This window comes from Bos grunniens, chromosome 6 (assembly GCF_055505025.1).
Source record: "Bos grunniens cultivar Pamir isolate PY7600 chromosome 6, Bosgru_T2T1.0, whole genome shotgun sequence".
Classification (NCBI taxonomy): Eukaryota; Metazoa; Chordata; class Mammalia; order Artiodactyla; family Bovidae; genus Bos; species Bos grunniens.
Genome location: NC_141170.1, coordinates 72004391 through 72292748, shown reverse-complemented (window position 1 = coordinate 72292748; position 288358 = coordinate 72004391). Strand labels below are relative to the sequence as shown.

At 39.3% G+C, this 288358-nt stretch overlaps 1 protein-coding gene and 1 long non-coding RNA gene across 5 annotated transcripts; one reads left to right on the top strand and one right to left on the bottom strand.

Annotated features, from left to right (window-relative positions):
- The first annotated feature begins 70817 nt into the window (after nucleotides 1-70817).
- Nucleotides 70818-252513, top strand: STIM2 (stromal interaction molecule 2). Of its 4 annotated transcripts, none has more exons than XM_086407755.1 (13): nucleotides 70819-71407; nucleotides 143355-143485; nucleotides 189214-189328; nucleotides 219092-219203; nucleotides 222985-223100; nucleotides 226223-226400; nucleotides 226922-227099; nucleotides 232735-232902; nucleotides 233169-233192; nucleotides 233595-233695; nucleotides 233991-234229; nucleotides 245910-246183; nucleotides 250835-252513. In XM_086407755.1, exons 1-13 carry the CDS (start codon nucleotides 70996-70998, stop codon nucleotides 251310-251312), a joined length of 2526 nt encoding a protein of 841 aa, XP_086263881.1. In that variant the 5' UTR covers nucleotides 70819-70995; the 3' UTR covers nucleotides 251313-252513. The 4 variants fall into 4 exon arrangements, with proteins under 4 accessions (XP_086263882.1, XP_086263881.1, XP_086263884.1 ...); XM_086407758.1 differs by lacking the exon at nucleotides 70819-71407 and adding an exon at nucleotides 93203-93225; XM_086407757.1 differs by lacking the exon at nucleotides 70819-71407 and adding an exon at nucleotides 105176-105464.
- Nucleotides 248036-265082, bottom strand: LOC147370859 (uncharacterized). The gene is made up of 3 exons (XR_015166212.1): nucleotides 264704-265082; nucleotides 256915-257148; nucleotides 248036-256730 (listed from the first exon to the last, which is right to left on the bottom strand). It is a non-coding gene; the product is annotated as an uncharacterized LOC147370859 (long non-coding RNA).
- Nucleotides 265083-288358: the final 23276 nt, after the last annotated feature.

The window sequence follows — 288358 nt, the reverse complement described above, 5'->3', positions numbered from 1 at the left end:
GGAAGAGTGAGGGATGTAACCCAGAAAGCCAAGAGTATATGGGATATCTCTGCCAGTGGCAACTTGACCCCTTTCTACCAAGAGAAAAGCAGTGATGACACAAAATGTGTCTATCAGGAGTCCTCGTGTGGTGTGTGTCAGAAGTCCAATTCAGACTCACTAGACAAAAGTGTAAATTTACTCGCTTATTGTAACTAGAATGTTACAGCTAGAATGTTACAACTAGAATGAATCAGCTCAGACATGACATGTGTCATTAAGAATCCGTTGCTTTTGTCTCTGTGTTCCTCTGTGTTGACTTCATTCTCAGGCTCTTTCTAGCGGCAACAAAGACAGTCACCAGCAGCTCCAGACTCTCTTGCTTCATAGCACCTGAAATCTCAGAAAGACAGGCTCTCTCTTTCCCAAGAATACTAGCAAGCCCTGGGAAGATATTTAATTGGCTCATCTTGTGTCCTGTGCATCTTCCTGGACCAATCACATGATCGGGTAGGTACAGAGCTCTGATTAGCTTAGATCTGAGTGATGTGCTTCCATCCTTGCGCTTGGCAGTGAGATCTCATTGCCTAAGGATAAAGGAAATGTTGTCCTCAAAAGAAAATTGATGGTCTGTTGCCAAAAAGAACAAGGATGGATATTATAGGAGCAAAAATAAATATTGACATCCATTCTACACTACTAATTTCAATTTATTTTTGAAGGGAAAATTCCTAATTTAGTCAGGTATTGTTGCTTAGCTCTTCACATTTTCCAAACTACTTTGTTAATGCTTTGGAGCTTAAAATTAATTTTTTTAATAAGAAAATAAGCCAACTGAACTAAGAAGATGAAATTAATGAGACAAAATCTAGTATTATAGAAAAAAAATCAGCCAAAATAATGAAAGGATAAATAAATCCCAAATTGAATTACTTTCAAAGACTAATAATCAGACTTTATGAGCTTTATTAAGGATGAAAAAGAGAAAAAGTATATTTGAAAATAGAAAGGATATATACAGAATATGTATGAAGAGATTAAAAGTCATAAAATGGAGGTACAATAAAAAATATGAAAGAAATATATGATTTTTTAAGCAAAATAAAAAATATAAAATTAATTATAAAATAAATAGAAAAATCAAATGTTAATTACCATGTGAAAGTGAAAGTGAAGTCGCTCAGTCGTGTCCGACTATTTGCAACCCCATGGACTGTAGTCTACCAGGCTCCTCTGTCCATGGAATTTTCCAGGCAAGAGTACTGGAGTGGGGTGCCATTTCCTTCTCCAGGGGATCTTCCTGACCCAGGGATCGAACCTGGGTCTGTCGCTTTGCAGGTGATTCTTTATCATCTGAGCCACCCACCAGGGAGGAGATAGAAAAGGTGATTTTAAAACCACCATTGAAATAGAGATTAACATCAGATGGCATCACAATTAAATTTAAACTTTTAAAATTTTTATTTGTGATTGGAGGATAATTTGATTGGAGGATAATACAGTATTATATTGGTTTCTGCCATACATCAACATGAATTAGCTATTGGTATTTATGTGTCACCTCCCTCCCATCTCTCATTTCATTCCACCCATCTAGGTTGACAAAGAGCCGGGTTTGAGCTCCCTGAGTCATAAACAAACTCCCACTGGCTATCTATTTTACATGTTGTAATGTACTTGCTTCCATGCTACTCTCTCAATTTGTTCCACCCCCCGCCCCTTTCCCCGCTTTGTCCCCAAGTCTGTTTTCTGTGTCTACACCTCCATTGCTGCCCTGCAAAGAGGTTCCTCAGTACCATCTTTCTAGAGTCTATATATATGTGATAATACATATTTGTTTTTCTCTTTTGACTTCACTCTGTATAATAGGCTCTAGGTTCATCCACTCATTAGAACTGACTCAGATGGATAATTAAATGTTACTTAAATAGTTCTAAGTCATAGAAAAAGGTAAAAAGTTCTCTAGTTTAGTATTACAAGATAAAATTAATCAATTAAACTTAAATGCAAAACTTGAAAAATCAGTCAATATAATCCAGCAGGGAATCAGAAGAATAACAGCCTCATGACTTGAGGTTTTATTCCAATAATTCAAGGCTAGTTTAGTATCAGAAAATCTATCAATATAATTCATTACTGCTACTGCTAAGTCACTTCAGTCGTGTCCAACTCTGTGCGATCCCATAGATGGCAGCCCACCAGGCTCCCCCGTCCCTGGGATTCTCCAGGCAAGAACATTGGAGTGGGTTGCCATTTCCTTCTCCAATGCAGGAAAGTGAAAAGTGAAAAGTGAAAGTGAAGTCCCTCAGTCATGTCCGACTCTTAGCGACCCCATGAACCACAGCCTACCAGGCTCCTTTGTCCATGGGATTTTCCAGGCAAGAGTACTGGAGTGGGGTGCCATTGCCTATATTTTCCCAATTATCTATTAAGACTTAACAAATAACCTCAAAACCTGTGGCTTAAATAAATAACAATGTAGTGTTGCTTGTGATTCTGTAGTTTGGGCTCAGAGGGGTGGTTCTGTTTCCCATGGAGCTGTTGAGGCCCTCATGTGATTTTCCTTGGGAGTTAAGCTGGGCCTGGAGCGTGGACACTCACATCACGCAGTAGTTTAGTCTCAGCTTTATTATAGCATAGTGCCTGGCTTCTACGGGGGAGTTCTCAAGAGGACCAATTCCACCGTGCAAGTGCTTATCAAGCTCTAATTGCAGCATGCTTGCTAATGTCCAATTGGCTATAGTCACATCCAGAACTACACAGGGGTGGGAATATTGGGAAGGGTATTCTTTGGTGTTACCAATGCAACAGGCTATCACAATATTAAAACAGAAAAATCATAGGACCCTACCAAGAGTGCCAAAGCACATTTGATAAAATTTAGCAGCCATTTAAAAAAAAAGCTAGGTAAAAGAACTATGGAAATCAAGAGCAAATATTTATATTGAATCATGTGAAATAACTAATTTTTAACTCTTTTAGACCTATAAAACAAAAACTGTGAGTCAACCTAATATTAACCTAAATGTGAAGTGCTGAAACTATTTCCATTAAAACTAGAAACCTGACGTAAAGAACAGACTTTTGGACTCAGTGGGAGAAGGCAAGGGTGGGGTGATTTGAGAGAATAGCATTGAAACATGTATATTACCATTTGTAAAATAGATGACCAGTGCAAGTTCGACGCATGCAACAGGGCACCCAAAGCCAGTGCTCTGGGACAACCTGGAGGGAAGGGGTGAGGAAGGAGGCGGGAGGGGGGTTCAGCATGGGGGGGGGACACGTGTATACCTAAGGCAAATTCACGTTGATGTATGGCAAAATCATCACAATATTGTAAAGTAATTATCCTCCAATTAAAATAAATTAATTAAGAAAAAAGAAAACTAGGAATTTGGAAGTAAAACCATCGTCATTATTATTTAACAGTGTCGTGGGGTTCTAACAAGTGCATTGAGACAAGAATATGAAATAACTGATGTAAATGTTGAAAGAGTCTAAATGATCTCTGGTGATGATATGGTTATATATCTAGAAGACCCAAGATAATCTTATAAAATATTACAGGAATTAATAAAAGAACAAATGTATTCTCTCTTCAAGCAATAAACACTTGAAAAGCAAAATGGGGAAAAATGTTTCATTCACAATAAAGTCAAAACTTTTCTAGAAATAAATCTGATAAGAAGACACAACCATAAATCAAAATATCTAAGCCAAAATCTTAAAAAGTAGAAAAATATTTCATAGTCTTGGCTGAGAAGACAACATAATTTAGAAATCCAGTCTCCCAAAATTAAGATATAAATCTAATGTGATTACAATTGAAATGCCAGCAGTGTTGGGAAGATGAGAATAGGCTAAAATTATCTTAAAATTTGTACAGAAAGATAAGTGCCTTAGAATAGCTAAGAGAAAATTTTGAATAGGCAAAATTTTAAATTAAAATTAAGAGGAAAATAATACAGTGAAAAATTTTTTCCCATCCTTGTCCCATACCTGCCCAGGTCCACCTCACCCCCCATCATATCCTTCCATAATTTCTTTGTATATGTATAGCGAAAGTCTCTCAATCGTGTCCGACTCCTTGTGACCCCATGGACTATACAATCCATAGAATTCTCCAGGCCAGAATACTGCAGTGGGTAGCTAGTCCCTTCTCCATGTTGTATATGTATAAGCAGAAGCAAATACAGAATCTTGTTTTTTTTCCACATTTTTTATATAAAGGGTTGCATATTATTCATTCTGAATCATGTTTTTTTGTTTACTAAGACTCCAAGGTATTTGTAGTATAAAATGAGCCTTTCTGTTCTTTACTATATGAGCTTCCCAGGTGGTTCAGTAGTATAGAATCTGCCTGCCAATGCAGGAGACTCAGGTTTGATCCCTGGGTCAGGAAGATCTCCTGGAGGAGGAAATGATAACCCACTCCAGTGTACTTGCCGGGAAAACCTCATGGACAGAAGAGCCATGCAGGCTACAGTCCATGGGGTTGCAAAGAGTCAAACACAACTAAGCATGCATGCACATTCTTTACTATATAGCTGCTTCATGTTCTACTGTATGAATATACCATAATTATTTAACTATTCCTCAATGGCACCCGACTCCAGTACTCTTGCCTGAAAATCCCATGGGTGGAGGAGCCTGGTAGGCTGCAGTCCATGGGGTCGCTGATGGTCGGACATGACTAAGCGACTTCACTTTCACTTTTCACTTTCATGCATTGGAGAAGGAAATGGCAACCCACTCCAGTGTTCTTGCCTGGAGAATCCCAGGGACAGGGGAGCCTGGTGGGCTTCCGTCTGTGGGGTCGCACAGGGTCGGACATGACTGAAGCGACTTAGCAGCAGCAGTAGCAGCTACTATTAAAAGTTGAGGTTGTAAAACAGTGTTGCAAAGTGTGTCTGTGTGTGTGTATATGCACACCTTTTCTCCTTAAAGAAAATGCATCTGTAGAATAACTTCCCAAAAGTACAACTGCTGGGAATATGCATTTGACATATTGCCAAGTTGCCTTACAAAGGGGTTATGCTCTTAACCAGAAATGAGTAAGAATATGTTTGCCCATAGCACCACCAGCACAGAGGGTCAGCAAGCTTCTGAATTATTGCCAACTTAAGAGGTAGAAAACAGTATCTTGGCACAGTATGTATTTTTTTTCTTATTAAGTAAGATGTGAGAGTTGGACTGTGAAGAAAGCTGAGCGCCGAAGAATTGATGCTTTTGAACTGTGGTGTTGGAGAAGACTCTTGAGAGTCCCTTGGACTGCAAGGAGATCCAACCAGTCCATTCTAAAGGAGATCAGCCCTGGGATTTCTTTGGAAGGACTGATGCTAAAGCTGAAACTCCAATATTTGGCCACCTCATGCGAAGAGTTGACTCGTTGGAAAAGACTCTGATGTTGGGAGGGATTGGGGGCAGGAGGAAGAGGGGACGACAGAGGATGAGATGGCTGGATGGCATCATCGACTCGATGGACATGAGTTTGAGTGAACTCTGGGAGTTGGTGATGGACAGGGAGGCCTGGCGTGCTGCAATTCATGGGGTCGCAAAGAGTCGGACACGACTGAGCAGCTGAAGTGAACTGAACTGAGCATCTTTTAAAAGACAGTTGTGTTTTCTTTTCAAAACTCTTCATATCCTTTGCTCATATTTCTACTGGCTTGAAGGATAGACAAATGAATCAATGGAATAAAACAGGGTCCTGAATGGATTTAACCATATATTTACAATTTCAGGTAGGACAAAAGTGAGATTTCACAAATCAAAAAGGCAAATTTATAAACACAAAAAGCAGACCTGTGGTTGCCTAGGCTGGAGGGTAAACAGGCATAGAAAACATGTTGAGGTGATGGAAATATTATAAAACTAGATTGTGGTGATTGTTGCCAAACACTATAAACACACTAAATATACTAAAAGTGACTTAATGATGGGTGAATTTTATGGTGTGTAAATTATACCTCAAAAAGCTGTTTTTAAAAGTGATTTTTCAATCCAGTAGGGAAAGATTAGGTATTAAATAAGGATGCTAAAACAACTGACTCTCCAGCCAGAAGAAAATAAAAATGAACCCTTCTTTTACCTATATGCAAAAATAAATTATGGGTGGATTAAAGATCTAAAGGTAAAAAATAAAATATGATAAATAATACTAGACCATCACAAGTAAAATCTAGGGTGGGTGAAGGATTTTTAGTCAAGACTGGAAACACAGAAGCTTTAAAGGACTTATACATATATTAGATAAAATGAAAATGAGAAACATTTGGAAAAGACACCATGAACTAAGTCAACATATAAACACTAAATTGGGGAGCAGGGGAGGGCTGGCAACCCAGAGATCTGAGGGTAAATGGTATAATATACAAAGAACTCATACAAAACAAATAAATAAAGCAGGGATGAACACCACAACAGAAAATTAAGCCGAGGATATGAATAGGAAATTCACAAAAAAGCAATTTCAGGTGGCCAAACAAATATGTGAAAAGAGGCTCAAACTTGCATGCAAGCAAAGAGAACACAAAGATCTCTTTGTGAATCAAATCACAAAGAGACATCAATTTACACGGGTCAGGTGGAAAAATTAGAGACCAACAATCCATATTGCTAAAGGGGCTGTGGAGCCTTTTGTACATTTCTGGTTGGAAATATGTATTAATGTTGTTTTTTTAGAAAACATTATGACAACATCTGTTAATGATTAAAAATACATACATCTTTGACTCAGAAATCCTACTCCCAGAAATCTGTCTCTTAGGAATGAAAGCTTTGAAACCTAAGGATGTATTTACACAAAAGTGGACTGCATTGTAAACACTGGTAAAAAAATAAACCAAAAACTGGAAACAAAGTGAATATCATCCATATGGGAATAGTTGAATAAATTATAGTTCTGTCACTCCATAAAGTTGTATATGGCCATTAAAAATAATAAATTGAAGATAAAGCAGGTGAATTAAAAGAGATCCCATTAGGTTTTGAAGATTTTTTTTAAAGGTAAGATACAGAAAAATATAAAAATAATAAGACATTGGTAAACAAACGTGCCCCTGGGTTAGTGTACATGGATATTTACAGATGATTATATGAACATGGATACAATAGTGAAAGGATAATATCTCAGTCAGCTAGGGCTGCTATAACAAAATGCCGTAGATTGGGTGGCTTAATCATCAGACACTGACTTCTCACAGTCCTAAAGGCTGAAGTCCAAGAGCAAGGGATCAAGAGATTCGGTTCCTGGTAAGTACCCTTATTTAGCCCTAATTACCTCCCAAAGACTCCACCTCCTAATGCCATCACACTCAAAGTTGGGACTTCAACATGAATTGGAAGGACACATCCCCATGGAAAAGAAATGCAAAAAAGCAAAATGGCTGTCTGGGGAGGCCTTACAGATAGCTGTGAAAAGAAGAGAAGTGAAGAGCAAAGGAGAAAAGGAAAGATATAAGCATCTGAATGCAGAGTTCCAAAGAATAGCAAGAAGAGATAAGAAAGCCTTCCTCAGCGATCAATGCAAAGAAATAGAGGAAAACAACAGAATGGGAAAGACTAGAGATCTCTTCAAGAAAATTAAAGATGCCAAGGGAATATTTCATGCAAAGATGGGCTCGATAAAGGTCAGAAATGGTATGGACCTAAAAAGGAGCAGAAGATACTAAGAAGAGGTGGCAAGAATACACAGAAGAACTGTACAAAAAAGATCTTCACGACCTAGATAATCACGATGGTATGATCACTCACCTAGAGCCAGACATCCTGGAATGTGAAGTCAAGTGGGCCTTAGAAAGCATCACTATGAACAAAGCAAGTGGAGGTGATGGAATTCCAGTTGAGCTCTTTCAAATCCTGAAAGATGATGCTGTGAAAGTGCTGCACTCAATATGCCAGCAAATTTGGAAAACTCAGCAGTGGCCACAGGACTGGAAAAAGTCAGTTTTCATTCCAATCCCAAAGAAAGGCAATGCCAAAGAATGCTCAGGCTACCACACAATTGCACTCGTCTCACATGCTAGTAAAGTAATGCTCAAAATTCTCCAAGCCAGGCTTCAGCAATACGTGAACCGTGAACTTCCTGATATTCAGGCTGGTTTTAGAAAAGGCAGAGGAACCAAAGATCAAATTGCCAACATCCGCTGGATCATTGAAAAAGCAAGAGAGTTCCAGAAAAACATCTATTTCTGCTTTATTGACTATGCCAAAACCTTTGACTGTGTGGCTCACAATAAACTGTGGAAAATTCTTCAAGAGATGGGAATACCAGCCCACCTGACCTGCCTCTTGAGAAACCTATATGCAGGTCAGGAAGCAACAGTTAGAACTGGACATGGAACAACAGACTGGTTCCAAATAGGAAAAGGAGTATGTCAAGGCTGTATATTGTCACCCTGCTTATTTAACTTATATGCAGAATACTTCATGAGAAACACTGGGCTGGAGGAAGCACAAGCAGGAATCAAGATTGCCGGGAGAAATATCAATAACCTCAGATATGCAGATGACACCACCCTTATGGAAGAAGTGAAGAGGAACTAAAAAGCCTCTTGATGAGAGTGAAAGAGGAGAGTGAAAAAGTTGGCTTAAAGCTCAACATTCAGAAAACAGAGATCATGGCATCTGGTCCCATCACTTCATGGGAAGTAGATGGGGAAACAGTGGAAACAGTGTCAGACTTTATTTTTTTGGGCTCCCAAATCACTGCAGATGGTGACTGCAGCCATGAAATTAAAAGACGCTTACTCCTTGGAAGGAAAGTTATGACCAACCTATGCTAGATAGATAGCATATTGAAGGTCCATCTAGTCAAGGCTATGGGTTTTCCTTGGTCATGTATGGATGCGAGAGTTGGACTGTGAAGAAAGCTGAGCGCTGAAGAACTGATGCTTTTGAACTGTGGTGTTGAAGAAGACTCTTGAGAGTCCCTTGGACTGCAAGGAGATCCAACCAGTCCATTCTAAAGGAGATCAGCCCTGGGTGTTCTTTGGAAGGGATGATGCTAAAGCTGAAACTCCAGTACTTTGGCTACCTCATGCGAAGAGTTGACTCATTGGAAAAGACTCTGATGCTGGGAGGGATTGGGGGCAGGAGGAAAAGGGGACGATGGAGGATGAGATGGCTGGATGGCATCACCGACTCGATGGACGTGAATTTGAGTGAACTCTGGGAGTTGGTGATGGACAGGGAGGCCTGGCATGCTGCGATTCATGGGGTCTCAGAGTCTGACACAACTGAGCGACTGCACTAACAGACAGTAAATAACAAGTATGTCCTAAGTTGTCTATACAGGTTGCCTAGGGTACCAAAGATGCATTGGGGATGCTACAGTACAACTAAAAAGGAGAAGGGTGGATAAAGAAGAAAATAAACACAGGAATTATCTGTTAAAATAAAGAGTTATCTTGTACCAGCAGATTTCAGTGCACCTGACCAACAGCTGTGGCATAGAAGGTTTCTCCCTGTTTTCAATGTGGAGAAATGCAGGCTCAGAGAGAATTATTTCCTGAGCCAGGGCCCCACAGCAAGGCAAATACTGAACCATAAATACCACCCAAGGCTCCCGACTTTCCCATGACTTGAATCGGAACCATTCCCAGATAAATATAACCAAGTCATTAGCATGAAATCGATGAATATAAACATATAAATGACAAAGGCTTGGCTTTACAGCCTGGGAGTTTGGATCTGGCCCCATGACTTAAGAGAGTTATCCAGTGTCCCTTGGCAGGGATGGAGGTGAAGGTGGCTGCCTGTCTGAGTTTCCGAAAGAAACAGAACAAATGCGATTGTGGCTGGAGAGCCATGTGAATCAGCCCCACAGTCCCACTCCCAGTTGTCTCCGGCCCATTTGTGGCAAACCGTGCATTTGGAGGGATTAACAGGGAGTGGGAGTGGGTGAACAGATGCAACAGATTAGAGAGGAAATCTGTTCCTGGGTGGCTCTTGGCAAACAGGAGGGGTTTCTGGCAGAACAGAGAAGAGAAGATGGCTGGGGAAAGGAGATGGAAATGTCTCTCTCATTTTTGATTTTGCAAGGCCTTCTGAACAATAGTTTTTCTGCCTGCATGCCCTCAGTAAAATGCAACTACATTATAAATAAAGGGTGGGGGGAGTTAAGTTAGGAAATGTGAAATTTTCTGGAATTCAATGGATTCTAATGAATTCAGATGGAATTCAATAGGCAGGCTCAATTTCTCTTTCAGTGGCCTTGTCTGGGAGGACCCACAGATCTAACTTGGGATGGGGGGCACGGGAAGCAAGTAGCTAGGTGCATTTTTCTGCATTATTTAAAAGTTAATAACTGTTAATCTCTGATAGCAGATCATGGGTTTTTACCCTGAAATTTGAAAGTCTGCGTGTGACCTGACTGCTCCCCAGCCTTTCTCTTGGGGGAGCTGGTAGACCTCAGCTAAAGTAGAGCATCATGAAAGAGCAGGAAAGCCACCTCCCAACCTTGGTCCGCTAAGAGGGGTGCTGGCTCTAATCACCATGACGACCAGGCACAACGGAGACCGGCGTGGCCTGAGCAGCTGCAGCAGAGGTCAGCTCAGGTTTGGGGGCCGCTCTCCCCTTCCTTGAGCTCAGCCATCCGCTTCACTAGTGCTCACGCTGTGTGCGATAAACGGAGCTCTTAAATAAACGGGAAGCAGTAGACACAGCCCAGAGGGCAAGATTTATTTTTATTTAGAAAGGTTGAAGAGGAAAAATTTAAACCTGATTTAAATATTTACTCAGAGAGGAGATCTGCCGACAGTTGAAGCATTCTAACATAGACTCAAGACAAGAGGCCGAAGACTGCTTTTCTGCAGTCAACCACAGGCCACAGAGAAACCCCACTGGTAGAAAGAAAGAGGGCGTGAAGATTCAGGAGATTAAAGAAATCAAGGTACAGTCAGAGGTCATGTGGCCCAGCTCCACAGCCCACAGATGCTTCACTGACTTGCCATGAGACTCTGGGAGAACTACCGAGGAGCTCGTAACCCTGCTGTTTGCACCTGTTACAGCTGGAGAGGAAAGTACCTATCTCATAGAACTCCTGTGAGATGAAAAAAAAACAGGAATGCAAAGTGCTGGTTCAGAGGAAGAGCTTAATAAAAGTAAGCTATTATTACTTCACTCTACACGAGGCGTAGGAAAGTACAGGTTCTGGCCCCCCTTATATGAAGATTCGGTTTGACGGAGAAAAGGCCCGGGGATCTGTATTTTGAATATGTTCTATAGGTAACCGGGTTTGGAGGCCAGGGTCTCACGACCTCACACAGAAGTGGCCCCAGGCCTTCAGTGGATGCCAGCAGGATTCTCAACCCAGGGGTCCTCATTTCAATTCAGCTTTCTCTCACACATACTCATTGTTAACTATGGGCTTCCCTGGTGGCTCAGGGGTAACGAATCTGTCTGCCAAAGCAAGGAGACGCAGGAGACTCCAGTTTGAGTTGGTCAAGACTGAGCACACACACACACTGTTAACTCTAGTCATCCCTACACATAACCTATTTATTTTATAGCTAGACTTTCATTCCTTTTGACCACTTTCACTCATTTCCTCCACTTTCCCATCTCCGCTGCTGGTGACCATCGACCTGTTTTCTGTATTTATTTATTTTTATTAATGTAGAGTTGATTTACAATATTGTGTTGGTTTCAGGTGTGCAGTAAAGTGATTCAATTATACATGTATAGGTATATATCTATATTCTTTTAAAATTTCATTTCTATTGTAGTTTATTACAAGATATTGAATATAGTTCCCTGTGCTTTATATAATAGATAAATCCTTGTTTATCTATTTTATATATAGTAGTGAACATCTGTTAGTGAAGTGAAATTTGCTCAGTCATGTCTGACTGTGACCCCATGGACTGTATAGCCCGTGGAATTCTCCAGGCCAGAATACAGGAGTGGGTAGCCTTTCCCTTCTCCAAGGGATCATTTCAACCCAGGGATCAAACCAGGTCTCCTGCATTGCAGGTGGATTCTTTACCAGCTGAGCCACAGGGGAAGTCCATCTAGTCAAAGCTATGGTTTTTGTGGTAGTCATGTATGGATGTAAGGGTTGGACTATAAAGAAAGCTGAGTGCCAAAGAATTGATGCTTTTGAATTGTGGTGTTGGAGAAGACTCTTGAGAGTCCCTTGGACCACAAGGAGATCCAATCAGTCCATTCTAAAGGAGACCAGCCCTGGGATTTCTTTGGAAGGACTGATGCTGAAGCTGAAGCTCTTATACTTTGGCCACCTGATGCGAAGAAATGACTCATTGGAAAACACCCTGATGCTGGGAAAGATTGAAGGCAGGAGGAGAAGGGGATAACAGAGGATGAGATAGTTGGATGGCATCACCGACTCAATGGACATGAGTCTGAGCAAGCTCCAGGAGTTCGTGATGGACAGAGAAGTCTAGCGTGCTGCAGTCCACGGGGTTGCAAAGAGTCAGACATGACTGAGTGACTGAACAGAACTGAATGTTAATCTCATACTCCCTATTGATCCCTCTCCCCACTTGCCCTTTGGTAACCATAAGTTTATTTTCTATGTGAGTTTGTTTCTGTCTTGTAAGTAAGTTCATGTGTACTATTTTTTAGATTCCACATATAAGTGAGATCATATGATATTTGTCTTTCTCTGACTGATTTCACTTAGCACAGTGCTCTTAAGTTCCATTCATGTTGTCACAAATGACAGGATTCCCTTCTTTTTTATGGCTCAATAATATTGAGCACACACACAATACTATATACATGTATAATATATTTTATATAAATAAATAGTATAATGTTTTATAGAAATAATTACATATCTTACATTTTCCTTATTCACTCCTCAGTGGAAACTGTTTATTGTTTGAAATAGTGCCAGGCACTTAGTAACTGCTCAATAAATGTAAGATGTGAGCTTATATTTGTCTCACTGAATTACAATAATTTATTTATGTGCCAACTTCTTCTGCAGACTATAAGATTATGAGGAGGTCTTACTCATCTTAATATTTGGGCCAACTGACAAAGTGTCTGGCATAAAGACATCTCTACTGGGTTGAATAATATACCCCAAAATTCATGTTCATGCAGAACCTCAGAAAGTGACCTTATTTGGAAACAGTCTTTGCAGATGCAACCAGGTGAGATCATACTGGATTAGGGCGGGCCCTAAAGCCAATGACTGGTGTCCTCCTAAGAGGCCATGTGAAGATGCATATAGGCACTGACCCAGAGGGAGAAAGCCGGATTGATGCAACTTGAAGCCAAGGAACACCAGAGATTGCTGGCAAATGTCAGAACTAGGACAAGGCACGGAAGAATTATTCCTGCTGGATTTCAGACTTCTATCTTCTAAAATTATGAGAGTAATTTCTGTTGCTTTAAGCCACCCAAAATTGTACTTTGTTATGGCAGCGACTTCACTTTCACTTTTCACTTTCCTGCAGTGGAGAAGGAAGTGGCAACCCACTCCAGTGTTCTTGCCTGGAGAATCCCAGAGATGGGGGAGCCTGGTGGGCTGCCGTCTTAAGCAGTCACACAGAGTCAGACACGACTGAGGCGACTTAGCAGCAAGCATGGCAGTCCCAGGAAATGATTACGACTGCTGGTAACTGCTGACAGAGAGAGAGAGAATAATTCAAAGACACACTGTTCAGATTCCCCTGGTACACTGACTCCCAAGAGAAGGCAAAAGCTACTCTTCTCCTTTTCCCTGTAACATTACCAGGAAGCTCTGCAGGGTGTTGGCGGTCCTTTTGGGATATAGAGCTGGGGACCCAGGGTCCTTCCCACTTTCAACTTGGAGTGGGGAGACCAGTAACTGCCCTGCTTCAGTCAAGGTTAGCCCAGCATAAACTGAGCCACCACCTGCCATCAAGACAATGGCCCCTGTCCAAGGCGGGAGAAAGGTCTTCCACAACAAAAATGGTTAAAGCCCATCCATTGGTTCGGTGACATCGATTGAGTACCCCTGAGTGCCAGGTACTGAGCCTGACTCTGGGATCCCATAAATACTGTTCTGCTCTCTCCTGGGAAACCTCTCACTTCCTCTCTTGAATCTTGGCTATTTATATAAACTGAGCTGCCTCATTTTCCCAAGGGGGTCATTTGGCAAAGATAAAAATGGCTCGGCAAAAACCACAGACCAAAATACGTTTCTGATGAGAACCGCCCACCCCTCAATGTGCGATTTGCAGGGTAAGTCCATTTCTTCTCCTATCCATGGTGGGACATCATCAGTTCACACAGGACACAAGAGTACACAGCCCAGTGGGTTTTTCCTCTCTCTGGATCATAGATTCTTGGCCTTTTAAGGTCAACTCCTACATTCTCTAAGCCAGGTCACAGGGTGAGACACGGTTATAGACTATATCAGGTTGATAGAACAATGGAGATTAATAAAAAATAATAACAGTTAATCATACCCAGGCACCATGCACTCTATTTAACTGTTATTACACCCCATAGGGGTAAGGACTATTATGAACCCTGCTTTGGGGATGGAAAAACTGGAGCACGGAGATGTTGAAAAGCTTATCCAAAGTTACACAGTAAATAAAGGACAAGTGACAAGCTAGAGTGTGATGATGGTGGTCTGGCCCCAGAGCCACTGCTGATAGCAGAGCTGAAGGACACATCTTTGGAAGAAGCATATCATGCTATCATTGGGGACCCAAAAATGATTCCTCAGAGGCCTTACCTTGTTTGCTGTTTCTAAAAATAGCTTGTATCAACTTTCTCAGCGATAATCCACTAGAAACCTATATTGAAGCATAAAAGAATATCAAATTTGGAGTCAGTGAGACATAGATTTCATTCCTGGCTCTGCCCTCACTAGATATGGAGCCTTGAGCAGGTTACTTAGTCTCTCTGGGCCCTAGTTTCTCCACCTGTAAAGTGATGGCATTTACAAGTTGCCTGGCACCTGGTAGGCACTCAGCTTATAGTTCCGTCAGCTCACTCTGCCTAAGTAGATTTTACATGAAATTCCACAGTTTAGGAGACATGATATACACACTGTCTTAATCCATTTTGGCCTCTATAACAGAATTCCACAAACTAGGTGGCTTAATAATAGCAGAAATTTGTACAGTTCTGGAGACTGGGAAATTCATGATCAAGGTGCTGGCAGGTTGGATGTCTGGCATGAGCCTGCTTCCTGGTATATTTTCACAGAACAGAAGGGAGAACTCCAGTCTCTTCAGACACTTATAACGGCACTAATCCCATCCCTGAGGGCTTGTGCTTATGACCTAATCACCTCCCAGAAGCCCCACCTCCTCATACCATCTCCTTAGGGGTTAAAATTTCAACACATGAATTTGGGGGCGTGTGCAAACGTCCCATCCATAAAACTGCCTTAGCTCACATCTAATCTGAGATTATTATTAAACTGATCATTGCTGCTGTTGTTTAGTCACTCAGTCATGTTTGACTCTTTTGGACTGTATGGACTAAAGCCTGCCAGGCTTCTCTGTCCATGGGATTTCCCAGCAAGAATACTGGAGTGGGTTCCATTTCCTCCTCCAGGGGAGCTTCCAGACCCAGGGATCAAACCCGAGTCTCTGTGTCTCCTGCATTGCAGGCAGATTCTTTATAGCTGAGCCACCAGGGAAGCCCATTAAACTGATATTGGAAGCTAAAAGTGACCTCCAGGAACCAAGGATCAGGAAGTTTGGTTACTGACTCTAAACACCAACTAAACAATTATAAAAGTGTTTGGTAAACACTCTGAATGTAGTCATTGCTGAGCACCAATAACCTTACTTTCTGGGAAGACATAGTGTACTGGAGTGAACCCTATTGAAGCAGAATAGATCTAGGCTCTTGGCTCAGTAGGGAATGGGTATTGATATCTGCTCTGCCCAGCTGGCCCAGTTATTTTGAGACAAAAAAGTCTGAGTTCAACATAAAGTACAGCGGCTGTAAGGAGCTCACAAGTATAAGGCATTGTTGGATAAAGCTGTGTCATGAAATGATGAGGTTTCCAGCAGCATAGACATCAATCTGAACAGTGAAAGTTACGGACTACATCCTAATGGGAGACAGGTGTTCTGGACATCCTCTGTTTGTCTCACCCTCCCTGTTCCCTCCCTGCTCTGTGCCCCGGGGACCCTTCCTTTGGGACCCACCAGGTTGCTGGGGCTTCCTGGCTCTCTGACTGGTGGACTGGGCAAGTGAAGGGACGAGGGAGCTCCTGCCTTCAGCTTCCAGTCTAACAAGCTGTCCCTTGGTGGGGTTGCAGCTTTCTAGGTAAGACCACACTGACCTCAGACAACCACTTTCCCTGGGCTCCAGCTCTCCCTTCTTCTCTCCAAAGAATGCTCTAGGGTTAAGGACTTTTAAGTGAGTAGGGAGGTGAGCCAGGAAAGGGAGGGCAGCAATGCAGGGAGCACTGATGAGCTACTGGGTTCAGACCTTTGAAAACAGTGTCCACAAGCCTCAGAGTTGTCCCACGGAATGGTGAGTAGGCTGGGGTCCCGCTTTGGGTACGCGAGGGCTCACTGGCTGCCCAGGGACACCAGCCTGACCGGCCCACACCTCTGCCCGATCATTCCTTCATCCATTTCTCTGCATTTTACCCCTTGGGTGCGCTTTCTCTTCCCTGCCTGACTACTAAACTCGCCTTGTTTCTCCAGATCATTCTATCTTAATAACCAGAGGGCTCAGATCCTCGCTCCCCCACGCAGCCCTCCATCACTAAAGTTCCAACAGCAGCAGCTTTGTGAGCTCGCTGCTCTGCCTGCCAGCTTCTCAGGCTGCAGGCTCTGCTGTGACTCCCACTCACTGGGAGCCACAGTGTCGGGAATCAAAGCCCCTGGGAGCTGCTCTCCAGCAATGACAGAGGACAGTCCCCTGACGTCCTCGCCCCTGGAGTGGAATAACTCTGGAGCACGTTTTTCAGCTGTCCAGGGGTCTGAGCTGAAGTGCTCAGGGCAGTAACTGCTGGTTGGTGCTCCCTGTGTTGGCCGCCATCCCTCTCCCTGCCCACTTTGCCCACCCCCTAACAGTCCCTCTTGGGATCATCTCCCAGTGAACCTGCTGGCCCTTGAACCCTTGTCTCAGAATCTGCTTCTGTGAGGACTCAACCTAGGACCCCAAGTAATCGGATCCTGACCCCAGCATCATTGTGTGGGTGGTGGCTCTATGGACTGAACTGTCTAAATTCCATAGCAAGATGGATAAGGTCCTCCAAGATCTTATCAAGATCTTGTCCAGCTTCACCTTTCCCCAATCCTTTCCCCACTACATCCTTCTGCCTGACTCCCACATACCAGCTATGCTCAATTATGTGTGGTTCTTGGAAAATATTCCAATCCTCAACCCTTTGGCCCTGTGCCATGCTAGTCTCTCTGCCAGGAACACCCATTCCCACCATTCATTAGTCTCCCTCTCACTAGGCTGAGTGAGAGGTTGCAGGCTTCCCTGACCACCTCCCACAAGCTGGGTGACCTGTCCCTCTTCTGTGCTCCTAGATCACTCTATCGTCATATTGTCTGTCTTCTCCCACTAGACTGTAATTTCTGGCATGCAGGAACTCATCTTATGTATCTTCAAATCCCAAAGTCGAGCACCATACATAGACAGAATAGGTTTTGAAAAATGCTTGATGAATTAATACGGAAAAAAGTAGTAAATGAACAAAGTTTTTAATTTTGGCAAGGGAATAAGACAAATCCTCTAATACAAGGTATGATATGATGAGATCATGAGGAAAATCTAAACCACTTTGTGGGCAGCCAGAAGGGACAGGGGAGCCTGATGGGCTGCCGTCTATGGGGTCGCACAGAGTCGGACATGACTGAAGTGACTTAGTAGCAGCAGCAGCAGCAGCAGCAGCGTAGAGACAAGGCAGTGATGACTTTCTTGTAAAAGAGTTGAACTTTGGCTTTGAAAGTCATCAAGGATGGTGATAAACAGGCAGTGGAACTGGAGATGATGAGGAGAAGGTCGAGGAGTCATTCCAGAGGGAGCCCTGAGCACGAATGGCCTGAGATCCCAGGCCAGCACTCAGGAGAGCTTTTGTGGGGGCAGTGAGGAAGGTGCAGATGGGGGTGCTTCCTCTGACCATGTAGACACTGTCTCCAAACGTGTGACTTTACTTATTGTTTCATATACTGGCCCTCCCTGGGCTCTGCCATCTTTCCTTCCTTCCTCAGCTTCCTCTGTTAGTGGGTGAGGTTTCCTGTTAGTCGTTCTGAGAATTGTGGTTTTCATAGCTTTGGAGACCAGGAATGCCTGCCAGCAAAATCACCACTGAAGATCCCCAAGAATTCCAAGATACGATTCCTCGCTCTGCTAACCCGGACACTCTAGGGAGCACCAGCCTTGCAGGGGGTTAAGCTGCTCTTCTCACGGTGGGGGTCCCTCCTTGACAGAGAATTCAAGGCCACTAAGGAAGAGCCCTGTGCCCTCCACTTTTTGCCCAAAGCCAAACTGTAAAGACCAGGATGCTTGCTATTTAAAGGAATCCTGCTATGAATCATTTCCAGGACAGACTCTTGTAAAGTGAATTGCCATTCTTTTCTATTTTTTGATTAATAATTTGAAAACCTATATAAGGTAAATTTCCATTTTTCTAGAATCCACACAATATATATGTATATATGTGTGTGTATGTATATAAAACTATGCAGTAAAAGAAAGACTACAAAAAAAAAACAACATTCATAATAATGACAATAAAATACTACAACTCCTAGGATGACTTCTGAAAATTTAACTTGTTCAGTTGCTCAGTCATGTCCAACTCTTTTGCAACCCCATGGACTGTAGACCCCCAGGCTCCTCTATCCATGGGATTTCCCAGGCAAGAGTACTGGAATGGGTTGCTATTTCCACCTCCAGGGGACCTTCCCAACTCAGGGATCGAACCCACATTTTCTGCATTGGCAGTAGATTCTTTACTATGAGTCACCAGGAAAAATTTAACTACTAGTTAATAATTTCTTATGGACAGTTCAAAAAAACCATTTGGTAGCAAAACTTGACTTGAACTAATGATAAATTATTTATATTTATTTGTCTCACTTAGAGTAAATATTCATGCCTTTTGCTGCAGACATATGAATGTATTTTGTTATAGGGTGCTGCCCTCAACCCTGCTGGGGGCATTATATAACATGTAGTTCCTGAGAGTTCATACTCTCAATTCCAGAATGCATCGGGCCCACAGGGTTTCAAATAAGGGATTACGATCCTGAACCCATATAAATTGTATTCATGTTTATTTTAGTGTTAGACATTTAATTCCGCTCTGTGAAGTGAAAATAATGGCATTCCCTTCAAATTCCTGCCACTTTCCTGTCCCCCGCTGGACCCATACTTCCCCACCCTGCTCTTTGTCATAGGTGTCCAGCCAGGCAAACAGCCTCATTTCTGATGGCCTCTGGATGGCCAGTGTCAGGGGCTGGCTGGAGAACCAAAGGAAAAGGAGGTTGGAGTATCTTCTCCCCACTTTCTCCCACTTCAGTGTCGATCACAGGCACCACCTACCTGCCTCCCCAAGTCAGCTCCTGCAGGTTGGCCCAATTCACAGTCACAACTCCAGCCACTAAAATCCCCCCCTTGCTCCTTCCTTCAGCTCTTAGAGATAGTATTTGCTCCCTACTCTTGCAGAAGGTGAATGCACCCACCTCCGTGTTTGTTCTCTGACCCTGCCCACATCTCATAAGCAGCCTGTTTATTAGAGTCTCTCCATTTGAACCATCTGGAGTGAACGCTGTTTCTTGCTGTACCCCAACCAATATACTGACAAATCAGAGAGTCCCTGCAACGCCCTGTAAAATACACTGATCTGGGATCAAGAGGCTCAAGTTTCAGGACTGACTGACTTTGGGCAAGTCACTTCACTTTTCTGCTCCTTCGTTTTCCTATCTTCAAAGGGGCTGATAATGCTTATTTAAGAGCGTTCCTTGGTCCTAAGACAGATCAGTGTATGTAAGTGTTCAGGAAACTCCACAGAAATGCTAAGAATTCAAGAATGCTTAGGAAACTAGAATATGCAGTTATTCCAAATAGCCTAATCTCTCAGATCTTCTGGACAAGAATGTCTGCTTTGTGTCAGTTCAGACCGCTACAATAAAAACAGCATGGGTGGCTTAAGCAGCAAACATCTTGGGATGTCCAAGATCAAGTCTCTGGAAGATTTAGCGTCTAGTGAGGGGACACTTCCTGGTTTGCAGATAGTCATTTACTCCTTATATCCTCAGCTGATGGAGAGAGAGGTCTCATATCTTCTCTTCTTTTCATAAAGGCATTAATCCACCATTGGAGCCCCACCCTCATGATCTCACCTAACTCTAAGTAACTTCCAAGGCCCTACCACCTACTACCTACTATCTCACTAGGGTTAGGGTTTCAACCTATGAATTTGGGGGAGTGGAACACAGACATTAAGTTCATGACACTTTGTTAAAGCAAAATCTACCTGTGCCCTGTGCTGAGACTGAGGTGACCAGAAAAAGGAAAGTTCCCAGCCTGCCCTTGCTCTTCCCAATTGTGCACCTTCTTCGCTGCCTAAACTTAATTTTTATCATCCAGCTTCAGTGAGTGTCTCAGGCAGAAGCTTCTGTGCTTTGGCCTTACAAGGATAAATCTATTTTTTCTTGTGCATCTTTTGCTGTTTTGTAATTATTTGGGTTTCATTTTTATGATCTTCAATATTTTGTCCTGTTTGATGGACTTCTCTATCTGTTTTAAAGTCACATGTGTCCCCTAGAGTATAAAGTAATAATAATCTTTAGTAAGAACTCTGTTGGGCTCCCCTGGTGGTCCAGGAGTTAAGAATCTGCCTTGTAATGCAGGGACATGGGTTCAGTCCCTGGTCAGGAAAGATCCCACATGCCACCGGGCAACTAAACCTGTACGCCATGAGCACTAAGATCGCACCCTAGAGCCCGTGCTCTGCAACAAGAGAAGCCCACTGCAATGAGCCCAGGCACCACACCCAGAGCATAGCCCCCAATCTCTGCAACTGGAGAAAGCACACACAACAAGGAAAGCCCAGTGCAGTCATAAATAAATAAATAAATAAATAAATAAATATTTTTTTAAAAAGAACTCTATCACTCACTGAAATTCTCTTTACCGCCTTAATCCAAAACTATTTCAGACAAGAATATCTTGTGGATTTTTTTTTTTATCAGTAAGAAATTGTGCTTTGGCTTTAGAAAAATCTAGATCAATTTTTGTGTGTGTGGCCAAAATTCATCAGAAAGATTTTACTCTGTACTTCAGTCATATAGGCTCGGCCTAAAAATCTGCTCTTTTCCTGGAGTTGGTCATTCCAGCACTACATGGGTGTTCCCCATAAAAGGGAACAATCAACAAGATTAAGTTACTTTGAGTTCTTAATTGGTTTGCCAGAACTTCCTCTTCCTATCACAAAACATAGCCTGAGCAGCACATTCAGTTTTGCCTAATTCTGCCTGGAACTTTAGTGAACAGGATACATTCTGGAAATAAAAGTGACTTCACATATAGATGACCAGTTGATACTTTTAACCTCCCAATAACCCTTATTATTATATGGGGCTTCACTCATAGCTCAGTTGGTAAAGAATCTGCCTGCCATGCAGGAGACCCTGGTTTGATTCCTGGTTTGGAAAGGTCTGCTGGAGAAGGAATAGGCTACCCACTCCAGTATTCTTGGGCTTCCCTTGTGGCTCAGCTGGTCAAGAGTCTGCCTGCAATGTGGGAGATCTGGATTCGATCCCTGGGTTGGAAAATCCCCTGGAGAAGGGAAAGGCAACCCACTCCTGTATTCTGGCCTGGAGAATTCCATGGACAAAGGAACCAGGCAGGCTACATACAGTCCATGGGGTCACAAAGAATCGGACATGACTGAGTCACTTTCACAACCCTTATTATTTATCTTTACCAAATCTAGTATCAAAACAGCTTTGAGGGTTGTTCAAATTCTTTTGATCCCTGAGTTTCCTTTTACCAAATTTACTAGAAATAAAAAGGACATTCTTACAGGACTTGGAAACACTTTGATATGCAGACATTTTGATCATGCTAATTATAATTATATTTAATTTCTGTGATTTAGTAAACTTTTCCTTCTTGATAATTTATAGTTATATACCAAAAACAAACAAACAAACAAAAGACCAGAATTAATCTCTTTTTTGGTAAGACATTGCCTGACACCTCTGTAGTGTATGTGGTAAAAAGTCCTACACATGCCTGGGTTCCAGGGCAGGAATGCATGTACCTTCACCTCCTAGACTTGCTATACCCGTCAAGGGCCACAGAATGAATGAATATTGCCTATTGTAAGTTAAACAGAAGTCCAATTCAGCAGAGCTGTCCCCATAGGCCCTTTTATCAAGGATTAGCAGATTTTTTTTTATCAGGGCCAGGTAGTGAATATGTTAGGTTTTGAGGGCCATGTGGTCTCCACTGCATCTTCTCAATTCTGCCATTATAGTGTTAAAGTAGTCAGAAGTGTTAGGCAAGTAAATGGGCATAGCTGTGTTTCAATAAAACTTTATTTACAAAAGTAGGTGTTGGGCTAGATTTGACCTGGGATCTTTTAGCTTGCCGTCCCTTGCTTTATTTCTGAGCAATTGCTATGTTGTGCTGTAATTATCTGAAACGTGTCTGTCTCCTCCATAAACCTATATACTTCTAATGCAGATTCTCCCCTGTTAAACATTTTCAAAAATAAAGTCCAATCTTTGGGCAACCCTTCATTAAAAAAATTGATTCAGGCGAGTCATCAGTGGATACTAAAACAAGTGGGAGAGTTTAATGAGAAACAAGATATTTACATAGTCTCTAAATATCTCCCCACAACATACTTATTAATTACAAAGGGGAAAATAGTTATTTTACCAAGGAGAAATCTGACAAAAACCTCCTCAATCAAGTGATCAAAGTTAAAATACCTGGTCATGGGGTAAATCAACAGCATATGTCTCACTTCTGTATGATTCCTTCCAAAAAGAAATAATCTGAGTCCAGTTGTGTGAAAACATCAAAGAAACCCATACGGAGGGGCATTCTGCATAATACTTGGACTGTATCCTTCTAAATAGCATTGCTTCAGGAGACACATAATTTTTCGAGGCAGAAGCCTGGTGTGTGGTGTGTCTCCCTTTGCTTGGCAAAGCAATAAAGCTATCTGTTACTGCTTCACCACTCCTCACCCCCACCCCCTGCCAAAATATCGGTGCCATGAATGACAAAGACTGAGGAATTGGTTCAGACTAAAGAAGAGAAAAGAAACACGACCAGTGAAGGTGACATATAATCCAGGGTTTTCTTTTTATTAAGAAATAAAATCCTTAAAAAATCCCTCTTATTGGGAAGACTGACAAAATCTGAAAATCTTCTGCAGATCGAATAATATTTTGCATCAAAGTTGATTTCCAGATTTTGATAATTGTACAGTGGTTATGTTCTTGATTTTAGTAAATACACACTTAAGTATTTACAAGTAAAAGGGCATCACAGCTGCAACAAGGACGATCAGTCGTCTCAGTTTGCCTGGGACTGAAGGAGTGCCCAGATATAAGCCTTTTCTAAAAATTAATTTTATTTATTTTTGGCTATGCTGGGTCTTCTGGAGAAGAAAATGGCAACCCACTCCAGTGTTCTTGCCTGGAGAATCCCAGGGACGGGGGAGCCTGGTGGGCTGCCATCTATGGGGTCACACAGAGTCGGACACGACTGAAGTGACTTAGCAGCAGCAGCAGCATGCTGGGTCTTCATTGCTTCATGGGCTTTTCTCTAGCGAGCAGGGCATACTCTCTAGTTGTGGTGCCCAGGTTTCTCATTGCAGTGACTCCTCTTGTTGCAGAACACAGGCTCTAGGGCGTGCGGGCTTCAGTAGTTGTGGAGTGTGGGCTCAGTAGCTGCAGTTCCCTGGCTCTAGAACGCAGGCTTAACAGCTCTGTCACATGGGTTTAGTTGCTCTGAGGCATGTGGGATCTTTCCAGACCAGGAATTGAACCCATGTCTCCTGCACTGGGAGGTGAATTCTTTACTACTGAGCCACCAGGGAAGCCCCCCTCCCTACCCAGATATAGGATTTTTAATACTAAAATCCATAAAGGCCCAGTCAGACTGGGAGGGTTTGGTCACCCCAGTTGCAGTGAACTCTCGAAACGATTCAGAACAAAAATGTGTATGTGTGTGTGTCTGGGCGTGTCTATGTGTGTGTCTGTGTGTGTGTACATACATAAATAAATGTGGTAAATGTTAACATTTGGGGGATGTGAATGAAGAACCTTTGTACTATTCTTGCCACTTCTGTATGTCTAAAATTATAACAAAATTAAAAAGTTGAAAGAAAATAAACAGTGTGTGTTGCTCAGTTGTGTCCAACTCTATGTGACCTCATAGACTGTAGCCTGCCAGGCTCGTCTGTCCATGGAATTTTCCAGGCAAGAATATTGGAGTGGGTTGCCATTCCCTTCTCCAGAGGATTTTCCTGACCCAGGGATCGAACCTCGGTCTCCCATATGGCAGGCACAATTTGAAGAAATGTCCTCCTAGATAGATAGATTCAAATGTGTTTTTGGTGTCGTAGTAATAAATAAGTCAGACAGGACTGAGCACTCATGCAGAAAATACAGTGGCCCAATGTAGGAGCCATGGTGAATAGCAGCCACCTTGACTTCAGGGGAAGGGAAGCCCTGCAGCACCCTCGCTGACACACCAGAAGCCTGTCTTAGGTGCCATGCTTTTAGATGCAAGTTAGAGCTGAGTTGGAAGATAACTGAAAGTCATAGTTCCCTCCGACTTTTCTTCAGGTACACTCTCTCAGTCCTCGGAACAACCTCAGGAGTGACTGTCAGAAACCTTTCTACAAATGAAAGGAAAATATCATGAAAGAGTTAAATAATTAATGGAACACAAGCTACAAAAAGGGATGAAAACCAGGTATAAAAGCAGAAGACAACACAAATGCCTAATAGCAGGCTGGACGGGGTTGGGGTGGGGGTGGGCAGTTAAACACCGTACCGAGTCAGTCCCTACAGGGGAAGAGAAAGTGGTGTTTAGTGTTATTGAGTTAAGTTAGTCGAGTTACATTCGGTTTGTGTTATGTGAATCCCTTTGTGCATGCAGGTATATGTTTAATCTGAATGTGTATGTATCTGTGTGTGTTCAGTTCAGTCCAGTAACTCAGTCATGTTCGACTTTTTGCGACCCCATAGACTGCAGTGTGTTAGGCTTTCCTGTCCATCACCAACTCCCGGAGGTTGCTAAAACTCATGTCCATCAAGTCAGTGATGCCATCCAACCATCTCACCCTCTGTCATCCCCTTCTTCTGTCTTCCATCTTTCCCAGCATCAGGGTCTTTTCTAATGAGTCAGTTCTTCGCATCAGGTGGCCAGACTATTGGAACTTCAGCTTCAGCACCAGTTATTCCTATGAACATTCAGGACTGATTTCTTTTAGGATGGACTGGTTTGATCTCCTTGCAGTCCAAGGGACTCTCAAGAGTATTGTCCAACACCACAGTTTAAAAGCATCAATTCTTCAGCACTCAGCTTTATTTATAGTCCAACTCTCACATCCATACATGAGTACTGTGTGTATAAAGCTATATATTAATGCCTATACACACATTTTGTGCTAATAGAAATGACAAAAGACTTCTCAAACTTTAGCGTTCATAAGAATCACCTGGTGAACTTGATATTAGTAAAATGTGTATTAATATCACTCTCTGCTCCTGGTAGCCCAGGAGGGGACCCATGAAATCTGCATTTCCAACAAGCACCTAGAATCTGAAAAGCTGTCAAACTATTTATAATATTTTCACCTGGAGAGTAGGCATTTTTACTTTTTACTTAAAAATTTGTATTGTGTAAATATTTTTTAAACAAGCATATATCACTTTTATACTTTTAAAATCTATTTCTCACCCTGCCTGGACCCCAGTCCTCTGACCACACCCCACAACCACTTGACAGCTACTGAACTCAAGACCAGCCCATTACTGGCAGTGGAGACTCAGATCCCGGGGGAACCAGAGTGCTGTGAGACTGGCCTGTAAAAGTGAATCTTTCCAGATGCCAGGCTTAAGGTAAGCCCAGGGGCTAATGTACATTTAGAAAACACATCTGAACTTCTGGAAGCCACAGCTGTGGCATCTCCAAAGAAATGGATGCCAGGGAGGCTAATGCACAACAAAAGCAGGTTGTGACCTCCAGGGCAGCTGCTGGAAGCAAGGACAAGAGAAATCCCCAGCGACTAACTGTTCCTAGAAAAAAGAATAACTGGACTTTTTTATTTAGTGTTTGCAACTTACTCTAAACTTGGGCATCTGTTTCCTCTCCCAAGGTGGCGGCCCACGGACGTTCTAGGAACCAGAGATGGCACCTGAAGATCGAGATGGCTGGGTCAGTATCTCTGCCATTGGAAGTGCTTGGAAGGGGTGCTGGAGCTTTTGGGTCACCCATTCCTGCTCTGATTTGCTTCCTGAACAGAGTGGGGAATGAGGGAGAGAGGAGGGAACCACATACACAGAGAAGGAAAGACATAAAGTCTAAATGGACGCAGCATCTTATCATTTCTCATCATTTCCATCACACACACATGGATGCAGCTGCCCATGTATCTCATCTAAATGACTGTGATGGCCATATATTTGGCAGTAGCAACAGCAATACCCATGATTGCCCTGCTTCTGCTCTTGTAACTTTCAGTCTGTTCTCAACACTGCAGCTGTGGTCATCTTGTTAATACTATATACATCAGATCATGCCACACTGTTACCTCCAGTGGCTTCCCATCTCACTCAGAGTAAAGTTGAAACTCCTTACAATGGCTCATGAGACCCTTCCCAGTCTGGTACTCAGATGCCTCTCTAAACTAACCAAATACTAGTCCCCACCTTGATTACTTCTCTGTAACTCTGCTGACCTCCTGCTCTTCCTCAAGCGACCCAAACATTTCATGCCTCTGGACATCTGAGCTTGCCGTTCCCTCAGCCCAGAATGCTTTTCCTAGGCTGACATATCTGCCTGACTTTCTTCCTCTTAAAACTCAGCTCTTTGCTCAAATAACCCTTTTTAGTGAAGCCTTCTCTTGCCACTATGTCTGTCTAGAACTGCAACCTTCAGCACACTTCCTTTGCTTGACTTTTCTTCTTAGAACTTACAACCACCTAACATAGTGCCATTATACATTTAACTTATTTGGTGATAATCTTTGACCCCGTTGGACTGAAAGCTCCATCAGTAAATGGATTTATTTGTTTTCAAGGCTGTATTCTGAGTGCCCAGAACATCTCCTGGAATACAGTAGACACATAAGTGTCTGTTGACTGATTGCTAAATAGACAAGAATCACTCTACTCAGGTTTCTGCATGTCCTGCCCCTCGTGTTGAATTTGATGTGGGAATGTATTGGTCCCGATGTGGTGCATGGAATAGAGGACCTTTGGACTTAAGCATGCATGTGACTAAATACTCAGAAGCTTCAGACTGTTTGAAAGGGCTTCAAGTCCTAGCTACCCTTTCTCTTAAAGATCCCACATCTTAGAAAATTCTTACATCTTAGAAAATCTATTTAAATACCTACCTTCCACATTAAACATAATTTTGGGTTAAATTTTTTAAAAAGAACTATTATAATTTTGCTTCTGAAATCATTTGGCAGAGAGTGACACTGTTAATTTACAATTGGCTCTGACTTTCAGCAGTTACACACTTAGGAATTCTTTGGAAGTGAAGTCAAATCTAACCTTCAAATGGTCTCCAAATGTCATGAAATTTTCCTGAATAATCAATTCAACAGTTAATGAGATGGGGATAATGCTATGCTTTGTGGGCGTTTATGTAAGCCTTGGATTCAGGTTTTATAATATGAGAACAGATAATCATTTTCACTGGGGACTCAGTCAGGTTTACATGCTCCTGGAATCTCATTGCACCCAGGTCTTGGACCTAGAAAATCCAACAGATAAAATAGTCATGGCGAAAATTGAAGTGTCGCTTTATTGCTTTATTGTGAGTCCTTGGCTGGTGGGAGACGTTCTGTGAGCATGGTGAAGAGCCAGTGGCCGTGGCTGGGCTCGTTGTGGTTGGGCTAGGAGTCTTCCTCCAAGACTGCTGTTATGCACAAGCTGGGCACCCATTCTTGATGTGTGGCAGACCTCTGGTGGCCAGGCAGACCACTTCCCTCCTGACCCTTGTCTCCATCACCTCCTGGGCTCTGGCAAAGGAAAATACTTTCACTTACATTTTATGACACTTCTGCAGAATTCTGTTGACTCATGTGAAACAAGATGGGGGATTTTTCTGCAGCAGTTGCCACCTGGGGCAACAGATCTGTTAGTCAGATCATCTGCCAAGCCGGGCTGTTGTCTGTGCAGGGCATTTTTAATCATGTAACTTTCAAAACTGTCCCTCATCTGCAATGACATTAGTCTGGGTGAATTTTTTGCCCAGTGTTAAGCTGTCAGTGGTTGAGGTTTTCCTGTTGCCTTCTCTGGCAGAAGCACATTTATTTTTCACAGAAGAGCCTGACTGTAATGATCCGTGCAAACTTCCTTCTGGAGCTGAAAAGAAAACATCTTATTCCTAGCCTGTGCCATCCACTGAAAACCTTCTCAAACCCCAAACTAGTGACTGTCCTAGGGGACAGATGTCATCTAAAGTAAGCGTGGACCATTTTGTTTGTTTTCCTTGCTAACGCTGCATGACTTTAAACTTACTCCATAAATAAAAGAGACAGGAACACAATAGTCTTTATACTTCCTACTTTCCTCCCAAAATGCTGACATTTCAAAACCCCATGTTGTTGTTCAGTTGCTCAGTCTTGTCCGACTCTTCGTGACCCCATGGACTGCAGCCTGCCAGGCTTCCCTGTCCTTCACTGTCACCTGAAGTTTGCTCACATTCATGTCCATCGAGTCTGTTCAGTTCAGTTCAGTCGCTCAGTCATGTCCAACTCTTTGCAACCCCCATGGACTGCAGCATGCCAGGCCTCCCTGTCCATCACCAACTCCCGGAGTTTACTCAACTCATGTCCATTCAGTCGGTGATGCCATCCAACCATCTCATCTTCTGTCGTCCCCTTCTCCTCCTGCCTTCAATCTTTCCCACCATCAGGGTCTTTTCCAATGAGTCAGTTCTTTGCATAGGTGGCCAAAGTATTGGAGTTTCAGCTTCAGCATCAGTCCTTCCAATGAATATTCAAGACTGATTTCCTTTAGGATGGACTGGTTGCATCTCCTTGCAGTCCAAGGGACTCTAAAGAGTCTCCTCCAATACCACAGTTCAAAAGCATCAATTCTTCTGTGCTCAGCTTTCTTTATAGTCCAACTCTCACATCCATACACGACTACTGGAAAAACCATAGCTTTGACTAGTCAGACCTTTGTAGGCAAAGTAATATCTCTGCTTTTTAATGTGCTGTCTAGGTTGGTCATAACTTTTCTTCCAAGGAGCAAGCATCTTTTAATTTCATGGCTGCAGTCACCATCTGCAGTGATTTTGGAACCTCTCAAAATAAAGCCTGCCAAAGTTTCCACTGTTTCCCCATCTATTTGCCATGAAGTAATGGGACCAGATGCCATGATCTTAGTTTTGCTCAGAGGACCATTGAGCCTGTGATACTATCTAAACATCTCATCCTCCCATATGTTTCCCTAAACAAAGCTTCATGAAAATATGTATTAAAAAGTAATACAATGTTTTTTAGGTTATTACAACCCAAGAGGAGAGAGGCTGACTGCCTGTGGCTGTGGAAGGTAGTTTACCTCTCTTGGTAAACAGCAGGTATGTCTAAAAGGTTTAAAATGGAGATATGGTTGAAGACTTGAGATCCATGTATGCTTTTTCATTTAGACATGTAGGTAAGCAATATTCTGCAACAAAGTTGCAAGCAAGATACAGTTTTTTCAATTTATTTTTTAAATTGGAGTAAAGGTCCGTCTAGTCAAGGCTATGGTTTTTCCAGTGGTCATGCATGGATGTGAGAGTTGGACTGTGAAGAAAGCTGAGAGCCAAAGAATTGATGCTTTTGAACTGTGGTGTTGGAGAAGACTCTTGAGAGTCCCTTGGACTGCAAGGAGATCCAACCAGTCCATTCTGAAGGCGATCAGCCCTGGGATTTCTTGGGAAGGAATGATGCTAAAGCTGAAACTCCAGTACTTTGGCCACCTCATGTGAAGAGTTGACTCATTGGAAAAGACTCTGATGCTGGGAGGGATTGGGGGCAGGAGGAGAAGGGGATGACAGAGGATAAGATGGCTGGATGGCATCACTGACTCGATGGACGTGAGTCTGAGTGAACTCCGGGAGTTGGTGATGGACAGGGAGGCCTGGCGTGCTGTGATTCATGGGGTCGCAAAGAGTCGGACATGACTGAGTGACTGAACTGAACTGACTGATAGTTGCTTTGGGGCTTCCCTGGTGGCTCAGACAGTAAATCCACTTGCAATGAGGGTGACATTGGTTTGATCCCTGAGTTGGGAAGATCCCCTGGATAAGGGAACAGCTACTCACTCAGTATTCTGGCCTGGAGAATTCCAGCAGTCCATGGGATCACAAAGAGTTGAACACAACTGAGCGACTTTCACACATGTGCACACATAGTTGCTTCACTATGTTATGTTAGTTTCTGCTGCACAACAACATGAATCAGCTATACATATACACGTATCCCCTCTCTCTTGAGTCTTCCTCCCACCCCTCCATAGCACACCTCCATCCCACATCACAGAGCACCAGGCTGAGCTCCCTATGATATACAGCCCTTCCCACCAGCTAGCTACTTTACACATGGTAGTGTATATATGTATATGTCAATCTTCTCTCTCAATTCCTCCCACCCTCTCTTTCCCCTTGTATCCACAAGTCTGGTCTCTATGTCTTCGTCTCTATTCCTGCCCTGCAAATAGACTCATCAGTACTATTTTTCTAGCTTCCATATATATGTGTTAAAATATGATAGATACAGTTAACAAATATTTCCTATTCAGAAACACTCTCTAGAAAACTAGATAGTGTTTAAACACATCAGATTCCTAAAGAATTTTTGTGGACATTTGCTACTCACCCCTCCAGCATGGAGTCTTCCTTTCTCCATGTTGATATTCTTTGTGGATACACATATTCCACCTTCACTGGTGGTCTAGTTGGGATTGACCCCAGACCTGGCTCCAGGAATGAACTATAATTGGCTGAAACCAATCAATGTATCCTATTCCTCAAGCCATATGGGTTGATCAGGGATGAGTTCATGATTCAATTTAGGTCAATGATTCATGGCGATAAACACTGATATTAAGAAAAGAGAAAGAGTTCAAAAAAGCAGCCTAACTTTATACCTCAAGGAACTATAAAAAATGAGAACAAACTAAGTCCAAGTTAGTAGAAAAAAAGACAATAGGAAATATTAGTGAACATAAGAGCTGTTTTTTTGAAAAGGTAAATAAAATAGACAAAACTTTAACTGGAGTTACCCAGAAGAAAAGAGGGAGGGCTCAATAAGCAAAATTAGAAGTGAAAGAGGAGACATTAAGAGTAATACCACAGAAATGCAAAGGATTATAAGACATCACTGGGAATAATCACACGTCAACAAACTGGACAACTGAGAAGAAATGAATAAATTCCTAAAAGCATGCGTGCGTGCATGCTTAGTCACTTAGTCGTGTCCAGCTCTTTGCTACCCCACGGACTATAGCCTGCAAGGCTCATCTGTCTATGAGATTATTCAGGCAAAAATACTGGAGTGGGTTGCCATTTCCTACTCCAGGAAGATCCAGGAGATCTTCTGGACCCAGGGATCAAACTCACGTCTCTTGCATCTCCTGCATTGGCAGGAAAATTCTTTACCACTGAGCCACTTGGGAAGCCCTATACAACCTACCGAAGCTGAATCCTGAATAAAGAGAATATCTGAACAGATTGATTACTAGTAAAGAGTTTGAATCAATAGTCAAAAAACCTCCAACAAGAAAAGTCCAGGAGCAGATGGCTTCGTCACTGAATTCTACCAAATATTTAAAGAATTAATACCAATCCTTCTCAGACTCCTCCCATATGGGCCAGGGAGACAGATGACAATCACAGGACTTATGTAGAATGTTAAAAGACTTTCTCTGTCCCGGGATCACACCTGGTGTGGTGTGAGGATGAGAAACTTCAATCCTGGGGAGAGAGCCCAGAGCTGCAGGCGGCTTTGGTGTGGAATCTGGAGCTGAAACTGTCACCACTGGAGAGACTGAAAGAGCCAGATCCTTGGGTGGCTTAGCCTCAGTGAAACCAGCCCTACCTCGGGATTTTTCAGTTGTGTAAAACAATAAGCCACATCTAATTGAAATCTCTGTCACTTGCAACCACAAGAAATCTAAATGGTTCAAGGCTGCTAAAGCTACTCCTAGCCATGCCCAGCCAGCCTCTGAAGAAACTGCAATTTTGTGGTGACTGTGCCTTTGTTTCTTTGCATTTGCGACTTTTACCTCACCAACATACTCCACTCCTCTTTTTTCACATGGAACCCCATTGTTTCTTGTTTCCCAAACTCTCACTCCAGCCATCCTAGCTAACCCCACATCCTGGCTCCAATAGAGAACCTGTGACCCAGGCATAAAATGGCATTCCAGCTCACAGGGCTATTTGATAGGATCACAGATGGGTGCGCTATTCCCGGATGGCCAATGAAAATAAGATCCAGGAGTTTCAGGTCTTATTAAAAAGGCAATTGTTGGGTATGCCGAGGGAGGAGGGGACATGTGTGCCACTACATGGAGAGAATATTCCCGAAAATGAAGCAATAGAAAGGAAAGAAGAACAAGATATAAAGAGATGGTAAGAGAAGGACCAAGTCCTAACATTCATTGTCTGAGGCCTGGTCCAACCATGCCTGAGGCATGTTCAGCAAGAACTTCTTTTTTGTTAACAACAGTTTGATCTGGGTTTTCTGTCACTCAAATTTAGAATGTTGATTATATAGACCTGATTTTTTTTCACACTAAAATATTTTTATTTATTATAATAATCTTCTTTTCCCCTAGTACAAAAGTAATACATGATTAACGCAGAAAATCTGGAAAAGAAAAGAAGCAGCAAAGAAAATAAAGCACTTTTCATACTACAACTCTGTAATGTCTGCTAACCTCTTCATATATGCTCTTTGAGTCTTTTTCATATGCATATTTATGGAATTCTACAATATAATTTCCAAATTATGCAGGTGCACTATAATTTCTTTAATTCTTCCTTTTTAACAACTGAAGTAATTTTCTTTCTTCTTTTCCTTCTTTCTCTTTCTTTTTCCTGTTATTTACTATTTACTAACATAAACATCTATGTTGGTAAATCTTTGCACACATCCATTTCCTTAGAAAAAATTCCACTGCCATATGCATAATAAATTTCTCGTGAGGTTGCTCCCAAGTTTTTATTATATATAATGCTTAAATAGACACATTTGTACAGAATTAACTCCTAGAAGTGGAATTACCGGGTAGAGGGCATGCTTGGTGAAGGTCTTGATCAAATCGCCCTGCGGAAGGTTACTTAACCCTGTTCCTCTGCGGCTCCTCCCCATGATTGCACACACTGCATGTTACTATTACCTCATTACTATCAAGATGAACGTATTCTTCATAGTTGGCTGGCTATTTGCATTGATATTTCCTTAACTTTTTATTTTCTATTGGAGTATAGTTGATTAACAATGTTGTGTTAGTTTCAGGTATATAGCAAAGTGATTCAGTTAGTTAAACATATACATGTATCTTGTTTTTCAAATTCTTTTTCCCATTTAGATTGTTACATGATATTGAGCAGGGTTCCCTGTGCTGTACAGTAGGTCCTTGTTGGTAACCCATTTTAAATAGAGCAGTGTGTACATGTCAATCCGCAACTCCCTAAGTATCCCTCCCAACCCCCTCTTTACTCTTCCCCCTTGGCAGCAATTAATTCATTCTCTAAGTCTGTGAGTCTGTTTCTGTTTTGTAAATAAGTCCATGTATTGATTTTTCTTGATGTGCCTCTTTGAAACACAAAATTTGGAATTCCTTTACTTTTTTTTTCAAGAGGAACTGGATAGATAAGGGAATACCTCATTATTCAGTTATTTTAGGTATTTTTCTAGAGGTGAAAACAAAACAAAAAACCCTCCAGGCTCTAATGGATGCATTTTGGTTGGAAATACCCATTGCCCACAGCTTCAATTTTTTTCTGACAATTTTCTGCATTACTGACCTGCCGTGAGTTAAGTACAATGACTTGAGAAGCACTATTGTCTAGGCACACTACTTGCGTAAAAGGAATTTGGAGCCAGACTTTCTGGATTCAAATCCCAGCCCTATGACAGCAGTTGTGTGACACTGGAAACATTGTTCCCAATCTCTGTGCCTCATTTTCCATATCTTAAGAATGATAGTACCTACTTCTTAGGATTATTATATCATTAAGGGAAAGTGAGTAAAGTACTTGTAACAAAACCTCCTGATACAAGCCCTCAATAAGTATTAACCATTAGTACTGAAATATAATTATAGCTAAACTATATTGAATGTTTACTGTGATACAAAAGAAAAACCATCCAACTTTATCTTCATCAACTTTCTGAATCAATTTCTTTTGTTATATTCATTTTATAAATGAACTAATGTGCAGAGGGGTTAACTAACTTAGCCAAAATCTCCTTATTAACGTGTGGAACTGGGACTAAAATTCATCTACATTACCTCTGGGAGAATATAGAGGACAGGTGGTTCACATTTAAATTTTTTTTTAATTTGAAAAGCAGTACTTTTAAATTACATAGAAGTGTAATTTAATTTCCACTTGCAGGTAAAACTTCACATTCTGTCTTCCTATCACTTAAACCTAGCATTAGAGCATTTTTACCCAGCAACCTAATACATATTTAATGATGCCAAGTATCACAAAAGGCAGGAAAATTTTAAACTGTTTAAAGCTAATATATATATAATATATAGCTATATATATAAAGCTGTAATACATATATATACATATATACATGTACTATATAATATCGGAGAAGGCAATGGCACCCCACTCCAGTACTCTTGCCTGGAGAATCCCATGGATGGAGGAGCCTGGTGGGCTGCAGTCCATGGGGTCGCTGGGAGTCGGACACGACTGAGTGACTTCACTTTCATTTTTCACTTTCATGCATTGGAGAAGGAAATGGCAATCCACTCCATGTTCTTGCCTGGAGAATCCCAGGGATGGGGGAGCCTGGTGGGCTGCCGTCTATGGGGTCGCACAGAGTCGGACACGACTGAAGTGACTTAGCAGCAGCAATATATAATATATATCACTCACTTAGAGCCAGACATCCTGGAATGTGAAGTCAAGTGGGCCTTAGAAAGCATCACTATGAACAAAGCTGGTGGAGGTGATGGAATTCCAGTTGAGCTATTTCAAATCCTGAAATATGATGCTGTGAAAGTGCTGCACTCAATATGCTAGCAAATTTGGAAAACTCAGCAGTGGCCACAGGACTGGAAAAGGTCAGTTTTCATACCAATCCCAAAGAAAGTCAATGCCAAAGAGTGCTCAAACTACCCCACAATTGCACTCATCTCACATGCTAGGAAAGTAATGCTCAAAATTCTCCAAGCCAGGCTTCAGCAATATGTGAACCGTGAACTTCCTGATGTTCAAGCTGGTTTTAGAAAAGGCAGAGGAATCAGAGATCAAAATTGCAAACATCCACTGGGGCATCAAAAAAGCAAGAGAGTTCCAGAAAAACATCTATTTCTGCTTTATTGACTATGTCAAAGCCTTTGACTGTGTGGATCACAATAAACTGTGGAAAATTCTGAAAGAGATGGGAATACCAGACCACCTGACCTGCCTCTTGAGAAATCTGTATGCAGGTCAGGAAGCAACAGTTAGAACTGGACATGGAACAACAGGCTGGTTCCAAATAGGAAAAGGAGTACATCAAGGCTGTATATTGTCACCCTGCTTATTTAACTTATATGCAGAGTACATCATGAGAAACGCTGGACTGGAAGAAGCACAAGCTGGAATCAAGATTGCTGGGAGAAATATCAATAACCTCAGATATGCAGATGACACCACCCTTATGGCAGAAAGTGAAAAGGAACTAAAAAGCCTCTTGATGAAAGTGAAAGAGGAGAGTGAAGAGGTTGGCCTAAAGCTCAACATTCTGAAAACTAAGATCATGGCATCTGGTCCCATCACTTCATGGGAAATAGATGGGGAAACAGTGGAAACAGTGTCAGACTTTATTTTTTTGGGCTCCCAAATCACTGCAGATGGTGACTGCAGCCATGAAATTAAAAGACGCTTACTCCTTGGAAGGAAAGTTATGACCAACCTAGATAGCATATTCAAAAGCAGAGACATTACTTTACCAACAAAGGTCCGTCTAGTCAAGGCTATGGTTTTTCCAGTGGTCATGTATAGATGTGAGAGTTGGACTGTGAAAAAAGCTGAGCACCGAAGAAATGATGCTTTTGAACTGTGGTGCTGGAGAAGACTCTTAGTTCTTTGCACTGCAAGGAGATCCAACCAGTCCATCCTAAAGGAGATCAGTCCTGGGTGTTCATTGGAAGGACTGATGCTGAGGCTTAAACTCCAATACTTTGGCCACTTCATGCGAAGAGTTGACTCATTGGAAAAGACCCTGATCCTGGGAGGGATTGGGGGCAGGAGGAGAAGGGGACGCCAGAGGATGAGATAGCTGGATGGCATCACCGACTCGATGCACAGGAGTTTGGGTGAACTCCGAGAGTTGGTGACGGACAGGGAGGCCTGGCATGCTGTGATTTATGGGGTCGCAAAGAGTCGGACACGACTGAGCGACTGAACTGAACTGAAATGAATATATATATATATATATATACACCATTTGGTTATAGTGAACATTTTGTAGAGAAAAATATAAGAATGGAAAACACTATTAACGATGTTTTACACTCTTTCTAATTTCTTAAAAAAATTTAAACTTTTAAATATTGGAGTATAATTGCTTTACAACGTTGTGAGAGTTTCTGCTGTACAACAAATGGAATCAACTATATGTATACACATATCCCCTCCCCGTTGATCCTGCCTCCCACGCCCCCATCCAGCCCTTCTAGATCATCACAGAGCACAAAGCTGAGCTCCCTGTGCCTTATAGCAGATTCCCACTAGCGGTCTATTTTACACATGGTAGTGTATGTATGTCAATACTTCTTTCTCAGTTTGTCCCGCCTTCCTCTCCCCTCCTTCCATGTTTTAAATTCTTAATAGACTTCTTGTGGCTTTTCAATATACGTTTGGGAATCATTGTTGTAATTGACGTCTGTGTGCATTTTATCAGATTGGGTTCAGCTAGATATTCAAGTCCTCTAACCACAAAGTCCAGGAAAGCTTGGCCTTATGACATTTCAGTTTATAACCGTGTTTGGCAAAACTAATACAATTATGTAAAGTTTAAAAATAAAATAAAATTTTAAAAAAAAAAGAAAAAAAAAAAGAAAAGACAGCACTGCTTTTACTTAATAAAGATTAGTGCTCCAATGTTGGGTAGATGTTTATATTGGTTCAGGGTGTGATTGGTGACGTAGATTGAGAGGAGAGAGCAGAGTAGTTGAGAGTGAAGTGTTATTAGCAATAAAAGATAAGCTCTTCCAGAGAAATAATAATAGTTTTGAAATAGGAATGAACCTCCCAGTCAGTTCAACCCCCTACTGAGAGGTGGGGTCAGGCAAGCCTCTCTCCTAAACTGATTACATAATATTTTTTCCCCCTTAGGAAGTTTCACAACCTCTTTTACAAACTGTTAATGTGCTTATTCAGTCGTATCATGGGGAAAGGTAACTAATTTTTAACTTTAACCAGGGTGGCTTGACCTTTCCATGATCACTCTGGTGAACCAATGGGGCTTACTGTTCCATAACCTTTCTTTTACTCCTCATCACAAATTCCATCATAATACATGATAAATACAAAAATTGAACACAGTTTATTTTCCATTTTACTTGATTAAAATACTCAGCTTTAAATGTATTACTATTTAAATGATCTCTCATCTTATTCACTAATCCCATCATCTGCATCAAAAACATTAGGCTGGCACCCAACTATCCAGCCCTAAATCCAAGCAAATGTGTTTTGAGGAAGGGGCCACTTCACTGGGCTTTGAGATGGACAGAGGCCATCTGACAAATCCACATCTGAAGATTTGTAAAACAAAGAACTTTGCACCAGCTCCTCCAAGAACTAGTATGGCAGAAGCTTTGATTACTGTGAGTTTAAAGGGTAAGATGGAAACTCCCCAACACCGGTAAGTCCAATGCCTCAGCTCTGACTCATTTGTGTGTGGTCCCAGGAGAGATATCAAGTCCCTGAGCCTCGGTTTCCTCCTCTCTAAAATGAGCTCAGCAAAGGATCCATGGGCTATATGTGTAAACACAAAGGATACCTATTATTTTATTACTTCTGTGGGAGACATAATGTTCATCACCTGGGGAAATAAACTTCGGCCTCCAAGACTGTAGCTTCAACTGCCTTAAATGGAAAGAAACTGACCTGTGAACCCTAGCTCCGTTGAAAGTAGACTCTTTCTGGTAGATTTTTATTTTGTTTTGTTTTTTCAGAAATTCACAGTGGGATTAGAGACAAAAAGAAAGTACTGAAACATCTTTGCCTGTTTCATACAATCTTGGAGTTGTTGCTTTTATACTCAAAGATGATTTAATAGGAACCACTTTGTCATTCCAAATTATCTCTAGATTAGCCTTTGCTTGGATGATAAAATACTAGATGAAATGACATTTTTAAAACTTCTATTGTAAACCATTGCTTCCCAAATTCATGCATGCCCAAGTACAATACACTGTGCTAAAGTAGTTAAGAGTCTGAGCTCTGGAGTCCTACCACCTTCAAATTCTGCTTTTGCCGCTTATTAGCTGTGTGACAAGTTACTAAAGCTCTCTGTGCTTCAATTTCCTTGTTGTTAAATATGAATAATAAAAGTATGTACCTCATAGGATGGGATTCCCTTGTAGCTCAACTGGCAAAGAATCCACCTGCAATGCGGGATACCTGGGTTCCATCCATGGGTTGGGAAGATCCCCTGGAGAAGGAAAAGGTTACCTACTCCAGTATTCTGGTCTAGAGAATTCCATGGACTGTATAGGCCACGGGGACACAAAGAGTCAGATACAACTGAGCGACTGTCAGAGGATTGTAGAGAGAGTTTGCTAAATTAACAAATGTAAAATACTTAGAATATTGTAAGTGCTGTATTTAGTGTTAGCCCTTAGAACAGTGTTTGGCAATTAGCAGGCACTGAGTAAATGTTAGCTTTTATATTACTGTTTTAAATGATAGAGACTGTGATGCAGGAGAGTGGGAAGAGCTCAGAAAGGGAGATTAGAACAAATCCATTTAGTTAATACACTTTAGTCATTGTATCTACAATGTTTATCAAACTAATTACCTTTCTTGAGAGCAACGTTCGCCTGGGCATCCAGAGATGCCCAGAATTCAAGATTGGAAGCAAACATGAAGCTCTAATAACAGGTAATTAGAAGGAGCTCACTTAAAAAAAAATGTTTGCTTTTAATGGAGCTTTAAATGAGCTCATGGGAAGTTTATTATAAAATGCTTGCCTGCACCAAATGCCTTAATGGGAAAAACCTTACTGTGATTCAGTTGTTTAAATAATACACAGGCCATGTTCTTTCTGAGAGACTTTGTTCCCACTATGGGAGTCAAAGATTTCTTTGACTGTCCCAAGGTATTCCAAAACAATCACAAAATCACATTTCAGAGCTATAATAGGAGGGAATTTAGAAACCATCTCCTCCTAAGCTCTCTTTTTATAGCTGAAGAAACAAATCCAACAGGGTTAAAGGATTTGCCTGAGGCAACTCAGCAACCTCCAACCTCGGAGCTAAAGTCAACCCCCACTTTCTTTAATTCTTAGTTCAGGAGAGAGGGGGAGAGGAAGGAAAGAGGGAGTGGTAGAGGGGAAAGGATGCTGCAACTTGCAGATGGGGAGCACTCCAAGTTCTTCCCTTTCACACAGAAAAAAAGGATAAACTGATCACATACCTGTAGAAACAATTATGGTTTACCAGAAAACGTGTTGAGGCTAAGGAATGATCAAGAAGCATTCAAGGAGCAAGTGTATTGGCTGCAGGTATGTTTCTTGTTTGTTGATTTTTTTCTTCATTGGGACTAAAACCTGAGCATTTTGAGATGCCTGTGGACTAACAGCATAGCTAGCTACCCAGCTGGTGAGGTTTCACTCTCCCGGAATTACTCTAGCGAACAATGTAACCTGACACAGTATAATAGGCCTCTATGGGTGGCTATAGCTGCTGCTGCTGCTGCTGCTGCTGCTGCGTCACTTCAGTCGTGTCCGACTCTGTGCGACTCCAGAGACGGCAGCCAACCAGGTTCCTTCTGCACCCCTACCACACTCATAAAACCCTACAGGAACCATCTGGGACCTGGACTTAGGAAATAGGGACTCAAAGATGCGGGTCGTTCCATCTCAAGGAAGTTACGGCTTCCCAACCTCAGGTGTCCACCATCCACAAAAGAGATTTCTGTAAGAAGTAGACCCTATCATAAGAGCACTCGATTTCACATATTCAATGGGGCAGATCACATAACTAGTTACTCAACTTTACAGGTACTTGCAAATCACCTGCTCTGTTCCCTCTGTGAATAAACAAAGCCTATATGCAAATGGTGAACACCCCGTGTTTGACCTGGACTCCTGAGCAGTGTGGGTCTCACGCCAGTGGAGACTTCACTGGAGGGTTTCCGTCTCCCATCTTTAACTTGTTGGATTATCATCCAGTTATTCTGATTTCTTTAAGTGTATGTGACATCCTACCTCTGCTTAGATGTTTCTGCCAACCTGACTTCCCTGGTATGCTAATGGGTAGACAAAACTGAAAGAGATAAGAGAGAGATAGGTCTTTGCAGTTAAGCATGGGGCCCATGTACAACTCTCAGAACTGTGCAGTGTTTGCATATTTCTGGGATGTTTTCACCTCTGACTTCTGCAGTTGCCTTCTGTTACTGGGGATTCCCTAACCACCAAACTGCAGCTTCTGCAATTCAGGGGCTCACAAAGGTTTTTGTTTGTACCTCAGATCACATAGTACAAGCATTCAGATTCTAGTATCTGCAGCTTAAAAACACTTTAAGGTTTTAGATTTATAAAACAAAATGACTGCCTATGAGGTGTGATTTTCCATTAATGTTGGGACTGCCCAAGAGCCTCCACATACTCCTCCTCAAACTGGCTTATGCCTGGAGTTCTGCCTGTCAAGACTCATTGATCAGTAAAGGAATAATTTACCTGGACTGTACAGGTAGACTTCAGACCTCTGTACGTTCTTGAGGTTAAACACAGAGTCCGTATGCATTTGCCCATTTTTAGCCCTGAAGAGAGGCACTTTAGGTCTTTGCTGGTTCCCAAAAGTATCAGTAACCCCCCAAAAGTTTAAGAATGATTGCTTTTTCTGGTAAGATGTTTTAAGTTATTTACTATTGAATGTTCTGGAAAACACATAAATGAAAAGACAATCATAAATTTTTTATGTCATAAAGAGGGCCAACTGGAAACTTTGCCTAAGATATTTTCTAGAAAAACAAACAATGATTTTATTAGCTTTGCTCTCATTCTTTATTCAAAACAAAATATCTGCATTCTTGGGAGAGTTGATCACAACACAGATGTGACCTTTTCATTCTTCACTTCGAAAGTAAGGCCTGAGTATAGGACTAAGGAGGATTCTGAACCTGACTCTGGAAAATGTTATTTCTAAGAACAGAGGTGGTCAAATTTCTGTAAAGAGTCAGTAGTAAATTCTTTTTTGGGGGCCTTGTGGTCTCTGCTGCTTTGTGCTACTCAATTGTGCTGCTTTGTGGAAAGCAGCCATAGACAACATGTGAACAAATGGAAGTGGTGATGTTTCAATAAAATTTTACTTACAAAAACAAGTGGTGGGCCAGATCTGGCCCATAGCAGCAGTTTGCTGATCCCTATCTTAAAGGTTTAAAGATGCGATTGAATAAAAATGATAAGACTCACGTATTTGCCGGGTTTATGATATATACCAATATCAAGCTCTTTTGCAAAAAATGAAATGTCTGATTATATTATTATATTGATTGTTGCATTGGAATGAAAGTAATTTCACAAGTTATTCTGCAAGTCAGGCAAGCCACGCATTACATTAAACATCAGACAATTAAAATCCATCACTTCACATGCCACCATCAACAAAACAAAAAGACAACCTACTGAGTAGGGGGAAATATTTGCAAATGATATGATCAATAAGGGGTTAATATCCAAAATATATAAACAACTCACGCATGCGTACATGCTAAGTCACTTCAGTTGTGTCTGACTCTTTGCGACCCTGTGGACTGTAGCCCACCAAGCTCCTAAGTCCATGGGATTTCCCAAGCATGAATACTGGAGTGGGTTGCCATTTCCTTATCCAGGGGATCTTTCTGACCCAGGGATCAAACTAGCATCTCTTGCATCTCCTGCACTGGCTTTACCACTAGCCCACATGGGAAGTCCAGGCACATGAAAAGATGCTCAACATCATTAACTATCAGAGACATGCATATCAAAACCACAATGAGATATCACCTCATGCCTCATGGCTGTCATCAGAAAGAGCTCAGATAACAAATGTTGATGAGGATGTGCAGAAAAGGGAACCCTCATTCACTGTTTGTGTGGGAATGTAAATTGGTGCAACTTCTGTGCAAAACAGTATGGAAGTTCTTCAAAAAACTGAAAGGAGCTATAAGAGATAAATGGATAAAGAAGATATACATATATACACACACAATCAGAAAAAAGAATGAAATTTTGCCATTTGCAACAATGCAGAAGGACCTGGAAATTATTTTGCTAAGTGAAAGAAGTCATACATGTTGGTGTACATGATATCACTTATGTATAGAATCTAAAACACAAAACGAATGAATATAACAGAATAGAAATGGACTTCCAAATATAGAAAACAAACTACTGGTTACCGGGGAGGAGTGGGAAGAGGGGAGGAACAAGATAGCGGTAGGGGATTAAAAGGTACAAATTACTGTGCATAAAATAAAGAAGCTACAAGGATATATTATATGGCTCAGGGAATATAGCTAATATTTTATTAAAACTTTAAATAAAGTAGAATCTATAAAAATATTGAACCATCACATTGGACACCTGAAACCAATATAACATGGTACATCAATTACACTTCAATTAAAAAATAAGATAAATAAAAGACAAAGCTTAAAAAGACCAAAAGATTTAGACATGCCTGATTTTTCCAGGGCATAAGACGAAAATAAAACTGGATTCTTTAAACCATGATTTGTCTCCATGCACCTCAAGGAAATTGTATTTTTGGCAAATGATGACAGTAAAATAACCCTTTTACCCTCAGACCTCACTCCAGGTGGGAAATCCCTCCCTGATCCTCCACAGGTAGACTTTTGTTTTTTCTAGAAACCTGATATCCTTTAGAATCACAGGCTTTTGGCATCACAAACGCAAGCAGGCAGCGCCTGCCAGGCTTCAGGCTGCTGCTTGTCCAACAGGGGAGAAAAGAAATCCTTGTGATGCTCCCAAAGTCTGCAGTTTCTTTCTTTTCTAAAGCAAGATGACAGAAACCCTGGACCTCTTTTTACTTTCTGCATTCGAAATAATGAGTCATTTTATCTTCCTGTTTAATATTTAGTTTTGTATGCTGTCTGGTTAGAACATTTCATATCTGCACAGTATCAGATTGTGAGGTTTGAACAAATGCGCTAAGAGGTTAAGGGAAAGGGCCAGAATGGGCACCAAATGAATCAGAGACAAGTCAATCCAAAGACCATCACAGAGCTCAACAAAACTGAAATCACTCTCTGGAAAACAGACTCCCTCAGAACGAGTGAGTGCTAACTGACCTACAGGAAAAACAGCCCAAATGTATGTAAGCTCTGCCCACTGTCTGCAGGAGCAAACAGCAGTTGCAAACACACAAAGAGACAAACAAGGGATGATTTTACAGTGATGTGCTGTGCTTAGTCTCTTGGCCATGTCAGACTCTTTTCGACCCCATGGACTGTAGCCTGACAGGCTCCTCTGTCCATGGGAAGTCTCTAGGCCAGAATACTGGAGTGAGTTGCCATTCCCTTCTCCAGGGACCTTCTCAACCCAGGGACTGAACCCAGGTCTCCCGTGTTACAGGTGGATTCTTTACTGTTTGAGCCACCAGGGAAGCCCGATTTTTACAATACATTGCCCAATAACAGATTTAAACTGAAATGAGTAGCCAGATTTCACACATGCCAAAGTAGGAGGGGGTACAAGAGAGAAATTAGGGGTGCAATTCAGGTGCAAGAGTCAGTAGGAAGGAAAGATTTTTTTAAGTTAAGCTTATTAAAGCATAATTTACAAGCAGTTAAATCACCCTCTTGAGAGTACAATTCTTTGAGTTTTGACAAACGCATACAATCAGGAAACAGGATTTCCATCACCATAAAATATTCTCTTGTGCCCTTCATAGTCAACCCCTCTGGGGACTCCCAGCCCCTCCCAAACACTGACTTGATTTGTGTCCCTACATATATATGGGGTCTCTGTTTTTGCCTTTTCCACAATATCAAATAAATGGAAACATCCAGTGGGTAGCAGAAAAAGTGAGATTTTAATCTCAAGCAAAGAGGAGTGTTTTAGAGATCAAATGTCTATAAAGCATCTTAAGACAGACAGGGCAGTTGGTAAAGGTGGCCTGTGCCATAAAATCTGCCATGGATAACGGAACTTCTGCAGGCATGTTATTTCCACACAAACTTCCTAAAATGAATACCACCATAATGGTTTCCCATTGTCTTTTAAGATAAAATCCAGATTCTAGAATGTAGCTTACCAGGCCTTCCTCGAGAATGACATTTGTTGCCTCCTCCAGCCCTGTCTTTCCCCATTCTCCTCTTTCCCATTCTCCACTCTGCCCACACACTGGTTCTTTCGCTCACAGTCCACTCTCTCTCATCTCTGGACCTTTGTACGTGAGTTTCTTTCTATCAAGTGCCTTTTCCCCTGACCCCTATCTCTTTGGCTTCAGACTTTGGCTTCCTCTAGAAGGACTTCCTGACCCTCCCAGTTTGCTTTAAACCCCATTCTTGTGTGGGCTCCCACACTTGGACTTTCCCTATCTTAGTGCTCATCAAGCTACACTGTATGATAGTGAAAGTGAAAGTCGCTCAGTCGAGCCCGACTCTTTGCGACCCCATGGACTGTACAGTCCATGAAATTCTCTAGGCCAGAATACTGGACTAGGTAGCCTTTCCCTTCTCCAGGGGATCTTCCCGACCCAGGAATCAAACTGGGGTTTCCTGCATTGCATGCGGATTCTTTGCCAACTGAGTTATCAGGAAAGCCCACATTGATAAGTGCATATTTAATGGTGTGTCTCCCCAGTGAGACGTTACATTCCATGGAGCTTCAGGGGAACCGAAGTGCAGGCTGTCCTACTCATAGCTGTATCTTCAGCACCTAGCATGGTGCCTGGCACAAAGTGGTTTCTCAATAGACATACTTTAAATTGAGTCAAAGAGACAAATACAATGCAGACAAGATTCAGAAGAGGGAGTGTTTCTTTTAGCTAGGGATGGTGAAGGGGCAGGGAGGTAGGAATTAAGAACTCCTTTAGGAAATGCATGGAGTTTGCACAGGGCTCTTGTCAAGTTATTGCCTGTGGTCTCACAGCCCCATTCTGCTCTGGAGAGGTAAGTTTGAGTGCCTGAAAATTATATTTCCTAGACTCTTTTGTGAGCAGGGCCCAGAAGGGAACCAAAGACAGGAGAGAGAGGAGTCCTGCTGTAGATCTGAGAGTGAGGTGGTTGTTGGGGTCACTGCAGGGATGCGGGTCCAGACCGTGGCAGCCCAGACGAAGGCAGCGTCATTTCAGCAGTTCCAGACTGGTCCAGGCAGCACCCCTTTGGCAAACCCGGAACTGACAAGCAGCACAGGAGCAGGTGTGGACTGAGGGGTTTAGACCAAGGGTGCCTAGTTGTGGCTTCTCTTCCATTCCTTCGGCTTCTCCCGCCTCACCTTTTGCTTTTCCACCACTTTCAGCATTTTTGCCACCAATTCCCTGTATTAAAATTCCTTGTGTTTGAAATACCTAGAGTAGTTTCCATTCTCCTTCCTGGATCCAGACCAATATTGTCGAAAAATCAGAATAAAGGTGAAGACAGAAAGGTAATCTGTTGGGAGAGATTTGCATGAGCAAAAGTCCAGAGTTGAAAGAGTTTGGAGGAACTTTTGGAGAACACAAAATAGTCCAGTTTGGCTGAGGTATAGCTCAGCTGGTAAAGAATCCACCTGTAATGCAGGAGACACCGGTTTGATTCCTGGGTTGGGAAGATCCGCTAGAGAAGGGATAGGCTACCCACTCCAATATTTTGGGGCTTCCCTGGTGGCTCAGCCGGTAAAGAATCTGCCTGCAATGCGGGAGACCTGGGTTCGATCCCTGGGTTGGAAAGATCCCCTGGAGAAGGGAACGGCTCCCCACTCCAGTATTCTGGCCTAGAGAATTCCATGGACTGTACAGTCCATAGAGTCACAAAGAGTCAGACATGACTGAGCGACTCTCACTTCTTTTGGCTGAGGTATAGTGGTTAAATGGGAGAATGGCAAGGAGAAAAGCCACAGAGGCATACAAAGCCTGTGGTGTGGAAGAACTCAGATACTGGTAGAAACGTCTGCACTGGGTTTGGTGAACAAGGAGATTCACTGAGGCTTTGAGTCAAGTGCTCTGATTGGAGATGGGCATAAGACAACTGTTCTGCTTAGTGGTGGGTGGGATGAGTTGGAAAGAAGGGAAAGATGCAAAAACTGGCATCCTCTAAATACTATTAGTATTAGTATTATTAAATAGTATTTAGAGGCTGAGAGGCTTTGTTGGATGAGGTGAACAAGAGAGGAAAAACCAAATGGTACCACAATTTCCCCCTATTTAATTAAGAGAAAAGTAGAGGTATTAGGTGAGTCAAGAAGACAGAATTAAAGTGACTGGGAAGCTGCGGAAGGCAGAAAATGACAAGTGGCATCTGTAAAGCAGTTTGAGTTTTCACCTGTGATCACATTTGGTTTCACTTCCAGTTTCCTTGCTTTTCATTATACTGCTTGTTGATCTTAGGGTACAGCTTGACAAAGAGGTTGGGTTTACATGACATGACTCGATAGTCATTTGCACAGAAGACAGAATCAAAAACCTAATGCTGGATGAGATCACTAAAGATGAGAGTGGAGAAGCCAGCCCCACAAGGATGCCTGTGGGCAGGTGGGTAGGAGAATGAAGTGCTGGATGTGAGAGAAGCGAGGTAGAGAAATAGTTAGCATGTAGGTGGCAGGAGGACCAAGGCAGTTTTGTGCCACGCAAGTTAAGAAAGAAGACGGCTTGATGAAAAATGGAACTTGCCAAGACTGTCACCTCCTGCAAAGTGTTCAAAAGCATAAAGGTTGAAGAAAAATCCTTGGGATTTGCACATATCAGTTTGAGTCATGTAGCAGGGACAGAATCTAGGTTTCTAATGGCTGTGTGTGTGCTAAGTCGATTTAGTCACGTCCCACTCTCTGCAACCCATGGACTGTAGCCCACCAGCTTCTCTATCTGTGGGATTCTCCAGGCAAGAGTACTGGAGTGGGTTGCCATGCCCTGCTCCAGCGGATTTCCCAACCCAGGGATCAAAACCGCATCTCCTGCGATTCCTGCATTTCAGGTGGATTCTTTTTCACTGAGCCACTGGGAAAGCCCACTTCTAATGGTGAGAGTGGTTGAATAATGAGGAAGTAAGACAGTAAGAATGTGTATTTACCATCCTCCTGACCCCTTCTGCATCCATTTTCTCTGTCTACCACAAAACCAGTCTCTCTCACACCTCAGCCCCTTGCCCACAACTCCCCACACCACCTTCATCCAAGTCTAGGATGGGTCCACTGTAGGAATTATGCATACAAAGCCAGCTCGCTGACTTTCAACTTTGAACTTCATGTAGATAGTACCGGCTTATTGTGGAGGCCAAAGCTATTTATTGGGCTTCCCTCATAGCCCAGTTGGTAAAGAATCTGCATTCAATGCAGGAGACTCAGGTCGGAAAGATCCCCTGGAGAAGGAAATGGCAACCAACTCCAGTATCCTTGTCTGGAGAATCCCATGGATAGAGGAGCCTAGCAGGCTCCATGGGGTCGGAAGAGTCAGACACAACTTAGCGACTAAATCACCACCACCAAAGCTATTTATTAGCATCAAAGAATGGTGCTCAAAGCTGAAGATTAATGACCCTTAAAATTATGCTTAGGGGTTTTTCCTAGAGATAACTAATAGTTTATCAAATAAAGGCTCGTTGCCTTCTACAACTTCATTAAAAACAAACAGAAGAATTATGCAGCTCTCCCCTCCCCTCCTTTGTTTTTTGAATTAAGTGTAGCTTGTCTCATATACTTGACATCCACTTAAAGTCACAAAAATCTCATCAATACACACTTTTAAGTGCTGAAAGCTGCCTGTGTACAAGACCCAGCTGAACTCTGAAGAATACACTCTAAATACTTGGTGAGAGGAGGCCACAGAGGGAGTGAGCAGGCTTCCTGTATTTTGAGACTAGCGGAAGCCAAGGTTAAAATCTGATTACTTTGCAAGGATTCCAAAACTTGACGTAAATCACCTCGTACAAGTTCATTAACAAATCAGAGCATCTCCAGTAACACTGAGCCAGAGGTATTCAACTCTCATGATTCTGGTTAAGTTCCGCTTTGGGGGTAAAGTATACTTGCCCAAGTTAGACCTTTCATAAAATGTAGAACCCACTAAATACAAACCTAACTAGTTCATGGTAAAATATCAGCCTGTAAGACTCATTCTGTATAGAAAAACAAGCCTGCAAAATATCCCAACAATGGTGCAGTAGGTGGAAACAGATGTCATCATTTATTTTAAGATTAGTTTATTCAACAATTGAAAGGGAGAATGTTGCTTATTCTACATAACAGCTTAAGATTTGAGTAGTTTACTTGTTTTTTAAATTTCTAATACAGGACTATCAAATAGTTTTCTAGATTTTTTAAAACAGTGCCTAAATGTTAGACTCTGTGTTGTCCTGCCATATTAAAAAGAAAATCAGGTTTTTCCATACAATACTATGTTGCCATAGGATAAAATATTTTAAAGTAACTTAAAAAAAAAAAAAACAACCTCTGCCTTCCTCTCGAATGGCCTAACTTTATTTTTTCTAACTGCCAATATGAAGCAATAAATTGGTATCTTTGAGGATGACATTTTAACATTGAGCAGTGAAATCTCAGTTAATTTCCACTTATGGTCTTGAAGTGATTTTTTTTCCCCCCAAGTGTAAAATTTCAAACAGAGATCTTGCTTCATGTCATGTTGCTTTCCTTCTTTATTTAGATATAGAGAGTGTGTGGGAAGGAGGAGGAGGGAGGGATACAGAGAGCTGGGTGGGTTCAAACTACTTTTCTATCACCCTTCTTTATGACAAAAAAAAAAAAAAAAGTGCTTGAAAAATGAGTCCTTAGCCTTGCTGACTCAACTTCATCACCTCCCATTCACTTCACAACCCACTGCCATCTGGCTCCCATCCCGTGGCCCCATTCAGACTGCTCTGATGCAGATGTCACTAGCGGCTTCCTACTTGCCGAATCCAGTGACCCATTTTTAGGCCCCCTCCTACCTGACCTTTCTGCACATTGGACAGGCTGTGGGAGCCGAGGTTCTGATCTCAGCGCCCACGGTGATTGGTCGGGAGAAGGGGTCCTGGCAAGGCTGCACAGGTTAGAGCCCAGTGAGTCGCCGGAGGGTGGTTCAGCTCATCGTTGATTGATTTTGGCTATGGTGGAGTGTAATCACGGTGTTGTTAAAGCTCTACATTTGTTAAAGAAAAACTTGTTTGTTATGAATGCTTCCCATTTCTAAATATTGGCTCAAAATTTTAAAATGAGTGTGGGACAAGCAACCATATCAGTAGACCTCCCGGGAGAAGCCTCCGCGGAGATGGTCCTCTGCTGCTCCTGGCATCTGCGCTTGCCTCTCTCTCCTTGTTTATCTCTTCCTTGTTCCCGCTTTCGTTTCTGTGTCTGATTTTCATCTACTCTCTCATGTCAGGGCTCCCCAGTCTTCCTTCTTGGCTCTCTTCTATTTTCTCATCCTCTTGGGTGATACCACAGGCCTAGGGCTGGCTCTACAGGTTTGTAATTATTAATAGTAAAGTTCAAAGAGTTCCCCACTTGGGGTTTCATACTACTCTGAGAATCTTATGCCGTTTTTGAATTTGGGTTTGGGAGTGAATCTGATGGGACAACGGGAGCTTGTGCTGAAGGCTTGGCATCTCAGTTTAGGTGCCTTCTCTCCTCCTCTGCCTCCCTAGGAAGGGCTCCTGGCCCCCGGCTCCCTACCCTTGAACCCTGGGTCCTGCCTGCTCTCCTCTTCCTCCACTTTCCCCCAAACTGCTACTGCCTTCCGCCCTGGCAGGGATCTGAGCACAGGTGTAAGAGGGTTGGGGTCACAACCAGTGGCATCTCGGAGGTACAGCCTGGCTGGTGTCTCTGCCCACCTCAGGTTGACAACCCTGCAGCTCCTTCAGTGGATAATTGGCCAGAGCCAACCTCTGGCCATCCGTAATTCAAATACCCAGCATATCCTGACACAAAGGCCGTGGTACCCTGGGGGTTGTCTCTCTGCCGTGGCTTGGTCTGTGGAAATGGGAGATGCCTGACTTGATTTCCCAGCTCCCTATTGAGGTATGGCCTTTAAGCAGGGGGATGGGAGGGTCCACTGGTGGAAGGGGGAATATGGTAGCCATGACGCAGAACTTTCCAGTACCAAGGCAGAATCCCTAGGACCTTTGAGGCACTGAACTTACCCTTCAAGTACCTCCAGATTCTTAGGGCCCACACTGTGCTGGGGGAACCTTTTCTTCTTAACTTTCCTGAATCTGGCTAGTATTTATTTTTTTCTGAGCAGCTTGAGGCACCCTCCAGGGTCCAGCCAGAAATATACATTGCATAATTTCAGTGATTCCATGTAAGCTAAACATTCTGATATCTACATTTAGAACTGGTGTTGCACAATATAAAGATGAATGGTAAAATTCATGCCAATGATTTAAAATTTTTATTTATTTAGAAGAACATTAAATAGCAAATAAAAACCACCATGACATGCTAAGAGACTGGAAAAAAGAAAATGCTTTGTGTTTTCAGTTCAGTTCAGTTCAGTTCAGTTGATCAGTCGTGTCCGACTCTTTGCGACCACATGAATCGCAGCACACCAGGCCTCTCTGTCCATCACCAACTCCCGGAGTTCACTCAAACTCATGTCCATAGAGTCGGTGATGCCATCCAGACATCTCATCCTCTGTCGTCCCCTTTTCCTCCTGCCCCAAATCCCTCCCAGCATCAGAGTCTTTTCCAATGAGTCAACTCTTCGCCTGAGGTGGCCAAAGTACTGGAGTTTCAGCTTTAGCATCATTCTTTCCAAAGAACACCCAGGACTGATCTCCTTTAGAACAGACTGGTTGGATCTCCTTGCAGTCCAAGGGACTCTCAAGAGTCTAAGTACAAGTTTATTTAATACCTTTAATGGCACCCTTTCCCTGCTTTGTGAACAAGGAGGCCCACGTTTTCATTTTCACCAGGCCCCACAAATCGTAAATCTGGTCCTGTCCAGGCCTTCATTTGCTGATGGCTCCCACCCTGTGTCTTCAGCCTGGGCATCCCTCCTCCTCTCAGACCCACATTTCTGAGGGCACAGTTGGTCACTGCACCTGGAGGGTTTGCGGGCAACTCAAATTCAACATATTCTCATCTGATCTCACTCCCTTAAACTGCTTCTCCCCTTACATTTCCTTTTTCTGTTAATGAAATATCATCCACTCATTCTCTTATAACAGAGGAGGTAATAAAATTTTTTTGAGGTATTTATTTATTTCGGCTGGGCTGGGTCTTCATTTCTATGGGCACGGACTCTAGTTGTGGCGAGCAGGGTCTACTCTTTGCTGGGGTGTGCAGGCTTCCCATTCTGGTGGCTTCTCTTGTAGCGGAGCATAGGGTCTAGGCAAAAGGGCTTGGTAGGTGTGATGCATGGGCTTAGTTGCTCTGCAGCATGTGGAATCTTCCCAGACCAGGGATTGGCAGGTGGATTCTTATCCACTGCACCACCAAGGAAGCCCTAAAATTGTTAAATGAATGAATAAAATCTTAGAAGCATTTTCAATTCTCTCATTTCTCTCAGTTTCCAATATCCCATTGGTCATCAAGTTCTATCAGTTCAACCAAACATTCCATTCCCTCTCATGTCTCTGTGCCTACATATGGTACATGCTGCCCACAATATCTGTTTAATTCTGGTTCAAAATCCAGATCATATATCACCTTCTCCAAGAAGCCTTTTCATAACCATCCAGGAAGAATCAGTCATTCCTTTTTCTGTAATCCTATAGCTTGCTTTTACTTTTATTATGCTGTATTATGATTATTTGTGCATATATATGTGTCTCCCTTACTGGAGTGGGAGCAAGCCAAAGACAGAATATATTTATTTACCCCTAAATTCCCAAGTGGTGCTAGTGATAAAGAATCTACCTGCCAATGTAGGAGATGCAAGAGACTTAGGTTCTATCCCTGGGTTGGGAAGATAACCTGGAGTAGAAAATGGCGACTGACTCCAGTAGTCTTGCCTGCAAAATTCCATGGACAAAGGAGCCTGGTGGGCTATAGTCCATGGGATCAGAAAGAGTTGGACACAACTGAGCAGACACATATACACACACACACACATACTTTTTATATCTGGCATAGTATATTGAACACTCTCAGTAAATTATTAGATGGTGCAGCAAAAATATGACAGAATTTATGGGTGCCAGAAAAAGCAGAATATTATACAGAATAAAGCTATTCTCTAGGAATACCTGGGCCTCGGTACAGAAGATGGAGGCAGACCCCATATCTGCATAGCTAAAGGTTCATTCCAATCACAGACTTGTCATGAAGAAGAAAAAGCAAAAAAGCAGGAAAAAAGTTTGTTACTTGCAAAAGCATTCAGTTCAGTTCAGTTCAGTCCAGTCACTCAGTCGTGTCCGACTCTTTGTGACCCCATGGACAGCAGCATGCCAAGCTTCCCTGGCCATCACTGACTCCCTGAGCTTGCTCAGACTCATGTTGGTCAAATTGGTAATGCCATCCAATCATCTCATCCTCTGTCGCCACCCTTCTCCTGCCTTTAATCTTTCCCAGCATCAGTCTTTTCTAGTGAGTCAGTTCTTCCCATTAGGTGGCCAAAGTATTGGAGTTTCAGCTTCAGCATTAGTCCTTCCAATGGATATTCAGGACTGATTTCCTTTAAGATTGACTGATTTGACCTCCTTGCAGTTCAAGGGACTCTCAAGAGTCTTCTCCAACACCACAGTTCAAAAGCATCAGTTATTCAGCATTCAGTTTTCTTTATGGTCCAACTCTCTCATCCATACATGACTACTGGAAAAACCATAGCTTTGACTAGATGGACCTTTGTTGGTAAAGTCATAGTTTCTGCTTTTTAATATGTTGTCTAAGTTTGTCATAGCTTTTCTTCCAAGGAGCAAGCGTCTTTTAATTTCATGGCTGTAGTTACCATCTGCAGTGATTTTGGAGCCCAAGAAAATAAAGTCTGTCACTGTTTCCATTGTTTCCCCATCTATTTGCTGTGAAGTGATGGGCATTATATAATGAAAATTAATGAGTAATGAAATAATTCCCATATTAAATTTTTTGGAAAGCATATCATGTTAATATGACATTTAAAAAATTTTAATATAGAGAACGCTGTACATAATTAATGTATACAACTTGATGGGTTTGGAGATAAGTATATATCTGTGATGGAGAAGAGTACGGCAACCCACTCCAGTATTCTTGCCTGGAGAATCCCATGGACATATGAGCCTGGCAGGCTACCATCCGTAGGTTCACAAAGAGTTGGACATGACTGAAGTGACTGAGCACGAATGCATATATCCATAAAACCATCACCATGATCTGTGCATTAACACGTCCCTTACCTTGAAAAGTATTTATTACTACTGTAATAATCTCATCACACTATTACTATGTGATGAGAACACCAGATATAAGATCTACCTTCTCAGCAAAATTTGAAGTATGCAGTATAATATAGTTAACCCTAGGTATTATGCTGTACAGGAGGTCTCTAGGACTGATTCATCTGTATAACTGAAACTTTAAACCCTTTGGCTAATACCTCCCTGTTTCTCTGGCAAACTTCATTCTACTCTCTGTTTCTAAGAGTTTGACTATTTTATATTTATCTCATAATTGCTATCGTGACACTTAAAGCTTCATGCTTATTTAAAGTCCACACAAGGGAAAAATATCAATGCCATGTACATCTCATGATGTGCTCCGCATACATCTGTACCCTGTCAGAATGGCTATCCTCAAAAAAAGAAACAAAAAACAGAAATAACAATTGTTGGCATGGGTGCAGAGAAAAGGGAACCCTCGTACATTGTTGGTGGGAATGTAAATTGGTAAAGCCACTATGGAAAATTATGTATGGCAGTTTCTGAAAACACTAAAAATAAAAGCACCATTTGACCCAGCAATTCCACTCCTGGATATATATATATATATATATATATATATGAAAAAAACAAAACACTAACTTGAAAAGATACATGCTGCTCAGTGCTCACAACAGCATTATTTACAATTGTCCAGATAGGAAGCAACTTCAGCGTCCATCAACTGATAAATGGCTAAAGAATATGTGGTGTGTGTATATATATATACACACACACACACAATGGAATACTACTTAACCATAAAAAGTAGGACATTTTGCCATTTGCAGAACATGCATGGACTTGGAGGGTGTTATGCTAAGTGAAATAAGTCAGAGAAAGACAAGTACTGTATGAAATCACTTATGTGTGCATGCCTGCTCAGTTGCTCATTCATGTCTGACTCTGCGATCCCATGTACTGTAGCCCACCAGGCTCCTCTGTCCATGGAACTTTCCAGGCAAGAATACTGGAGTGGGTGGCCATTTTCTTCTCCAGTGTATCTTCCTGACCCAGGGATCAAACCCACATCTCCTGTGTCTCCTGCGTAGGCAGGTGCATTCTTTACCACTGAGCCGCCTGGGAAGCCTGATGTCACTTGTATGTGGAATCAAAAAAAAAAAAAAAACACCACAAACTAGAGAATAAAGCAAAAAAGAAATAGATTCACAGATATGGAGAACAAACTTATAGTTCCCAGTAGGAAGAAGGAAGTGGGGAAAGGCAATATAGGGGTAGGGGGTTAAGAAGTACAAACTATGGTGTATAAAATAAGCTATAAAAATATTATACAACACAGGGAATAAAGCCAATATTTTATAGTAACTATAAGTGGAATATAATCTTTAAAACTGTGAATCAATATATTGTACACCTGTAACTTATATAGTATTGTACATCAACTGTACTTCAGTTAGCAGAACCCAGAATTATAAATTCTGCACTATAAACTAAAGGCAGTGCAAATGTGATCCTCAACTGCCTTAAAAAATGCAGCCAGTTATTCTGGGTAGGTTCAGTTCAGTTCAGTTCAGTCGCTCAGTTGTATCCGACTCTTTGTGACCCCACATGAATTGTAGCACGCCAGGCCTCCCTGTCCATCACCAACTCCCGGAGTCTAGCCAAACCCATGTCCATTGAGTTGGTGATGCCATCCAACCACCTCATCCTCTGTTGTCCCCTTCTCCTGCCCTCAATCTTTCCCAGCATCAGGGTCTTTTCAAATGAGTCAGCCCTCCACATCAGGTAGCCAAAGTATTGGAGTTTCAGCTTCAACATCAGTCCTTCCAATGAATACCCAGGACTGATCTCCTTTAGGATGGACTGGTTGGATCTCTTTGCAGTCCAAGGGACTCTCAAGAGTCTTCTCCAGCACCACAGTTCAAAAGCATCAATTCTTCTGCGCTCAGCTTTCTTCACAGTCCAACTCTCACATCTATATATGACCACTGGAAAAACCATAGTACTTTCCTTCAATCTAACAAGTGATGTTTTCTACCTCTTCTTGTGTAGAGCAGCAAGCATTGATATGTTCTCAGCTGGAGGTCTGATAAAGTGGAGAACTCACTAGTAATTCCTTAGCTAAGTCTTCATAGCTTGATTTCACTGCTTCAGGATGTCCAGACCACATCAATGAAGTGTCTGTTAGAAATGCCAGTACTTAAGTTCCATCCTAGACTTGCTAAATTAGAATCTTTGGAGGAAGGACTGAGAACACTGCCTTTTTAACAAGCCCTCCCCACCATCTCAAGTGATCATTAGACACTCCAGATTTTAGGAAAACCCAATTTCCAACATAAACACAAGAATTTTAAATTGTCAAATAAAATAAATTTTCTTTTCTCTTTAACAATATTGGGGAAATGAGAAGTTCCAGCTGAGTTTCTCAAAAGAATTTAATTTCAGTTTACCCCCAAAAGTTTCACTGTTTTAAACATTTTAATGAAAATCCTTCTAAACTGTGTTATATAATGCACCATCTTCTCAAACAGAATATATTATACACATTAGGCAGCGTTATGGATGACTCAGGATCATTATTACAAATATCCATTATTATAAGAATAGCTTAAAAATTATGAAGTCTATAAAACTGTCTGATCCTGCCCTAAACTCTACAGCCAGCTGTGTTTTTATGATACTACATTTACTTTTTTGTGCTTTGTTTAGATTTTTTTTTCAGTTTTCTTCCTTGCCTGTAGGTAACTTTTATTAATGGTACCATTACTTTTTTTACTTTCCACATCACTCTTTAATAAGCTCTGGGAAAGCATGAGGAATTCTAGATGAGTAAAGTTCTTGTGTGGGTGTAAAGATCCGCTGGAATGCTTTCAGGTGTCATAAAAAGCCCCAACTCAGATTGACTTAAACAATAGGGGAATTCATTATCTCACATAACAAGAATCTTTGTTTTTGCATAGTCCAAATCAAATTGTATATACAAGTTTTACTCTGCCTTTTTTCACTTATTATATCACACCGTTTCCTTTCAGGGTCTGGTATATATGTGTTGAGCTTTCTGTGGTAAATGCATATGTTAGACATCATGTTAACTACTTCTAAATGTACAATTTAGTGGTATTAGATACATGCACAGTGTTGTAAAACCATCATCACTAACCATTTCCAGAGCCTTTCATCATCCCAAACTGAAACTACTCATGAAATGATAATCTCCTACTCTTTTCTCCCCAGACATTGGTAAGCACCATTCTGCTTTCTGTCTCTGTGAATTTGACTATTCTAGGTACTTTGTATATGTGGAATCGTATAATATTTGTCCTTTTATGTCTGGCTTGTTTCACTTAGCATAATGTTTTCAAAATTCATTCACAATATCAGTTCAGTTCAGTTGAGTCGCTCAGTCGTGTCTGACTCTTTGCGACCCCATGAATTGCAGCTCGCCAGGCCTCCCTGTCCATCACCAACTCCCGGAGTCCACCTAAACCCATGTCCATTGAGTTGGTGATGCCATCCAACCATCTCATCCTCTGTCGTCCCCTTCTCCTCCTGCCCCCAATCCCTCCCAGCATCAGAGTCTTTTCCAATGAGTCAGCTCTTCGAATCAGGTGGCCCAAGTATTGGAGTTTCAGCTTCAACATTAGTCCTTCCAATGAACACCCAGGACTGATCTCCTTTAGAATTGACTGGTTGGATCTCTTTGCAGTCCAAGGGACTCTCAAGAGTCTTCCCCAACACCACAGTTCAAAAGCATCAATTCTTCTGTGCTCAGCTTTCTTTATAGTCCAACTCTCACATCCATACATGACCACTGGAAAAACCAGAGCCTTGACTAGATGGACCTTTGTTGGCAAAGTAATTCACAATATAGCAGTATCAAATTTCCTTTTTAAAGCTAAATAATATTTCATTGTGTATATATACCATATTTTGTTTATTCCTTCATCTGTTGATGGACACTTCGATTGCTTCTACCTTTTGGCTATTGTGTATATCTCATTTTCTTTTTAAATTTCATTCTAAAATAAATTATACCTGGTTAGGTCCATTGACAGTATATAAGTAATTTTTTTCACAGCTTAGTTGCCATAATATTTTAAAACTCTGTTAATTAATCGGAGAAAAATGTCTTAGCATTGTTTTAATTGATATTTCTCCATTAGTTGGTCAAGTAGAGCATTTTCAATTGTTTATATTTCCACTTTTGTGAAATGTCTGTTCATGTTTTTCACCCATATATTTATATATATTAGAATCTTAAGATTTTTCTAACTGGAACAGTTTTTTACACTTAAAAATATTTCCCCAGTGTCAAATTTACTGTATATATTTTCTCAGTTTATTTTAGCCTTTTAATTTTGTTTAGGCTTGTTTTTGATACTGAAAATATTTTTTATTTTATTGTAGTCAAATTAATCATTTAGTACATTTGTAAATTATATAACTTATTTTAAGCTTAGAGAAGTCTTCCCCATCAAGAGCATATTTCTTCACTGATTTTTTTCATTCAACATTTTATCCATCTGGAGTTGGATATATGATGTAAGATGATCTAAGCAATTTTCTCGGACACTTTTTATGGCCACTCTTACTTATCTTTCTGCTACATTGGCTGCTAATCACTCTTTCTGAAACTATGTCTACAATTTACTGCTCACTGTTTTCCTGGTTCTTCCACATTCTTGCTGTTGGTTTTCAGGCTCTTTCCCTGCACCTTTTGCCTACCTGTTCCTAGGATTGATTTCAATCATTTGTTCTTCTCATGCTGTACATGCTATCTGAGTAATTAGCCCCTTGGACCCATATGTCAATGATACCCTCTCCCTATTTTTTAAAATCTTTGGCAGAAACTCTAGCCCAGATCTGTAAGTTCAGTCATTAGGTCATTTAATATTCACCAAATATTGCTTGAACATTTACTCTACCAGGCACTTTTTTAGGCTCAGGAGATAAAATACCTACTCTCACGGAACTTATAAGGGAGAGACTGACAATAGTCTAAGTACATACAATATACAGTATTTAAGGGCTATAGAGAACTGATGCAAGCAAGGAAGTTCAAAAGTGCCCATGGGTGAATGTGAGGGTTGCAATTTTAAACTGAGTGGTCCTGGAAGGCCTGGCTAAGAAGGGGACATATATGCAAGGAGCTGAAGGAGACAGATGAGGGAACAGCCATTGAGGACATTTGTTAGAAGAACATTCCAGGCAGAAGGAAAAGCAAATGCAAAAGTCTGAAGCATGTTGTACTTAGTTTGTTCCAGAAGGAGTGAGGGAAATTAAAGGCTTATGCAGATTGAATCAGGAGGAAGGCAAAAGAAAATGAGGGCAGAGATGCAATTGGGGCCAAATCATGCTGGGACCTGTCAGTCATTTATTGTCTTTACTCCAAGGAAAATTGTCTGTTTGAGAGTTTTAAGGAGAGAAATAACATGATCTCTGGCAGATGTGTCGAGAATAGACTTTAGGAGAGCATCGGCAAAGCAAGGAAGCCAGTTAAGAGTTGGTTGCAATAATCTAGGCGAGAGGTGATGATTGCTTGGACCAGAGTGGTAACTGTAGAGGCGATGAGAAATTGGCAGGGTCAACAGGATTTACTGAGTGCTTAGATGTGGGAGTATGAGGAAGGATCTCAGTTACTGACTAAGCTAGGGACTAGAGAGAAGCAGGACTGGGCAGAATGTCAGGAGCATGGGTTTTGAACATGTGGACTGGAGATGCTAATTAGAGATCCAAGTGGAGATGTCAGTATGAGTCTGGAGTTTACAAGACAGCTCTGAGCTGGAGAAATTTGGGATTCATTAAAATATGATGGCATTTAAAGCTATGAGACTAGATGAAATTATTAAAGAATGAATATAGCTAGAGAAGCGTTCTGTGCACTGAGCTCCAGGCACTCTGTATATGTATAAAATCACAATTTTCATAGAACAGAGGAATAAAAACTGAGAGGAAACAGCAAGCTGTTATATAGGTTTAAGTTTCTATATGATTATTGAAATTTCACAGCACATTTCGCTTTGAGCTTCCTGGCAGCCAAGGAATAACACTGCTCATCAAATTCTCATAAGTCTTATTGCCATTATTACTTCTTTTACCTTGCAATGATAAGCCACTAACTTTTCTAAAGATCTTCTCCCACTCATTTCTGCTCCAGTGGGTGTACATGACTGTGGTTTTCATTGCTTATTAGGCAGAAATAAACTTTTAGGTTTAGATCTTTCCATTTAAAATGTGGTATTCTAAGAACTTCCCAAGTTGCTCAGTATTAAAATATGCGTGTGTGTGTGTGTGTGTGCGTGTGCGCATCATGGATCTGAGGCATCATGATGTCAAAATCTATTATTCAGTTATTTACATGCTAATGTTGAGTGAAATGGTTCTCCAAAAAGTGCATATTTACTCTTCTATAAGGAAGTTTTTACTTAGCTGCTAGTACTTCTGTTTGGAATGTCTTCTCCTTCCTTTTCATCTTGTTACCCTTAGATGGTATGGTAACAGCTTCTTGACCTTCAAAATCATTTCAATTGTTGTCTCTTTTAGGACAATTGTCCCTCTGTTGTATTTTTTTAGTGCCCTAATTGGACTGTGGTTATACAGCATTCTCTTCTTACACCTATTACTACATTGTTATCCCTGTTATCACTTTTTACTATAAATCTTTATTCATATGTCTCCATCATTAGATAGGAAGTTTCTTTGTAGCAGGCAGTCTCTTTTTAACCTCTGATACTCAGCTAGGATCACAGTGACTGGCCTTAGTAATCAGTGAATACAAATATGGTGACAAAATTAAGGCCCTTTGCAAATGAAAGAGCTTAATGACTGCACAGAAAAATAAAGTTCTCTTGTTGTTGGGTGGGCTTCTAAATCATTATCCAAGTTTTACAGTAACCTAACACACTTATTGGAGAAGGCAATGGCACCCCACTCCAGTACTCTTGCCTGGAAAATCCCGTGGATGGAGGAGCCTGGTAGGCTGCGGTCCATGGGGTTGCTAAGAGTTGAACACGACTGAGCGACTTCACTTTCACTTTTCACTTTCATGCATTGGAGAAGGAAATGGCAACCCACTCCAGTGTTCTTGCCTGGAGAATCCCAGGGACGGGGGAGCCTGGTGGGCTGCCGTCTCAGGGGTTGCACAGAGTCGGACATGACTGAAGTGACTTAGCAGCAGCAGCAACACACTTACAGATGCAACTATTGGTTGGATCTGAAGGAGAGTGACATTTTCATTATTTTTAAAGCCAGCTCATGTCTGTTACTATGCTAATTGTTGTCTGTTGTTTAGTCGTGTCTGAATCTTTGCGACCTCGTGACTGCAGCCTGCCAGTTTCCTCTGTCCATGGGATTCTCCAGGCAAAAACACTGGAGTGGGTTGCCATTTCCTTCTCCAGGGGATCTTCCCAACCCAGGGATTGAACCTGTGTCTCCTGCATTGGCAGGAGGTTTCTTTGCCACTGAGCCACCAAGGAAACCTGGACTATGTTAATAGTACGGGTGTGTGTGTGTGTGTGTGTGTTTAAGGGATCGTACTTAAGTCAGTATTGTTTGCCAAACTGTATTTTCTGTTACCTGACAATATTTGATAGCCTACTATATGCCAGTTACTGTATCAGATACCGGACTTATTTAAACTTCAAGATAGTATCACAACCTAGATTTATTATTTTCACAGTCACTGCTCTGGGTTGAACTGTGTCCTCCTCCTAGTCCATATGGTGAAGTCCTAACGCCCGGTACCTCAGAATGTGATGTTATTTGGAGATAAGTCTTTACAGAGGTCATCAGGTTAAAGTGAGGTTACTGGATGGGCTCTAATCCAGTATAACTGGTGTCCTTATAAAAGGGGGATATTTGGAGATAGACATGCACGGACAGAAGGCAACATGAAAAGACATGTAGAGAAAATGTCCCTCCACAATCAATGAGAGAGGACTGGCCAGATCTTTCTCTCACAGTCCTCAAAATGAACCAGCCCTACTGACGCCTTGGTTTTGGACTTCTAGAACTCTGAGAATTCTTTCCCAGAACTCATATTTCTGTTTTTTAAGCCAGTGTGGTACTTTGTTATAGTAGCCCAAGTAAACAAATACAGAAATGTATTTATTTTCTCAATGACAATCAGAGTAGTTTCAAAGACTTTTTCTTTTATTGTGAAATATACTCCTTGGCATTTCAAACTTTGGGTGAGTGGTGCAAGAATATAAACCTCATTTGCTGAATTTTCTTTATAAGCTCACTTTGGACCATTTGGCCATTAATTTAACAAAGTCTTTGCAGTTATTTAGTACTTATTTCATACAGCTTCTAAGGGCAGTACAGTCTATAAATGAGTTCCTTGCTGCAATAAGTAATTTTTCCTTGATTTGTACCTGTTTAATGCACATACACAAAAAAGACAGGATGGATGTATTTTGGTCAAGTGTGTGTGGATAATCTCACAGTTTTATAGTCAACCCATGTGCTGATGACCACTAAAGGTAGGTCTCTGAACTCCAGGTCTGTATATCCAACTACTCTTTGGTGTTTCTATTGAGATACCTAGTAGCATCTCAAATTGAACCGATTCAAAACTGAGCTCCTTATCTTTTCCAACACATACCATCTGATCTTCAAATAGTCTTCGCCATCTTGGCTGATGACAACTCTACTCTTCTCATTGCTTAAGGCAGAAATGTCGGTGTCAATGTCAATGTCAAAGATAACTTTGACTTTGTTGTCACACATTTTTTTCAGTTGGTTCAATAATGCCAGCTGATTCTACTTTCAAAATGTACCAATAATTTCACCATTTTTACCACCACGTCTGCCTCTGTCTTGGCCCAAACTGCCATCACATCTTGTCTGGGCTGTTGGAGGAGACTCCAAACTATTGTTCCTGCTCTTGCCATGAAGCAACTGGCGTGATCCTATAAAAGTGTATGTTGGATCTCATCATGCTATTCAAAACCTTCCACTCATTTCTGAACTCATTCACAGGGAAAAGCTAAAATTCTTACTATGACCAGAGAGACCCTGCATTTTCTGGCTCCTATTACTTCTCTTACATCTTCTACTATTCTCTTCCTATGTCTACTCTACCACACTTGTGTGTGCATGCATGCATGCTCAGTCATGTCCAATTCTTTTCAATTGTATGGACTGTAGCCTGCCAGACTCATCTGTCCATGGGATTTCCCAGGCAAGAATACTGGAGTGGGTTGCCACTTTCTTCTGAGGATCTTCCCAACACGGGGATTGCATTTGTGTCTCCTGTGTCTCCTGCATTAGCAGGTGGATCCTTTGCCACTGAGCCACCTGGGAAGCCCACTCTACCACAGTTATGTCCTTGTTATTCCTGGAACAAGCCACACGTATCGTTTTCCCTCAAACTGTCCTGCTTCAGGATCCTCTCTCCCCAGATATCTGTGTGGTTATTTCACCTTGTTTGAGACGTCACTCAAAAATCTTTCACTTTTTTCCCCCATCTTTATTACTTATTAGCATCTAACACTGGACATGTCCTTATTTATCTCACATATTGTCAGCTTCCCCAGCTAGAACATACTTCCCACGAGGTGTGTTTTTCTTTTCCTCTTACATTTCAAGGACTCAATAAAGTTTGGACAAACAGCACTAATTTGTCCTGTTTAGAGAGATAACACTGAACTCTCATTTTCTTCCTTCTGGATTTGCAATAATGCTATGAGAACGTGTTCCTTCATAATCTGAACCTCCACGTCTCAGGCTGTTTTCATTCTTTTCCATGTCAGGCGGCTTGTTCCCAAACTCTGCTTTTATCATTCCACTCACCTGATTGCAAACACATTCTGGAACACCTTTGTGTAAACATTAAAACATTCAGACAAATGCCTAATTTTCCAGTTCCTGGCAGTTGTATTATGTAAAGTATGAGATCATTCATAAACTCACTTGATATTAATTTTTTGGGGGAAGAACATTAAAAACAAATTGTTTTCTTGGAAGTTTTAGCCACACCAGATAATGTAGAACCAGCATTTAATGATGGCAGATATTATTAAACAGTTAACAAAGCATGAATAAATGAATGAAAAATCTATTTTTTATTGCTGCTATGTGGCTGTGAGCTCCTTCAGTCCTGGACCTAAGGATTATTTTATTCATCTTTGATTCTATCACCTAATTTATCATCTAACGCCTAAAATAAATTCAGTGTTTGATGCATGAATCATGAAGGGCTTCTGTTAGTTCATATTGCCTTTTAAGCCTTGGTCCTCCTATGTTTCTGCCATTACTATTATGTCTAATCCAGGTTATGTGCCTCCTTGAGTTTGCTTGGCTAAAGTGTTCTGTTTGATGCTATGCTTACCATCCAGTAACATGACTCCACTATAGAGCACTCTTCTAGGTTGCAAAAGGGATGTTTCAGTCTTCCTTGGAAGGAGGCTTGTTGAAATCTGTGGCTGCCTTGGTGATAGTGGCCAAGATACTCTGATGCTCTGCTTGCTCAGGTTCCTCATGTTGCTTTTGGACATGACTTAGTAACATTTTACTTAATACCTTGAAAACCCAGCCTTTTTTCCTGGAACTTCTCTGTTGCTACAGTGGTGGTAGGCACTGCTGGAAGCTGCAGGCTGCGGGTGGACAGCTGGGGAGTGCTCTTGGCTCTCATTCACTTGCGAGCTCAGCTCATGCATGGATAATGCCACTGCTGTTCAGAGTCTCACTTCCCTAGAGCTGCCTGGAGAGGCAGGAGGCATGATTCAGAAATATGGGGTAGTCCACAGCTCCTGCAGTAACCTGTGCCCAAAGGGAGCTCCATTGTTCTCTCTTCCTCTGTTCCAAAACAGTGTAGTTTCCCAGGTCTGCCATGGAGAAATCACATGAGACTGAGCAGCCAGACCTCTTTGTGGCCATCTCAGTTCATCACCTTGGTTATCTTTCTTTTTTTTTTTTTTTAACCTCCTTGCCTGCCTCATTTCCCCTTTCCCTTTACTCTTGCTTTCCTGGGGTTGCACTCCCTAAGGAATTGTCATACAAGCCCTTACCTCAGGTTCTGTTTTCTAGACAACCAGGATTCAAATATCACCATTGAACATCTCCTCAAGCATAGGCCTTGTAAAGATTTTTGTGTGTTTACTTTTGTGGTATGTGCTCTCATATATGTTTCTTGTGTTCTTTCTTTCCATGTTCCTCTTTTGCACAATTCAAGTGAAAACAAGTTCTTATCCTTAACACCCTTAAGGGCTTAGATCACCCTTAAGGGCTTAGATCACTGACTGGTAGTGGTCTGTGGCTTGTTAGGAACCAGGCTGCACAATAGGAGGTAAGTAGCAGCAAGTGAGCAAGCTTCATCTGTATTACAGCTGCACCCCATCACTCTCATTCCTGCCTGAACTCCTCCTTTTAGATCAACAGTGGCATTGGATTCTTGGAGGAGCACAATGAATGTAATGTGCTTGAGTCATCCCCAACCATCCTCCCACCCTGGTTTGAGGAAAAACTGTCTTCCTCAAAACAGGTCTCTGGTGCCAAAAAAGTTGGGGACCACTGGCCTAGATAATAACAGCTAATTATGCACCAGGCACCTTTACGACCATTTTTATCTCTAAACAGCTCTGTCTAGGTACTAGCATTATGACTTTTTTTTTTTTAAACAAAAGAGGAAACTGAGATTAAGGTGTTTAGTGACTTGGTCAAAGCCGCACAGTTAGTAAATGGCTATGTGAACTCCAGAATTCATATTCTTAAAGACATCATAGCTCAAAGAAGCCTCCAGTAAGGACCTGGCTTTCCTGGAACCAAGATAAAGGAGCTTCTCTCTTTACAAAGAGTTTAGATTCCAAATGGCTATACTTATGGCCATGGCTTTAATTCATTCAAACTTAACACGAAGGGGTTTACATTTCCAGTCTCCAGATGAATTTCCCACAAAAGGAAAGGGAGATGGGCAACCCTTTTAAAAGATGTCTACTTTTCTCATCTTTGCTCATATATGTCCTATGGCATCTCTTTCTTTTTTTCTGGCCACTCCATGTGGCAAGCAGGATCTTAGTTCCCCAACCAGGGATTGAACCCATGCCCTCTGCAGTAAGAGCAAGGAGTCAACCACTGGACCACCAGGGAAATACAATAGTGTCTCTTTCTAAAGGAGACATGTTTTCTATACTTTGAAATTGAGGGTAGGTAATTCCCTCCTAGATAATCTCTTCAAGTGTGAAGAGGAACTGTTTAGCAGCTTTGTGCCCACATATATTTTGAATATTTGATTAGTGCTTTGAGCCTATGGAACCACATTTTGCCCCAAAACACAAATTTTACCATCTTAAACTTTAGTTCTAGAACCAATACTTGGTCTTAACTAACTCCAGATTAGGTTAGTAAGCATCTGACTTAGAAGCTTATCTCTTGGATTATACTCCAAGGTTTTTCCATTCCATCAATCACTTTCCCAGTCTCCTACTGTCAAGAGCATAGGCATATCATGTTTTACCTGTTGCATGATTTGCTTTTCACCTTCAGAATTGTCAGTACTATCCAAGGAGTCATCTGTGTGCAAATGAAGCAATTCTCATTCTCATCAGTTTCAATCGCAAATATCTCCTCTTTTATCTCCATCACAATTCTATTCCTCTTTTTTACAGGACCTATCAGCACTCCTACTGCTTTTGTATCAATCAGATACTATGTGATCATTATTATTCATGTAGCGCCTCAAATTAAGCAGTAGCAGAGCAAACATCTTTAATAAAAAATGACTCCAGAGCCCGCTGACTCCCAGGACTTTGGTGGGGAAAGATGACTTGCTTTTGCTCTGATTCAGTTCAGTTCAGTCGCTCAGTCCTGTCCGACTCCTTGCTACCCCACAAAAACTGCAGCGGGCCAGCCCTCCCTGTCCATCACCAACTCCCAGAGTTTACTCTTAAACTCATGTCAGTGATGCCATCCAACCATCTCATCCTCTGTCGTCCCTTTGCTCTGATGGGTGGCTTTTAAAAATGTTAATAAATTAACAGTTCTTAGTTTTTGATTTTTCTACTCTGGATGCTTGACATCTTTTAGGAGGCTTCCTTCTTCCACTCAAGGAGAAAGATGTAATAAGGTTACCGCGTTCATTGAACTAGTTGAGTAATACTCCATGCCTTATTGGCTTATTGACTTTAGAAAGAAAGGATCTTGCTAACTAGTTACCTCCCTTTTTTATAGTGCTTTAATTTATTGATCAATTTGAAGCCCATGTTTATATGCGGAGGCGTCACTGATCAGATCCTGGGGCCATCACATAAGCAGTATCACTTTGGACATGTTTCCAAAGTTCTCAGGACATCGAGTCCCTTGCAAGCTAGTGTGGGGAGTCGGTGGGAAAACATAAAAAGAGTTGTTATGCAAAAGGGTTGCCACCAACGGAAACTCTTTGAATTTCTCTGAGGGGCTTAAACAGGATGAGCAAGTGAAGCAAGATCTCGTATGATGTTCAGTCAGTCCCCGATATTCCAGGGACAGGGAATAGAAGCTGAGAAATCCAGATCACAGGCGGACGGGATAAATTCCGTGCGTGGAATGAGTCGCAAGACTAAGCCCCGCTGGGTGAACCACAGGCTGGAGCGCCCCACTTCTCCACCTCCATCCCTGTTCTCGCTCCACGCCCACCCACAGCCCGCCAGCATCGGAACGTCATCGCCGGGCAGCCGGGTGCCGGGTCGCGCGGCCCAAGGCGTGGGAGCCGGAAGCCGAGCCATCAGGCGCGCGGCGTCCCGGAACCGCGGGAGCCTGAGAGCTCGAGCACCTGGGGAAAACCGGCAGGAGACAGCGGGCATGCGCGAGGCTGCCGGGCGGCGCAGGCGCGCTGGTGGCCTCGCGCGAGGGACTAGATCTGGTTCTCCGGGTTGGAGTGCTTGGGGGCGTCGTGGGTTGTCCTGGCTGCGGGGGAAGAAGGGGGAGAAAAAGGAGATGCGGTTGGAGCCGGACTCTTGAGACGGGCGGATTTGCTTCTATGATGGGGAAGGGCCGAGTGGACGGATCCTAGTGTGCGTCTGTGCTGGACGCACACTACAGAGTTAGGGATTTATCGGAAGATGAAATCAAACTGTTCTGCAAAGTGCGATGAGATTTTCCTAAGCCAGGAACACGCTCAGATTCACGCCCAGATCCTGGGGATAGTGCTCCTTCGGGGTGACTCTGTATCTGTGTGCCGGCACCGCGCGAAAGCTGTCCTGTTATTTCAGTCTCTTGTCACCAACGACTGCAGGGCTGGCTTTATTACATTACTCCTCAGTTTCCCTTCTGGAAACCTAAGACAGATAAAAGTTGTCTATAGGTCGCACAGCTGAAGTCATGGAGTTGCTCTTTCCACCAGGTTTGTCTCCAAAGCCCACCTGCTGCCTATTAGACGGTTGGAAGTCGTGAAGTGAAGTCGCTCAGTCGTGTCTTTGCGACCCCATGGACTGTAGCCTACCAGTTCATGGGATTTTCCAGGCAAGAGTCATGAATAGGTGATAATTAGACAAGAAAGACATTCTGTAAATAAGTGGTAAATCGTGAGGTTTGAACGTTAAAAGGTATAAATCAGGCTGTAGGAATAGGTAGGTGTCAGGGTAAAGGGGTCACAGTGGATTTTGAATAGAATTTGGCTGGAAGTAAGGAAAGGGAAAGCAGAAACTTGGAGGTGCAACCGGAAACCGGAAAAGAAAAGGAAAGAATTGCCTCAACTGAAACCTTGTGTTGGCTTGCAAATTATATCATCTGTAATTCTAGAGATTCTTCCAAAGCAGTGGACTATCTCTTTTCTGTACCTAGATTTATGCTAGATGCATAGTGCTAACTATTCCTCTGTTCAGCCAGAAGATGCATTACGGCCACCCATTTAACAGTCGGAAACTTTGGTACCCATCACAAAAATAATAGGAGATGGAGGGTTTCTTGCTGAACTCTGACCTGCCTTACAGAGGTCTCTTTAACGCTTGCAGGTTTTCTAACTCCGTAACTCTTTTGTGGCTCCAGTAAGAGGAATAAATAATCATAACTCCCAATCTAGTATCATCTCAGTGCCAACATCTATTTTTAAAGACAGGAAGAAGCCCATATCATCTTTGTTTAAAGAAGCTTGGAACCAGTGATTTGTTAATTTGTTCGTGGTTTCATACTGCTGTTATTGCTCTAACAGCTTGCTCTGCCCAATTTAACAACTGATTACTACCTTGTCTTAACCTCTCATTGTTTAATGGGTATAAATTTTATCTCCCAAGCGAGACTGTAAGATTCCCCAGGCAGGAACGGTGTTTTCTATCTTATATCTGAATACTGACTTTGACTTTGCCTTTCGTTCCCACTACTGAGCATACGCGAGGCACTCAGTTAATAATGAATGAAACGTTGCCTTCTGAAGAGCAGGAAACAAGCCTGTTATGTCTTTATATTTTGCTGGCCCTCTAGCAGAACTATCTCCTTTTGGAGGACATTCAGCAAGTATGTGACTTGACTGCTGTGCCTTTCAGCAGAGGAAATATAATCTCCCTGTTGCCCTATAAAGAATTGGCACCTAAACACCATGTTCCCAAGAAGTCTGTCAAGAAATCATTGTTGATAAATTGATTAGCCTCAGAGAAATTCTTAATTCCTTTCTGAAGTGTGCATCTGCTCTTCCACAGTGAAATTCATGGTCAGGCTGCCCAAGAAATTCTTTGGGAGACTGTGTAATTTGAGTATCTTCTTGATTGAGAAAATAAATAAACCAATAAAAACCCCAACCCAACAACGGAAACCCAATACCAAACAAGACCTTTGTGCTTAAGAACCTCATCTGCAAATCAAACAACTTCGTGCGGCTGGGGTGGGGGAAGGGTGCTGGGGGTGGGGGGAGGAGAGTGGGGCGGGGATGCGGGGGAGAGAGTTGGGGGAGCTGGGAGGGAGAGAGTAGGGGGTCGGCGCGGGGAGAGAGAGAGTGCATGTGTGTGTGTGTCTCGTGCTTCATTTGAGGTAGCAGAAGCCAAGAAAAATCTGAAACACCGTTTTTCTGTTAGCCTATTCAACTGACAGCAAAGACTCCATGGGGTGGGGGTTAGGGAGGCGATGAGTTCAGGTAATGTTTGAGCACAGGAGAGTCAGAGGCTAGACCAAATCCTTTTCAATATTTACATCCAGTGGCGCTAAATCTGGCCCTTTCTCCCATTTATTAGCTGTGGAAATTGGGAACATTTCTGAGCCGTAGTTTCCTCTTTTGTAAAATGGGCATGAAAACGATACCACCATTTAAATTTTGTCCTCACAATGTGTAAATTTGTAAAGCGCTCAGGATAGTCCCTGGCACACTAGTACTTAGCAAGAGCTTTAAGTAAGTAAAAGGCGATGACCTCGACTTCCACACTGCTAGCCTCCTGTAAACCCCACCTGTACCAAAATACTGGAGACGCCGCAGTTTCGGATTACAAGGTTTTCTGACCCACGCAATTATTTGTGTGCTGTCTGCTCGGCTAAAACTCGCTCAAACGATTTGGGATGTTGGTACTCTCCTCCTCGCCTCCATGGTTCCCGCTCCCAGTTCCTTGCCGTCTCTATCGCGGTGGGGGCGTGAACGGGGGAGGAGGACATGTGGGTCTTCCTCCCCACCCCCAATCTTCGCGGCTCTGCGAAAGCCTTGGAAACCACTCCGCGGCCCTCTTCCTCCCTGGAACGCCCCAGGGGCGGGGCTCGGGGGCCGCGCAGGCCCAGTGCAGCCGCTCCGCGCCTGCGCAGCGGAGCAGCTGAAGGAGGCGGGGGATTGGTATCCGAGCGAATGTGTGAGGGGAGGAGGCGTCCGGGCCGAGCGTGGTACTACGACGGGCGCGGGCCGGAGGGGGCGGGGGGATGCGCCGCGGCGGTGGCGGCGGCGGCGGCGCGGGCGCCGGGACTGGTGTTTGGAGGCGCCAGAGCAGCGGATCCCGGTCTCGCTGCCGCAGCAGCGCGGGTGTCGCGCGCGGCCTGAAGACGCCGTACCTTTTTGCTCCTCACCTTTTTTTTTTTTTTTTTAAATAACCGGAACCAATGAACGCAGCCGGGACCCAAGCTCCAGAGGCCGCCGGTGCCGACGGGACCAGACTGGCGCCCGGCAGGAGCTCGCGTCTGGGGTGGCGGGGGCGGCCCGAGGAATCACAGGCGGCGGCGGCGCCTCTCGAAGCGGGCGAGTGGCCGGCGGCCGGGGCGCTGCCGCGCTTTCCCCCCGCTCCTCCTCCTTCTCGTCCTCATCCCGCCACGACGTCTGGTCCGGCCTCGGGCTGGCTGCGGCGGCGGCTCTGGGCTCCGCTGCTGTTGCTCGGGCTGCTGGTGGCCGGCGCGGCGGACGGATGCGAGCTGGTGCCCAGACACCTCCCCGGACGGCGGGCGGCGGGCTCTGCTGCGGCGGCCGCCTCCCCTGCCGCGGCGGCGGCGGCGGGCGACAGCTCGGTGCTCATGACAGGTGAGGGCCCGGAGGGCGGCGGGCGGGGCTCTGCCTGGCACTGTGGGACCCCCATCTTCAGGAGGGGCCCGCGCCGCTCCCCGACGCCTGCAGTTCGACGGCCCGGGTCAGTGTGTGATGCCCGGACGCCAGCGCCCTGGTCGCTGCTGGGTCGCAGTCTCCTGCACTCCGGATGCCTTCCCTCTCCCCCCTGACACCCCGCCCTCGCCAGAGCCTCCCGACGGCATTCGCTTCCCCGCCCTTAAGTCTGCTCCCCGGTGTTCCACGCTGAGCAATGCAGTGGTTTCTCTTCCGTGCTGCAGAAAGAGCCAGCAGGGTCTGCAGGGTACTGGGCTGATTCTTTTTTTTTTTTTTTTGAAGCTGCTAGAAGTAGTCAGCCACAGCAATGCGGTATGGAGTTCGCCTCTGGTGCTGCTTTTGCAAAGGCAGCTGGCAGCGAGTCTCACCGGTTCAAAGCCCCGCTGAGCAAAATGTCCCAGGGGAGACTGCTAGAGCGGATTCTTTGAGAGCCATAATACCTAGTGGTATTAGTGGTTCCTTGTTAGTATGGCAAACCTCTAGTCTAATGTGGGTTTCTTTTCTTTTTTTTTTTCTTTTTGAGTGGGAGGAAGACCCTTTTGAAGGATGGATAGATAGTATTTGCCGGTGGGATCTTAACAGTGCAAAGAGTGCAGAAAGCTCAGCAGCTAACCAGCAAGATACCGAAAATTTACCAGTGCAGGATATTCGGTGCTTGTATTTGAGCAGCATAGTCCTTACAGACTGCAATAGCACCTTTTAGAAATATGGAACGTTCTTGAAATTTGCGAACATATATGGTGAGGTGAGGTACAAAATTAAATCCTTTAAAGCTTTCCTTTTTCGTGTGCTACTGATAGGTTGTGGTTTAAGTAATGATGTAAGGATCTTGAAATGCTTTCTTTTGGAAAAGTAATGGCGTTAAAGTGAGCTTTTTTGTGTGTGTGTGAACTTTATTTTTAAAAGTAATTTGTAGGTTTTATATATAATTGCAGGACTAAAAAGGAAACAGTCAAGTGTAACAATATGACCCATCATTAATTTAACCAAAGAGATAGTCGAACAGGCGTATGAAAGTTACTAACAGCTGCTGTGAGTGGTGCTCAGGAGGTAGAGTTCAGAGCAAAGCAGCTATTCTCTGGGTTCTATGACAGGATGTTTACTATTCTAAAGAGGAGGGTGTTGGTAAACTTTCCAAGCTCTTTGGAAGTTTTATGAAACATAATGATCGGAATATTTAACTTGCTTTCCCTAAAGCTTATCAGGCCCTTTAAATGGAACTTGAAACATTAGATCTCCATGGTTTGATAAAAAGATTACAGAATGGTCAGTATTAGGAGTGTAATAGAGTTTGAGTGAGAGAATAGATTGGATACTTTTATGCTTGAATAGTCTTAGTAATTATTAAGAAGGTAGCAAGATAAAACTAGAATGTGGAGTGTTAATGCCTCATGCAGGAAGGGAGGGGGTGAAACTCCTTGGGTTTCTAGAAGCTATAGGAGTGTGACTCTTAGTTTCTTGAGTAGAAAAGTTTGTTTAATAAATAATTGACTACTGTTTTATCAATATGTAGTTGGTAGAAAGGCATATGATTGAGAAAATTTAGAATTAACCGCTAATGTTGTGTGTCATGTAGATTACATCAGGAAAATTACTTAAGGTGGGATTTTATTTTAATAAGCAGTTAATAATCCTTCCTTTTGAAGACTTAAGTTCCTCTGAGTTATTTATGGCATTGTGAAAAAGGCAAGGTGATTTGTACTGGATGAAAAGTATGATATATCACATAAAATGAGTTTGAGTGGTAGTGCTTTAAGTTTACTAAAATAATATTAACCCTGAAATTTGTTTTTAATATCCTTTCCCTTTGTTAGAATATTAGTTTTGAAAAGTTGGACATTTCTGTTTAAACTTTAAGATAATCAAACTACACAATGCACAAGTTAAATTGTCATTTTAATAAGTATGTAAATACAGTCAACAGAACTGGTAGCTGGGAAAAGGTAAATTGAAAGTCCACAAGAAGGTTAGAGAATATTGAAAATTTCACTGGTTTATATGGTCTGTATGGGGCTCCTTCCTATTCTTCTGATTGTATGAATAGTGCTGTCTTTTATGGTTTCCGTTTGTAAATGTTGTGCTAAACTCAGAACATAATTATTGCTATTGTACACTTCAGGAAGTAGAACCATAGACTGAACCAAAAAAATACAGCATTATCATAATCTAGTCAGTGTTAATGGATAGAAATGGAGTAGAGAGTTTCAGTAGTAAAACTAAGTTTTATGTAACTTTTGAAAAGTGGAAAATTCTTGTAAGAATTTGGAGACAGTTGTTCTGTCTGACTCTGTATGAATGATGTCATGTAACAGTGAATTCTTAGTAGATCTGAAAATGACAATCAGAGTCACTATCTTCTTTTCCTCTTCAGATTAGTATTTTAAATACTTAGCTTTAGCAACACCATGAGTTTTTCTCTTACTAATAAAATCTAGAGAGCGTTCTATTCCACTGAAGTTTTCCTCTCAAGAGTTTTACTTTAGAGGTTTAGTGTATTTTGAGAATAAATTGCCTTTCAATCATCTATTGCATGCTGAGTTTTGAGTAAGCAGATGTTCTTTTAAAGAGACTGTGTGTGCACGTGTGCTCAGTTGCTTCAGTGGTGTCTGACTATTTGCAACCCCGTAGACTGTAGCCCACCAGGCTCTGCTGTCCATGGAATTTTCCAAGCAAAAGTACTGGAATAGGTTGCCATGTCCTCCTCCAGAGGATCTTCCCGACCCAGGGATCGAACCCCCATCTCCTGCTTTGCAGGCGGATTCTTTACTGCTGAGCCACTGGGGAAGCCCTTGAAAGAGAGAGACTATGTCAAATCATCAGGATAAACAGACCCATTGTCGTAAGAATATTGATTTTTCTTTTCTTTTTTTATATTACTGTTTTAGGATTTAGTGTGTGCAAATTTTTGATAAGATGAAACCATTAAATGTTTACAATGCTTTGTAGTAAGGGTTTAAGTTGTATATGTATATATGTATATGTGTATATGTATATACATATGTGTATATATATATGAATACATATGTATATATGTATATGTATATGTACACACATATAACTTAAACCCTTACTACAAAGCATTGTAAACATTTAATGGTTATGTATATAAGATTTTAATAATAATTTTAACTTAATAACTGGATGTATACTTAGGGTTCTTTGAAAGCAATTTTGAAATTTAAAGCAATTTAGGGATGCACTTGTTGATTATAATCTAAAGCAGTGCTTGAATAATTTAAAATATCATGTTTTTTTCTCTTTTGCCTAACAGATTCACAGTCAATGACTTGATGTCAATCAAGTCTGAGTGATGGATCTCATCCAGATATGGTCTCTGAGGAACAGTTTATGAAAGGGCATTGACAGAGGGCATATACATATATATATACACATATATGTATGTTTGTGTGTGCATAATGTACATACATAAACATATTGCATGTATATAGAACACAATTATTCTGGCAAAATATGCAGAACAATTGAAATATTAGAACATTTTCAGAGTCTTTTAAAACAAATTTTATCTTAAAAAAATTTGCATCTATCATTATTTTATGAATTAATGTAACCCTTTTTAGTGTTTATATAAAGGTTTTAACTGTAATACTTTTCACTAGTTTGGCATACTAGTAAAAATATAAAATTCATATTTTTAAACACGTCTTTTGGAAGTATTAACATTTCATTGAAAATGTAAAGTGTTCTTTTTTGAAAGTATAATACCATTTAGAAGAGCTACCACTACTTTCTAGTGTTAAACGTATCTGTATTGTAGGGCTTGCACTTAGATGAAAATACCTCACATGAGCATGATTGTCTTTGGGAAAACATTAAACTTCACTTTTTTCACCTTGCCTCCCTAACATTTACCCCAGCAAATGCTGTCACTTTTTTGAAAATTAGCAGTTGGCTTGAGTGTAGTGTGTGTGTATATATATATATTACTCTGAGTAATATTTTGTGAATTTACACGTGTCAGTGGTTTCATTGTGACAGTAGTTAAATTCATAGTGTAGCTCACATAGTAATAGAAAGTGTTTTTACTCCTTTCGTGAAGTTACTCTTTTTGGATTTAGGATTTCATGAAACCACCTTTTGATGGCTAGCTCTTCTGCTGTATCCTTTTTTTCCTTTCCCATGGTTAACATTTACCAATCCCTTTCTTTACTAGTCTTTGGCCATAGCTCTAGGTTGTTTTTTTCTTTTCCCTGATTGCAGAATTAAAGAATATACTCATATCCCTTTGATCTAGTGTATTCTGACCATTTAAGAATTGGTAGTAATATCATTGATCTGGAAACACTGCATCCCTTGGTGCTCTTTGAGAATACTGTGGCAGAACTGATTGGTCTCTGTTGGGAATCCCCTGGTACAGGAAAAACTCCGAGGGCCAGCTGGAATAGTTCAGGATTTAGCTTAATTTTAACAGTAGGAGGATCCACACAAAAATTGTTTAATTTGCTAAAGGCTTGCTTTGTGACTGGATACATGCTGATATTTTTAGATTAATTAAGACTTTGGAGTAACTATATCAAGCATTTTAGATATTGCCCTGCTCATTGATAATAATGCAGCATGGAACACTTTGTGTATATGGTAGCTAAAGTATGAACTCATTAAGCTAATGTTAAAATTAACAACTAATAATATGATTAGCTGATTAGCAAGCCATTTTTGATTTTTGCCAGAATTTGGACCTTACCTGATTAAGACCTACCTAGGAGATTACTTCGGAATTGATCAGATTTCATCAACCAAGCAATTATCAAGCATATGCAGAATATCACAGGGTCGCTAAGTCGTGCCCAATTCTTTTGCAGCTCCATGGACTGTAGCCCTCCAGGCTCCTCTATTAATGGCATTTCCCAGGCAAGAATACTGGAGTGGATTGCTATTTCCTTCTCCAGGGAATCTTCCTGACCCAGGAATTGAACCTGCGTCTCCTGAATTGGCATGTGGATTCTTTACCACTGAGCCACCAGGGAAGCCCACCAGGTAGTAGGAATGGGAAAAAATAGAAAAGAGAGTAAGACGTGGGTTTGCCCATTGGGAATAATACTATTATTTGGTGGTCAGTATTTTGCTGAGTGCTTTATGTATATCACTGTTTTTGATTGTGAAATTAATTCTGTTAGGTAATTGCTTTCTTCAAATAAAAGATGAGAAAATTGAAGCAGGATGATCTTAAGTAAGTAACTTGTCCAAAATCCCAGTAAGTAGCAGAGTTAGACATTGATGTGGGTTTCTCTGACTCCAGAGCTTTGTTTCTTAACTGATATGTTGTATGCATCATTATATACTCAAGTAGACATAATAATAGACTGTGATTAACTGTAACAGAACCCACTCCAGTGTTCTTTCCTGGAGAATCCCAGGGATCGGGGAGCCTGGTGGGCTGCTGTCTATGGGGTCACACAGAGTCGGACACGACTGAAGCGACTTAGCAGCAGCAGTAGCAGCAACTGTAACAGACTTCAAAATGTTGGAGAAAGTAAGGCTACTGGAGACTGTGCCTTGGAGCAGGGTTAGATTTGAGCTTGACCTTGATGTATTATAGATAGGACTTCTTGTGGAGATGAGTGAAAAGGCTTTCAAGAGGGAGGTGTATACAAGAATAACTAATAAGTGAAATAGTTTTCTTTAATGTTTAAGCATGACTCAGACAGTAAAGAATCTGCCTGTGATGCCGGAGACCCAGTCCTGGGTGGGGAAGATCCCATGGAGGAGGAAATGGCAACCTATTCCAGTATTCTTGCCTGAAAAATCCCATGGACAGAGGAGCCTGGTGGGCTACAGTCCATGGGATCGCAGAGTCAGACGCGAATGAGTGACTAAAACTGATAGGGTGTGTGTAGAATAGTAGAAATGCTGGGAGAAAGAAGGTTTGCCAAATTACCAAGGACTTTAATATTCCCTTACGTCAGGACTTCCCTGATAACTCAGTTGGTAAAGAATCCCCCTGCAATGCAAGAGATACCAGTTTAATTCCTGGGTTGGGAAGATCCACTGGAGAAGGAAAAGGCTACCCATTCCAGTATTCTTGGGCTTCCCTTGGTAAAAAACTCACCTGCAATACAGGAGACTGGGTTTGATCCCTGGGTTGGGAAAATCCCCTGGAGAACAGAAAGGCTATCCACTCCAGTATTCTGGCCTAGAGAATTCCATGGACGGTATAGTCCGTGGGGTCACAAAGAGTTGGACACAACTGAGCAACTTTCACTTAATATTCTCTAGTTTATTCCCTGGCTACTGAAATGTCAAGACATCTAAAACTGGGGTATGCAGCCATGTACGTGGGGAGTATGGAAAGCTGCAGGGAAGTTTTGATACATTTTCTTGGTATATTCATTTTACTAATATTTTGAAAACAAACATTAAATATTTAATAGTAATTTAAAACATTTAACAATACTAAACGTGTAGGTTATGGAAAAAATAGGTTTATTATAAATTTTGAGGTTGAACAAAAGGCTTAAAAATGTATCTTGAACTTTCAGAATGTTTTGTTCATGAACTGAGTTCTAAATCTATCATCTTGTCAGGGGTTGAGAAGCTCTGTGGTTTTTAAACATGGAAGTGAGATGACCTCAGTGTTTGAAAAGCTAAATATGGGTGGATGGAAGTGGGGAGATAAGAGAGATAAAGAGGCCAATTAGTAAGCTATATAGAAGTGGAGGTCTTGAGAGTTTAAATGATGCAGTGGCTATGAAAATGTTTAAAGGAAATTTTATAAAATTTAATGTTAGATTAGAAAGGAATCTATTTATAGGAGGTCTGAGAAATAAGTTACCTTTAATCTTTTAACTCCTAGAGCTTGTAGAATGATTTAAATTGGTACAAGTCCTTGAAAGTTGGGCAAGAAGAAACACTTGGTTGTAGAGGGTCTTCTTTATTTCAAATATGCCTTTATTTTTGTATATGATTGGAGTTATGTGTTGATTTCCTAAGTATTTATATGAAACTTTTTAGTATTCTGTATTTAGAAATGAATGTCTGTTCCTTAACAAAGGATATAGATTGAACTAACATTACAATGCTTCAGAGTTGGACCTACCCCTCCCCCCCCCCCCCCCCCCCCCCCCCCCCCCGCCACGCCACCCTTTGAATGAATAACAGTGCCTCAGAGTGCTGACATATTGTTTCAGAATTAATTTTTGAGTTTCATTGTGTGAATTACACATTTGATCACATGCCAAATCTAAATGATTTGTTTTTTTTCTGTATTCTTCCAGATCTTTATATTAGTAGGTATTAGCTATTCAATCCTTCTTGACACTTGCTAATCCTACCTTCAGCAACTATTCTTGACTGGTTTTACTGTTGCAGATTTAAGGGTGGTTCTCTCCTAAGCCTGAGTGCCCAGTCCTGTGTTCCTCTGGTCTAGCTGAACATTTCCTCCTCAGAGAACTTCATTACTAGGAAAGTTCTAAATTGGGGGTGGGGAACCCCAAGCCAATGATTGATTTGACTTTTGACTTTATTTCATTTGGCCCTTGAGGTGATACTGCACAGTTATCATAGTTGCAGTCCTGAGAGTAATTTCCTTTTCTGCTAGGCTTCATCAACCATCTGGTTGAAATGAAACAACTTTTAGGATTAAGACTAAGATTAGTTGTAGAACAGTGCCTTTTCAGTGTTTTCTTAAGATAGTGGCAACTTCCCCACCCCAGGACCAGGGAGCTAGAGTATGACAAAGAGAGTTTACTTGGACTGATTCATTTCAAAACCAAGTGCCTGTATCTGTCCCAGTATTTCTTTCTAATGAATTTGTGTTGTTGTGTTCTTCTGGATCTTAGCTTCTGTAATTTGCAATTTACTTTTTTCCTCTAGTCATTTTCACTTTCTGTACCTCTCTTTGATTTCCCTAAATGTGACATTATATGGAACTGAAAATGTTGAAGACATTTTACAGAATTAAATAAAATTAAAATTTAAAACTATTTGAATTGACTATCTTATGTTTAATTAAAAAATACTGAGAAACCTCATCACAAACCCCCACATTAATAAAGATGATTCATAATTGTTTTTTAAGCTATTCTCAATAATTGAAAAGGTTTTTAAATCCTGATTTGATTTTTTTCCCCTGCTATTCACAATGTACATGTTATTGCACTCATGTTTTCTTTACACTGTTGTTTTTCTTTCCTTTCAAAAATATACGATGTTGTGTAATAGATAATCTTAGTTCCCCTCCTTTTTTATTCCTCTTCTCCAGCAATAAATCTTTTAACTTTTCCATTCGTGACAAATACATTATTTTCCCCATGTTTTCCTGTTCTCTGTCATCTTCAGCTGTTTCTACTTTGTCACACAACTTCAGGCTATATTAATCCTTGATGTTTCCTCCTTCTGTGTTTCTGGGTCTAAATTAAAAAAAGAAAACAAAAGACTACTCGAAATCTTTGTCCAACTGTGGTATAGGTATGCTTTGCTGTTTCTTGGCTGCTGTGAATGTAGGATCCTAGATCCCTGATGAGCGATGGTACCCTCATGCCTTGGAAGCACGAGGTCTTAACCACTGGACTGCCAGGGAACTCCCCTCCTTTGCTGTTTCTTGAATTTGCTTTTTAAAATATACCTTGTGCTATGCATCCAGTGTTTGGTTCTAGTTCTGTCAAAATGGATTCTGAAAAAACCCATAGAGGCTAAAAATGAGAAAATCAGATTTCAGTGAATGTGTGTGTTCACGTAAGTTTTGAACATTTTTAAGTGACTGTTTTGTGCCAGACATGATACAAAGAACTGGGGATATAAAATTTGACCATTTTTATTGTTGCAAAAACAATGTAAACTTGAAAATTGCCAAAGTGTTGCATAATTTTAAAAAAATGTTATAAATGTTATATCATTCTTTAAAATTGAGGTATAGATGTACAATAGTATATAAGTTTCAGGTGTACAGCACAGTGATTCACAATTTTTAAAGGTTATACTCCATTTATAGTTACTGTAAAATATTAACTATGTTCCCTTTGTATCCTTGTAGCTTATTTACTTTATGCCTAGTAGTGTGTACCTCTTAATTCCTCACCCCTTTCTTGCCCCTCCCCACTTCTGTCTCCCCATTGGTAACCATTAGTTCTCTATATCTGTGAGTCTGCTGCTTTTTTTTTTTTGTAATATTCACTAGTTTGTTTTGTTTTTTAAAATTCCACAAATAAGTGATACCATACAGTATTTGTCTTTCTCTGTCTGACTTATTTCACTTAGCATAATACCCTCCAAGTGGCAAAATTTTGTTCTTTTTTGTGGCTGAGTAGTATTCCGGTATGTATGTATGTTTGTGTGTGTGTGTATACATGCCACATCTTCTTTATTCATTCATCTGTTGGTGGACACTTAAGTTGCTTCATATCTTGACAATTGTAAATAATGCTGCTGTGAACATTGGGGTGGATATATCTATTTGAATTAGTGGTTTTTTTTTTTTTTTTTAAATGTATATAGGTGTGAAATTCCTAGATCATATGGTAGTTCTAGTTTTAGTTTCTGAAAAATCTCCATACTGTTTTCTACAGTACCCGCACCAGTGTGCATTCCCACCAACAGTGTAAGAGGGTTCCCTTTTCTCCACATCCTTGCCAGCATTTGTTATTTGTATTCTTTTTGATGATAGCCATTCTTAATAGATACCTCATTCATAATGAGGTGATATCTCATTATAGCTTTAATTTGCATTTCTCTGATGATTAATGATGTTGAGGATCTTGCCATATGCCCATTGGCCATCTGCCTGTCTTCTGAAAGAATGTCTATTCAGGTCTTCTGCCTGTTTTTTAATTGGGTTGTTTGCTTTCTTGATATTGAGTTTTATGAGCTGTTTATATTGGATGTTCACCCATTATTGGTCATAGCATTTGCAGATATTTTCTCTCATTTAGTAGGTTGTCTTTTTCTTTAGTTGATGGTTTCCTTTTTTGGGCAAAAGCTTTTAAGTTTAGTTTGGAACCATTTGATTATTTTTGGTTTTATTTCTTTTGCTTTAGAGGACAGAGCCAGAAATTATTGCTATAATTTATGACAAATTCTTCTAGGAATTTTATGATTCCTGGTCATACACTTTGATCTTTAATCTACTTTGAATTTATTTTGTATATGGTGTTAGGGAATGTTCCAATTTCAGTCTTTTCGCTTGTAGCTGTCTGGTTTTCCTAGCACCACTTATTGTAGAGACTGTCTTTTCTCTCTTGCGTGTTCTTGCCTCCTTTGTTGTAGATTGACCATAAGTGTGTGGATTTATTTCTGGACTCCCAGTTCTGTTTAGTTGATCTGTGTGTCTGTTTTTAATGCCAGTACCATACTGTTTTGGTTACTATAGCTCTGTAGTATAATCTGAAGTCAGATTCCTCTAGCTCTGTTCTTTCTCAAGATTGTTTTGTCTATTTGGGATCTTTTATATGTCCATACACATTTTAAAACTACTTGTTCTAATTCTGTGAAAAATGCCTTTGGTGTCTTGATAGAGATTGCAGTGAATTTGTAGATTGCCTTGGGTAGTATAGTCATTTTAATAGTATTAATTCATCTAATCTAATCCATGAACACAGTGTATCTTACCATTTATTTGTGTTGTCTTCAGTTTTCTTTCATCAGTCTCTCACAGTTTTTTGAGTACAATTCTTTTACTTCCACGGGTAGATTTCATCCTAGGTATTTTATTTTTTTGATGCTATTGTGAATGGGATTGCCTCCTTAATTTCTCTTTCTGATAGTGTTTTGTTAGTCTGTAGAAATGCAACAGATGTCTATTTGTTTTTTAAAAGGAAATGACTATATATACTAGCTTATTTAGTAGCATGCCTGTATTTATTAAAAATATCAGAATATTTGTTACAGGTGTCTGTTATACATTTGCAGTATTAAGAATAAGTCTCCCCTTTCTTTGGGAAAAGTTATATAAAAATAAATGTTCTTTTTTGTTTACTCTTTTTTGTGTTACTTTTATCCTTTATTAACAAAGAAACTAAAAATTGCAAGCAAACAAAAAGCTTCAGTGAGTTTTATGTGCTACTCACCAAGGATTAATAAACTATCAATCCTTCCTGTTTTTCCAGGAGGGGATATACCCACTGAAAAAGTGATGCTCCACTGTGATGGAGGTATTTGAACATTCGGCTATGTACTATATTTAATAGAATTACAAAGATGGAGTTCCTAACTTTGATTTGGTGAGGTGAGTTATTAATGAAGGTGTTCCTGCTTCTCCACAGTAGAGGTATACCCTTACTGAGAATATATGAGAGTTTACCAGATAGGGAAATTTACAGTGGTGTGAGAGGCATAAGCTGGTGGAGGGGGAAATGACTCTGGTCATGAACATTGGCATTTGAGAATGCTACATGGAGCTTGTGAATTACCAGATACCCAAGATGGCAGAGTCAGTTGTGAGCCAGCTTGTAGTGTATCAACATTTGTATTTGAATGTGAGATTTAAATTTATACCTGGCATTTGTGTATTTTATCTCACTTAAACTTTACAGAAGCCTTGTGAAATTATGGTCTTCTCTATGATAATTATTCCACATAATGGAGAGATTTAGGATTGCTGTCCAATAGTTTATACATTAAAAATCCTCCAGTGTGAAGGATTTTTATGATAAAGCCCAGGGTGTGATTAGAAGTGAATTAGAAAATGAGGCTGGAGAAGTAGTAGAATTAAACTTTTTGATTAATGTTAAATTCTAGATCTTTATTGTTTGAGGAATTTTATAAATTCCTTCTTCATTTATGTTTTGTTCGGTTCGGTTCAGTCACTGAGTCATGTCCAACTCTTTGCAACCCCATGAACTGCAGCACGCCAGGCTTCCTTGTCCATCACCAACTCCCAGAGCCTACTCAAACTCATGTCCATTGCGTTGGTGATGCCATCCAACCATCTCTTCCTCTGTTGCCCCCCTTCTCCCTTCTCTTCCTGCCTTCAGTCTTTCTCAGCATCAGGGTCTTTTCCAATGAGTTGGTTCTTCTCATCAGGTGGCCAAAGTATTGGAGTTTGAGCTTCAGCATCATTCCTTCCAAAGAACATTTGGGACTGATTTCTGTTAGGATAGCTTCCCTGGTGGCTCAGACGGTAAAGCGTCTGTCTACAATGCGGGAGACCCGGGTTTGATCCCTGGGTTGGGAAGATCCCCTGGAGAATGAAATGGCAATCCACTCCAGGACTATTGACTGGAAAATCCCATGGACATAGGAGCCTGGTAGGCTACAGACCATGGGGTTGCAAAGAGTCGGACACGACTGAGTGACTTCACTCACACTTTCCTTTAGGATAGACTGGTTGGATCTCCTTGTAGTCCAAGGAACTCTCAAGAGTCTTCTCCAACACCACAGTTAAAAAGCATCCATTCTTTGGCGCTCAGCTTTCTTTATAGTCCAACTCTCTTCTATACATGACTACTGGAAAAACCATAACTTTGACTAGATGGACCTTTGTTGGTAAAGTAATGTCTCTGCTTTTTAATATGCTGTCTAAGTCGGTGATAGCTTTTCTTCCAAGGAGCAAGCATCTTTTCATTTCATGGTTGCAGTCACCATCTGCAGTGATTCTGGAGCCCCCCAAAATAGTCTGTCACTGTTTCCATTGTTTCCCCATCTATTTGCCATGAAGTGATGGGACTGGATGCCATGATCTTAGTTTTCTGAATGTTGAGTTTTAAGCCAATTTTTTCATTCTCCTGTTTCACTTTCATCAAGAGGCTCTTTAGTTCTTCTTCGCTTTCTGCCATAAGGGTCGTGTCACCTGCATATCTGAGGTTATTGATATTTCTCCTGGCAATCTTGATTCCAGCTTGTGCTTCATCCAGCCCAGCATTTTGCATGATGTACTTTGCGTATAAGTTAAATAAACAGAGTGACAATATACAGCCTTGACGTACTCCTTTTCTGATTTGGAATCAGTCTGTTGTTCCATGTCCAGTTCTAACTTGCTTCTTGACCTGCATACAGATTTCTCAGGAGGCAGGTCAGGAGGTCTGGTATTCCCATCTCTTGAAAAGTTTTCCAGTTTATTGTGATCCACACAGTCAAAGGCTTTGGCGTTATCTTTGGTAAATAACCAATTTTTCCTTCCTTAAAGTTTTGCTATTAAATATTCTGAGCTCTTAAAAATGCTCATTTAAAATGTACATTTCTGGGGCTTAAGACAAACAACTTTAAAAAAAATTGGTATTCTCAATAAGTGGGTAATTCCTGTTTGTGCTTTGTTTTCATGGCTATTTAAGGATGAAATGTAATTTTTAAGAAACATAGCATTTTATATCTTGAATTTTTATTTGGGCCATAAGTCAGTTCCAGCTTTTGTGAAGAGTAATTAAGAGCATAGTCTCTAGACTACAGCATGATTTCCTGGGCTTGAGTCCCAGACTGACAGTGGTATTGTAATTTAGGGTAGATGGTTTAACCTATTAGTACCTAAATTTCCTTATCTCTAAAATGGGTTTTCAAGTACAAATGAGTTAATCTATGTAGAAGAATGCTTAGAGTATGGCAAGTGTAAGTGTTCAGTTATTGTTGATTTTTTTTTTAATCAATAGAGATGTAGGAAAGTTGTAGAAATGTGCAGTGATATATTACATATTGTTAAGATGTTTTACATACATTTAGAAAAGTAAGAAGACATAATTTGAGTCACTTCTGTAATCTCAACAACCATTAGCGGCCTGTTGTTGTTCCATCGCTAAGTCATGTCCAACTCTGCAACCCCGTGAACTGCAGCATGCCGGGCTTCTTGTCCTTCATGGCCTGAGATTAGTTAAAACTTTGTCTAAATAGAAAACTAAGTATAGACAGAGATTGAGGAGTACTATGGTATTTTTAAGAAGTTGGTTGTATTGTTAACTTGAGTTGTTCTTTACCTTTATTTTATATAATTAAAAGATGCATGTAACAGCTGAAATATTAGTCTTAAAAATCTTAAATTTCCGAGTGTAAAGATTTATTACAGGAAATTCAGAGCATGTTGAAAATTATAGTTAATGTATCTACCTCAATAACTAGAAATAATAATTGTAGCATCAGTTACACCCTTTTAAAGATCTGTATGTATGTTTAATAACAGGCTCATAGAATGATTTTTTCCTTAATGTGGAATTAATAAGTATTTAAATGTTAAGTATACAACAGGCATATGATAAATATTAGGGACATAATGATGAACAAGACTGATGAGGTCCTTGTCCTGATGGAGCCTGCATTTTGTTTGGGAAGATAGGGGGAAAAAATAGTTAATTAGAAATGCCATCAAGGAATGAAAGAGACAGAAGACAGAAAATAATGTGGATGGTGTGGGGACACCTATTAATTTAGGTAAGCTGGTTAGGGAAGGCTTCTGAGAAGGTCACATTTAAGGTGACATCTGAAGGATGATGGAGAGCCAAGACTGTGAAGGATTAGGGATGAGCATTCCGCACAAGGGCAATAGAATGGACAAAGACCTTGAGGCAAGAAAGGATCTGAATTGTCTGAAGTGAGAGAGTATTATTTTGACTGAGCATCTTGAAGGGAGGAGGAGAGTAGCGTGTGATCTGGCTGTATAAGCAAGAAGCACCAGATGGTACAGAGCCTCATAGACCTTGTTTGAAGTTTATCAGTGGGTGATAGGAAGCAGCTGAAGGATTTTAAGAGTTAAGTGATAGGATTTATTTTTGTTTGGCCTGATGTGTGTGTATTTTATACTGTGAAAAGAATGCTTCACATAAAATTTGTCGTCTTAACCGTTTTTAAGTGTACAGTTGAGAAGTGTTAAATACATTTACTACCATTCTACCTATTTCTGTGAATTTGACTACTTTTGATAGGCCCTGTAAGTGAAATTATGTAGTATTTGTCTTACTGTGACTAGCTTATGTCACTTAAAATAGGGTCCTCACGGTTCGTTCTTTTTGTATATAATACAGAATTTTCTTTAATCTGAAGGCTGAATAATATTCCAGCGTATGTTTATACTGCACTTTCTTTTTTTTTTATACTGCACTTTCTAAAAAGAGATTTATTTTATTTTTTGGCTGTGGGTGGGTCGTCATTGCTGCACATGGGCTTTCTCTAGATGCGGCCCGCGGGGGCTACTCTTCACTGGGGTGTGCGTGCTTCTCTTGTTGGGGAGCATGGGCTGTATGTGCCTGGCTTCAGTAGCTACAGTGTGTGGGATCAGTAGTTGGCGGCTTGTGGGCTTAGTGCTCTGTGGCATGTAGGATCTTCCTGGGTTAGGGATTGAACTGGTGTCCCTTGCATTGCAAGGTGAATTCTTATCCAGAGAAGCCCTCTACTGCGTGTTTTTTTTTTTAATGTCCTTTCATCTGTTGGTTTTACCTCTTGGCTATTATGAATAGTGCTGTTCTGAATGTTGGTATGCAAATACCTCTTTGAGACTCTGGTTTCAATTTTTTTGGATGTGTGTATATATATACATAAATATATATATATGTATATATTAGTGTTTTGAGGAAACTAAACTTTTTTTCGTTTCTATGGTGGTTTCTTTTTGTTTGTACTCTTTTCTATGGTGGTTGGACCATTTTACAATCCTAGCAGCAGAGCATGTGTTCAGTTGCTCCATGATTTATATTTTAAAGATTTCTTTGGCTGCTCTTCGGGGAATGAATTGTTGGGAGCAGGAGTGTCCACAGGGAGATTGACTAGGAGAGTAATTATTAGAGTCCATTTGAGAGTTAATAAAGGCCTGGAATAGGATGATAGGAGAAAAGGGTTCATGAGATATTTTGGAACTAGAATTGATTTGACTTGGTGATGGATTGGAAAGCAGGGATAACTGTTAGATTGGTAGCTTCAATATCCGAAATGCTAATGCAGGTAGAAAAGTTCCCCAGAGCCCTCAACGTATTTCTTCTCATGCCTCATAGGTCAGGCCTGGGTTATTGGACAATGGAAATAGGATTTCCTTTGTTTAGAACAATCAGGATTCATTGTCCCTGGGCTAGGCGAGTGGCCCACCTTCCTGAGCACATTGCTGGCCCATATTTGAACAAAATGGAGGTTGTCTTAGGAAGGAAGAAGAGAGGGAGTGACACATAAGTAATTAGCTTTGTGAGTTTTGGGGAAGCCTCTTGACCTCTTTGCTCCATTTGTAAAATGGGAGTATAACTATCTCACAGAGATGTTTTGAAGACTAAATAAATGGTGTATTTGAAATGTTTAACACGGAGTAAATTCTCAACAAACATCATTTTCTTTATGTGATTCTTCCTCCCACCCCCACCATCTTGTTTTGGACTTTGTTATTTCCTTAAATTATCCTACTGTTTTTTGATCAGCCAAACTCAAATTCTTAGAATTACATTTCACCTTTCCCCCACTCCTTTCGTTCTTATTGCTACCACAGTGGTTCTGAACTAAATCGTTTGTGTTAGAGGAGGGAATAATCTTATAACTCATCTTGTATTCTCTTATATTCTAGTTTCATTCATAAAACTTATTATTATTTTTGGTTATACCAAATTAAGTTTAAACGTTTTGAAATTCATAGTGGACACAAACTCCTCCTGATCTTCTGCACGTTATAAATATACGCCACCAAAATTAGGCTAATTCTTGTTCTTTGAAACACATCGTTATTTCCTCCTTTATTCTTTTCCTTACACATTTCCCTCATGCTAGAGTGTCCTCTCAGTCTCTCAAGGTCCATTTTAAATGTTGTGTATTCAGTCAGTAAATATTACAATATTCTGTGTTCAGTGCACTGTTTTAAGAGTTGGAGATACAGTGGTAGGCAAAAATTGACGTGGTTCCTGCTCTTCTGCGTTTATTTAGTCATAAAGTATTTTCAGAGTCATCGTCAATTTGAAGACATGACTTCTACCTTCAAACTTTGTTAGCATTCTTTATACCCTTCTTATTGCAATTCTTGCAGGCAATATCTGTCTGCTTACATTGTGTTAGAGTGGTTTTTCTTTCTTTTTTACTCAGTTGAGAGGCATCTGTTCTGGTATCTTTCTCTTAAAAGTTGTATCATAGTCTTGTAAATGCTTTTTGACTTGAAGCTTTGTCTTTGTAATCTGTTATAGTTGATTCTTTACATCTGTATAGTGATTTATGGTTTATAAATATCACTTTGCTACATTGTGGTCTAACACTTTAAAATATATGCATAGTTTGGAATACTGTATGATTTAATCATTGACACCTGATCTAACATGTATTTGTTGATATTGAAAGTTTTGTGTATCAGGTATTTTTGGGCAGAATTATAGCACATCTTTATTTATGCCTGTAATTTCTAGTGGAAAAACGTTAACAGGATTAACTTTGCTTTTCACTTTAAAAAACTGAGCAGTTATAATTAATATGTTACTCAGTTGTCTTAACACTTGAACTCTTTAATTGATAATTTCACATCTTTTTGAAAGTGTTTAGGGGAATTAAAATGATGTGGTTATTAAAAGGAATGGAATTTATTCAGTTTATAATCTTACAGACTTTAAAAACTTTTAAAAAGTGCTGATTAGTATGAAATTAAGAGTAGTAAAGTCAGTAAGTATTCGGCAGGGACTTACAGTGTGTTACTTAATTGGGGAGCATATTCAGCAGATGTTTGAATGCCTACTTCAAACTACTAGACATGTTTTACATGCCAGAGGAGTATAGAAAATAAACAAATGAAGTCTCTGGTCTCATGATTTCACTTGTCATGAAGCTGTAGTTTCGCTGTGTACAGTATCTGATCCTTGAACAGATTGACATTTTCCTCATTTTGTGATTGCCACTGATCCCAGTGTTCACTGGTTTCCACACTCCTTTGTAATCGAAGCTGGGTGGCACATTGATTTTATTTGTGCTCATTTATAATATCAGTTATACAAGTCATAATAAATCTCTTTGAGTTTTATGCAAAGCATGTATAAATATATGTTTTCTGAAGTCTAATATAATATAATAGATCTAGAACTGGAATTAAAAATCTATTAATTCCTGGTTCTGTGTTTTTTTTTGCCATATGCCATATCATATTTCTTTATGGGACCTATTTTTTCTCATTGTCCTTGGCTCTCCCCACCCTCCATCCCTCTGCTCCCTCCTGCTACAGTGCACCCCTTGCTTGATGCTGCCTCCTCTGCCTGACTTGCCCCCAGTTGCTCTCTTCGTGCCTGCTCCTGCCCTCAGCTCATGCTTCTGCCTTGTTTAAAGGTGTGTACTAACTTCACTCTTGATGCCTCCTTGGGAGCCTTTTTCTGGGTAGTGCCAACTGTGTGTAAGCCTCAGGGCATCCACTTTTCTGAGCCTATCTTTGTCAATTTTTGTGTTTTTATTTGCAGCTCTTGGAGTTTACTTATAGATCTTTTTTTTTTTTTTTAAAGCTTGCATTAAGCTTTTTTTGTATTTGTATGTTTGTCACCATTTGTAAAATCTTAAAAATAACCAAAACAAAAATTCTTAACGTGTATTTTAAAAATTTTACGTTTTAAAACTTTTAACCCCTAGAAACATGTAGATATGTTGGCCCTTTGAATTTAGTCGAAACACATATGAACATCTCTGAAGTTTTTTAAACTTGTTTATAAAATTATCAACTGGCTTTTATAGTGTATTAAAATTTAGTTTTACATTTTGAAGTCTAAAAATTTTGTTTTTAGGTAGGTGGCTGGTGATTATGATATATTCATCATAAGCCTTGAATATTGAACTGTTAGTAATTAGGACTTTTTTCTTCATATTCTAGATTAGTAAAGGGATAAAAAATTGTTATATTCTAGGACCTCTAATTTATAATGAAATGACATGGGAATAGACTCTGCTTAGGAAATAAAAGATAAGTCATTTTTTGTCTTTAGTCAGTGTTTCAAGATTTCCAGATAAATAGCAGCTGCTTTTGGTTAAATACAAATTCCAAAGCAAGACATGGTATGTTTATAGATAATTCTTTTCTAATGATGCTGAAGATGGTCCTGAGAAGTCTTAACCCTAGCACAATTTGAAATTGAAGAACTAAAATCTTATAGGAAAAGTGGGCTTTGAAGTGAGGATCAATAGACACGTCAAAGTCTATTAGTATTTATGTTTGCTGAAAGAAAATACCGTAGTGAAGAGTCATTGCATGTTCTGACTTGGTAATTGAGGAAAGTGTCTTCCTTGGAGGCTCAGATGGTAAAGCCTCTGCCTACAATGCGGGAGATGCAGGTTCGATCCCTGGGTCGGGAAGATCTCCTGGAGAAGGAAATGGCAACCCACTCTAGTACTCTTGCTTGGAAAATCGCATGGACGGAGGAGCCTGGTACGCTACAGTCCATGGGGTCGCAGAGTCAGACACGACTGAGCAATTGTCTTGAACACCTTGAATTTCCATTTATCATCTTTTCATTATGAGGAAGGGTTCAGAATTTCCTTCTGTAGCTTGTGAGGTGCTTGAAAACTCATTTTAAGTTATAGTAGACTATCTGGTAGTTTGTGTCACTAGTTGAGCTGGGTGTGGCTTTCAATGTCACCTTCAGTGCACCACAGACCTGAAATTTCCCCAGTGGAGTATTGCTGTTACTTGGTGTTCTGTGTGGCCTGAATAATGTTCCTGCTTCACTGGCAACTGTCTGCAGCACGACTGTGCTGTAGAGGGGGCCCTCTGTGTGTGCTGGGTTTGCGGTAGGAATGGAGGAATTCTTGATTCTCCTGAGGGCCCTTCAGCTTTAGGTAGGGCTTGTGAGCCTGGGCCTTGGTAGTGGGTCTTTCTAAGTCTTCTCCCCTTTCTCCTAGTGGAAGCTAAACTCTGCCTTGTGTCTGAGGGAGTACTTAGGCTAGAGAGAGCTTCCTGTCTTTTGCCCAGTGGTAGCTTACTGCTTGGTTGCAGCATGGGATCCTGGGCCAAGTGGGTTTCTTGTCTTTCTCCTAAGGTAGTGGGATTTTACTACTGCTCTGTCTTAGGAGCAGTGAATCTGCCTGGGCCCTGGGGATGGGAGGATTTCTCAACTATCCTGCTGGTAGATACCTACTTCTCCCAGTCTATGCTTCTCTCTCAGACTCTGACCAATAGTGGTTTTTGGTATATGTATCTGTGCATCTGTGCTAATTCTTTGCTTCCAGGTTTTGGATTCTGTTCTCTTATCCTGGTACTCACTTGTCTTCCCTCTCTATGTCCTGACTTCCTATTGATAATTTTTTGCTGTCCAGACCCTCATGGTCTAACTAAATTCCTAGTCTTGTGCTTCCTCTGCAGTGTCTTCAGGTTGAGTCATCAACATTACTGAAGTACTTACTGAAAAGCCAGGAAATGTTTCAGTTAATTTTGTGATTCAGAAATTGCCAGTTATTCTATAGTTAATCCACTTGACTGTGTATTATACTTAGCCCTCTGGACCTTGGACTTTTGTGTAATTTGTACCAAAAAGTCTCTAATGAGGATTCCATCCATTCTCCTTAGTTGATTTCACAATCTAACAGTTGTTACAGGTTTTATTCTTCATTGCTCACCTGTGGTATAGAGTGTATGGTTTTGTAGAGTTTGAGTCAGATGACCTGGGTTTAAATTCCTGTTTCACCATTTCTTTTATCTGCCTGTCTGTCTATCTATAAAATATTTATTGACTACCTTCTTTATTCTGGGTGCAGAGTCATTACTGTGACTTCTGGCAACTTTAACTTATTGAGCATAGTCATTATGTTAAGTGCTTTTTATAGGTTCACATTTAATTTTCCAACAGCTCTATAACAGCAGTAGTTTTTTTTTTTTTTTGTAGTAGTAGTAATTATTTGAGGATTTTTTTTGTAGTAGTAGTAGTAATTATTTGAGGAAATATTGAGTAATTAATTTTAGGAAACTCAAGGCTCAAATAGTTAAGAATCATGCCTACTGCCTCTGGATAGTAAGAGAAAGCAAACCTTCCACAAACATTAGTAATGTTTATCTGATGGAGTCTTTCATAATATACTTAACTCTTCCTCTATTAGAAACACGCTGTTAAGTTTTAGTTTTGTAAATAATGATTCAGCCAGACTTCTAGGAGCTGTACTTGATTGTTCTGATTTCTCATTTCCCACATCCTGACCATCTGTCAGTAATACTATGGGTTCTGACTACCCACATAAGTTTTGAGTTTCTCCACTTTTCTCTGTTCCCGTTGCCGTCACTCTAGTCCAGGCCATCATTACCCCTTGCTGGGGTTCCTGCAGTAGCTTCCTAACTTCTGGTTATTGCTCTTAACCTTCGACAGTCTCTCCTCTCTGAAGCCTATAAAAATGCACATAAGATCATTTCCTTCCCATTTCAGTGGCTTTCCTTTGCAATTACAATAAAATAGCAACTTTTTACCCTGGCCTGTAAATCCCTGCTTGTTCTGATTTCCTTTCTGCTGCTAAATATGCCAAACTCTTTCCCTGTTTCTGAGTCTTAGTACTTGAGGTTTTCTGCCTGTTGCTCATCAGCTTTTTTTTTTTAAGTTTTATTTTAATTGGAGGCTAATTACAATATTGTAGTGGTTTTTGCCATACATTGACAGTCAGCCACGGGCGCACATGTGTTCCCCATCCAGAACCCCTCCTCCCCATCCCATCCCCCAGGGTCATCAGTGCACCAGCCCTGAACACCCTGTCTCAGGCATCCAACCTGGATCATCAGCTTTTTGCATGGCTGACTTTAGTGTTTTGTTTTGTTTCTTTTTCGGTGACCACCTGTAGGATCAGCCTGTTTCCTTCCTCTCTTCAGTATATACACAAATCACTTAATAGTTTGATACACTTATAACTAGAAATTATATCTTAATATATTTATTAATTTGCAGTCTGTACTTGCCGATAGAAATGTAAGTTTCTAAAGAATTGGACCCTTGTCTGTCTTATTTGTATCCTAAGTAATGTCTAGTATGTTGTCGGTAATCTATAAAACTTTCTGGATGATGAATGTCATGATTCATGCCTTTTGTGCATAAGTCTTTTTCTGTATTTTGATCTTTTCCCTTTCTGACGCTAGAAAGCCAAAGTAGAATTAAGCTAAGGGAAATGTTTAATGTATTTTTGTAACTGTATATGCTAATTTAAACATTCAGTAATAATTTCCTTTCTGTTTAGATCTTATGATACTTAAAATGGGTGCTGTATTATCTCAGTTTTCATTCTTCCTTTATACAGTTTTTTTATTATGAACTTGAGACAAGTGTAGCAAAGAAAATAAATTTCACGCTCAGAACCACTTTGTTACTGTTCTTTTTAAATGTACGCAGTTACATTTATATATATATAGTTGCAATTCTTTTAGATGCAATTTTGCATCTTGCTTTTAAAAGTCTAACATATTCTGAGCTTTTCCTAACTGTTAAATGAAATAGAAGATATATTTGCTTGTTCTTATTGTCGGATAGTTTCCCATTTTTAAGTAGACTCTCTTCAGTTTTTCCATTAAATATATTGTTACAAACATTTATGTGCATAAAGCATTTTGGCATTTTGGGTATTAAGGGTGAGTTCCCAAAGGCATACTATTAGATTAAAAGGTATGAATGTTTTAAGATTTAAAAAATATATATTACTGGCAGTAATTACTGGCATATTTTTGCCTAATGCATATATTACTGCCAAATTGCATTTTGGAAGGATTGTGTTTTTGAGTGCCCATTGGTGTTTTCTGAAACTCCAATACTTTGGCTACCAGATCCGAAGAACTGACTCATTGGAAAAGACGCTGATGCTGGGAAAGATTGAAGGCAGGAGGAGAAGGGGTCGACAGAGGATGAGGTGGTTGGATGGCATCACTGACTTGATAGACATGAGTTTAAGTTCTGGGAGTTGGTGATGGACAGGGAAGCCTGGCGTGCTGCAGTCCATCAGGTCCCAAAGAGTCGGACACGACTGAGGAACTGAACTGAATTGAACTGATTGGTGTTTGCAGTGAAAAAGAATCTTTGCTATTTGGGGTGAAATATCATGTTTCGTTTCTATAATTACTAGAGTTTGAATGTTCCCCCATGATGTATTGTTTAACACTTTGTCCCTTGTGAGGGCTGGGGGGTGGATTAGAGTGGTCCTGACAGCAGATCTCTTATCTTAAACTAATGAGAGGATGAAGCTTGATTCTTTCCTGACATTCCATTATTGTGATTTTTGTAACAGTGTGATGTTAAAAAGGCTGAGCTTTCCCATAGATTATTTATGCTTCTTTTCTCCAATTTTGTTGACGTTTGAGCTGTTGGTAGTTTTTTTCCCCTCTTAATTCACATTTAATCCAGCAATTTAGTTTCTTGAATTTATTGAATTTAACAACTTAAATTTCTTACCAGTAAGATCAGATCAGTCACTCAGTCGTGTCCGACTCTTTGCGACCCCATGAATCGCAGCACGCCAGGCCTCCCTGTCCATCACCAACTCCCGGAGTTCACCCAGATTCATGTCCATCGAGTCAGTGATGCCATCCAGCCATCTCATCCTCTGGCGTCCCCTTCTCCTCCTGCCCCCAATCCCTACCAGCATCAGAGTCTTTTCCAATGAGTTAACTCTTCGCATGAGGTGGCCAAAGTACTGGAGTTTCAGCTTTAGCATCATTCCTTCCCAAGAAATCCCAGGGCTGATCTCCTTTAGAATGGACTGGTTGGATCTCCTTGCAGTCCAAAGGACTCTCGAGTCTTCTCCAACACCACAGTTCAAAAGCATCAGTTCTTCAGCGCTCAGCCTTCTTCACAGTCCAACTCTCACATCCATACATGACCACAGGAAAAACCATAGCCTTGAGTAGACGAACCTTTGTTGGCAGAGTAGTGTCTCTGCTTTTGAATATGCTATCTAGGTTGGTCATAACTTTCCTTCCAAGGAGTAAGCGTCTTTTAATTTCATGGCTGCAGTCACCATCTGTAGTGATTTTGGAGCCCAGAAAAATAAAGTCTGACACTGTTTCCACTGTTTCCCCATCTATTTCCCATGAAGTGGTGGGACCGGATGCCATGATCTTCGTTTTCTGAATGTTGAGCTTTAAGCCAACTTTTTCACTCTCCTCTTTCACTTTCATCAAGAGGCTTTGAGTTTCTCTTCCCTTTCTGCCATAAGGGTGGTGTCATCTGCATATCTGAGGTGATTGAGATTTCTCCCGGCAATCTTGATTCCAGCTTGTGTTTCTTCCAGTTCCAGCGTTTCTCATGATGTACTCTGCATATAAGTTAAATAAGCAGGGTGACAATATACAGCCTTGACGAACTCCTTTTCCTATTTGGAACCAGTCTGTTGTTCCACGTCCAGTTCTAACTGTTGCTTCCTGACCTGCATACAGATTTCTCAAGAGGCAGGTCAGGTGGTTTGGTATTCCCATCTCTTTCAGAATTTTCCACAGTTGATTGTGATCCACACAGTCAAAGGCTTTGGCATAGTCAAGAAAGCAGAAATAGATGTTTTTCTTGAACTCTCTTGCTTTTTCCATGATCCAGTGGATGTTGGCAATTTGATCTCTGATTCCTCTGCCTTTTCTAAAACCAACTTGAACATCAGGAAGTTCACGGTTCACATATTGCTGAAGCCTGGCTTGGAGAATTTTGAGCATTATTTTCCTAGCGTGTGAGATGAGTGCAATTGTGGGGTAGTTTGAGCATTCTTTGGCATTGCCTTTCTTTGGGATTGGAATGAAAACTGACCTTTTCCAGTCCTGTGGCCACTGCTGAGTTTTCCAAATTTGCTGGCATATTGAGTGCAGCACTTTCATAGCATCATCTTTTAGGATTTGGAATGCACTGGTCATAACAAACACCCTCTTCCAACAACGCAAGAGAAGACTCTTACCAGTAAGTTACCATGAATATTATAAATGTTGATTGCCTTTATTTTCTGTTGGAAATTCCCCTTGATTGTTGACTTTTCTCCAGGTGGTTATGTCCATAGTACCTAACTGCATAGTCTGAAGTTTGTGTTATTCATCTCTTTTTATGGCTTGAAATATAATATGTAAGTCTGGGAACTGTGTGTCTCTTTCACCATGGGAACTGGTGATGAGAGAAAATTGCAGAGTGAGAAACAGGGAGGGTAGGAAGTGAAGACAGGCTTGGAATAAAGGAACAGCTACCGTTTACAGTAATGTAAACCTGCATTTTAATTGTGTCCCATTTACTGATTTGAAGCTTCTGTGCCTCAGTTTCTTTCTTGGGGAGAAAAGGAGATGATGATTTCTATCTTAAGGTCACATTAAGGATTAAATTTTACACACACACAGCATGTATATTCCTGTGCTGTATAGTATGTTATGGCATTCAGTAAATAGCTGTTTTTTCCCCTTGGGAAATAGAGGGAGTGTCATGATGTCTGGGAAGAACATATTGTTCAAACACAGGTGTGAGTTGTATGAGCATATGTTAAGACATTGTCTCAGATTCCGAACATATGCAGTAAGTTACATTGTGGTGAGCAAAACTCTTGAGCAGGTTTGTTCTCTGTAACCAAGCTGTAGTGGAAATAGAATTGTATACTTAAAATAGGGTATGAAAAAAATTTTAAACTTCAATTTAAAATGAAAACTTCCTGCTACATTTGTTAATTTTTTTGGAAGAAGACTTAATGTTTTATCAAATAATGCTCTTTTTATAATTGAAGAAAGCAAGCAGCATGTGGGATACTGGAATACTGTCGCCTTATGGTGAGTCATATAAATCTGCAAGATTGTGTCTTTTGATAGGATGTTGGTAATTTGATAGTGGATGCCCATCAGATGGATCCTCAGGATTTATCTTATTCTCTGAAAAGTAGTTGTTAAAATAGGATTATCAGATTGTCACCTGAATTAGCAATTGGCAAATGGATTGCCTTCTCAGTGAGCCAAAAGCCTTACTGTATCTCCAGTGGAATTGGGATAATGGGATGAGATACCTGAGTTCTTTATATTCCTCTGGAAGAAAAGGTGCTGCTGTGGAGTTCACTTACATGCAGTTGGGCTTAAGAGTTACAGCTTCTCACCTTGTAATGAGCCAGTTCCTGGAGAGTACCCCCCAGTCCCTTCTTTGTGCTATTTTCTGTACCAGCTCTGGGAATGGGGAAAGTGAAAGTCACTCAGTCATGTCTGACTCTTTGTGACCCCATGGACTACACAGTCTATGGAATTCTGCAGGCCAGAATACTGGAGTGGGTAGCCTTTCCCTTCTCCAGGGGATCTTCCCAACCCAGGAATTGAACCCAGGTGGATTCTTTACCAGCTGAGCTACCAGGGGAGCCCAAAAGTACAGGAGTTGGTAGGCTATCCCTTCTCCAGGGGATCATCCTGACCCAGGAATTGAATCCATGTCTCCTGCATTTCAGGTATATTATTTACAGGTGAGCTACCAGGAGAGCCCTGGGAATGAGTTGTTGAGGTATTTATAACCTAGTGAGGAAGAGTGGATATAACTATGAGACACTGTGATTGATTAACAGAGGTATATATAAAAAGATTTTTGAGAAAAAAAAAATTGTGAGAGTAAAGTGAAGGAGATAAATGTAATAACATGGGCTCTGAAATAAAATGGACTTAGGAGAAGGCAATGGCACTCCACTCCAGTACTCTTGCCTGGAAAATCCCATGGATGGGGGAGCCTGGTGGGCTACAGTCCACGGGGTTGCTAAGAGTTGGACACGACTGAGCGACTTCACTTTCACTTTTCACTCTCATGCATTGGAGAAGGAAATGGCAACCTACTCCAGTGTTCTTGCCTTGAAAATCCCAGGGACGGGGGAGCCTGGTGGGCTGCCGTCTATGGGGTCACACAGAGTCGGACACGACTGAAGCGACTTAGCAGCAGCAGCAGGCTGTTTTAATTAGGATGAATAAAAATAAAATGGTCTTGTGCCATTTTATTTAATGGAATTGTTTTGAATAAATGAGAGCAGTATAGGAAAAATGTTTGACATAGTGTTTGCCATATAGTGACTTTTATAAAGTGTTAGCTGTTAGTATTACTTTAAATTCATTTTTTAAAAATAATATAAATTTATTTATTTTAATTGGAGGCTAATTACTTTATAATATTGTATTGGTTTTGCCATACATTGACATAAATCTGCCATGGGTGTACATGTGTTTCCCATCCAGAACCCCCCTCTCATCTTCCTCCCCATCCCATCCCTCTGGGTCATCCCAGTGCACCAGCCCCGAGCATCCTGTATCATGCATCAAACCTGGACTGGTGATTCGTTTCACATAATGATATTATACATGTTTCAATGCCATTCTCCCAAATCATCCCACCCTTGCCCTCTCCCATAGAGTCCAAAAGACTGTTCTATACATCTTTGTCTCTTTTGCTGTCTCGCATACAGGGTTATTGTTACCATTTTTCTAAATTCCATATATATGCATTATTATACTGTATTGGTTTTTTCTTTCTGGCTTACTTCACTCTGTATAATAGGCTCCAGTTTCATCCACTTCATTAGAACTGATTCAAATGTATTCTTTTTAATGGCTGAGTAATACTCCATTGTGTATATGTACCACAGCTTTCTTTTCCATTTTTCCAGGCAGTAGTACTGGAGTGGATTGCCATTTCCTTCTCCAGGGGATCTTCCCGACCCAGGGGTTGAACCCCGGTCTCCTGCATTGTAGACAGATACTTTACCGTCTGAGCCACCAGGGAAGTCTGCTGATGGGCATCTAGGTTGCTTCCATGTCCTGGCTATTATAAACGGTGCTTCGATGAACATTGGGGTACACGTGTCTCTTTCAGTTCTGGTTTCCTCCGTGTGTAATTCCTGTTGTTTCTTTCTGTGATGATGCATCTTAAAGCTATTTGGAGTAGAGAATTAAAAAAGTACTGGAATGGGACCGGAGTGTGATTTGTTGCTACTATCCCAGCTTCTTTAGGAAATTCAAATACAAGGAAAGCTAACAGTTAATAATCCTGTGTTTTAGAAGGGCTTCACTGGTAGTTCAGCTGGTAAAGAATCTGCTTGCGATGCAGGAGACCCCAGTTCAATTCCTAGGTCAAAGATCCCCTGCAGAAGACATAGGTTACCCATTCCAGTATTCTTGGGCTTCCCTGGTGGCTCAGGTGGTAAAGAATCTGCCTGCAATGCAGGAGACCTGGGTTCAATCCCTGGGTTGGGAAGATCCCCTGGAGAAGGAAATGGTAACCCACTCCAGTATTCTTGCCTGGAGAATCTGCATGGACAAGAGGAGCCTGGTAGGCTATAGTCCATGGGGTCACAAAGAGTTGGACACGACTAATCACAGCTTTTTAGAAAGAGTACAGTGCATGCTATTTTAAGAAGGGGCTTTTTGTTGTATTCTAGCCCCCATCTGTCATTTGACTGTGGTGGAAACACCCTGTTTATTTAGCATCATTGGAAGATTAAGTATGCCACTCGAGTGAAAAGCCAGGATTTATTGAGTATGCACTGTGTGTCGGGTGTAGTTCTGAATGCTCTACATAGGGTACTTCATTTAGTCTTCACTGCAGGATTGCGAGGTAGAGCTCCATTTCACAGGTGACATAATGGAGACCCAGAGAGGTTAGAAAAACATTCATAGGGCTTCCCTGGTGGCTCAGTGGCAAAGAATTTGCCGGCAAATGTAGAAGCCACAGGTTCGATCCCTGGTCAGGGAAAATCCCACATGCAACGGAGCAACTAAGCCCGTGGGCCACAACTGCTAGCCTGTGCTTTGGAGCCTGGGAGCCGCACCTGCCGAAGCTGCGCACTCTAGAGTGTGTGCTCCGCAGCAAGAGAAGCCTGCGCACCACAGTTAGAGAGTAGCCCCACTCACTGCAACTGGAGAAAAGCCCAAACAGCAATGAAGATCCAGCACAGACATAAATAAATAAGTGAAAAAGAAAACATTCACAGGGCTGCTAAATGGTAGAGACAGGATTCTACCAACAGCACTCCTATCCTTAATCAATCCTCTTTTGATTCTTGAATAATTAATTGTACTTTAACTCTTTTGAATTATAAACTTCCTTTATTTCAAGTGTTTTGGAAGCAGATTATTTCTCAAATTTGTTACTTCTCTGCCTTGTACTGAATGTAAATTAACAGGTACATTGTTAGTGCTCACGCAGAAGCACAGGTATTTTTCAGGACTGTTGATCTGTATAGATTTGTTCAACTTTATCTTTCATGGCTTTGAACTGCTGTAGTATTTATTTCTTCATAAGCTTTTTACTAAAGTAGAACAGTACAGAAAATGGCACAAAATCATTAGTGCAATTATTTTTCACAAAGTGAATGCTCCCATATTACCAATACCTAGAACAAGAAAACACGGTATTGCCTTCACTCATGCCCCTCATGCCCCTTATAGTCACTGTCTGCCTCTGCCCGTGGTTAACTGCTCCTGTCATTAATTCAGTACTGTAGGGTAGCTTTCCTGCTTTTGAATGTAAAATAAAGGTAGACCTGTCAAAATATGATTATAATCACGGTTTATTAATTGTACAGCTGTATTTAAATTTTTTTTTGTTTGTTTGTTAGCTGCTTAGGCTGGAATGCAAAAGGAGAAAGGAGTGGCAGAAGGTGAGATGGTTCACTGACTCAGTGGACATGAATCTGAGCAAATTCTGGGAGTTAGGACAAACCTGAATCTGAGCAAACTCTGGGAGTAGAGGACAGAGGAGTTAGAGTCCATGAGGTTGCAAAGAGTCGAAGGTGACTTACCGACTGAACAACAACAACAACGGCCGGAAGATGGGTGTCTAAAAGCTTGAGTGGTCATAACTATTGGTAGTGTAAGGGATCCTCCTTTGAGTAAAGGCTGTAGTTTTTAACGTGTGATATTTGTGATATCTTTTTCATTTCTGAGGATATATTTGTAGTTTTTCAGGTTTATCTGTGTTTTGCCTAGGTGAAGTCAGAAGGAAGCTTTCATATAATTCTGCTTATAAGACTAAGGAGTTTAGGAGCAGAGAAATGCAAAATCTGTAAGGTTCACTGTTACTTGCATTATGAGAATGTAGCTAAAATTATCACCTCAGATTATAGATAAGGTGTACATATATGTAATATAAATATATTACAGTGTTGACTTATCCTAAGTACTGAGAGATTTCATGATAATTTATTGAAAAATTCATTTGAACTTTGCTTCATACCTGATATTTAGATGCTAGATTTTTAGAAACTGATTACCCGTGGGCCAGTTCCTCTTATTTGACAAATAAGGAAGTTGGGACACTGAAAGCCCATAATTTGTGGTTAAGTGGAAAAGAAGAGAAATATGACAGGTGGAACATTTCGCTATCTTTTTATGTTCATTGTGAAACCAAATCGGTAAGAAGAATGGAAGGAGAGCTAGGAAAGTATATCAGATTTTCCTGCTTAAAACTTTTATTATCTAACAGCATATTCACATAATTGAGAAGATTGTTTTAAATTTTAATTTAAGGCTAATGTATTAAATCAACATATATTTATTGAGCATTTATAGACATTGTTCTAGGCTCTAGAGCAATTAATAAAAGAGAATAAAACAATGAGCTTACCTTTAAGTGGGTAAGACATAGTAAAGAAGTAGACAAACAAGTGTGTATTAAGTCAGTTCAGTTCAGTTCAGTTGCTCAGTTGTGTCCGACTCTTTGTGACCCCATGGACTGCAGCATGCCAGGCTTCCCTGTCTATTACCAATTCCCGGAGCTTACTCAAACTCAAGTCCATTGAGTCAGTGATGCCATCCAACCATCTCATCCTCTGTCGTCCACTTCTCCTTCTGCCTTCAATCTTTCCCAGCATCAGGGTCTTTTCCAATGACTCAGTTCTTCGCATCAGGTGGCCAAAGTATTGGAGTTTCAGCTTCAGCATCAGTCCTTCCAGTGAATATTCAGGACTGATTTCCTTTAGGATGGACTGGTTGGATATCCTTGCAGTCCAAGGGACTCTCAAGAGTCTTCTCCAACACCACAGTTCAAAAGCATCTGTTCTTTGGCACTCAGCTTTCTTTATAGTTCAACTCTCACATCCATACATGACTACTGGAAAAACCATAGCTTTGACTAGACAGACTTTTGTTGGCAAAGTAATGTCTCTGCTTATTTTAATTAGCTGTCTAGATTGGTCATAGCTTTTCTTCCAAGGAGCAAGCATCTTTTAATTTCATGGCTGCATTCACCATCTGCAGAGATTTTGGGGCCCCCCAGAATAAAATCTCTTACTGTTTCTGTTATTTCCCCATCTATTTGCCGTGAAGTGATGGGACCAGATGCCATGATTTTAGTTTTCTGAATGTTGAAAACTAAATATTAAGTCAAGCAGTATTAAATTCTTTGGAGGAAAATTAAGTACAGGGAATGAAGAATGCCAGGGCAAAGTCTAAGTGTATTTGCTGTTTTGTATACAGTGGTCAGAGAAAGCTTGGGTGACATTTGAAAAGAGGGAAGAGAGGGACAGAGTGATGTGAGTCCTACTTAGGTGGAGGGAACAAGCAGGTACCATGGGCCCTGAAGTGGATGGAGTGTGTTTGGATGTTGCAGAAACTTCCAAGGAGATCTCTGGACTGGTGGGTGGAGTAAGATATAGAGAGAGGAGTAAGAGATTAAGTTGGAGAGGTAGATGAATCTAGAATGTTTAGAGTCTTATAGATTGATGTAGGGGTGTTGGTTTTTCTCTGAGATGGGGACCACCGCAGGATTTGAGGAAAGTTGTGACATGGTCTAATTTGTGTATTAAAAGCATCCCTTTAGTTACTTCATTGAGATTAGACTGTAGAAGATCCTAGTCTCAGGGAGCAGCGAGACCAGTTAGGAGGCTTTTGTCCTTGTGGGAGGGAGTGGTGTCGCTCTAGTGCTAGCTGTGGAGTTGGTGGGGGTTTGCTATGTTGCTGCTGCTGCTGCTAAGTCGCTTCAGTCATGTCCGACTCTTTGTGACCCCATAGACGGCAGCCCACCAGGCTCCACCATCCCTGGGATTCTCCAGGCAAAAACACTGGAGTGGGTTGCCATTTCCTTCTCCAATGCATGAAAGTGAAAAGTGAAAGTGAAGTCGCTGAGTCGTGTCCAACTCTTAGCGACCCCATGGACTGCAGCCTACCAGGCTCCTCCGTCCCTGGGATTTTCCAGGCAAGACTACTGGAGTGGGTTGCCATTACCTTCTCCAGGGATTGCTATAGGTGGTTCTATATGCAGATACTAAATGCAGTGAAAGCCTTTGTGTTCTCTGGCCCTCAAAATCAAGTTCATGTAACATAATATTGTGATGTAAAAACATGAAAGCTGCTGCTGCTGCTGCTGCTGCTGCTGCTAAGTCGCTTCAGTCTTGTCCAACTCTGTGCGACCACATAGATGGCAGCCCACCAGGCTTCCCCATCCCTGGGATTCTCCAGGCAAGAACACTGAAGTGGGTTGCCATTTCCTTCTCCAATGCATGAAAGTGAAAAGTGAAAGTGAAGTGAAAATACATAACTGAAGGAATTAAGAGATTGCAACAAACTTTGTAGTTTTTCAAATGTTGTATATTAGCATTAATACCAAGCCAAATAAACTTTTTTTTTTTTTACTGCTCTCTATGTCCTTGATTCCTTTAAAACATAGTCTATTGTAGTTTTTCCCGTTACTTTTTATGTTGATATTGCTTTCATTTCTGTTGTTTCTGATTTTTAGCTTTCCTCTTCTGTGGTGGTGTAATTACAAATACCTCATCTCTTTTATTTATCCATACTTTAACCAGTATTCCTGTGGTAGTTTATTAGATTTTTGATTTTTCTTTCTTGATTTGGATGATCTTTTAAATTCTCTTGAACTTACATCATTGTCTCTGTTACCTAACCTGAAGTTATTTTGCTTGATCATATAATTGGAGTTTTTTGAATTCTGAAAAGGCGGTAGAGAGATAAATGTACGAAGTAAATGCTCAATATTATTTTGCTTGTTCACTCTGTTAGTTGCTTGTTATTTGGTTCATGGTCTACTTATCTGTTGCAAACTGTATTCATTTTGTCATGAACACACTTAAAAATTTATACATATGCCTATTTCAGTAATTATAGTCCATGGTAAGTATCCAGGCTTTGCAGTCAGGCCAGTATGAGTTAGAATCTCGGTTCTGCTGCTTATTAGACTTGCAGGGTATGCTAGGCCCTTCTTATACTTAGCTGTGAATGGGGAACACAGTGTCTTCTTCCAAGAATATGAAATGCATAACTGTGTCTGGCAGTACTAATAATAGTCCTTCAAGTGGTTATTGCCTCTTTTTTCTTTATAAGCCATTGCTGTTGCTTAGTCTCTAAGTTGTATTTGACTCTTGTGATAGAATGGACTATTGCCTGCCAGGCTCCATGGGATTTCCCAGGCAGGAGAACTGGAGGTTGCCATTTCTTTCTCCAGGAAATCTTCCTGGATCAGGGATTGAACCAGCGTCTCCTGCATTGTCAGGCGGATTCTTTACCACTGAGCCACTGAGGAAGCCCTTATAAACCACTGGGGTAATTTTTAAAGAGTTAACAAGTGATAAATATGAAGTGTTTTTTGTTTTTGTTTTTGTTTTTTTTTTAATTTTCTTTAAGCTGGAATTCCCTTTGCCTTCTTTCTTCTTTCCTTTTCTTTGTTCTTAACCCAGTGCATAGTCATCTTGCTAAAAGGCTGTGGATCCTTTTGGGAATGGCTGGGACAAAGATAAATAGAATGAAATTTTTGCTGTGTAGGAAGGTTTTTCCTCAAGGGGACCTATTCTCCCCTTCAGCCAAGAGGTTCTAAGTCTGTAAGCTGGGAGGGCCTTGACTCTATTTTGGTAATTCAAGTTAGTCTTGTGTTCACTTGACCTAGAGCTCTTTAGTGCATATGGATCAAATAAGAATTTAGTAGACAGCTGATATGTTTCTCTTTTACAGGTACCATGATCAACTGGCAAAGGCCATATACAGTTTTCTGAGTCAGACTGTTGTGATTTCTGTTTTCACCCTGCTGTGCATTGTGGTAACCAAGGCCACTTTGTCTTCGGTGATTAAATACTGTGTAGGCCCCTGCCTCCCAGGATCCACTTTTGTCCATTGCATTTGGGGAGCCCAGTTCAGTGGTAGTAGTTCCCACTGTAATTTCTGACCTACAGAGAAGAGCAACCATGGAGTTCTTCAGTGATGCTAAGGCTCACCTCACACATTTATTTCTGACAGTTGTCCAGAAAGGTATGTCTTCTGGACTATCCTGGGGTGGTTCAGTATGTTTTACATGATAAACCATTTTAAATGTTTCAGGTTCTCACAGCCTTTGAATACCACCTTCTACATTATACTGGTATTCTACCATATTATTATTATTCTACCAGTTGAGCTATTTCAAATCCTGAAAGATGATGCTGTGAAAGTGCTGCACTCAATATGCCAGCAAATTTGGAAAACTCAGCAGTGGCCACAGGACTGGAAAAGGTCAGTTTTCATTCCAATCCCAAAGAAAGGCAATGCCAAAGAATGCTCAAACTACCGCACAATTGTACTCATCTCACACACTAATAAAGTGATGCTCAAAATTCTCCAAGCTAGGCTTCAGCAACATGTGAACTGTGAGCTTCCAGATGTTCAAGCTTGTTTTAGAAAAGGCAGAGGAACCAGAGATCAAATTGCCAACATCCATTGGATCATGGAAAAAGCAAGAGTTCCAGAAAAACATCTATTTCTGCTTTATTGACTATGCCAAAGCCTTGGACTCTGTGGATCACAATAAACTGTGGAAAATTCTGAAAGAGATGGGAGTACCAGACCACCTGATCTGCCTCTTGAGAAATCTGTATGCAGGTCAGGAAGCAACAGTTAGAACTGGACATGGAACAACAGACTGGTTCCAAATAGGAAAAGGAGTACATTAAGGCTATATATTGTCACCCTGCTTGTTTAACTTATATGCAGAGTACATCATGAGAAACGCTGGACTGGATGAAGCACAAGCTGGCATCAAGATTGCCGGGAGAAATATCAATAACCTCAGATATGCAGATGATACCACCCTTATGGCAGAAAGTGAAGAACTAAAAAGCCTCTTGATGAAAGTGAAAGTGGAGAGTGAAAAAGTTGGCTTAAAGCTCAACATTCAGAAAACTAAGATCATGGCATCCAGTCCCATCACTTCATGGCAAATAGATGGGAAAACAGTGGCTAACTTTATTTTTTGGGGCTCCAAAATCACTGCAGATGGTGACTGCAGCCATGTAATTAAAAGACGCTTACTCCTTGGAAGGAAAGTTATGACCAACGTAGACAGCATATTAAAAAGCAGAGACATTACTTTGCCAGCAAAGGTCCGTCTAGTCCAGGCTGTGATTTTTCTAGTAGTCATGTATGGATGTGAGAGTTGGACTATAAAGAAAGCTGAGTACCAAAAAATTGATGCTTTTGAACTGTGGTGTTGGAGAAGACTCTTGAGAGTCCCTTGGACTGCAAGGACATCCAACCAGTCCATCCAAAAGGAGAAGAGTCCTGGGTGTTAATTGGAAGGACTGATGTTGAAGCTGAAACTCCAATACTTTGGCCATCTGATGCGAAGAACTGACTCATATGAAAAGACCCTGATGCTGGGAAAGATTGAAGGCAGGAGGAGAAGGGAACGACAGAGGATGAGATGGTTGGGTGGCATCACCGACTTAATGGACATGGGTTTGGGTGGACTCTGGGAGTTGGTGATGGACAGGGAGGCCTGGCATGCTGCAGTCCATGGGGTTGCAAAGAGTCAGACACGACTGAGTGACTGAACTGAACTGAACCGTATTATATTGAGGCAGTCCTGGCATTTCAAGTTCTGTTAGTGTATACTTCTTTTTAGTACATATTTTATCCCATTGAACCAGAGCCTTTTCTAACCAGCCCCTTGAGGTACAATATTGAATCTAGAATAGCCATTTGGTTAGTCTCATAACAACAAATTCTCCTCATACAAGTTTGTCTTGTCCATATTAGCCCACATCCATAATATTAAATCCCACATGTATTACTCAGGTTTTTATCTGTGTATATTGGAAAAATCATACTGTTCTTTTGAATTGTAGTACTAGGGGCGTAGACCTAGAGGTCACTCCTTGCATCACACCTTTCAGGGCCAAGGGCCAGTTGGGACTTTTGGGTCTAGAAGGAAAGGGTCTGTGTAGATCCTGAAGAGAATTAGCTGTGTCTGGCAAGGCACCTACCTAAGGGGAAGTTATTACAGAGTGTTCATGCAAACCAGAGTTCACCTCTGTCAAGGGTCTGTGTCTTATAGCAAAGAAGACCCAGCAAAATTTAGAGGTTCAGTGTCCCCAGCTTCATTGAGATTTGTGTACATGTTGTCACTCCAGTTTGCAAGGCCCCATTTCTTCCTAGCCAGTGCCCTTTAAAAGACAGTATCTTGTGAGGTCGAGAATTCAATTTGTGTTGGAATTCAGCCACTCACCGGATGACTCTGGGTTTGGTTTACAGAAATCTCAGCTCTGAGGCTTCAGTAGATAAGGGTTTCTTTCAGGGAAGACAAGAAACTTTCAGGTCATTTATATAGCATTTGAGCTAGGCATGTGAAGTGCTGAGCTTATCCTTTTACTTCCCCACTTTACCCAGCACAGGAGTCACCGCTAATCTCATTGTAATTTTTAGTTTGACACATGTTGTAAGGTATCAATTGCATGTTCACCTAGAACCTTGATTTCTGTAAGTATTTGACTAAGAGTATCCAGTGGTTATATATCTTTTTCTGTACATCTCTTTTGCTGTGTCACTCTATGGATTGGCAGTGCCTTCTTTGCCTGTCCACTGGAAATGGAGTCAGTGCCTTTAAATTTAATCAGAGTAGAGAACCAATTTCATAAACCCCAGAACAAATTCAGAAAACTCATGTTTAAGCATCTGTTCTTATAGAACTACTTTTGATACCCAAGTCAGTATCAGGTAGGGTTCTTTAGAGAAACAGAACAAGTGTATATGTGCACACACATGTACAGATGACTTCCATGGTAATAATTTTCTTCCTTTTGTTAAGCAATATTACTTAGTTTTGTCTTGAAGTATGTATAGAATCATGTACCTTTTGTCTCTCTTGCCAGTGCTGAGAAGTATATTTTGTTCATTTATTGTATGTAACTTCATTTTATTTCGTATTGTATTCCAGGTGTGAATACTCCACAGTTTAACTTTTTAAATGAACATTTTTTCTTTGCAGTTTCTGCCCTTTTGTGAGCAGTGCTTCTGTGAATATCCTTTTATTTACATCTATGTGAATTTTTCAGGGTGATGTAATCAAGGAGTTTGCTGGGTCAGATAGTATCATCTTTACTTGTTTATACCTAATTATTTGCCAAAAGAGGAAATGTTAGTTTATTTTCCCAGCATCACCAATATTGATATTATATACACTTAAAAAAAGTTTCTGGGGTGGATGTGAAAAATGGTATCTCTTTGTGTATTTAATTTGTTCATTACTGTTGAATGTTAGTTGCTCAGTCCTATCTGACTCTTTGTGACCCCATGGATGGTTGCTCGCCAGGCTCCTCTGTCCATGGAATTCTCCAGGCAAGAATACTGGAGTGGGTTGTCATTTCCTTCTCCAGGGGAACTTCTTGACCCAGGGGTGTAACCTAGGTCTCTTGCATTACAGGTAGATTCTTTACTGTCTGAGACACCAGAAAAATTAAGCATTATTTCATATTGCCGGTTATTTCAATTTCTTCTGTTGGAGATTGTCTATTCAGGCCTTCTTTATTTTTTTCTATTGGGTTGTTGTTGTTTTTTTTTTAATAATGTTTTTGGAATTCTTTATATTTCTATCCTTTTTTACAAACTATTTTGTAATTCTTTGTATTTCTATCCTTCGGTTACAACTGCAGTATTTCTTTTCAGTTTATGGCTTGTCTATTTATTTACTTATGGTGGGCTTAATATTAGTTCTTATAGTTAGTATTGTCAAATTAACTGGGCTTTTCTTTTATTGTTAAATGCTTTTTGTGTCTTAGTTAAGAAATTCTTGCTCGCTCTGATATATAATCTTACATTATCTTCTCAAAGCTGTGTAATTTGTATTTCAGTTGAGGATTTTAATTTGCCAAGAATTGACTTTTGTGTATTTTGTGAGAATCCAGTCTGATTTTCTTTTCTTTTTTTTCTGTATGTAGATCCTCAGCTAATTCCAGAACCATTTATTTTACAAGTTTCAGTTTTCCTCACCAATTTGTATTGCTCATTCTGCCATTTATCAAGTGTCTATATACGTGTGTGGATCTGTTTCTGAGCTCTTTATTTCTTCCACTGATTTGTTTGTCTGTTACTTTGACAATACAGTTTTTTAAGTTACTGTCATCTTAAGTATAGCAGGTTTCCTCATTTTTTTCCCCAAACTGGCTATTCATTGTCATTTTGCATATTCATATTCATTTTATAATCAGCTTGTTCAGCTCTAGCGGGGGAGAAAAAACTGTTGGGTTTTGACTGGAATTGCAAATTGATTTGGGGATAGTTGACATCTTTATAACATTGAGTCTTCCAATCTGAAATTTTGGTATATATCTCTATTTTAATGGCTCTCATAAAGCTTTATAGTTTTTTGCCTTAGAGGTCTTACATGTTGTTTTAATTATTCCTAGGTAGTTTGTTTCATTCTCCCTCTTTTAAAAAAATATTCTAGTATCTATTTTAAAAATGTAATTGTCAAAAAAAAAATGTAATTGTCAGTTCTCCTGCTGTAGGATAACAAATATTATGGATTCGTGGTTGTCTTGAGTTGGTTGTTTTTTTATTTCAAGAAGCATGAACTTGTAAATTTTCTCTTTTCCTGAAATTTTTTAGCATGGGTAGGAAAAGGCAAGAGTTAGGCCTTAAATTGGGTTTTGGAAACCCTTTGTGTATGAGAAATGTGAAAAAACAGAAATTTGACTCTAACCAAATTTCATCAGTTTAAAGTCTTCATCTTGCTCTGTTGTTCAGAGGGTCAACTGAAGTTGTAATCCCAACTAAGTAACTCCTTGGATAATTTCTTCTTATGAAACTTTCAGCTAGGACATGAGGGCCTAAGGTTCAGACAAATTTTGAATTAGTTTGAAAAAGTAAGTGAGTCTATTTTAGGCTTTATCCACTCCTCAAAGTAATAGTCTTTTTAAGCACTTTTGAGGAATAATTGTCAAACTCAGTGTATTATCTGTATTGCTGCATCGTACATTACTACAAACTCATCTATTTAAAACATGTGAATTCATTATCTTAGAGTTTCTCTTGGTCAGGTATCTTGGCGTAGGTTAACTGGAGTCTCTGCTCAGTCTCCCAAGGTTGAAATCAAGGTGTTTGTTGGGCCACATTCTCACCTGGAGCTTGGAGTTCTCTTCCAGGCTCATTCAGTGTTGGCAGAATTCAGGTCCTTGTGGTTATAGTACCAAGGACCTTGATTTCCTGATGTCTTTTGGCCCTTTGTTATTCTCTCCACAGCATGATGGTTTGCTCCTTCTAGGTCAATCTTTTTTACATGTTGTGTCTTTTTGACCTTTTTTTTTTTTAATGGGCCTTTTTAATGTGATGAGGTTATTCCCACCCTGGATAAAATCTCTTTTAAAGTGAAGTAAAAGTCAACTGATTGACTTAACCTTAAAGACATCTACCAAATCTTTTCTGCCAGGTAATATAACAAATCACACTAGGGATATCTCATCATGTTCATAATTCCTCACATTTGAGAGAAATGGATTATGTAGGTTGTATACACCAGCGAGACAGCTTAGAATTATGCCTGTCACAGTCTGACTCATACAAGAAGTTTCCAGTTTCTCATATCTAATGATACCTTGATTGTTGTTCATACATGATTTATGTTCACACATAAAGCTTTTTTTAAAATGTGCTTTTATTTTGAACTAACTATAGACTCAAGTTGCAGAATTTTTACAAAGAGGTTCTCTGTATCCATTCTGATAAACTGAATCTTCCAATCTAAAAATTGAAAAAATTTCCCCAGTGGTGATACCTTACATAAATACAGTACATTATCAAACTCAGGAAACTGATACTGGCATAGTATGAATAAGTAGACTACAGACTTTACTCCAGTTTCAACAGTTTTTATGTCATGAATTTTTAAATTTTGGTATGTCTTTGTGCATAAATATATGTATAGATTCTTAATAACAATCTCATTCAGGACAGAAGTGCTCTGTCATCAGAAAGGAATTTCCTTGTGCTCTAGGCATATAGTAACACATTACTTCTGAATCCCTGGCAGCTGTTCTGTTCTCCACTTTGATACTTTTGTCATTACAAGAATGTTATATAAATGAAAATTTAGATTATGTAATTTCCTGAGATTGATGCTCTTCACTCAGCATAATACCCTTAAAGGTCATTCAAATTGCCGAATGTATCAATAGTTGATTTCTTTTTTATGGCTGAGTAGTATTCCACTGTATGGATATACCACAGCTTGTTTAGCCATTCATACCCATTAAAGGAAATACGTGTTTCCAGTTTGGCCCTGTTAACAAATAAAGTTCCTACAAATATTTCTGTTCAGGATTTTGTATAAACATGTTTCTGTTTCTCCAGAATAAGTGTCTAGGGATGCAGTTGACCAGAGAAGGCAATGGCAACCCACTCCACTACTCTTGCCTGGAAAATCCCATGGGCAGAGGAACCTGGTAGGCTGCAGTCCATGGGGTTGCGAAGAGTCAGACATGACTGAGCAACTTCATTTTCACTTTCGTGCATTGGAGAAGGAAATGGCAGCCCACTCCAATGTTCTTGCCTGGAGAATCTCAGGGATGGGGTGCTTGATGGGCTGCCGTCAAGCGACTTAGCAGCAATGCAGTTGATGGACTATATGACAAGTATGTGTTTAACTTTTTAAGAAACTGCCAGACTGATTTTCAGAGTAATTTCTGTACTGATTTCCAGAGTTCAATTTTACATTCTCAGCAGCAAAGAATAAGTGATACAGTTTCTCTGCATCCTTGCCAGTATTTAGTTCTATTGGTATTTTTTATTTTGAGTGTCCTAATAGATGTATGGTGGTATTCCATTGTGATTTTAATTTGCCTTTTTCTGATTGCTAACAGGGTTCAACACCTTTTCATGTGTTTATCTGCCATCTCTATGTTCTTGTCTTTGCTCACTTTCTAACTGGATTTTGGTTGTTTTTCACTGTGGATCTTTTCAAATAAAGTGGAGACAGTAGTATAACGAATCCCTATTATCGAGTTTCAGCAGTTATTGCATTTTGTTCTTTTGAATATGTCAAAGCAAATCAGGTATGTAAGTTTCATGTCATTTCACTTGTCTTAGTATATAATACTAATGCCTAATTGTATTAGTGTATACCTATTATATATTGTTGCTGCTAAGTTGTTTCAGTTGTGTCTGACTCTGTGCGACCCCATAGACGGCAGCCCACCAGGCTCCGCCATCCCTGGGATTCTCCAGGCAAAAACACTGGAGTGGGTTGCCATTTCCTTCTCCAGTGCAGGAAAGTGAAAAGTGAAAGTGACGTCGCTCAGTCCTGTCCGACTCCTCGAGACCCCATGGACTTCAGCCCACAAGGCTCCTCCGTCCCTGGGATTTTCCAGGCAAGAGTACTGGAGTGGGGTGCCATTGCCTTCTCCAATTATATATTAGTAATAGTATATATTAGTAGTTAGTATATACTTAGGATATTTCAGTAATATATGTATCTAATACCTAATATTTAGTCCATGTTTACATTTTTCTGTTTCAAAGATGTATTTTTAAAAATGGTGAGTCTGAATCAGAATTCAAGTAAGATCATTTAATTATATATTCTTTTTTGATCACTCTCCTTGCTTTTTTTCCCTCAAGCATTAGATTTGTTGGAAAAGATGGGTCATTTGTCTTCTAGACCAATTTGGATGTGGCTGATTTCTTTCTCTTTGTGTTAATTAACTTGTCTTATCCCCAGTTTCCTCTAAATTGACAGTAAAATTTAGTGTATTCGTTAGATACTGGTTCAGATTTTTAGACAAGAGTACTTCACAGGGCTATGGCATACTCCCCATTGTATCACATCACAAGACACATAACGTTTGATTGTTCCGCTTTTCAGACTGCTAAGTTCGATCATTTCAGGCATTGTCAGCCTCATGCCTCCATTTAAGCACTTCTCGTTTATCTTTTACTTAACGGTTATGGCTTCCATTGAGGACTCTTGTCAGTATTTCATGTGGGGTTACAAAGTGATGATTTTCCAATTCAGTTGTTTTTGCATTTGTTTGCTGGATTGTTGAGAACTTTTATCAACTTTTTGATTTTCATGAAATACATTCATACAGGAAAGGTAGTAAAAAAAATGCTCAATTCCCCCCACTCCTCTTTAATTATCAGTTCTCAGAGTAATGACTTGTTGTCCAAGTCATCTACAGAAGACACCAATGAGGTGTTTCCCTTCCTGTCATTTTCTTTGTGTGTCATTTTGAATTTGTAGTTTTTTAAAAAAGTATTTTATACTTTTCAATGACATTTTCTTTAAAATTTTACTTTCTAACCATAGATGTTTAGAAGTGCAATTGATTTTTGTACACTGATCCTTTTAATCCAGGAACCTTGCTAAGTTCTTGTTCATTTAAATTTATTTTTAGATTTATAATTACAAGTTTTTTATTCTGCTTTTCACATCTTTATACCATTTTTTGTTCCTTACTGTGGTAGTATAATACTCTATTATTGTTTGAATAGAAATGGAAAATATAACCCTTCTGTTATTCCTTACATCAGGGGCAACATTTTAAATATTTTATTATTAAGAATGTGTTTTGCTATAGATTCTTTATCTGATTAAGGATGTTCCCTTATATACCTATTCATTTTATCATGTACTAGTGTCTAATTTTGTGAAATGTTTTACTGTATTTGTGATTCTACGAGTTTTCTGCCTTTAATCTGTTAATGTTAATATATTAATTGATTTTCATTAATGTTCAGCCTTCTCCAGTGGACCACATTTTGTCAGAACTCTCCACCGTGACCCATCCATCTTGGGTGTCCCTACACGGCATGGCTGTTTCCTTGAGTTAGACAAGGCTGTGGTCCATGTGATTAGCTTGGTTAGTTTTCTGTGACTGTGGTTTCAGTCTGTCTGCCCTCTGATACCCTCTTTAAGTGCCTACTGTGTTCCTGGGGATTCTCTTACCTTGGATGTGGGGTATCTCTTCACAATGCTCCAGCAAAGCTCAGCCGCTGCTCCTTTCGTTGGATGTAGGTTATCTCCTTAGGGCTGCTACTGACCTTAGACCTGGAGTATCTAACAGAAGAGGAAGATATTAAGAAGAGGTGGCAAGAATACACAGAAGAACTGTACAAAAAAGATCTTCATGACCCAGATAATCACAGTGGTGTGATCACTCACCTAGAGCCTGGTATCCTGGAAGGTGAAGTCAAGTAGGCCTTAGTAAGCATCCCTGTGAACAAAGCTAGCGGAGGTGATGGAATTTCAGTTGAGCTATTTCAAATCCTAAAAGATGTTGCTATGAAAGTGCTGAACTCACTATGCCAGCAAATTTGGAAAACTCAGCAGTGGCCACAGGACTGGAAAAGGTCAGTTTTCATTCCAATCCCAAAGAAAGGCAATGCCAAAGAATGCTCAAACTACCACACAATTGCACTCATCTCACACACTAGTAAAGTAATGCTCAAAATTCTCCAAGCCAGACTTCAATAGTATGTAAACCGTGAACTTCCAGATGTTCAAGCTGGATTTAAAAAGGCAGGGGAACTGGAGATCAAATTGCCAACATCCACTGGATCATCAAAAAAGCAAGAGAGTTCCAGAAAAACATCTATTTCTGCTTTATTGACTATGCCAAAGCCTTTGACTGTGTGGATCACAATAGACTGTGAAAAATTCTTCAAGGATTGGGAATACCAGACCACCTGACCTGCCTCTTGAGAAACCTGTATGCAGGTCAGGAAGCAACAGTTAGAACTGGACATGGAACAACAGACTGGTTCCAAATAGGAAAAGGAGTATGTTAAGGCTATATATTGTCACCCTGCTTGTTTAACTTAAATGCAGAGTACATCATGAGAAACGCTGGACTGGATGAAGCACAAGCTGGAATCAAGACTGCCGGGAGAAATATCAATAACCTCAGATATGCAGATGACATCACCCTAATGGCAGAAAGTGAAGAAGAACTAAAGAGCCTCTTGATGAAAGTGGAAGAGGAGAGAGAAAAAGTTGGTTTAAAACTTAACATGTAGACGACTAAGATCATGACATCTGGTCCCATCACTTCTTGGGAAATAGATGGGGAAACAGTGGAAACAGTGGCAGGCTTTATTTTTATGGGCTCCAAAATCACTGCAGATGGTGACCGCAGCCATTAAATTAAAAGATGCTTACTCCTTGGAAGGAAAGTTATGACCAACGTAGACAGCATATTAAAAAGCAGAGACATACTTTGCCAACAAAGGTCTGTCTCGTCAAACTATGGTTTTTCTAGTAGTCATGTGTGGATGTGAGAGTTAGACTATAAAGAAAGGTGAGTGCCGAAGAATTGATGCTTTTGAGCTGTGGTGTTGGAGAAGACTCTTGAGAGTCCCTTGGACTGCAAGGATATCCAACCAGTCCATCCTAAAGGAGATCAGTCCTGGGTGTTCATTGGAAGGACTGATGTTGAAACTGAAACTCCAATAGTTTGGCCACCTGATGCGAAGAACTGACTTATTTGAAAAGACCCTGATGCTGGGAAAGATTGAGGGCAGGAGGAGAAGGGGACAACAGAGGATGAGATGGTTGGATGGCATCACCGACTCAATGGACATGGGTTTGGGTGGACTCCAGGAGTTGGTGATGGACAGGGAGGCCTGGGGTCCATGGGGTCACAAAGAGTCAGACACTACTGAGCGACTGAACTGAACTGAATGTTCAACCAGTCTTCCATCCCTGGTATAAACTCTGGTTTGTCATGATGTATTATTATCCCTTTTCTGTAGTTTGCTTAATTTGCTAATATTTTTAGATTTTTATGTTTTAAGTGAGGCTGGATTGTAATTTTCAGTTTTAGTACTGTTTTCTTGGCTTTGGTACTGGTGTTCAGCTATCCTCATAAAATGAGTTAAGGAAGTTTCTGTTTTCTTTTTGTGTTAAAAGTAGGATTCCTTTTTCCTTGATTATTGTTAAAACTCAAAAATGAAAACAACTGGGCTTGGATTTTCTTTGTGGGAAAAGTTCCTAGGTAGTTTAGTTTTTGATTCTTGGAAGACTGTAAGGTTAAAGTAGTGTCTTTCTGTAGTGATAAGCTAGTAGTTAAAAGTGAAAAATTCCGTATTTTTATTTTAGGAGTTATTAGGCTTCCCTGATAGCTCAGTTGGCAAAGAATCTGCCTTCATTGCTGGAGACCCTGGTTCAATTTTCGAGTCGGGAAGACCTGCTGGAGAAGGGATAGACTACCCACTCCTGTATCCTTGGCTTCCCTTGTGGCTCAGCTGGCAAAGAATCTGCCTGCAGTGCGGGAAACCGGGGTTTGATCCCTGGGTTGGGAAGATCCCCTGGAGAAGGGAAAGGCTACCCACTCCAGTATTCTGGCCTGGAGAATTCCACGGACTGTATAGTCCATGGGGTCACAAAGAGTCGGATTCAACTGAGCGTTTTTCACTTTCCCTTTTTTATGTATATATGTATTTATTTAGCCTCCGTAGAGTCTGCCTGCAGTGCAGGAGATGTGGGTTTGATCCCTGGATTGGAAATATCCCCTGGAGAAGGAAATGGCAACCCGCTCCAGTATTCTTGCCTGGGATATCTCGTGGACAGAGAAGCCTGGTGATTTACACTCCAGTTATATATTTATTTAAATTGTGGCATAGATGATCTACAGTGTATTAGTTTCAGATGTTTGAAAGTGAAAGTGTTAGTTGCTCAGTTGTGTCCATCTCTTTGCCACCCCATGGACAGACCCCATCTAAGCCCACCAGATGTATAGCAAAGTGATTCAGTTAAACACACACACACACACACACACACAGAGTAGGTCTTTAATGGTTATCTATTTTATATGTAGTAGAGTGTATGTGTTAATGCCAAACCCCTGCTTTATCTGTTCCCTCCTTCACCTTTGATAAACATGTTTGTTTACTTTGTCTCTGGGTCTAGTTCTGATAAGTTTTTTTCATTTTTAAAGATTCTTTTTTTAGATTCAACATTCTTTAATTAATGGTTTGAGATGAGCTATTTTGTCTCCATTTTTTGAGGTATTGCTTGCATGCTTTTTGTCTGTAAGTAACAGTTATTTTAAATAAAATTACATTAAAATTGATTATCTAGTATATTGTGCTTTAATATAGTTTCAGTTCAGTTCAGTAGCTCACTCGTGTCCGACTCTTTGCGACCCCATGAATCGCAGCACTCCAGGCCTCCCTGTCCATCACCAACTCCCGGAGTTCACTCAGACTCATGTCCATCGAGTCAGTGATGCCATCCAGCCATCTCGTCCTCCGTCGTCCCCTTCTCCTCCTGCCCCCAATCCCTCCCAGCATCTGTGTTTTCCAATGAGTCAGCTCTTTGCATGAGGTGGCCAAAGTACTGGAGTTTCAGCTTTAGCATCATTTCTTCCAAAGAAATCCCAGGGCTGATCTCCTTTAGAATGGACCAGCTGGATCTCCTTGCAGTCCAAGGGACTCTCAAGAGTCTTCTCCAACACCACAGTTCAAAAGCATCAACTCTTCGACACTCACCTTTCTTTATAGTCCAGCTCTCACATCCATACATGACCACAGGAAAAACCATAGCCTTGACTAGACAGACCTTTGTTGGCAAAGTAATGTCTCTGCTTTTGAATATGCTATCTAGGTTGGTCATAACTTTCCTTCCAAGGAGTAAGCATCTTTTAATTTCATGGCTGCATTCATCATCTGCAGTGATTTTGGAGCCCCCCAAAATAAAGTCTGACACTGTTTCCACTGTTTCCCCATCTATTTCCCATGAAGTGATGGGACCAGATGCCATGATCTTCGTTTTCTGAATGTTGAGCTTTAAGGCAACTTTTTCACTCTCCTCTTTCACTTTCATCAGGAGGCTTTGAGTTTCTCTTCCCTTTCTGCCATAAGGGTGGTGTCATCTGCATATCTGAGGTGATTGAGATTTCTCCCGGCAATCTTGATTCCAGCTTGTGCTTCTTCCAGCCCAGCGTTTCTCATGATGTACTCTGCATATAAGTTAAATAAACAGGGTGACAATATACAGCCTTGACGTACTCCTTTTCCTATTTGGAACCAGTCTGTTGTTCCATGTCCAGTTCTAACTGTTGCTTCCTGACCTGCATACAAATTTCTCAAGAGGCAGATCAGATGGTCTGGTATTCCCATCTCTTTCAGAATTTTCCACAGTTTATTGTCATCCACACAGTCAAAGGCTTTGGCATAGTCAATAAAGCAGAAATTGATGTTTTTCTGGAACTCTCTTGCTTTTTCCATGATTCAGCAGATGTTTGCAATTTGATCTCTGGTTCCTCTGCCTTTTTTAAAACCAGCTTGAACATCAGGAAGTTCACGGTTCACGTATTGCTGAAGCCTGGCTTCGAGAGTTTTGAGCATTACTTTCCTAGCATGTGAGATGAGTGCAATTGTGGGGTAGTTTGAGCATTTTTTGGCATTGCCTTTCTTTGGGATTGGAATGACAACTGACCTTTTCCAGTCCTGTGGCCACTGCTGAGTTTTCCAAATTTGCTGGCATATTGAGTGCAGCACTTTCACAGCATCATGTTTCAGGATTTGGAATAGCTCAACTGGAATTCCATCACTTCCACTAGTTTTGTTCGTAGTGATGCTTCCTAAGGCCCACTTGACTTCACAGTCCAGGATGTCTGGCTCTAGGTCAGTGATCACACCATCGTGATTATCTGGGTCGTGAAGATCTTTTTTGTACAGTTCTGTGTGTTCTTGCCGTCTCTTCTTAATATCTTCTGCTTCTGTTAGGTCCATACCATTTCTGTCCTTTATTGAACCCATCTTTGCATGAAATGTTTCCTTGGTATCTCTAATTTTCTTGAAGAGATCTCTAGTCTTTCCCATTCTGTTGTTTTCCTCTATTTCTTTGCACTGATCGCTGAAGAAAGCTTTCTTATCTCTTCTTCCTATTCTTTGAAACTCTGCATTCAGATGCTTTTATCTTTCCTTTTCTCCTTTGCTTTTTGCTTCTCTTCTTTTCACAGCTATTTGTAAGGCCTCCCCAGACAACCATTTTGCTTTTTTGCATTTCTTTTCCATGGGGATGGTCTTGATCCCTGTCTTGTGTACAGTGTCACGAACCTCATTCCATAGTTCATCAGGCACTCTATAAGATCTAGGCCCTTAAATCTATTTCTCACTTCCATTGTATAATCATAAGGGATTAGATTTAGGTCATACCTGAATGGTCTAGTGGTTTTCCCTACTTTCTTCAATTTAAGTCTGAATTTGGCAATAAGGAGTTCATGATCTGAGCCACAGTCAGCTCCTGGTCTTGTTTTTGCTGACTGTATAGAGCTTCTCCATCTTTGGCTGCAAAGAATATAATCAATCTGATTTTGGTATTGACTGTCTGGCAATGTCCATGTGTAGAGTCTTCTCTTGTGTTGTTGGAAGAGGGTGTTTGTTATGACCAGTGCATTTTCTTGGCAAAACTCTTATTAGTCTTTGCCCTGCTTCATTCCGTATTCCAAGGCCAAATTTGCCTGTTACCCCAGGTGTTTCTTGACTTCCTACTTTTGCATTCCAGTCCCCTATAATGAAAAGGACATCTTTTTTGGGTGTTAGTTCTAAAAGGTCTTGTAGGTCTTCATAGAATTGTTCAGCTTCTTCAGTGTTACTTGTTGGGGCATAGACTTGGATTACTGTGATATTGAACAGTTTAGATTTGTGTTTTAAGCTTCTTAAATTTGTAAGCTTTCCAAATAATGAATCTTCAAGGAATCTTTAGAGGACTTTGAGCTAGGTATCTAACTTCAGCTTCTTGCTCTGCTACTTAAAATCATTGAGTATATCTTTTACTTTTGGGGTTTCAGATTTCTCATTTGTAAAAATATCTACTTATGAGGAAAAACTGAGAAGTGCTTTATAACCGTACACTATTTTATATATATATATATATATATATATGTATATATGAAAAGTTTAAAAGATCATGGATATAGATAATATGTTTGAAGAGAGACATGAGAAGGAAACTTTTTACTGAGGTATAGTTGATTTACAGTATTGTATGTTACAGGTGTGCCACGTAATTCACAGTTCTTAAAGGTTACACTCCACTTGCAGTTATTATGAAATCCTGGCTCTTTCCCCTGTGTTGTGCAATATATCCTTGTAGCTTATTTATTTAATGCATAATAGTTTGTACGGCTTAATCCCCTACCCCTGTCTTGGCCTTACCACCTACTTCTTCCCACTGGTAACTACTGTTTGTTCTTCATAACTGTGAGTGTGTTTCTTTTTGCTATATTCACTAGTTTTTTGTGTTTTAAAATTCCACACAGAAGTGGTATCATATAGTATTTGTCTTTCTCTGTATGACTTATTTAACTCAGCATAATACCCTCCAAGTCCATCCATTTCACTCTTTTTTATAGCTGAGTATTATTCCATTTTGTATGTATATATATGGGTGTGTGTATACACACATACCATATCTTCATTGTCCTTTCATATGTTGATGAATGCTTAAGTTACTTACATATCTTGAAAATTGTATAAATGCTGCTGTGAAGATTGGGGTGCATGTATTTGTTTGAATTAGTGTTCTGATTTTTTGTTTGTTTGTTTGTTTGTTTTTTGCATATATATACACAGTAATGAAATTGCTGGGTCAAATGGTAGTTCTTTATTTAGTTTTTAGAGAAACTTCCATACTGTTTTCCACAGTGGCTACTTCAATTTACGTTTCCACCAACAGTGTGGGAGGGTTTCTTTTTCTCCACATCTTCACCAACATTTGTTATTTGTGTTCTTTTTGATGACAGGTATTCTGACAGGTGTGTGGTGATACCTCATTTTGATTTTAATTTGCATTCTCTGAGTTTTACTGGTGGTGATCATCTTTTCATGTGCCTTTTGGCCATTTGCATTTCCTCTTTAGAAAAATGTCTATTAGATTCTGCTCATTTTTCATTTGGGTTGTTTTATTTTTTTGTATTGAGTTGTGTGAGCTGTTTATACATTTTTAATATTAACTCCCTTATTGGTAATATCACTCGCAAATATTTTCTCTCTTTCAGCTGGTTATCTTTTTGTTTTGTCAATGGTTTCCCTTGCTGGGCAAAAGCTTTTAAGTTTAATTAGGTCTCGTTTGATTATTTTGGTTTTATTTCTTTCCTTTAGGAGACAGAACCGGAAATTATTGCTGTGATTTATGTCATAGAGTATTCCATCTATGTTTTCGTCTAGCATTTTTATGGTTTTGTCTTATAAGTCGGTCTTTAATCCATTTTGAGTTTATTTTTGTGTGTAGTGTTAGAAAATGTTCTAATTTCATTCTTTTACATGTAGCTGTCCAGTTTTCCCCGGAGAAGGCTATGGCAACCCACTCCAGTACTCTTGCCTGGAAAATCCCATGGATGGATGAGCCTGGTAGGCTGCAGTCCATGGGGTCCCTAAGAGTTGGAAACGACTGAGCAACTTCACTTTCACTTTTCACTTTCATGCATTGGAGAAGGAAATGGCAACCCACTCCAGTGTTCTTGCCTGGAGAATCCCAGGGGCAGGAGAGCCTGGTGGGCTGACGTCTATGGGGTCACACAGAGTCGTACACGACTGAAGAGACTTAGCAGCAGCAGTCCAGTTTTCCCAGCACTGTTTGTTGAAGAGACTGTCTTGTATATGTTGTGTATTCTTGTCTCTGTGAGTTTGTTTCTGGGCTCTCTCTTTTGTTTCAGTAATCTTCTGTGTGTCTGTTTTTGTATTGGTACCATACTGTTTTGATTACTGTAGCTTTGTAGTATAATCTGAAGTCAGGGAGCATGGTTCTTCCAGCTCTGTTCTTCTTTCTCAGGATTGTTTTGGCTATTTGACGTCTTTTGTCTGTCCGTATAGATTTTAAAAGTATTTGTTCTAGTTCTGTGAAAAATGCCCTTGATGTTTTAGTAGAGATGGCATTGAATCTGTAGATTGCTTTGGATAATATCATCATTTTAACATTATTTCTTTCAGTCCATGAACATGGTATATTTTTCCTCCTGTTTGTGTTGTCTTCATTTTCTTTCATCAGCGTCTTACAGTTCTCTGACTATAAGTCTTTTACCTCCTTGAAAGTGAAAGTGAAGTTGCTCAGCCATGTCTGACTCTTTGTGACCCCATGGACTGTAGCCTACCAGGCTCCTCCATCCATGGGATTTTCCAGGCAAGAATACTGGAGTGGGTTGCCAATTCTTTCTCCAGGAGATCTTCCCCACCCAGGGATTGAACCTGGGTCTCCTGCATTGGTCTGAGCCACCTGGGAAGTCCTTTACCTCCTTAGGTAGCTTTATTCCTAGATAGTTTATTCTTTTTGATGTGTTTGTTTCCTTAATTTCTCTTCTGATGGTATTTTGTTAGGGTTAAGAAATGTAAGATTTCTGTATATTAATTTTGTACCTTGCAACTTTACTAAATTCATTGATGAGCTCTAGTAGTTTTTTCATGGTGTTTTTAGGATTTTCTACTTACAGTATCATGTCATCTGCAAACAGTGATAGTTTTACTTCTTTCCTTCCAATTTGGATTCCTTTTATTTCTTTTTCTTTTCTGACCACTGTGGTCCAGTATTATGTTGAATAAAAGTCCAATATTATGTTGAATAAAAGTGGTGAAAGTGGGCATCCCTGTCTTATTCTAGATCTTAGAGGAAATGCTTTCAGCTTTTCACCATGAGTATGTGTTTAGCTGCGTGTTTGTCATATATAGTCTTGATTATATATTGAGACATGTTCCTTCCATGCCTGCTCTTTGAAAAGTTTTTTTTTTTTTTAAATCATAAATGGATGTTGAACTTTGTCAGAAACTTTCTGTGTCTATTGAGATGATCGTGTGGTTTTTATTCTTAAGTTTGTTAATGTGTATCACATTGATAATCTTCAGTTATTGAAAAATCCTTGCATCTCTGGGATAAATCCCACTTGACAATGGTATGATCCTTTTAATGTATTGTTGGTTTCAGTTTGCTAGTATTTTGTTGAGGATTTTTGTATCTTTGTTCATTAGAGATATTGATGTGTACTTTTCATTTTTGTGTGCACTGTCTTTGTGTGATTTTGGTTAAAAAAGTAACCTTTGAGATCTGGTTGAATCCCTCCATTTTTTAGATAATAGAAGCTACTGGAGGATATATAGAGCTCTCTGCACGGTCTGGGCTTCTTGTTTCCCAAATTATTGGCTTTTCCTATTTTGTCTTCCTTCAAATTAAATACTGGGTACTTGAGAGAGACTGACTTCTTTAGGCACATAGATGACTGTATCATTCCTAAGAGGTCAGGTAGAAAAGTACACTTGATATTAGGGAGAAAAAGGAATGTTAAGACTTTAGTTTCTTAAGTTACAAGTAATTAAAACTGCTTCAGAGAAGTTATTGATCTTTTTTTTTTTCCACCACAGTTTAGACAAAGAGAACCTTGTTATACTTTTCAGGGATTAAAATTGATGTAATTCAGTAAGAAGTAAAGCTCTTTGTGGTTGCTGCATAACTTTGTACTTGAAATTCAGTTGAAATTTTACTTAAAAAACCATTAGTTCAGAATAATTTTAGTAAAATTTTACCTTATGTTTAACATGACTTTCAAATCAACTGTGTCTATGAGATAGTTTCTTGAAATCTAATTTGTCTACTTGATTCTTTATTCTCACTAAACGTGCTTGTGCTAAGTTGCTTTAGTCACGTCCAACTCTTTGCAACCCCACGGACTGTAGCCCACCAAGCTCTCCTGTCCATGGGATTCTCTAGGTAAAAATACTGGAGTGGGTTGCCGTGCCCTCCTCCAGGGGATCTTCCCAACCCAGGGATCGAACCTGTGTCTCTTACATCTCCTGCATTGGGAGGTGGGTTCTTTACCAGTAGCTCCACCTGGAAAGCCCCTCACTAAATATAGTCTTGAAGAAAATTGTTTCCTTCAAATTTAAGTTGAAACTGATAGTGGGAAGGGTTTGAGCTTTGAAGATGCCGTATATTGTATCCTGTTTGTGGGCTTCCCTTGTGGCTTAATGGTAAAGAATCCGTCTGCCAATGCAGGAGACATGGATTCCATCTCTGGGTCAGGAAGATCCCCTGGAGGATGTAATGGTAACCCATTCCAGTATTCTTGGTGGGGAAATTCCACGGACAGAGGAGCCTGATGGGCTATAGTCCACAGGGTCACAAAAGAGTTAGACACGACTTACCAACTAAACAACAACAAGAGCATCCTGTTTGTGGGGGCTTTTTCCTCCCTGTCACTGCTGCAGTAACTGAAGACCCCAGACCACTCTCTTCTCCATTCCTCCAGCTTAACCTCCTCTTGCCCCATTGTGCGTGCATGCTAAGTTGCTTCAGTCGTGTCGGACTATTTGCAACCCTATGAACTGTAGCCCTGTAGCCAGGCTCCTCTGTCCATGGGGGTTCTCCAGGCAAGAATACTGGAGTGGGTTGCCATGCTCTCCTCCAGGGCATCTTCCCGACCCAGGGATCGAACTCACGTCTCTTATGTCTCCTGCATTCTCAGGCAAGGTCTTTACACTAGCGCCACTTGGGAAACCCCTCTCCATCATTAGTACAGCACGTATTTCAGTTGCTAATTATTATCTCCAGTTCCTGCTATCTGTTCTTGTTTGAGAATTTCCTCTTTCCTTCCTTTTTCACCCCTCCTTTCCCAGGAAGTTTATTACTTGTGAAATGATGAGGCACACGGGGACTTGTTAATGGGAGGAGCCCAGGTTTGCTAAGGCAACTTTAAAATCCCAAATGTCTTATAGAAAGTATGTGACCCATATTTTAAATCAATTACATGCTAGAGTTGTTAATAGTTATTTTGAGTAAAAATTTTCTAGAAACTGAGGCTGTGTTGATTTTGTATGAATAGAAATTTCTCTGAGGAGTTAGATATAGTTGCTTAGTTGTGTCCGACTCTTTGCAACCCTGTGGATAGTAGCCTGCCAGTCTCCTGTGACCGTGGAATTCACCAGGTGAGAATAGTGGAGTGGTTTGCCATTTTCTTCTCCAGGGGATCTTTCTGACCCAGGGATTGAACCCAAGTCTCCCACATTGCAGGCAGGTTCTTTACTGTCTGAACCACCAGGAAAGCCCCTGAGGAGTTAATAAGGATTTATATAAAATTAATGGTAATTTTGTTTAAAGTAACTTTGATTTAAAGTTGATGGTGACATTTAACACGGCTTATGACTTCTTTGTTCTGAAAAACAAGACATTTTATTCAAATAAAACTCATTACATACATCCTGTCACAAAGGTTGTGCTTATACCTCCATAGAGAATGTTTAGTTCCTTTATGTAATAAATGTGAGTTTCTTTTTAGGTTGTATGAGTGTTATTAGCTGCACTGTGGTTCTTCAAGTTTACTAAAGTGAAGTATTGCTTTTTACTTGTATTTTTCAATGCTACTCATAAGAAGTCATGAGGATGAGTATTTTATGCTAATTTTGTAGCTAGGGAAACTAAGAACCAGAGATGTTGAGGTTTGCTGAAGGTTACATGGTTATTGTGATAAAATTGAAATTACGATTTACGTCTCATGCCGAAGTTGAAGGTATTGTGATTATTTAGGAAATTTTGGCGTTGATAGGTAGACTACTTGTAATTATAATAGTTATGTATAAAAATGCTAAAAGAGTGAAGAATAGGAAGTACCTGTTACGAAATCAGGGAGTCTTTATAGAGGAAGGTAATCACTAGTGAAGAGATCCTTCAGGGGTCAGAATGTGTCTTGTATTTCGTATTGTGGAGATTGGGGAGTCTGGGGAGTCTCTATGGGAGACTAGGAAGTACTGAAGGATTTCAACAGGAGGGGAAGATGTGACCATCATCGTATCCTAAAGATGTGGTGACCATAAAGGAAGATACGTTTGTAGCACGGTGGTCCTGGAGATAGGGACCATTACAGGAAGGCTGTGGGCGAAGCATTGAGGTTCTCTCTGATTGAGAACCTCAATGCTTCGCCCACAGCCTTCCTGTAATGGTAGAGGTAGAGAGGCTGGAACTGGATTTGTGCTTTTTTTTAAAAAATTATTTTTTATTAAAAGATAATTGCTTTACAGATGGATTTGAGCTTTTGATAGACTGACGACATACAATTGTTGTTCACACTTATTCTACTCCCCTCCTCAGCACCAGTGTCAAAAATAGAGCTAAAAGTTTGTGTTTAGAAAACTGACCCAGTTCTGCAATCTTCAGATTGCTAATTTGCAAAGAGCCTTGCTGTAAATTGTTAAGAGTATAGCTACATTTAGGATAGAAATCATCTTAGTGACAAAGCTGTTTCTTTGGATGAAAGCTAAATTTATGCCTGGATTATGGTAATAGTGTAAATAAGACTTTTCAATATAGGATATACGCAGTCATTTCAGGAAGCAAAGCTCATATTACTTAAAGTGATCAGTATTATTTTATGAATGGCTTCTTTATTCCCTTCTAGATCATTTCTTAGAAATATCTGATTGAGTTCTGTAGGCAGGAAGAATGCAGTAATTGTCCATCTTTTTGACATCATATCCTTCTAAGCCAGATTCTACTTAATTGATGCCACCCTGCATCTTGTCCTTTCTTCATATCCTGAAGTGCAAGGGACCTGTTGCAGTGTTCCAGCCTGTCATGTGGTGGAGTTTTCTTAGGTTTTCTGTCTGAACAGTCTTCCTGTTGTTAACTGTGCCAAAAAAAAAAAAAAAAAAAAAAGGTTTATATGAGCTTAGTTTTTAGTCTCTAATCATTCAGAAATTTAGGTTATTCCTCTAGAATGTCTTTCTGTAAAATTATGAAGTACAGAGGAAAACGATTCATCGTTGTCTTTATGCTTGATAATCAAGAAAGTCTTTTATTTAATGGAGTCTTTTATTTAACTGCATACCATAGTGGAATTAAATGAAAGTTCTAGGAATTAATACAATTTATCTTTTAAACACTTTTGTAATCTGCCTCATTCTGTCTCACCTTATAAGCATAACCTTAGTTTAGACCTTGTCGCTTGGGATAATAAAATAACTTGTCTCTCTGCCTCTAACTGGTTGTCCTTACATCCACATACTGGAGCTACCTGAATATTCTATTCCAAACAAATCTGACACCATCCCACCGGTGTCTCCATGAGTTTCTCATTGCTGTTGAGTTCTCTAAACTTTTGAAGTTGTGGTGTAACTAGAGTGGTTTCTTGAATATTTAATTTCCATGAAGTCTTGCTGTCTCTGACGGTTTTACATGTCCCCCCCCACATATTTGAATTTTTGTTAAATATTTTAATGTATATGTTTCTTTTCATGTTTTAAGTACTATTTACTTATTTACTTAATCACTTATTGGTAGTATTTATTAAAATACTTGATACAGGTTAATGTTAGTTGAGACAGGAGTATAAAATTATGAAAAGATAGAAAATAGGACACATAGCTGATAGTAAATAAGAAAGTGGCACAGATCTCTGGCAACCATTTTCATAGTTCTTAAAGGCCAAATTTAGCTGAGGATTGCCGACCCTGCTAAGAATAATAAGAGACATTTTGAATGTTTGGAGAAAAATCCCACTCCAGTGTTCTTGCCTGGAGAATCTAAGGGATGAGGGAGCCTGGTGGGCTGCCGTGTATGGGGTCACACAGAGTCAGACATGACTGAAGCGACTTAGCAGCAGCAGCAGCGGCAGCAGCAGATTATTTCTGACCTTGTAATCATAATGGATGACAATAGAGAGTCAAACTCTTCACCACCCGTTTGACTCTCTCTTTTGTTAGTAAAGTAATTTGATTGAAAACGGTAGATCCAAGTTATTTTGAGAGAATAGGATGAGAAAGGAACTAACTGTTCTCAGTGGCCGGGATATTTTCATTCTAGGGTTTAAAAACAACTTTAATAATCCTGTTGTCATGATCTCTGAGCAGTCTGAGAGACCAGGAATAGTATGTGAAGGCTGACGGGTTTTTTTTGAGGTATAATTGACGTATAATAAATGGTTTCTATTAAAAGTGTACAGTTGGCAAAGTGTTAGTATATGTATATATATTTTGCCACAGTTAGAATATGTATATAAATCTTTGCCACAGTCAAGATAATGTACGTAGCCATCAGCCCCCCACATTTCCTTTGCCCTATGGAAGAGAAGACAGAAAAAGCAGTCCATGAGGAGGAGAATGACAATACCATGTTGTCCTGAAATCTGGAAAAAGAAGAGACTGATCAGCTGTGGCAGATACTTACTGATAGGCCAAGTAATATGAGAACTGAGAATTGACTACTGAATTTAATAATGTGGAGATCACTGGTGATTTTGACCAGGACTGTTTAGCTGAAGTGGTAAGAGCACAAACCTGACTGGAATGTATTTTAAAACATTTTATAAATTCAATTTTTTAAAGGTTACTTTCCATTTTCAGTTATTACAAAATGTTAGCTATGTTTCCTCTGTTGCACAGTATTGGGTTGGCTAAAAAGTTTGGGGTTTTCATTACATCTTACGGAAAAACCTGAATGAACTTATTGGCCAACTCAATACATGCTTGATCCTGTCTTATACCCAGTAGTTTGAACCTCCCATTTCTCCACCCATATATTGCCTCTTTCCCCCAAGCACAGTTTGCTTTCTATATCTGTGAGTCTCTTCCTTTTTATTTTTCATTATATTCACTAGTTGTATTTTTTAGATTCCCCACATAAGTAGTATCTTACAGTGTTTGTCTTTTTCTTTCTGACTTATTTCACTCACTATAATACCCTTCAAGTGTATCCAAATTGCTGCAAAACTTCATTCTTTTTTGTAGCTAAGTAGTATTCCATTGTATTTATATACCATATCTTTTGTTGGTGGACCCTCGGGTTGCTTCCATATATTGGCAATTATAAGTAATGCTGCTTTGAACATTGAGGTGCGTATATCTTTTTGAATTAGTATTCTGATTTTTTTTTTTTTTTTCTTTTTGAGGGAGATATATACCCAGGAGAAAAATTGCTGGGTCAGATGATAGTTCTGTTTTTTAATTTTTTTAGAAACCTCCCTACTGTTTTCCATACTGGCTACACCGGTTTACATTCCCGCCAACAGTGTATGAGGGTTCTTTTTTCTCCACATATTCTCCAATGTTTGTTATTTGTGTTCTTATTGATGATAGCCATTCTGATAGGTATGAGGTGATAATCTCATTGTGTATTTGATTTGCATTTCTCTGGTGATTACCGATGGTGACCATTTTTTCATGTGCCTACCTGTTGGCTGTCTACATTTCCTCTTTGGAAAAGATGTTTGTTTTCTTTTGTACATTTTTAAATTGTTTGTTTTTGATGTTAGGTGATATGAGCTTTTGATATATGTTGGGTATTAATCCCTTATTGGTCATATCATTCGCAAATACTTTGTCCCATTTGGTAGATTGTCTTTTTGTTGAGGGTTTCCTTTGCTATGCAAAGGCTTTTAAGTTTAATTAGGTCTCATTTGTTTATTTTTGCATTTATTTCCTTTGCTTTATGGAGACAGATCCAAAAAAATGTTGCTGTGAAATATGTCAAAGAGTGTTCCACCTATGTTTTCCTCTAAGAGTTTTATAGTATCTGTATCTGGTCTTATGTTTCGGTCTTTAATCCATTTGAGTGTACTTTTGTATATGGATTGGTGAATGTTCTGATTCCTTTCTTTTAGATATAGCTGTCCAATTTTGCTAGTATCACTTGTTTGAGAGACTGTCTTCTCCATTGTATATTCTTGCTTCCTTTGTTGGAGATCAATTGACCCTAAGTGTGTGGGTTTATTTCTGGACTCTGTTTTGTTTCGTTGATCTGTATGTGTTTTTGTGCTAGTACCATATACTGTTTTGATTACTGTAGCTTTGTAGTATAGTCTGAAGTCAGGAAACTTGACTCTTCCAGTTTTGCTCTTTCTCAAGATTGTTTTGGTTGGAGTGTATTTTAACAGAAAGGGAGGAGAGAAATTAGAGATGGTAAATTAACAGTGTTTTCAAGGAGATTTTCTGAAAGAGGAGTAGTGAAGTGAAATTAAAAAGTATTTTGCCTTTTTTTTTTTTTTAAGAATGAGAGAAAAGGATGTTTATATTCTGATGCTAGTGATCTGCTGAGAACAAAATGTTAAAATGTTAAGGATGAATACTTGGAGTAGTGCTGTTGAGGAGTTCATTGAGGTGAGATTTAGTTCACAAGGAGATTAACATTATATAGGAAGTTGGATAATTCATCTGTGTCAGTAGGTCAGAGGCACAGTATGAGGTGCAGACACTGGGAGGTTGATTGGTCATGAGAGTTTATGGAAAATCTCTTTTAATTGCTTCATTAAAAATTTTTTTTTCAGTGAAGCATGAGAAGCAGAGTCATTGCCATGAATAAGGATGAGGATAAGACATTAAGGGTTGAGGATCAGGAAGGTGTGAAATAGACTGGGAGAGTGAATAGACCAGATAGTTACAGTATGATTACCTGGCAACATTAGGGTGCCATTGAAGTCTGTGGTCATGAATTTCAGGCATCATGATCAGCCTTGTTTAGATGCATGGGTATAGAGGTACAGTAGGTGGAGAATTAGATTTTTATCAAGGTTGTGGCCTGGCTAACCAAGTGAGATAATAGAGAAGGAGGTGAGGGTGTTTACAGAGGGGTGGTTATTGTGGGTGGCCATGGATTTAGCTATAACAGGAGGAGACAGAAGACATTAAAGATGAAGGACAGTAATCCATGCAACAGATGGTGACCCTGAATAGGGCAGAGTCTACATAATGTTTCAGAGGGAGAACCAGCAGGTTTCTTGAGGTCAGATGTGATGTGTATGAGTGTCATCAAGAATGACTTTAGAGTTTTTGACCCTTAGCACTTGTTAAGAGTGAAGTTGCTGTCAGCTCAAGTGCTCAGTTTGTTATCATAGTTGGTGGTTTGGTCATACTTTGTTGATATGATTGTTCCATATAAAAGAGAAAGTTTTCTAGTGTAATTAAAAGTTAGGCAAATATAATATAAGCCAGCCTACCCCATGACCACTCATTAACTTTCTGTATTGATGCACTCATTCAGTATATACTTACTTAATGAGTGCTTGTTATGTTTCAGGTGATAAGAATATTGCACAAAATATTCTTTTTGGGTATTTTTAAAACTGAGAAGTCTTTTTCTTTTGACAGATTGTGGGATATAGGGAAAAATTAAGTTCTTTGGATTTGGACAGATCTAGGTTGAATTTCAGCAAAATGATTAAAACTTTTGACCTGGGAGTAAATTATTTTACATATGAGAGTCTTGGCTAATTCATCGTGAGAAGCTCTACTGTGTTTCCAACTTGGTAGGGCTGTTGAGAGAAGTAGAATTAGCCAAGCAAAGCAACTGGCATGTAAGTTATCCAACAAACTCTCTATTCCTTCTTTAACTTCTCTTTTTATATTTTAGGGTGTATTTGGTTTTGAGATCAGGCAAAAGATATTCAGAGTTAAGTCTAATTAAAAACTAATGTTTTTGCTGTCTGTTAAGGTAATAGCAGTATAATAGGAAGAGTACACTTAGATTGCAAGAGACTTGGCATTGAATTCCTGCTGTGCTGTTTACTTTCAACGGGCACTTTACCTTTCTGGATAATAATAAAAGGTATCTCTTGAGTGTTGTTTGTGGAGTTCTAAGTATGTGCCAACACTGTGCTAGATGTTTTATACATAGATATCTCATTTAATCCTAATAACAACCTTGTAAATATACTGTTACTCCCATTTTATAGATGAAGTAGTTAAGGCAAAGAAGTTAAATAACTTTCCTGAGGTTGTATAATAAGTGGCAGAATGAGAATGAATTGAAAGTTCTTTTTTCCCCTATAGAGTGCTCAACCTTTCTCATCAGCAAAATTGGGATACCGTTTTTATTTTCTTATTGTTGTTGGTTTCTTGTGCTGAGAAAGAAGTGAAACAGTGTCATGCTCTTAGATCAGTGCCTGGCAGTACCAGTAATGTTCTTTATTTCCCAAAGTGTTGATATAAGTAGAATGGTTTTAATAGTCTTTTTTTTCCACTTGTTTTGCTCATAGCTTTTTAAAAAATTATAAAATATATGTAACATCAAATTTATAATTTTAACCACTTTAAGAATATGAATTAGTGGCATAAAGTACATGCACAATGTTCTGGTTGTAATTTTGAATTACCATTTTCTTCCCTTCAAAACAAACGAAAATAAGCAAAGCTATTCCATTGCTCTGTGCACATAATATTGCTAATCGTCATTAGTGTTCATAGCATCCTGGGAAACCAGGAGTCAGTAAATAAGTGTATACATGCACCTGTTTACTTCTGTTTTTTCCACCTAGTCAGCAGTATTTTCCTGCATATGACAGATACAACAATGTCATGTACAGATATAGTATTGCTTTCTAGGAGGTTATAGTATAAAATAAAATTGGAAAAATTAGGCATCTGTCAGTGAATCTAGAGATGAATACAGCTGCATAAATACTCCTGCTCATTTATTAATATTTATTAATATTAATAAGTTGATTATTAAAATCAAAGGAACATATTGGTTAACCATGAATAGAAGTGTAGATATTTTTGGATTGAGGAATGTTTGGTAAATGAATTGCATATTAAGAGTTTTGAGGCAGAGGGGATTACCTTCTGTCTCCTACCTTTGAGAAGATTAGCAGGAACTTCTTGAGGTGACAAGGACAACATGTTTTGTGTGGGCTGGGGAATAAGTGGGAGTAAAATAATCAGAGATGGTAAGTTGAAAGATGTCCCTGGAAAGGGAAAAGGGACCTAAGTTAACTGAGTTTGTATCCAATAGTCTGTTTAAAACATTTGGAAGGTATTTTTGGACTTAGCAGTTTTTAAGGGAAATTTTTAGCTAACAGATTGGGGAAAGTTTTTTTCTCTTTACAAGAGTCAGACTACTTCTTTGTCAACAAAGTCAGTCATTCAGAGCTCCAGTCATCAGTCAGAAGAGATTTCAAAGAACAGGCCCTTTATTTTCTGTTGAGTATAACAATTAAGCCATAATTTGATAATATCAATGGATGTTTCTCAAAAAAATAAATTAATCCTCCTATATGGCAGATTTTGGTGATATGCTTGACACTGGGAAAATAAGGGACAATAGACTCTGCCTTAAAGAGGATATCAAAAAAGAAAGAAGGCATTATTCACTTTCCTTTTTAATTTGAATCAGATTGTTGGTTTATTGGAAAATGACACCGAATGGTAATCTCTGAAGATTTTAGAGAAAATATCTCAAAATACTCTGATTGAAGTATTTAATTTGATAAGTGGCTTGGGAGCCATTAATGAAAGTACTAAGTATGAACAATAGTTGTTTAAAATTTTTCTCTCAGTGGTAGTAATTAAGAAAAGCCTAATCATGAGACTCATAAACAGTCGCCAGTGCGGTAAGTCAAGTTCTTGGCAATATATGATGTTACACATTGTTAACGGGCTTCAGTCATTGGTTTGTGATTAAAAGTCAGCTGGCTCTCCTTCTTAGTTGTTACGAAACTGCTGACCTTCAAGGTTTTGTAGGAGGGAAACTAGCTTTAAAGACTGGATTTGCTTTTTCAGGTTCATTTGTTTCTTAAGTTCTTATTTTTCTTACATTTCTGAACTGTACCCCTACCTGTATCAATTGACTGGGACAAAAAAATGAAGAATATGGCATAAATATTGGTCTCTAGTAAAAGCTTAATGCAATCACTTTTGATGCATTTGTAATGATGTTGTTTGGTTACACTCAGCCAAATAGAAGTGTACCTTTGTACACTTGTAGTTCAGACTTGTAGTTCAGAAATGTCAGTCATGGTTGCCTCCTTTCTCTGACTACATTTCAGTTGTCACTTCAGTCTGACCTTTTCCATCTGACCAACTGCTGTGATTGTGGTTTATGTTCTGTTACTTCCTGCCTGCAGTTGGAATAGGCATTCAGTGGTGACAAGCATGTTAACTGAGACTGTAGTTTTCCTCTGTAGATTAAAATGAAACTGAGTATATAGGAAAGCATTTTTTTAAACTTGAAAGCACTATACAAAATATAAATTGTGATTTATCTCTGTTATAGTTACCAACAAGTCACAGTTCAGTTCAGTTGCTCAGTCGTGTGACTCTTTGTGACCCCGTGGACTGCAGTACGCCAGGCCTCCCTGTGCATCACCCGAGTTTACTCAAACTCATGTCCATTGAGTTGGTGATGTCATCCAACTACCTCATCCTCTGTCGTCCCCTTCTCCTCCCACCTTCATCTTTCCCAACCACTTAAAACTTTATCAGTAGTTCCTTGAATATTCTATTTTTTTAAAAATTGATTTTAATTCTTGGTTCCTTGTCATTCACTGATTAATAGCCCCAGGCCACCAGATTCACATCCTACTGCTTCTCCACTTGCTAGTGTTTTCCTTCCTCCTTCTAGGGAGGAGTGTTGTCTAGCAGAGGACAGTTCCTTGTACTGTGGGACTGACCTCCCCGCCCCACTCTTGTGAAGGCCAGAGGCAGCATCTGGGAGAGGTGAACAGGGAGGAGCACTGAGTAGCACTCTCTGCTGAGAGCCAGTCTGCCAGCAGACTGCTCTTTGTGGGTCCCAGATCTTATCTTACTTCCTCTTTGGGTTTGTTGTTTTCTCTTTTTTCAAAACCCTGCTTATTAAAATCCAATTTCTTTTTCATAATACCACCAAAAATGCAATTGCTTGCATGTAAAATTCAGTCAGGCATAATTATTTATTAGGAGTGCTGATCCCCTGGAGGAAGGCATGGCAACCTACTCCAGTATTCTTGCTTGAAGAATTCCGTGGACAGAGGAGTCTGGTGGGCTACAGTCCATAGGATCGCAAAGAGTCAGACACGACTGAAGCATCTGATCATGTACACACTGTATAATAATAATATACATATATCATAACATATATAATAATAGTGATGTATAGTAATCAATAAAATGGGGCTTCTCTGGTGGCTCAGTGCTAAGGAGTCTGCCTGCCAGTGCAAGGGGGCGTGGGTTTGATCCCTAAGTTGGGAATATCCCCTGGAGAAGGAAATGGCAACCCTATCCAGTATTCTTGCCTGGGAGATCCCATGGACAGAGGAGCCTGGTGGGCTACAATCCATGGGGTTGCAAAGAGTTGGACATGACTGAATGACTAAAACAACAATCAGTAAAAACAAGCTTAGGCCTTGCCTTCATGAAATTTTATCTTTACTGCTCAAGTTTTAGAGCCTTGAATCTTAAATATTTTAAAGTTCTCCTTCCATTTTTTTATAATGTGTTATATATTTTGTTCATTAAGTATTTATACAGCTGTCTTTGACAGTGGATAGATAAGATTTCATACTTCAGGCTCTTGAAGACTACTGAATAGTTTTCATGAAAGGAGGAGTAATATTAATAGATTTCAACTAACTGCTTAGACTAACGTCAGTGTCGTAAAGAGGTAAGGGATTTTTATTGTCATTTTCTACATCTTAGTTTTCTAATCAGCCAAGTAATTTCGTGAAAAGTTTTTCTCTTCCAAAAATTTATATTGGAAACCAGTTATGTAAGTAATTCAGTGAACGCATTTTTTGAGTGCAGACTATGTGCCAGGCCCTGTTCTAGGCACTCAAGGAAGAGCAGTGCCTATAATCTCATGACTGCATTATAGTGGAGGAGTGGAAAGTCAGGAAATAAATACATAATATATGCGCTGTGATTAAGTGCTGTGAAGAAAAACATAGCAAATAGAAAAGGCGGGGAATATTTTAGGTGAGGAAAGAAGATGACCTCTGAGGAGAAACATTTGTGCTGGAATGAAAAGAGTTACCAACAATGGGTGTACTTGGGAAAAAGAGCTTTGCAGGTTGGGGAAACTGCAAATAGGGGGTTTCAGTGAGTAATCTATTAATATTTTTTCCCCTTTTTGGCACTTTATAGTAATCTGTAGATCCCTCCATAATCTGGCCTTCATTGATACTGTCAGTCTTATCTCTTAATTACCTTGTCAAATGGTAATAATAGTGCCTATTTTATAGGCAAAGTGAAATGTATAATATGTAACATAGATTTATGTGATGTGTAATAGACACTCCATAATTGATAGCTGTTGTCATCATTAGTTTGTTAGTATAATAACTATTAGCAGCTTATGTTCTTGCCTATTGATGTCTTCCTAGAGAACACTTGCTCATCTTTCAAGATTCAGTGTGAATGTATCTTTCTTCTCAAATCTTTTTCTTGCTGTGCAGGACTACGTTCTAAGTTTTGCTGCCATTATATATTTATTACATGTCTGTCATTGCATTTGCCATGTTTAACTTTGTTTTTACCCTTTATATACCTGGCTTCTAAACTGAAGCCTGGCATTCTACATTTTTCCAGGTAAAAACTTATATTCAGCAGTTTACTTGGCTTCTGATATTTATATATGTTTAAGCTTTCAGTTCTTCCCTGGTGGCTCAAACGGTAAAGAATCTGCCTGCAATATGGGAGACCCGGGTTCGATCCCTGGGTCAAACAGATGCTCTGGAGAATGGAATGGCAACCAACTCCAGTGTTCTTGCCTGGAGAGTTCTATGGACAGAGGAGCCTGGTGGGCCACAGTCCATGGGATAGCAGAGTCAGACATGACTGAGCAACTAACACTTTCATTTTCAAACTTTCAATATATGTCTATCACTGTGGTAATATAGTAAAGGTTTGTTCAAGGGGAGTGTGAGTTAAAGGTACGTTATTATCAAAAGGAGAAGAAAGCTAAGAAGTGTAGGTCTGAATTTTAGATTGTGTCTGTCTTTCATGAGGTGTCTAATGATCCTCTTCCATGGGATACAATTGTGTTTCTTGGTTTTCTCTGCTTCTCAGCCAGGTTTGGGCATGATCTATGATAGCGATTCCTTATTCTTCTCTGACACGGGAAACACTGATGTATTTATATTCATTGTACTGACACTCAAACATGAATTTGAAGACTGGTGTGAATCCCAAGTCTGTCATTTCTAGGGGTGTAATCTTTAGCAGGTTACTCATAAGTCTCATTTCCTCATCTGAAAAACGAATATGTTCTTCACACAACGTTGTAGGGATTATATTATGTACATAAAATAGCTTTGGCTTCTAGAATACATTAGATGCTTCTTACTAGGTAAAATCATTTTAATTCATTAGTTATTTCTGCAGAATCAGACTGAGCATTTGTTTGGGTAAAGGAAAGCAGGATAGAACTTAACAATGGTGTTGATTGCTGACTTTGGTTGGTTAAGTCTTTCTCTGTTTCAGCTGATTTCTTTTTTATTTTTTTCTCACTGGAATGTGCTGCTCTTGATTCAGAGAAGAGAAAGGAATGCTCAGCATAATGCTGAAAAGATACATTGCTTCATGTTGCGTTTAACACAAGATGAGGGCACTGAAAGCTTCCCAGGTGGCACTGGTGTTAAAGAAACTGCCTGCCAATGCTGGAGACAGACACAGGTTTATTTTCTGGGTTGAGAAGATCCCATGGACAAGGAAATGGCAACCCACTCCAGTATCCTTGCCTGGAGAATCCCATGGACAGAGAATCCTGGCAGCCTACAGTCCATAGGGTTGCAAAGAGTCGGACACGACTGAAGCGACTTAGCGCACACACACACACATGAGGGCACTAAGGGGAGGAAATTTATTTTTGGTGGGTGTCTGCACCAAGCACAAGGCCTTCCAGGGACAGGCACTCCTTATCATGTGTAAAAATGAACAGGTGATTTTTGTTTAAGTGAGAAACTGGTTATAGAGTACATGGTGCATTTTGGGTAGCTAAGGTAGATGTCTGTATGATGGCAAAGGAGACAGATTTTGGTATTTAAGCAGTTGTCTTTGAAATTTGTCTATTAATCCCTATTCGTTAACTGCATAGTTCTTTTATATCAGTTTGTATATTCTAAAAGAAATTTAGATCACCTACTTTGAGTTAAAATGGTCAGTTGTGCTGAATTAACCTAGAAGGAAAAACAACTGAGAAAAAAATGAAAAAGACGTTGGAACAGGTTCAGTTTAGTTCAGTCACTCAGTCCTGTCCGACTCTTTGTGACCCTATGAACCGCAGCATGGCAGGCCTCCCTGTCCATCACCAACTCCCAGAGTTCACCCAAACCCATGTCCATTGAGTCAGTGATGCCATCCAACCATCTCATCCTCTGTCGTCCCCTTCTCCTGCTGCCCTCAATCTTTCCCAGCATCAGGGTCTTTTCAAAATTAGTCAGCTCTTCGCATCAGGTGGCCCAAGTATTGGAGTTTCAGCTTCAACATCAGTCCTTCCGATGAACACCCAGGACTGATCTCCTTTAGGATGGACTGGTTGGATCTCCTTGCAGTCCAAGGGACTCTCAAGAGTCTTCTCCAACACCACGGTTCAAAAGCATCAATTCTTCAGCGCTCAGCTTTCTTTATAGTCCAACTCTCACATCCGTACATGACTACTGGAAAAACCATAGCCTTGACTAGATGGACCTTTGTTGACAAAGGAATGTCTCTGCTTTTTAATATGCTGTCTAGGTTGGTCATGACTTTCCTTCCAAGGAGTAAGTGTCTTTTAATTTTGGCTGCAATCACCATATGCAGTGACTTTGGAGCCCAAAAAAATAAAGTCAGCTAAGAGGCTCTTTAGTTCTTCTTTCTGCCGTAAGGGTGGTGTCATCTGCATTTCTGAGGTTATTGATATTTCTCCCGGCAATCTTGATTCCAGCTTGTGCTTCTTCCAGCCCAGCATTTCTCATGATGTGCTCTGCGTATAAGTTAAATAAGCAGGGTGACAATATACAGCCTTGACGTACTCCTTTTCCTATTTGGAACCAGTCTGTTGTTCCATGTCCAGTTCTAACTGCTGCTTCCTGACCTGCATACATATTTCTCAAGAGGCAGGTCAGGTGGTCTGGTATTCCCATCTCTTTCAGAATTTTCCACAGTTTATTGTGATCCACATAGTCAAAGGCTTTGGCATAGTTAATTAAGCAGAAATAGATGTTTTTTTAGAACAAGTAATGGAATTCACAATTCACAACTCATCTAAGTTAGAATTCAAAGGCCGTAAGACACTGTACCAAATGGAAACAGAATTTCATGTGGAAAATGGATCATTCTTGCCGTATCCTCAGCTCCTGTCTTTCCTTTCCTTCTGCTGTTCCATCATGGCAAAACACCAAACTTAGCGCAGTCTTCGTCCTTTACCTTCCCATTCCTTGGGAGCATGGGCTCTTGAGTGCTGCCAGGATTCCTGCAGCACTTCCTGATGATTGTGCCTCCCAGTCTTGTCTCCATTTGTCTTCCGCTGTCACCAGATTGATCTCTCTATATGAATCTGATTTTGTTGGTCTTCTCCTTGAAATCCCTAGTGGGCTTCTTATAGTTTTCAGAGTAAAAAATCCAAATTCTTTAGTATGGAAAAACGACTTTTAGAGTTTTTATCCCTTCTTACCAATCTCCTATTTGGTCTCTTGTTTATTGATTTTTTTCCCCTCTGATTGTAATTTGTGCCAGCCATATCAACCAGTTGCATTTCTGTGAGTGTTTTGTGTTCTTTTCATGACACTGAATGTATGATGCATGCATTTCTCTCCTTCCCAAGGTCATCAATACAGTTCTTTAAAACTCCCTGTGTTTACCTCTAGAAAAGTTCTGCCTCTTCTTTCCCAGTCTGGATTAGGTGCCGTCCCTCCATGCTCTCACAGCACTCTACAATTAATGTTCTTAGTGCCAACAGCATGCCTTTCCCTAGCCTGTGAGCTTTTTTAGGTACAGGATACTCTTATTATCTCTTTAATGCTGGCCAGTGGTTTGCACAGTATAGAAGACTAGAACTTTGTGATTTAGTTAATGTATGAAATAGCAGAATTTACAGAGGTCCAGAATGTGTCCAGCTAAGTTGTGGGTATTATGAGCATGTGAGACATGGAAGAACATGGCCCCTGCCCTTTTCATAAGCTTAGTCATATGGACAAAATCACATTAAGCAATTAGAGGTTAAAGTGAAAGTCGCTCAGTCGTGTCCGACTATTTGCGACCCCATGGACTGTACAGTCCATGGAATTCTCCAGGCCAGAATACTGGAGTGCGTAGCCTTTCCCTTCTCCAGGGGATCTTCCCAACTCAGAGATCAAACCCAGGTCTCCCGCATTGCAGGCGGATTCTTTACCAGCTGAGCCACAAGGGGAGCCCAAGAATACTGGAGTAGGTAACCTATCCCTTCTCCAGCAGATCTTCCTGACCCAGGAATCGAACCAGGGTCTCCTGTATTGCAGGCGGATTTCTTTACCAATTGAGCTATCAGGGAAGCCAAAAGCAGGACCTGTTGTACCAGAAGTGGGTTCGAACTCATGAGGATATAAATCCATTGGAACTTAAGTCTAATGCCTTAACCACTCGGCCATTCTGGTACAACATTAAAGACTGATTTGAGAATAAAGATTATAGTTGAGAATTTCAAATTCCTTGACATTTCATTATCTGCTCTTTGTTCTGTTGTTCCTTAATACTTACCACTCCTGACATGCTATTCCAGAGAAAGCACTGGCGACCCACTCCAGTACTCTTGCCTGGAAAATCTCAGGGACGGGGGAGCCTGGTGGGCTGCTGTCTATGGGGTCAGACAGAGTCGGACACGACTAAAGCGACTTAGCAGCAGCAGTTAGCAGCTACTAGTAAAAGTTGAGGTTGTTTCTAATATTTTGTTACTAAAAACAACATGCTATTCATTTTGCTTATTTACCTTGTTGTGCTCATCTCCTGCATTAGAATGTAAGTTTTGTGAGAAATTTTTCTCTCTGTTGTTCACTGCTATTTCCAATGCCTGACACATGGTAGTGCTCAGTAGATATTTGTTGAATGGATTGAATGACATTCAGAGAAAGAAGTACTCAGAGTTGGTTTTTATGAAATACGTCATGAAGAAGTTAAATTCAGAGGTAGATTCTGATAGTGTTTTATTAATTTAAGTTAAAAAAATACAATTTTGTTTACATATGAGTTTTTTCCAGATTATAGGACTTCCTCCTTTTCTCTACTTTTTAACATTTCTACCGTCCTCACTGTTGACTTTGCTTAGAGAGTTTAACAACAAGGCCTATTTAATCAGAGTGAGTGATGCTGAACCTTTCCTTATGTGCTAGTTATAATAAACTTTCACTTCACATGCTTATTTGCAAAATAAAATATGTATAAAAATATGTCTGAGAGGCAATAACACATTTTACACATAATCTTCTTTATGCCATATGTGGTGGTGATACCCGAGAGCTTATATTTTATTTTGCATCCATTCAGGAAAAGTTGGGGCATCTCAGGGTTCTGGATTGTTTTGTGAATTAGGGATTATAATTGACCATTATTTTTATAAGTTCTTAGATTTTTAGCAAATGGTTATCAGAGTTTTAAATATTTACACATTTATGTCACATAACTTATAATTTCATTTTCTTATTTTTATAGGCTTTTCTGTTTCCTTCCTTTTCAAGACTAAAGGAATGAAAATTAGGTTTTGATTTAAAACTGTTAAAAATGTTAAATTGCCAAAATGGTCTGTAAGTAGAACATGTAGGTAATAGAGGTGTAAATTGTTTTGTTTTGTTTTTAAAGGAAGTTACTAGTTGATCTCCACAACTGACTTCTTGTTTTTTTTCCTCAGTGCAGAATTAGATACTCTTAGGCCATTATAGTGAAAGTGAAGTGAAAGTGAAGTCGCTCAGTTTCACTTTTCACTTTCATGCATTGGAGAAGGAAATGGCAACCCACTCCAGTGTTCTTGCCTGGAGAATCCCAGGGATGGTGGAGCCTGTTGGGCTGCCATCTATGGGGTCACACAGAGTCAGACACGACTGAAGTGACTTAGCATCAGCGAGCCATTATAACTGCAATCAATTCAGGTGAGCAAGAGTCCTTCCAGTGAATATTCAGGGTTGATTTCTTTTAGGATTGACTGGTTTGATCTCCTTGCAGTCCAAGAGATTCTCAGGAATCTTCTCCAGCACCACAATTCAAAAGCATCAGTTCTTTGGCTCTCAGCCTTCTTTATGGTCCAACTCTCACATCCATACATGACTACTGGAAAAACCAAAGCTTTGACTTTAAAAACTTTAAGACCACACTATTTGTGGAAATACATGTGGATTTGATGACATTTTAAAAGGATATTATTTTACTATTTTAGTGACTTGGTATAAATCAGTTCTTGGAATTTGTCAATCTGCCAGTCAGCCAGATTGGGTATGAGTGAAGCTTTGACAGTACTTTTCCATTTTGGTGTATAGGCTGTTTACTATTTGAGGTCAGCAAGAGGTAATTTTTATTAATCTCATTTTAAGTCATGAAAAATTACATATTCTCTATAAATTGTTATTTTTTGACAATCTACATGTGAGGATTCACTCATTTCCGTACAAAATTATTTAGGCAATAAATTTATGTTAAGAAAAATATGAAGAACAAGGTTTTTAAAATTCAGTTTTTCCTCGTTGAATCTAAGAAGTTACACATTTAGAGAGTCATATGATGGACTCTTAGAATCTGTTAGAAAAATGATAAAGACATTTCTAAGGATCATGTCAATGTTCTACATTTCTTTTTCTTGTATTCTTTGTGATGTTGCCCTAAGGACTTACATTTTAGACTGGCCTATACAAGAAAACCCCTTGTGCTCTGTGATTTTCTTTTTTTTTTTTTTTAGTTTTTAAGGAGGGAGTTTATCTGTTTTTTGGGGGATTAATTTACAAATATCATGAGTTGAATAAGATGATTGTTGAAGATGTATAAGAATGTGGACAACTTGAATTTAGTATTGGTTGTAGTTTGATATCAATTAAGTTGGATTATTTATTTTTAGTCAGTATGTTCATATACTATACTTTTGATGTGAAGAATATCCTACTAGATAGAATTCTTAAAGCATCTTAGTTTGACTTAGTCTGAAATTTAATTTGTTGGTTTTGTTTGAAATTCAACTGTCTTGATTATAGCCTGTGTTTTGGGGTGGCAGGTTAGTAATTGCCCTTTGTTTTATTTCAGATCCATGCATGTCACTGAGTCCACCATGCTTCACAGAAGAAGATAGATTTAGTCTGGAAGCTCTTCAAACAATACATAAACAAATGGATGATGACAAAGATGGTGGAATCGAAGTAGATGAAAGTGATGAAGTAGGTGGAGACCCTTTTTCACTGATACTCTCTTGTAACAGCGTGACCAAGTTTATAGTCTTGAATTTTCCCATTATTCCTTGTATGACTCAACTCCATTTTCCTCATCTTTAGTTTTTTTCTTTATGCTTTAATTTTGCCCTTTGTATTTAGCATGATTTTTTCTTTTTTTCACACATATATGTCTTCCTAGTTTTATAAGAATCCTTGGCCTCATGTACTTACGTTTCTCAAACATATATTCTGTTCTATGTCACCTATTTCTGTTTTATAAACCACCACCACATTTTGTCGTCTAAAACAACAACAATTTGTTATTTGTCCTGGTTCTCTGGGTTGACCGGGCTTTGCTGGGTACATTTTCTGTTCCCGTAGTTATGGCCCAGGGTCATGGTGGCAGTTGTATTCAGTTGTGATCTCTTTTGGGCTGAAATATCTCAAATGACTTTTTTACCTTCAGTCTCTCCATTTGGCAGTTACTAACGTGTCATCATTCAGGGGTCTAGCTCAGACTTCCTCATGACATGACAGCTGGCCTTCCAGGTGGCAGTGTTCTAAGAAAACAAGTTCCCGTGTGAAAGTGCTTATTATACCCCTGCATGCCAATACCTGTTAATATCAAATTGGTTTAAAACAAAGTTAATTGGCTGAATTCAGAGTTTGTGTGGGAGAGGATTATATGAAAATATGAATGCCAGCATATGTGGTTTATTGGGGGTCACCGGCGTCATAGTCTACTGTAACCACTGTACAAATAAATAATGCTTTTTTTTTTTTTTTTTAAGGATTCTCACCTTACCCCTGCTCTGGTGTCCCTTTTAGTTTTCTTTGTAGAAATTGTTTTCTTTATTTGATTATGATCTCATTCTTACCAAATCTTTTAGGTCTGTTCAACCTTTTTGTTGTATTTGTCACTGTTGACACTGCTTCTCTTTTAGTTTATATAATACTAAATTACATTTTTTTCTACATTATTATCTAATGTTGTATAACAGTGACATCTTCTTATCACACTGTTGTCTAATCACATTGTTATGTAACAGTAGCATTCTCTAAAGATCAATTTTTGACCTGCTGTATCCCTGGGTGCTTAAATGGTAAAGAATATGCCACCAGTGCAGGAGACCTGGTTTCGATCCCTGGGTCAGGAAGATCCCCTGAAGAAGGAAATAGCAACCCACGCCAGTGTTCTTGCTAGGATAATTCAATTCACAGAGGAGCCCGGAGGGCTACAGTCCATGGGGTTGCAAAGAGTTGGATACAACTGAGCGACTAACACTTTCAATACTTACATAAAACATTTACCTTGAAACTCCTCATCTGTTTTTAGGTTACTCTTATTTCTTCCATCTCTAAGTCAGTGCAGATTCTGACCTACATGTATGGCTTTCTGCCTGATGTCTTTTGAGGACTCTTGTTTTCAGCTTAGTTTATCTAAAACAAAATCCCAGATCTTTGCTTTGAAATCCTCAGTGGCACGTGTGGACCTATTTCTTCTTTTTTTTAAGTCTTCTAAGTCAGGAGTTGGCAGACTTTAATGTAAAGGACCAGGTTAAGGGTTGAAATGTATCCCACTCCCTAAATATTTTGGAGTCCTAACCCCCAGAACCTCATAGTGTGACCTTATCTGGAAATGAGTTTGTTTCAGATGTAGTTATTTAAGAGGAGCATATGGAGTAGCATGGGTCCTTAGTCCAGTATGACTGGTGTCTTTGTAAGAGAGGAGAAAACCATGTGGAAAGGCAGGTGTGGGGGAAGATTATCATGTGACAGTGGAGGCAGAGATTGGAGTTATGAAGTTAGAAGTCAAGGAATGACAAGGATTGCTGATGATCCCAGAAACCAAGACAAAGGCATCAAACAGATTGTCCCCTAGAGCCTTTCAGAGAGCATGGCCCTCCTAACACTTGATTTCAGATTTATAGCCTCCAGACCTGAGAAAGAATAAATTTCTGTTATTTTAAGCCATTTAGTTTATGGTACTTTATTACAGCAGCCCTAGGAAACTAACATAGGTTAGCTAATCAATATTTTAGATGTTTGTGGGCCATATAATCTCTGTTGTATCTACTCATCACTCCCATTGTAGTGCCAAGCAGCCACAGACAGTATGTGGAGTAATGGTCATGGCTGTGTTTCAATAAAACTTTGTTTGCACAAAAACAAGTATCGGGCTGTAGTGTGTTAACCCCTGCTATAAATGAAATTTTGTGTTTTTAGAATTAATTCCTCCCCCGCTTCCACTTATCTGTTCTAGTTATTGTTCCATTTTAATCTAGGTATTTATTATTTTATGGGTAGATTATCACTTTTACATTTTTCTGCTCTAATTCATCATGCATATCACTTTGAGAATGTTTTTCTCTAGCTTAGAAGTTTAACAGTGATTTCTTAGTACTTATTAGATCAGATAATAACTCTTTAGTCTTTTTTTTTTTGACTGTCTCTGCATCAACTGATTTCTGCTTACTGAGATAATAATCTCTTCTCATTCGGTTTAAATCATTTTGAATTGAGTTCAGTTCCAGTAATACCAAAATCATGGCTTCAGTTCAAAACAGTCAAATTTATTTGTTCACTTTTAGAACTACAGATGACAGGGTATTCCTATTTTACATTGTTCTCAACTTAAAAAGTATTTAGTAGAGTAAATGAAATGAAGTTGATGGATTGTTAGTTTTACTTACTAGAATGTAACAAAGTAGTTGTCATTTATTAAGGGTCACTTTATTATACTGAGTAATTCATTCTCTCAGCATCACCATTTTTTCTCTCTTCCACTACAAAGACACACAATATACACAACAAAATTAAGCTATAAAACTACTTTTAGTTTTTTAGTAAAGCATTGAAAAGTAATGCTCTAGATTATTAGTGATAAATTGTTCATTTTAATCCTCTCAAGATTGTCTAAATGATTTAGTTGCCAGTATATTTACTTAGGATCTTGAAGATCAGTATTCTAACATAAGTTTTATTTACTCCATAACTTATTACTTGCACATGAATTATGGAATAAATAGCATTTTATGTTCATATATTTGATACTCTTTGTAAAGGAAATTATATTCTCTAGACTGAATAGATTTCCTAAAAATATTGTTGTACATTTTCTTAATCATTTACAGTATTAGTTTGATCAGACTCCGTGTCAGCTCAGAGTGTCTAGTGTTATGTAGATGAGTGCCCTGTTCAGTTTCATAATTCAGTCCATCAATTAAATTGGAAATAACTTGTAACGCTAAACCCTGTACTGTGTTGAAAGGTTATAATTTTAAGTTATTATACTAACGGTGCTGTTTTCCTCTGATTTTTAGTATTACTGAGGAACTAATAATTGTTTAACAGTGTTTTAGGTTAAGAAATATATTAATTCAGAGGGATTATTTCAGGGAGAGTTAGAGGTGGGACTGGAAGAGCATATGTGGTTAATTTGGAAAGTTTTGGTATTATAAAATGTTTAAAAAAAGATTAGTGTGCACTTTCACTTTTTGAAACTAGAAACACATGTATATCTGTGGTGGATTCATTTCGATATTTGGCAAAACCAATACAATATTGTAAAGTTTAAAAATAAAATTTAAAAAAAAAAGGAAAAAAAATATGAAATGATTCAAAAAAAAAACTAGAATAGTTTTAGATAGCTACCTTTCAGAACTTATAAATTAAGATTGGTTCATTTTTAGCTTAAAAAAGGTTAGATTTTTTAATATTAAAAATCTACATAACAAAATTAGTCTTGTTATTAATTGATATATCACATTATAAATATTATTACTCTGGGGTGTTTTCTGACACCAAGCAGTTTTTCAGTTTTCTAGCACCCAACTGCATTTCCAGGAGTTCAATTCTGACACTCTCTACCTGGAGATGGTATCAAATCCATGAGTTAAAGGACTCAGTCCCATTATACCGCCCTTGCTTCAGATGCCAGCCACAAATCTCTGGTTATGTTTATGAACTTTAACTGACGGGCCTTGAATCTGAGATTCCCATGGCTCTTTCCTCAGATTTGAAAATTTGCTGGGTATGTATCTGAATAAAACGAAAACATGAATTCAAACCATACACGCACCACAGGTTCATAGCAGCAGCATTTAAAGTTGCCAAGATATGGAAGCGACCTAAGCATCCACCAATAGATGAATGGGTAAAGAAGATGTGGTATACAGTAGAATATGACTTAGCCATAAAAAGAGTAAAATCTTGCCATTTGCAGCAACATGGATGCACTTTGAGGGTATTATGCTGCTAAGTGAAATAAGTCAGACAGAGAAAGACAAATACTGTATGATACTGCTGACGTGTGAAATCTAAACATACAACAAATTAGTGAATAATACAAAAAGGAAGCAGAGTCACAATATTGAGAGCAAACTGTGATTACCAGTGGGGAGAGGGAAGTGCTGGGAGGGGCAAGATAGTGGGCATAGGGTACTAAGAGGTAGAAACTGTTAAGCTACAAGGATATATTGTACAACACAGGGAATATAGCCAATATTTTGTAATAACTATAAGTAGACCAGGGCCTTTAAAAATTGTTAGCCACTATTGTACACCTGTAAGTTAGATAATATTGTTTATCATCTGTACTTCAATAAAAAAAGAAAATTTGCTTCAATGGCTCTCTGGAACAGCCAAATGGAAGAGATGTACAGGACAGGGTTTGATAGAAGGGGCATGAAGCTTTCATGCCCTCTCTGGGCATGCCACCCTCCCAGCACCTCCCACACCGTGATGTGTTCACTGGCTCTCTGAATCTCTTAAGTTGAGGAGTTTTTACAGAGCTCAGTTTTCCCAGAGGTCAGGTGAGAGGTACTAAAGTTTCCAATTCTCTAATCACTTGGTCCTTTTGGTGACCAGCTCCATCTTGAGGCTGCCTGGAGGCCCCACCCTTACTCATCTCATTAGTGTGAACTCAGGTGTGATCAAAGGAGAAAAGAACACTGTCACTGAGGAAGTTCCGAGAGTTTTAAGAGCTCTATGCCAGGAACCAGGGATGAAGAACAAATATATTTTTTATTCTGTCACAATTATAAAAATATTTAAATATGAAAAAACAGCAAAAACTCATTTAATTATTAAAAGTGCATTCAATGGGAAAGATCTGTTCCAGTAGTGTGTTATATATAGGCAGGTATTAAGTAAGCTTATGCAGATAATTGACAGCCTGTTTGAATGTATTTGATTGCATAATAGTTTCTAGAATTACAAGTTATTTTAATCTTTTTACCTCATCATAAGATATTAAGTGCTCTAGTGTGTGAGGTGTTATCATTATCACTGTGCCAAACAAAGTAAGCATGCATGGCTGTATAATTTATACTTCAGTGGAATTTTTATTCAGTCTTTTAAATTTTAATAGAATTCCAAATATTTTGTAATGAAAATAAAAACTATAAAACAAAGCTTATGTTTAAAGAACCTAGAATTCTATTAGTGTGATAGTTAACCTTTAATGTTTAAAAACAGAAGATGATATCTTTCTCTTTGTATTTCTTTTAATATTAATATTTAAAAGCAAATATAGCATGCTTCTGTGTTTTAATAGTACCCAAAAGAATCTAGAAGTCCATTGTACAGTATGGTAGCTACTAGTATGTTTGTGTATTGAGCACTTAAAATTGAAGTGTGTTATATGTGTAAAATGTACTTCAGATTTGGAAGATTTATATAAATATAAAACATTTAAACTTTGAAATCTTGATTACCTGTTGGAAATGGTTATGGACATACACACTGAGTTACATGAAATACAAAATTTGTTTTACTTGTTTCTGTGTTATATGTGTAAAATGTACTTCAGATTTGGAAGATTTATATAAATATAAAACATTTAAACTTTGAAATCTTGATTATCTGTTGGAAATGGTTATATTATGGACATACACACTGAGTTACATGAAATACAAAATTTGTTTTACTTGTTTCTTTTTACTTTTTAATGTGACTCCTAGGAAATTTTAACTCACAATTTATTTCTATTGGACAGGACTGATCTTAGAGACTATAATGTATTGCAAGTGTTAAGGAATAGGTTTTTAATTCTGAGTTTTTGGACCAGTTTGCTGTCTTCAGTTCATTACAGCTGTGTCTTGATTTGTATTTCTTCAGTGTCTGTTTTTTAAAGTGAATATTAATACTATTATACATCTCCAGTGGGCATCATTAGGAAACTTCCTGAGTTTCTTAGGGAACCTTACTCAGAAATGTTAAAATACTTAATTTCTTGTGATTTTTTGAATCAAAGTATTGCTTTTAAAAGTATTTTGAATTAAAAACTTTTTATCACAGTATAGTCTTTACAATGTTGTGTTAGTTCTGCTGTACAGCAGAGTGAATCAGTTATGTGTGTACATATAGCCACTCTTTTTTTGATTTCCTTCCCATTTAGGTCACCACAGATAATTGAATAGAGTTCTTTGTGCTATACAGTAGGTCTTCATCAGTTATTATTTTACGTGTGTGTTAGTTGCTCAGTCTTGTCTGACTCTGCAACCCATGGATTATAGCCTGCCAGGCTCCTCTGTCCATGGAATTCTCTAGGCAAGAATACTGGAGTGGGTTGCCTTTCCCTTCTCCAGGGGATCTTCCCAACGCAGGGATTCAACCTCGGTCTCCTGCACTGTGGGCAAATTCTTTACCCTCTGCGCTACCTGGGAAGCCTATTTTATACATAGTAGTGTATATATGTCAGTCCCTATCTCCCAGTTTGTCCCATCTCCCCCTTCCCTTCTGGATAACTGTAAGTTTGTTCTCTACATCTGTGACTCTATTTCTGCTTTTTTTCATCTGTACCGTTTTTCTATATTCCACATATAAGCAATATTATACAGTATTTGTTTTTCTGACTTCACTCTGTATGACAATCTCTAGATCCATCCATGTCTCTGCAAATGGCAATATTTTCATCCCTTTTTATGGCTAAGTAATATTCCATTGTTATGTACCACATCTTCTTTATCCATTTCTCTGTTGATGGGCATTTAAGTTGCTTCCATATGCTGGCTATTGTAAATAGTGCTGCAGTGAACATCGGGGTGCATGTATCCTTTCAAATTATGGTTTTCTCCAGATATATGTCTACGAGTGTGATTGCAGGGTCATATGGTAGCTCTATGCAGCTTAGTATAAAAAAAAAACCTAATCAAAAATGGGCAGAAGACCTAAACAGACATTTCATCAAAGAAGACATACAGATGACCAGCAAACACATGAAAAAATGCTCAACATCACTAATTATTCCTGGAGAAGGTAATTCTTTAATTTTTAGAGAAATGCATATCAAAACTACAATGAGGTATCACTTCACACTGATCATAGTGCCAGTTATTAAAAAATCTACAATAAATGCTGGAGGTGAGGAGAAAAAGAAACTCTCCTACACTGTTAGTGGGAATATAAATTGGTGCAGCCACTATGGAGAACAGTATGCAGGTTCCTTAAAAAACTAGCAATATTGCTTTTTTTTTTTTAAAAAAAAGTTTAGGATAATATTTAGCATTTGAAAATGCTGATTGGAAGCTTAATTTTTTTCTCACATGCCCTTTGTTTTTGGTCATATGAGAAAGCATTTTCTTTTCTAGTTTATTCATTCATTTGATATTGAGCTAGTATTGGGTATCTGCTGTATGCCAGATACTCAAGTAGACCTTGGAATACATCAGGAACAAAACAGACAAAATTATATAAATCTTCAAGCACTTGCTAACATTCTAATGGGCCTTGTGGGAAGGCAGACTAAACAAACTAAGCAGGGAAAGGGGGATCAGACAGGTAGATAATGGATAGCCACAGCTGTAGCTTTAAATAGGATGTCATGGCAGAACTCATTAAGAAGGTAGCACTTAAAGTGTATACTGTATGCAGTGCTTGGACAAGAGAATAAATATCTGGAAAATTTCCAGAGCTGTTCTAAAACTGAAATTGGAGGACTGGGGATGTTTTAGATTAGGAACAGGATGTATGGCTTTTGCTCTCTAGGTCATTGTCTTTTGACTCAAGATCAAGGAGACTAAGTGTCAGTATATGCCAAATTTGTGACCTGCTTAGACTGACGTGTTGATTACAGTTAAGTTTACATGTTCTGTTAATACTGAAGATATTTTGGACAGTGAAGGTACTTGATTAACAGGTAATTTAAATGAAATTATTGAATGATTTTGTGGCCCTGAACCCAGCAGTAGCAGGCAGTGAGAATTGACATTATTATTGCCTACTAAGTGGCTGGAAATTTTATTAAATTTCTAGTGTATATGAACTTTGTTTTCTGTTTTTACTTTTCCTGCTTTTTCTTTTATATTTTAAAAAGTTTTACCTTTTTTTACTTTCTCTTCCTTTTTATCTATTCTTCTTTTCATTCATGTGATTTTGAATAGTTTCAGTTTTTGTTCTTAATCAGTTTGTTTTATATGTATATAAATATAAATAATTTATATATAAATTTATATATACATAATAATTTCTTTGAAAAATCTGATTGTACCTTGTATTTCAGTTTTTCTTAGCTATTCTACCTGAAAAACACCTTTGTCATCATTTATCTGTACCCCTTTCAGAAGACTTAGTTTTAACCACACAGATATATCTGTCTGAAACAAGGAGAGTCACCTAAGAAAATAGGCAAAAGTAGGGTCAGAAAAAAATAGTAGATAATACATTTTAAAAAAGGATCACTGAGTTTTGAATTTCATGGAGTACTGTTTGTAAAGGAATGTTGTTGTTGGTGTTGTTTAGTTGCTAAGTTATTTCTGACACTTGCGACCCCATGGACTATAGCCCGCCAGAGCCTCTGTCCATGGGATTTCCCTGACAGGAATACTGGAGTGGTTGCCATTTCCTTCTCTAGGGAGTCTTCCTGACCCAGGGATCGAACCCACATCTCCTTCACTGGCAGGCGAATTCTTTACCACTGAGCCACCAGGGAAGGTCTTCTGAAGGAATAACTAACTGCATGCATTCTTCTTAAGTTTTCTAAGTTAAAATTTCAACTTATGTATTATTATCTATTATATAATAAATTCTCCCCAACTTAATGGTTTACTAAGTCACTCATGGTTTTACCATCTCACAGTTTCCGTGCATCAGAAATCCAGGTGCAGTTTAGCTGGGTTTCCTGGCTCTGAGCCTTTTACAAGCTGCAGTTAAGATGTCAGCTGGTGTACTTCCTGGAGGTCCAGTGGTTAAGACTTCATGCTCCCAATCCTGGGGTCACAAGTTTGATCCCTGGTCAGGGAACTAAGATCCTGCACGCTGAGTGGTGTGGCAGGAATAAAACAGAAATAAAACAAAAAGATGTCAGGTGATATTGCAGTCATCTCAAGGCTAATTTGGGGAGGATCCACTTCAAGGCTGACGTATGTGGCTCTTGGCCCCCCAGGTCCTCACTGGTCATTGGTTGGAGATGTTGGTTCTCTGTCACATGGCTGTCTCCATGGGGCAGTGCGTTTCACTCATTGAGTGAGAGGGGAGCTAAAGGGGCAGGGAGAATGTAGCGTGGGGAGAGAGAGGAAGCGGGAAGAGCAGACAACATGGAAATCAAAGTCTTTTTGTAACCACATCTTGAAAGTGACGTTTCATCCCTTTTTTGCTTTGTTCTGTTTGTCTAAAATGAGTCCTTAAGTCTAGCTGATTCTCAGGGGAGGCGGTTACATTGGAGCAGGAATAAGAGGATGTGGGGACTATTATGAGCCACGTTAGAGGCTGCTTACCATGGTTTGTTTTTATTTTCTGCTAACTAGAGATATTTGACAGGAACTTCTCAAGCCACAGGATTATAAAAACAATAAAATTATATAACTTCCTTCAAAAGGCTTCGTTTTATAAGCGACCCACAGTAAGACTTTTCATGTTTATCTTTGTAATGCGTGTGCTAAGCTCACAGTTGTGTCTGACTGTCTGCAGCCCCATGGACTGTAACTTGACAGGCTCCTCTGTCCATGGGATTCTCCAGGCGAGAATACTGTAGTGGGTTGCCATTCCCTTCTCCAGGGGATCTTTCTAACCCAGGGATTGAACCCTGGTGGCCTGCATTGCAGGCAGATTATTCACCGTCTGAACCACCAAGGGAAGCCCATCTTTATAATAGGATACATCTAACATTTTAGAGCACGTTAAATTTGATTAAAATGATCTATTGAGTAGCGCTTTACATGGACAAATGTACAAGTACAACATAATTTGACTGAAGGATCACTTGGCATTCACCCAAAAGGACAGGTGGGACAAAGTAAACTGAAGAGAGTAGGTGCAAAAGAGTTCTTGCTGTTAAATTATAATTATTGAGGTATTTTCCTGTATGTTGAGATTTTTCATAGTTTCATAGTTCAGTTATTTAAAGACTTGATGCTGTAAAAACAAGCTTTAGTTCTTTCTGGAAAATAGTAGCAATAAGCATACAACTGGAGTAGCAGAGAACATTAATAGTTATTCCATAGAAAAAAGTTTTTCTATGGAAAAACTGGGAAATAGCTAATTTGCTTTTGTTACTGTAGGACTTCTCAAGCTTCTATTTGTGGATTTATATACTAAAATAATAGAAAACATTTATTTAGCATTTACTTTTTCTTCCACAATTGTAAGCACTTTGCACACACTCTGGTATGGACTCCTCATAGCAACCCTAGGAGCTAAGAATATACAATAATTATCTATTTGCAGACAAGGAAGTCCATTTAGGGAGATTGGGGAAATGCCCCGGGCCACTGGCTTAAAAGTGATAAAGCAGACTGAACCCATATTCTTGATTTCTAGTCTGTGTTGCCTTTCTGTGTAAATGTATATCATTAATCTCTATCATCAAGCCCTCCCTGATACAATTTATAAATAAATGGCTGTATATAAATAGTGTGTGTATAAAAATATTTTTACTATACAATATATACATACATGGGCTTTCCTGGTGACTCAGTGGTAAAGAATTCGTGTGCCAGTGCAGGGGATGCAGAATCGATCCCTGGGTCAGGAAGATCCCCTGGAGAAGGAAATGACAACACACTCTAGTATTCTTGCCAATAAAATTCCATAGACAGAGGAGTCTGGTGGCCTGTATATAGTCCATGAGATCACAACAGTTGGACATGACTTAGTGACTGAGAAACATATACATACATGCTACAATATCAGTGTTATTGTTTTTAAAAGGTTTACAAAAATATAAGTTAAAAATGATATAAGATTAAATACAAGTGGAAGCTCTAATATTTTCTCCCTTTAAAGTGGATTAGATTTTACATCCCTTTGGCGTCTGGGCAACCAAATTTGGAGACCACTGCAGTAATGAATTGTAAAGCATTGTCTGTTATCTGTCACATAGGCTTCACTCCACTTTTGTAAGTACCAGCAACTGTGAGAATGTTTCACAAAAGCAAGTTCCTGAACACTAATAATGCTAATATTCTTCTCTAATTTCCCACTGTTCATTGTATACAGGTCTCCTTATTATATAGCATATAAGTTACTGATATTCTTATGGTGACTGCCCTGTTTCTTATGATTGAAATTAGCTCTGATACTATGATACCTTTCAGAAATTATATTGTGACTGGGCTTCCCTTGTGGCTCAGCTGGTAAAGACTCTGCCTGCAATGTGGGAGACCTGGGTTTGATCCCTGGGTCGGGAAGATCCCCTGGAGAAGGGATAGGCTACCCACTCCAGTATTCTGGCCTGGAGAATTCCATGGACTGTATAGTCCATGGGGTTGCAAAGAGTCGGACACGACTGAGTGACTTTCACTTCACTTCATTGTAAGAATGAAGGAGAGGTCACACTCTTTATACTAATTTAGAAAAAGGCAGGAGATGACTGAGACAGAAAATTTAGATACCATTTTGATGAGTGAATCAGTGACTAAAATCTATACTTTATTTCCTTTGAACAGTATGCTTTTTGTAAATTTATGATTTTTCATTTTAGATGCAAATTCTTTTAATTTTTAAATTGAATTTTTACTTGGCATGTGTCTAATTATTGATCTGTAGAGATCACAAAAGAAGTAATGATTTTGAACACCTTTGAAGAGGAGTCTGTGCAAGAAATACCCTTCTCTTATCAGGAAGAAGTCATCTGTTTGGGTTTTTTTGCACAGTACTGTTTGGGTTTTTATGCACAGTATTGTTTTTAAATTTTATTTTAAATTGGAAGATAATTACAATATTGTGATGATTTCTGCCATACACCAACATGAATCAGCCATAGGTTTACATATGTCTCCTCCCTCTTAAACCTTCCTTCCACCTCCCTCCCCATCCCACCCCTCTAGCTGGTCACAGAGCATGGGCTTTGGGTTCCAAGTCATACAGCAAATTCCCACTATCTGCTTTACATATGGTGATATACATGTTTCAGTGCTACTCTCTCAAATCATCCCACCATCTCTCTGCTTCACTGTGTCCAAAAGTCTGTTCTTTATGTCTGCATCTCTGTTGCTGCACTATAGATAGGTTCATCAGTATCATCTTTCTATATTCCATATATATACACATTAATACAGGATATTTGTCTTTCTCTTTCTGACTGACTTCTCTTTGAATGATAGGCTCTAGGTTCATCCACTTCATTAGAACCTACTCAAAGCATTCCTTTTTATAGTTGAGTACTATTTCATTGTGTATATGTAAGATGTTGAAGCTGGTTTTAAAAAAAGGCAGAGGAACCAGAGATCAAATTGCCAACATCTGCTGGATCATCGAAAAAGCAAGAGAGTTTCAGAGAAACATGTATTTGTGCTTTATTCACTATGCCAAAGCTTTTGACTGTGTGGATCACAATAAACTGTGGAAAATTCTTCAAAAGATGGGAATACCAGACCACCTGACCTGCCTCTTGAGAAATCTGTATGGAGGTCAGGAAGCAACAGTTAGAACTGGACATGGAACAACAGACTGGTTCCGAATAGGAAAAGGAGTATGTCAAGGCTGTATATTGTCACCCTGCTTATTTAACTTCTATGCAGAGTACATCATGAGAAATGCTGGGCTGGAAGAAGCACAAGCTGGAATCAAGATTGCTGGGAGAGATATCAAGAACCTCATGCAGATGACACCACCCTTACCGCAGAAAGTGAAGAAGAACTAAAGAGCCTCTTGATGAAAGTGAAAGAGGAGAGTGAAAAAGTTGGCTTAAAGCTCAACATTCAGAAAACTAAGATCATGGCATCTGGTCCCATCACTTCATGGCAAATAGATGGGGAAGCAGTGGCTGACTATTCTTCTGGGCTCCAAAATCACTGCAAATGGTGACTGCAGCCATGAAATTAAAGGCCCTTACTCCTTGGAAGGAAAGTTATGACCAATCTAGACAGCATATTAAAAAGCAGAGACATTACTTGCCAACAAAGGTCCATCTAGTCAAGGCTATGGTTTTTCCAGTAGTCATGTATGGATGTGAGAGTTGTACTATATAGAAAGTTGAGCACCGAAGAATTGATGCTTTTGAACTGTGGTGTTGGAGAAGACTCTGGAGAGTCCCTTGGACTGCAGGGAGATCCAACCAGTCCATCCTAAAGGAGATCACTCCTGGGTATTCATTGGAAGGACTGATGTTGAAGCTGAAACTCCAATACTTTGGCGAAGAGTATTGACTCATTTGAAAAGACCCTGATACTGGGAAAGATTGAGGGCAGAAGGAGAAGGGGATGACAGAGGATGAGATGGTTGGATGTCATCACCGACTCAATGGACGTGAGTTTGGGTAGGCTCCAGGAGTTGGTGATGGGCAGGGAGGCCTGGCATGCTGGGGTTCATGGGGTTGCAAAGAGTCGGACACGAGTGAGTGACTGAACTGAACTGAACCACAACTTCTTTATCCATTCATCTGGCAACATCTAGGTTTCTTCCATGTCCTAGCTATTGCAGATAGTGCTGCAGTGAACATTGGGGTGCATGTGTCTTTTTGAGTTATGGTTTCCTTAGGGTATATGCACAGTAGTGGGATTGCTGGATCATATGGTAGTTTCATTCCTAATTTTTTTAAGAAATCTCTATACTGTTCTCCATAGTGGCTGTATCAATTTATGCATGATTTTTCATACCTTGTGACACATCAAAATCTGTTAAGTACCAAATATGTTTGTTACTTTGCCTCATCTCTTCTCTGTTCTCATGTTCCTATAGCTTGTGTGCTGTGCTGAGTTGCTTCAGTTGTGTCCGATTCTTTGCGACCCAGTGGACTGTAGCTTGCCGGACACCCCATCCATGGGATTCTCCAGGGGATCTTTCCAACTCAGGGATCAAACCCATGTCTCTTCCATCCCCTGCATTGGCAGGCGGGTTCTTTATCACTAGTGCCACCTGGAAAGCCCCAACTATAGCTTGCTATTCAAAATAATTTGGAGGCTATAGACATGTTTTGGAAACAAGGCAGAAATGAGGTTGGGGCACTCTTCTACTTTGCATTTAGCCTACAGAGTGAGAAAATAAAGGCAGTGAACCCTTAGGACAAAGGGATCACTGCAGCCAAATCTGCAGGCCTCAAGGGAGAGAAGTGGATTGAAAACATTTTTTATCTTTTGAAAGGTTGCTGTAAGGAATAAATAGAAGGGTGTCCCAGGATAAGCAGGAGCTTGTTAGAAATGCAAAATTACAGGCCCCATCCCAGCCCTACTGGATCAGAAACTTGGGGATAGAGCCCAGAAATCTGTTTTAACATGTTCTTCCATGATTCTGATGCCTACTCTGTACTTAGTAAATCTTGATAGTTTTTGCACTATGCTTTTTTAGCAGTTTTTATAGTATCAGGCATTATATTTGGCTGCTGTGATAGTCTTGGTCCCTGAACTTTGTGATTTCACTTTGGCCACGTTCCACCTTAAAGAAGTTACAGACCTGCGGTTACTATGAAACAGGGCTGTGTGTGTTTTTTGGGGGAGATTCTTTGCTTTTGTTAAGGTAAGGTGGTTCTATAGACTAGAGTAGTTATGAATCATTGTATAAATTATTTGGGCAGATCTTAAGAAAACGTCTCATTTTATAGTTATATAAATATAATTAGAATGTTTCTTAGGTTCTAAATTTTCTATCCTGCTGCAGCATGTGTTTACTTGAGTACCTGGGCTCTTATATCTTTTCTTGACCATTATATTAATATTACCTATTTACTAGACTTCCTCTTCTGTCTCTTACTTTTGCAATTCATTTACCAGCTGCTGTTGTTATCTTTTTATGATAGTTGGTAAGAACTAACTCTCCTGCTGCTGCTGCTGAGTCGCTTCAGTCTTGTCCAACTCTGTGCGAGCCCATAGATGGCAGCCCACCAGGCTCCCCTGTCCCTGGGATTCTCCAGGCATGAACACTGGAGTGGGTTGCCATTTCCTTCTCCAATGCATGAAAGTGAAAAGTGAAAGTGAAGTCGCTTAGTCGTGTCAGACTGTTAGCGACCCCATGGACTGCAGCCCACCAGGCTCCTCCGTCCATGGGATTTTCCAGGCAAGAGTACTGGAGTGGGGTGCCATTGCCTTCTCCGACTAACTCCCCTAGAATGTTTCAGTTCACAAACCTCCTTCTCTTTCAAAGCAAGTGCCATAGAAACCAGAAGACTTCTCTTTTATAATCATCCAGACTGTCTCACCTCTACGCCTTCCATCCCTGATTTATTATAGTAGGTTCCCTCTTGATGATTCCTTAGTCACAGGTCATTTGAGAATACCATTGGTCCTATGTAGTTCAGTTATATATAGATTGAATATTAGGCTTTTGTTGTAGGACCTTAAATAAAACAACAATTTCTGTGGAAAGGTGGGTTTCAAACAGCAAATAAATGCTCTTACGGCAAATAAATGCAACTGGGAATTAATAATTTGTGGCATGAGATCTGTATATAAAGAACACAAAACTTCTGAATTATTTTATGGTGTTGAAACTTTTGAAATTTTTGTCTCTTTCTTGGAGTTCCCACAACCCCTGCTTCAACTGGTGAATATTTTAGCCTTTTCCTCCAAATAATATCTGCTTTAGTATCCTATCATACCAAATGATAATTATGTATTTTAATTTAATTGACTTCTCATTCCTGTTGATTAATTGTTAAAGTGCCTTGCAGAGGGTTTCGTGTTGAGTACTGTTACAGACTGGAAGGGGGCAGCAGCGTGGGAGTGTGCATCAGGACCTGCATCTGTGCTCCTTCAGTTCCAGCCCGACTGTACTGCCAGTCCTGCTCTCTTGTCCCCCTCCTTTCCTGGGCACTCGCTGGATCACAGCATGGCACTGCATTTATGTAAATTTTTTTTTTTTTTTGAGAGTTTAGCACCCTTCACATTATTGTAAAAGATCTCTTGAGTCCCAGTGGGTACAGAACCTATTTATTCCCATTTCACCAATGAATTAGATAAAATTGTACCTTTGCTGGAACATTAACTCTGTCTGCTGTTTATATGACCATATGATTCATCATCCACACTAGAATCCTTTTCAGAATGAAAGGAGGTCATATGAGTAACTACACGAGGACGGCAGTTGTGAGCGAGGGGTGCCCCTGGCAAGTGGGGCAACGTAGTCACCTCACTGTGTGTCTTATCACAGGTTCCCGTTGTGCTGCTTATCTTTATCTTCGTTTTGCTCCTTTACTAAGTTGTTGTTAAGTTGATCTAAGTTTGTGCCAAGGTTTGTTCTGTTAGCAAAGCTTGATTGGATCTATTTCAGTTTAGTTTATCATCTTAAGTCCTTTTACATGGTATAATTTGTTTTCTAGTAACATGGCAGAGACTTGGGTGGTTTTCTATTACTTTTTCTTAGAATTGAGTGATTTCTCTCTCTCTCTCTATTCTTTAGAAATAATGTAGTGTAACAATATTTTCTGTATTAACTTAGTACTTGCTGACCCTTTCATTGCTTTTTAGTTATTTTTTTTAGTAGTTTTCTTGGCTTTCCCTCATTTTTATATGTGAAGAATTCAGTCTAAATTCTCCTATGGACTTATCCAGTTTTCAGCCTGCTAGGCAGAAAGGAGCAGAACAAAAATGCGGATTGGTTGTGTCAAGGTCACTTTCCTTTAAAAGGGGACAGTAGGTGTCCATCAGACAGCTTACCCCGGTAGTGCTGACTAGGTGATTCCTGACTGAATTAAGATTCCATTCCTGGGAGAGGGTGAAACTGTAATTAAGTTAAATATTGTCTTGGTTTAGTGATGTGGGGCTTAGCGTAAGTGACTCCATTATGGGCCTGTTGTCTTTGTTTTTAACAGTTCTCCCCTTTTGATCAGACCTTCGGCCTGAGAGGTGTAATCAAAATTTAAGGTGTTAGTGACCCTGCCAGCTACTGCTCTGAAATTCTAGCTGTTTTTGCTGACCCTCTGTGTGGTGTTGACGGGTCATGACTTCAGGTTCACATTTTTTAAGTTGGTCATTCTCTTCATTCCTTTTCTGATACATTCCTTGTTTAGTGGTTAGTAGCTATGAACATTCACTTAAAGCTTTTGAGAGAATGCAGCATACCAGGAGGACACTATGGTTATTATAAGGATAATTCTTAATATCTGGAGTTCATTTTGAAGCCATGGTCCGCAAGACCCAAACCACTCAGATTCAAATAAGTCAAAGACAGACTTGGTTGAAAGAGTCACTTTGTTAAGCCAAGTGGCTTGTTCAGTGATCTTATATTGTTGAGTTTCAGCTCCCCCAGGAGTGTTAACCCAGGTTCAGCAGGTGGTGTTAGCCACAGCACAGACACCTTCTTGCTCAGCTAAAAGATAACCAAGGGCTATCCCATTACCATGAACAACTTTGGCCAGAGAGTTAAGGATTATTGTTGGACACCTGCATTCTGCTTTTGCAGCAGATTCTGTAGTATCTTCAAGAGTAAAGGAGAGGTTCCTGATCAGAGCGTCAGATTTGTATTCACTTCTAACCAAGGTGGCTCAGATGGTAAAGGGTCAAATGAGGGAGACCCGTGTTCGATCCCTGGGTTGGGAAGGTCCCCTGGGGAAGGAAATGGCAACCCAGTCCAGTACTATTGCCTGGAAAATCCCATGGACGGAGGAACCTGGTAGACTACAGTCCATGGGGTCGCAAAGAGTTGGACACGACTGAGGGACTTCACTTTCACTTTCTAACCAAGGAAGGAAGTAGGGACCTGCCAAAGGAAGCAAATCCTGGATCATGAATGCCTCCTGTTAGATTCCTTCTAACTTGATGTAAATTCAGGGGAGTTGACCAATGAGGTATTTCACTTTGACTGTGGACGGTTAGGGCTGCAGTTAGATCACCTAAGGGGCATTGCTAAGTTATGTGCCAGCCATCTAGGCATTCATAAGTCTAAGGAGAATGATAACCACCACAAAGATAAATCCTATCAAGGCACAGACTACTCCTGTGTAAGTGGTACTGTTAATGGATTCATTTGTCTGTTGCAAGCCATGGGTCAGTTAGGTTTCCAGTGAATTTGAGACATAAATCTCCTAGCCTGAAATTAAAAAAAAAAAGTTCTAAATTCCTTGCAAAGGTGGGTGCTGCTGGTAAGATTTTTTCTGTGATTGAGAGTAGGTCCAGTTTAAATGATCCTAAGAACATGCAGGTGCAAATGTGCTGTGATTTGTATAGGTATTTATGTCTAATTGAGAAAGTACAGTTTTAATTGGAGAAAGGTTAGAACAAGGCCGTGGATGTTCTGGCTATAAAATTTGGACTCTAACTTCCAGGGGGTTTGATTGTAGTTTGTTCGTTCCCTCTCTTCTTCCCCCCTTCCTTCTTTCCATCCTTCTTTCCTTGTTTGTAGTTTATGTTGACATTGGGAATAGACAGAAAATTGGGAGGACGAGGGGGGTCTCTAGCATCATGGACAAATTGGAATTTTTTGATATGAAATTCAGCAGTCTGAAAGGTTACCTCTCTTAGCAGTGGCTTGGGAGATATGGATGATGGCTTTATCTTTCCAGGCCAGTACCAGAGTAAAGGAAAGAAAGAGAGGAAGAAAGGGTTTCATGTTTAGTAAAGTATGAAGTCTTTACCCAGCAGCTTGGATGGAAGTAGTCTACCTTGATGTTGGCAACTTCTCTAACTGGTCAGTTTGATTTGTAGATCTCCAGTGCTTGTACAGGACCTGATGTCAGGTGGAGCCTTCAGCCATGAAACGTGTACCCAAGTTTTAATGCTTTCTAGTTTCACTGTAGTGTCAGTGCTCAGAAGCACTTGGTAAGGTCCCTTCTAGTGGGGCTCAGAGGTTGTTTTCCTCTGATGCTATTTCCAAAATACCCCATCATCAGGCTCCAGACTATGACCTACAGGGTCCTTTAAATTGGGATCTGGGAAAGCTTTTTTAACCTGTTGATAATAGGCTTTAGCATAAGATATTATAATAGGTAATCATATTTGCATGTGATAAAGGGATCAAAAAGTTGTATACCAATAGTTTATATGGAGTAGTTTGTTGCCTAAAAGGAGTACAGAAGCAGACCCTGACCAAGAAGCAGTACCTTAGGCCAAAGGAGGCCAGTAGTTTCAGTGAGTTTTGCAGTGTTTTTTTGTTCAGGGTTGTATAATTTGCCTAGTGAAGTGAGTTCCTTGATCACTGGAGGTTGTGGGAGGTAGACTCAAGTGGGACATTAGCTTTGTGGCTAAGGAAGGCTTCAAGTCATCTGAAAAACATACATACACTAACATAAACATACTGGTAAGTCATTCAGGGCGGCAGTTGAGTAGTTTTCCCAGGAGTGGACCTGACAGGTCCGACACTGGTGGTAAACTGTTTCCACAGTTTTGTAGAAGTGTCCTCATGCATGTTTGTTCATAATTTGAGTCACCATAATTGTACCATTGTTGGTAAAGGGATGTAAAAACCAAAAGATGGGGTTTGCCAGGGGGTCAGGAAGAACCAAGCAGCTTTGGTTCTTGGTTGGGTTTCCACAGCCCCAACTAGTCATTCAATTTGTAACCATTATTTGCCCATTGTGGTTTCTCCTATTTAGGAACAGATTGTTTCCATGTTGCAAGGACATCAGGGTGACAGAAATACGGCAGCACGTGGTCAGTTTTTGCATAAACAGAATGGACTTGATCCACATGTACCGTGACCTTTATAGACCTTGCTGCTGCCTGTACATGAAAATCAGCCAGGACATTTCCCCAATAGCCAGGTTTAGTCCTTTTAGTGTGAGCCTCAATTTTGATACAATTTAGAAGGTAAGAGAACAGTAGCAAGAAAGTCATCTACTTGTTGTCCATTTTTGATTGAAGTCTCAGTGGATATAAGAAAACCCCTTTGTTTCTATAATGTCCCCAAATCATAGATGATCCTAAAGGCACACCAGCTGTCAGTATAAATATTAATAACTTGTCCTCCTGATAATTTGTGTTTTTCTGGTAAGGGCGTGGACCTCTGCTTGTTGGACTGATTTAGCTTGTGGGACGTTTCCCCTCTCAAGTAGTTCGTATCAAGTAGTAATAGCATAGCCAGCTGGGAAATTCCCACTTTCATTTTTACAGTATGATCTATCAACAAACAAAATTAGATCAAGATTAGTCAAAGGAGCATCTCATAAATTGCTGTCACAAAATGGGATGTTATTATCTCATCGTCATGGGGTTCACTCTTGTCAGGCAAGGGTAGTAATGAAGCAGAATTAATAACACTGTAGCATTTAAGATGCAGATTAGGTGATGAAAGCAGAAGGCGCTTGTAAAGGGTTAGACTGCTTGCAGAGAAATGCTGAGTCAGTTCAGAATTAAGAAGACTTTGGACAGCATGTGGAGTTTGTAAGTAAATGTCATTTCCTAGGATTAAATCTGAGGCTTCTACTGACTTTACTGCTGCAGCTGTAGCCTCAAGGCAGTTGGGAGAGACACAAACAACTGAATTGAGTTCTATGCTCTAATAGGCAATAGGCCTGTGTTTATCGCCTTGGTCTTGCACGAGCATTTCCAGGGCTTGGTTGTCTTGTTCACGTACAAATAAGGTGAAAGACTTTGAATTGTTAGGTAGCCCTAGGGCAGGTGGTTCTTACAGGCTTCCTTTAAGTCTTATGATGGTCTACTCATGTTTACCTTCCCAAAAGAGGAATTTACGGTTGAAATTTTAGTTAGTTCATAGAGTGGGGAAGCTGATAGAGAAAAATTAAGAACCTGTAGTCTGCCCATAGCCAGGCAGGCCTAGGAATCCACAAATCTTTCCCTTAGTTGTGGGCCTACGAAATAATTTGCGTGATTTAGTTCTTTTTGGAGATAGCTGGAATCCTTTAGCACTTAAGATTATGACCTAGATGATGAATAACGTTCAGGATCTTTTGCAGTCTGTTCATAGTCTACATGCAGCTTCTTTACACACTCTTTACTCTCGCCAAAGTGAACTATTGACAGACAGCTGTCTTGTACACATCCTGTATTCTTATGCTTACAAGGCACTTCACTCATGATTTCTCATAGTCTTTTCTTGTTCTATTTTTTTGGTTTGTTTTAATCTTTTGGCTGCACCACATGGCACGTGATATCTTATTTCTCTGACCAGGGATCGAATCCATGCCTCCTGCATCAACAGCACAAGAATCTTAACCACTGGACTGCCAGGGACGTCCTCTTGTTCCATTTTGTATGTCAAACTATATCCAGTTTCTTAAGATTAATTTTATAATTTAGCTGAAATAGGACTTAGTCCATATAAAGTCTCTCCTGTTTCTTTTTTTTGTGTGTGTGTGTATTTTTTCCTGTCCGTTTTCTAAGCCAGAATAATCCCTTTCATTGCACTGTGTTTTTCCCTTGGGGTATTTGTTGGCTTATAGTTTAGTTTGACCTTTATTTTCATTTTATTCCCTTCTTTCAGTCAACTCTTTGTGTTTTGCCTGTCCCATATTAGTTACTTAGCATATGTCGTTGAGGGAAATTGAACTCTTTCTGTAGGCGATTAAAGGATGCCAAAAAAACCAATATTTTCTGAGTACTAGTATAGGATTGTCTTCATCAAAAGACATGGATTACAGTTACGACCCTGAGTCTCACTGATGGAAATATTTTTACCTCTTCCTCTACTCTCTTTTCTACAGTTGAAAACCACAAATGATAGAAAAAGATGTTTAAAAATTACAATATATTGCAAATTAATGAAATTTCTTAAAGGTTGGTTTTCTTAATGATCCTGAGATATCAGAAGTACATTTAATTCTTTTAAGTGAGTAAAATTGTGCATATAAATATAAGACAAAGAGTTTCCTAACATTCTTGATGGTTTAAATATTTGAGGTATGTTTTACATTCAGTTCAATGCAGAGATTTTAAATATACACTTTGATGATTTTTGACAACTGTGTGATAACCCAGATAACCGTGATGGTGTGGTCACTCATCTAGAGCCAGACATCCTGGAGTATGAATTCAAGTGGGCCTTAGGAAGCATAACTACTACCAATAAAACTAGTGGAGATGATGGAATTCCAGCTGAGCTATTTACAATACTAAAGGACGATAGTGTTAAAGTGCTGCAATCAATATGTCAGCAGATTTGGAAAACCCAGCAGTGGCCACAGGAGTGGATAAAGGTCAGTTTTCATCCTAATTTCAAAGAAGGGCAATGCCAAAGAATGTTCAAACTATCATACAATTGCACTCATTTCACATGCTAGCAAGATAATGCTCAGAATCCTTCAAGTTGATAAAGTCCTTCAGACTTTATCAGTCTGTGAACCAAGAACTTCCAGATGTACAAGCTGGATTTAGAAAAGGCAGAGGAACTAGAAATCAAATTGTCAACATTTGTTAGATCATAGAGAAAGCAAGGGAATTCCAGAAAAACATCTACTTCTGTTTCATTGACTACAGTAAAGCCTTTGACTATGTGGGTCACAACAAACTGTGGAAAATTCTTAGAGATGAAAATACCGGACCATCTTGCCTGTCTCCTGAAGCCTATATGTGGGTCAAGAAGCAACAGTTAGAACCTTACATGAAATTACTGACTGGCTCAAAATTGGGAAAGGAGTAAGACAAGACTGTATATAGTCACTGTTTGTTTAACTTATATGTAGAGTATATGATGTGAAATGCCTGGCTGGGTGAGTTAACAAGCTAGAATCAAGATTGCTGGGAGAAATATCAGCAGCCTCAGGTATACAGATGATACCGCTCTAACAGCAGAGAGTGAAGAGGAAATAAAGAGCGTTTTGATGAGGGTGAAGGAGGAGAGTGAAAAAGCTAGCTTAGAACTCAGCATTCTAAAAACTAAGATCATGGCATTTGGTCCCATCACTTCATGGCAAACAGAAAGGGAAAAAGTGGAAACAGTGACAGATTTTCTCTTCTTGGGCTCCAAAATCACTGCAAATGTTGACTGCAGCCGTGAAATTAGAAGATGCTTGCTTCTTGGAAGGAAGGCTATGACAAACCTAGTGTGTGGGTGCTTAGTCGCTCAGTTGTGTCAGACTCTCTGCAGCCCCATGGATGGTAATCCACTAGACTCCTCTGTCCATGGAGGTTCTCCGGACAAGAATACTGGGGTGGGTTGCCATGCCCTCCTCCAGGGAATCTTCCCAACTCAGGGATTGAACCCAGGCCTCCTGAATTACAGGTAAATTCTTTACTCTCTGAGCCACCAGGGAAGCTTAAGAATACTGGAATGGGTAGCCTATCCCTTCTTCAGGGGATCTTCTTGACCCAGGATTTGAATTGGGGTCTCCTTCATTGCAGGCGGATTCTTTACCAGCTGAGCTACCAGGGAAGCCCATGACAAACCTTGACAGTGTATTAAAAAGCAAAGACATCACTTTTCCCACAAAGGTCTGTATAATCAAAGCTATGGTCTTTCCACTAGTCATGTACAGATGTGAGTTGGATCATAAAGAAGGCTGAGTGCCAAAGAATTGATGCTTTCAAATTGTGGTGCTGGATAAGACTCTTGCAAGTCCCTTGGACAGCAAGGAGCTCAAACCAGTCAAGGAAAATCAACCCTGAATACTCATTGGAAGGACTGATGCTGAAGCTGAAACTCCAGTACCTTGGCTACCTGATGCAAACAGCTGATTCATTGGAAAAGATCCTGGTGCTGGAAAGATTGAAGGCAAAAAGAGAAGAGGGTGGCAGATGATGAGATGGTTGGATGGCATCACTGATGCAATGGACATGCACTTGGGTGAACTCTGGGAGATGTTGAGGGACATAGAGGCCTGGCATGCTGCAGTTCATAGGGTCCCAAAGAGTGGACACAACTTAGCGACTGAATAGTAACAGCAAAAATACACCCATGTATTTACCACCCCAGTTGAGATACAGAACATTTTGATTCTCAAATTTTGAAACTCATTTTCTTTTGTAGAAGACGAGAAATCTTTGTGCTGCTTTAAATCTATTAAGTGTAATTGGCCAGTAATTTTCCTTTAACTCCCCATTGCTAGTTTATTTCCCACACTTTGCAGTATATTTGAAATCTCATTCTAGCAATTCAGTGATTAACCAAAGATATTAGAAATCAGGTAGGGAAGATTTTTCCTCTCTCGTTGTCAACGACCACATAACATAGGGGGAGGGTTCATCCACCGGCATTCATATCTACAAACTCTCTCTCTCTCCTATTACTGTGGATTCACTGTTTGTGCTCTTGGAAAAAATTGAATTTGTGTACTTAGGCATTCAATCTCATCAACTCTTTGTCACTCTTCAGCATTTTTCTCTCTCCTTCAAGAACCGTATTTTCCATATTCTACTGGATTTTTCTCATCTGACTCAAACCTGCCGTTATTTTCCCACCTTATAACCACAGGAAAATAAAAACTTCTCTTGACTCTACTTTTCCCTTTGGTTACTGCTCAATTACTTTCTCCTTCGTTTACAACAAGATCCCATGAAAGGACTTGTGTAGTACTTCTCTCATCTTGTTGTTTCTTGAACTCATGTAAACTTTCGCCTCTTGCTCACCAGAGATGTCTGTATTGCTATGCAGTGGTCAGTTGTCAATCGTTACATCACTTTTTGGTATCATGCTTTCCTTTTTAAACATGAAATTTTCACTTGCTTCCATGAAGCCACACTTTCCTTGTTTCCTTCTGTATTAGTTGCTTTTTTTCACTTTCTTTGCTGATTTTCTCTTCATCTCCCCGACTGCCTAATGTTGGAGTACTCTGAACTTAGGGTTTATACCTCTTTGCCTGTTCATACTTACCTCCTTGGTGGTAAAGTATACTTACTTCCTCATTTCAAGGCTTTCAAATACCTTCTACTGATTGGTATCCTAAGTTCTGGTTTTATATATCCGACTGCATCAATACCTTTATTTGGATGTCTAATAGTACATTCAGACTTACGTTGTTGTTCAGTTGCTAAGTCGTGTCTGACTCTTGTGACCTCATGAACTGCAGCATGCCAGAATTCCCTGTCCTTCACCATCTCCCTGAGTTTGCTCAAACTCAGGTCCATTGAGTCAGTGATGCCATGCAACCATCTCATCCTCTGTTGTCCCCTTCTCCTCTTGCCCTCAGTCTTTCCCAGCATCAGGATCTTTTCTGATAAATCAGTTGTTGGCACCAAGTGGCCCAAGGATTGGAGCTTCAGCTTCAGCCACAGTGCTTCCCATTAATATTCAGGGTTGATTTCCTTTAGGATTGACTGGTTTGATCTCCTTGCTGTCCAAGGAGACTCTCAAGGGTCTTCTCTACCACCACAGCTGAAAGCATCAATTCTTCAGCACTCAGCCTTCTTTATGGTCCAACCCTCACATCCATATGTGACTACTGAAAAAATCATAGCTTTGACTATACAGACCTTTGTCAGCAAAGTGATGTCTCTGCTTTTTAATATACTGTCTAGGTTTGTCATAGCTATTCTTACAAGGAGCAAGTTTATTTTAATTTCGTGGCTGCAGACACTGTCCCCATTGATTTTGGAGCCAAAGAAAATGAAATGTGACACTGTTTCTACTTTCTCCCCATCAATTTGCCATGAGATGATAGGGCCAGATGCCGTGATCTTAGTTTTTTGAATGTTGAGTTTTAAGCCAACTTTTTCACGCTCCTCTTTAATCTTCATCAAGAGGCTCTTTAGTTCCTCTCACTTTCTGCCAATAAAGTAGTATCATCTGCATATCTGAGGTTGTTGATGTTTCTCCCGGCAGTCTTGATTCTAGCTTGTGAGTCATCTGGCCCAGCATTTCTTAGACTTCAGTTGTTCAAAATTTATTACTGATTTTCTGCTTGACTCAGATCTTTTCTCAGTTGTCTTCATTTCTAACAATTAAATTATTGTTTAAGCAGTGTATATAAGAAGCATGGACTGGCCTCCCAAAATTTGCATCATCTTTAATGTTTTGTGATTTTTTTTCACTATCACTGTTCATATCTGAGATCCTTTAACCTATTAGAGGCTGCAGAATGCTGATTATTTTAATGCCATTCTCCTTTCTTGCTAGCGGGAATACTTCTTTAGAGAAAAATTTCAGTATATCAGTTATTGGAATTCCTGTTTATATGGGAAAGGCTGGATAAATCCTTGATTCCTTCCTCTTACTTATAGATTTAAAAAATAACTAGGTATTTTCCAGGAGTTCTCCAAAGGAGATAAAAGAGAAGTATGTGTGTGTAGTATCATGAATTCATAGATGTAAATGAATTTCAGGCTGTTATTATTGTTATCATTTGTTTTATTGTTTAAACTGTGCCAGTGTTTGACCTTATAAATATTTGAAGCTTATTTAAGCTTGCATTGGGTCTTTTTGCCCCAGCCTGAGTAGGCTTCCCAGGTAGCACTGGTGGTGAAGAACCTGTCTGCCAATGCAGGTTATACGTAACAGGCATAGGTTCTGCCCCTGGATCGGGAAGATCTCCTGGAGGAGGGCACAACAACCTATTTCAGTATTCTTGCCTGGAGAATCCCATGGACAGAGGGGACTACAGTCCGTAGGGTCACACAGAATTGGGTTGACTGAAGGGACTTAGCACACGTGCACGAGTAGACTTTGATAGACTTCTTGTTTTCTGCTGTAATTTGTTCCAGGCTGTGCTTGTACATAGCTGGTTCCAGAGTTCCACTTTCTTTAGCCATTTCTTTAGGGGACTTGATTGTTTTTATTGGAAAACAATTTCTGACAGACCATAGTTAAGGTGCTAGCAGTGCTGTTAGTCATTGTTCCTAAATGTTCTTTCAGTGGACAGAGTAAGAAACATTTTATTATTTTTTTTCTTTTTTTTTTTTGCTAAAGGTGATACTATGAATTCAGCCTGAGACTTAAGATTCAAATTTAGTACTACAGGGTTTTTATTTTACTTTATTGATTTTACCCCTGTAATCCCATTGAAACTTTTTGTGCTTAATACCAGCATAATTACTCACTAGAATTATTCCACAGTAGGTACCCACCAGTCTCAGGATAATAGTACTAATATTAACTCCAAGATGTGATTACTAAAAGCAGTTTAAACCCTTTCTCTCTTAATTCTTGTTTTTGTCCATAAAGTATATCCCACTGGAGATACATGATTAAAATCATTGGAAGATATTTCCTATGTTGTTATGCTACTAACTAGATATAACAGATTCATTTGTTTTATTTTACTTGTGATTTTAGGGTTTACATTTTAAAATTCATTTTTTAACAATTATAAAAGACATTTATTTGATTCTACAGTAATATCTGTAAAACAAAGTTTATACAAAAAGTATAGCTTCTATCTCTGTGTGAAATATCATTTTCCTTCCATTTCTTTTAGAGGTAACCCCCCTGACTTTATGGTTTACTTGCCCTTTAATTTTTTAAAAACAAGTAAATATTTACATATTTTTATTCTCTTCTTAAAAAGTCAACCTTGTTTCAAGTAACAGTATACTTTTAATTTTATCTATTTATTTCTGGGTTCCATATGCTAGGAAGTATATTCTTTGAGGGTAGGGATTTTTGGTGGTTTCAAACCTCTATGTTCTCACCACTCAGAACAAAGTCCAGTTCATAATAGATACTCAATAAGTATTTATGTGAATAATTGTTTGCATTGTGCTTTCCTGGTGTTTTGTCTTAATACAAATTAAAATTTCTGTGTTCATTAAAATACATTACTTTATACTCTATTTAAGAGTGATAATATACTTAAGAGCTCAAATTAGTATTCTGAAAGTTTATTTTTGCTTTTGTGTAGTAATTTTCCCAGTAACTAGTGAAAACAGTTTCTTAATAAAAGTAACAGGACATTGTTTATAAGTAACAATCACTGAATATGTTTTTCTCATTGATTACCCAAATAGTATTTCCCCTTGTAAAGAATCTGCCTGCAGTGTGGCAAACCTGGGTTTGATTCTATCCACTCCAGTATTCTGGCCTGGAGAATTCCATGGACTGTATAGTTTGTGGGGTTGCAAAGAGTTGGACACGACTGAGTGACTTCCACTTTCAGACTCTGTTAACTCTATGCGTGTGTGGTGCATATGTACTGATTTGTAATATGGCTCAGTATAGATTTTTAAATCTTAACAATGTATGGAGAATGTTTAAATGAAAAAAAGCACATACTGGGACTCCCCTGGTGATCCAGTGGCTAAGAGACTGTGATCCCAGTGCAGGGGGCCCAGGTTTGACCCTGTTCAGGGAACTAGATCCCACATGCTGGAACAAAGAGTTTACATGTAGCAATTAATAATCCCAAATGCTGCAATGAAGATCGAAAAGCCCATGTACTACAACTAAGACCCAGGGCAGCCAAAGAAATAATTGAAAATAAATATATATATATATATATGTTTTAAAAGTATGTACTACAGGGGCAGAGGTTATTTGGAAACTCTATACTTTTCTGTTAAATTTTCTGTGAACCTTAAACTGTTCCAAAAAATAAAGTCTTAAAAAAAATCATGTACTATTGTAGTACTACTACTACTATTTTAATTAGAATCCATGGCAGATTTTAAAAGCCACAGTGACATCAATTTTGTGCCAGGAGCCATGTATAAAATAGTTGCATTTGTCTATGATATTATTATAAGTTGCACATGCAAAAATCATCATTTTTCTACTATTAGTATTAGAATTAAACAAGTAATGCATTAATAGACTAAGTGTCTTAGACATAGAACCATCTATGTGTATGATTAGTTGAACACTGTGAAAATACTGATATTTAACTGTTTGCATTATATAAAGGTAGCATTGTAGATCATTGGGAATATTAAAGTTATTACAGTAAGTTATACTTGGATAACTAAGATTTAGAGAAAAATAAAACTAGATTCTAACTTTTCACCTTACATCAAAAATAAATCAAATTAAAGAACTTAATAAAAGTGAAACCACTTTGAAATTAAAAGAAAATATAGATGAATACTTACCAGAAGTCACTAGAACTTATGACTAAGAACCTGTCAGTTCCCTTAATTAGTCTGATTAAAACTTGGTTTTTAAGTTTGACAAGGGAGAAAGAATATTAGATGGAAGGAACTATTCAGTTTACAGCACTGACTTTTATCTCTAGATTTTTTTTTTTTTCCCTTATAAAGGTCTCTCACTGTTTGCTGCTGTGATAGCCTGGCATGCTTGTATGTGTGTATGTGTGCACACTTCTGTGCATTTGCACTTCTCTGCACTCCTCTTTTTTCCTTTTATCTAACTCTAATATTGGAGAAGGCAATGGCAACCCACTCCAGTACTCTTACCTGGAAAATCCCATGGACGGAGGAGCCTAGTAGGCTGCAGTACATGGGTTCGCTAAGAGTCGGGCATGACTGAGCAACTTCACTTTTCACTTTCATGAATTGGAGAAGGAAATGGCAACCCACTCCAGTATTCTTGGCCTGGAGAATCCCAGGGACGGGGAGCCTGATGGGCTGCTGTCTATGGGATCGCACAGAATTGGACACGACTGAAGTGACTTAGCAGCAGCAGCAGCAGCAGCAGCAGCAACTCTAATATGGAAATATGCCTTTCCCAGGTGGCACTAATGGTAAAGAACCCGCCTGCCAGTGCAGGAGACCAAGAGACGCCAGGTTCGATCCCTGGGTCGGGAAGGTCCCCTGGGGGAGGACATGGTAACCCACCCCGGTATTCTTGCCTGGAGAATCCCATTAACAGGAACCTGGCAGGCTACATTCCATAGGGTCGCAAAGAGTTGGACACAACTGAAGTGAATTAGCATCCATGAGTTCCCCCAAAGCTGAAACAAATATGGCTTTATGTCTCTTAATTAAGAGAATATTGAGATATAGTAAAATGCAGTTGGATAATCAGTTTATGAAGTCAGTTTTCAGTTTAAATTTGTGGTTCTTTAGAGCCAGACATCCTGGAATGTAAAGTCAAGTGGGCCTTAGGAGGCATCACTATGAACAAAGCTAGTGGAGGTGATGGAATTCCAGTTGAGCTATTTCAAATCCTAAAAAGATGATGCTGTGAAAGTGCTGCACTCAATATATCAGCAAATTTGGAGAACTCAGCAGTGGCCACAGGACTGGAAAAGGTCAATTTTCATTCCAACCCCAAAGAAAGGCAATGCCAAAGAATGCTCAAATACCGCACAATTGCACTCATCTCACACACTAGTAAACTAATGCTCAAAATTCTCCAAGCCACGCTTCAGTAATACGTGAACTGTGAACCTCCAGATGTTCAGGCTGGTTTTAGAAAAGGCAGAGGAACCAGAGATCAAATTGCCAACATCTGCTGGATCATGGAAAAAGGAAGAGAGTTCCAGAAAAAACACCTATTTATGCTTTATTGACTATGCCAAAGCCTTTGACTGTGTGGATCACAATAAATGTGGAAAATTCTGTAAGAGATGGGAATACCAGCCCACCTGACCTGCCTGTTGAGAAACCTGTATGCAAGTCAGGAAGCAACAGTTAGAACTGGACATGAAACAACAGACTGGTTCCAAATACGTCAAGGCTGTATATTGTCACCCTGCTTGTTTAACTTATATGCAGAGTACATCATGAGAGACGCTCGGCTGGATGAAGCACAAGCTGGAATCAAGATTGCCGGGAAAAATATCAATAACCTCAAATATGCAGATGACACCACCCTTATGGCAGAAAGTGAAGAAGAACTAAAGAGCTTCTTGATGAAAGTGAAAGAGGAGAGTGAAAAGTTGGCTTAAAGCTCAACATTCAGAAAACTAAAATCATGGCATCCGGTCCCATCACTTCATGGCAAATAGATGGGGAAACAGTGGAAACAGTGGCTGACTTTATTTTTTGGGGGCTCCAAAATCACTGCAGATGGTGATTGCAGCCATGAAATTAAAAGATGCTTACTCCTTGGAAGCAAAGTTATGACCAACCTAGACAGTGTATTAAAAAGCAGAGACATTACTTTGAAATTAAAAGATGCTTACTCCTTGGAAGCAAAGTTATAACCAACCTAGACAACATATTAAAAAGCAGAGACATTACTGTCTAGTCAAGGCTATCATTTTTCCAGTGGTCATGTATGGATGTGAGAGTTGGACTGTGAAGAAAGCTGAGCACCGAAGAATTGATGCTTTTGAAGTGTGGTGTTAGAGAAGACTCTTGAGAGTCCCTTGGACTGCAAGGAGATCCAACCAGTCCATCCTAAAGGAGATCAGTCCTGGGTGTTCATTGGAAGGACTGATGTTGATGCTGAAACGCCAGTACTTGGGCCACCTGATGCGAAGAGCTGACTCACTGGAAAAGACCCTGATGCTGGGAAAGATTGCGGGCAGGAGAAGAAGGGGATGACAGAGGATGAGATGGTTGGATGACATCACTGAGTCAATGGACATGAGTTTGGGTAAACTCCAGGAGTTGGTGATGGACAAGGAGGCCTGGCGTGCTGTGGTTCGTGGGGTCCCAGAGTCAGACACAATTGAGCGACTGAACTGAACTGATACAGCAGATTCCTTGTATGTCTCTTGCTTTATTTCCTGTGTCAGAAGCCACCTTTGCTTATTATTGGTCATTAAATGAGTCTACACTTTGGGTAATAGGGACCTTCAAGCTACAGAAGTTTTGTTATTTGAGGACTGTATATTTTAGGGTGATGTAGCCTCAAGTTATTCAATACCTGAATTAAAGTAGCTGTAAAAACAGGTGTTTAGTATTCAAAATTTCCATAAGTCTCAGACCAGATGGTATCATGGTTAGTTCACAAGCTCAGTGATGTGTAGCTCCGAGCTTTGTGTATCCTCCCATGGTAATATCAAGAGTGAGGAGGTTTGTCCCAGTCTCTCTTTGTTTTATGAGAGAGGAGTCTAGTACCTATTCCCTTGTAAATTATACTTGTAAATTAAGTATATAATATTTCATAAGATAAATACAGTGGTTAATAAACATATGAGAATTTTAACCTCAATAAGATTTTGGGAATGCCTAATTTAATTGTGTTGTTCTTGGGAATTATCAAACACTGCCTTGGTGAATCTAGGTTAACACCTTTCTGCATCAGGATAGGAGTTAAGAGACACTATGAAAATGTCATCAGAAGCTCTGATTGATTTGTTATAATTTTATTTCTTAATATATTCAATATATAGCTTCTAGTCAGTATAAAAAATATACAAGGAAATCATACTCAGTGGACATAATTTTATTAAATATCAGATTTATTAAATGTAAGCTGCTTTTTTTTATTAAGGATAAATATCCCTCATTTTAAGTTATGCCATGGTAGTGCCATAATTTGTGTAATAATTCTAATTGTTGACAGTTTGGGTATCTTCAAATTTTTATTATTGGTAACAATATTACAATGAAAGTTCTTACCTTTCCTGAAAAGTGGAAATTTTGGTATAAAAGCAATTACCATTTAACATTTTAATTGTTTTGCTAAAATTATCCTCTAAAAAGGTTGTACTAGTTTTTACTCTTTTTTAACAGATGTGTGAATGTGCCATTTCCTTTGTGTCCTGTAGACTGTGTTTTTTTCCAGCCAGTAGCTTTATTGAGGTAAAGTTGACCTATCATAAATTGTGTGTATTTTCCCATGTAGTTTCATTTCCAGCAATCTTTATTCCTTTATAAAGATTTTGATTTTCAGCTGGTTACATTTTTCTTCTGCTTATAGGGCTTTAAAAACATTTCTGATGGTACAGGAACAAGCTCTTTTGGTATTTGTATATATGAAAATGTTTTTATTTTGCCTTCATTTTTGAAAGATGCTTTTGCTAGGTGAGAATTTTAGGTTAAGAGTTTTTTTTTTTCCCCTCCTTATTTCAAATATGCTGCTGAAGTGGTCTCTGGATTCTTTGTGTCTGATGAAAAATCTGCTGTCCTCCTTTTCTCTGTCCCCCAGTTGTACTTAATGTGCCCTTTTTTCCCTCCTCTGGTTGCTTTTAAGATACTCTGTTTATCCCTGATTTTAAGCTAGTTGACCATGATATGGATTGGTGTAGTTTGTGTCTCTTGTCTTGAGGTTCACTGATCTTATGGAATGTGTAGGTTCATAGTATTAGTAAGAATTGGAACAATTATGACCATCATTTCTTCAAATAAACTTTTTTGTTCTTCCTTCTTGGCTCCTTGGAGACTCCAGTTATACCTGAGTTATAGCTGCTTGAGGTGGGCCCACAGCTCATTATCCAGTTTGGGTAGTTTCTGATGCTTATTGTTAAAAGTTTGCTGATATTAGTCTGTCATGTTTAATCTATCATTAATTTCATTTACTGTGAGATTTTTTCATTTCCTTCATTATAGTTTTAATGTTTAGAATTTTGATTTGGGCCTTTAAAAAAGAACTTTAATTTTTCATGTCTCCATTAATGTGTTTAATATTTACCCTAACTTTGAATATCTAGAATACATCTGAAATGACTATTTTAATATCTTTGTTTACTAATTCTCCCTGCCATGTTTGGATTGGTTTTGATTGACTTTTATCCTAATTTGGGTTTTAATTTTCTGTATCTTTGCATGCCTGGTAGTTATTATTAGATGCTAGACATTGTAGATTTTACCTTTTTGGATCTGAGTATTCCTATTTATGGGCTTCTCTGGTGGCTCAGACAGTAAAGAATCTGCCTGCAGTGAGGGAGACCTGGGTTCATTCCCTGGGTGGGGAAGATCCCTTGGAGAAGGGAACGGCAATCCACTCCAGTATTCTTGCCTGAAGGATTCCATGGGCAGAGGAGCCTGGCGAGCTACAGTCCATGGGTTACAAAGAGTCAGACCTGACTGAGCTACTAACACTTAACGCTGCTCCTGTTTATTCCTGTAAATGTTCTTAAGCTTTGTTCTAGGTCAGGTTGAAATTACTTGGAAACAGTTTAATCTCTTTGGCTGGCACTTTTAAGCTTCTTTCCAATGAATATTCAGTACTGATTTCCTTTAGGATTAACTGGTTTGGTCTCCTTGCAGTCCAAGGGACTCCCTAGAGTCTTCTCCAGTACCACAGTTCCTACTGTTCATGGGGTTCTTGAGACAAGAATACTGAAGTGGTTTGACATTCTCTTCTCCAGTGGACAATGTTCTGTCAGAACTCTCCACCATGACCCCATCTGTCTTGGGTGGCCCTACACGGTATGGCTCACAGTTTCATTGAGTTAGACAAGGCTGTGGTCCATGTGATCAGTTTGATTAGTTTTCTTTCATTGTGGTTTTCATTCTGTCTGCCTTCTCACTGATAAGAGGCTTATGGAAGCTTCCTGATGGGAGAGACTGATGTGAGGGAAACTGGGTCTTGTTCTGATGGGCGGGGCCACGCTCAGTAAATCTTTAATCCAATTAAAGATTGAGATGGTTGGATGGCATCACCACTCATGGACATGAGTTTGAGCAAGCTCCGGGAGTTGGTGATGGACAGGGAAGCCTGGCGTGCTGCAGTCCATGGGGTTGCAAAGAGTTGGACACAGCTGAGTGACTAAACTATAAGCTTTAGACAGGACCAATGTGGTGTTTAGTCTAGGGTTAATATTTCCCAGTACTGAGGCACTCTTAGTATTCTATGTGGTGACTCACATACTATGGTTTTCTACTCTGTCTTGTTGGAACAAGCACCATTCCTTGCCCTGCATAATCTTTAGGGATTGTTTTCTCTGGTTCTTTTGCATGTCTTTTTTCCTTGCATGCCTGAGCTGATTAGTAGTCAGCTAGAGACTCAAGGCACTCCTTTGAGATGTCCAGGCTTCTCTCCTCTGTGCAGCTCACTCTTCTCTGGTACTTAGAGCCCATATTCTCTAGCTTCCCTTAGTCTCCCCAACTTTCTACTTCCATCTCTTCAACTCAGAACTGCTAGTCTCTGCCTGGGTTCTCTCTTCCTGTACCTTTTCCTGGAAGTTCTCTCCAGGAACTAATTTAGGGCAACCATAAGGTGTACTTTGTTTCTTGTCTCTCAGAGATCACTGTACTTTGTTGCCTAATGTTCAGTGTCCTGAAAGCTGTTGTTCCTTATGTTTTGTCTTATTTTTTAGTTGTTTGGGGAAAGGATGGTAAATCTGATCTGTATAATTTCATCTTGGCTGGAAATACAAATTCTGACTTACTAAGTTTTAGCCAATAAAAACAGAATCAGATTTTTTGTTTGTTACATCTTGAATGCTTATCACTACTTAAAGTGAAATTCACATATTTATGTTAAATTTGAATGACTGGCCTTACGTATTATTGCTTTTATGCTGATTGTATAGAAGTTTAATTTTTGTGGTCTTATGACCACACAGATTCATGGATGACAGAAAGATGTGTAAGTAGCTTTTTGGGTGTTCAGAGTTCTGGAATCTGAGACCATATCCTAATGGTAGATATTGACAGAAGAAATGAAGGCCAAGACTTGGCTTTGGTGATCTAGTTGCCACGAAACCTATCTGTTTTAACTCCAGTAAAAGCAATAAGTTTTCACCATATATTTGTAAAGCTGTCCTCTTTTCTTTTTTAAGTCATTATAATTTGTGAAATAATTTTTACCTTTTATTTCCTAAATGAGGATCCAAAAGGTAAGTCATTTGGACCCTATCTTAGTGTTCTTTTAAATGATAGTACAATGCCTTTTCTTTTTTTTAAACTAGTGGACAGACTGATAGAATCATGCATAAATAATTTCGTTAGAGATTTTTGGATTATAATCAATAATAATACTGAAGAGTAACCAAGATACAGGTCATGCATTGGTTTTTGTAAAACAAATGGCAGGCCAACTTCACTCACAAAAACATTGAGTTTCACAAGTTTCTTTGTAAATTACTTGTTTGGCTCTGTCCGCCTGTCATTTCTCTATTAACTGATCAGTCAGTTGCACCTGTATCACAAATAATGGTTAAGTTCTACAATTACTTAAAAAAGGCTGTGATCTAGGTTAAATGGTGTTGACAGTAATTGTGCAGCTCAATTGAACCCTGGAGTTGTTCAGAGAACAAAATCCTAAGGAGGTCACTGTTGGATTTACTGTAGGTAAACTGGGGATTGATGGGTAGATTTTTGATGTTGGAAACTCGGAATGGGATTAAGGGCTGAAGTGGTTCTATAGCAATACTGCAGGGAGTTACTGTGGTGGGAGGTGGAGCCAAAGTGTGAAGTTACGCTTGTGTAAAATGGAGACTCTTTTCTAGGTCAGCTTGCAGTTTTCATTAGCATAGAATTTAAATTTTTGAATTTAGGATCTGAAGAAATTTTTTCAGATGTTAAATAATTTACCTTTAAAAAAAATTCTTAGTTGCATGACGACATGTTCCACTTTGCCTGTATTCTCTTGTGTACTTTATGTCAGTGTCATCAACCATCTTAGATAATAAGATCAGTTTTTAAAACAGGTTCTGTCTTCAGTACTATAAATGGCTGACATTGTTGAGTGTTTACTATATGCCAGGTACTGTTCTTTGCACTTCATATGAAATAAATTAATTTCACAACCCTTTGATACATGACTTTTATTACCATTTGCTGATGAGAATGCAAGAGCACAGAGGATAAAGTAACTTACTGAGGTCAAATGACAAATGGTAGATTTGGGATACCTGCGTGCTCTGGGGACCCAGGGTGTGCTGTCATCCACTGTGCTGATTGCTTTAACAGTTTTGGGAAGAAGAGAGAAACATAGGCAGCTCATGCTTAATTAGCATGAAGGGAAAGGCTACCCACTCCAGTATTCTGGCCTGGAGAATTCCATGGACTGTGTAGTCCATGGGGTCGCAAAGAGTTGGACATGATTGAGCAACCTTCACTTTCTGAGACATTATTCTAAGCTATTTTAATATTATTTTCAAGACAGGAAGACCCTGGAATTTTTTTTTCAAGGAATGAATCTGCTTTGACTGACACATATCAGACCTTGGACACTGTTGTTTTCTTGACAGGTGTCATTTGGGGAAGTCTCTGCTTACATTGTTATGAAAAAACTGTGGTTTTCCTCTTCACCTCTAGGTTGTATGTTTTGTTTCAGTATGTCTGAGATGGCACTTTAAAAGTACTGGGCTTGGATAGAAGGTGGGAGGGAGGTTCAAAAGGGAGGGGGTGTATGTATACCTATGGCTAGTTCATGTTGATGTATGGCAGAAACCAACACAACATTGTAAAGCAATTATCCTTCAATTAAAAATAAACAAATAGCATTGGGCAGTCTTTTCCTCATAAATGTCTGAATTCCTCAAAATCCTAACATATAGTCAGGATGAAACTCATTTATTTAAGCTTTAAACAACAGTAATAACATTGACATATAAAAACCAGTCATTTTGGGTCAGAAATATTTTTATTGTCTAATACTTCTGTGTACTATGAATGCCTTTTTAATTTATTCATTTTCATGGCTGTATATAATGGGCAGTTTTGTTTTCCTCACTGTATAGAGGAGAAATTTGAGATCAAAGAGAATATAAGTAGTAGAGCCAGATTTTGAATATAGTCTGCCAACTTTGAGAGTCTTGAGTGCTTAACTGTGATGGTAAATCACCTCTCCTGGGGTTTGAGGCCTTTAAGTGGTGCATTTAAAAATAAAAGAGAAAACACAGATCTGTCATTGTATGTCATAGAAATCGGGGCCAGAGCTGTGTAGCCCAGGCCTCCTGAGACACTAAGGCAGTCCTGGCACTATTTCTTTCTGTCTCTGTGTTCAGTCCTGTCTCTTTCATCATTTTCTTTCTCTCTCTGCATTTTGGCTTCCTCCTTTCTCCTTACCACCTGGCTCACCTTGACTGTTCCTAAAATGATACCTTCAACACAAGTGTCTTTACCACCTTGAATATGCAGACCCTTGGCCAAGTGACTCAGCTTTTCATGATCAGATTTATAGTTTCTCGTGAGATAGAATTCTGTCATTCTGGTCAGGCTCTGGATTATTTTCTTCAGGGCCAAGCGTCCATCCTTCGATCATCTATCTGTGGTGGGGCTGATAGGCTGAAGGACGAGTGAGTGGACAGGACAGTCAAGGATCTGTCTACACGACCACTGGTAGGTAGTTCTCAGGGAAAGATTAGTACCCCGGAATATGTCTATACTAGTACATATTGGATTTTATTAAAGCAGTATCATAAAACTAACTACACATATATAAATATCAATACAGATGGAATAAACACATCATAAAAATTAAATGAAGCGATAAAAAGTAAAACAACTTCACAAATACAAATATAAAATGCAAAATAATATATGTTATAGGTACAAGTTTTTTAAAAGATGACTTCTTTTAGGTTGTGAAAATCAAGGAAAGATTGATGAATTGTTCTAAACTGAAGAAGACGAAAGGACATCTGGGGCTTCCCAGGTGGCTCAGTGGTAAAGAATCCACCTGCCAATGCAGGTGACGCAGGATTGGGAAGATCCCCTGAAGGAGGAAAGGGCAACCTAATCCAGAATTCTTGCTTGGAGTTCCCATGGACAGAGGAGCCTGGTGGGCTCCTGTCCATGGAGTTACAGAGAATCTGACTAGACTTAGTGACTAGGTATGATGCAAAGGGACATGTGGACTAAATGTAATACATGGTCCTGGATTGAATCCTTTAGCTGCAAAGATTTTCATTGGGACAACAGCACATATGGAATGTGTTCTGTGAATTAGATAGTGCAAAATAGAGAGTGTCAGGATTAATTTCCTAATTTATATGGTCATACCAATACTATATAGGATGAAATCATGTTTATAGGAAAACATGCTGAATTATTCAATGATAATGGGACAACATGCCTACAACTTATTACTAAGTAATTCAGTTGGGAGTAGGGGAAAGCTTTTTGTTCTGCAATTTTTGAAAATATTTCAAAATAAAAAGTAAGAAAAGATAACTTCCTGCAACTGCATATATAATTTCTTTAATGGTACATTCTAGAAGAATTTATATAATAGAATCATCTGATAAATGTTTTTGAAAAGAATATTTGAGTCATTTATTTGCTGAGCACTCCTTTATTTGTATTGTCAATGCAGACTTTCCTGAAGTATGTTTACATAATTGGATAGGTTTACCATGAAACTCTACATTATTTGCTATATGTTATTTGAGGATTTACTTCATAAGATTTCAAATTCCGTTTTCAGATTTCATAATTTACTGGTCTTACTGAATAAGAAGTACCTCTCTGGTGGCTCAATGGTAAAGAATCCGCCTGCTAATGCAGGAGACTTGGGTTCAATCCTTGGGTCTAGAAGATCCCTGGAGTAGGCAATGGCACCCATTCCAGTATTCTTGCCTGTGATATCCCACAGACAGAGGAGCCCGGCAAGCTACAGTCCATGGGATCACAAAAGAGTCAGACACGACTTAGCAACTAAACAACAACATATATTTTCACTTATTGGTGACTCTTTAAATTTTTTCTTATAGTGTCCCCCATTTCGAAAATATGCAGTTGTCTGTGAAGTTTTAGAAAAGTGTGAATAGTCAGAATTGTCTTCTCCTCTCTAGGATATTGAGGAGTTTATTGAAGCTGTTGGTTTGTAGTATATTTGTTTTATTTTCCAATTTAGTGTCAACATAAAGTAATTCTAAATATAGTACTTTCTCATCATCTTTCGTGATCAAAATGTTGAAGATATATGAAATGTAGAATATACTTTTGTTATATGCGTATACTTTTGTGTTATCCTGAAGGTCATATTTTAAAGCAGAAATATATATATATTAATTTTTGAATTATAATTCTACAGAAAACATAATTCAGTGTTATTTATTCAGTTTTTGCCCAACTTAGGAGCCAGATAGTTTTTTTACTCCAGATAGTTACTTTAACTTTATAAGCTTTTTTAAAAATTGCATTTTGATACCTTTATTTTGTTAAGCACACATTTTGGTAGATATCTATACACTCATTTTAGGCTTTCTAAAATAGTTCAGTATTTGGAATGTCACATCTAGTTTATATGTGGTAAATAGCTTTATTTTCTGAAGTGTATTGATCCTAAAGCCACTGAACTCTTTTTTTCTGGTTTTTTTCTGGGTTCTCTGTGTTCATTGTGGTAAGACGAATTTCCTAGGACATTGTTTTTTTAATGTATCACATAAATGAAACACTTGCTATTTGTTCCAACTGACTGGACCATTTCCAAGGTAGGCTTCCTCTCTGCCATGTCAATCATCGTATTTTTCAGTCTAGAATTTCTCTCTAGCTCTTGGATCTCTTCCAAGATAGGGAGGGTTTCTGAGCATCTCAGCAGCAGTGATTTTTACAGGTATATGCACAGGATTCTGAAAATGTCAGTCAGAATGAAGTGGGATGGACAGAAATAGGGAAATAGAAATAGACAAGAGAAGTAGAGGCAATGAGGCAGGTCGCTTTAAAAACAACTTTTTTTTTTAAAGGAGCATTTAGAAAAAAAAAGAGTAAGGCACTGTTTAGAACAATAGAATATACAAGCTCTAGAGTGGACCTTCTAGAATAGTGCTTTCCAGATTATCTAGATTAGTGTTAACCTGTGGTGAGGGACCAGATTTTTTGTTTCCAATTCATTGTGGATAGGGCCTATCCAGTAAGTCCATTTGCCACACGATTGGTTAGGATTCTTTGAACACATTGTCTCATTGCTATAATGGATTCTAAATTCTGAAATTTCTCCATTTCTGTGTGTATTGTATGCAGCTATCAATTTGCTGACTGATGCTAGTCTGCTGACCACATGTTGAGTAGTGATTTTTATTTTCCTAAAACTTTATTTCCTCATTTTACACCCAAGGTTATTTAGCTCAGAAAAGTGAAATGATTTTCTTTATATTGTATAGCTGTTAAATTTTCTTTTGTAGTTTCAGTAGAGAACAGTTCTACTCAAAAGCAAACGTTGGCCTTTGGTCGGAAGGCGATATTCACAGTCAGTACATTGTTGTTGTTCATTCTGTCAGTCCTGTCTGACTTTGTGACACCATGGACTGCAGCATGCCAGGCTTCCTTGTCCTTCATTATCTCCTGGAGTGTGCTCAAATTCATGTCCATTGAGTGATGCAGTCCAACCATCTCATCCTCTGTTGCACCCTTCTCTTCTTGCCCTCAGTCATTCCCAGCATCAGGGTCTTTTCCAATGACCCAGGGTCTTTTCCTGCTCCTCACATCAGGTTTCCAAAGTATTGGAGCTTCAGTTTTAGCGCCAGTTCTTCCAGTGAATATTCAGGGTTGATTTCCTTTTAGGATTGACTGGTTTGATCTCCTTGCTGTTCAAGGATCTCTCAAGAGTCTTCTCCAGCACCAGAATTCAGAAGGATCAATTCTTTGGCACTCGGCCTTCTTTATGGTCCAACTCTCAAAATCATACATAACTACTGGAAAAACTATAGCTGTGATTATATGGACCTTTGTCAGCAAAGTGGTGTTGCTGCTTTTTAATAGGCTGTCCAGGTTTGTCATAGCTTTTCTTCCAAGGAGCAAGCTTTTTTTAATTTGATGGCTGCAGTCACTGTCTGCCGTTATTTTGGAGCCCAGGAAAATAAAATTTGTCCCTGTTTTCACTTTTTCCCCATCTATTTGCCATGAAGTGATGGGACCAGATGACTTGATCTTAGTATTTTGAATGTTGAGTTTTAAGCTAGCCTTTTCACTCTCCTCTTTCACCAAAGTCATAAATATATGCCTCTGTGGTTTGGGGCTGTAACAGATTTATACTTTCTGCATTATGGATTTCTTAAATAATCTTTTGTATGCCATTATAATTTTAGAATCAGGAAAAAAATCAATAAAGATGCCAAGTAAACAATACCAAACAAGAAAAATCAGAAATATTGAGATAGAAAAAGCATCAGTTCATTTCAGTTGCTCAGTCGTGTCTGGCTTTTTGTGACACCATGAATCGCAGCACGCCAGGGCTCCCTGTCTGTCACCAACTCCTGGAGTTCATTCAAACTCATGTCCATTGAGTCGGTGATGCCATCCAGCCATCTCATCCTCTGTTGTCCCCTTCTCCTCCTGCCCCCAATCCCTCCCAGCATCAGAGTCTTTTCCAATGTTTGCATGAGGTGGCCGAAGTATTGGAGTTTCAGCTTTAGCAGCAGTCCTTCCAGTGAACACCCAGGACTGATCTCCTTTAGGATGGACTGGTGGATCTCCTTGCAGTCCAAGGGACTCTCAAGAGTCTTCTCCAACACCACAGTTCAAAAGCATCAGTTCTTCAGTGCTAAGCTGTCTTCACAGTCCAACTCTTACATCCATACATGACTACTGGAAAAACCATAGCCTTGACTAGACGGACCTTTGTTGGCAGAGTAATGTCTCTGCTTTTGAATATGCTATCTAGGTTGATCATAACTTTCCTTCCAAGGAGTAAGCGTCTTTTAATTTCATGGCTGCATTCACCATCTGTAGTGATTTTGGAGCCCAAATAAATAAAGTCTGACACTGTTTCCACTGTTCCCCCATCTATTTGCCATGAAGTGATGGGACCAGATGCTATGATCTTAGTTTTCTGAATGTTGAGCTTTAAGCCAACTTTTCACTCTCCTCTTTCACTTTCATCAAGAGGCTTTTTAGTTCCTCTTCCCTTTCTGCCATAAGGGTGGTGTCATCTGCATATCTGAGGTTATTGATATTTCTCCCGGCAACCTTGATTCCAGCTTGTGCTTCTTCCAGCCCAGCATTTCTCATGATGTACTCTGCATAGAGTTAAATAAGCAGGGTGACAATACACAGCCTTGATGTACTCCTTTTCCTATTTGGAACCAGTCTGTTGTTCCATGTCCAGTTCTGTTGCTTCCTGACCTGCATATAGGTTTGTCAAGAGGCAAGTCAGGTGGTCTGGTATTCCCATATCTTTCAGAATTTTCCACAGTTTATTGTGATCCATATAGTCAAAGGCTTTGGCATAGTCAATAAAGCAGAAATAGATGTTTTTCTGGAATGCTCTTCCTTTTTTCGTGATCCAGCAGATGTTGGCAATTTGATCTCTGGTTCCTCTGCCTTTTCTAAAACCAGCTTGAACATCTGGAAGTTCACGGTTCACGTATTGCTGAAGCCTGGCTTGGAGAATTTTGAGCGTTACTTTACTAGCGTGTGAGATGAGTGCAATTGTGCGGTAGTTTGAGCATTCTTTGGCATTGCCTTTCTTTGGGATTGGAATGAAAACTGACCTTTTCCAGTCTGTGGCCACTGCTGAGTTTTTTCTGGCATACTGAGTGCACTACTTTCACAGCGTTATCTTTCAGGATTTGAGATAGCTCCACTGAAATTCCATCACCTCCACTCGCTTTGTTCATAGTGATGCTTTCTAAGGCCCACTTGACTTCACATTCCAGGATGTCTGGCTCTAGGTCAGTGATCACACCATTGTGATTATCTGGGTCGTGAAGCTCTTTTTTGAACAGTTCTTCTGTGTATTCTTGCCACCTCTTCTTAATATCTTCTGCTTCTGTTAGGTCCATACCATTTCTGTCCTTTATTGAGCCCATCTTTGCATGAAATGTTCCCTTGGTATCTCTGATTTTCTTGAAGAGATCCCTAGTCTTTCCCATTCTGTTGTTTTCCTCTATTGCTTTGCATTGATCGCTGAAGAAGGCTGTCTTATCTCTCCTTGCTATGCTTTGGAACTCTGCATTCAGATGCTTATATCTTTCCTTTTCTCCTTTGCTTTTTGCTTCTCTTCTTTTCACAGCTATTTGTAAGGCCTCCCCAGACAACCATTTTGCTTTTTTGCATTTCTTTTCCATGGGGATGGTTTTGATCCCTGTCTCCTGTACAATGTCACAAACCTCCGTCCATAGTTACATAATAATCTATAAAAACTTTTCTTTTTGCATAGAGTAATGGGTTTATATGTAAAAATTGTCAAGGGATGAGGCCTAAAAGATGGTCAGAAACAAGATTAGGAAGCAGTACATAATTCATAAAAATTTGCTTTTTATTTGGTAGACAGTGGAGGGCAATTGAAGAATTTTATATAATGAGGCAATACAGACTAGTTTGGTTTTTAGCAAAGAAAATTTTAGTGTTTTCATACTATATATTTTAAATTCAGATTAAGTTATATCCAACCTAGATAGCATATTGAAAAGCAGAGACGTTACTTTGCCAACAAAGGTCCGTCTAGTCAAGGCTGTGGTTTTTCTTGTGGTCGTGTATGGATGTGAGAGTTGGACTGTGAAGAAGGCTGAGCGCCGAAGAATTGATGCTTTTGAACTGTGGTGTTGGAGAAGACTCTTGAGAGTCCCTTGGACTGCAAGGAGATCCAACCAGTCCATTGTAAAGGAGATCAGCCCTGGGATTTCTTTGGAAGGAATGATGCTGAAGCTGAAACTCCAGTACTTTGGCCACCTCATGCGAGAAGTTGACTCATTGGAAAAGACTCTGATGCTGGGAGGGATTGGGGGCACGAGGAGAAGGGGACGCCAGAGGATGAGATGGCTGGATGGCATCACTGACTTGATGGACGTGAGTCTGAGTGAACTCCGGGAGTTTGTGATGGACAGGGAGGCCTGGCGTGCTATGATTCATGGGGTCCCAAAGAGTCAGACACGACTGAGCGACTGGACTGAACTGAACTGAACTTCAGTTTTGTAAAAAACTTTAGTTCTAAATGCTGTAATTGAATGTCTTTCAACTAGAAAAAATGAATTAAAATGTAGAAGAACAAAAATACGATCTAGTGATTGAGGCTGTTTACTGTCTTATGAAATATCCCTGTCACTAAGTATTTGGTCAGATTGTGGCAGCATATTATACTGTTGAGCATAACCAAACTGCTTGGGCTGGACTCTCAACTCTGGTGTTCTTTTTTTCAACATTGGAAAATTACTTAACCTCTTTGGGTCTTGGTTTCTTCACCTATAAAATAGCGATACTTGATACTTTGCTTATAGAACCATCATAAAGTTGTATGTGTGTTTTGATATGACATCTTTATTCTATAACAGATGGCAGTATCTGATAAATGTGTGTGCTTAGTCGCTCAGTTGTGTCCAATTCTTTGTGACCCCATGGGCTGTAGCCCTCCAGGCTCTTCTGTCCATGGAATTCTCCAGGCAAGAATACTGGAGTGGGTTGCCATGTCCTCCTTCACAGCTTCCCAACCCAGAGATCAAACCCAGGTCTTCCACCTTGCAGGTGGATTGTTTACCGTTTGAGCGACCAGGCAAGCCTAAGAATATTGGAGTGGGTAGCCTGTACCTTCTCCAGGGAATCTTCTGGACCTAGGAATCAAACCGGGGTTTCCTGCATTGCAGGCAGGTTCTTTACCAGCTGAGCTACCAGGGAAGCCCACCTGATAAATAATGAGCATTAAATACGTACTTTTAACTGCTGCTGTTGTTGTTACAATTAGAAGATATCTTATTAAATAAATTTGATAAGCATTTGAGAATAATATGAGTGTAAAATACCAGAAATATGCCAGTTGTTATGAGAAAATTACCAACCGCTGGACTTCAAATTTTACTTTTTTCTGTTTATAGAGAAATGCGGAAAACTATTCTATCAATGCTCAGGAGTTTTATTAATGTGTGAGATGATTTGCTTATATTTTTTGTTTTCATTTAAGTATACTTAATATTTTCTCTTTTACAGTTTATCAGAGAAGATATGAAATATAAAGATGCCACTAATAAACACAGCCATCTGCACAGAGAGGATAAGCACATAACTGTTGAGGATTTATGGAAACAGTGGAAAACATCAGAAGGTAAGGCTGTTTTAGTGATCTGGAGCTCTGAGCTGCTTTTCTGCACTGCTCACCCATTTTTAACATACGATTTACAAAAAAAATCCAAATAGTATTTCTGTAAGGATGTTTATATTTTAATAAATAATTGTTCCAGTTTTGGTTTTGAAATATGATTTTCATTTTTCTTAGGATTTAAGGGTCAGCCTGTTTTCAGATAATTTGATACCTTATACTAGAATAAAAAGATAATATATGTCTGAGAGCTTAAAATTTTAGTGTGTTGTTTCATCTATTAAATGGCATTATTATAAAAGGTTTGTCAAATAAACATATGGATCACAAAGTTTTCCTTTTACTTACGGAGGACAGTTTGTAAAGTTTTTAGAAGGCACAGAACTTTTAACCTTTTTCTTAAGGAAACTGTTCATGAAGCCATCTAATAGTTGCTTGGTAAAGTGTAATTTATATTTTATTCCTTTCTCTACACTTAAGTCCTCAAACTGTCTTATGGATAGTAATTGTTTAGGGCAGAAAAGATGTGTGACATAAAATTTCAACTAGATCTCGAGTATTGGAAAGCTACTTAAAAAAAAAGTCTTCCAAGTTTTTGGTTTTTTTTTTGGTAACAGAGTTCAATAAAATGTCTTTTTCCTAATGTTTCTATTCACTTATCAAATCACAATTATATTGTAGTTTATATTTTTCTCTTCAAGTTTGAATAGTGAAATGAAATTAAAAAGAAGCTAGGACAGAGTGCCAAGTAGGAATATGAAGAAATTATGAAGCTTACTAGACTGACAGTGGTAGCATTTGGAAATCAGAAAATACAAGAAACTATTTCCATCAGTGCTTCATATTTTTATTCATGCTTAAGATTTGCTAACATTTTTGTTTTCATTTTTTAAAAATAATTCTGAGGAAAATACTCTGGGAAGAAGAAAATGAAAGAAGGGAAAAAATACTGTTGACCTCAATGAAAGATACATAGATTAAAAAAAAAACCAGTTTGTCTCCATTCCCCTTCCCCATACCATTTTAAAGTAATACAAACTTGAGTAGGAATAGGAATGAAAGTGAAAGTGTTAGTTGCTGAGTTGTGTCTTACTCTCTGCAACCCCATGGACTGTAGCCCACCAGGCTCCTCTGTCCATGGAATTCTCCAGGCAAGAATATTGGAGTGGGTTGCCATTCCCTTCTCCAGGGGATCTTCTTGACCCAAGGTTGAACCCAGGTCTTCTGCATTGCAGGAGGATTTTTTTTTTTTTTTTTCTATCTGAGCCACCAGGAAGGAATAAATGAGTATAAATTTCATGGGCAAAAGTGCTAGAATGGTCAAACTTAGTAAGATTTAATCAATTTATATGAGATACCTCAGTAGTACATAGATATTAGTAAATATTAGTAAATGGACTTGGTGATCCATTATGGAGTTGATTTCTACTAATATCTTTTAGATTTGGAGTTTGTGGTAAGTTGACTGGAGCCCACTTAACTATGTTTGAAGGAAGGAAAAAAAAGACTTCACCACTTCTCACCACCTGTTGTGCTCTCACCATGGTTCAGCCCCCATCTCTTTCCTACATATCACGGTAATTTTCTGATAATGGTGGAGGGTCCTTAAGCATCTCCCTGTGGATGCTTGTGTTCTGTGGTAGTCTGTGCTTCACTTGTAGAGTAATCTATTTACCATATAAATCAGATTTGCTCAATATCCTGTAATGACTCAGTCAGTTCATTTCAGTTGGTCAGTCGCGCGACCCCACGGACCGCAGCACAACAGGCTTCCCTGTCCATCACCAACTCCTGGAGCCTACTCAAACTCATGTCCATCACATTGGTGAAGCCATCCAACCGTTTCATCCTCTTTCATCCCCTTCTCCTCCCGCCTTCAGTCTTTCCCTGCATCAGGTTCTTTTCCAGTGAGTCAGTTCTTTGCATCAGGTGGCCAAAGTATCGGAGTTTCAGCTTCCACATCAGTCCTTCGAATGAATATTCAGAACTCATTTCCTTTAGGATGGACTGGTTGGATCTCCTTGCACTCCAAGGGACTCTCAGGAGTCTTCTCCAACACCACAGTTCAAAAGCATCAGTTCTTTGGCACTCAGCTTTCTTTATAGTTCAACTCTCATACATGACTACTGGAAAAACCATAGCCTTGACTAGACGGATCTTTGTTGGTAAAGTAATGTCTCTGCTTTTTAATATGCTGTCTAGGTTGGTTATACCTTTTCTTGCAAGGAACAAGCATCTTTTAATTTTATGGCTGCAGTCACCATCTCCAGTGATTTTGGAGCCCCCAAAAATAACATCTCTCACTGTTTCCACTGTTTCCCCATCTATTTGCCAGAAAGTGATGGGACCAGATGCCATGATCTTCGTTTTCTGAAAGTTGAGCTTTAAGCCAACTTTTTCACTCTCCTCTTTCACTTTCATCAAGAGGCTCTTTAGCTCCTCTTCACTTTCTGCCATAAGGGTGGTGTCATCTGCATATTTGAGGTTATTGATATTTCTCCCGGCAATCTTGATTCCAGCTTGTGTTTCATCCAGCCTGGCATTTCACGTGATGTACTCTTCAGATAAGTTAAATAAGCAGGGTGACAATACACAGCCTTGACGTACTCCTTTTCCTATTTGGAACCAGTCTGTTGTTCCATGTCCAGTTCTAACTGTTGCTTCTTGACCTGCATACAGATTTCTCAGGAGGCAGGTCAGATGGTCTGGTATTCCCATCTCTTTCAGAATTTTCCACAGTTTGTTGTGATCCACACAGTCAGACTTTGGCATAGTCAATAAAGCAGAAGTAGATGTTTTTCTGGAACTCTCTTGCTTTTTTGATGATCTAACAGATGTTGGCAATTTGATCTCTGGTTCCTCTGCCTTTTCTAAATCCACCTTGAACATCTGGATGTTCATGGTTTACATACTGTTGAAGTCTGACTTGGAGAGTTTTGAGCATTACTTTGCTAGTGTATGAGATGAGTGCAAATGTGTGGTAGTTTGAACATTCTTTGGCATTGCCTTTCTTTGGGATTGGTATGACAACTGACCTTTTCCAGTCCTGTGGCCACTGCTGAGTTTTCCAGATTTGCTGGCATATTGAGTGCAGCACTTTCACAGCATCATCTTTCAGGATTTGGAATAGCTCAACTGGAATTCCATCACTTCCACTCGCTTTGTTTGTAGTGATGCTTCCTAAGGCCCACTTGACCTCACATTCCAGGATGTCTGGCTCTAGGTGAGTGATCACACCATTGTGGTTATCTGGGTCATGAAGATCTTTTTTGTATAGTTTTTCTGTGTATTCTTGTCAACTTTTCTTAATATCTTCTGCTTCTGTTAGGTCCATACCATTTCTGTCCTTTATTGTGCTCATGTTTGCATGAAATGTTCCCTTGGTATCTCTAGTTTTCTTGAAGAGATCTCTAATCTTTCCCATTCTATTGTTTTCCTCTATTACTTTGCATTGATCACTGAGGAAGCCTTTCTTATCTCTCCTTGCTATTCTTTGAAACTCTGAATTCAGTTGGGTATATTTTTCCTTTTCTCCTTTGCCTTTAGCTTCTCTTATTTTCATAGCTATTTGTAAGGCCTCGTCAGACAACTGTTTTGCCTTTTTGCATTTTTTTTTCTTGGGGATGGTCTTGATAACTGCTCCCTGTACAGTGTCATGAGCCTCCATCCATAGTTCTTCAGGCATTCTGTCATATCTAATCCCTTGAATCTGTTTCTCACTTCCACTGTATAAGGGATTTGATTTAGGTCATACCTGAATGGTTTTGGTTTTCCCTACTTTCTTCAATTTAAGTCTGAATTTGGCAATAAGGAGTTCATGGTCTGAGCCAGAGTCCACTCTTGGTCTTGTTTTTCCTGACTGTATAGAGCTTCTCCATCTTTGGCTATAAAAGCTAAAGTCTTTAGGAAGCCCTCTAAAGGTCAGTGATCTGCCCTATCCTAGACCCTCTTTTCCATTTTCTGTCCTGTCCATCTCACTCTCACTGGGCTCTGTCCTAGATGGACTTCTTGCTGCAGGACTGCAGATGTCCTCCTGATAACCTCTTTTATTGGGCTATTCTCTCCCTAAGGTCTGTCCTGACCACTCTATTTAAAACAGCAAATTGCAAACCACAACCCCCATTGTCTCTTGTACCCTTGTTGATCCCTCTTCTGTAGCTTCAGACTTTCTCCACCACCCCATCATGTATCAGCTTCCAAAGTATAATTGATTAATTTGTTTTGCTTGTCCTTTTCCTTCTCTCCCCTGCCCCCAAAAAAGTTAGCCGCAGAGAAAAGGGGTATCTTGGTCTATTTTTGTTTATTATTGTGTCCCAGATTTGATGGGTTCTGTCCCTAAACCCTATTTTGATTTCTCACTGTAGTGAGGGATCTTTTGTGAGAAATGAGAAATGTCTGTTTGGTTTTAGTTGGAAGATCTTTTTAAGTTTTGAATAGCCTCTTAAATCTCTTTTTCCCTAGGCTTTCAACTTGATTTCCATGCCCTGAGATTTTATCATCATGGTGGTGCGAAGATTTTCCCCTTAACTCTTCAAAGAGTTGGCCTAAATTATCTACTCCATGCTTCTTTTTCTCTGAACTCCAGTCTCTCACATAACAACAGGGGTTAGGGTTTGGGAGGAAGAGTCTTAGGTTCCTACTGCAAGAACTGCATGGGAGGGAAGAGAGAGGAGCTAAATGAAAGAAACGTTTATTAGAAGTTCTGTAGTGACCGAATTGATTTTCTCAGTGTCATTTCTCTCAGTTGATTTGACCATGTGTGACTCTTTCCAGTTATTAAAGTGCTCATGTGAAAAGGCAGGGCATTGTTCTTAAGTCAGTGATTTTAATCATAACCTGACAAGCCCCTGGTTTCCTGGAGGCATCTCGGGGGACAGGGCATGCTAAATGTGTAGGGTTCTGCTTTTATCTGGTATATTTTGTTCCTCTTAAAGATTTCTTTTCGGAAACAAAAAGTAATTCTTCTGAAAAGATTTGAAAACTGCTGATAAAGTGACTAGAATGCAATAATATGTAACTTAAGTTTGTTTACTTGAATATGAATACAGATACATACACACACACATGGACATACACACAAATATCCAGTCATACCTGTGCCCATCCTTGTGTCTCCAGTTCTTAGAACAGTGCCTTATTTACCTTAATATTCAGTAAAGATCTGATGAATGAATGAGTGTATAATGTCTGATGAGCGCTGGGTACTCAGTAATTCAGTTCATACTTTGAGTACAGGCATTTCTGTTGTAATGAAATATATGCATTCCTGGAAAACTTATGCTATTCAATTATTATGCTTAATAATTGGAATTTATGGAAGAAAACTGGGGTTGGAGCCAACTACTCAAAACCTATGCAGCTTTGTAATCAGAGCACTAACAGTACTAATAAAAATACTAGCACAGGTAAAAAAAAAGTGTTGAATTTCAAACCAGTAAATACTGTGCTTACTGTAGAACTTTACCTTTAATAATACATAAAGATAACTTAATAAAAGAAGTGTTAGATAGGGCTGAACTTGCTAAATAATGACGATAAGGGCAATGTATGCAAAGATGAAAACTAAACAGCAGGCATATCTCAGAGGCTGTGGCCAGGCTGAGCTAAGAGGAAGAAGGAATGGCAAGCAGACATCATTTTCATAGCTTTGTTGTTCTGTCTTTATACTTTGTATCCAGTTCCTGTTACTTGGTGGTGTAAAATGATAACATGTGAGGAAAAGTCACCTGTGAGATGATATGACTTTTATGTTAACACGATTTCTTTTTATCAGTTGCAGGTAAGCTAATTCATGCTACAGAAGCAGTGTAGCCTAATAGGTTATATCTATTTTGTGTTAAGCAGCCAGTGGATCCTGGGTATTAAAGATAAGTTAAATGCATTCTGTGCTATTAATATGAGAAGTAAGTAGCTGAGTGGAAGAACCAAAGTAAAGAAATAATTACAACATATGGTGATAGTGTATAATAATGGAAGTAAGTGTAAGATATGAGGTAGCTCATTGGAAGGACTAATGAACTCTCTGATAGAATTATACCCAGAAGGGGGTGTTTGTAATCAGCTGTGAGGATTGACCGGGAGTTCTGGAGGGGAATAAGGAAAGTAAAAGTTGCTCACTCGTGTCTGACTCTTCGTGACCCCATGGACTCTACAGTCCACGGAGTTCTCCAGGCCAGAACACTGGAGTGGGTAGCCTTTCCCTTCTCCAGGGGATTTTCCCAACCCAGGGATCGAATCCAGTTCTCCTGCATTGCAGGTGGATTCTTTACCAGCTGAGCCATAAGGGAAGCCCAAGAACTGGAGTGAGTAGCCTGTCCCTTCTCTAGCAGATCTTCCTGACCCAGGAATTGAACTGGGGTCTCCTGCATTGCAGGTGGATTCTTTACCAGCTGAGCTATCAGGGAAGCCCTAGGCAATAAGGAGGTAGACCATATATTGGAGCTCCCTTATAGCTCCTCTTTCAATTACCTGAAAATTTGCTGAAAGTGGAGGTAGCCTGCTTTAGGTGGTGTGTGGGTTTTCAAGCTGTATAAATATACATCACAGCCCTTCTGTTTATAAACATTAAGACATCTGGCACATTTTAAAATGCACTTGAAAATGGATCTCTTGTGTCATATAAATGAGTAATGTAGTAAAAGTGCCTGGCATACTTCCTGGCAACACCTGATAGGCACTTAATAAGTGTTGACTTACTTACATTTGTAATAATGCTGAATGAACAAAAATGTTCAGCCCTATTTAAAGTTTTGTAAGGTTTTTTGCTTCAGTCTCATAATATTCATCAGTAAAATGAACAGATATATTAGGCTAAAGACTCACCATTTTAGTGTACAAATCTCTGGGTGGTGAAATGTAACTAAGATCTTTATGGAATGTTGTCAAATGGGGGAAAAGGTAGAATTGTGTTCCTCAGAAATTGATACTGATCTCATATAGAAAAATTTCAGTGTGACCTGAATGTACTGGTGTGTGTGTATGTGTAGAGAATCCTTGGTTAGCTTGCAAATGGCAAAAGTCCATATAAATAAAAGTCACTTAAAAAACTAATATTAGATTTCAGACAGATTTTGATAAACTGGATCAGTTGTTAAAACTAATGAATGCAGCAGTTAGATAGCAGCCAGATACCTAATGAAGGAAAATATATATAGAAAATTATTGATTATGTATGAGATCTAGGGACTCATGTTAGATATAAAACTGATTAAGTAATATACTGTTTTTAAAAATAACTCATTGGGTTAAATAGTTATTTTAACATGTGACAACCATGAGGTAATCTTTCCATCCTGTTCATGTTCAGTATGGGTCTTATCTTACATAAGGTCATTGTATAATTTTGGTCTTTACACATTGAATAGACATTTGGAAATTTTGCTGAAGGTTTATTGTTGTTTTTTTGACTAGGAATTTAAAGAATCTGAAATTGCTGGAGAGAATGAAAGATGTCAGCCTTTAATAATGTATGTTTTAAAGTGTGTCCAAAATCTAGCTAGAGAGAAATGAGCAAGAGCATTTTCCTTCTGTTTAGGAAAGCAAAAATGTCAGTGTTACATGAAGAAAATATAAAGGAAAAGAATTCCTGATGATGGGTGTTAAATTTCTAAAAGTAAGGAGGATTTTAAATCTTTCTTTATGTAGATCCTTGATATTCCTAAGGATATTTTTCTGGGTGTAAAAGTACAAATGGATCTCTAAATGTCAATAAAATTACTTTTTCATGTGTATGCTGTTGGTTGCAGTGAGACTGGAATGAAATAAAATGTAAAACAATCAATGCATATTGTTTGACATTATCAGTGGAGTAACTCAAAATGTAGACCTTGTGGATAATAAGGTAGCCAGTTATCTTTGTGGCATCCATCAACACAATATTGTATATTTACAGTATGCAAAGCAGTCACTATGGCAGGATACAAGTATAAGATAAGGCCTTTTTCTTCCAGAAGTTTACAATATTGTTACATGTGCACAGATGAAATGTTAAACAACAATACATGAAGATTTGATTAAATAGTAGGTAAGTGGTTCTATTGTGGGACTTTAAAAGAATGGATAGATTTATTATGAGGAAGTCTTCATTAGAGGATGACTCTTCAGCAAGATTTTGAAAGATAAAATTTTCCTAGAATTGAGAAAAAGAGGGATATACGTACAGGTTAGCATATTAAAATGAGTACTTGTAATTCCCATTAGTCCTAAATCCCTCAAATAAGCATAGTTTTCAAGTCAGAAATGTAATTTTTTAGTGTATGAGATAGAGTAACACAAGACTCTTAATATGCTTCAAATGCTTATCTGTTTTATTAATCCAGCTGTTTAACACTTCAAGTTTTATATCATACTTTTAGTTCTAGGAGAAGTTGTTAACTATCTATAGAGGTACTGGGTTTTCATAGCCCACAGAAAGTGGTTTATACAAAGGAAGCCCTGTTCTTGAGGTAGAGTCTAGTTTCAGAATGACAAATGTCATTATTTGCACCACTAACAAAAGTCTTTTATAGTCAAAGTTTCTTTTATGTAGAGGGTAGGTAAGACAAGCATATTGTTCATTTATTCTGTCAACCAGCATTCAAGTGTGTTAACATGGGCTTTTTCTATAAGAATAGAATAAATATTACTTGATCAGTATGTAAATTACTTGATCATTTTGCAAAAACAGTTTTGTATTCATCAGAATTGATTTTTATACTTTATATAAAGTGTGGTTTTATTCTTTTACAATCAGATAGCTTTCTTTGTATTGGGTCCTTCTCCAAATGAGTTCACAGCACTCACAATAAATTGCTAATGTTTCTTAATCTTATCCTGTGTAAGTATTTTGGTCTCTGTTCTCTGAATTTCAGATCTCTTTCAGGGATAACTATTTTAATTATTTTAGTTGTCTTCTATTTCTCTTTTTCTTTTCTTGTTGGGACTCTCTCTTTTACTTCAGGATACTTGACTTCTGGAGATTTAGTCATTGCATATGCTGATTTGCTAGGATGAATTATGACTTTTTAATGTATAGCAGATACTTGACTTTGAGACAGCTCTGTGTTCCTTTATAGTTCTTTCTTGGTTTTGTTCTGAAATAGAGACCACCTGTCAATATGAGATGCAGAGACCCACTGCTTATTACATTTCTCTCAACACTGGGCTCTAGAAAACTTGATCGTTTCTATTCTGTGTGAATAGATGTATTGTGAGCTTCATTTTTTCCTCAAATAATGGACTTTTATATAGTCATCATGCAGCGAAGCTTTTCTTATCATTTAAGGAGGTACTATTCTAAAATTGTTTGTGAATTTGCCTTATTATGGTTTTTTATATACCTGAATTATTCTACATTTCTCCTCTGCTGTGTTCACAGACTCAAGGGATACCTCACGTTTGGAGTACAGTAACAGAACCTTCTGCAGAAGGTAAACATAAGGGCTGTCCACTTTTCACTGTGATGGACTATCTAGAAAACAGGCTTTCTTGAACATCTTACTGTTCTTTCTTTCCTTACCCCACCAATTGGGAACCAGTTCCGTATGGATGTGTATTAAATTTTGCTTTACTAATCTTTTGGGAAGGGGGTGGGTAGGAGGGACTCTGGTTCAAGTTCTGGTTGTTAAAATTACATGATTATGGAAGACTCACTATGTCAAATTCTGCTTTAGGTGGAACAGATGTTTTGTTCCTGCTCTTTTGGATACAGAACTTGTTCGTTGGTAATAGTATTTTCTTCTTCAAAGGTGGCTAGTTTTACAAACTCTTTTTTCAAGCAAGTCTTATGTTTACTTGGGTCTCTTTTTCAATTCTAGTGAAAATTAGCAACTTAGAAGCAACTGTAATAGAAATAATGCAAATTATAAATACAAAGAAAATAAAGATTTCAAAGATACTAGATAACAATTTCAATTTGAATATGAACATGACTTATTTCTAAAAATTCTAAACATTTCTGTAATTCTGGAACATATGTATATACATATATTACATATATAAATATGTTTCAGAGGGAATGTATGATAAAACACAGGATAAATCACATAGCACTTATGTCTTATGCTTAAAAATCTTTACACTATGAATGGCTATACTACTGAAATGGAGTACTAAGTACAAATAATGTTAATTGTCTAACTTTCTCATCTGGTTAGGGTGCTCTTCAATAAGAGGGCGTTAATACACATTCTTCTAACATTTGGCTAGTCTGTTTCTCTTTCTCTTTGTATCGGTATTAATTCTTCCAGGAAGTTGAAAATGATGGATCATTTAGAAACTTTTGATTAAAATTGCTTAAAATCAACTGCATGCTTAAGTTATTAAACTAGAAGGTCATTACATTTCTTTGTATCTTCACAGAAGATAATGTACAAAAAGGATTGAAGATTCACATTTGAAATTAAAATATTTCATGGTTGAGAAAAAGTCTAGATCAGTCTGACAAAATGAAACAGCAAATGTCAGTTGCATTGAAGGAAATTTAATTTTTATTTCCATTATCAATTTTCTTACCATGTAATCAGCTAAAAAAAAACTACCAAACAGGTATATATCACTAGTAACTTATGGCTGCTTAAGGGCTATGTTTCAGAACAGAATTAATGATGTAGAGTTGTGATTCACTCATATAAAGGTCTCATCGTTAGAGTCATATGAATTAAGAGTTCACCGAGAGAAGGAAAAGGAAAGAGAATAGCTCCTTGGGAATACTGCTAATAAGACAAATGCGTAGCTAATGAGATAAATATGGCCATCAAGACATGGGGGATGAATCAGGAAGGTACAGTTTCTTGAAAGTCTGTAGAGGAGAGTTTTCAGAAAGTGACAGATGGTTGTATAGTTGAGGGCATGGTCCACCTGCGCCCCCAAAGGACATGCTGAGAGCCCTCATGAAGAATCCTTTTTTAGTTCTGAGGAGATGATTTGTGCTTATTTTGTGAACCCTTTCAGTGATTTCATTTCCTTCTTTGTCTACTTTTTGTAACTGTTAAGGGTCCTCATGTATATTTTGTGTATCCTTTTAGTTTCATTTTATTTTTCTAGTTCACTGATGTCCTTCATGTTTTATGTCTTTGCATTATATGAATCTTTGTAAGTAATTTCTTCTCTCTCTCTGGGGGATAGAGAGAGGAAATGAAAAGTGGCCAGTAGTACTAAATAGAGAAATGTGATGTATTGGAAAAAAGCCATTAAATGTGGCGAGAAGACAATCATTAATCTACAGATAGCAATTTAAACATTGGTATGGGGAATTGACTCACATTTGCACACAAAATAAATCTTAAAGAAGGTGTGAGTAGAGCAGCCCGAATGGTTATCAACAGATAAATAGATAAACAAAATGTGGTATACGGTGAAATACTATTCAGCCTTAAAAAGTATGGAAATTCTGACAAATGCTGCAACATGGGTGAACCTTGAAGACATTATACTAAGTGAAATAACTCAGTCACAGAAAAGCAAATACAGTATGATTCTGCTTACATGAGGTACCTAGAGTAGTCAAAATCAAAGAGTAGTATAGTAGTTGCTGGGGGCTAGCGGGAGGCGGAGAAGGCAATGGCACCCCACTCCAGTACTCTTGCCTGGAAAATCCCATGGACGGAGGAGCCTGGTCGGCTGCAGTCCATGGGGTCGCACAGAGTCGGACATGACTGAGCGACTTCACTTTCACTTTTCACTTTCATGCATTGGAGAAGGAAATGGCAACCCACTCCAGTGTTCTTGCCTGGAGAATCCCAGGGACGGGGGAGCCTGGTGGGCTGCCGTCTATGGGATTGCACAGAGTTGGACACAACTGAAGCGACTTAGCAGCAGCAGCAGCAGTGGGAGGAGAATGGGGAATTATTGGTTAATGGGTACAGAGTTTAAATTTTGCAAGATGAGAGTTCTGGAGTGGATGGTGCTGATGGTTGTACAACAATATGAATACTTAATACCATTGATCTATACACTTAAAATGGATAAAATGGTAAATTTTATGTTACGCATGTTTTGCCACAATAAAAACTGATTTATGAGAATAAATAGATATGACATAGGTAAATGAGTGACTTCTTATTTAAGGCGTAGGTAAGAAAATGGAGGAAACTGAATGGCAGTTACAAATGGGTAGTTTGATGAGGTAAAGGGCTTTCTTAAGAAACTGGTAGAGCTGATTATGCTTGAAAAAAGGAAGTACTTTACTGACATGTTAAAAAGTTGAACATTTAAAAATTTTTAATTCAACAAGGATTTTGTTCAAAAAGTAGTACCACCATGTTTTAGCATAAGAGTTGGAAGTTGGTATTACCCCTTATTACATCTATTTTATCCACAAAAGTTTATTAGAAATATTATAATCTTGACAATTATATAAGCAAGCAACAGTCTATACCTTATTACATCTTAATGTAATCTGTATTTCTTTCTTTATAATTATGTTGGTTTACGGTTTGAAAACATAGGTTAATAAAAAATGCATTTAGTGTGGGCAAGAAACTGGTTGACAGAATAATATTCCATTGCTGGATGGCACTATCACTAGCCATTTTCAAGTCCTTTATAGAATTACTTCCCATGAAGAATTTGAATGACAGTTCTCTTAAAACAGTGCGCTGAACTTTTTGGAAGGCGATGGAGGTGGGCTGGGCTGGGCTGGGGAAAGGGAAGATGAGAGGATGAGTAATGAGAGAGGGGAGATGCAAGAAATTCTTACCTTTAAAATATGCTTATTCGTTTGTTTGGTTTCTGAAGTATATATCATAAGAATGTAGAATTCTAACATCCTTATTTTCCATGTTTTGACCAGTACCAAATATTTTGTGGCAGGATTTTAATGGTAGTGCTGTAGCTCTACTACAGTGACTAATAATAGGTTTCTGTGTGCTAGCTGCATACCCACTGATCCAGAGCCTGTGACCCTAGCAAAGGTAAGCAAGCATATCCCAGATTGCAGTGTGAGATAGTTGAAGACTGATCTGCTTTGGTAGCTGTTAAATTTCTCTCATCTGTTTTTAATGAGCATGCCCAATTGCATGAATCTGACCATGACTTTAGACTGCATTTTCTTTTAGATGTGTAATTTTGAAAAAGAGAAGATTAAGTTTTAAGTTAGTGGATATATGTTTTTAGGCCTGTGTCTAGATTCTTTGAGTGGTTTTAAAGAATGTCCCCTCAAAGTAATCACTCTAGTTTCTAATGGAACCCGCACTATATTAAATATTGGAGGCTGAATTTATCACAAGACTAAACGCTTAATAAATTACTGTGCATAACTGACTGTTCAACATGCTTTGTTGATTGGCTTGAAATTACGGTATACTGTGTCTTCTTCTATACTCTAGAGCTTTCTTTTAAAGTTTGAGCAGTTGATGTGTTTTAGTTAAGTCTTTTTTTTAGTGGCAGAAGGTAAAGAGACTCAAAGTACTTCAAGTAACGGGAAATTTGTTGTAAGAATGCTTATCATCAAAGGTGTTATTTATTGCAAGTGACAAAAGCATGCCCATTTGCTCCATTCATTAAGTCATTAAACATTGATTCAGTTCCTCCTGAAGACTGGCATTATTCCGGGTTTTGGAAATAGAGCACTGATCAAAATAGATATCCTACCTTCATGAAGTTAGCAGTCTTAGGAAGACAGGTAATGAACAGGTTTGCATGATCTCAGAAGACCTTGGAGGGCCTAATAGAGTTCAGGATTTAAGTTTAAAGTCATTATACTTACTGCAATTCTAGCTCCATTTAGGAGTTTTGAGCTAAGCAGTGAGGTGTGATCTGTCTTTTGAGAAGATTATGTAGTTACTGTGTGGCTGTTAGACTCTGGAGAAGAGAGGAGTAGAAGTAAAAGGTCTGCTCTTGCAGTGACCTGGGAGAGGGAGGTAGCAGAGGGGTCTGATTCCTGATATAGTTTGAAGGACTAGCTGACAGGATTTGCTGTTGGATTGGATTTAAGAATTTGATGGGGGGAGGGGGGTTGGAGACAGGAATTATGGATCATACAGTGCCAGTTTTATGTACCTGTGGTGTTAAAATTTCTTAGAGGCAGTTAGGGGAAAAAAGGTTGAAAAAGGCTCAGTTGAGGGATCAATAATGGTCACATTTCAAAGAGGTGAAGAACTGAGTGCTGAGAGGTCAAGATGCAGTGAGGGATCCTGGAAAGAAGAAAGAGAAGTGAGCAATGAGCTTATGAGGGGAACTGGGAGAGTCTAGGGTGCTGAAGTATATGAAGGAAATATTTTTTTTAAAAAGGGCATAGACAGTGTCAGATGCTCCAGAAGTTTGAGTAAGATCACAACAGAGAACCACCCTTGGGTCAGCAAAGTAGAGGTTGAGGTTGCGCTGTAATGGTGGAAGTGAAAGTCACATTAGAGTGGATGAAAGAGGAAGTGAAGACAGTAAATACTGACTTTCAAAAGAAGGGGAAGAGAAATGGGACTATGATAACCTGAAGATAGATATGATGTCAGGGGCAGTTTTATTTTTTTTTAAAAGGTGAAAGATTTTAAATGTGTTTACATATTAATGGAATGACCCAGTTGAGATATAATTGATGTAGGAGAAAATCAATTAATTAAAGCCATCTTTATTTAAGGAGAGTATAGGTATGTAGTAGGGGCTTAATCCACTCTGGTCATCTGTATTTCTGTCTGTTTCTTTCTGGATTTTGCTTTTATTTTCTCCTACTGTATTTCCTAAAGGCTAACTCTGTGGCTGCGGGCAGTTGTAGACTTACCTTTTCCCAGGGTCATGACAAAAGAGAAAATAATTTTTCCTGCCTCCTCTAGTTAGAGAAATTTCAGGAAGTAACTGGCTTTAGGTCATGTGGCCATAACCTAGACCTGTCAGTGTGACCTCCAGAATGATGCCCTCTGATTACTTCCTTCTCTGACCCCCTCTCCCTGGTGATTATGAGTCTTGTCTCAGAAGACAGCAGAGAGAAAAGGGGTACCTACTTGACAAACAGCTGTAACAGATTGATGAGCAAGAGAAGGTAGATGTTGACAAGAGTAGACTGAAGAAAAGCTTAAAAGGTTATTCTGGATCCAGAAGTAGGTGAGTGGAGTCTGGCAGCATGGGTCACAAGTTACAAAATATAGTTACTCCTTCAGAAAATCTGATACGTTCTTGACATTTTCAGTCGAAAACTTTTGGATTACAAATGGATTTTTCTCGTAGACCTCTTTTCTTCCCACTCTGGATTTTATGGTAAGAGCATGTTATTTCCCAAATGTAAATGCTTTATTAAATCCCATTTTGGTATTTTAATTAAATGAGCTAATATAACTCTCAACACTGGGCACTATCATTACAGTTTGCATCACCTCTACCCTTTCCAAAATTTTTCTGGCTGTTACAGATTTTCACTACTGCACAGCAGTTTTTTCATTGATGAGGTGAAACCCTGACTGTGTTCACCTAGGATTGCCAGAAATGCCTATACTGTGCAGGAGGATACAGGTGTTTTTAAAAGCATCATTGGAGGATCAAAGAAGTGAATTTGAGGTGTCAAAAAGTAGGTGCTGTCCATTCCACGTTAGTTTGGAAACGTTGAGAAAGTGATGCCCTCCAGATACTTGTCAGTGTAAGGAATAATATGAGTCTTGGAGCATGACACACTCCCTAAAGGCAAATAGTATTCATCACACTTCAGTAATATCTAAAAATACCGCCTGCTGTTTGCAACTACTGTAAAGAGCTTAAGAATATGGAATACTTTTCCCATGCTGAGTCTTCATCATGTCCTGGAGTTCTTGTCAGTTGTGCTACTCATCAGTTTTTGCCAAGTGAGGTCTTCTCAGCAGGGAGAAGAACAGACATAACATTAGAGAATCAATGAATATAAAGTTTATAAAGTCATCCTTAGTGAGTTGTCTGGAAAGATATGCTTTTGTGAAACTACAAAGAGTTACTAAATTAATAGTAGTTATGGGTAATTTCCTGCTGTTATCAGTTCTAGGAAAAGCAATACTTGTATGAGTTTAGGCTACTAGAAAAAATGGAAGTTTTATTTAGTTTACAATGCTGTTTTAATTTTCTGTATTTTCTAATGGAAAATTTGGACAGTATTTTTTTCAAAAAATTGTCATTTTGGTTGTCTTTCACTTCTCTTTATATTAATAGGAAGCAAGGAGCAGAATTCTCTGAAATAGCAAATTGGTGTAATATTTTTACTAGTAACATTTGTGTAGACTGAAGACGTGTATAAGCTACAAAATAGATAATGTATTGTCTTCAGGAATGTAAGAATCCATTTGTTTTCCAAGTAAATGGACTAGGCAGGATTTAGAGGTCACTTCTAGGGTTTTGGTTTGTCAACAATTCCATTGAAATAAATTATCATTACTTACTAGATAATAAAGTATTCTGTTTATGTGGAATAAGAGGGCAATTTATAATTTAAGAAGAATTCTGAATTTAATAATTTGGTAATAACTGTTCATTTGTCTTCAACACTGTTTCACCAAAGTGAGCAAAATTACTTTTTTCCCCAGTGACACAGCTGGGGCCTGAAAAAAAAATTAAAACAGGAAAGCACTTTTGGATCTTGGAAATAAGTCAATTGCAAGAGAACAAGGAAATACAAATGTGAATTATTGAGTAGACAATTAGAAAAGTAAAAAAAAGAGAGGTTATTTCAATTCCAGCTGTGCTTTTATAGTAGAGCAATATGTATGGATGTGAAAGTTGGACTGTGAAGAAAGCTGAGTGCTGAAGAATTGATGCTTTTGAACTGTGGTGTTGGAGAAGACTCTTGAGAGTCCCTTGGACTGCAAGGAGATCCAACCAGTCTATTCTAAAGATCAGTCCTGGGTGTTCACTGGAAGGACTGATGCTAAAGCTGAAACTCCAATACTTTGACCACCTCATGCAAAGAGTTGACTCATTAGAAAAGACTGATGCTGGGAGGGATTGGGGGCAGGAGGAGAAGGGGACGCCAGAGGATGAGATGGCTGGATGGCATCACTGACTCGATGGACAAGAGTTTGGGTGAACTCCAGGAGTTGGTGATGGACAGGGAGGCCTGGCATGCTGCGATTCATGGGGTCTCAAAGAGTCGGACACAATTGTCCCAGATATGTAAACCTGTTGTAAACCTTTCAAGCTGGCTTTTCTATTCTTTTATATGTGTGTCTCCATAGTTTTTTAAGCCTTCCTTATATTCTGGCACAAAAAGGTGTTCTAGGCTTATTTTGTTATTTCTTAGCTCTACCCCTGGAAACAACCATTACTCCGAGGAGTTCTGGTTACTTGTAGTTGAGGTAGTATTTAGAAACCAAGATTTGCACACTAGGTCTTCTCATTGCTATTGAGGTATTATTCCCATGCCCTCTCAGTAGCGAGACTTAAGAAACACACTCCTATATTTACTTCTCTCTGTATATTAAAAGTCATGAACTGAATTGAATAGTAAATCTCGTTTTAAAAGTGTCAAAGATATTTTTGCAGTAGTTTATTATTGGTTTTTTTTTTCCTAAATAAACAGCATAAATCTGTATGGCAAGCTTTCCAATATTATGAAGATAGGATCTTAGATCTTTGCAACCTGGTACTAAGTGAATGTTGAACAATTAGCTTTTTTAAAGATTCTGAGTCTTTATAATCACTGAGTCTCTCACCTTTTGGATACTGATATCTTGAGAAACTCCAAGGTACAGCTATCCTTTCCTAGACAGACAGTATTCTAAAGAAGGTGTGGCACTTGACTGCCTGGATTCAAGTCTTTGTATAGATTTTTTCCCCTTGGGCAAGTGTATTAATCTTTTCTGTCTTTAACTTTCCCCATCTGTGAAATGTAGATGGTAATAGTACCCTCTATAGAAGTCTCTGTTAAGGATTAATCAATCAGTATATACAGCTTAGAACAACACTAGACAGCTAATAAGGACCTGGTATTTGCTATAACCATTGTTAGTGTTAAAAGATTGCCATACTTTCTCGAAGAAAACCACAAACTACAAAGTAATGAAGGAGTTAGCAATTATTAGAAGTCTATGCCTATATAATGGAAAAAGAAAGATTAGTAATACAGTTTTTAATTTCTTAATTGAAAGCAACTTCAAATTTAGTGAAAATCTTCAGGACCAAAACACTGCCCAGAGGCCCTCATTCCAGCTTTGCTTTTGGTCCTGATAATGAGTATGCAAGTATACCCAGGTGTCCTCACTTTGCAGTCTTCTTTAATCTGGAACAATTCCAAAGTATTTCCTGGCCTTGCATGTCTGTGGCCAGTAATTGTTAACAGTGTCATTTTGTAGGTTGTATCTAAATTAGGATTTGTTGGGTATTTTCTCTGATTAGATCCATGTTAGGCATTTGGGGCTGGACTGTCACAGAAATGATTCTTTTCATTAGAGCCTTTGAGTGCCACCTGGTGTTAGTCTGTTATGCAGTATTACCTTTGATCACTTGATTAAGATAATGTCTGTTCTGCTTCTGTAACTGTAAAGCTGCGTTTTCCCCCTTTGTAGTTAGTATTTTTTTATGAAGAGAAACTTGCAGACTTTGTAACATCACATCCCTCATCACTTTTCACCCACTGATTTTAGCATCCATTTTGCCTGAATTAATTGTTACTCTGATGGTTGTCAAATTATAGTTTTTAAAAATCCCGTCATTCCTTCTATTTATCAGTTGCATTCTACTATAAGGAAAAATTAAACAGAGTATATTAACATCTTGTCCTGTGAAGATGGTGGGAGATAAAAGGCATATCTTGAAAATAGAAGTGGGAGAAATAATGAATATCAAAATCTTATGACTGATCTGAAAATTGATCTTCTGTATTTATTCATTTATATCAGCATGGTGCCTGGATTTCAACTTTATTCAGTGAGTTTGTTGCTCTTGTTATTTTGATGCTTTAATTGTCCCAGATATGACTGTTGTAAACCTTTCAAGCTGACTTTTCTATTCTTTTATATGTGTGTCTTCAGAGTTTTTTAAGCCTTCCTTATATTCTGGCACAAAAAGGTGTTCTAGGCTTATTTTGTTATTTCTTAGCTCTACCCCTGGAAACAACCATTACTCCAAGGAGTTCTGGTTACTTGTAGTTGAGGTAGTATTTAGAAACCAAGATTTGCACACTAGGTCTTCTCATTGCTATTGAGGTATTATTCCCAGGCCCTCTCAGTAGCAAGAGTTAAGAAACACACTCCTGTATTTACTTCTCTCTGTATATTAAAAGTCATGAGTTCTCACTGATACCTGATACTAGTTCACATTGATAGCAGTCTAACACTACTGGATTAATTCTAGCTGGTTTATTTAGTTGACTTCTTGTCCTATTTATCTCTCGGTTATGTCTGACTTGTTGTGACCCCATGGACTATACAGTCCATGGAATTCTCCAGGCCAGAATACTGGAGTGGGTAGCCTTTCCGTTCTCCAGGGGATCTGCCCAACCCAGGGATGGAACCCACGTCTCCCACATTGCAGGCAGATTCTTTACCAGCTGAGCCACAGGAGAAGCCCAAGAATACTGGAGTGGGTAGCCTATCCCTTCTCCAGCAGATCTTCCCAACCCAGGAATTGAACCGGGGTCTCCTGCATTGCAGGCAGATTCTTTACCAACTGAGCTATCTCTTTTCACCAATCATGAAAAAACTAGTTCTGTTATCATCAATATATTTTCTAGTTAGCTCAGTCCCCCTGTACATTTTCAGTCTCTTGACACCATTGGGCTGTTACCTCACTGAGGAGCTTGCCTTGTATGGACCTAGTATTCCCATGTCCTCATATGCAGACTCTGACCACCAGTAGTCTACCTTCCCCTCCCCATATGGAACTCAGCTACTGTTGGGCAATTTGAGACTTAAAAAATAGACCTTGGAGAGAAGTTGAGTGAGCACTGTACAGTGACATGGTGTTCAGGAGTCCATCTTTATGAATTTATTTTTATTATTGAAGCACATTATTTTCTTTATGAATTTATTTTTATTACTAAAGCACATTATTCACATTTTTCCTTTATCACATAACTCTAGCTATTGAAAAAGTCCCCTGTAAATGGGGGTGCCATTTAGTATTTTAATGTTTTAATCATTGTGTTAGTAGTACTCAAAAAACAAGTAAACTTTTCCTAAAAGTTGTTTTGGTGTTAGTAATGTATATTAGTAGATGAAGCCTAAGTTAGAAAATGCTATATACCAAATGCAGCTAATATAATTTGTGAACTGTTTCAGATGCTAGATGTCCTAGAAAGAGTCATATCAAACAAATTTCCTGAGTAACATTATCTTGAAAATGCTTTTACCATAGAAATTGGTGAATTTTTCTATTCTGGAAGAAATAAGGATTAACACGTTTCTCATGTAATGTCTCTTCTTGCCCAGAGATGTGTGACATGAAACTGTGAAAGCTCAACTTTTATCTGGCCTTTGATTTAATACTCTTTGGAAATAAAGCATGTATTAACTGGACGTTGTGTTCATCATTTGTTGAACTCCTTGAAGTCAATACATTTTCTTACATTAAGCTTTACATTAGTCTTAGTAATAATTTCTTGTCTCTGATGTTTTATCTAGTGCCCGCTAGTAATTACTGTGCACTCAGTAAATATTTGTTGAATAAAAAAATCCCAAGTCACCTGTGCAGGTAGTCTTTTGAAGAGACTTTCAAATTCCAAGAGAAAAAAAATTTGAGCATTTTTGAACTCTTAGCAGAAAATAAAGCAAACATTTGTAAAGCTGTAATTTAGAATTGTTTTTGTTATTTTGTTATTAACATATTCTTTGAAAAGTATCATCCTCTCTTTTTTATGAAGTTTAACCATACTTTTGAAAAGTTTGTTGCTTTATCTAGAAATGCCACTCTTAAGAGTGAATGCAAAGGTGACATTTTCCTGGCAGCTTTGGTTAATAAATCATTTTATTATTCACTCACTTATCCAGCAAGTATTAATTGAGTTCCTAAGAAACATCTGCCATTCCACATTTGTTTAGTGCATGTTATATTTTTGGCATTGTATAGCGTGTTGTGAGTATAGGAATGAACGAGAGATATTGTTTGCCCTTAAAGAACTTGTTTTCATTTGATGTGAATTATTCTTTATAGTCTCAGTTTGGGGTTTAAAAAAAAAGGTCAAGGGCTGAGTGTAAAATGGAAGATACGTAACTAGAAATTCATCCACTCAGTCCCTAAGGTGATGTCTTCAATGATGCCATAATGAGATATTTAGGAAAACTTGACATTTAGTTCCTTTATAGCCATTGAGTCCACTATCTTATTGACTGATACATAAAGTAAGTAGACTCCTTGAACTTACTTATTTGTTATAAGTAATAATACTTATTATACTATGATAATAATTTACATTTGTGGAGCACTTTTACCATTCCTAAGAGTTATTTCCTCATATGTTTTGTTAATCTTCAGAACAGTCATACAATTTTGAGATTCAGTGTTTCTCCAGTTTCTGTTTTTAGATATGTCTTTGTTATCTTCCATAATCTTCATGAAAATAGGTGTTGATGGCATATTCTTGTTTAAATGATAAGAATGCACTTGACAATAGGAAAAGTATTAAAATCTTCTCTTAGTGTCCATTGTATCACTGTTGGGAAGAGAACAATAATACCCTTGTAATTTTTGAACTCTGAGCATTGAGACATTTACCAATATTTATCTAGGATGCCTAAAAATTACATGTAGTTCTTGAATGATGAAAGGTAAGGAGCTCCTGAGAGAAAGTGTGTAGTTATTTCTCTTTGATACAACTACTGATATTTAGGTTTCCCAAGTTCAGGGTGTGGCTCTTAGGTGTCCAAATATAGCATAGTGCAGGAATTTAGTCCACGTTACAGAGACATGCCCTGCTGACCACCATGCATCTGAGGCGCTCACATGCTTGCTTGTTCTAAAGATAAGCCTCTGTTGATGGTCCTGAGCAGCTGATCAGCTAAAATCTCACTCTGAGCTGTGGACACCACAAAGTCTGTAAACCGCCTGAGTTAAGATGGAGTGTGGAAGGCTTTAAATTTTTTCATTTTTTATATTTGAAAGTTATTTTTTATGTTTATATTATATTTCGTTAAAGTTGCTTTTCACCAAAGTCTTGCTATGTTGAACCTTCAGTCAGTTGCATTTTCCCATAATAAGTTATCACTGTCACTGTAAGAATTTCTGAGTCTTTTGTAACTTGAAATTCTTAGTTGAAACAGACTTTGGAAAAGTTATGAATACAGGTTGCACCTATATTTTAGAAATTAGCACTTCACATAAACATGGCAATAATTGAGATATTTTTCAAATGACAAATAGTTTTTAGGTTGTGTATCTGGGTAGCTTCAAAATATAGAACTTCTTTCACTAACCATTTCATATAGCCAGCTTTAAGGATAGTTACTTTCATTAACAATATTTTTACTTTCTCCTTCCTGACCCTCCTACCATACCTTTTGATACTTACAAAGAAGTTTTCATACTTTATTAGAAAGTAGTAAGTGTGTAGTAACTGTAACGTGTTTAGCTGTACAGTACTGTATTAAGATATTAGGAATTGATTTTTCTAAAATACGTAGTTTGCCAAAAGAAACTATTATGCCAGTTGCTTTCTTAATATTAAGAACGTTAGATACGGTATCATAAATTTAGAATGTAGCACTTTTTAAAAAGTAGTAAGAAAGAAAGATATTAAGAAATGAAGTGCAGAGTAAATGTAAATGATGTATTATATCCATGGTGTAGATATAAATATATCCAAGGTGTGACACAGCTAATTGTGAATTTGGAAATATTTTTGAAATATTCTCAATACAGAAAAGAGGAGAACAAGGAGTGTAATGGTGAAGAGCTGGGGCTTTGAAGTCAACAGATACTGTTTTGAATCCTATCTCCACTGCTTACTTTGTGTGTGAATTTAGACAAGTTACTCATACTGTCTGAGCCTCAGCTTCCTGATCTGTAAACCAAGATTATATTACTCCTACCTACTTCATAGGATTTCATGAGATAGTTCACATAAAGCATTTAGCCCAGTTGCTGGAACTTGCTAAGTGCTTATAAAATGTTAGGTGCTGCTGTATTAACATGTCTCTACATGCACACTAATGCTTTGTCATTAGTACCACCCCCCCGCCCCCCCCCCCCACACACACAGAATTTAGGTGATTTCACAAATCATATTTGAAGGCTTTTAGGACAGCTTGTACTTATATTAAATATAACAGATGAAAACTTAGGTGGTGGTACTTCACAAAGCTGTTTCGTATTTTTAGGCCTATAACTTCATGAACTGAACTGAACTTAACACAAGTATATGGCTAACTGCACTGGGTGCATTCAGTTCAGTTCAGTTGCTCAGTTGTGTCCGACTCTTTGCGACCCCATGAATCGCAGCACGCCAGGCCTCCCTGTCCATCACCAACTCCTGGAGTCCACCCAAACCCATGTTTATTGAGTCGGTGATGCCATCCAACCATCTCATCCTCCATCGTCCCCTTCTCCTCCTGCCCTCAATCTTTCCTAGCATCAGGGTCTTTTCAGATGACTCAACTCTTCGCATGAGGTGGCCAAAGTATTGGAGTTTCAGCTTCAACATCAGTCCTGACTGATCTCCTTTAGGATGGGCTGGTTGGATCTCCTTGAGTCCAAGGGACTCTCAAGAGTCTTCTCCAACACCACAGTTCAGTAGCATCAATTCTTCTGCGTTTGCTTTCTTTATAGTCCAACTCTTACATTCATACGTGACCACTGGAGAAAGTTTTATAAGATTCCATTTTATAGATGAAATGAGCAAGTAAATACATGTATTTTAATCTTCTGAAGTTTCTCTTTCACAGTTTTTGTTTCTGTCACATTTGCTTGAGGCAGGAATGGACAGGAAGCACACAAATTCTTACCTCATCCTAATGTCACATACATGGCTATACACTGGCACCTTCTAACTTCCAACATGTTATAAGTTCCTGTGATCTTCTTTTGGAGTCAGGGATTCTCCATTGTTACTTTGAAATGTGATATTGTGAAAACAGTATCATATGTCTTTCATACAACTATGGGATAGCAAGTGGACACAATTAAAAACAAAACAGGTTCTTTAAGAAAGAAAAAAGTCAGTTATATATTCAGCTAATACTTAAATGGCAACTTTATGCTGAGCTGCTGGAAACTTACAATATGGTAGGAACATAAGATGTAATTAAGCAAATAGTTACAAAATAAGGCAGCACATATGATATGCCATTTGGTAGGAATAGTAAGTACTATAGAAATTCAGGGGAGGGAGACATCACTTTCAGTTGGTGTTTCTTCTCCTTATAAGTTCATTTGTTCAATTGAGGATGTACCTATGCATGACTCATGCATCTTTTTTGGAAGCCTGCTTTTGTTAAATGGCCACAGGAATGTTCCTTTCTTTACTCTGTTGCTGGGTGTTTCCAGCCTTTCCTATCTCTTCATTCTTCTCATTACTACAGCTCCTGCTGCTATCTAAAAGCTTTCTCCTAAGCACAGTTATAATTTTTCTCTTTAAAGTGCTGGTCCAAAATAATTATGTGGAGGTAGGATTGATAACAACAGTTAGGATAAGGGGAAGAAAGGGAAGCTGTTTTGGTACAGAACCAGGAATCTCATCCCTTATTACAGTAATAGCTCTTTAGCTAGCAGCAAAGGGAGATAATGGAAAGGAGAATCCTCATCTTGCCTGTGTTCCTGTGAAAAATCCATAAATGTGCACCCCCCACACCCTCTTATCTCCTGGAGATTTGCTTCTAGTCACCATCCTGTCCCCATTCTCCCCTGTCCCACACTACTTCCTTTGGTCCAGAGCCCTGCTGCAGCTCTGAATCTCCTGAAATCTCTTTGAAATCTTACCCTTCAGGCTGGTAGAGCCCCCTTTTCAAGTCATAGAAGCCAGTGCCATGATGAAGAACTGGCATAGCTCCACTGGGCTATAGTGTTACTATTGCCGGGCCTTCAGTAGGCCATGGTGCTTACTTGATGTCTCTAGTGGAATCCTGACTCCATTAACACAATTACTCTTGGCAGATTGCTCATATGTAATGTTTAACTCTTGAATTACTATTAATGCTATATGTCCAGAAGCTTTGATTCTAAGAGAAAATGTGTTTTGAGTTTTAAAGTTAAATAATGAGCACTTCTTTTAAATCAGGAGCCACCTATATTGTCAGTGAACTTGGGGTCAGAAGATTAGAGTCAAATTCTAGCTGTGTGCTACATTACAGTTATATGGCCTCTCTTGGCCAAGGTTCTCTGTATAGACTGTAGAGAAACAGCTGTCTCACAGATGTGGCTTGGAGATGTTAAATATAGTGTATATTAATATATAAAATCCTAATCAAAGGGATGTGGCATTATGGTGTTAATAATCACTGTGTTAGGCAGAACAAGTTCCTGCCCTTGAGGAACTCATCAGCCAGAGGGTAACACAAGCACGGACAATTTCATTAGAGCACATGGATAAATCCTATGACAGATATATGTACATATGATCAGGGGCGTGAGGAAGAGCAACGGTAATCTAGAAATGGATAGACAGGGAAAACTTCATGGAGGAATGAGTTCCTGATCTGGGTCTCAAAGGCTAAGGAAGAGCAGCCTGACAAGGAAGAAGACGGGCATGCCATTCCAGGTTAAAGGAATGACATGTGGGAATATGGCAGATTTAGAAAGCTACATACATGGTTGCAAGTGTGGAGCATAAACTGTTTACTTGAAGTGCCTAATTTGATTATGAGGGCCATTTACCTGACTCTAAAGAGGTAACGGTATTGTACAGTGGTAAACGATTCTAGACATGGACTTGTTTGAAACCTGGTTTGACCATTTAGTAATCCATTTTAGCTAATTAAGAACTTCACCTTCATAAACTAACAGGTTCAGTATGATGCTGAAAGTACCTACTTCAAAGAGTTGTCGCAGTGGTTTTGGAAATAAGCTTTGCAAATCTCCCAGTGTTTAATAGGAACAGTTTTGTTGCTGTCCTGAAAGTTCTTAGAGTTACTTTTCCCCCTCTCATTATTCTATAATCTACTGTTCTAGGTTAACAGTCTGGCAGTATTTTAAACATCATCTTTTGTTCATTATAACGAAATCAAAAACAAAGAATTTGAATGAATTTTAAAGATGGTCTAGCTCAGTTTCATTATTTTTTATGGTGAGAAATTGAGTTCCTGGGATTGGAATCAGGTCTGTTTTAATTCCAGAGTTCTTTCTGTTGATATTGGGATAAATTGTCCTAGATCACTCAAAGACAACAACCTGTAGCGCTGGTCGCAGTTTCTAGCAGAAACAATAGAATTTAAGTAGAAACTGACATTTCCATAGCTTTCCAGATAGACTAAAAGAAGAAAATCTATATTTTTAAAGAAATACATTATCCTCCTCTGTCTGCCCTCTGGTGGAAATGCTGTATAGCAACAGTGCATGTGAAAGAGGCAGTGAGACTTGGATAATAAAGAACTGGATAATTTTTTTAAGTTTACTTTTTAAAAATTGAAGTATAGTTGATTTCTAGATAATTTTTAATAACTCTTTTGCCAACAAAAATTTCTTACACAGAAAAGTTCCTCTTTCTGTTTGAATCTCCTTTCTGAAATGTAAAAATAGATTTTCATCAGATCAGTCGCTCAGTCGTGTCCGACTCTTTGCGACCCCATGAATCGCAGCACGCCAGTTGTCAATTACACACACAGTCTGCTTCATTTATTTGAGAGGATCTTGTTGAGCACCTTTTGTGTACCAAGTGCTAGGGACAGAAGAGTGAGCAAGAAACTTATGCTTGAGAGGTATGAACAGATGTTAAGACAATAATCATAGAAACAAATAATCATAAATGCTATGTTAAATGCTGTGCCTAAAAGTACAGTGTGATGTATGATCATATAGCAGTGTTTGACAAGGTTCCCCAAGGAATTAAAGTTTTAACTGCAATATGAAGGCTCAATAAAGTAAATAGGTAAAGGTGAGTCAGAGGGGTGGAGAAAATGAAAGAGGAAATGCCATGTGTGCAAAGACCCCGAGGAAGGGCATAGTATTATCTGTCCTAAGAATCAAAAGACAATTACTGAATTTGGAGCGGAGAAAGCTAATATACATACAGTACAGGTCCTGGTCCTGAGAAGATACTTAGCGGACATTACCAAAGAAACCAAAAAGCATGAGAAAAAGATGATGAAATGAACCCCAGACCCCCGCACCCCAAAGCAAACTGTGTGCTCTGTGTTAGAATTTTGTAGTTTTACAGATTCATTGTAAAGAAAATTACTTTAGCACCAGTGTAATTCTCTGCTTATCAGATGGAATAATACTAGAATTTGGGTACTTTAAACATGTCTTCTTCATTTGATTTTTCTTCTTTTCTGTCTTATTTCATTGATAATTGAGAGAATATTTTGATGCACTGGAGTGTTTAGGCTTTTGCTGTTGATCAGATGAACAGCCATGGGCATGACAGCATCTTATCCTGTTATCTTGGCTGAAGTTTTCGTGTGGGTGTGTGAGGTGCAGCTGTGCTGTCGGTTTCTTGGCAGAGTCTCAGACCAGGCAGTTCTCAGTGCAGTTCGTCTTGAATAGGAAGAAACTTAAAAAAAAAAAAAAAGCTACTTTGCATTTATTAAATTCAGTGGAAAGCACCCAGGTCCTGAACCTTTGGCTGATATTTATTCTACGTTATTTGGCTAAATGGGTACAGCAGCCTCAGGCACATGGCCAGTCTTAAGGGCAGGAACACAAGAAGAAGAGCTCATTTAAAAAATTGTCAAAGCTGTCTTAGTACAAAATTATCAAATGTTGTATGTTATTTAAAAGTTAAGTTTTGTTAATGTTTTGTTTCTGATTTATTTAAACTTTTCTTCTAAAGAACACTTAATAAAAAAGGCAGATTGTGAACATCAACTTTGCTTGCAAAAGTAAGTTCATACTCAGGAAGATCTCATCTCAGGTTTATCACAGATGGATTTCCAGATCTGCTTTTATTGCTCACTTTTTTCCTTTCCTCTCCTTTGGCCTTTTCTGTGATCTGTAAGCATTTTGTTTTTCCACATCTTCAAAGTATGTATGAAGACGAATATGGAGCTCTTCTTTTTTCCAGCACATTCAAATCTTTTCCTTTGGATAAACTTGTCTTTGTTCTTCTTGAAGTAGAATGTGTTTAGCTGCTTCCAGTATTTAACTGCTTGTTTATATCTCTACTGTTATTTAATATTATTCCTCTCACAGTAGCATAGAATCAGGTCCTGAGGTCAGTTGGTCTGAGTTGAGATCCAGTTCTGCTACTGACTGTCTTGATCCCATTAACTTCTCAGTTTCTTATCTCCAGAATGGAGATAATCATGTTAGTATCTCATAAGTTTTTGTTTGTTTCTTTATTTTTAAGGCTTAAAGGGAAAAATGCATATAAAGGGCTTAATTCAAAGTAAGTGTCTAGAAGAGATGTTAGTTGTCCTTTTCTTCATGATTTGGAGCCAGTCTCCTAGAATCCAGTAATAGCTATCTTTAGCTCTTTTGGGTGATCTCATTCAGTCTAAAGACCATCTGTATGCTCATGACTCCTAATTTATGTCTCTATTCCTAACCTTACTTTTCTCTAAGCTCAAGATTTGTATATCTGACTGCTCTTGTCTATCTGCACTTAAATATCTGATACATACTTCAAATGTTTAGACATGTTATAATGTCTAAAAATAGAACTTTTGGTCTCTATCACCTGCCCCTACTTGCTGCCCAAGTCTAGTCCTCCTCACTCTTTCCTATCTTAATTAGTGGAAGCACTCTCTGTGCTTCTTTAGACTTTCTTCTGCCTACCAGCTTCCATCCATTTCATCAGAACATCTAAAAGCATTTTCCCCGGAATACGTCCTGAATCTGGCCACTTGTCACTATATCCTCTACTAGAACCTTGGTCCAAGACAATAACTCCTTTTGCTTGGATAAGGACTGGTCTTATTTCTCTTTGTTTTCAGTCTTGTCTCCCACAGTTCATTCTCCACAGTGGAGAGTGCTATTTTAAAAGCATAGATTATTTACTTTTCCCTCTTCTTATTGAAAGATATCCAGAATTCTTGAAAATCTTTTTTGGACTGGTCCTTCTAGTCCTACACTCTATCCCTCATACACAGCTGGTTCTTCCGTAAGGTTTTTACACCAGCTTTTAAGTCTGTTTGGATTGTTTTTTCTCCAAGATCATCACAGTGTTGGCTCCTTGTAATTTTTGAGTCTTAAATCAGGTAACAGCTTCTCAGAGAAACTTACCCTGACATCTTTCCTTTCTTTTGTAATAGCTGATCATTATCTGAAATTCTTCCTCTTTTCTTCCTCCTCTTATTAATTGCCCCTGCCTACTCCCAAAAGAGTTTGTTTTATGAAGGCAAGGAGTTTATCCATCTTCTTTACTGCTGTATTCCCAGTGCTTAGAATGGAATCTGATACTGAGCAGGTTTATAATGTTATGTGGATGGATGGTTAAATGAAAGGAAGAATGAATATATATCTGGTAAGTTTTTTTACAGCCAGGGAAATAGTAGATTATTTCATCCTGTTCAAATTTGCATAGGTTCTTATTTTAGAATTAAACATGCTAATGTTTTGTTCTCTTTTCCTTTATGTGTCCTCTCTGTTCTAGATTGTAAGCCCTTAAGGGTAGGAGGTATGTCTCCATTGTTTTGAGCTTCTCATATAATGCCAAACATTATTTTAGTACTTATTAGTGATTGAATTGAAAATTCAGTCTAACATCGTTATTTCCTCTGAAGTTACAGTAGTGTTATATATGTATGTATATACATATATATAATTTTTATAAATTCTGAATGCACATGTGTTTAAAATATTCTTTGTTTTTATCTTTTGTAGTTCATAATTGGACCCTTGAGGACACACTTCAGTGGTTGATAGAATTTGTTGAACTACCCCAATATGAGAAGAATTTTAGAGACAACAATGTCAAAGGAACAACGCTTCCCAGGTGGGTCTTTATTATCCAAGTGTTTTTTTTTTTCCTACTCCTAGAGAATAAGGTCACTTTTCAATTAAGTTACTTCTGTGGCTAAGGACTCAAAGAAAATATTATAAATATATCCATTCCCTGACACTTGTATGAATTTGTAAGTTTTAATCAGTTTTTCTTGCTTGAATAATCAGGTCTTTGAAAAAAATTATTTCTAGAGAAAGTAATTTGAGAATTAGAAGATGGGTCAACTATATCTTTTTTGCTGCTGTTGCTACTGCTAAGTCGCTTCAATAGGGTCCGACTCTGCGACCCCGTAGACGGCAGCCCACCAGGCTCCCCCATCCCTGGGATTCTCCAGGCAAGAACACTGGAGTGGGTTGCCATTTCCTTTTCCAATGCATGAAAGTGAAAAGTCAAAGTGAAGTTGCTCAGTCGTGTCCGACTCCAGTGACCCCATGGACTGCAACCTATCAGGCTCCTCCGTCCATGGGATTTTCTAGGCAAAAGTACTGGAGTGGGGTGCCATTGCCTTCTTCTTAGGTAAATCAAAGGACCAACCTCTGAACCTATGGTAAAAGTAACAGAACTTATTCATTTGATATGAGAAAACCTATTTGAATGGATTAATGTACAGATATCTCTTAATTGTTGTTCTTTTAATAACAGCAATAACCACTTAATATTAGAGACAGTAAGTTAAATCTCAAAAAAAAGTTTAATAAATAAAAGGTAAATGATAGTAATTATTTTTGAATGTATATTACACAGAGATGCTTTGTGTTATCTCATTTAAGCTTCAGGTTAAAATTAAGTATGTACTATTATTCCCATTTTATAGATTGAAGAAACCAAGTCAGAAAGAATTTAGATATTTTGCCCAGGTAGTATTTGAACCTGGATAGATCTGATACCAAAGTATAAGATGCTAGTTTATCCCTTAGATGTCTGGAATTAATTGTCACTACTTTTCTAAATTATATTTTAAAATTCCATTAGTTAACCTAATAATCACTAAAGATTTAAATGTTAAAATTTGCAGAAATTTCACTGAAATTTGACCCTTACAAGATTACTCATGTTCCATTCAAACTTAGATTGTTTCTGTATCAAAAAAGACTTTAATAATGTTGTCTATTATTATATGCATATTTCTAATCAATTTGCCTGCATGTATCTTATTTAAGTACACAGCTTTTTTTTGCTTAGAAGTTGGTATTTTGGATCGAGTTGAAAGTTTCCATATCTCCTTAAATGTATTCTGAGCATCAGTATTTCTGATTTTACTGTGCACATGACTATAATGATGAAATTAATGGGGTTAAGAGTCAAATCAGTAAGTGCATATTAAGTATTTTTTTATATTCATGGTGCAACTAGATGCTGGAAAGAAGAAAAAAAATTGAGTTCTTGCTTTTTAAATAAGACACATTTCTAAGTTAAAACAGAATAGTAGAGCATTAAGGTGGGATTAGGGTTTTTTAAGTTGTTTATGTTAACCCTGTGACTTATACAACTTTTCTTATGTGGTCCTTTGGAAAGTTTCTTTACATAATAACAACATGAAATAAACAGGCTGCTCAATATTTTGACTGTACATGTTATGGCCACTTTTTTTGTTTTAGTAAAGTAAACATTTTCAGTTTTTTAGTCACTAAGTTATGTCAAACTCTTTTGTGACTCCATGGCCTGTAGCCTACCAGGCTCCTCTGTCCATGGGCTTTCCCAGGTAAGAATACTGGAGTGGGTTGCTATTTTCTCCTCCAGGGGACCTTCCAGACCCAGGTATCAAACCTGCATCTCCTGGATTGCAGGCAGATTCTTTACCACTTAGCCATCTGGGAAGCCTGAAAGTTATCAGAGATAACCTCAAATTCTGGTAGAATTGTTGAGATAACATCACACTTAATCAAGATAAGTTTTTCAAAATAGTGAACATGTTACTACAGAAGAAAACTTTTAGGTCAGCCTACTGGTGCCTTTTTGAATGGAGGGGAAAGAAAAACTGGCATAGTCTTCATCAAGCCCCTTTTATGTGGTGATAGAGATTAGAGGAGTCCATTCAAAGGGGCAGTAGCAATTAATTACCTACGTCACAAAGCTTTTTGCAGTGTAACTGTAGATATAAGAGCTATTTGTAAGAATGTATAAGAAATGTATTACACATTCCAAATGTACACATACCTACAGTAATTCATTATTTTGTTTCCTTTCTGTGACTTTAAAATACTATTACATCTGTAGTAGGTAGGTAAAACTATGTTCGTTTTCATGTCATGGTTATCTTAAACCTTTTACTGTATTTTCTATATTCTGTAATTCTGTTACCAGAGCTTATACTAAGGCTCTCTTCACCTGACACATGCCTCCTCATTCCTTTCAGACCTGTGTGAACTTCCCTGACATCCTCACCCACTCAGGTAGAATCCCTTCCACCTCTGGACTCATATTGAACTTTGCATAAAATTCTGTTTTATAGTTTCGTTTTTACTACATCTCATTGTCCCTCTTAAATTTTGTGTACTGATAGTATTGCTATTCATTCTTGCCCCCATCCATGCATTCATTCATCTATTACATAAACATTTATCAAGCATCTACTTTTGCCAAGCACCATGCTAGGTTTGGGGATAAAGAGATAAGACACAGTTTGCCTTCAGGCACTTTAATAAGTGTCATATTAAAGATGTGACAAGAGCTTACACACAAAAGTTTACCCACAGAGATGATGAATGTAGGCATTTTCTATAGGGAAAGTTAGAGTTCTTTACTCTCTAAAGTTTTGTGGAAACCTCATAGGAGTTCTGTAACCTGAAATTTTTCTAAATAAAAGGTTCAGAGTTCAGTCATTGGAATCATAGATAATTGGGATTGTCTTACTTACTAATTGTCTTCTTACTAATTATGTCATCTTGGGCAAGTTACAACTGCCATAGTTTCCTCATTTATAAAATGGCAATTTTACATATATTATAGAATTTTTTGAGTTTGAAAAGTTCTTGGCACAGTACTCAGCACATAATACATGCTTATTTTTTTAATTGTCATTGTTATTAACAGTTTTATTATTATTATTACACTTTGTGTCATAAGATTCGTCTTTGTATCCCACTTGGTTGATAAGACATCTTAACTACTGGCCTGCTTGGATTGGAAGTCCAAAACAAAGCAGTTTTATTTCCTTATTTCACCTGAGCCTTTTGGCACCCTGCAGACTTTCTTCATTGCTAGTGAAATGGTTCTATACTTCTTATTACAAATATTCTTCAATTTATTCCCCCAACCAGTGATGACTTTTTACTTTTCATTTATGACTTCAGTGAACTTTTAAATAGTTTAAATATTAGAATGTAAAGATACAGGTTTTTAAAATGCTATTTATAAAGAAAATGAATATGATCTAAACTGAGAATGATTAAGTCTGCTGTGTTAATAAGTAAATTGCTTACAACTTTCTTGTTGTTTATGAAATGATGGTAAAATGCCAGAGGTAATTTAATAATCATAAAATATTTTGAATTTGATAAATTTCTGAATCACATTAATTTATAGCATAAAGAAACCTTAGAAAACAAAAACATCAATATAGCAATGAAATTATTGACATACAGAAGTCTTTGCACTGCTAAGCTTGCACTGAAAAGGTTTTTGTTGCATATAATAAAGTATTAAATTGCACTTGGGTGAACTCTTAAAGTAATCATCACTAATATATATAAGTATTAAGTATGTTGCTGAAATATTTAAGTGTACATCCTAGTAATATTTTTAATATATATGTATTTTTTTAAATGAACAGGATAGCAGTGCATGAATTTTCATTTATGATCTCTCAGTTGAAAATCAGCGACCGGAGTCATAGACAAAAACTTCAGCTCAAGGCGCTGGATGTGGTTTTGTTCGGACCTCTAACGCGTTAGTATTCTCTCGCACAAAATATGATGAAAAAGAGTAATCAGATCATCTGTTGTTATTTAAAGAAGGAAAAAGTAAGAAAGGTAGTAGACCAGAAGAATCCTCTGTTGGGTATAAGAGTATAATACTATCTTAAAAGATTTATAGGATGAGATTTTCTGTCATTGAAATATCCCGTGTGGTATTTTCAAAGCTGGTTACTGATGTAGAAAGTTGTAAAACTATATGTAAGTTGATTAAATTTCTAGATTTAAAACTCTATAGCAGTTTTAATGTTTGTTATTATAGTTTGATATTCACTAGAGTCCTTTTTTTAAAAGGTGCATTCCCACTATCTTGATGACATGAAATAATAAATCCTAACTGGACTGTATTAATTACCAGGAAAAGGATTTTTAAGATACAGATCAAAAACAGTGGCCCTAGAGGCCTGCTTGAAACTGTATAAAGGAACAGACTATTCTGGCAGAAGCACAAGGTGGAGAATATTATTTGATTGTTCTGAGGAAGAACATTTAAGAAATTGCTTTGTCATATTTGTAAGGAAAATAAGCCGCCTTCTTTACCTTTACAGGAATACTTTCTTCCCAGAAGGGAAGTTTAATTTGTTTACGTCATTTAATTTCAGATTTCAGAAAGCTTTGGGGGGAAATTGTTTGAAGAGTACACATTTTAGAGGAATTTTATTTTTCAAAACGGAAAGACTAATTCTAGAAAAATGGTTTTCACAAATTATAAATGAAGAAACTAATGTTTATTTTACCTCAGTTTTTGCAGTTAAGAGGCTTATAGATTTCTATGATACTGCGTTGGGGGTGCCCCTGCTTAAAAAAGGGTTACTGGAGAGGTTTGATGCATTCCATGAGTTTACTGGTGGTTCTTTTTTGGCTCAGGCTAAAAGAGCAGCTGGTGAAACAGCTGGAACCCCCCTTTGTGAGAGTTGGTGGAAATGCACTGTTGGTGGGAATTACAAACCCTAGGAAATAGAACACTATTGAAATGCCAAGCATTCCATGGAGATGATACCCTTTCTAACCTTTTCCTTGTCCTGAATTTTCAACTGAATCTATTGGGGATTGTCTTCTGTGAGAGTCACTCTAGTTTTTTCATGTGAATTATTGGTTAAAATAGGAATTAAACTATAGCATTTGTCTCTATATAGAGGTTGATTGGGGATATTTTTATTTTATTGATCAAGAACAAACTATTCTGTAAGCCAGACAGTGTTATCATTTGTAAAGAAACCAAACTAGTCTCAAAGAATGTTGAAAACAAATGTATTAATAAATAAACTAGTTTAGAAGTTAATGATGCATTACCTTTTTAATGTGTTTGTCTTAGAATTATGACTTGAGTGAATGAAACTTATGGTTGGAACACCCACATTAAGATTATTAAAAAAAAAAAAAAAAAAAAAACTAGCAGTATCCAGTGAATAGAGATACATTTTAAAGGAGTTTTCACTGAAATCCTTACCAGTTCATGGTATTTGTTGTATAGTTAGAGACTTGTCCCTCTTTTTATTATTATTTCTGGTGATTATAGTTCAGCCTGAATAAGTCTCATATTTGAACTAGAGCCTGAGCTGAACCTCTCAGCCTGAGGCAGAATAAAAACAAATCCTTTTGAGACTTTAGCCTTCTGCCAAAGAGTGAGGAGAGAATCTCTTTCACTGTAGGTGAGGGTATCTGCTCTGAAAATATGTAGCGCTGAGGATCTCTGGCGTGGAACATGCTGTTTATCACACCATGTAAACATACATGAACCCTAGGCTTATAAGCATGAGAACTTTTCATTTCTGTGGAGCTCTTCATCTTGTCGAACATGGAAAATATCTCCTTCCTGCCAGAGGTATGGGCAGCTAGGCAGTTTTTCACTGAACACCTGTAATCTCTTTGCAATACATCAAATAATACATCATGTTTTATTAGTTACCCTGCATCCCTTAATTGAGCCCCTGCATTCAGAGATAAACTAGGAAATTATTTGACTAGCGGTTTCTGTGTTTTGTATTACTGAAGATAATAGGCCCTGGCTCCTGACTCCTTACTTTAGAAACAAGTAAGTGTGGGGGTTACATCTGTCCCTGGCATCTGTTTCCCTCGAGTCACCCAGATCTCTCTGGCAAATAACCACCTAAAACATGGGTTGTCGTGATCATTTGACCCGTGGTTTCTCAACCTTGCCACTATTTGCATTCTAGGCTGTATAATTCCCAGATAATTCTTTGTTATCACCAGAGTGGGAGCGGGAAAGAGATTATTTTGTACATTAGTGGGTGTTTAGCAACATCCCTGGCCTCTACCTACTGGATACCAGTAGCAAATAGCCCTACTTCCACTTCCCGAATTGTGACAAGCAAAAATTGTCAAATGTCTGCTGGAGGGAAGTGTCCCTCTCAGTTGAGAATCACTAATTAATCCTAACTAGTTATGTGGCTACATGCTTCGGAAGAAAGCTTTCTGGTGAATGATTAGGGTTTCAGTTTTTGTATTATAGCATGGCCACTACCTAACTGTCTGAAGGAAGGAGTTGGGCTGGTGATGGTGATACTCGTTATGACTCTTCACCCCATAGAGGACCATTCCCTGTGTATGTGATTGGAGATACTGTGCTTTTTCAGAATGCTCCAGGATTTTTGTCACTAACTCCTGTACCAGCAGGGGTGTAGTGCATCCATGTGGGGTTATCTCTGCCCCCTGTTGTTGTGGTTTAGTTGCTCAGTCATTTCCAGCTCTTTTGTGACCCCATGGACTATAGCCCGCCAGGCTTCTCTGTCCATGGCATTTCCCAGGCAAGAATACTGGAGTGGGTTGCCATTTCCTCCTCCAGGGGACCTTCCTGACCCAGGGAACGAAACTGCATTTCCTGCATTGCAACCAGATTCTTTACCACTGAGCCACTGGGGAAGCCCCTGCCTCCTATAGGTGTAGTATATCAGGTAGTTATCATAAACTCATTGATTATTTGAAAAAAAATTTGTAAAAGGCTGGGGCTTATATATGGGAGGAACATCTTCATATTTTGTTTTTAGATATCTACTACTTTTTAAATTAAGTGGCCATGTGTATTGAGATTTTGTGATACTTAGATTAATTTGCCATTTGTAATTCTCTTTATAGGCCCTCCTCATAACTGGATGAAGGATTTTATACTTACAGTTTCTATAGTAATTGGTGTTGGAGGGTGTTGGTTTGCTTATACGCAGAATAAGACATCAAAAGAGCATGTTGCAAAAATGATGAAAGACTTAGAGAGTCTGCAAACTGCAGAGCAAAGTCTAATGGACTTACAAGAGAGGTGAGTAGATAAAAAGGCTATAAATCTTATTTATGTGGGACCATACAGTTTGTGAATATGTAATGTGGGCATGTGCTTATGCGTTTGTATTTAGATTGATATATATGTCAGGAATTGTGTGTACACTTCATTTCACATTTTTAGAAAGGTCCTAATTACAAATTTATTAAAAAGATATGCATTAGGGAATAAATGGGTAGAAGACAAGTGGAAATCAAATGTAGGTAGAATTACATGTGTAGTTAAATTTTATTTTAAACATGACTTAAATAATTATCAATTTTTGAAAAGTCTTTTTCCTGAAGAGTATTTCCATGCTATTTCTGTATTTTTAGGCCAAGATAAACCAAATAGCTATCTAGTATGTTACCTGATTTTTTTTGTCCAAATTTAAGATTAATAGAAATGGCTGTGAATTTTGATCAAAACATGTATATTATTGCTTGATACATATTTATTCTTCACTAAAATAATGAAGTTTTGGAAACTTTTGTGAGGAATTTTCATGTTTATTCTGTAAGGCTTGAAAAGGCACAGGAAGAGAACAGAAATGTTGCTGTAGAAAAGCAAAATCTGGAGCGCAAAATGATGGATGAAATCAATTACGCAAAGGAAGAAGCTTTTCGACTGAGAGAGCTGAGGGAGGGAGCTGAATGTGAACTGAGTAGACGTCAGTATGCAGAGCAGGAATTGGAACAGGTATTTACATTTTTAAGAAGAGTTTGTGAGGAAATTTGTATTGTTACTCTGAGGATTTTTTTTTTAATTTTGTTCAGTCTCCTAGATTTGTTCCATCGTATATTCTTCCTTGGTCAGTAATAGGGTCACCTGTCCATATTGTTAGCATTGGGCAGAGTTCATACAGCAAAAAACAAAGAACCAACTAAAAGATAAAGTTAGCATTATGTTCACTCATTCATGAAGTCCTAGCCCATGCCATGTTGTCTTGAGTAAACCTAAGATGTTTATTTAACATCTGTAGTATGTCTCAGTTTCTGACTATAACCTAGTAGTAAAGTATTAGTATGTGTAATGTTAAACTTCTCTGCTCATGTTAAGAATCTCTATTAAAAATCCATTTGAATCCTGTTAGATGGTTTTAGAACATTCTGTGCTATAGATTTTGAAGTTGTCCAAAAGGTGTCCTTTCCAGTGTCTGCTTCTACTGTGCATTTACTCAGGATGGAATTCAGGCATTGCACTATCCTTCAGAGAAGGTGGGGAGGTCGCAGGAGAATATCTTCATAGGTAAATGTATTAGTTTTCTAATTCTGCTATAAAAAATTACCACAAACTTAGTAGCTTAAAACAACACATCGTGATTATCTTAGGGTTCTTGCAGTCAGAGTCTAAAATAGGTCTACAAGGCTGCATTCCTTCTGGAGGCTCTGGGGAGGATCTGTTTCCTTGCCTTGTCCAACTTCTAGAGGCTGCCTGCATTTCTTGGCTCATGGCCCCTTCCTTCCTCTTCAAAGCCTGTTGCTCCAACCTCTGCTTCCATAATGTCATCTCCTTCTTCTGACTTTGACCCTTTGTTTACTGATAAAGAATCTGAGGAACAAAATGAAGACAAGAAAGTGTGTTCAAGTTTAGAGAGTGACTCATCAGACAGGGCCAAGACCTTAGGTATTCTGCCTCCCACTTTGCTTTATGCACTGCTGCCTTCTCAGTCAGGTGCTAAATATGAAATAAAAATTAAGTTATGAATGAGTTTCAGTTTAAACTTAAACTCATCAGAAAATGTTCAGTGTATGGTACTAGTTCTTCAGGATTGTCATTTTTGGTAGGACTTGTCTGACTGAATGCAGCTATCTCTTTTGTTAACTGTTAACTTTTCTTTCTCTCATACCCTAGACATTGTCTTTTGAGTCTTCTCCCTGTAAGGAGTTTGTTCTCTAAAATGACTCTTAGACTTATTTTTCAGTCTGGTCCTGTTTACCGGACAGAACCTTCTTTCTACAGAATGTAGTAAAGAAACAAGGAGTTCACAAAAAAGGCCTAGCTAAAATTAGCCTGTGTTTGAGAATTAATTTTATGTTTTTTACTTCTGTGACAACTCCATACCTCTTCTCAATGAGAATTCAAGTCTTGGTTTGTTCCCAGTGCTAAACTAAAACGTTTGTTAACTGTTTTTCTGATCTTTGCAGATAAGAAAGAACAAATCAGAAAGCAGTAGAGGGAAATATTCTATAGAGACATAAACTGATAGCATGTTATAATGGAGACTGCCTCTCAGCGAGAGGAAAAGACACCATGTAAGGAAGGACCTCTTAATCACAAGTATTCTAGTCTGAGGTTTGGAGCCTCGAGGCCTTGCACTGCATGGTAGACCCTAAGATTACCAGGATATTACAACCCAGCACAAACTTAATGATCCTAATGAGATCCTCAGTCACTAAGTGTAAAGGAGAGAATTGGGTATTTAAAAAGAACTCTATCCTATATGATTATGGTAACAAGAAACACAATTTTATGAGTGCTTACTGTGTGCCAAAACTTTATGCTGTGTACATCATTGCAAATGGTTTGCTCATAAATTTTAATCCTCACTGTACATAGATACATTCTCATTTACAGATGAGATGTGTACGCAGAGAAGTTAAATAACTTGCCATAGGTAACACAGCTATTATGTGGCTAAGGGAAGATGATTACATGCGTCTTATTCCAAAGTCCATGTTTTCCCATACTGCTATTAAAAGCTTTGTTTATAGAAGTAAGTTTAACTGGGAAATTAATTTACATATTATGTCACATAATCCACAATTCCACATAGTTTAAAGCTTTATTGTATTTTATGTGATGGGTAATCAACTCAAAATTAAAAGGCAGAAAAACTGGTATATATTTTGTTAATATCCGTTAAACAAGAGCTTTTGGATGAATAATAGTACCACTATATTTTGTGTGGTTTAAATACATAAATTATTTTGTTCTTAAAGTCTTAAGAAACTTAAAATCAGGACAAGTCATAGTACCCCTGTTATACATGAAACAATAAGCCTCAGAAAGGAAAGAAAGAAGCTCATTTCAGTTCAGTTCAGTTGCTTAGGTGTGTCCGACTCTTTGCGACCCCATGAATCGCAGCACGCCAGGCCTCCCTGTCCATCACCAACTCCCGGAGTTCACTCAGACTCATGTCCATCCAGTCAGTGATGCCATCCAGCCATCTCGTCCTCTGTCGTCCCCTTCTCCTCCTGCCCCCAATCCCTCCCAGCATCAGAGTCTTTTCCAATGAGTCAACTCTTCACATGAGGTGGCCAAAGTATTGGAGTTTCAGCTTCAGCATCATTCCTTCCAAAGAAATCCCAGGGCTGATCTCCTTCAGAATGGACTGGTTGGATCTCCTTGCAGTCCAAGGGACTCTCAAGAGTCTTCTCCAATACCACAGTTCAAAAGCATCAATTCTTTGGCTCTCAGCTTTCTTCACAGTCCAACTCTCACATCCATACATGACCACAGGAAAAACCATAGCCTTTAGAAGATGGACCTTTGTTGGCAAAGTAATATCTCTGCTTTTGAATATGCTATCTAGGTTGGACATAACTTTCCTTCCAAGGAGTAAGCGTCTTTTAATTTCATGGCTGCAGTCACTATCTGCAGTGATTTTGGAGCCCAGAAAAATAAAGTCTGACACTGTTTCCACTGTTTCCCCATCTATTTCCCATGGAGTGATGGGACCGGATGCCATGATCTTCGTTTTCTGAATGTTGAGCTTTAAGCCAACTTTTTCACTCTCCACTTTCACTTTCATCAAGAGGCTTTTTAATTCCTCTTCACTTTCTGCCATAAGGGTGGTGTCATCTGCATATCTGAGGTGATTGAGATTTCTCCCCGCAATCTTGATTCCAGCCTGTGTTTCTTCCAGTCCAGCGTTTCTCATGATGTACTCTGCGTAGAAGTTAAATAAACAGGGTGACAATATACAGCCTTGATGAACTCCTTTTCTTATTTGGAACCAGTCTGTTGTTCCATGTCCAGTTCTAACTGTTGCTTCCTTACCTGCATACAGATTTCTCAAGAGGCGGGTCAGGTGGTCTGGTATTACCATCTCTTTCAGAATTTTCTACAGTTTATTGTCAACCACACAGTCAAAGGCTTTTGCATAGTCAATAAAGCAGAAATAGATGTTTTTCTGGAACTCTCTTGCTTTTTCCATGATCCAGCAGATGTTGGCAATTTGATCTCTGGTTCCTCTGCCTTTTCTAAAACCAGCTTGAACATCAGGAAGTTCACAGTTAACGTATTGCTGAAGCCTGGCTGGGAGAATTTTGAGCATTACTTTCCTAGTGTGTGAGATGAGTGCAATTGTGCGGTAGTTTGAGCATTCTTTGGCATTGCCTTTCTGAAAGAAGCTCACAGAGGTATAAATCATAAAGTCAGGTCCAGAAGCCATGTTTTCAGATACTTAGGTTGTTTTTATGTGTGATACCATGTTTTTAGTAGTTTTAGTCCTAAGACACAAAAATTATATAATTATTGTATTTTGAAACAACTTAATTCATCATTGTAAAAACTATTCATTATTCAATTTTCACTGCATCTATTTCCCTCTTTATTGAGCTCTTTGGGGGAAATACATTTATGGACACAACATTAAGGAAAATCTTAATGAGAAAAACATGAGTGAATTTGTTCAGATTATCTGTATACTTACATGACAATGAAAATGTACAGAAATTTTAGCTTTATAAGAAGACGGGCGTGTGACCTTCACTTTGTAGTGTTACATAGAACTCCGTGTCACAGGACCTGAGCTCAGCTTCTTTCTTGAGAGATTAGCAAGGACGCCGCAGGGCCCTGCCAGCTGTCTTATTAAGCACTGTATTGTCCCAAGCATATTGCATAGCTAATCGCGTCAGGCAAGTGTTGCTTATGATTTGTCTTAAGTAAGTGTTGTTTTACTTTCCCTGTTAATGTCTACATTTTGAATTATTTACTTCCTGTCTGATGGTTTTAGAGTTTCAGAAAGTTTTTAGGAAACTTGAAAAAGTTTTAAAAAATATTTTTCTACATTTTTTTTCTTGTAGTATCTGACAGCTGTTCTCTTTATCAGAAATTTGTGTCTAGTATTCTAGTTTACTCTGGCATGTAAGATTTATTTAAATAAATTAGATTTTATCAGATCAGACATTCCTTTGCACATTAGTTTAGGAATGAAGTTTCAGTTTACTTAACTTTGGAAAAATTAATTTGCAGTTTTGGTGCTCCCGAAGGATGTCTGAAGGTCTTGAATATGTGTGCATAATTTCATAAATTCCACCATGTATCTTTACACATCCTTAGCTTGAGCTCTTGCTAGTTTTTAAATGAATCATTCCTAGAATAGGTTATCTCTTCCTCTGTGTCATTTTCTTAGACTGTCCCTAAGAGGTTTTTTGTTAGCACTTAATGCCACCTCACAAACTCACACACTAAGCATTTTAATTTTCTGTTTGTTGTCTGCCTTCCCTAAAAGTTGACTAGAAGAAAAACTTACACATTCTGACACTGAAGCTATTCATAGTTTCCCTTGGAAAAATCAAGATGAATCTCACTCACAATCTGTTTTCTTGAAATTTACATTTGGTCTGCAGGTGTTAATTTATCTACTTTTTGATCTGTCAGAAGCAGGAAAAAATTAAATAGAGGTGATATAAAACAGACTATAAGAGGCAGATGTGCTCATAACAATGAGGAATAACTGGCATAAAGAAGATTTCTGAAAACCTTTTTTAAAATGGTATAATTACTTAAAAAATGAGTGTATAATTATAGTTTATAGTTCCCAGCAGAGTCTCTATAGTGTATAGTTCCCAGCAGAGTCTTCTGGGAACATTAGAAGGGGTAATAGGACAAGTATTCACCCTGTTTTGGATACTTCTTCATATCCTGTCCATAAACAAACAAAAAAAACACGTTATGAGAAAAATACTATCCATTTCAGTTGGTACATGCCCTGGGTTTTTGTCTCTCAGTTGAGTCTGGCTGTTGTAAAATGTGAAAATGCAGTATTGCAACCTAAGAGAGATGTAAGCTCCCTCTCACCCTCTGGCTTTTTACAACCTTGCTTAGTGAGTTTAAGATGTACTTAAATCTTTAACTTTTGTTTTAATGTTAGAAATATCATTTTAGACTGATTTTACAAAGAGTATAATTCAAATTGCTTTTTTCTTTTAATTCTGGTACTTAAAAAAATCTTAATTTCTTTTTTTTTTAAACTTAATTTAAATAGTTTTAAAAAAGAGAAATTTCTGTCTCCAACTTCTGCCACTTTCCTTTGCATCTCTTTGTACCTCCCTCTCCTCCGCTCCTCCTCCTCCTTCTCTTTTTTTTTTCCCTCCCTCCCTCTCAGGTTCGAATGGCTCTAAAAAAGGCGGAAAAAGAATTTGAACTCAGAAGCAGCTGGTCTGTTCCAGATGCACTTCAAAAATGGCTTCAGCTAACACATGAAGTAGAAGTCCAGTACTACAATATAAAAAGACAGAATGCTGAAATGCAGCTAGCTATTGCTAAGGATGAGGTACTCGACTATATCGACTAAACTTACTAACATTTCTAAAGGGATTAACCAGTTGGTGTGTAAAGGCCTGAATAAAATTTTTAGTATCACAGATTCTTTCATGAATTGGAACTTAGTGGGTAGATTGACTCTTGTAATCATAGGCTGAAGAGTAAAGTTACTTTTTTAAGAGAAGGGTACACCTTTCAGAATGACCTTAGTATCATTTAAAAATCATCCCTACTATCATGATCATAAATGTTTTATACAGAGCTTTTCTCCTCTAGGTTGCTGCTTCATATCTGATTCAGGTTAGTAGTCACTAGAAATTAATGTCTGACTATTAATAATTGTGTGAAATTATTGAGTCTTATTCTGATTTCTAGTGAAAAAGAACAATAAAAAACTCAGTGCATTCACTAACACCGCCATTGCAGTAGGATATAGTTTATGTTCTTCTAGTTTTAAATAGAAGATTCAGGTCTTTCTGATCCATGGAAATAAAGAGAAAAAATTCTCCAGAACAGGGTTTGGCTTAGGAAAGCATGCTTTCTCCCTCATCTGTTTTCCTTTTTTAGAAAATAGGGCTATGTCTTGGCTAATAATTCTCCATTGATTTTATAATTATTAATATATTCAAGACAAAATAAACCTTATTAGTGTGTGTTTTTTCCCCCAAACTGAGCCTTATTTTTCTCTCCTTGGGCTTGTAGGCAGAGAAAATTAAAAAGAAGAGGAGCACAGTCTTTGGAACTCTACATGTTGCACATAGCTCCTCCTTAGATGAGGTAGACCACAAAATTCTGGAAGCAAAGTAAGAATCTTATTGCAGTTATCTGTCTATTTTTATTGTGTAGAAATTTATAGACAATTTGTTTTAATTTGTAATTATAGATAATTTTTAATTTTAATTTGTTATTTATAGACAATTTATGGTTTCATTTGTCATTTAATCATGTTCTCTTATATCCTTTGTGCTCATTCTAAGAGGGGATAATTTCTTTTGGAAATTGGTTAACTGCCTTGGTCTGCTGATATAGTTGCCTGTTTTCAGTGCTGTATTAAAGACTTTTTGATGCAAGAAGTAATTCCTATATTGGCTTTTCCAGGAAAGCTCTTTCTGAGTTGACAACTTGTTTACGAGAACGACTTTTTCGCTGGCAACAGATAGAGAAGATCTGTGGCTTTCAGATAGCCCATAACTCGGGACTCCCCAGCCTCACCTCTTCCCTTTATTGTGATCACAGCTGGGTGGTGATGCCCAGAGTCTCCATTCCACCCTATCCCATAGCTGGAGGAGTAGATGATTTAGATGAAGATACACCCCCAATAGTGTCACAGTTTCCAGGTAAGTGGTTAGTTCAAAAAAGAGCTGATACAATTTAACAATTAACTTTGTACCATACCTTTTATGAATCATTTGCTTTGAAATCTATAATAAAAATTTAGTTAATTCTTCATTTTTTTTTCTTTTTGTTCATTGTGTTTCCTGTTTGAGAATACTATATAAGGTATGTGTGGTGTATGTGTGGTATATATATGTATGTACGCATATATAATAGCACATCATACATGCTGAGTCATTGTATGAATGAAATGCTGAACTTTGAGGCAAAACATCCTTTCATATGATAGCATTATCTATAGTAGAAACTAAAAATTAGCGGAAGGCCTTAGAAACCTAAGCTCCAATCCTAGCTCTGCCACTCACTAACCAGCTCTGTGACTTTGAGCCAGTCAGTGTATTTTAAATTGAGTTGCTGTCCCAATAGGCATGTTTCATAGTATTTTGTTTTGCTTTTCCAATTCTGTCTTTTTATTTGAGAATATTATCCTACTGTATTTAACTCATAAAGCACTAAATCCATTCAACTTTAAACAAAGTTAAATGTGTTTATGTTTATAAAATATATCTTTTTGTTGCTAGAAGGTGGTGCTTCTCCCAGAGGTGGTTTTAACATGTACAATTTTCATTATAATTGCTTTGTTATGCTCTATTCTTTGAAGATGTTTACAATGTTTCTACATTTTGGTAGAAAGGTAAAGTTTTAATATTTTATAATTTATTAATATTTGGAATTTTTGCAAAGTTACAGAGATTAAATTTAAAATATATATTTCTTACATTAGAAATTATTTGAAGAACTATTTATCCTTATTATTGCTTATCTGATACATTTTCCCAATCTTTGTAACCCTTTTGAAACAGTATATATAGAACAAGATTCCAAAGAATGGAGCACAAAATTTAATCATTGATCAGTTGAAAACTTACACAGAGATTTGAGACAAATCATGATATATGACGATTTTCCAGTTTGAATTTTTCTGTCAGTTGATAGAGCTTTCCTAAAAGTTAAGATTTAGAAAGTGTTCTAATTTTAAAGCAATTTTATGAAATAAAGCCCTAAATTTGCAAATAATTAGTGACTTATTTGCTTGTGTTCATATCTGTGATTTTAATTATCTAGTTTAATGGTAGACAGGTAATACAAGCAGATTGGGGAGACATTAACCTCTTACAAGAGGAACAGGGGAGAGGGCAGATTGTATGCAGTCTTCACTGCACTTACATACTGCACATGTGTGACCTCAGTCACTTCACCTCCACATGCTGCAGAATAGTGAGGACTGCAGAGTTTTATCTAGATGTGGGCCCCTCTGCTGTCAACTTGTGTTTATCAGAATTATGTGCCCTTAGGCTGCCTTTAAGCTTGCCATATGCATACTGATTTGTAAGTATATGGTTTTGTTTGAAAATGATAGCTTTTCAGTTACAGTTTCTCCTTAGAAACATTATTCAGTAACAGAAGTATGTATATATGTATTCCCTAAAATTAACACGTTTTTTTCTTTCCCTTTTTTTTAAAGTACTTTTTGATTAGGACAAGATATCTACATGTGCATTTAAAACAAAACTTACAACCAAATGTGAATAATTTCTTTATGATTGTGATATACAGGGAAATCTGAACTTTTAAAAATAAGAAAGTACAAGAACTGATTTTAAATTCAGTATGATGTTTTAGAAATGCTGAATTTTATTATCTGTGGAAAATAAGTTATACCAGAGATTACACTTTGAGAGCTCTGTCTCCACCCAGTGGCACAAAAGTAATACTTTGTTTAGGGACAGAAAGCATAATTTCTAGACCTGATAGATAAACTCTTGGCAGCAGTACTAGGGTCTAGGGTAGAATGAAGGGTCTTCATTATATATTCTTTAAAGCAGTTTGAAATCTGCACCATGGATGTGCGGTAAATTGTCTGAGTGTGAAGTAATGACAAGGAGACCTTCCTGTGGTATGCTAAGTGCCAAACAAAAGATTATAGAACCGTATACAGAATAATGTTGTATATGTTTAAGTATGTACAAATAAAAAAAGAAAATATTATCAAAGGTTAGCTCTGTGTGGATAGGAGAACAGGTAATAGTTGTTTTCCTATGACCTTTATAGTGTCTACTAAATATTTATAGTAGGATTGTAGTAGCAATTTATTTAGAATTTCTTACTATAAAGCTCTTCAGATATGCTTAAAAATGCTGAAAATAAATTACTTATTTACTATGAAGATAACATTTTGCTTTATTCATCTTTCTTTTTCTCTGAAAAAAGAAAATAAGTCATCTCCCCTTCCTACTGAAGTTGTTGTGTGTCTTCTAAAGCCTTTTGTACTTTTATTACATGCAGCTATAGCTGTAAGCAGTAGATACAATTGGTTATTTAAAAATGTACATAAATATGATCACGCTGTAGGTATCATTTCACAACTTTTTGCTCACCAATATGTTTCAGAGAATTTCCATGTTTATATACAGATTAATTAAATTCACTAAAACGGTTTAATATGAGTTAACCACAGTATATTTATTTATGTATTGTAATAATAAACTAAGATTGTGGCATCCAGTCCCATCACTTCATGGCAAATAGAAGGGGGAAAAGTGGAAGCAGTGACAGATTTTATTTTCTTAGGCTCCAAAATCACTGTGGATGGTGACTACAGTCACAGAATTAAAAGATGCTTTTTACTTGGAAGGAGAGCTATGACAAACCTAGACAGCATATTAAAAAGCAGAGACATCACTTTGCCAACAAGGCCCGTGTAGTCAAAGCTATGGTTTTTCCAGTACTCATGTATGGATGTGAGAGTTGGACCATAAAGAAGGCTGAGCGCTAAAGAGTCGATGCTTTCAAATTATGGTACTGGAGAAAATTCTTGAGTCCCTTGGACTCCAAGGAGATCAAACCAGTCAATCCTAAAGCAAATTAACCCTGAATATGCACTGGAAGGGCTGATGGTGAAACTGAAGCCCCAGTACTCTGGCCAGCTGATGTGAAGAGCTGACCCATTGGAAAAGACCCTGATGCTGGGAAAGACTGAAGGCCAAAAAAGAAGAGGGTGGCAGAGGAAGAGATGGTTAGATAGCATTGCCAACTCAATGGACATGAGTTTGAGCAAACTCCAGGAAACAGTGAAGGACAGGGCAGCCTGGCATGCTGCAGTCCATGGGTTTGGAAAGAGTCGGACACACCTTAATGAGGGAACACGCACAAGGCAGTAAACTACAGTTTATCCATTTTTCTGCCAAGATAGGTGCTTTCTGCTCTTGCTGCTAAGTCGCTTCAGTCGTGTCCGACTCTGTGAGACCCCATAGACGGCAGCCCACAAGGCTCTCCTGTCCCTGGATTCTCCAGGCAAGAAAACTGGAGTGGGTTGCCATTTCTTTCTGCTCTTACGCTCTTGCAAACAAACTGCAGTGAGTATCCTTATCTCTGTCTCCTTCTTCCTGACTTGGAGAGTTTCTCTGGGTGGACACCTAGAAATCTCTAAGTTGTTGGGAAAGCATTTCTTAAGAGTTGTTGCCAAGTTGTTTTCAAAATGGTTTATGAATTTTCAGGCTTCCCATTTTGCTAATATATGATTTTATGGCTATAGATTTCCCTCCGAGAACCACTTTAACTGAACCTACGAGTTTTGATACGTGTAGTTTTATCGTCATCTAGTTTTAAAAATGTTTCCAACTTTTAAAATGTCTCTTCCTTGAGATATTAATTACCTGGGAGTATATGTTTTCGTTTCCAAATGTAGTGTGCTTGTTTAGTTGTTTATTTGGTCCTTAATTTTTTAAAAATATCTTCACTTATCAATTTCTAATTGTATCCTGGTTAGAGACTTGTACCTGTATAACATTCATTCTTTGGTATCTCCTGAGACTTGGTTCATAACCTAGCATTTATTTGATTGAATATTTAAAATTTTGCACACATGTATGAAAACTATTTTCCTAGCTAGCGGAGGTGATGGAATTCCAGTGGAGCTATTTCAAATCCTGAAAGATGATGCTGTGAAAGTGCTGCATTCAATATGCCAGCAAATTTGGAAGACTCAACAGTGGCCACAGGACTGGAAAAGGTCAGTTTTCATTCCAATCCCAAAGAAAGGCAATGCCAAAGAATGCTCAAACTACCGCACAATTGCACTCATCTCACACACTAGTAAAGTAATGCTCAAAATTCTCCAGGCCAGGCTTTGGCAATATGTGAACCGTGAACTTCCAGATGTTCAAGCTGGTTTTAGAAAAGGCAGAGGAACCAGAGATCAAATTGCCAACATCTGCTGGATCATGGAAAAAGCAAGAGAGTTCCAGAAAAACATCTATTTCTGCTTTATTGACTATGCCAAAGCCTTTGACTGTGTGGATGACAATAAACTGTGGAAAATTCGGAAAGAGATGGGAATACCAGACCACCTGACCTGCCTCTTGAGAAACCTATATGCAGGTCAGGAAGCAGCAGTTAGAACTGGACATGGAACAACAGACTGGTTCCAAATAGGAAAAGGAGTACGTCAAGGCTGTATATTGTCACCCTGCTTATTTAACTTCTATGTAGAGTACATCATGAGAAACACTGGGCTGGAAGAAGCACAAGCTGGAATCAAGATTGCCGGGAGAAATCTCAATCACCTCAGATATGCAGATGACACCACCCTTATGGCAGAAAGTGAAGAGGAACTAAAAAGCCTCTTGATGAAAGTGAAAGTGGAGAGTGAAAAAGTTGGCTTAAAGCTCAACATTCAGAAAACGAAGATCCTGGCATCTGGTCCCATCACTTCATGGGAAATAGATGGGGAAAAAGTGGAAACAGTGTCAGACTTTATTTTTTGGGGCTCCCAAATCACTGCAGATGGTGACTGCAGCCATGAAATTAAAAGACGCTTACTCCTTGGAGGGAAAGTTATGACCTGAATAGCATATTCAATTATGTTGAATAGCATATTCAGTTATGACCTAGATAGCATATTCAAAAGCAGAGACATTACTTTGCCAACAAAGGTCTGTCTAGTCAAGGCTATGGTTTTTCCAGTAGTCATGTATGGATGTGAAAGTTGGACTATGAAGAAAGCTGAGCGCTGAAGAATTGATGCTTTTGAACTGTGGTATTGGAGAAGACTCTTGAGAGTCCCTTGGACTGCAAGGAGATCCAACCAGTCCATTCTAAAGGAGATCAGTCCTGGGTGTTCTTTGGATGGACTGATGCTAAAACTGAAACTCCAGTACTTTGGCCACCTCACGCGAAGAGTTGACTCATTGGAAAAGACTGTGATGCTGGGAGGGATTGGGGGCAGGAGGAGAAGGGAATAGAGGATGAGATGGCTGGATGGCATCACCGACTCAATGGACGTGAGTTTGAGTGAACTCTGGGAGTTGGTGATGGACAGGGAGGCCTGGCATGCTGCAATTCATGGGGTCACAAAGAGTCGGACACAACTGAGTAACTGAACTGAATTTAACTGAGACTTGGTTCATAACCTAGCATTTATTTGATTGAATATTTAAAATTTTGCACACATATCTGAAAACTGTTTTCCTAGTTGTTAGTTATAGGGCACTACATTGTTAGTTAAATCATGTATTAGTTATGAAAAATCTTCTATATACCTATATTTTTGTCTACTTTTCTATCAGTTACAGAAAGATGTGTTAAGAACACTCATATTTATCAGTTTATTCTTGTGATTCTGCTCATTTCTGTTTTATATAGTTTGAACCAAGTTATGTGGTAAATACAAGTTCACTATATCTTTCTAGAAGATCAACTGTTCTTTTATGATTATGCAGAGACTGCTGTACAGCTAGCTAACAGTACTTTTTGCCTTCAAGTTTGTATTATTTGATATTAAAATAGCTAAAGCAGCTTTCTTTTCATTAATATTTACCAACATAATCTTTTCTCTTTCTTAAAGTTTTTTCCATCATCAGACTCTAGAATATGTCTGTATAAGAAATAGCAGTAACTGTTACTTCATTGCATTCTCTTTGAGGATTTCTGTTGCCAGCTGTGGTCAACTTAATCTAATTACCTTTAATCTGCTTGTTGATCCATTTGGATTTATCTCTGGCATATTATTTTGTCTATTTTCTACACCTCTTCTCAGCTTGTCTATCATTCTCCTAAGGTTCTTCAGATCCTTTAATTTTAGACACTCCCCTCCCCATCTTATATATTAATGTTGTCTAGTATTTTCTTTTGAATACCCTTCAAAAATCATTTTTTATTGTTTTATTCCATCATTGTTGAGAAATATTTATGTGTTTCTCTGTTCATTGTATTTTCTTCATTCTTTCCTTTTTTCTTCTTCCTTAAAAATATATTTGTTGATAAAAGTTCTTTCAGGGAGTGACTGGGATGGTAAATTTTTTCTTAGCCTGAAAATGTCTTTTTTTTTTTCACTCTCACTTTAGAATAGTTATTTAATAGGATATCAAATTCTAAATTAATAATTGTTTCTCCCATAATATTTTGAGAGCATTTTCTGGCCCCTTATTGTTGCTGTTGAGAAGTTCTAGTAAGGTAGATTGTTCTCATTTCTTTTTAGTTAATCTCTTATTTTCTCTCATTGCCTAGAGAATGTTTTCATTTTCTTTTATAATATAGTTCTATTGTAATATAATTAGGTATAGAATTTTCCCCAGATACTTGGTATGCTTTTGAATCTGAAGATGTGTATCTCTCTTTAATTATGGAAAATTATTAGTAATTTTCTCTTTGAATATTATTTTTCTTCTGTTTACTCCTACTGTAATATTAGCTATATAGAAATATAAGACTAATATTAGCCTCTAGTTACATGTTGGATTTTATTTTATATTCCATATCTCTTAACCTTTCTTCTTATCTAATTGTGCTGCATTCAGAGAAATTTCCTTAGATTTGTCTTCTAGATTACTTATTCTTTTTGCAGCTCTAATTTTGTTTAACCTGTTGCTTGAATTTTCAATTTCAGTGACTTTTCATTTCTGTTCTCCTTGATTCTTCATAAAATCGACTTGTTTTTTAATGCTTTTCCTTTTCTCATATTTTCAGTTTTTATTTTATAATTTAATGATCTTAAACATCTTATTTTTTAGTTTTATTTGATAATTGTATTACTTGGTGATCTTGATGAATTATTGCACCTGTTTCTTGAGTTTGCATAGCAGATGGCTTCTCCTGAAGTGTTGTACTGAACTATCTTAAAGGGATTTGCTTTTTTTTTTTCTTCCTCCTGGGAAACATTTGTGAGGAGTAGGAGTAAGAACTATCTTAAAGGGATTTGCTTTTTTTCCTTCCTCCTGGGAAACACTTTGTGAAGAGCTCCTCAATATGATTTGTTTTGCTCTGGCACTAGTTTCAAGGGCTTCACCTACTCAGAACCATCCTTTTTTTTTGTTAACTTCTTGAATTTGAGTTTCACAGACTTTTGTGCTAGTAAAAACTTGATCTCCAAGGTAGTATGAGTTAGCTTGTACTGAGTTTGAGTATTGAACACCCAGAGTACTGATGTTTCCACAAGAACCTTTTTAGATTCCTCTATCGACACAACTTGCATTGAAGGAAGTTCCTTTGTTCGTTGGTCAGATTTTTTTTGCAATACACCCTCCCACTGAGGAGGGTGGTGGCCCTTCCAGGACTAAGCTTTTATCCAGAACACTCACTCTTGATTCCTTTTCCTCCCCTTATGTGGGCTCTAGCTGTCATTTATAGCCCCAAATTAAAACCCAAAGCCTTAAATTACTGAAACTGAGCCCCTCCCACAGCAGTTCCCGCATCACTCACAGGCCTGTTAGCTCTGGCTTTAGTCTTTGTTTGGCATCTGAGAATTTTCTCTTCTTCCTTTCACAGTCAGGTATGCACTTAAAACTATTGTTTTATTTTATTCCACATAATGAAGTATTTGAGGATATTTAAAATGTGTGGTTAGGGGCTGAGGGGTTGGGAATGGTGGTCAGGTTATCTTTGACTGCCATACTGCTAGAACCAGAAGTCCATATATTACTTATTATTTTTGGTTGTTGGTGGTAGGGGGACCCCCTTATTCAAAACAGAATTTTCCCTTCTTTGTCATAAGGAAGTACAGTGTGCAAAATAGCGTCATATTAAACCGCTTTGCTTCTGTATGTAATTACTGATACTAGAATGAAAAATTATCTCAGAAATAAATTTCTGTATAGTAAACTTCAGTGTTTCACTACTCTGATAAATCACAGGATGAGATAACTGTAGACTTTCATTGAGAATTAATAATTGCCTGGAGATATTAAACATATTCACCTATGTATAGAAGAGTTTGTTATCCAAGGTCAAAACGAACTGCTTTTTAATTCTACTTGAGTTTTATGGTGTTATAACTGAGTGCAGCCTTCTGTAGACCTCATTAAGCCACAAGGAAGAAGGACCCTCAACTCTATAAGTGTATATACCTCTAATGGAAGGATTTGTACATTTCTTTAAGTGAAAGAGATGGCAACATATGTGACAAGAAAATTTTTCAAGAGAATTGTAGAGTTGTAAACAATTCCATATGTGACCCATGTACTGGTTCTTATCTTTGTGTTATATTTTTTATTGGATTACTTAGAATTTTCCTCATGTAATATATTTAATTTTTTTCTTAAACCTTCTTAGAGACACATCTTTCCATATTTGTAATACTCATTTTTTGCAAGCAGGGAACCCTAATTCTTCCTAGTCTTTCTCATCACTTCTAGTCATGGCTGAATGTGGCTACATTTTACTGTATATACCAAATAAGCAGTGGCTGATGAGAATGGCTGCATCATATGCTAAGAGTTGTAGAACTTAATTATCTGTGTCAGCCTGGATACATTCTTTTAGTATTTGTAGGATGTTATTTCTTCTTTGGTGAAGTGATATTGGACTTTGGAAGATTCCGATATTGGAAATCTTCTAGTTCTGTAATATATGAATCATAAGTAAGTACAATTCTAACTGTTGGCCTACTAAATTAGTATTTTCATATTGTATAATTTGTGCTTCAAAAAAGCTTTCTATGGAGGTAGTCCATTATGGAGGTAGTCAAATATTATGAAAATATTCCTTTCAATTTCATCTTTTTTTTACTCCATCAAGATATTTCATTGGCTGTTTCTATTTGAGTTGTTCATTGATTCACTCACTGAATTCAGCTTACTGATTCACTCAGTAAATACTTATTGTACATCTGCTTTTTTGCCTGGCTCTGTGCTAGTTGTTGTGATGCAGTGCTGAACATTTTACACAGTTAATTCCTTCATGAAACATGCAGTCTAGTGGAAGACCAACAAGAGCCATTCAATGTGAAAAGTTTTATGATGTGAAAATACTCTGTGGTATTGCCATGTGAGAACAAGGGGGGAAATGCTGACCTTAAATTTGGAGGGGCTAGGAAAGTTCCTGGAGGAGCTGCTTTTTAAGCAAAAACCTGAAATCAGAGGTCAAGGGAGAGATGAGTTGAGGAATGGAAGTGTGAGATGAATATCTTTTCCTAGTATTCCTATAACAGAAAAGAGGGACACCAGTTCCAAGTTAGGGGCTAGATAAATAGGGCATTCTAAGCCATGTTAAGGTGTTTGGCTTTATCCTAATCCTAGAATTAATGGGAATCAAGTGTTCTAGGCAATAAAATGTCATATTCCTTTTCCATCATAAAGAGATTGTGCAGGCCGCTGCATGGAGAGTAAGTTGGAGGAGAAAGATCAGTTATTAGTCTGGTACAGTAGTTCAGCATAATGCAGTGGTGGTGGAGGGGGGAGTGGACAGATGTGAGAGATATTGAGGAGGTAGAATTAGAAACCCTTTATGATTAACTAGATGTAGATTATGATGAAGGAAGAGGAGTATCAAGAATATCTGGTTTGTCCAATTCATGTAACTAGGTGAGGTGTGATAGCTTTTTTTTTTTTTTTTTTTTTAAACCAAGGTAAAGAACAGAGAAGGAGGAGTGTGTTTGGGATGAAAATGTTGAATTCAGTATGGACATCTGTGGAATACTTAAATGTCCAGTAAGCAGGTGAATGTGAAGTTCCGAAGTTTAGAAAAAAGATGAAAGCTGGAGTCACAGATTTGGACTTCTGTTGACTGCAAAGGATAGTTTGAAGTAATGGGAGTGGATGAAATTTGTTGAGAAGAAAAAGTGGAACAAGAATAGAACGAGGCCTAGAATAGAACTTTGAAGCAGTGAGTAAAGGAAGAGGTGAGAAGTTGGTTGGAGAAGTCGAGGAAAGGACAAACTAATAAGATCACGTGCTGATTCGGTGGTAAGAAAGGGTGGAGATACTCACTGAACTTAGCAGTGAGGACGTTTATCACAACTTTGTTAACAGTAGTTGTAGCGAAATCATATGGGAGCACTTTACCATTTTTTCCCTGAGTGAGTGAAGATAAAGTAGAGGAGAAAGCAACACTGATCCTTTACATGAGAAGGAATAGCGTGTCCGCTGAAACCAGGACACGTAGAGGAGGCTTTGTTGTCGCTGTTGTGGTTTATCTGTTTCTTGGGTTTGTTTTTTCAACTTTTTTAAGTGCTGATGGGAAATGGAAGGGAGAGGATGAAAATAAAGGCAGCAGAAGGGACAATCAGTAGAATAGGGTCATGGAGCTGAGGGTCAAGAATGGGACAGGTAGTGGAAGGAACAGGACGTGTGAGCTTGAAAGGTAGAAATGTGGTCAGAGTCTAGATTATTTGGTATCTTAGACTTACTATTTCAAAAAATGGGAGTTTTGAATAATGGTAAGACCAAGGCATGAGAGTGGGTGGTGGAGTAGAATAGAGGTGAATGTCTGGTGAGAAGAGATGAGAAGCATGATTGGTTGAGGTGATGGTCTTACGGATGAGATGGCTCAAGTTGATGAGAGGTTGGATGAACTGGAAAGAGAATGACTGAACAGCAAGTGCCTAGTGAGGTGGAAGTGAGAAATTCATGTGTGAGCTGAATAGTGTGAGCAGAAAAGAAACACGTCTTTATACAAGGAGTGAGAGTTTACAGACAGTATTGGGGAATGAGAAGGCCATCAGTGTGATGTGCTGATGCCACAGATAGGAGTTGTGTAAGAAGGAATAGCTTCAGCTTGAGCAGTGTTCTTAGGAGAACTCTGTTTCCATTAAGGCAAAGAAATGAGGTGCCCATTCAGTGAAGATTTAAGCATGTAGGGGAAGTTTGTCTACAATCAGCATAGGTCTAGACTGAGACTAGGAGCAGGTAGAAGGTAATCTAAGACTTCTGGTTAGTTCCACAGTAGTCAGTGTTTAAGAAACAAGTTTTTATCTAACCTTTGTCTAAAAAGTAGTGAGACTGTATATACAGTATTTAATGATTCTTGATTTAAAATGTCTCAGTATTCAAACAAGTTGTGCTGTCTTTATGCTATGTAGATTTTTAAATATAAGGATTTGTTATCATAGGTAAATATTTAAGCTTTTAGGTTAGTAATGCCAATTATTATATTAAAACCTCAAGTGTTTATGTTCACGTCTGTTTATTTTTCAGACCTGTTTTTATTTTTGTTACATGTTTTCACTTCTTAGCTTTCCTGAGAATCATAGGTGAGAGAGGATGGTAACACGGGTACAGTCACTTCCTGCAGTAATGGTAGATTCGCTGGTGGCAGTGCCACCAGCTCTCGTCAGTGTGTCTGTGTAGCATGCGGGCAAGGAGCAGTGGGCTTTATGAGCATTGCCATTTATTTCTGCTTGGTTTTCAGGGACCATGGCTAAACCTGCTGCATCACTGGCCAGAAGCAGCAGCTTGTGTCGCTCCCGCCGCAGCATCATGCAGTCCTCCCCCCAGTCTCAGCGAGCTCAGCTTCCTGCACACACTCCGCATCCGTCACACCCACGGCACCCCCACCATCTGCCGCACACGCAGCACTCGTTGCCTTCCCCTGATCCAGATATCCTCTCAGTGTCAAGTTGCCCTGCTCTGTATCGGAATGAAGAGGAGGAGGAGGCCATCTACTTCTCTGCAGAAAAGCAATGGTACTGGCAATGAATGAAGTACAGTCTGTGTCTGGCTGGGTGGGTGGGAGGAGGTGGGTGGGAAGGAGTGGTGTGTGGTATTGATTTTCTGTTGCTGCATAACACGTTACCACAGGGCTTCTAACAACACCCCATTTATTAGCTGTCAGTTCTGCATGCAAAAGTCCAAGCTTGGTGTGGCTAGGTTTTCTGCTGAGGGTCTCACGAGGTGAAAATCAAAGTGTTGGCTGGGCTTTGTTCTCACCTGGAGCTTGCGGGGCCTCATCGAAGTTCACTTGGTTGTGGCAGAGTTCAGTTCCTTGTGGAGCTAGGACTCAGGTGCCGGTTTCTGTGTCTGCTTTCAGCTGGGGCTCCTCTCAGTTTCCAGAGGCTACCCGCTATTCCTTGCCATCCACGTGTGGCCTCTGTGCCTCCTTTGCTTGGAATCTCTGCCTTCCTTTATCTCTGATCTCTAGACCCAAATTTAAAAGGCTTACCTGAATAATAATCTCTCTAAAGATGAACAGATTTGGTCCTTAATTGTACCTGCAAGATCCCTTCATAGCAGCACCTATGGTAGTGTTGATTAATAACTAACTGGGAGAAGATGTGTGTGTACCAGGGCTGGGAATTGGGGAACCATCTTAGAAATCTGCCCACTGCAGACCTAGGATATTTTGGGATATAACTATTAGAGGCCATTGAACACAATTGACTCAAGTCTCAGAATATCAACTTGTCTAATGAAGAGTTGACTCATTGAAAAAGACTCTGATGCTGGGAGGGATTGGGGGCAGGAGGAGAAAGGGGCGACAGAGGATGAGATGGCTGGATGGCATCACCGACTCGATGGACGTGAGTTTGAGTGAACTCCGGGAGTCGGTGATGGACAGGGAGGCCTGGCGTGCTGCAATTCATGGGGTCGCAAAGAGTTGGACACGACTGAGCGACTAAACTGAACTGAACTGAATGAACAGTTTTATATGTAAACTGTAAAGGCATGAACCTCAGTATGCTTGAGCACAAAGAAACATTAAATATGAATGCCTCAGGTTTTAAAATATTTGTTGTCACTTAATGATTTGTTCTGTTGCATGCTAGTACTTGCTAGTAAGCATGCAGTATCAGATGCTAAAGGTGTAGGAACTTAAAGGAGGAACTTATATTCACAACAGTTTCTTTTTCTATAAAATGGATATAGTAGCAGTATGTTCTAGTCCAATGAGACCTCATGTTGTTGGGGATCTCTCTTTTTAAACCGTATTCCTTTTTTGGAGGAGGAATAAGTGACAGGAAAACTGTTAATAGTTTCTGATCCTGCTACTTAATAGCTATGTGGCCTGACTTCTTACTGCCCTCCTAAGAGAAACAAAGCCAGAGAGAATGGTCTGGACATTTTCCATGAGCCCCGGAGGCTCTCTCATGATTTTTTTTTTTTCTGTAACATATCATTATTTTACTTACTAGCAGAAGTAAAATGTATGATTAGCAGGTGATCAGTATGGCATATTCCTAAGGAGATAGAACAAGTTTTGTATCCTCATTGCTACTGAGCATTTGATGCAGCTTTGCTTGGTTAACACTTTATAGTTAGCTTTTTTTGTCTAGCCTTTGCAGTGTAATGGTAGTCACCAGTAAGATGGCTTTACTGACAAAACTAATTCTGTGTGGCTTACAGAAATTGGTAGGAAAACTCTAGAATTAAAATTCTTGTCTAGAATTTTTGCAGGGATGAAAATGTTCAGTCCTTGTTTCAAAGAGCACTGTCAGAAATTCAGAGCTCACTGATAAATACGAGAAGAATTTAGATTCAGAAAACGTCCTCTTCTCTTAGTCTTTAAAGTGTTGAACCACCAGAATCCTTACAAAATGGTAATAAATAAAGCATTTACTATTTACTGATCTTTTTATGTTCTACACATTATTACATGTACACACTCATTTAAACCTTACTTTAAGTCTTGTTATACATGCATTAAACTTACATAAATTCAACTACATGTCAATATGGGGGGAAAAAGGTAGGAAAAATGACATAAATGGTATATACAATTAAGTTCAACATTCCAAAGAATATATGTTGTAGAAAAAAATGGGAGATTTTAAGATGCACTGGACCTAAATTCCAAATCTGACTAAGTTATACAGAATAAGCAACACTTCAGATTATTGTTTTGAAATTAGGATGTGAGAACTAGAAGAAATATTAGAAGTTAATCAAATTCTCTTACTTTGTCAGGAAAATTGAGATCTGATTAAGTGATTTGCCCTAGGTTGTACAGCTGATTAATGGCCGGACCAGGACAGGAATCTAGGTTTCCTAACTTAGACCGATATTCTGCTTACACATTGTTTAGATTTTAGAAACTAGATTTTGGAGTATTTTTAACCTAGTTTAGAATTTCATAAACAAACCAGCCAAAGAACATAACAGAATAAAGAGTAAATTCATAAAATTTTAACTAAATCAGCTTCTGATTCTGGAAGCTGAACAGCTTCTAGGAACGGTGACATGTATATATACATATATACATATACATATATATATATACACACACACACACTATTTGATTAATGGACATCTACTCCAGAAAGAAGCCTTGCAGAAAAGTCCTTACCGGTGATTGATTTCTGAGTCATTTCTTGCTGTCTGAACTGCCTCTTGCCCCCTGTTAGCACTATCCATTATCAAGTTGTAAAAGCATTTGAAAAAGTATGTAGTACATGTAACTATATAAAATGAAAGCATCATTTAAATCTCTTATTTTCCCAGGAGATTTTCTGCCTTCTGAGAGCTTGTGGTGTAATAGACAATCTGCACATACATGTATGTGTAAAGTTCATGGAAAGACTAAATACATTTAGCAGTCTAATATATATCTAAAGTATGATATTAAAATGCATGTCAGAAGCCATAAACATGCATCCATACGTGAGTCATGATAGTAATTATAGGTCATCCACGGTGAGAGATGATTCACTTCATTCACTCTGCAAATACGAATTTAGTCCTTGCTGTGTGTCGTGTACTTGCTAAAAACTTGAGCTGCCAAGACAGGTGAGACAAGATCCTGGCCTAGTTTCAGCTGGTGGATGATGATCATACGTGTTCCTGCCTTTCTGTCTTCAGTTCTTTTCCTTCTCTTACCTTATTTCTTTTGCCAGTTACTTTTTTACTCTAATCCCTACCTTGACTGTACTTTTCATTTCGTAGTCATTCCTTTCATAGAGTGAGTGCTGTTCATCTCACCTGGATGGTACATACGAAAATGAATATAACATGATCCCTATTCTTCCCTCCCTTCCTCCCTTATTTATTAAATATCCCCATTAGCTTGTCCCTATTCCAGGAAAAAACAAGTTAGTAAGACTCCCTGTCTTCATTCAGTCTCTTTTCTTCTGAGGAAACTGACTGTAAACAAGTTACTATGAAATATTTTAGGTAGTGATAAGTTCTGGGAAGCTAAACAAAGACAGGTAAAAGGAGAGAGAAAGCTGCTCTGAATAGGGTGATTGGGGAGACATCTCTGGGAGAGAACATTTGAGCAGTGATGTGAATGACAGGGAGATGTAAACCATGCAGAGAAGAGGGGAGAAAGATGAGGCAGAGGGAACAGTAAGAGCAGCAGCCTTGAGGGGGTCACAAGGTCGGCATGTGGCAGGAACAGGGCAGAGGCTGAAAATGGTACGGCGTGCAGCCGGAGGGACAGCCGAAGGCCTGACCGTCCTGGTCTTAGTGGACTTTGGCAAGGACTTTGGATTCTAGCCTAAGCAAGTGAGGAAGCATTGGAAAGTTTCTTGAGTAAAGGAATGATGTGTTCTGGTTGAGTTTTTAAAAACCACTTTAAGGGCTGATCAGAGAAGTGACTGAAAGGGAAAAGCGAGAATGGAAGCCAGGAAGCTACTGCAGTCCTGAGGTAGGGCAGGAAGAGGGATAGTGGCAGTAGGGCAGGCAGAAAGAGGTAGGTTTGAGGCATATTTGGAAGGAATAGCTGATAGCATTTACTGTATGTTGGCTTTGGGGTTGTAAACTTTATTTTCCTACTCTTCTTTATTTCTCTTTCAACTATGGAGAAGGTGAGGGAAATCACAGAGGAATAAAGTGAGAATTTATTAAATAGCACTGTATCATTACCTTTCACCTGCCATCCACTCCCTACCCCGATCTCCCCTTCTTTTTTAAACTTGGGAGAGGTTATATTTTAGCTTAGTATATTTTTTTCTTTCTTCCTTAGGAAGCTATATTCAGTCAATTTAATGACTAAAAAATAAAGGGAGAGGCAGTGACTGTAATTTGTCTTTTCAACTATATGTCAAATATATGATTTTGTAAGAAAAGTTTTCAGTATGGAAACAAAACACAGAAGTAGCTAAATGATAAAAGTCTGTAAAAATTAAACATTTTCATTTCTCTAACAATTGAAGGAGTTGTAACTTCAGTTATGATGTTTTTTTAGATTGTTCATAGAAACAATCATAGTTTATGTTAAAAATTAAACATTCAGTTTTGATTAGTATATTATTTAGAGTAGCAGTTTTCTAATTTTGTTGCAATGTGTACAGAACGATAGCTTAAACTATGGAAGCTGTTCTGGTTAGGATTCCTTGGAACATCTGCTGGTACCTTAAGAACATACTGACAGAATTTTACCTTTGCCTCTCTCTCATCCAGGGAAGTGCCAGACACAGCTTCAGAATGTGACTCCTTAAATTCTTCCATTGGAAGGAAACAGTCTCCTCCTTCAAGCCTTGAGATATACCAAACGTTGTCTCCTCGAAAAATATCAAGAGATGAGCTCTCTCTAGAGGATTCATCGCGAGGAGATTCACCGATAACTGCAGACATCTCGCGGGGTTCTCCTGATTGCGTGGGTCTGACAGAAACGAAGAGCATGATCTTTAGTCCTGCCAGCAAAGTATACAATGGCATCCTGGAAAAATCGTGTAGCATGAACCAGCTCTCCAGTGGCATCCCTGTGCCTAAACCTCGCCATACGTCGTGTTCCTCCACGGGCAACGACAGCAAGCCAGTGCAGGAAGCCCCGAGTGTTGCCAGGATAAGCAGCATCCCACATGACCTTTGCCATAATGGAGAGAAAAGCAAAAAGCCATCAAAAATTAAAAGCCTTTTTAAGAAGAAATCTAAGTGAACTGGCTTGGCTGACTTGGTGTAATTCCATTCAAGTGACATCTTTAAACTTTTATCTCCCATCCTTCACTCCCCCTTTTTTTGTTTTAATTTTAGGAATGTAACTCCGTTGAGGCTTTCCAGACTGGATGCCATAGTGGAATGTCCTTAAGGGCAACTGTCTACTGTCTGCTTATTTAAATGACTATATAATCAATTTTTCAAGCCAGTTATTACTGAAAAATCATTAAGAGATGAGACAGTTTACAGTCGTTTTTGCCTATTTATTTCTGCTTTGTTATTAGTGATGTATATACAACATTTTGTTGAAAGCCACTATGGACTTACAAGCTTTAATGGACTAGTAAGCCAGCATGGGCTTGCAAAAATTTTCTTGTTTACCAGAGCATCTTCTTATCTTTCCACAGAGCTATTTACATCCTGGACTGAAATAACTTTAAAGGAGTAAAACTAATTGCACTACTGTTTTCCAGACTGGAAAAAAATCCCTGCAAGTGAAACTGTATAGAGTTTATAAAATGACTACGGATAGGGGACTGTTTTCACTTTTAGATCAAAATGGGTTTTTAAGTAGAACCTAGAATTTCTAATTGACTTGATTTCTGGAAATGAAAACCCGTGCTTTTATTATGGGACGCTTCTTTAAATGCATTTAACATTGTAAGTGTCAAGTCCTGCTGTAAAGATCATGTTGTTTTGTTTATCCCAGGGCTTTCACTGTGATTTTCTGCATTGCAGGCTGTATGATAAAATATAAATAATTTAAAGAGAGAAGGCTTTTAATTCCTTACACAAGTAGAAGAGTTAAAAAACTTGATTGACGGACTTAAAACATTCACAAGCATATCCTGAGGTGGGGGAATGTGGGAATTCAGGCATTTGTTTACAGACTTAATAACTGCAAAGGATTTATGGTTTGTGAAAAACTTGTACTGTGGAAAAGATAATAAATCTCAGACATTATTGTGTGGGACTGTGCTGATTTTTGTTGATAACACTCCACTAAGAACACTATATGTTTTCTGGAGAGCTGTGTAAACTGTCTTCTTGCTTAATTGCAATATAAGAAATAGTGATGTTTTGAAAGCAAGTTGTCAACAAATTTCTTTCTATTTTATATTGTTTGTCATATTTTTATGTAGTTTGAAATGTTTAAATGTTCTAATATCAAGATTAACAAATATAAATTTATGGTGCATTTAGATTGTGTTGTATTAATTTGTAAAGTTTGTTTAAATGATAGCATATGATAAAGGTAACTTTTACTGTGAAGATTGTCACGTGGAGCAACAAAGTAATATCTGAGGAGTTTCTGCTTAAACAAATTCTTTTAAAAATTCAGTCAAAATGATCTGGTGAATGCAGTGTGAGTGGATGTTTGGTGGCATATTAACTAGAATGGTTTTTCAGCTTTATGGCTGTAACTGGTAATGTCCAACTCAGTCCTGTTTAGATGAAAATGCTGATTAAACAATCAGCATTTGAGACTTACTCCAAAGAAATACTTTAGTGAGAATATTAACAGTTTCCCAACAACTCCTATAAATTTTGCATACTTTAATGCAGTTGTTAAAACTTGAAGGTCTTGAATGATTTTTATATATACAGATATTCATATATTTAGTAGACAGTGGTATAAGTTAAATACTTTGATTGAAATTAACATAGCGTTTTGGACTAATTATCAGGTAAGTTAACCTGAAAGGTCAAGAATTGAGGAACATAGGCCCGAAACTGTTGAGGAAGGGGAAAAACTGCATAAAGAATTGAAAAGCGTTTTGGAAACTTTCTTCAGAATGAAGGGAACATCTTCTTTCTTCTTACAACCAGGCAGAAGTTCTTCCCTTTTAAAACTGCACAAGGAATGAGAACTTTTCAGTTTAATGAATAGAAAAGGTAAAAGCTGCAGAGTGTGGAGTGGGGCTGGGAGGAGGAAGGGCTCTAGGAACGCCCAGCAAGGCCCTTGCTCAGGGTTGCAAGGCCCTTGCTCAGGGTTACAAGGGATCCTGGATCAGAAACACCTGTCTGCTAGAACTTGTGGTTGGGAGTGGGAGAGGCCAACCTAAGTAGAATGTGGGCTGTCGTAAGTCAGAGAATGCATTGTTTGTGCTAGATTTCATACACTTTTTATAAACAGATTCAACCAAGGAATACTTGGTGCTGCTCCATGTTGCTTGTAATATTTACTTTGCATTAGTACAATGCTCCATATTCGTAAATTTGAAAGATAATTTGAGTTTTGGAAAGCCACAATAATTCCATATCACACTATTTACACATGAAGAGTTGGATGTTAGTATATATTTTTGAACTTAACCTATTTGTAACCTTATTTTAAGCTTATAAAAACCATGGTATTTTCCTGATTTTAAAAGTTATTACTTACCAAAAATATTTCATGATAGAAAAGTATGAAGAAGAAAAACAACCAAGCAGGTCAGATTCTACTGCCAAAGTAATCCTTTTAATATTTTGGCATGTTTTCTACTAGATCACTTTCTATATATTGATAAATACTTTACATAATTGAAATCATACTATATATCTTTATATTATACTTTTCCACTTAATATAAGCATTTCTCCATCATTAGTAAAACTCTTTAAGAGCAACATTTTAGTGATTGTATGATTTCAGGAGCAACATTTTAATGATTATATGATATACTATTGTATTGATTTATCTATCTATTTAAACATTCTTTTATTATTAAACATTAGGCTGTTTCCAGATTTCTAATATATGGAATCCTAGCATTTAAGATTTGTTGAGCGCCCTGTATGCCAGGCACTGTTCTAAACTCTATATTCTCATTTAATTTTTACACCAACCTTCTAAGGTCTGATCATTTTTTTCTTTTTTTAAAATCATTTTACTGATAAGGAAACTAAGTCCAAAAAATTAATTATTTGCTGAAGATCATTAGCAAGTGATAGAATTATGCTAACTTCTCTTTTTTTTTAATTTTTTTAAATTTTATTTTATTTTTAAACTTTACATATTGTATTGGTTCTGCGATATATCGAAATGAAGCCGCCACAGGCATACACGTGTTCCCCATCCTGAACCCTCCTCCCTCCTCCCTCCCCATACCATCCCTCTGGGTCGTCCCAGTGCACCAGCCCCAAGCATCCAGTATCGTGCATTGAACCTGGACTGGCGACTCATTTCATATATGATATTATACATACTTCAATGCCATTCTCCCAAATCATCTCACCCTCTCCCTCTCCCACAGAGTCCAAAAGACTGTTCTATACATCAGTGTCTCTTTTGCTGTCTCATATACAGGGTTATTGTTACCATCTTTCTAAATTCCATATATATGCATTAGTATACTGTATTGGTGTTTTTCTTTCTGGCTTACTTCACTCAGGCTCCAGTTTCATCCACCTCATTAGAACTGATTCAAATGTATTCTTTTTAATGGCTGAGTAATACTCCATTGTGTATATGTAACACAGCTTTCTTATCCATTCATCTGCTGACGGACATCTAGATTGCTTCCATGTCCTGGCTATTATAAACAGTGCTGCGATGAACATTGGGGTACACGTGTCTCTTTCCCTTCTGGTTTCCTCAGTTTATATGCCCAGCAGTGGGATTGCTGGATCATAAGGCAGTTCTATTTCCAGTTTTTTAAGGAATCCCACTACTCTTCTCCATAGTGGCTATACTAGTTTGCATTCCCACCAACAGTGTAAAAGGGTTCCCTTTTCTCCACATCCTCTCCAGCATTTATTACTTGTAGACTTTCTAAGTCATACTGCATAAATTCTAAGGAACATTCTCATTCCTTGGAATACATATTTTTAGAAAAGCATAAAGATTTAGTTTATGTACATGCATATATGTTTGTATGTATACACATGGAGTCTTACATGTATACCTTGACGGTGACTGGAAATTCTTTCTCCATGTAGCTGTGTTTATATCCCCCTAATATCTGAGTGTACAAGTGCCTTTTTACTTCACATCATCATTTCTGAATTACCATTTGTTAAAACTTCACTGTTTTAATACGTATTTTTTTTACTAGGTAAATAATGTCTAGTGTGGATGGAAAGGTTATTTTATGCCGTGTGTTTTTAATTTCAGTGAATTATTTCTTCATGTCCTTTGCCCATTAAATGCTTGGGGTCCTAGTGTTTTTCTCAATCTTTTACACAGTCTTCAAATGCTGTTGTATTCTTTACTTACTAGAACAGTGAATTTTTTTTTTTTATCAAATAGCATTTTACAAGTTTATTTTTAAAAGCAAGCTGAAGAAAACCTACCTTTAAGTTTTAGCCTTACTGCTCTCCTGTTTTTAGGTGTTGAATGAGAAACTACATTCCTCCCTCCTCCTCCAATAGCAGGTAAGAAGCATTCAGAATCTGCTTAATTCATTCAGCAAGTATCTAATTGCTTACCATGCACCAAACATTATGACAAGCTCTGGAGGTATCGAGGCTAATGTGACAGGTACCTCCCCTAAAGGAACTTGATATTTAATAGGGGAGACAGGTCATAAACCCTAACATAAGGGCAGTAATAGAAATACAAACCAAATGTTGGGAAGAGGGATTATGGAATTCAAAAGTATTTATTAGATCAAGGTAATTTGATGGTGTTAATTTGCTAAGGATGTGGAGAGGTTTGCTATGGCTGAAATACGCCAAGTCCAAAGGCAAGTTAGTTTTAGGGCTTCTACTAAGTAGGAGTCTAGTTCCAACAAGTGAACTTGCAATTATCGAGTTCCAGCAAAACACTTTGTGCTAGCTGTGAGGGTGCTCATTGTGGGGTAAGTTGTTCACCAGAGAGAAACACGGAGCTACTGCACCAGAGGCCTGACAGTACCGTAAAAGACTTTCCCTCCCCACCCTCTCAACCCGAAAACAAAGCAGTCTGTTGAAAGACACTCCAGATTTCCCAAGGAGGCCTGATCTGATCTTTCGGTAACTCATTTTTTTGAGGAAACTCCATACTGTTTTCCATAGTGGCTGTACCAGTTTACATTCCCACCAACAGTGTGGGAAGGCTCTGTTTCCTCCACACCCTCTTCAGCAGTTTTTATTTGTTGACTTTGATGATGGCCATTTTGACAGGTGGAAGGTGATAACCTCATTGCAGTTCTGATCTACATTTCTCAATTGGTATCAGAAGGCCAGTTTTCAGAGGCTGCCTCAATCCCATCATTGGGCTTTCCTGAGGTTATGTATGGGTCTCTGACCCCCAGGGTCCTATCCATGACAATGTGTGTTGTGGGCCCAGGTAGGACATTGTAGGGAGGACTCAGTCCAGATCTTGATTTCTTATCTGCGAGAAAGGATTGAGGCAATGCCCAGGATTCCTTCATGAGCTAGTTTTGACTGCCAGGGTCTCCATTATCCCGATGTTTGATCTTTTACTGCTTATGTTGCAGTATCTTCATTTGCCTCTAAAAATGAGAGAGCAAGCAGGTAAGGAGAGCAGTTGTGCAGTTGGCGGGAGTCACAGTGACTTGGCCCCTCCAAATCCCCAGTCTTTAAAGTAGCAGGAGAGTCGCCCTCCCCTTCCCACATCCTGCCTGGTTGGCCTGGCAGGTTCTAGTCCCCTGTAAGTAGGGCTCTAAGAAATCTTACCTGAGTCAAACTTGTTCTTGTCTTGCTTCCAACTGCCACATTTTAGTTTCAAATAGTTGTGTGACATGGCAGCCATTCCAGTGTTGTGGTTCTGTTGAGAATACCTGGTGTCTATTTCTGGTAGAGGTCCATCACCTTTTAAATTGGAGCATCTTGGTTCTAAAGTATCCACATGGGCTAATTTCTCATGTGTGAGAACATTAACTTCTGGAATCTCTCACATACCTCCAGTCCCTGGGATTTGATAGATCAGAGGAAGATTGAAGGGCAATACCACTTAGGAACTGGAAAAGGTTTCTAGAATAAGTATGTGGCATTTTTGTTTTGTTTTTGAAATACCAGCTATTCAACTTTGGTGCTTCTCCTTGAAAAAGCTTTCAATTAACACTCAAGATGTGCATCTGTAGTCAAAAAGTTGTGTGACAGGAAGTTAAAACAAAGAGGGGCTGGTTTAGGGTGTGTAGGGGATGAAGCCTGGGTGCAGCAGTGACCCAGACGTTTCCTTTGACCTATAACGTAAAGGTGAGATGGTGAACCCAGGAATACGACCAGGGCATGGAACGTTGGGAAAGGAGAGGACAAGTAGGGAGAGAAAAGGTGCATTTATTGTCAAGTCACCAAATCTTGTTCATTTTAATTCCTGAACATCTCAGCTAATGCCTCTGCTGCCCTGGGGCCTTGCTTTCTTCATTTCTTATCTTATTAACTTTAAAGGGCCTTAGCATCTTTCATCCACTTGGCGAGCTTTCCAAGCCGCAGGATGGATTTGTCTCTGATTAAAATCTCTCTATGCCTCTCTGTTGCCTGTACGATAAAGTACAAACTTAAACTAGCAAAAGACCTTGGTGTTCTGGGCCTGTTTGCTTCTCTAGCCTCATGGCTTCACGAGGACACAGCCATGTGTAACCTCCAGTTACACAGAACCATATGGAGGTTTCTGAAAAGCCAGGCTACTGCTTTTGCCTGGAATGTCCTCTCCTGTCTTGGGCCATAAACTAAAGTTTTAACTCGGCTCAGGTATCTCCAGGAAGCCTTCCATACATACCCCGATCTGAGCATGATAGACCACTTGTGTGAATGTCCAGAAATTGGGTGTTTATTCTAGCGTTTGTCACATCAGATTGTTAATATATGGAACTATTGATTTGTTTTCCCAATAAACTGAACTGCTTAAGAGCAGGGACTCTGCCTTATCTTGCTTTGAAGTCCCGAGGACTGGAACTTCAGTCACTGAATACATTATATGCCTGATGAATGAATAAATGAGTAACAGACATTACTGCTGCCTTCGAGTTTCAGACTGTTAGGGCATTCACAAGTTTAATGATTAAAAGGCAATTCAAGACTATTTCGTCATACAAATGAGCATGGTATGGCTGTATTTCCATTGTCTTATAATACAGATTCCAAAGAAGGAAGAGAACAAAATGGCATGGGGGTAATGAGTCTGTTTTCTTTATGAGATGTATTTTTAGAGCTGGGTTCTATCCCTGGGTCAGAAAGATCCCCTGGAGAAGGAAATGGCAACCCACTCCAGTATTCTTGCCTGGAGAATTCCATGGACAGAGGAGTCTGGTGGGCTATAGTCATGGGGTCATAAAGTTGGACACGACTAAGTGACTAACTTTCACTGAATGAGGAGTGCTGTCTGAATAGGTCTAAAAGAAATGGTGTCAGAATGGCTTCTTTCCTTTCAGGCTCTGTTCAGGTGTTTCCTCTGTGCAATTGCTTAGCTTATCAGTCCTGCTCTTCACTTGAGCTTTTAATGACTGTTCTACATATCTGGTAATTAGTAGGATTCTTGTATCATTAGATCTTATTCTTTTAGTAAGTTATATGGTGAGAGCCTATACTGTGCTGAGTGCTGAGCACAGGACAATAAGATAAACATAGTCTTCACTTCACTTGTTGAACGAATCCATAAATAGCTGTTTAAATCACACTGTTTGTTATTAGGGTGCTCCCCAGGTGGCACAATTGATAAAGAACCTGCTTGCCTGTGCAAGAGATGTAAGAAACGTGGGCTTCGTGGTCTGGGTCAGGAAGATCCCCTGGAGAAGGGCACGGGAAGCCACTCCAGTATTCTTGCCTGGAGAATCCCATGGACAGAGGAGCCTGGAGGGCTGCAGTCCACAAGGTTGCAAAACAGCCGGACATGACTGAAGTGACTTAGCACGTTTAGTTTGTTATTGGTGCTATGAAGAAAATGGTCACAGAGCCAGGCAAGTATTTAAATAAGCTTTAACTCCATTAAAGGGCAGGAAGGGCTTTGCCAAGGAAGTGATTTTGTGTTTAACCCTGCAGAGTTAGTAGGAAACAGACAAAGAGGAGATCCAAGTTTTTGAATGGCCCAGGCAGTGGTAATATAGAAGGACTTGGGAGGAAAAGCATCAGGTGTGTGTAAGAAACTGAAGGAAGGCTGGATGGTAATGAGGAAGCGAGAGACCCAGAGAGAGCAATGCCTTGCAGGTCATATTGAAGATGGTAGACATGCTCCTGAGACCGTGGGAAATCATTGAAAGGGTTAAGTGTGGGGAAAATGATTCTTCTTAAATTTATTTTACATTTCTATTGCTTCCAGATAGCTTGAGGGGTAAACACTGTTGATTTATGTATCCTTATATTCTCTCTTAGCACCTGTCACTAAATCAAATAGTAAATATTTAGCAACTTGGTTTCCAAGTGGAGGGAGACAAGTGCAAGGGTGAGACTGAGCAGGGTAATTCTGGAGACTGATAGAGACTGTAGAAAGAGCCATGGGAGAGTCACGGGGAGCCTTGGGAGTAGGGTGGTTCTACTTCCCTTTGGTTAGAAGTTTGTTTTATAATAGCTGGGATTGCTGTGGCAAAACACCATGGACTGGGGGCTTCAACAACAGAAACTGATTTTCTCACAGTTCTGGATGCTGAAACAGATCAAGCTACCAGCACGACTGGGTTCTGGTGAGGCCTCTTCCTGGCTTGCAGACAACCAGCTGCATTCTTGCTGTGTCCTCACAGGGCAGAGAGGGGAGCAAGAGATGGGGAATGCTCAAGTTCTATCAGGTTAGGATCCCATTGTGTGGTTTCACTGAACCTTAATTAGCTCCTTGAACTTTCCTGGTGGCTCAGTGGTAAAGAACTCGCCTACCAATGCAGGAGACACAGGAGATGCAGGTTCAATCCTTGGGTCAGGAAGATCCCCTGGAGAAGGAAATGGCAACCCACTCCAGTATTCTTGCCTAGAGAATCCCCATGGACAGAGGAGCCTGGCAGGCTATAGTCCATGGGGTCACAAAGTGTCAGACATGACTTAGTGTCTGAACAAGACTCTGTCTCCAAGTATAGTCACAATTGGGGTTAGACTTTCAACAAATGAATTTAGGGAGGACACAACTCAATCCTTCTTAAAGGATTGAAACCACTGAAGCAGTGGTTCTCAACCTGCATGCAAGTCAACAGCACTAGGGGAGCTCTCTCAAAGTTAATGCCGAGGGGACCTATCTTGGGAGTTCCTGTTTCTTTTAATTCTCACTAGGGATTCAATTGACATTTTAAAACTATATCCCGGGGATGATCCTAATTGTATCAGGGAACAATGACTGTATCTATGTATTGTATTCCTAGCCTGTAAACTGAAGGACTTCACATTTAATTCTGTCTGTTCCTCTCTCTGAATTTTTTTCCTGATTAGAAAAATTTGAGAGAAACCAACCTTTGCTAGGTCTGTACAGGAAAAGCAGCCAGCTCTTCACTGTCTTGTGCTTGGTGTTATTTGTCTTGCCACGACTGACTGCATTGTTAAACAGCAATTGTAATCTCCATATTGTTGGCTGAGGGGGTGCCAAGCACACCTAACTTTCCCGCAAATGGATCACGGCAAAGTTAGATTTGAAGGAGGGGAAAGCAGGAAGCACAATTCTGACCTTAGTGGTTTTTAACCGGAATGCTTCAGCTTCAAGTCACAGAAAACATGACTAAGCAATGGCTCAGAAATTTGAGGCTCTATTCTCCCTCCTAGGATTAGATATCCAGAGGAAGGGGGTCCAGGTGGTCCCCGTAGTGGCTCCTTCCCTCTTTCCACTGTATCCATCCTAGCTGCCTAATGGCCCAGGACAGCTGCACTGCCTCTCACATCACGTGTCCATGCCAGGCAGGAAGAAGGCAAAAGCTAAGCAGTGTATGCCTGTTGATGCCTCTACCTTGTAAAGAGCTTTGCAGGAAGCTTTGCCGAGTAACACCCCTCTTCACTTCATCAGCCAGGACTGTGGCTCACAGCATCATCCACAAGAGAAGGTGGGAAATAGAATGGTTTTACTTTTATTTATTTATGTTTGGTATGCTGCTGCTGCTCTCAGACACAACTCTATTGATGATAGAGAAGGGGGCTGGATTTTAAGAAAAGAATTAGAAACATCTGCCACAGGTCACTGGGCACTTGCTTGACCTTGAGATAAATTTTAAAATGTTAAGAGTTTTCCACAACTAGAGCCTAGCCCCTGCTCCCGGCAACTAGACAAAGCCCTCGGGCAGCAATGGAGACCCAGCGCACCACAAATAGCTTAATAAATAAAATTATTACAAAATAAAATGTTTGCATTTCTATCATGTGCCAGGAACCGTTCTAGATACTGGGAGTACAACAGTGAAAACAAAAATGAAAAAACAAAACAGAAAACCAGACAAAGCCAAGTCTTCAGTCTCATGGGGTTACATTCAAGTGGGGGATACAATATACAAATGAACTATGTAATATGTTAGATGAATGGAGTGAGGACTGAGATGGTTGTTTGCAGTTTTCATTTGGATGCTCAGGAAGACCAGTGTTTGGAACCTGGTGTATGAGTAATAACATGAAGGAAGTGAGGTATGTAAATTCCTTGGAATATAAATACCTTGAAAGGAGCCTCTAAGGCAAGGCAATAGGGAACAACAGATACAAAGGCCCTGCGTTCCTCTTTGTACTTCTGGACTATGTTTGTTTTATGGGTTCTCATTATTTTTATCTTTCGGACATTTTTATCTTCATATGGACATTGGTATATACAGTTGAGGTATAAAGGGCAATTCTAGGGTTTGTCTTGATACTTCTTCCCCCTTTGGAAAAAATAAGGTGCTTGAATGTACATCTTGAGAGATTGTTAAGTGTCTTCTCCCACTTTTCTCCCCCTCCTGAATCCTGTTCCCTTATTTCCTTATCCTTCCAGAGATGATGCTGTAGAAATTGTGAGAATGGATTTGGAGTCTTGATAGCTTTGAGTATGAGCCCTTACATTTCATAGCTGAGATACTGGGCAAATAGCATATCCTCCTAGAGCCTATCAGCTCATCTGAGAAGCTGGGATGGATGCTAATGTCCCCCTCACTTTTGCTATACTGAGTGAGGTGAGGTGGTGAAGGGCCCCATCAGAGAGCTGGGTACCTACTGGTTATCTCTACTCTTCTCTTCCTTATGGTCTTCAGCTTCTGGGTCACATAGAATATCTGAGGTAGGTCAAGCACTGTTCTATGAAAAAGGACTTCATACTCTTCACCAGTGTGCGAGAATCTAGTGTCATATATATATTCCTCATTGAAGTTATATTTACCAGCCTGTCCCTACACCCAACCCCAAAGTCTTCTGAGAGGTTGACTGCAGGCCTTTACTTACTGAATGTCAGACACCGGTGCTGCTGACACTGTGAAACCTCATCATCATCCGGAACCATCCACCTGCCCTGTGTGTCTTTGCTGCCGATTCCTTTGCTGCATTTTGCCTCACCTACTTTGACAATGTTGTAAAGAGTGGTTCATTTCAGTTTGCAAAAGCATAGTCTAAAATGGGATCAGCAAATTTTTTCTATAAAGAACTGGACAGTAAATGTTTTCAGTTTTGCAGGCCATGGGTCTACCACAAATTTTGTGCTCAAATCTGCCATTGCAGCCTGAAAGAAGCCACAGATAGCATGTAAGCAATGGCACATAGATTAGATTTGACCTGTGGTGAGCTGGATTTAGTCCATGGACCAGAGTTTTCTAATCCCCAATTTAAAATAAAGGTTAGGCATTGATCAAGAGGAAGAGCTTCATCATGCTGCTGCTGCTAAGCCGCTTCAGTCGTGTCCGACTCTGTGCAACCCCATAGACGACAGCCCAACAGGCTTCCCCATCCCTGGGATTCTCCAGGCAATAGGCCCATAAAAATAGAACATTAAAAATAATTCACAATAAGAAATAATTGCTAAGTCATGTCCGACTCTTGCAACCCCATGGACTGTAGCCTGCCAGGCTTCTCTGTCCATGGGATTCTCTAGGCAAGAATACTGCAGTGGGTTGCCATTTCCTTCTCCAGGGGATTTTCCCAACCCAAGAATCGAACTGGGGTCTCCTATGTTGCAGGCAGATTCTTTAGCGACTGAGTTACAAGGGAAGCCCTAAGAAATAATATCCCAGTACAAATAATCACAATTCATCCGATCAGTTCATTCACTCCCATGTAACTAATTCTTGCTGCACAGGATGTTAGGTCTGCAATCTGCTTTTACAAAGTGGGTGCTTCTGGACTGAAATAAAAGTCCTGGAGATCCTGACTCAGTCCCTTGCTGCCATCTGCAGTTGCCTGAGTGGTGTCAGCTTGGAAGTTAGTGATGTGTCAGTGTGTCTATGAGAAGGTGAGGTGGACCGTAAAGGTGTCTTCTGGATCCTTAGCTGAGAGCTTGGTGGAAATCCACAAGGTGAGGCTTCATGAGGCTTAGGGGAGAGTGACAGTGATGAGCCAGCAGGTGTCCGGTGCTGTGAGACACTGAAGTCTGACCAATCCCAAAGGGAATGTCTTCAATAAGCACTGCAGGGGTTCAGGTAAGGACTAATAAAGGCCACATGCTAGGATTGGGGGACCATGCCCAAAAATAGGGGTCCAGAAACTATGGCCAAATCTGGCTTGTGGCATGTTTTAGTGTGGCCCTTGAGCTAAGAATGATTGTTATTTTTTAAAAGTGTTGTTCAAAAGCAGCAGGAGCTGGAAGAAGAGGAAAGGGGGAAAGAAGGAAAAGGAAACTGAGACCATACATTGCTCACAAGAATTAAATTAATTACTACCTGGCTTTTATAGATAACATTTGCCAAACCCTGCAATAGAGTAAAAGCCATATCCTGGGACTAAGAATAAATATGAGACAGAACCACCCTAACAAAAATAAAACCAAGCCAGGGTAAGAAAAAATTTCACAATAATTAGCTGCTTTGCAGAACAAAACCAACCTTCTTTAAAGACAATAACATAATTCAGACTTCTTAAATATCATCCACAATGTCCAACATACAATAAAAATCATCAGACATGTGAACAACATGTGTTACCTCTGATCAAGGGGGCAAACAGCAATCAATGAAATACACTTTGATATGATTCAAATATTGTACTTAGAAGATCAGGACTTTAAAAGTACCATTATAAAAATGTTCAGAGACTTATTAAAAAAAAAGATGGATGCAGTAAGTCAGCAGGTGTGAGATCTCAGTGGAGAAATAGATACAATAAAACAGAACCAAATGGAAATTCTATAACTGAAAGGCATATCAGAAATGAAAGGTTCAGTGAATGAATTTAACAGCAGATTGGAGACTTCAAAAGGAAAGGACAGTGAAATTGAAGGAAAATTAGTAGAATTATCCAATCTGAAGATGAAACATGTAAAAAGAAAAAAGTCTGAATATGAAACTAATGTAGAGAGTCTCAGGGATCCTTGATGATCTGTGAGCGATATTTAGTCCATTAAGAGTCTGAGAAAGAGAGGGAATGGTTCAGAAAAAAATATTTGAGGAAACAATACCTGAAAATTTCCAAAATTTGGTGTGTGTGAGTCGCTCAGTTGTGTCTGACTCTTTGTGACTCCATGGATTGTAGCCCTCCAGGCTCTTTCATTCATGGGATTTTCCAGGCAAGAATACTGGAATGGGTTGCCATTTCCTTCTCCAGGAGATCTTCCAAACCCAGAGATTGAACCTGTGTCTCCCACATTGCAGGCAGACTCTTTATCATCTGAGCCACCAGGGAAGTTCCAAAATTTGGTAGAAAAGTAATTAATATATCTAAGAAGCTCAGCAAATTCCTAACAAGTACAAAGAAAACCACACTTAGCCACATCACAGTCATTCTTTTGAAAACCAAAGATAAAAGAGGAAATCTAAAGATAGCCAGGGAAAAAATACTTAAAAGGGAATAATCATGCATATGACAACTCATTCTCATAAGAAACAATGAAGTCCAGAGGAAAATGGGGCAACATTTTAAAAATGTTGGAAGAAAGCAAAAACTCTGCAAACCAAGAATTCTGTATCCAGCATGAAAACTCTTCAAAAATTAGGATGAAATGAGTTTTTAAAATAAAAGAAAAACTGAGAAAATTGCTTGCCAGAAGACCTGCACTATAAGAAATGCTAAAGCAAGTTCTTTAGTCTAAAGGGAAATGATACTGATGAAAACTCAAATACACTGAAAGTAATAAAAAGCACTGGGAATGATAAATGTGGATAAATATAAAAGATGCAATTTTTAAACTTTATTAAAAAACATGGCACTTTAAAGCAAAGGTAATGTAGCATTTTGGAATTTATAACACATGTGAAATAAAATATATGACACTAATAGCTTAGGGGAGAAGAATGGAATTATTCTCTTGCAAGTATCTTACGTTTCACAGGAAGTGGTTTAATATGAATGCTCTGCAGTATGTAATTAGCAAGGATGAGCAGTGTCATCCCAAGATATAGCTAAAACTTCCGTGAAAGTAACACACAGAATGCTTGAAATATGATTAATTCAAAGAGAATGAGCCAGGTGAGATGGAGAAACCATAAGAACAAACAAGAAGGATTCAAAAAATAGAAAACAAATAGCGGGAGAGTAGAATTCAACCCAATCATTTTAATTACTTAAAATGAGTTGACTAAACTCTTCATTTAAGAGATAGAGACTGCCTGCACAAAAATGGGAGACTCTACAATATACTACCTACAAATGAAGCAATTTAAATATATGTATGCATGTAGTTTGAAAGTGAAAAAAGGATGCAAAATAATGTACCCTGGATAGTGAGCATAAGAAAGCGGCTGTGCCTATATCAGTTTCACACAGAGAGACTTTCGGACAAAGATTATTGTTACATATAAATAGAGACATTTCATAATGATGAATTAATTCATCAGGAAGGCACAGAACTCCTAAATATACAGAGACACACACAATGCAGCTTTAAAATACATGAAGCAAAATCACAGAATTGAAGCAAGAACTAGACAAAGGCACAGTTACAAATGGAGGTTTTAACACCTTGTTTTCATAAATCAATGGAACAAGGAGATTAAAAAAATCAGAATAGAAAGAGGAAGGAAAATTGGAAAGGAGATGAACCCCCTTCACCCTCACTGATGATGCATGCCCCTGCTTCCTCCTAGGGTCTTGTGAACACAGTTCTGAAATGTCCTTCTCTCACCCCTCTGTTTAGCAGAAGCATGTGGAATCAGCTGAATAAATTACGAAACATATGTCATGATTCTCTTTGTGACAGTGTAAACCTGCTGTTATTTATTGGGAGGAAAAACAGAACACACAGAGCACCTCAGTACAAGATAACCGAACAGTGCAAATCAATTGCAACATTCCACCTTGCCTGGTGTTTGCTGGCTACCCGCAAACACGTATTTGCTCAACGGAGACAGCGCAGAGCTTCGCCTCACTCTGTATACCATTTTTTGTTTTACTCTCTCTGAGTTATTTGATACTGAGCCTGTAGTTAGTTATGACTTTTGCTCATTGCAATGATTTGAAAACAGTATCATAACAGAAGCCTCATGTTTCCTTCTTTGGCAGTTTCTCTCTGTCTTGGGCATTTTCCCCTAAGCTTTCTCTCCTTCCTTTCTTTCCCATGGCATCTCCCATCTCCTGGGTCACAATTCTTGGGGAAGCTTTCTCAGCTGTAACCAGGGTTAAGACTGGCCTAACACAGGAATGATTCAGCGTTATGAACACTTTTCCCTGTGTGATGAGGTGGGGGAAGAGCTCATTGCATTAGCGTGTGTGAGACTGCATATTTCCTCAAGTCTTATTCACTGGACTGCCAGGAAATTCCCTACTTTATCTTGTTCAGACTTCCAGCAGCATTTATCATACTCCTTCCTCCTCAAAACACTTCTCTCCATTTCTGTACCCCACACTCTTCTGAATAGTCAGGCTTCCCTTATGGCTCAGACTGTAAAGAATCTGCCTGCAATGTAGGAGACCCAGATTTGGTGCCAGGGTTGCGAAGATCCTCTGGAGAAGGGAATGGTTACCCACTCCAGTATTCTTGCCTGGAGAATTCCATGGACAGAGGAGCCTGGCAGGCTACAGTCCATGGGGTCTCAAAGAGTTGGACACAACTGAGCGAATAACACTTCCACTTCATGCCACAGAAGTCCTTGAACTACAGAGTTGGAGAGAGAATGCCACTGTTACCTTAGACTCTTGTCTTCCTAATGATGAATCTCAGGGTGTGGCCGCCAAATCCTTTTTAAAACATTTCCAAGCTGGTAACAACGTCCTCAGTTCTCTCTTCCTTTCTCCTTAGGTCAGAATTCACCAGTAATATTTTTTCTTTCTTTCCACATGTCACAAACCCGCTACCCTTTGAGCCAAAGTTGCACCCCAGACATGTATTCATACTGAACAGTTAAATTTTTTTTTTTTAGTTGCCAAATTAAAACATCTGGAAATTTCACATACAAATACAAATTTTCAGATTTCCTTAAACAAACACAAAAACAGAGAAGGAGGAGGAGTCATTGCTAAGCTCCCTCCCGCTCACGTCTTCAGGTTCCTGACCGGCCAGGCGGCAGCCTCCTTGTCAGGTCAGCAATCATGCCCTCTCTTCAACCTCCCAAATACCCCAAAGAAGTGAAAAAAGTTTGGAGAGCTCTGCTCTAAGTCATGTAGGAAAATAGGAATCTCATTATTTAGAATCCCGTCTCCTTTTTCTATCCTTATTGGCTGTTTTATTTCTCTGGAATAAACCAACCTGAAAAAAAAAACTTTTTTTGAACTGTAGTTTCCTCTAGATGGCAGTATTGTACTGACATTCTCTCAGCTATTCCCATTCCCGCGGCCTTCAAAATGTTAATTATCTAATTTTTCAGTGCGAATAATTTTTGTTTCTAAATTTATTTCAGTATTTTTCCAATGATGTCAATTTACCAGTAAGCAGGTATAGTCCACAAGCTACAATATTTAAAAGAACAAAACGACAATCTTCTTTTTTTTGACCCCTCTTGGAGCTTCCTGGGTTGATTAGTAGAAACAGAACATATTGCAACGTGTAATTGTCATGATTACGCAGGCTGTTCATTTAGAGTTTGTGTGTGCACATGAATTCAGCTGCCGCATCTGCAATGCATGCTGGAAAAATAGCCCCTTTCTCTGTGCACTTGGAAACATCAAATGTTTCTCATTTGGAGCCATTTCTTTATATTATTTTGTGGATACTGAATGTTACCCACAAATACGGGAGGCGAGGGAGCATAAAATAGTGTGTACTACAAGGAGGAGGCTCTTAGAGATATACATGTACATAAGTGGACACATGTGAGCTGTGTGCCGGCCTCATATATAAACGAGGCGAGTGCTGCAGGAGGAAAGTTGCGTATGTTAATTAGATTAATGGTTTGGGAGCAAATCCATTTCAGAGCAACTAATTAAATATTTCATTGGAGTTGTTTTATATAATTTGCTTTGGTATGCCACAGACAGATATTAAGTATTTAATTTTATCTTCAAGTACAACCAACTAATATTTCACTGATTTAATTCTTTGGTTTTGGTTTCAGGTTTTCAAAGTGCTATCTTTTTGGTCCTGGTTAATCCACTTGACAGCTAAGTGTGACACAGGGACCCTGAAGTTCCCTTTTGTAAAAGCTTGGTCAGTTGCACCTTGGACCAACCCAAGTAGGATTTAAGCCCTCCGGTTGTCATCACTTTGATTACTCCCTAAAAGGTTAGAGTTGGAAGAACTTCATGAGGGCTTCTCTCATTCAGTGTTTGAAGGTTACAGTTTCCTTGATGGACGAGCCCTCCAGTCCCTGCATGAGCCCTCTCAGGGATGGGACTGTCGTGGGCAGCACTGTGCCAATATTGGCCCCATTGAGGGACAGAGGTGACTCTAGGGACCTTTTTTCTTCATTCTGAGCTGGGGGAGGGCAGCAGCAGGAAGGAAATGCAAGCAGACAGGTGAGCAGGGCTGTGCCCGGGGAGTTCTGCAGGCTACATGTGGAGTATGGGTCCCAGGCAACACAGCCTCCAGGAAGTTACCATGATTTCTTTGGAAACGGCACAGAGAGGGAACCCATCTGACTGGGCAGGCTTATTCTATATGCAGCGTGCAGAGTCCACTGTGACCTCTCTCTGTTATGTGTAGACTATCTTACTTCTATGGTTCCTGACTCCTCACTACCCCTGAACTGAATGCCTTGACTCTTAGATCCAAATGATGGATTTTACCTTTGTTCCACTACGTGGCATACTGTTTCCACATCCTTCTTGGAGTCTGGCTTTTGGATCAAACTTGGCAGCACCCATGGAAGATCTTTAGAGAAAAGGTCATCAGTAGCTTTGGCTTTCAGGCAAAAGCACCCATGCGGGTGAGCGGATTCCTCCCTGTAAAGTCAAAACAGTGGCCTGACCTCCTCAGGTATAGCTTCTACTCTGCCGGACAACCAGCTCCTCCCAAACACCCTTCCTGACTCCTCTCCTCCTCTCTCTTCCTTTTCCGTCTTCTGGACCATAGTTAAAACTGAATGTCTTTCACTAAGCCTTCCTGGACACGTCTGTTTCCACAACAGAATTTTCCCTCTCTCTAAATACTTCCAGATCCTGAGTCCACCCATTTGGAAGGAGTTAAGAGAGAGATGTGGTCTATCTTTTGGTCCAGATTTTCAGCGGCTCTAACCCTGGGTAAGTGGAATCAGTATTACCGCACATAAAATCCAACCTTCTCTGGAGCATTTAAAATTCTGACAACCTTTCTAGTTTCAAGAAAAATTTCAAGACAAGTCACTTTTTATAAGCAGCATGCATTTTCAACACCATAGCCTTTGGCTAATGGGATCTTGTTATAGTAAGTGTGAGGTCTGCATTTCCACTTTTGGGACAGTCTCATCTTGCCCCAGGTCTGGAAGCCCTGTGCTCCACCTGGCACTCTGTCAAAATGCTCACCGTGTAACTGACAGAATTTGCAAAGACTGAATGACTTGAGGGAGCAGAAAGGAAAGAGCTGAGCTGAGAGGTGGGGCTGGTGGGGTATGCTCCAGCTCTAGATTTTGAAATCCTTCAAGAAAAAATAGGTGTTTTCTAAGATGAGATGACGAGTGGGTTCCAGGCAGAGGGAATAGAAGATGCAGAGATATGGAAATAGGAAACAGCTAACTACATACATCCCTGTGCTTCAGGGCTTAACTAAATTCCTATCTTCTTCAGAACTCTTTGACTGATAATCTCAGACCACAGAGATGTTCACTGTGGTTGCCTGTCGTCCCTACAGAGCAAGACTGGAAGCCTTTGGAGACCGGAAGCTCCAAGAGACCAGTTCCATCCTTTCTGACATCTGATCCAGTCCTCAGGACTATATTCCCGAACTGCTCAGACACTGATGTCCTGTAGGGGGAGCCCAGGATGAATACAGTTGAAATAACTGGGTTTGCGGCTTCTTACTGATTCTGCAACAAAGGAAAAGATCTTTCATCGAATGTATAAGGTGAAAAAAAATGCTTGAGTTTCTCTTGGTGGAAAACAAAGGGAAGTTTGCATAACTCAGACTCTGTCTTTTCAGCATGTAAAGTGCTGTTTTTCTGCAGAATAGGGTTTTTAATATTTGATAAGTCTTTGAGAACACTGCATGATATCAACACTGAATGGTGGGGCTCAGTGCAAAGGCTTGTACAAGTACATCTAAAGAAGAGCCATATTAAAGAGTCCAGTTTCCCTGATCTGTGCTTTAAGTTTATTGACACATAAATCTTCAGAAGAGTTCTTGACCTCACGTTCCTCCAGACTCTAATGCTGGCCTTTTTATGGACCAGAAATCTGGCCACGTTGTATTTCTCCAACAGCGACGACAGTAAAGCCACCTTCGTTAGGGAATAAAATTGAAAACTGCCTCCCAGTTGAGCGGTGGATTTGAATGAAATCTATTGTTTGTCTTAGGAGGTTGTCATCAGTGATAGATGTTGAGGGGCGTTTGGGGGCTTCTGTGGATTCTGACACAAGGCCTAATAACTGGAGCTGCACCCATGCTGGCATCCATCATTCTGAGCAGCGTGAAGGGCTTCTCCAAAAGCTGGCGCCCACCGCTGGCGGGGATGGGGTTTGGGCTTGCTCTGATTTGTCACACGATGCCTCCAAGGCAGAAGGTCAGAGAGGTTCGAATTTTGTTCAAGAAAAATCATAGTTCTTCATTTGTGAACATCTCTTTAAAGGAAATACTTTCTGTGAGTGAGTGAGTGAGTGTGTGTACGTATGTGTATGTCCCAACCATCGCACCAACAAGGACACCACATTTTGGTTCTCACTGCCCACCGAGTGTATTGCTTGTGTGGCTTCATTTGTAATCTGTCTAGCCCTCTCTCCCTGGTCAAATACCAACACAGCTCTCTGAACCACAGCTGCTGCTTCATGCTTTCCCTGCCTCTTCGTAAAATCAGAGAGGAGTCACTTTCCCCTGGTGTGGTGACCTTCAGCTGGGCTTGCTTGCTCTCAGTTTTTCCTGATTCCTGCCTGGTGAGGGAACGTGCTAAGCTGGGACTGGCTTAGAATTCAAACATGTTGTCTGTCCCCAGAGTCGTTACTGTCTTAATTAAGCCGTAAGACGTTGTTGAGGGATGGGGGGGAGCAGTGAATAATCATCTCTTTTTGATTTTCCCGAAGTGTATTTGGCTCAAAATAAAATGCAGGTAAAGGTACGTTTCTTTCCCTAAGAGCTTGGAATAATAGAAATATTATTGTGCTGAGCAGGGCTCGAAGCAGGAAGATATTTGAAGAATTTGCTTCTGGTTTTGCTCCAGCTGGTCCCAGGAAGGGGGTGGTGGACAGTTTAGGGGCTGGCCAGTCCTTCTCTGAGCCTTGTGTAGCTTCCATGCTTGGTGATGGTATAGACCAGCTCATAGACATAGTTCTAGTGAACAGCTAGATTTTTTTCTTCACTTCTTATAGAATCTTCTTTTGTATCCTTCATTTACAAATAGGTCAGAAAAAATAGGGTTTTCTCCAGAGGATGTGTTAACTCATTATCCACTAGCTGTTATTTCACAGATGTCTGCCAAACTTTGCACTTTATGTGGTACATATTTTATTAGTTTGCACATAGATGGATGTTGGCAGTTACTCAAGGATCTACTCAAAGCAAGCAAATCCTTTACCAACATCACATGTTTATTCTCTTGTGTTCTTTTGTATCATATTTATATCCCCTCTTGATAGCAACTTATTTTATCATCATCTATCATTTCCTTTTGTCTCCTTAAATATAGAGTGAATTCCTGCATGGTAAATTTCTGGAAGATTATTGTTTGAAATATGATTGTGTTGATTTGATAAATGTTTTGTAAATATTTTTGGAAAGCATGAGTTTTATAAATTATAGAGTTTGATAGTAAATAATGAATGTTTCTGACTTACTGGTGACTGTGCATATGAAAGTCAGTTATGATTTCTGTCTTATCCCCACTTCCCGAGCCCCTCAAGCCTATGCCTCTTCTTTCTTTGTTACCTTTGTTAGTCAGTATTGATTCTATTTCCCTTTTCTTTTTATTATTCATCATCAATTTAAAGGACTAGTTGTCACTAACTTTTACATAAGCAGCCCATCACCTAAGGCAAATGTTTGAGCAAAGTGCCTTGGAACACAGGGAAGGAGGTTTGAAAAGGGAGTAAAAAGAGAATGAACTTACTGTAGACTCTGTGCCAAGCACTTTACATAAGTTATTTTATTTCTTGTTCACAGTGACCCTGTAAAACAGATATCAGATGCAAGGGATGAGACTCAGAAGTTAAATCTTTCACCCAGGGCCATGCAGTGATGGAGATGAGATTGGTACCAGCCAAATATGGCTTTGGAACATAATCAAGAGAATTCAGTAGGTGAGGGCAGATGGGAGGGAAAAGGATGGTTTGAAGATAATAAATTTCACCCACTAATGAGCAATTAGTTAAAACACATGTAAGGACATATGTTCACCTGTCACACACAGATACACAAAATTAATCTCGGGACTCAGGGACAAAAAAGGAGAGAGAAATGAGAGAAAGTATGAAGTTGTGCTGGGATGGTCCAGCAGGAACTTTCGGATAGGAAACCACAGCTGCAAGTGCCGGCCAGTCCCCAGACAGGATAACAACCCTCCCCTTGCGTCTCTGCATTGGTGGGTGAATTCTCTACCACTGTGCCACCTGGGGAGCCCATGTGCACACTGCTATATATAAAACAGATAACTAATAAGGATCTGCTGTACAGCACAGGGAACTCTTCTCAGTACTCTGTAACGATATATATGGGCCAGGAATCTAAAAGAGTGGATGTAAGTGTATGTATAAGTGATTCACTTTGCTGTACACTTGAAGCTAACACAGTGTTTAAATCAATTATACTCCAGTAAAAATGAAAAAAAAAAACAAAGGAAATGCTAACACCTTTGATGAAGGAAGGAAAGAAAAAAAGGAAGGAAGGAAGGGAGGAGTTCCATCAGATGGCATAACTTTGACTGTATCCTAGCCTCAATGTTCCTGATATTACAATGCTCTCTTCCATGAAACTGATCCTGGAAAGCACCATGCTTAATGACTCCTTCATGGCCCTGGGTTTTCCTGTCATCCAAGGTGATTAATCTCATGTGCCAGCAGTGACTGCAGCTGGTCTTGAAGAGCTCAGAAGGCTGGCTATGGCTCTTGGTGCCTCATCCTTGGAGTGTTTGCCTCACAGTTTTTGAGTTTTCCGGATACTGTGTAGCTCTTTTTTCGATGTGACGGGTTCTCACTTCCTTGTACCAAAACAATCCCACTCTGGCTGGTTGCATTTATATGTGTGGAAAAACATATACTTAGGTAAGAGATCCTTTAGAAAACAAATTGGAAAGGATGCCTGAAATTAATCTCAAAGCCTTTTCTGTAGCTGGCAGCTTTTTCTGCAGATGTGTTCATCTGCTCAGGGATGTGGACTCCGGTTTTCTGAGTGTTAGTGTAAGTGCAGTCTGTTTAGAAAAGCAAATCTGCGTTTATCTCCTAATTAGACATTGCTGTGAAACTACGAGGCCCTGCCAGAGGTGACGCATGCTTCCCGCTCCTCTGCCAGGCCCCCTCTCACACTCTGTGAGCTGTTACATATGTCCCTTTCAGCTGGGAGAACCCACATTCTCTTGCATAAGTAACATGTCCGAACAAAGTGTGGAAGCAATGCGCTTAGAACCAACTCTTCTTGGACACCTAAGTGGTGGACCTAAAACTGCACATCAACACCAAAACCAAATACATAAGAGGAAAACATGAACCCCCTCCATCCCCCACTCCCAGCCCGTAACACACAAAATGGAGTAGCAAAATCCTCACATCTGATCTTAAAATCTCAGACTGCTCTGAAATGGCTGGCACCAGCCCCGAGGAATTCCAGCGCTCCTGTGGCAGAGGCTTGTAGCATGGATAGCGAGGCTGCTGGAGCTGGGACAGGATCTGTGAGTCTGGCAACACAGTGACCTTGGGCAGAAGCTTAATGTCACTTGGGCTCCCTCTGGCCACTTCACACATCTGTCAAAGGCGCATAATAACCCATTGTCATCTCATGTGGGGGCTGAGGATTAATTAATAAGTGATTGTAAATTACTTGGCGCTCCTCAGAGTCCAGGCATTCCATAAATGCAAAGAATCGTTATTATCCTGCAATTCAGCTGGCTCTGAAGCACTAATGACCTCAGGGAAGCTGCTGGAACACACGATGTGGTCTTTCCAATTGGAAACCAAAGGTGGAGGGACTAAATGGGGCTTTATTTCCCTGTCAACCCTCCTATGAAACAAGACATTCTTCCCCACAAAAAGTCTGCCCTATGGCATTTTATCCCCTAAATTATGAAAACAGGTACCATCCTTGTTTCTGGCTTTGAATTCACAGTGGGAGTGCGGCAGTTCCCAAGGCCAATTCTCAGAGCACCAGGCTCGCAGACACACAAACCAACAGGGCTTTGTCGGGACACCACTCATAATGCACTCTAGTGTGTTAACGACCTGCAAGGGCTTTATAAGAACATGTTGAATTTTTTGTTTGTTTTGTTTAAATTTATTTATTTTTAATGGAAGGATAATTGCTTGACAATATTGTGTTGGTTTCTCCATACATCAACATGAATCAGCCATAGGTATACATATGTTTCCCTGCTTCCAGGTTGTTACAGAGCCCTGGTTTGAGTTCCCTGAGTCATTCAGCAAATTCCCATTGGTTATCTATTTTCCATATGGTAATATGTTTCCATGCTACTCTCTCTACTCTCTCCTTTCCTCCCAACCTCACCTCCTCCCCTCTGCCCACGTCCATAAGTCTAGAACAGGTTGAACTTTATCCTGCTCCTCAAATTGTTGGATAAAGTCTAACAGATGTTTGTAAAAATTGCACACTCCAGTCTGTGTGCCTCCCTGATTGGAACGTGACTTTGAGGCTTTTCTCATCGGTGGGTGGGGCTGTTTCCGGGCCTTTGAGTCTGGGCAGGCCTGGTAACATACTGTGGCCAATAGGATGTGTCCAAAATGACATTGTAACAGTTCTGAGCCTGGGCATCAGGAGGTTTTGCAGCTTCTATTTCCACAGTTAGAACCCTGCCAGTCTCCACAAGATCCAGCCCAGGCCCTTCTGCTGGATGATGAGAGAGATGTGGGCCTGGCCAACTACTGGCCAACAGCCAGAGCCATCCAACTTAGCGGAAAGAAGCCGATCACAGACACGTGAGAGCGACCAGCGGTACACAGCCCAGATTGCTGGGCTTGTGAGTCCAGATAATCCACTAGTGTTGCTTTAATCCACTAAGTTTGGGTGGTTTGTATGCAGCAATAGATTCATAATACAGTAGTGGCATCCATTTAAAAATCCTTATACTATTCCCAGGGACACAGATTGGAGTTACAAGTTGGCAATGCTTAGACTAGCATTTGGCCGGGTTGGCTGTGATCAGCTCAGGATCTTTGCTGCCTCTCTGTCTGTTTTTTTCTATGTTTGGAGGAAGAAGTAGGGACTTATATGTCCCACAGTTCCTGTCCTCATATGGTTCTGGGATATATTTAGCCAATCAGAACCACTTGAATGAGATTTGGAAAGTGAATGAAAAGAAAAAGCTATTGTCCTTGGGTAATTGTGAGCAGGAGTGTGGGCAGATGCTGGTGAGAACTTTGTAACAGCTTCTGGGTGAGTGCCTAGGAATCATCCCCAGGGTCCTTCTACTTCTGGGTTTATGAACTCAGGCAGTTTCTTCCCCAGACCTTTCAAAGGTGTGTAAACCTCTGATGGGGAGATTTCCAGTTACATTTGGAATTAGAATGTGATGACAGCTATAAGGGCATTTCTAGGGTATAGCACATGCCTGTGGCTGATGGCCCAGGGGAACCACACTCCAGCTAAAAGCTCCACTTTGCTATCTTTTAAAAATAAACGTTTACTAATGTATTATAAGGGGCTTCCCTGTGGCAGAGGTATAAAGAATTCTACAAGGCAGGAGATATGGGTTCAATCCCTGGGTCTGGAAGATCCCCTGGAGAAGGAAATGGCAACCACTCCAGTGTCCTTGCCTGGAAAATTTCATGGACAGAGGCTGGTGGGCTGCCGTCTGTGGGCATCACAGAAGACTCGACAAAATTTAGCAACTAAACAACAACAACAATTACAAGAGATTCAATTCGGTAACAGCCAAATGTTAGTTGGTGATGGACAGGGAAGCCTGGAGTGCTGCAGTCCTTGGGGTTGCAAAGAGTCGGACATGACTGAGCAACTGAACAGAACTGAACTGAACTGAACAACCAAATGGGAGAGACGTTTATAGGAAGAGGGAGCTTCTATGCCCTCCTGGGGCACACCACCCTTCCCAGCACCAACCTGGAAGCTCTTACACCTTTTTAGTTCAGTGACGTAGGAGCCTTTCTGGACATTTTGCCTCATTTTACTTATGTAAAATGGGAATGACAATTTTTATCCTAAAGAGTTGTGAAGAAAAGACATGGTCCAAATGTGCAAATATGTGGGATATGGTTGCTCTCTAAATGGCACTTGTCTGTTAGTTCAGGCCAAGTCCAAACGTTCAATTAATGGAGGCTACATTACTGAATTGTACTCTTCAAGTGGCTCCATGTTTCTCCCTTCACTTTTCTATTAAACATGACACATTAGTACAGCTCAAGGAATCCTCAGTAACTTCCCCAGTATCTCTATTGGCCTCTCTGCTTCCCAATCTCTACATCTTTTGCACGACTTGCTCCTGTTGCAAAGATTGTTTTCTAATAAGCAAAAGCATCGACTCAGGTGAATTAGAACGCAATTGCTGTGATATTTCCCAGGGATTTGCATTTGAAATCAACAAACAAATCAAAATATCTCATTCCTCTGAAAGGATCTCAATAAGATTGTATTAAAACTCCAAGGCAAGGTGGGCGGTGCAGGAATGAGAAAAGCAGCCATCCATTCTCACTGTAGAGTAGCTGCTGTGTTGTGAGAGGCCCACAAGGAATCAAGACTGAGTTAGAAACAAAAAAAATAAGAAAAACTTTGTCTGGTGTCTTGCTGTTTTAGCTTGTTGCTTGCTTACTTGTAGGGAGGCAGGGGTGGGTGTGGGTGTTGGGCTTCTTGAACTTTTTTATGGAGGAAACTTCAAGTGCAACCAAGAGGAAACTTCTCCCCAGAGATCTGCCTGTGTGTTCCAGCCCACAACCCATGGCATTTACTTGATCTTAACAATGCACATTAATTTTCCCTAGCTGTAATAATCTATTTTAATATGAAAATCATATTTCCCCCTAACTCTTTGTAGATAACTGATACTTCAGGAGGATGTGTGTACCAGGTTTGCTCCTTGAGTGGTAATACTGTGAAGAGAATGGACTCCGACTCAGATATGGGTTTGAATTCTGCACTCCCCATTGTAGCTGCATGAGCTGTGGAAAACGAATTAATTAATCTGAGCTGATTATCTCATCCGGGAAAAAAAAGATAATATATCTTTTGCAAGGTTGTTGCGAGGATAAGAATTAAATAAAACAACGCATGTAAAGTGTCTAACAAAGTAAGTGATAATATGTGCATAGCAAACAGTAGCTGTTATTTTTATTGTTATTTATTATTTTGGGGGGGCTTTCCTGGTGGCTCAGTGATAAAGAATCCTCATGGGTTCGATCACTGGAAGATCCTCTGGAGAAGGAAATGGCAACCCACTTCACTATTCTTGCCAGGGAAATTCCATGGACAAAGGAGCCAAGAGGGCTACAGTCCATGGGGTCGCAGAAGAGTTGGACATGACTTAGTAAACATATACACATATACACACATTCTTTTTTTGAATACTTAAAAAAAAATTGAAGTAGAGTTGAATTATAATATTGTGTTAGTTTCAGGTATATAGCAAAGTGATTGGGTTATGCATATGTATGTGTATATCTATATTCTTTTTTCAATTCTTTTCCATTGTAGATTATTATAAGATTTGAATATAGTTCTCTGTGCAATACAGTAAATCCTTGCTGTTTATTTTATATATGGTACTGTGCATGTGTTAATCTAATACTCCCAATTTATCCCTATACCTCCTTCTACTTTGGTAACCATAAGTTTGTTTTCTATGTCTCTGTGAGTCTGTTTATGTTTTGTAAAGAAGTTCACTTATCTGATTTTTTTTTAGATTCCATGTGTAAGTGATATCATATGATATTTGTTTTTCTTCACCTGACTTAACTTCACTTAGTATGATAATCTCTAAGTCCGTCTGTGTTGATGAAAATGACATTATTTCGTTCATTTTATGGCTAAGTAATATTCCATTGTATATATATGCCACATCTTCTTTTTGCATTTATCTATTGATGGACACTTAGGTTGCTTTTATGTCTTGGCTTATTGTAACTAGTGCTGTCGTGAACATCGGGGTACACGTATCTTTCCAAATGAGAGCTTTGTCTTTTTCATATATATGTCCAAGAGTGGGACTGCTACATCATATGGTAACTCTATTGTTAGATTTTTAAGAAACCTTCAAACCATTGTTACTTACTCTTAGAAGGAAGAAAGTGAACTTTTCCTCATCTACTTGATACTGGAAGACACTTAAATTTCATGTTATGGCTGAGATCTCACAGTGGACGTTGTGAAACTTTTGCTGATGTGGAGTTGAATAAGGGGCCTGGACTAGCCAGAGAGAAGGAAACACACGTGTGTAAAGATGGACTGCATGTGAACAGCGACTTTGATATCCTTCAGCTGATGGTAGCCAAGGGTCTCTTCCTGAGAGACTTGCCTGTGTTTATGCAGATCTAAACTTTACTCAAATAGTCATGTCCTTGGGACCCTGGAGTTTTTATGGCATGTTGAGCTGCTTGTACCCGTTCATTTGGTTCATTTTATCTGCTTGATTTCTTTGCCCAAACATAAATTTCAGACATTCAAATGCCTTGTCAAGTAAGTATGATAGGATAAAATGAGAGGATAATAGCCAAGGTTTGCCTCTTGGTTCTTTTTTGGTTTTTGCTATTTTCTTTTCTCTCTCTCTCTTTTTTTTTTTTTTGGTCACAAAGTATTTATTGCCTCCAGGGGATGAAGGGAGCACTAAGATATCTCTGAATAATGGTTTCAAACAAGTTTCTGAATGGAATTTAAGACATAGGATGAGATGAGGGGAGTGCTAAGGTATTTCTGAATAATGGTTTTCAGACAAGTTTCTGAATGGATTTTAAGAGACAGTGGTACACAATTGTCTTGATAGTGTGGGCTATTAAGAACTTTGTTTTTTGGTTTTATTTTTGACAAAAGGTATTTTGCAGCCAGAGTTTGTCATAAGTCTTAGAGTGATGTTATGGTTATAGCGCCACACTTTAAACGGAATACAGCATGTTAGATCATAGAGTAGAATATGGCAGCAGTGATGAGATGTCACTTGGAGAAAGTGGCTTTCATCTCGGGAGCTGTCCCTCGCTCTCTCTCAGCTCTGGGGGAAGCCAGCTGCTACATCGTGAGGTAGTCCTGTGGAAAGGTCCTTGTAAGTGAGCTGGAAGGCAGACTTCAGAGGCCCGCCATATCACATGAGGGAGCCTGGAAGTGAATCCTCTCTCAATCTAGCCTTGAGAGAACTGCAGTCCAGCCGATGAAAGATTGACCCTATTCTCAGGAGACACCTTGAGGCAGAGACACCCAGCTTAGTCATGCCCAGGTTCCTGACCCATAGAAACTGTGAGATCATCAATGTTTGTTTTGCTGAGCTGTTAAGTTTTGGAATCATTCGTTATACAGCAATAGATAACTAATACACGTGGCCAGTTCATGGTGTTATAAAATCAGTTTTTCTTCCAAAGAGGTGATAAAGATTGATGGCTTGTTGGTGGTAACGAATGAGCAGAGTGAACGTCACCAGGGTTAAGGGCATGCTGGATTTCCATCTGGGAGCATCGACAAATGCCTGTCTTAGTAGAAACTCTGGGTAAGTTTGAGGGGTTCTGCAAAGTAGAGAGGACTTAAGACTTGCTTCCTGAGGAGGCAGCAGATGTCCTACAGGAGAAAAGAATGTCTGCTGTGCTGAAATAGAAAGTAGAAGTAATGTCCGGTGTGTCTCGGCCAGGGGATGGCAAGCCTATTCTGTAATGAGTCAGATAAGTATTTTTGCTTGTGGGCTGTTCATTCTCTGTCACAACGACTTAACTCTGCCCTTGAGAGGGAAAGCAGGCAGCCTCCTGGACCTGGAAGTGCTTCTCTGTGATCATGAAGAGATGCAGAAGGGGGTGTGTGGACCAGAGGGCAGAGAAGGCCCTCACGTTTCAGCAACATCTGTAGACAGATGAGTACTGAAGGGTACAGACAAAAGAGAATGGTACATCTCAGTCAGCGTGGATGACTCTTCATGATGGAGCCAGGAATTTCTTCCCAGATTTTAATCCCTCCCTGGGGAGGTGTGGAGTGTGTTGTGTGTGTGTGTCTGAGAGAGAGAGAGAGAAAGAAAGAGAGAGAAAGTTTACAAGGGACAGTATCCCGAATTGAGTTCAAACCCCAAAATCACTGCGCTTCTTTGAATTGGAAAATTTTTTCCTCCATCAGTGGTAAATGGCATTTCAAGAACTAAGCTTACATCAGTCATGGGGAAATTAAAAAGGTGACATTTTTGCTCACTGAGCACTGTGATTATGTAAAATCTGTGTATGCTGTGTGCATATGAATCGTTATAAGAAATAATATCAAGAAGATCCAGATTTTGGAGTTGGGGAAAAGCCAAAAGTTCAGAGCACCTAAGTAGAAATATCATTTCCTGCAATTCCTGGCTTATTCTAGAATTGAGTCAGCTATGTTATTTGCAGGGTCCAGCACAAAATGAAAATGCAGGTCCTTTTCTTCAAAATGTGGAAAACAAGTACTGTTTAAAAGTAGTACAATATAAAACTTTTTCCTTTCTTCCATGGTCTGTCTGTTTTTCAATTTGTGATGGCATTTTGTATTTGCTCTTTAAGGTTGTTTTAAGTAAAGACAAATTAAAAATTTAATTATTAATAGGACTTTTACTATTCATCTGTATATTTTGCAATGCCTCTTTTAAATGCAAACATAAGAGCATTTAACTCATATAATCACCTAAATTACATAATTCATATTTTGCAGCTTGTACCCACATATAAATATATATATGTGTGTGTGTATATATATATATACATATACATGCATATAAAATGTATATGTGTGTATATATATATACATACATATAAAATATATATACTTTTTTTTCTTACCAGAAGAGTCAAAATGCTGCACCAAATGTGCATGCACTAAGAAGTGAAATTTAAAACAGTTTTAAAACAGCTGGGTTCATGCACATTCCACCGTGACTCTATATTTGGCTGACGATGAGTCAGGAAGGACGACAGACAGGAAAAGGGATTATGAGTTAACCATCTTTCCTTTTCCTTCTGTGTCATCATTTTCAGCATCTGTGGTTGACTAACAAAGGTGAGTAACATGAGGAAGAGAAGATATGGTAGGGTTCAGGTTTCCTTCGCTAGAAATGCTTTAACGAGGAACCACAGACTGAGGAACTTAGCGTTAGTTGCTCAGTCACGTCCAACTCTTTGCGACCCCATGGACTGTAGCCCATCAGGCCATGGAATTCTCCAGGCAAGAATACTGGACTGGGTTGCCATGCCATGGCATGTATCAGAAATGTATCATCTCACAGCTCTAGGGGGAGAGGTCTAAGATCAAGGTGCTGGCAGGGCCATCTCCTCTGAAGGCTCTAGGGAAGGCTCTTCCAGATCTCTCCCCAGCTTCTGGAGCATGCCTGGGCTTGTGGCAGCATGACTCCAATCTCCACATGCCATTTTCCATGTACATGTCAGGGTCCAAATTTCCCCATTGTATCAAGATACCAGTCATATTGGCGGAGAAGGCAATGGCACCCCACTCCAGTAGTCTTGCCTGGAAAATCCCATGGACCGAGGAGCCTGGTAGACTGCAGTCCATGGGGTCGCTAGGAGTCGGACATGACTGTATAACTTTCAAGTAGACAACCTGAGCGACTTCACTTTCACTTTCATGCATTGGAGAAGGAAATGGCAAGCCACTCCAGTGTTCTTGCCTGGAGAATCCCAGGGATGGGGGAGCCTGGTGGGCTGCCATCTCTGGGGTCACACAGAGTCAGACACGACTGAAGCGACTTAGCAGCATATTGGAGTAGGGCCTGTCCTACTCCAATATGACCTCATTTAAGCTAATTACAGCTGCAATGACCCTATTTCTGAATGAAGGCGCATTCTGAGGTGCTGGGGATTAGGACTCCAAACTATGAATCTGTGGGCAGGGACACAGTTCAACCCACAGCAATTTCCCTGGTTGTTCATGTTTCTTAGAGCTCACAGCTGCATTTAGAGCAAGTTCTGGTTTGACCTCTCGGGGCTGGCAATATACCCCTTACCCAGTTATATACGTGAATCGTGCTGAATTCCCCCTTGTTGGCCACTTGCTTTCTGTGCTCCTCGGGAGCCTAAACACCATCTGGGAATGTAATGGCAGGGGAGAGAGAGGGACACACTTAGTGTCTATCTCCTCTTCTCATGTACGTGTTTCATCGTCCCATCAGACTTCACTTACAAAACCCAAGTTCAGAGAGAAAATCATTAAGGAGCCAAAGATGGTGACACTTGAGCATTAAACCAAGCAGGGGGCTCTCTAAATCTTGGGTCCTGTGGACTGTATGGGTTGCACTGGCCCAAAGCGAGCTGTCTCAGAAATGTGGCCCAGATCTCTTACCTGAGCGTCATTCTCTGTTCTATAGAACCTTAGAAACTTGTGGGTGACCAAACGCAGCCACTGACTTCCTGGGGTCCACAGAGGTTAAGCGCCTGTCCCAAGTTTCCCAGTGAGAACAGGCAGAGCTGGAGCCCCTCTGACAGGTTCTCAGGCCATCACTAAGTGTTCTCCATCCATCACCTGGCCACCTGCTTCTCAGCTACCTTGCTTATTAAGAATTAGCGCACTGTGGATACCCAGAGCACAGAGCGTTCTCCAGGTTCACTGTCCCCAGGATGTGCCAAGATGCTCCGCAGATGGGTGTGAACAGGGGCCTGACCCGCTTTGCCTTCTTAGATGGCAGTGGAGGCAAGTGGCAGCTGTTACCGTTGTTCGGGGCAATGGGACAGTGAGCAAAGCTGAGATGTTGGAAGGGTCTGAATTTTCCTGTTCACTGCTCAGTGAAAAGCTCTGAATTTTAAGTGGGGTGCTGGAGAGTGAGGAAGCCAGAAAGTGGCCTTATCACACAGCAGGGGCTCAGTATTTAGATCTGGCCTAGGGCAAAATGCTCCAATGATGGAATTGAGTTTTAGGGTTCCCTGGACACCCCCTGGCCTCTTTCTTGTCTCAGTTAACTTTTGCTACGTAACAAGCTACCCAAAACTTAGTGCCTTGAGAGAATAGCCATCCACTTGGCTCAGTATTCTGCAAGAAATTTGGGTTGGACTCCGCAGGGCAGTCCTTGTCTGGCCTATCTTGCTCAGGTATTTGTTTCTATGGCTGGGGTTTGCTGGCTTGTAAAGGATTAGAGTAGCTTTTGAGCATGTCATGCCACATTCTAGAAACATTCTAGAATAAGCCTGCCATGTTCTGTTGATCAAAGTAGGTCACAGGCCAGCTCAGATTCAAGAAGTGGAGAAGAAATAGATTCCACTTTTTTTTGTGGGAGGAGCTGTCAAGTATTGTGGCCGTTTTGTAATTTACTTCATAGACCCCAGGGCGCCTCTCAACATCTCGTGCCTTCCATCCAAGCCTACTACACTTCACCTATCCTTGGTCTCACTGCTTTTTACAAATTGCCACCCTCCTTGTTCTTCCGGGCTATTTATTTGAAATCTTTTATGGGAAAGAACCAGTTTATTTTAGAATGACTTGTGATAGATAATAGGTAACAGAAGTGGGAACACTAGTAGGTTTTTCTGGGATTCGTCTTATGATAGAACTTTCGGGCATTTTGGAAATGAGGCCTTAACTCTATCTTAAACTTTCATGATCATAAGAATTATCTGGGGAGCTTGTTGGAAAATGCAAATTCATAATTCCAAATTTTCTGGGAGGAACTTAGGAGTCCATGTATTTCAAGCTTCCTGGGTGTTTCTTTTTAAATAACTGGTTTTGGAAACACAAACTTATTTCAAAAGCATAAGAAGCATCTTGGCAGGAGGCAGGGAAGGTGTCTGCATCCTGGAGGGATAGACTGGGTCTTATTTATTTCTCTGTCCCCACAGCGCCTGACACCTGTGTAGTTGTCGTTCCATGTTTAACTGAATTGAGTGGGGCCATGGTTCCCATGGGTGGTTTGTGTTCCAGAAGTACCACTTTCTTGTGAACATGTTAGTGCAAATTCCCTGAGCCCACTCCAAGCCCACTGAACCAGAGACTCTGAGCTGGGGCCACAGTCCGCTTTAAGAGCCTTCCGGGTGGTTGTGATGCTGCTCTCTTGAGTGTGAGAGTTGCCAGGTCAGAGCTGTGTACCCATGAGTAGGGCCTCCTGGGCATATGCACGGGGGAGCGAGAAGGGCCCACCCAGGCTTGGAGGGAGTGACTGTGGCCCTCTCCCTCCCTGCTCACCTCCCACCAGGCCGGACCCACTCGCTCTTCAGTGGAATATTCCCGCGGCTCCCAAGCTTGAGTGAGCTGGCCCTTGGGCCTGTCCTCACCTGTGCTAACACACTCACAACTTGCTGAATTCTTTCTTCTGCCTTCTGGACAGGGCCTCTGGCTTGTTAGTTCAGGTTTCTGGGTTAAGAGAAAAATGATGGTTCCTGCTGGTCAAATAGAGCTTTTACGTTGGTGTCAAGATTTCTCCCCCTTTCTTGAGCAGTTAATAAAACTCTATGCCTTAGGGGGAGAGCTGAGGGATTAGGAATTAAAAAGGAATTGGCACAAGGAAGCCACTATCTCTGCAGAGTTTCAGATGCACACTTAATTTTAAAAGTGGATATACCAGCATACACATACACACAAACATACACACACACAATCTAGGAGTCAAGTTCCTTAAAGCCAAGTTCTGCTTCATTGCAGTTTCTTGGATAGCCCTCAGCAAAAAGGAACCTGAAAGTCCTCGTCAGCCTCATTGGCCACTGGACATTTTGTTCTCGGTACCAGAAGGCCCCCCTCTCCCCCCAAGAGAAGGAGGAGACTGAAGAAGTGAGAAGGACATTGGTGTGGACGTTAGGATTTGACTTCTAACCCAGATAGCAGCACACATTCTTGAACTCATTGCTGCATCTCCTCAAGGAGTAGCCCCTTTGCTGTAAAACAGAACATACAATTAGATTTCACCTTTCCAGAAAATATTTTTGAAGGCACTTACAAATATAAATGCATGTGAAACGGCATTTAGAGATACATAAACAAAACTGGGAATTCGGTAGGATATTTGAACAAGACAAGTGGAAGGAAACGGGAAAGAGAAAGTCTGAACATTAAATTTGATTCTGAAAGTTTGGACAGGCTGGGAGGCCTGGGAGAGGTACAATCAAAAGTTATTTCTCACCCTATCAGGTAAAGAAGGAGGTGGGTGAGCATGGGTAGGGAGTACAGTTGAGTTTGGGGTGGTCCGTGGGGTGTCTGTTTTCAGATGGGACTTCAAACGGGAAGCGAGTCTTTCAACTCAAAGAAGTACAAAGTGTCCCATCCTTTGTTGGATTTGCAAACTGAAAGGGGAGAGAGGCTACTAGTGGTTTAGAAAGTCAGGCAGCAGCCGGTGTTATGTAGACTGGCTGGAGGGAACCAGATGGGAATGGGGTGTCCCCATACGTCATGCTGTGCTAACAGACACCTCTGAAAATGAATAACAAGATGGGGGATTCTCCCTGCCAGCTCCCAAGACAGATCATGAAGCTGTAGTGAGGACAGGGTGGCACTGGCACAGGCAAATAGATCACTGGCAAAGGATAGAGAGCCCAGAACACTCCAGGCATGTCTGGCTGGCACAGCAGCTCAATGAAAAGAATGACACTATTCAGTCAACTTACTTACTTATTGGCAATTGGTTATTACTATGGAGAAAAATACAGTGACATCCCCAGCATCATATGGGCTGAAATTTTAATTGTAGAAAGACTAAAATATAAAAGTCTAAACGCTTTTATAAGAAAATAGACAGTCTTTATGAACTTGATGGAAAAAAGAATTTCATAATGTTCCAAACTCACAAACCATCACAAAACCCAAAAAGTTCAATTTGTGTTAAAACAAAAATTTTGTCCATCAAAAGATACCTTTAAAAAAAGTTAGGAAGATATAAAGAATTAATATCTAGATTACATAAAGAACTTCTCTAAATTGAAGAGAAAAAGACAGGTTAGTAACAGCAGGCAGAAAAGATATAATTTACTGAAGTGAAAACATCAATTGCTAACAAACACATGGAAAGATATGAGAAGATACTTAACTTCATTATTAATAAGGGAAATGCAAATTAAAACTAAAATTAGATGCTGTTTCACACCATCAGATTAGCAAAAATGCAAAGTCTGACAGGATCAAGTTTTGTTAGGGTATGGAGTGGTGGGACCTCTTACACATGCTGTTGGAAACTGGCGACGATAAGCTGAAGATACATGTACACTACTATTCAGAAGGATACCACAAGATGGCTTCCCAAGCAGCTCAGTGTAGAGAATCTGCCTGCAATATAGGAGATGAAGTTTCAACGCCTGGATCAGGAAAATCCCCTGGAGAAGGAAACGGCAACCCACTCTAGTATTCTTGCTTGGGAAATTCCACAGACAGTGGAGCCTGCAGGGCAACAGTCCATGGGGTTTCAAAGGAATCAGACACTACTTAGCAACTAAACAACAAAAACACTACTAGATATATATCCTAGATGAATTAATATATACACATACATACACATATATGCAGGCATGTACCTACACATGTATGTTAGAAGACATGAAAAATAACAATCATAGAAGTATTATTTATAATAGCAAAATATTGGCAACTTTCCAGTGTCCATGCAGAGGAGAAATAAACTGTGTTATCTCTATAATGGAATTCACACAGCAGTGAAAAGGAATGAACTAGAGCTACATGAATCAATATGGATTAATTCCACAAACATAATATTGATCAAAAGAAAGCAATTTGCAAATGAATATTTGCAGTATGATATCTACAAGAAAGTTCAATGCACACCATAATTCTATTAATTGAACAGGGAGAAATATATATGCAAAGGAAAAAAAGAAACATAAATAAATGAAAAATCTCCAAAATCTGGGCCAAGGGTTCCTCCTGGGCAGGAAGAAGGGAGCAAAGGAATCTTGGTGGGCTCTGTAAAGGGGATTTAACTATGTTGGCAGTTAGTTTCTTTTTTAAGCTGGATTATGAGTTGTTATTCTTGACGCTGTTTTTTTGTGTGTGTGTCAAGCATTAAGGCAATGGCAATCCACTCCAGTACTCTTGTCTGGAAAATCCCATGGATGGAGGAGTCTGGTGGGCTGCAGTCCATGGGGTTTCGAAGAGTTGGACACAACTGAGCGACTTCACTTTCACTTTTTACTTTCCTGCATTGGAGAAGGAAATGGCAACCCACTCCAGTGTTCTTGCCTGGAGAATCCCAGGGACAGGGGAGCCTGGTGGGCTGCCGTCTATGGGGTCGCACAGAGTCAGACGTGACTGAAGCAACTTAGCAGCAGCAGCAGCAGCAGCAGCAAGCATTAATAATAAAAGGTGTGGCCC

Coding starts and splice junctions, on each gene's coding strand:
- STIM2 (XM_086407755.1), top strand. CDS start 70,996: ATGAACGCAGCCGGGACCCAAGCTCCAGAGGCCGCCGGTGCCGACGGG. Junction 232,903..233,168: donor TAGCTATTGCTAAGGATGAG/GTACTCGACTAT, acceptor TTTCTCCTCTAG/GTTGCTGCTTCATATCTGAT. Junction 246,184..250,834: donor TTCTCTGCAGAAAAGCAATG/GTACTGGCAATG, acceptor TCTCTCATCCAG/GGAAGTGCCAGACACAGCTT.